The 259,464-nt window shown below is 40.8% G+C and overlaps 8 protein-coding genes across 24 annotated transcripts; 4 read left to right on the forward strand and 4 right to left on the reverse strand.

Moving 5' to 3' along the window:
- Positions 1-7,357: 7,357 nt before the first annotated feature.
- Positions 7,358-141,154, forward strand: ptprdb (protein tyrosine phosphatase receptor type Db). The gene is made up of 45 exons (XM_028408344.1): positions 7,358-7,370; positions 7,494-7,607; positions 28,877-28,902; positions 44,156-44,231; positions 45,458-45,502; positions 79,096-79,245; positions 90,995-91,140; positions 92,507-92,648; positions 101,261-101,449; positions 102,527-102,535; positions 104,818-104,835; positions 106,409-106,519; positions 108,219-108,230; positions 108,706-108,975; positions 109,635-109,744; positions 110,200-110,397; positions 110,534-110,659; positions 110,798-110,945; positions 111,080-111,228; positions 111,712-111,856; positions 112,718-113,020; positions 114,091-114,284; positions 114,931-114,957; positions 115,586-115,703; positions 116,001-116,588; positions 116,990-117,084; positions 117,587-117,843; positions 118,995-119,088; positions 119,734-119,958; positions 120,051-120,211; positions 121,482-121,493; positions 122,179-122,291; positions 122,383-122,424; positions 122,944-123,041; positions 125,533-125,656; positions 127,654-127,829; positions 131,137-131,256; positions 132,005-132,159; positions 133,674-133,959; positions 137,484-137,662; positions 137,771-137,897; positions 138,765-138,890; positions 138,980-139,134; positions 139,496-139,631; positions 139,731-141,154. The coding sequence occupies exons 6-45, from the start codon at positions 79,161-79,163 to the stop codon at positions 139,797-139,799; spliced, it is 5,838 nt and encodes a 1,945-aa protein (XP_028264145.1). The 5' UTR covers positions 7,358-7,370; positions 7,494-7,607; positions 28,877-28,902; positions 44,156-44,231; positions 45,458-45,502; positions 79,096-79,160; the 3' UTR covers positions 139,800-141,154.
- Positions 137,900-183,378, reverse strand: kdm4c (lysine (K)-specific demethylase 4C). Of its 6 annotated transcripts, XR_003670917.1 has the most exons (24): positions 183,242-183,378; positions 180,924-181,090; positions 180,508-180,683; positions 180,256-180,370; positions 179,487-179,680; positions 177,594-177,643; positions 176,521-176,624; positions 176,178-176,315; positions 175,875-176,068; positions 175,332-175,558; positions 173,154-175,183; positions 172,934-173,045; positions 171,650-171,831; positions 170,597-170,828; positions 168,946-169,022; positions 168,100-168,155; positions 167,857-167,965; positions 163,604-163,798; positions 162,532-162,585; positions 162,210-162,380; positions 161,468-161,587; positions 159,866-159,958; positions 159,518-159,762; positions 137,900-137,917 (listed from the first exon to the last, which is right to left on the reverse strand). XR_003670917.1 is itself a non-coding variant. In XM_028408368.1 (23 exons), exons 2-23 carry the CDS (start codon positions 181,065-181,067, stop codon positions 159,595-159,597), a joined length of 4,938 nt encoding a protein of 1,645 aa, XP_028264169.1. In that variant the 5' UTR covers positions 181,068-181,090; positions 183,242-183,378; the 3' UTR covers positions 158,672-159,594. The 6 variants fall into 6 exon arrangements, 5 of the variants coding, with proteins under 5 accessions (XP_028264169.1, XP_028264177.1, XP_028264157.1 ...); XM_028408368.1 differs by lacking the exon at positions 137,900-137,917 and having other exon boundaries at positions 158,672-159,762; positions 175,332-175,555; XM_028408376.1 differs by lacking the exon at positions 137,900-137,917 and having other exon boundaries at positions 158,672-159,762; positions 162,210-162,377.
- Positions 183,379-184,068: 690 nt separating this feature from the next.
- On the forward strand, positions 184,069-197,014 carry ecpas (Ecm29 proteasome adaptor and scaffold). Its single transcript, XM_028393642.1, has 49 exons — positions 184,069-184,151; positions 184,896-185,026; positions 185,223-185,339; positions 185,458-185,576; positions 185,756-185,905; positions 185,995-186,172; positions 186,386-186,525; positions 186,634-186,712; positions 186,796-186,915; positions 187,090-187,175; positions 187,271-187,346; positions 187,427-187,476; positions 187,572-187,638; positions 187,791-187,913; positions 187,991-188,094; positions 188,237-188,360; positions 188,464-188,544; positions 188,647-188,863; positions 189,008-189,099; positions 189,194-189,328; positions 189,412-189,583; positions 189,859-190,031; positions 190,213-190,314; positions 190,423-190,546; positions 190,692-190,837; positions 191,013-191,067; positions 191,199-191,313; positions 191,434-191,502; positions 191,634-191,751; positions 191,859-192,026; positions 192,129-192,208; positions 192,458-192,563; positions 192,752-192,799; positions 192,882-193,000; positions 193,087-193,237; positions 193,329-193,394; positions 193,555-193,644; positions 193,728-193,794; positions 193,883-193,974; positions 194,073-194,139; positions 194,250-194,447; positions 194,552-194,763; positions 194,840-194,883; positions 194,966-195,158; positions 195,249-195,405; positions 195,538-195,643; positions 195,726-195,814; positions 195,891-195,962; positions 196,192-197,014. The coding sequence occupies exons 1-49, from the start codon at positions 184,130-184,132 to the stop codon at positions 196,329-196,331; spliced, it is 5,550 nt and encodes a 1,849-aa protein (XP_028249443.1). The 5' UTR covers positions 184,069-184,129; the 3' UTR covers positions 196,332-197,014.
- A 104-nt stretch (positions 197,015-197,118) lies between these two features.
- Positions 197,119-204,624, reverse strand: smc2 (structural maintenance of chromosomes 2). The gene is made up of 25 exons (XM_028393770.1): positions 204,457-204,624; positions 204,178-204,327; positions 203,968-204,090; positions 203,841-203,879; positions 203,632-203,742; positions 203,504-203,548; positions 203,160-203,393; positions 202,728-202,877; positions 202,407-202,640; positions 202,126-202,285; positions 201,914-202,031; positions 201,670-201,808; positions 201,309-201,428; positions 200,971-201,175; positions 200,716-200,851; positions 200,249-200,373; positions 199,971-200,164; positions 199,636-199,779; positions 199,099-199,173; positions 198,783-198,902; positions 198,478-198,678; positions 198,277-198,393; positions 197,973-198,133; positions 197,751-197,898; positions 197,119-197,652 (listed from the first exon to the last, which is right to left on the reverse strand). Exons 1-25 carry the CDS (start codon positions 204,622-204,624, stop codon positions 197,467-197,469), a joined length of 3,603 nt encoding a protein of 1,200 aa, XP_028249571.1. The 3' UTR covers positions 197,119-197,466.
- A 715-nt stretch (positions 204,625-205,339) lies between these two features.
- On the reverse strand, positions 205,340-206,899 carry exoc1l (exocyst complex component 1 like). Its single transcript, XM_028414520.1, has 4 exons — positions 206,802-206,899; positions 206,589-206,711; positions 206,234-206,412; positions 205,340-205,694 (listed from the first exon to the last, which is right to left on the reverse strand). The coding sequence occupies exons 1-4, from the start codon at positions 206,890-206,892 to the stop codon at positions 205,425-205,427; spliced, it is 663 nt and encodes a 220-aa protein (XP_028270321.1). The 5' UTR covers positions 206,893-206,899; the 3' UTR covers positions 205,340-205,424.
- A 3,582-nt stretch (positions 206,900-210,481) lies between these two features.
- On the forward strand, positions 210,482-225,936 carry clockb (clock circadian regulator b). 7 transcript variants are annotated; one of them, XM_028418235.1, is made up of 25 exons: positions 210,482-210,606; positions 212,213-212,303; positions 212,600-212,758; positions 213,151-213,239; positions 213,762-213,821; positions 213,934-214,082; positions 214,640-214,731; positions 214,984-215,073; positions 215,226-215,364; positions 215,559-215,672; positions 215,915-216,033; positions 216,131-216,213; positions 216,882-216,988; positions 217,081-217,228; positions 217,459-217,534; positions 217,996-218,137; positions 218,303-218,406; positions 218,848-218,943; positions 219,041-219,199; positions 219,916-220,113; positions 221,445-221,638; positions 221,782-221,914; positions 222,007-222,039; positions 222,222-222,356; positions 222,597-225,936. In XM_028418235.1, exons 4-25 carry the CDS (start codon positions 213,223-213,225, stop codon positions 222,879-222,881), a joined length of 2,673 nt encoding a protein of 890 aa, XP_028274036.1. In that variant the 5' UTR covers positions 210,482-210,606; positions 212,213-212,303; positions 212,600-212,758; positions 213,151-213,222; the 3' UTR covers positions 222,882-225,936. The 7 variants fall into 7 exon arrangements, with proteins under 7 accessions (XP_028274036.1, XP_028274049.1, XP_028274058.1 ...); XM_028418248.1 differs by having other exon boundaries at positions 215,226-215,346; XM_028418241.1 differs by lacking the exon at positions 210,482-210,606 and adding an exon at positions 210,860-211,026.
- Positions 225,937-226,540: 604 nt separating this feature from the next.
- On the reverse strand, positions 226,541-241,159 carry kitb (KIT proto-oncogene, receptor tyrosine kinase b). Of its 2 annotated transcripts, none has more exons than XM_028418223.1 (21): positions 240,915-241,159; positions 239,199-239,474; positions 238,824-239,108; positions 236,986-237,125; positions 236,540-236,708; positions 236,140-236,329; positions 235,953-236,068; positions 235,175-235,289; positions 234,288-234,475; positions 233,780-233,886; positions 233,013-233,139; positions 232,825-232,929; positions 232,121-232,231; positions 231,453-231,591; positions 231,285-231,349; positions 231,113-231,204; positions 229,702-229,824; positions 229,304-229,415; positions 229,003-229,102; positions 228,356-228,461; positions 226,541-228,254 (listed from the first exon to the last, which is right to left on the reverse strand). In XM_028418223.1, exons 1-21 carry the CDS (start codon positions 240,988-240,990, stop codon positions 228,111-228,113), a joined length of 2,886 nt encoding a protein of 961 aa, XP_028274024.1. In that variant the 5' UTR covers positions 240,991-241,159; the 3' UTR covers positions 226,541-228,110. The 2 variants fall into 2 exon arrangements, with proteins under 2 accessions (XP_028274024.1, XP_028274017.1); XM_028418216.1 differs by having other exon boundaries at positions 231,285-231,352.
- Positions 241,160-247,595: 6,436 nt separating this feature from the next.
- fip1l1b (FIP1 like 1b (S. cerevisiae)) lies at positions 247,596-259,381 on the forward strand. Of its 5 annotated transcripts, none has more exons than XM_028415658.1 (16): positions 247,596-247,874; positions 252,656-252,710; positions 253,218-253,287; positions 253,368-253,480; positions 253,597-253,661; positions 253,756-253,866; positions 254,458-254,588; positions 254,843-254,961; positions 255,295-255,351; positions 256,851-256,950; positions 257,042-257,198; positions 257,273-257,354; positions 257,653-257,708; positions 257,805-257,994; positions 258,211-258,357; positions 258,784-259,381. In XM_028415658.1, the coding sequence occupies exons 1-16, from the start codon at positions 247,796-247,798 to the stop codon at positions 258,926-258,928; spliced, it is 1,677 nt and encodes a 558-aa protein (XP_028271459.1). In that variant the 5' UTR covers positions 247,596-247,795; the 3' UTR covers positions 258,929-259,381. The 5 variants fall into 5 exon arrangements, with proteins under 5 accessions (XP_028271459.1, XP_028271477.1, XP_028271467.1 ...); XM_028415676.1 differs by having other exon boundaries at positions 258,787-259,381; XM_028415666.1 differs by having other exon boundaries at positions 255,298-255,351.
- The last annotated feature ends 83 nt before the right edge of the window (positions 259,382-259,464 follow it).

Here is a 259,464-nt window from a genome sequence, read left to right on the forward strand (position 1 = left end):
CACCTCCCCGGAGCTGGCTGCTGCATTGTTTTCCAAGCCCTCTCATCCTTCCTCTACCCATCCTGTCATCCTCTTACTCATCTTCCTTCTCCTCTTCTAGCTCTTTTTCGACTACACCTTGCACTAACTTCACTGCTCTCTGGTGCTCACTTTCTCCTCAAAGCCTACTTATCTCTCTAATGGGGATATCAATTAACATGGGAAACTGGGACCTCAAGGCCCTAAGAGAATTAATGCACAACATCTTAAGCCACAGAGACAAGCTCCAAAGTGCTCAGCTGCTCCATCTCCTGCACTTTTCTTTATGCCCTTCCTGTGTTTATGTGTTGGTCTGTGATTCTGTTTTTTTGAACAAAACTCTCTCTGGGTTTGAACCGTCTGCTGTTTATACAGTAGCAGAAAAGTTTGGTAGCATTTTCATAATTTTGCAGGGGTGGGTGAGCCTCATCTGCACATCCATCTCAGAACGTTGCAAATATTCACTCTGTTTTGATAACATGGCAGGTGTGCAGGTTTGACTATGGTACTGGCCCCAGAGCACATGAAGCAGGGAAAATTACTTTTAACGCTTTAAACTCAAAATGACCCAATGTGCAACAAAACAAATAGCAGTGTTTGAAACAGAGACACTAGATTCATTCTAAATTTTGCCAATATACTGTGCTAGTAGAAATACTATTTTTAACTAAATATGCATGTCTGTAGATTTGACAGCTGTCTGGCCTAACCTTAGGTTTAATATGGGTGAAGTGAAGCTCAGGTGGACAGAACATTGTGAGACGGCACCCACCTATCGCTCCAATGCTATTCCATTACTTATGCATAACTTCAAGCCTTAATTTAATACAACCACTGACCTACATACAGAAGAACCCGTCATACAGCTGTCATTAACAAGATAATGATCTAAAGCATTGATACTTTTGCCTCCAACAGGTTTAGTGCTCAAACTGGGTGGAGGGTAGTATTGGGAAGGGAATACAAGACGCTGACGTTTGGCCGAACATGCACCTTGGTCTGGTCGTCATGGACATCTACCAACAGCAGAGTCTGACCTTCATGAAACCTTTGTTTGAATAAAGTCTGGATATTTTTAGAAAAGAAAAATGTTTCTTATCGTACACTTTTTCCTGCGCTGCAATCAGTAATATTCTCTTTGGCTCTTTGCATAAAATAATACATCAGCAGGGGTTTGCAAGTGTAGCGGCTTATTAACACCGCTGTTAAATCAATGGCTACTTAAAATTCAAGCTTTATAAACTAAGCTTTATAAGCCTGACCTGCTTGCATGAACTGCATTTGCTGGGAGAGTAAATAAGTCACTGAAAGCACTTAAAACCATGACCAGACTTTCACACTGGCTAGAGAACCATTAGCGGGAGCTCAATTATATCTCATTCTTACATTAAAGCATCCCTGTAAGTCATGACAGAGTAATACTGGGCCAGCGTGCACGATAGATCTTTTTCACAGCAGACATTTTGACATGTCAGAGCAGGTGTATTAATGGTGCTTGCATTCCATTTACAGGGACAGTCCTGCATTCATGCCTGCTGTCTTCCTTACTGGGACACAGGACAGGAACTGAGTCAGCATTATTGTTATTAATTCCACCTGCTCTGGTCCTGCTGTGAGTCACATTGTCTGCCACTAAAAAGCAGCTGATTAACAATAATCAGCTGCTATACAGTGTGCAATGTCCTCTATGATGAGTCAAAAGTGTGACAAAAACATGCTAGGTTTCTTCCTAACCCTGGCGTCATGACCTTAATCCAGACCTTAATCTGAATGAATATCGAGATGATGTCCTTCAAAAAATGTAAACTTAAGTGTACTTCTTAGGCTCATGGATTGCCATCTTTGCGGCGCAATCTTTATCATAAAAAGGTTTTTACTTCTAGCTGGTGCTTTGCCAACTTTGCAGCTGTCAAAATTAGTTTACATTTAGCTAGATCAGCTTTTTAATTGCAGTGCAAAAACTCTCTCTTATTCATATTTTCCTGTGCCACGTTTATTCACTTAGAGTACGTTTGTTTGTATCAACTTTATTCAAATTGCAGTGCAATGACCATATATAAAGATATTACAGTGTATGATTGCGAAATTTCCCAGCTTGGGATGAATGAGGTATTTTCTATTCTATTCAATTCTATGACACAGACAACCTAAATCACATAAATCTTGCCTATGATGCTGAAGTCTACCCTTGATGACACAGTGTAAGCTAAAGAATACAGCACCATAAATATGTAGTTTAATCTTCATTACCCGACAGTGTGGTTTGACCTTATTGTTTAAGGTTACATTACTGCTCTGTTTTCTGCTGTGTCAGAGCCTATAGGTCATGAGGTCAATAGTCTAATGATATAATCAATTTCTAAATGGAGAGGGCAGTTGGGACATGGTGACCTGGAGTGGCAGGACAAGATATAGGTTTATATTAATGGCATTATTGATATTCCCAGTCATCTTAAAAGAGAAACACTTGAACACCCTGAAATAATAATGCTGAAAACTGTATTGACACACACTTTTTTTAGTATAATCATGTATTGCAATCTATATGTCTGTGAAGACTCATTCACTCAGGTCAGGTTTAACAAAGAGTTAAATATGGCGTACTCGTCTTATCTGCTTTCATAGTTTTGTTTCTTTTTTTCATCGTCTGTTCTGAGGAACTGATGAAAACTATACTATACAGTTGCCTTAATTGTCTTGGTTAAAGGCCTACAGTTAACGTTTTGCTCTAACCCATCTGACCAAAGGCTGGGTTAGACTAGCACCTCTGAGATGAAATTTAAAACCCGATCAGAGCTGATCCCATTCATATCCATTATACTCTGGACTGGATCAATAGTGACAAGGTCTGCAGCTCATTGCTCAGGGGCTGTCAACAGGGGCAGCCCTAATCTATGGGAAAATGGCAGGCCACCAGCACAAGCTGAAGGAACATATAAATGAAATATGGATGTTTATCAAGCTGGATAAGGTTTACTCAGATATGTGCGTGATTAAGTGTTTGATGTTACTCTTTGAACACAACATGAGCCAGGGCTTTATCAGTTGGGAGGGGTTCCTGTCTGTGTGTGTATGTGTGTGCGTGTATGTACGTCTACTTGTGTGCGTGACAATGTGCACATGCGTCTTTGTCTTTTTTCCCCCCACTTTATGGCGTTTGAAAGGTTTTTTTCCTTATTTAAACCATGTTGCTTTGGTACCCCCTGAGCTTTCAAACCCCTGGGTGGTCGATATGGCCTAGTTTTTGAATTTCCTGCTGCACACGGAGGCACACAAACAACTGGCACACATACAATGCACCGTCAGCCCCGCTTGCACAGCGCACATACAAGCAATAGAGACCTTGTAAGCGAATTGACAGAACATGTATGACGGTGCTTTGTTCTTTCCTTTTTTTGTGTGTCCAGAGAGGGGACAAGAAAAGCTTCTGAGGGAGAGATGGGGTAAGGGTGGGAGGGTAAGGGAGTGAGGGATGGTAGAAGAGATAGAAAGAGGAGGAGATGAGGAAAGGAGGAGGAGAATAAAGTATAATAATGTGTCACAGTATATGGAAGAGAGCCAAGATACACACTGTGAATAATCTGTGGTGGTTTTTTTTTTTTTTTTTTGCTGAGCCGGTTGTTGTAGCATTAAAAATATAATGCCAAATATGTCCCAGTGTCTGGGTTGCCTTAATGATGACAGCCCAAGGGATGGATAATTAAGACAGAGGGACGAATAGTTTGCCTCTATACAGCTTTAATAGCTTTCCCAATGAGCCTTTTTCAGCCGCATAGTACAGAATATTAGTACTTTGACCCTAAAAGTGCTTTTATAGGAAAGGACTAGTCCACAATTATCAGGGGGGAAAGGTTTTATAAGGTATGCTGAATTCACAAAAAATCACTCTATATTCTACCAAATCTCCAAGGTCTTCTGCTGGTGAGCCTGAAATACAGACGCAGAATTACTTCTTATTATTATTTGGGGATGATAATGAAAGAGAATAAAGACGGACAGATGGATACAGATATAACAGCGGGTGCATAGCAATTGGATTTATCACCTTGAAATTCAGGTTTAGACCTAAATCTACCCAAGAGTTGAGTCCCAGGGTGTCTTAAATAAACCGCTCTGAAGCCTACACAGCCTTCACAAGGCGAAGAAGGAAATTTAAACTGCAGAAAGTAAAGACTTTATAACGTGCACTTCTGCCGTGCTATATGACTTCCATTGTCTGCCCTTTCAAGGTGAAATGATTTGATTGATTATCCAATTATCCGACTGTTCGATTGACATGTAGTGAAATATATTTCAACAACTGTTGTCTGTGTTAGTTTGGCTAGTAGACTCCGCGGAATAAGAGAGAAGCGTGCATACGTTTGGATCAATACTTCAACATTAAAGCAAATATTGGACATATCACCAAAAAAAGGACCCACATGCATATACAGATACACAGAGTTCCACAAGTACAAAGCTGACACGCACACATGCACACACAAATACACACACTTTTCATCCCACATGGTCTGTAAATAGAGAGCAGGATGTTGCAGACATTTGGGTGCATGAACAAACAAGAGATGCTCCTTGTAAGAGAGAATGAGAGCGAGAAAGCAATGAAGGAAGGGGCGAGAGAGAGAGAGTGGTAGAGAGACAGAGGGGACTCAACCAGAGAGAGAGAGAGAGAGAGAGAGACAGGAAAAGAGAGCTACAGGGGTAGGTGGACAGATGAAGTGGTGACTCAGGAATGAGATATGAAAAGAAAAGATTCAGCACTTAGAATTGTCCTCCTTATTTCTCTTCTCCCATTCCCTCTGCGGACAGGAAAGGTAGAATAGAGGCGATCCTGGATCACACCCTGACCTTTGACCTTTTTCCCTACTTGCTGCGTTCATTTTCTCTCTTTCCTCCTCTTTACTTCTGCCGCCCTATACGAGTAGCAGCTGCCACCAAGATCCTGTGGTTAATACAAAAAAGAATATGCAGGAGATAAGACACAGCCCCTCTGCCAGCAGCATGGTTTGATCTGAAGTACAATACAAAAGTCAAATAATAAAAAAAAACTACTACACTTGTTAGCACAGTTGCCTCAGACCAAAAAAGAAAATGAAATATTCCACCTACACATATTTTTTGTAGCTTTTACCTCTTGCTATCATTATGTTTCTGTAGTGATTCTGTACAGTTGAGATCTGGCATCCAGTCTATGGGGGTGGGATGGCAGCGCAATGATCGGTGTTGTTGCCTCACGAGAAGACGGTGTTTAGTTCAAACCCTCCCATGCATGTGTGTTTTCTTCTCCTCTGACTCCCACAGTCCAAAGACATGCATGTTATGTTAATAGGTGATTGTCAAATTGGCTGTAGGTGTTCTTTTAAGCATAAATGGTTGTTTCTTTTTGTGATGGGCTTGGGGACCCAGTGCCAGCTAGGACTGGCTCCAGATTGCATCCATGGGATAAGGAGGGTATAGCTGTTGATGGATCGAATGGCTTTTGGGCTGAAAGGGGTATACAAGATGTCACCTGTGTGGTTTGATGAGGGTGACAGGAAAAACATATATTTTCCCTGATGGTTCCATTGAACTCTATTGATCAGTCAAAGCATAACACAGACCTGTTAGCAGGCTCATCTTTTTCCTATAGTGCGCCCGTCGACCCCAGGTAAATGACACCTGGCTGCCAACATGATGGAAAAGAAAATGTGAGTCATCAGGCAAAGCTGCTTCTTTTTTTTGCTACAGAGTCCATCTCTGATGCTAACAAATAGACGAGTTTGTTTGAGAGCAGGCAGCGGCGTCTGACCACTTTTGACACTGTTCTGTCATAACCAGTGTAATCTCAGCAGCAACGTATGCAACAGTAACTTTGACGAGTTCTAGAGTCTACTAATCACTGCATACATGGAAAGATGCTTGTCTACTATCACAGTTTGGATACTCACACCTCCAACACACCAGCTGACTGTTCACCTGCTAATCAGTCTCAAGGCCCTGTGATGAACTTCCTGTGTCCATTAAAGGCATCTGTGTGGACATGGTCCAAACATACAAATACCCGGTTCTGGAGCTGGACAACAAACTGGACTGGTCCTCAAATACAAGACACACTTTAAAGGAGGGAACAAAGCTGTTGTGTCTGTCCTGCTCCTCAGGCTGTAACAGCTCTTCAACTCCTACCTGTGAGGACTTCAGCTAGACTGTGGCTGATGGACTTTTTTTGGCTGATGGACACACCGTTGTGTGTATATATACACACAACGGTGTGTCCACCGTATATATATATATATATATATATATATATACACTTGTATGCTCTGTTGTCTGTTAAACTGCTGCTCTACTGGAGACCTGAATGTCTCCCTTGGGGTGACTAAAGTCTCTATCTATCTATCTGACCATTGTAAATGCAGAACTGGTTGTTGTTGCTCTGTGTGTCATTTTAAGTTTGTGTACTTTGGATATTGTCTTCGCACATGCAGGGTTCCCCCCCACAGAAAATGTGCACCCGAGGTGATAATCCACCTTCAACTGTAGATGTTGACACAGCTTGTCTCTTCTAGCGTAAACAATAGTGAGTCCCATAAACTATACCCTGTGACACTGTTGCTCTCTTTCTCCTCAGCTTACTCCATATGATGTATCATTTTTTAGGTGTTTGTGAAGGCTACTCTGCTCTACAATGAAATAAATTATAATTTCATGAAATCATAAAATTCATGGGACTATATGTGTTGGTCAATAACAAAGAGGGAAAAAATGAGAAATTGAGACTTTCTATGGAATATTAGATTTTTCTGTGGAATGAATGAGCAGGTGATGACGGAATTAAATCATGCACAGTAAAAACCAAATAAACTTTTGATTTTGTAATTCAAACTTTGGAAACAGAAGGATAACTGTATTTGCAGAATGTCATCGTGCCTGCTGTTACAGTGAGCCTAAACAAGCCTCGGCTAAACCAGGAATAATTAATACACTAGACCTGTAATGAGTTCACATAGTATTTTCTGTAGTCTGTGTTCACATTTTGACCTACTTGAATAACTTTTCAGTGGCGAATTTTTAAATTCAATTCACTGGATTCGTCTCTCACCACTGCTCTCTCTCTCTCTTCCTCGCTCTCTCTCTCTCTCTCTCTCTCCTCCGGAGCTTATCTCGATGCGCATCGTCAGCATCAGTTTGAAGTCAAATCTGACAGCCGCTGCCTTGTCCGGTCCTTTTTTGTCTCTTTTTACTCTCTGGTGGGCATCCCGTTACGTTCAGAGGTACGGACCCGGATTAGTGAGCTTTACGTGTGTAATTACTGATGTACTTTTTGGGTGTGTGGAGAAGGGGGGTGAGATTGACCTCGATTGCCGCCCGGGATGGTGTGTGAGTCTGTGAGGCTGGCGTGCTTTCTCTCAACGTGGTCTTACCTTTTCTGTCTCTCTCTCTCTCGCTTTCTCCCCCCCTCTCTCTCTTTCTCTCTCCCTCTCCCGCTGTCTTTGCAGTTGAGTCGGGACTGTGGGACCGCGTCTGATCGCTGCCTTCAACTTGGGGTGAAGAAAGACACTGGAAAACTCCTCGGGATTCTCCGTACACCGAGCGCTGATCCGGATACTGTGGTGAGCACACTTATACTTGGCTGGAAATGCTGCTTCATTTAAATCGTTTTTTAAGATTTTTTTATAGTGCTGCTTCTTAATTGTTGCGCTGTGTATATGTGTAAACAGTCCGGCTACTTCTTTTAAACGATCACCACAAAACAAGAAGTGAACTGTTTTCACGTGCCAGAGGCAGAGAACGCGCATGGTAGCGCATCTCCCCCCGCTCCTCTCCACCCTGTGGCAATGAAGTTCTCGCTCTTTATTGATGCCAATAAAACGTAACCATTTGTGACAATTAACAGTATTGTCAGTATTCCTATCACGGAGGATGGAGAGAGTAAAATAAAGCCGGCCGGGTGAGGGAGTGAGGGAGCGATTAGGTGAGGAGTGTGAGAAGAAAGAAACATTTGAGGAATCCCTGAGGGAAGCGCTGCTTTCCCTCCTTTTTATGAGAGGGGGTTTTATTAGTCTTTCATCCCTGTACAACCATGACATTATCTGATGCTGTTCTAAAGTCTCTACCTAATATGCTGTTATTGTCAATGCCACCACTACCCCATTATATATAGTGACATCCTACAGGGCTGCTGGCTGTGCTGTAGGCACAGATCTATGGGGCCATTTGCTACTTTTATTGTCCTGTTTATCAATTAAGCTTGTCTATAATGGTGATATCACACTTCCTCCAACATAAAACATTACTCTCCCACACACCATCCGTTAGCATCTCACCTCCCACATAGCCACACTTGCTGTCCACAGCCGATTATCTGGTTATGTGCCACCATTTGCACTAATAGAGAGTCCCTACTTAATGTAATGATAACTCGATCTGTCAGGCCATGCACAACAGAGGGCCGCTTTAAACGCTCATAAGCGGTGTCATCAAAGGGCAGATTGAGATGCCGTAAAGACACAGAGGACAAGACGAAGTGCCTGTGGAGGTTGTCTGGGTAGTTTGCAGATGTGTTTTACAGTAAGGGGGCATCATTGTGAAGCATTTACCCAGGAGTGTGTGTGTGTGTGTGTGTGTCTCTACTCTGCTCAGTCATGTGTGTGCAAAGAAAGAATAAGTGTGCAAAAAGAAGGACCAGAGAGAGAGAGAGAGAGGAAGAGAGAGAGATTATGCTAACTCAAAGTATTGGAGGAAAAGGAAAAACCCATGTAAGCAGTTTTTCTTTTAGCTTTTATATTTATATATTTTGCTGTCAGGGTCTTCACTGATACATAATAGGTTCGTGTGGCTGTGACATGCTTGTCACCGGCATGAGGTTTTATATGAAAGAAGGCCACTGCTTATTTTAGTTTAAGGTATTCTGTGTGCAAGCATAAATGTGGGGGGCTAAGAGGATTGACAGAACAAGACTAAAGAGTTAGATACATATGAAGGCAGCTTATAACTCAGAAGAAAGTTCTGGACAGCAGATGATGAGTTTATATATATGTGTGTATCATTTTTTTGTCTTTTAAAAGTAATGTTTTCCAAAAAAAAATGCATTTTGATGGAAAGTGTCCTGTGTCATCCCTCCTCCATTTACCTCCTGCATTCTGTTTTTAAATGAGTTTCAGTTTGGGACTCACGCAGATGTTTGAACCCTCCATGAAACAAACCAATCATTTAGCCTCTGTAACCTCCATATTTTATTTTATTTTATTTTTTTTGTCAGGTGAAAATGAAATGTATTCTCCCATGATGAGCTGATATGGTCTTGCTGATGGCAGTCAGGATGATGATGATGACAGTGTTATTGTGGCTCTACTTAATGATGGTTATTATACTGATCTTCTGATTATAAGTGATACTGGTAATAAAGTAGCTGGATTACATCATTGTAATAATCGTGCCACGGTGCTGCAGTCAGGAGTAAGACACTGCATCTTATGCTAGAATGAGATTAAAATGAGGTAATTTCCCCTAATACGTTTCATTATAAAAGCTAATTGACACCAGGTTAAAGGGCTTTTTTAAGAAGCATAAAAATGGCTCTACTTGTATTTGGTGTTGTTATTAAGATGGTGGGTTGGCAGCACCGTGACAGTCTTATGAACATGACAATCCATGCAAAATGGCAGCGGCATACAAAACAAATCCTGGTTTTTCCATGTGACAGATTGTGTTGTGTGTTTTTTTTTCTTTTCCTCCGGTTGTTGTTTGTTCTCTGAGATGCACACTCACTAAATCACACATAACAGCACGTTCATACTTACGCACACAATCTAATTTTTAACATATGACAAATGAAGCATTTAACACATCTTAAAATAGTCAATGATGCAGGCTTGCAGTCACCTCTTTGTGTCTTGTACTTATCCACCCATTCCGTCAAACAGTGCATGGCCTTGGGCTTAAAAATGAGAACAAACACAAATACACACACACAGAGACACACACAGTTTTAGCAGGGACAGCCCTGGTGTGTTGGCACCAAACCAAAGAGGTGGTGATAACGAGGTTGAAGTTAGTTTGGATTTTAGCTGCGCCTCAACCTCCTAACACCCTTTCTAAATCTGATTTATCCCAAAATGAGATGTTTTTCCAAGAGAGGGAGATGAAAACACTCTCTCTCCCTCTCTTTCTCATCTTGCCAAATACAGTTGAGCTCACCCTCCCTCCCTCCTCCCTCCTCCCCCACCCTCCTATTACTCTCATACTCTCACACACTATCTGTTTCACACCCCGTTCCTCCCTCCCCGTTCTCTCACATCTCTCTCCTCTCTCCTCCCCTGGCACCTCGATGTGTTTCTCTTTAATTGAGATGCATTTCAATGTGGTGCAAATTAGCTTTCTACAGCTCTACAGCTCCAGTCTAAACTTGCAACGTATGTGTGTGTGTGTGTGTATGCCCATGCATGTATGCGTGCATGTGTGTGTGTGTGTGTGAGAGAGAGAAAAGAATTCCCACAGTTAAAAGTGAAGGCGCTACCTTCCTGTTCGTGTCTTCTGATGCCTCTTCTCTCCCACAAACGTACATTTTTAGTACAGTATTATTAATATTCACAGGTTTGTGGCTATAGGAATTTACTTTACCCCCCCCTCCACTCCCCACTCCCGAGTGATTTGAATTCTGATCTGTGCCTTTAAAAGAGATGACCGTTCATGGCAGCTCATTAGGGAGAGGGACGGAAGTCAGGAGGGTCAGGAGGGTTATAAAGACATGGTTCAGTTATGCAATACTTGTCTTCCTCTTTTCTGATCTGATATGGTGCTGGTCTCTTTGGTTGCCAAAAGAAAAAAAGCTGGCTGGTAATATTTTGTACACAGTGCACGGGGCAGGGGTACTAGCAGAAAATTGGAGAGTACAGTATGTCTCATTCAGCGTCTTCTTTAGCTGACAGTTAAAGGCCAACATGCCATTCACAAATAATAATAGTGAGTTTACCTGGGAAAATGTTATTTAGAAAAATACGTAGTTGATCCTGGGAATTCCTATGATGAAGATTTATCTCTAGATGATTAACAAAACTTTTCTTTTCTATTATGAAACTCAAACAGCTTCTGAATCTCTTTGGATTAGGCGAAACTATTTCAAAGCAGTGATCTATCACACAGCTCCACACAGAACATTCACAGCTAGCTCATTCTAGGCTAATCAGCAAAGGAATAATTTTTATAAGGCTGTCATACCTATCTGCCTGCTGCTCATAATGTAACATTAGTGGGCCTTCAACATTACTGTGTCAGCCAGTCAACATATAGCGGTGTGCATGCAGTGTGTTTCCTTCATAATTATCTTTTTCTGGTGGCAGCTTGAGGATGCTGAGCAGGAGAGACAGACTGAAGTGGACAAAAATACACAGGCAATTATGTCTCAAGCAAAACAAATATGCAAAAAATATGATGAAAATATACATGAGGCAGGCAGATTGGAATTTGCTGAGTATATATATGTGTGTGTGTGTGCTATAGGATTTCTGGTATTATGACATAGCAAATACTGATACAGGATCACAGCCACTAAAATGAAATGTGGAAAACTTATGACTGTATTCTAAAAGACACATTTACAGTATCTGGTTGCAGGTTGCCCTGTGGTCTGTATCTTTGTGTGTGTGTCAGCAGCACATGAGTGTGAACATGGCATTTTGCACTCTGTGACAGTGTGCGTATGTATGTGCACATGCATGTGTGCAGGTGAGCGAACGAGAGGAGTCATTAGGGAGAATGATGCTGACAGTGGGGTGACCTTGGGGCTCCCAGTCTTCTTTTCTGTCGATGAAGGGGATGACTTAGTGCCTCCCTCCCCACCCATGATGGCTCATTTATTATCATTAGGCACACAGTCAAAAGATGCTGCTCAGGCCCTTAAGACGGAGCGGTACATCTCTGGGTGTGTGCGGGCTGTCTGTGTGGTGTCACTGAGAGTGAGAGACAACAGGACAGAGACAGAAAATGAAGCCTTATCTCTTATGATAAGTGCAGCATGTCTGAGCATATGTGTTTTGTCAGTCTGTGTTTGTCACAGTTGCACTTGCCTTTGTGCTGGCTTGTGAATGTGTGTTTATCCATATCTTGACGGCGGACGAGTTACCTGTCAGTCCACATCTGCCGGTGAGATGAGCCTCTCTGTGTCCTGCTTGCCGTGCTGTAGAAGTAAAGGGATCGTGCCATAACCCTAACCTTACGTCACCTCAGCCAGCCAGTGAGCAACATCAGTGGTATATGGCTACATCAGGGCGGCCTCCGTGCTATCGTTTCTCAGCGTGATGGATGGAGACTTCTGCGGGCCAGTCAATACCCAATCTGAGCCCCACTGTCCTGATTTAAGATACAGCAGCACCCAGGTGACACACTCAGACGCATGCCACTTTAATCACTCTGAGCATCAACTCCACACTGCCAAGATTGGTGTGTGGGTGGGGTTGTGTGCGTGCACATATAGTATGTGTACATGTGTGTGTGTTTGTATTAGTATTTCACTCAGTCAAGCAGTGCTGTAATCACACAGCGATTGGCAAGTGCTTGCACTTCTGACAGAGTTAACATTTCTTTATAATGTAAAGGGAGCAACATAAATATGGTATACGAGCGAGGATTTATGCTATGGGCTGCTTGAACGCTAACAGAAAACATTCATTATCTAAAGGGGAATAAAAATTGTAGCGAGCCTCCTGTAAGCTGAAGATGTCCATACAGTAACCCTGTCACCTACAAAATGTGTTTATTATGGCTCCAGTCAGCCAAAAAAATCTTGGTTGCCTGAAAACATTCATTCAACCAAGTAAAATATAAACCAATTTTCTCAAGATTAAATCAAATTAATTTAATAATAGCGTTTATAGGAAGTCATTTTCACCCACATGGACCTGCACATATTTACCTGGTGAGCCCAGCAGCACGGGATCATCTCTTTTCACAATGCAGCTGACAAGCAGCACATCCCACCATGTTTTTTAACCCCTAACCTTAACCTCTAGTTTTTAATGCTTAACCTAAACCAGGAGTGAAAAACTTTGAAGACTCTTTGAAGTAAAGGCCTGCTTGACCACATACTATGTTCGCAAGTTGGCTGTTAGCAAAATGACCACCTAACTCTGCTAGTGTGTGTTGCTTGCTTTGTGACCTAATATAATGAGACAGCTGATGGTTTGTGCACAATTGGAGTTTAGAATGAGCTGCAGCCAGTGAGTGACTCGCTCACACACAGACATGCAGCAGCAGCCTCACCAGGTATCCACAGACTTGGGGGCCTTTTTATCAGGAGTTTTTTTTTCCTGCTGAGATGTCATTGCAAATCATTTTTTGGTTGTTTCAGGAGGAGGTGGTTGCTATTACTGTGGTTAGCACATTTCTGTGGAGTAAAGTTTGTCAGCTCTTTGTGGGGGCCCAAAAGCCTGGGGTTCCATGCGGTTTCCTGCTTTTTCTGTTTGACTTGTCTGGTTCTTAAAGCGCAACAGAAAACAACTTTTAGCCAATTTTAGCCTTGACACTACACGTGGGTGAACTAAAAGTTTGATGCTTTATTTACCACTTGGTGGTGTAAGTTTAAGTTATTCTGTGTCACTATAAAAATGGTGCTTGATTCCAAGGCAAAGCAGCATTAGAGTATGGTGTCCTTGGGACTGAGACTACTTGAGTCTCTAACATGCCAGGTCTCAGGTCAGCTTTATAGTTTTTTCAACATATAATTTTCCCCAAATATGGATAGCAAGGCTTTTGTTGCCAGGTGAAGAGTTGTTCACAAATATTTGGCAGAATATATGGAGCTTTTTTTTTTACACGAGGATGTTAAAGTGACAATATCTCCTGAGTGAAAAGGTTGGCATCCTTGATGTGTGCAATCTTCCTGCTGTTTCCGTGTAGGAGCGCATCATGAAGGAGAAACACTTCAGAGTGTGCAGTAATCAAGGAAAGATTGTGTTTGTATGAGTGAACGGTTGGATATCACTACTTTATCAGAGAGTAATCTGTTTGCACTGGTTGAAATTGTCCCTTCTTGGCATGTCATCATTCACATATATGCACAAAGCATAGTTACTTGTATACACAGAAACACACTTGTGTGCGCGTGCACACACACACACACACACACACACACACCATCCCCACACCAGCCCCTCCAGTTTGGCTGTTAGTCTAATTTATGAGGTGCCGTTAATTTGGCCTAAACGCTCGTTGCGAGACCTCCCTCCTCTCATCCCTTCATCTCTGCATCCCTCCTTCTCTTCCTCCCTCTCATCAGTCACTCGGCAGAGTAAATCAGAGGGGTGGTATTGCACAGCAGGCAATACATAGACTGGACACCTTGACTAATATACCGCTGTCCTTCTGCCTTCCTCTCTCTCTCCCAGTCTATCTAACTCTCTCCATCCCCCCGTATCTCCGTGTCTCTCGCCTGCTGTCTAAATCAAATTTGTCTCCTCTCCCTTCCTTTTTTCTGCTCTCCTTTTAGATTTGCTTTTTCCTACTTTCTCTCTTTTACCTCTGCTGTGCACTTCCCCTCCACTCTTGTCCTTTTCCCTCACCTACTGTCTTCCTTCTGTCCTCCACCTCTCTTCCTCGCCTCTGTTTCTTCGCTCCCTTACCTTGCTTTGCTTCTCTTTGCCTCCTCCCCCATTCTCCTGTTCTCATGTTAGGTGTAAATTTAGAACAGAAGGCATGAGGGGATGCTTTATGTACGTGTGTGTGAGAAAGAGAAACTCTACATGAAAGCTTCTCAGAGTCCCCACACAGCGTTCAGATGGGGCTGATTAAAAACCTAAAACCTTGGTTTTTATCCACAGTTAGGATTCACATAAAATCAGGTATACACGCTCACGTGTATGTGTGCATTGCCACACACAAACGTTCCCTTCTCATTACCTTTTGCTGCCATTATTTTTCTCTTTCACTCTTATACACGCTCTATTGACTGGTAGAAGGTGATTCCTCTCGATAGAGTCAACGTGAACAAAAACAACATCAGACATCTGAGACTCCCTCATCACTTTACGCCACATTGTTCTCTCTAATTCCATACAGCATGCACACTTGGGAGTAACCTGTGCTGACCTGCCTTGCACACTTATACATCACTGTCCATCTTTTCCACCTTTCTGTCTTTCTTCGATCTTTCAACCCCTCCCTGTCAGTTGTTCTGGGTCTCTAGTCTATTTATTGTCATTTTTGTCCCCTTCTCATTTCTCATCTTTCACAGCATCGCTCTCATGCACACCCATCTACCGGGTCCCCATCTTTGTCCTTTCTCCCCTCTCTTCTTCAAATTCCCAGAGCACACAGGCCTTAGCTGCTTCTCAATAAATGTAACAACATCTAGCCACCCCCCTTCCATGTCCACCTCTCCCCTTCCTCCTCTCTCCTTTTCTCCCTCCTTTCTGTCTCTCTCTCTCGGCAGTATATCTGTATACCAGTGCACACTTGCAGACACAGGATAAAGCATACTACTTCTGCCTTATCCCTCTGTGTATTATATAAATCCGCTGTGGTTATCATTAGGCAAGAGCACCTTAAAACACTGCTTCACTCTATATAAAGATCAGACTCATTGGAGCAGAGAATTGACTTAATTAGGCATAGAATAGAATAGAATAGAATAGAATAGAATAGAATAGAATAGAATGCTGACATGTAATATTTTTGCTGATAAGCCAGTTATGTAGAACATGTTTTGATAAACATGTAACATTGATAACAGCATCTTATAATCACTTTTACTAATTAAAGGAACTTTCTGTGGTTAGTGGTTAGGTGTAGCACTGGATGGAGACACTGAAGGGAACTGTTTAAACTATGTTATATTAAATTTGTCCTGAATATATTTTTGTTTGTTTAGTAGTCATTTGGCCTGATGGATTGAGCCACTGCTGTTCTTAACTTCTTGGTTACTGATTGACAGACTTGCTGGCTACTTGTCTTGAGCCTTTTAAAATAGCCTGCAACAGCATTCACGTGACTTTTGTGCTTTTAGTGATCAGCTTTAGTTGTTCCCACACAACTGATGTCTAAACTTAAACAGGTAAGATGAAGAACTGAAGCACCACAGTGTGACATCCACTGCTCTGCTGTGAGTGAGAGGAAAGACTCCTGCTCAGGCTGAGATGATGTACATGTTAGATTTTTGTTGTTTTTTTGTATAATATGGAGAATAGAATAGAATAGAATAGAATAGAATAGAATAGAATAGAATAGAATAGAACAATTTTTAGAACACTTATATTAAGAAGGAAAGGCAATCAATGCATTTCTTTACTCTTTCATTTATGTGTTAGATATATATTGTGGGTTCATCCATAAAACTGACTTATGAAATTGAATTCAGCAGTAAATATATTCAGGTCGTGTACTTGGGGGTCAGCAGCATAAATCAGGGGTTATCCTCTACTGGCAATGCTGGCAGCCCACTAACACAGTCAGGTAAGTGCAGAATAATGAATTATTATTATTATTTAAAAGGCTTTTCTCCCCCTTGATCCTAACGTGATTTTTGGGGGTCGCTGGACACATTCATTACTTCATAAATGAAAAGCATTCAAGTGGAGACAGTTATTATAAATGGGGTAAAATAAGGATTTACACATGTAAGCGACAAATCCTTTGATTTCACAGCTGTCTGCCCACCAGTGTTCAACACTTTCAACTTCAATAATAATCAGATTCAATGACAGACATGGAACCCACAAATCAAGTATGAATCAGATGTGTTTTCCTGTATGAATCCATTATGTGGCTGCATCGCTGTGAGATCTCTGGGAGGCAGGCCAAGTGTCTCTGGCTGACTCGTCTCCATTCGCTGTGTGTCTGTTCAGTCAGCCACACAGAAGACAGATAGAACCACCAGTCTGCTCACCCCTCCAGTCACACCAATGTAATCAGACCTCAGCAGCCATAAACCACCGGCAATGGACACTCTGCTCAGCCCGCTGTCACACACTCACACACACACACACACACACCCCCACATACACAGAAACACAATCTGAGTCCACAGATACAAAAAAAAAGCAAGTGTAATATACTCATGCACAAGGACAGATTTGCGCACATAAACAAAATTTGAAAATACACAAAAAGAAATATACTGCTACATCGCCTCACACATAGACACCTAGTTTATGCACACACATTTAAAGCGAGGCGTCAACAGCTGAGTGCTGGTCCTCCAGAAGTTAAGGTTTTCTGTCCAAGTGGCTTAGCCCAGGAAGGATGTCTCCTGGCCCAAGGGAGATTTTAATCATGCTGCTCATTCACTACAATGTGTGTGTGCGTGTGCATGGGTGGACTACTGTCTGCTCAGTGTGTGAGTTATATGAAAGCGTGTATCTTTATGTCCCTCCCTCACTGTCTTTTCCCTTCCATCACTCTTTCAGCACCTCCATCAGCGTCTGCACCCTCCTTACTACCGCCTGCGTCTCGAGCCATTTTGTGTCTGTTTGTCTTTTTGTTATCTTGTATCTTTTGTTCTCCTTCTCAACAAACTAACATTCGATGTCTCCCCCCTACTATCTCTTTCTTTGCTCCCCCTCTCTCTCCCTCCCTAGCTTTGTGGTGTGAACGATGGTGGATGACTGTGCTTTAGGAGATTTACTGCTGGATCCCGTCTCTGTCAGGTGTCGAGACGAAAAGAAAGCGATGAAGGGTGTGTGTGTGTGTGTATGTGAGAAAGAGAGGTGGGGGGGAGCAGATGGAAGATAGAGCAGTACACAGGGAGATGAAGAAGGCCGAGAGGGGAGGGAAATAGAATCAGAGGATGACGGCAAAGAAAGGGATGAGTCGGAGAAGATTATGCAGGGGAACATAGAATGAGATAGAATAAGAAAAATGTGAACAGAGTATAAAACAGAATGAGAGGCTACACTATGTTTTTTAAAATAGTCTCTGAATACAGTTTGACAGATAGTCTCTCAGATATACCTGAAGTCAGTTTTACTCTTACTTCTCTTTCTTTTTCTCAGTGCCATTTAAACACTAACACAAACACTCACGGTTCGACAAAAAGGTATTCATTGGCTGCAGGTATCACACACTGACCAGGAACCAATTTGTGTTCCTTGACAAACATGAAGATTTGCTGATCTCAAATTCTTATTTTAAACCAGCTCCAGGCACTTGTGAGGGGGCGAAAGATGCAGCTAAAGGGTCACTGCGAGTGTGTTTAACCCACTAATAGACTATTCACACACTTTAATGGCCCCCAGGAGAAAAACGTACACATGCATCTTCAAAGACCAGGCTGGCAGCCTGCAGTGCAAAGCAGCTGCACAGAACCATCATTTGGTCAATTTGAACTACTAGAGCTAAATTAGAATAAATGAAAACACTTAACTGTAAAATACATTTTCAATAGTTACCAGGTATCAGAATTGAATAAGGAACTAAATTCTAGTTAACTATTAATTAGCATTTTTGTAGAGCAGCTAATGATTAGTTAATTAAGAAACAAGTGAAGAGTGAATCAAGAATTATTTAACTGTATTTCCATACTAATTCCTTGTAGAGAACTTATTAGTTGCCAGTCTGCAGGGTCCTATTTATAATTAGGGTTTCTGGAGATTGTTTACATGAGAAAACTCCCCTCTTCCTCCCACACCACATTGAGTCAATAATCAGTCAAGTACAAAAACCCCATTAAATCAATGAACTGCACTGTAATTAGGCTTTCAGTTGTTTCCTGTATGTTTTTAAGTGCACAAAAATATATTTGGTGTCTCATCAACACATTGCTGATAAAGTGCACATGGCTCTTCACCCTGCAAGGCCAAAAATAGATCTGCATCAAAACAACACAGGAAGCTGCATCAGAGTGTGTGTGTGTGTGTGTGTGGCTACAGGTAGCAGAGAGAAGATGACACAATCCAGGAAGTCCGGACTGAAGCCTCATCAGACACAACAAGGTGTCATTGTTTTCATATTTTGAGGAAGGATTTTCACTTCACATCAGAGATAATTTGCTTCTTTGCCTGGATGCTTGTGAAGTAAGCAGTAGAATTAACACAGTGATCTGCAGCAGAAGGCTTAAAGAGGAGAGAATACAAGCAGAGATTCAGGAGATTTAATTGTTTGCATTTGTGGCGTGCAACTTGTGACTAAAAGGCAGCTCTGTGATCACACCGGCATGCAGTTATTATCTTATACACTCCATGGCTGGTGGTCGGGCTCACATTATATTAGTCTGTCAGCAACAGCACTGCTGGCAGTGCGGTCGGCACAATCTGGACACCTCATGTCATTAAAACATGGCTCATCCTCAGAACGCTCAGGCTTGCAATGACCACTGTTTTCCCAGGCGTGAGATTTGTTCACAACAATTTTTATATCCTGGCCTGTGAAAGATTTGACTTAAACTGTGTTCATACTGAAGTGTTCAGATCTCAGAGTTATATAAGGGCTTAGCCTGTGAGAGAATTACAATTAAAAGGTTTAGATTTTCAAAAATAAGGATTTGTTCTCTTCTTCTCCGACTTTCTTTCTCCAGCCGGCAGCTGTTGTAGCTCAGCACTGCTGTCTCACAGCTGGTGTGAATCAGTTCTTTAATCATTTTTTATTTTGACTTTTGTTGATGCTTTTAATCAGTGTGTATGTTTGCTTGCATCTTAAAGGAATAGTTCACCCCGATACATAAAATCTCTCTATTCAAAATCACCAAATATTTTAAAATCCAGAGTTTCTAACGTTTTTATCTTTAATTGTCTTCTGTTTTGATTTTGTTTTATTTTTCATAAGAAAAAAAAATCCCAGGACCAGTCATATTTATACAGACAGATGTTTGACACACAGCAACTGTGTGCATGCATGAATGACCACCATCATGTGCACTAAAGAAAACTAGAAAACCAAAGAAGGGAGATGTGCAGAGTATGAGAGAAAACAGAAAGGGTTTGAGGCATCCATCTGTCAGAGAAAAAGAGGAGAGACAAGCTGAGAGACAGACAGAGACAGCGAATGGTGGGGTGAGGGTGGGGGGGGGGTGGTTGACAAACTGCAAACAGCATGTGAATGTACAGACAGAGACTGTGAGACGGACAAAAAATACACACACACACACACAAAGAGACAGAGGGGGGGAAATCGACAGAGACAGAGAGGAAACGGAGAGGAGATGGACAGACAGGAAGAAGGAGTGAAAGACAGTCAGCCTGAGAGAGTGACAGAGTGCAGTCCTGAGAGGGAGAGTGTGTGGGTGAGTGTGAGAGCAGCGCTAGCTAACTCGTCTGTCAATCTGAGTCTGTGATTGACACCTCAGGGTCCAGCATTCCTCTCTTAGCCCGCTGGCTCATCCTGTCAAAATGTAGGGCAGAGGGTCACACACACGCACACACACACACACACAAAGAGGATTACATACCTGACGATGAGCTTTGTGATAGGCTCACACATCACTTTATGATAGAAAGTATGACGTAAATGTGCATAAGTGTGTCTCTTTATGCACACACCACAGACACACACACACCGAGGCAGGGTCTGGGAAAGGTTAGGTCTCCAGTGGAGTCCACTCTTGCTGACTGGATCTTAACCTTTGACACCTGACCTTTGACCTTTACATTGTCAGCAATGCTGGTTTGCTCTGGATCATATCAAATTGTGTTTGTATGTCTGAATTTGTGCGTTCATATATTTATGCTGTTAAATATATGTAGACACTACAAACCACCTTCATGTTCTTAGTCTTTCTACCTCTTTCCGTGTAAAATAAAGAGCGTGTTGCATATAATTGCATACAATAAGTATATATATCTGTATATTCAAACACACACACACACTGAAGTGTCCTTTGATAAAGGGATAATAACCAGATGTCCTCCACTGCTTGTCCTGACCTTTCACTGTTACCTGCGTGTCAGAATGAATCTGTGTGAAAAGAAAACAATCCATAGAGATTCCACTGTGTGACCATTTGAACACAACATGACATAATGGTTGGAATTTAATTAGAAATTGCAATATATTTTAATGGAACATCTATAGAAGTCATTCTTATAGTATGAAAGTCAAATCTTGCATATCATTATACGTGTATTTTAAAGTCATGATCAAACTAAAGGGCAGATTATTGTATATATCTAATGAGAGTTTAAAAAAGCATTATAATATTCATGATTATTTAAAAAATATGTATGTTTAATTGGATATTTTAATTGCATACTTTTAAATGACCTTCCCCAACAATAAAACACAGCTGAAATGACATCACACGTGTTAATCTCTGGCAGTGGTGTGAAGATGAGCGATCTGTCCAAACTGAGCTGAACCAAGCGTTCTTACATTACATGTTGTATCTGTGTAGCTCTCATGTCCTTTAAAAAAAAAACATCACATAATGATTGATATGCACAGACACAAACACACACACACACACACACACACACTGTAATGAGAGGAGGTGTCCATCTGGCAGTCTGTGTATGTGTGTGTTTATGTTTGTGTGTATGTGTGTGTGCACCAGTAGGGGTTTGTGACTAATGGGGTCATTATTGATGCTGAGTCAGGATTACTGCTGATTGCAGTGGTTGGATACCAACCTAACGAGTATACAAATACACACACACACACACACACACACACGCACGCTCTCTCTCTCTCTCTCTCTCTCGCTCTTTGTCTCTTACATACACACCTTCATTTCTTGCAGGTTCTCTTAGGTGCACTTATGTACATAAACCTCCCACCTCAGCTAATAAACTTACTCACCCAAACATTCCTCTCTAGGCCTCCTTTTCTCTTGTACGCACACTCAGACATGCACACCATGCTCTATATAACCAGACAGGTAGGCCAGGCAGGCATGGTGCTGACTAATCAGCCACTCACTTTTATTGTAGATAAGTGCTATGAATGACTCTGACACACAGACACATACGCCTCAAATACTCCTTATACTTACACTCACACTGTAACATAGTATTTGTATTTTACCAGCAGAAACTGGATTTAGTGAGTATCGAAATGTGAATAAAATGAAGGATTTTAGTCCGTCCTCACCAAGAAAACGTTGATATTGCCCATAAAACCTGTGAGTGTGTTACACTCTGTATGTTTTGTTAGGGGTGGTGACTTGTTCTGATAATGGTGACCTTGTGTGAGTGCCGTTCTTTGAGTTTTGCAGCTTTATTCAGTCTCATGATAAGTTCATGTCGGCCAGTATGATCATATGCTCCATTAATGAAAATGTAGAATGATGTCATTTGCCAGAAAATACCTCTATATGTGTTGTTAGCAGACCCCTGACCATTAATCGTATGCACTCCTTCCTTGAGGTTTTTAGCAGAGTAGTTTTCTTCATATCCCTACTTGCTGTAATCTACTACATTTCCGTTGCTGCGATATCTTTCCTCCATAGCTGGTTAATGAGAAATGTATTTCACATTCACAGGAATGGCACCACAGACTGCGAATTTAAAACTCTGATATACTGTGAAATTTAGATACATTCACTGTGAACTCATTTAAAAATTGATTGAATGTAACAGACTTCCCAATGCAAAATTCAACACTGCAGGAGGAGCATTGTCAAATAAGAAAAAATTATAGGGATGCTTGATACTTGATTTTTGCAAATTGCAGATATATTGACACGTCATTTCCTTTACTGTGAAATGAACTAAATAATTACACATGTAGTGTAGAAGGCTATCCAGAGCTCTCTGTAGCAAACTGATGCTACTTAAATTTTAATTCTTTAAAAACCTTCACACTGCAGGCATATCTATCCATTTTACACACTAACTGATAATGTAATGATGACACTTTTGAGGTGTCCTCTCAGGACATCTGACATTTGATTTTAGGGTCAGTATCTGCTGATGTTGATGTCTTGTGCATCCCTCAAAAACACTTTTTTTGTAAGTATTTCTGCTGTTTTTGTAGCTTCCAGTCAACCACTTGGTCTTGATCTATAGATTTCTATAGGTTTTGACCGATGCAGCACACAGACTGATGAACAGCAGGAAGAGCATCATGGGTATTTTTCTAGATTAAATGTTCTGCCCCAAGCAAGTTTTTAGTCCTTCTAGTACTACCATATAATCAATTTAAACATATTCTACATAATTTATATGATATAATCATATTATGACAATAACCAATTTTTAAAGTTAATGTCTGGCCTCTGAGATGTGAGCCTGCTGCTCCAAATGTGGGAAACCAAGAGAAAGTTTGCTGTAATCATGATCACCTTTCACACATAAAGCCGATAGCGTGTTAAGCTGCCATGAAGAACCCTCATTACCCCACCTTTACTCCAACAACAAAGCCTGCTCAGTGTGTATTGTCAGTGTCAGGATTGTGCAATCAGAGGTGTGCCATCTTGTGTGGTGGCCATTTCACCCTTTCACTTGAAAGTGAACTGGGTCCCGGGTCCTACAGCCAGTTCACCATACCTTTGAGACAGAATGGTGAGGTGTAATAAGTGTTGTGCTGAACAGGCTGCGACATGACCTGTTAAGATTAGGTATGACTCCCGCATGCAGCGTGTGGTTGTGTTTGTGCCTTCCCATCCTCTCATGACTAAATGTCAGCTGTGTGATCACCCGGCCTCAGCGTCATGAATAAACAAGCGTTCACATCAGGATAATGCCCAGCGTTTAAGACAGCAATTAGCAATTAGATATTTGCCTCTGTGTTAATGCACACTTGTGGTTACATCTGGTGTGTGCGTGGCCTCATTAACTCCCTCTGAGGGGGGTTACCTTCTCCAGAGTGTCACAAACACATATCATCCTGAACCCTGAGCTGCTGAATACAGTGTCAGCGTGGTTCATTAACTTGTTAGAGTAAATGAGATTGACATGCAGAAAAACTGAAAAGCACTACACTGTGTGTGTAATTCTCCATTGATTGTTGCGCAATATATTACGTGTGTATGTGTGTTTATTCAGCTGGAAGCCGTCTTTGTGTATGTGTGTGTGTGATTCCTGTTGTTTGACTGTGTTTCCAGGAGTGATGCTCTTTTAGCGCACTTCGAAATGTTTATTCTCAATAACAGCTTAGCAGTGTAGCCTCAGGTTTTAATCAAAGCACGACTAGTGCGTCACATGTGTGTATGTGTGTGTGTGCCTGTGTGCTTTGTGTGTGATGTGACAATGTTCAATGTTCCTGAAAGCCACTGTAGTTTCTAAATCAAGTCCTTTATGAAGTTCTGCCGCTCTGGGCAGGCCATTAACATTTCATGTCACCCTGGCTCACTCTCTGTCGTATTCCTTTGGGCATGAAGCAGAAATTCCCTCTTTGAATAATGCCTGCTACATTCTGCAAAAGCAAAACCACAGCACCAAAATGCTTCTTTTTCAGATTTTCTCTTCAAAAACAAACAGCTGTCAACCTTGACCCAGAGTTTTCTCACGTGAACTTTGCATTTCGTAGTTTCAATGTTCATTTTGACGAAGTGATTTTCATAAAGCTTTCAGAGGAAAAGTTTTTCTTTTCAAATCAGCGTAGAGCCGTAGGGGGGAAATTTTTCTCTTAAGTTTCATCACTTTGCCAGACTTTATAGTCTCTTTTTCCCACTATGTCCTCACTTTCTTAACATTCACTGCTCACTTGTCAGTTCTGAAGCGCAGCTTGCCTTAAGTATCGGGATTCTGCGTGTAAGCTCATCTCATTATCCCCGTTTGTGTGCGTGAGTGAGCGTGCGCGTGCGCACTTCATGTACCAGTGTATAACTGACTGTGAGAGTGCGAGTGAGTGATGGGTGTGTAAGCCTCCCTCGCCTTGCGCTCTGTTTGAAATAAAGCGACAGATAATCGCAGGGCTCTGGTGAAGTGAGCTCATCTGAGCGCCAATCGATACGGGTGCCATAGCTTCAAAGCAACCCTTCAAAGAGTAGAGAAATAGCCATATGCTCTCCGTGCTCTCAGCTTGTATGTGTGTGTGTGCACTAGAAAGACACAAATGTGTGGTGGGTGAGAGAGAGAGAAAGAGAAAGAGAAAGAGCGAGAGAGAGGGAGGGAGATCAGGAATGAGGGAACAAAAGGAGAAGGGGGACAGAGTCAGGGAGTCTCTCTGTGCAGATGAAACTGTTTTCATTTCATTATCATATCACAGTTGACGTGCAAAGTGCTTGTGATGCAACTGATGTCGCTATTTAAATTGGACAAAATCATTGTTTCGTTAGCTGGTAATCTCCTGATATTATGGTTCTGTCATCTTTTATTCAGCAAACTGGCAGCAGCTGTGGCCTTTGTTGAGGAAATGGGCTAGGAGGAGATGACACACACACACACACAGAGACACGTTTAAAGACTGGGAAATAATGTATGTGTGTGGAAGACGAACAGACTATATAATATACAGGCGGTGGGAACTAAATGCAAACAGGAAAGAGGACCTTGAGGACAAGAGAATAAGAAAGTGAGAAAGAGAGACGAAGGTGTACAGAGATGTGTTTGTGTGACTGAAGGAGGGAGAGAGATCCCCAAACCATGCTGTGTTTAGCAGTGCCATCTCACCTTCCTCAAAGTGAAAATGAGAATGTATTTTTGACTCGTTGGCGTAAAGAAACTTGTCTGGAAGTTCAGTGTGATAGAATATGTGTTTTTGTATGTGCACTGTCATGTGTTCTACAAAATGTGTGTGTGTATACTTGTGTGTGTGTGTGTGTGTACCAGCGGAGACAAGCAGGTGTAAGACAGTAATTAATGGCACAACTGAATGACTTCATTATCTCCACATGAGCTTCTCATACTGCCTGAAAACACACACACACACGTATGCAAACACACTTGTAAAACATCACAACATACTTCTGTATGGACATGAATATGTGTGTGTGTGCATGTGCATGTTCTACAAAATTGTGGCACAATGATGAGAAGAGTTAGCGGACACAATCATTGCACACGTCGCCGTTCAGCCACTCAAACACTCATTTAGTTTGCAAATGGACTCATTACTAATGAATCGCAAGCTGCTTTAGAGCAGGCTGAGCACACAGTAATGGTTTGGCCATCCTCCAGAATTCAGACCCTACAACACACACACATACACACACACACACATTGTACTGACAGAGATTGAGAGTGAGTGTCCAAAAGCCCCAATTACCTTCACATCCAATGTAAGAGAACAAGCTAGAAAGCTAATTACAAGTCCCCCCACATGTAGATTGGAAACAGTCTCACGCACACACTCAAGCAGATGATATGTGACCAGAAATAGCATTTTCATTTTTTTTGTTTTTGTGTTTGATTGTTAGTGTTTTACAATGAGCTCATTAGGGCAAATATGGCTGTGTCATTGTATTATTACCATAAGTCATGATTACAGCCGCTGAGCCCAATGAGCTTTATTGAATCATCAATAAGACTGTATAATTTAGTGATTGCAGTTTTAGCCAGATTGATTTACACTTCAGTACACTTGCCAGGCTTGAATAAGACCAAATGAAATTAGATGCCTCCAAATGCACCACAGTGTCATTCAGTAAGTGGAATAAATATGTTTTTTATTTATCATTCAAGTGCTATCAATCTTTTCTCGTGGTGCTTTTGTGGAGACATAAATATTGCTGATGCTCCCTCTCTCGCTCGCTCTCTTTTTCTTCGTGTCCCTCTCTCTGTGAGTGAGATGACAGTGATTGGACAGAGTAATTAGACCTAATGAATATGTCAACAGCCTGTTTCTTTCTCTTTCCATTACACACTACTGGATTAGATTTACTGTGCTTACTCTAACAACTTAAAGACTCCATCAGTAGCCACTTTACACACACACACACAGAGGGAGAGAGAGAGATTGGCTTAGCTCAGTAGATCAATGGCCTCTTGGTCAATGTCTCCTTTGGGAGGGTTATCTATCTGCTCCTCACTAATGAAACACTGTGATTGCTGAATGTGTGTGTTTATGTGTGTGTGTGAGTGTGTGTGTGTGTGTGTTGAATGTTGTCTGTAAGCACTCATGGGTGTCAGATTGATCTTAAAGTGTATGGATATGGTGTCATGTTGTTTAATCTTAGGTTAAGTACATGTCCTAGTATCTTAAGCCACATGCTATTGTAATCATGTGCTCTTTACAGTCATTCTCTCTTTACATCAGAGAGTGAGCCACCTGTGGTTTGGGTAAAGGCTTTAAAACTAATAAATATCTGGTTAAGGCTGAGTTTTAAGGGTGTACATAACAACATACACTTTCTTAAAGACAGCTTTAGGGGTGAAACTCTCTTATTTCAGGGCCACAGATATGTTTTCCCAGTGATGATGAGCTGGCAGTTAGAGACCATCTCCTATACCTGCTGTAATCACTTTAAATAAATTAAAGTCTGTCTCGCCGCTGCAGTGACCTCATAAAACTAAACTGTACAGTTTGAAGACTCTTAAATATGTCTCATTCTGTATTCAGGTTCTTTTTGCTGGATTCAAAAAACATTACCTGGTACCTGGATTCTATTTAGGTGACCTTTTCAGAAACTGAGTGGAGAGCTCCAGCTAATTTGTCTAACAAGAACACATTGTTTTTCAAGTAAGGTCAACCATTACAATATGTCTGTCAGCCTTTTAAGGTAGCCTCTGATTTTTTTTTAATTAGGAAGTAGCTGGAGTTTGTTCCCTTTTATAAATCTGAAAACATTTTCTTGGCGCTATTGCTCATTGTGTTTGTAAGGGTGCATTATCTCTTTTCAAGGCTGCAAGAGTTGCAGCCAGGAGAATATGGCAAAGTGAAATACAGAGATGTCAGCGGTTGGCAATGGATGACTGAGAAGACCCAAAACAGAGCAGCAACTATACCTCTATCCTCTATCCTCTGCACTCTGATTTGATAAAGTTTGGAGCTGCATGGGTGAAGCCAGAAGAAGAGGAATAAATATTGTATAGCTTCCAGAGATTCGAGAAGTCTGAGCTCTACGTCTAGAACTTTGTTTGTTTAAATTCAGTAAGTTGAGGCAAATTTAGCAGAAGCAGTCTCTTTTAATGTTGTTGTTTTTAAACGTTGCAGCTGTCAAATGGTGTTCAGAGCAGGAGAAACGGTTTCACTTTGCTTCTTCGGGTAGATCGTCTCTTAGTCAAAACTGTCAAAACACACCTGCTCCGGGCTTCAATGTTTACAATAATCAAGATCGCAGTCAGTTTATGTACTTTTTACATCTAGAATGCATCAATATGATGACAAAATAGTGATTGAACCACTGAACTCATGTTATCATGGAATAGCATTCCTTTCTGGCATCCCATTTTGCACATCATGCTACATGACCCCAACAACAGCCCTCACCAAACCGATCTGATTTTCTAACTATTGTGCAAACTGCAGGCCAGCATCTATTACACCCTATTATGTGGGACTAGTGTAAGGGATTGTTGTTTAAAAACACAAACTCTAATGGCTCACTTCATTTATATGTGTAATAATAGCATTATTTTTAAATAACCTGAGATTATGTGTACATTTTGTGTGTCACCCTTGTTTGGGGGGTCGTTCATCAACACTACACAAAACCACAAAGTGCATATAGACTAAGAAAATGTCTTTGGGAGTTTTTAGGATAGAAGTGATAGATTGGGTGTATAATTAGAAAAGTAATGTGAGAATTCCATAGTAGAATTTTGAACTAAATTCAACTAACCTTAGGTGTCCTTAAGAAGGATCATTTGCATAAAAGGGCATGTGCTGTGTGAGTTGTATTTATGAGAGAGGACGGGGAATGTCACTGCAGACAAATGCACAATAGCAGTGATTGTGAAATGAAAGCACTCTGTAGTTTTACCTTGCACGTTCTCTTGTGAAGTGTCTTGAAAAGTTGTTGATCTGCACCCTGTGGTAATCTAATTTCAATCTTTTCCTCTCTTGTTCTCCCCCCTCTCCCCCTCTCTCTCTCTCTCTCTCCTCTGCCTCTCCCCTGTTTCTCTCCTTCTCTTTGCAGTTTGACGTGCTGAAGTGCTTCTTAAGGTAAGAGAGTCTCATTTCGTGTTTTCCTTCTCGTCTCTGATTTTCTACCCATAAAACACAGCGTGCCATCAGCACTTGGCACAGTGTGTTTATCATGGAACAATCTGCGTCCTCAAAATTTATTTGGCTCAAGATCCTGCTAGCTGAAACACAATAACACTGTGTTAAGATAACAAAGAAACACTCTGGGTAGCACTCCCACTGCACTCTCCTGGTAAAGCCACGCTTAGAAATGCACAGAACTGAATCAGAAGCCAACATTACACTTTCTGTAAGGACATGTGTGATGCATGTGCGTCATCCTAAAAGTTAACAAAGTATTTGAACTCAACAAGACATGCATCATGATCTGTTTGCTAATCTCTTACAGTGCACACAAATGCACCGTGAATCTTTTTCCACTGTCTTGATGTCTTAACTGTCACAAGCTGTAAGTCACGTCAGCGTCTGCCTGCAAGAGAAACTTTAGTTTTTAAAAGGAAATGCCACTGTTATTGTTTATTTATGGACTACAGGTTTCAGTAGGTTTTAGTATATCTCAAACTTATTACTTCCGGGCTTGGATGCTCCGTAATATCAGCAGACTCACAATACTTACAGAAGAAAATTAAATGTGCTACAATGGCGCACAACTTTGTTTGACCTTGTGTGTGTGTGTGTGTGTGCATACTGGTAATATCTGCAGTGTGCGCTGCTGTGGTTGAAGTCGAAAAAGCACATGTCTCAAATGCTTTTGAGAAAATAAAAAAGAAACAATCCCCCACATTTGTTTTAAATTGTTTGTGGGTCATTCACATCTGAAGGACGGTGTAATTAACATGAAGGTCAATATGTCTGAACACAAAAAAGTTATTTAAAGTGCATTTATTTATAAATGATAGAATATGCTGAATTACTGCATAGTGAAATTCTAGTCAAAACTATTACATATCTGTGTTCAAAACAGATATTTAACATAAAAATATCTACAAACAATTAAGGCATGAAAGAAAACGTGTACTTTTTGACATTTTACACAAATAAATTGAAAGCGTAAGGCTACACAAAGCCAATGGGCTAACGGAGCTGCCATAATCATCATTTAGAAGCTGTTGTTGTGAACGAACAGGAAGAGCTGGGTCAGAGACATCCCGAGTTAAAACATGTCAACAACCCTGTACAGTCAGCCAGTGCACCTTGATGCTCTCTCTGGTAGCAGTTGGGGTTCTTGCAGATGATTAGTTCAATACATCATCACAGATACCAGTGAATCCTACAACCAACCATCCATGTAACATTCCTGACATTAACCAGTACTTTTTGATGCTTAACTCCAACTGTGAGTAAAAACACAACTGAAACTTAACAGCAAGTGAAAACAAAACAGCTCCTGGTGTCAGGGGGACTCAAACCCCAGAGTTTGAGTTTGAGAACTATTTACAGGGAATTTATAGCAGCTGTGTCTGTCCCATTTTTTTTCATGAAGACGTGTTGTTAGTTTTTCATTTTTGATGTCAGGTATTTTGCACTACCATTTTTGCCCCAATCAGCAGATATTAAACGCAGTATATTTATATGACCCCAAGAAGGTGCGTACTGTGACAGGAGGTTGGAAACTTCCATAGTTTTTTTATATTTGTTATGTGGATATATTGTCTTACTATTGTCTGTGAATATATTATTAAAGGATTCAAAGAAACTTTATTGCCATAGCAGGTCACATTAATCCACAGACGAAGAGGAGAGCAGAGGATGTATGTAATATATTAGCATTTTTAACTGCTGTGCTACATCATGATGTCATTAGGTAACATTTTTTCCCTATACGCCCTCCATGTCTTACTGTACGTCCCACTCCTGTTTGCTTCAGTGCAGCTTTGCGGTATTTTTTCTGAGTTATACAATGTTTGACAGTTTTTACTGTTTTGAAGTTAAAACAAATCTTTCTCCAGTTAAAGTTTGCTTGTCATTTCTGTAGTGCAGATCTTGGTGACACAACCACTGCTCATGTTTGGGAAGATGTTAAAATATTAAGTCGCTTTGCTCGTCCCGGCTGTTGCTGAAAAATGTGTAGTGAGATATTCACATTCTGTGAGTATTATAAAAATATTAAATCATAAATCATTTCATTTATACAGCATGATTTTAAGTAGTATTAAATGGCGAGCTGAATGGATCAGTTCATGTTAGTACAGTAGGCAGCATGCAGTTGTAAATTCAATCATATGCTCTAATTATTGATCAACATCTGATCACCAGCACTTGAACACAGAAGTACTGTTACAGTCGCTCTGTGCTCTAATCAAACTTTGCTAACAAAGCAATAAAAAGCATTAGGTTCAAAGAGGGTGTTAGAAATTTTACCCTGTGATTTTCAATACAAAACTCAGTCACACATCAATAATGTGAGACAGAACTGTGATAATCATTTCTGAATGTTGTCCAAATCTCCCACACCTACCTCACAACTGAGGAGAAGCAGACAGGGATGCCAATCCAATTTGCTTTGTTGCCCAAGGCTGTGTAAAAGTGTGTGTGTGTGTGTGTGTGTGTGTGTGTGAGAGGGCATGTGCCTACATCTTAGTCTCCATCTTATTCCTTGTGTGTGCGTGTCTAGTTCAGTGTTTGGAGTGGGCTCTGTTGGGACTTGGTGTAGAGCCTCATTAGTGGCTAAGGTTTGGCTGGCGTGCTGCTACTGGAGACACTCGGGGCACAAAGTCATATGTTACTCTACTGCTGGCCCATCTGCCGCATTGGCCCTCACTTGAGACTGAGTTCCTGTTTTGTTTTCTGTGCATGTGAATCTGTGTATTGTACTACATACAGTTATGAGGTGGCAATGAGGAGTAATTTTGTATTCAGAAATAACATTAAAAAAAAATCAGGGTATTTTATGGTGTATATACCTAATACGGTACAACCAACAATATGTGATACCATGTACTAGTACATATGTATGTAAAAGTTAGCTGGTATACATTAGTTTAACTGGTTTATTCCACTGTATCAAAGAGCAACAATGGCGTAGCAACACAGCTGTTACATGTACAGTGCAGACTGAGGGCAGTGAAGTTTTGACTGAAGCTAAGCATAGTTTGTATACCAAAGTGATGTCATTTCCCCTTGAGCTCTGCAACCTGACCAACATAAGGGTGTCCTGAGCATCGATTTACCCACTCCAGCATTAGGATGCCTTGGGTCTCAGTTCAGCCCATTGGCTTCCTAGAAGAATGCAGTTCATATTACACTGTAACAACACTATGTAGGTACACAAAAAATACATAATATATGTACAACACTATTACATGATATTATTGTTACACATGTTGTACCACTGTACCCTATTAGGTAGATACACTGTAACAGCGATACCATAAAATATTACAATATTTGACCACGACTGCTGCAATGTTGTAACATTGATGTTAATGTTTTAACAGCAGATTTTAGCCAAGCTAGTGTTGCTGCCTGCTCTCTTCTTCTCAGTCTCAGTCAGTGTTTACACTGTCAAACAGAACAAAAGTTCACAACTCACAGCATTCGGGTGACTTCTCATGCATGTTGTGGCAGCATGGAAGATCACGTTCAAGCTCCATATCTGGCTCAGTTAAAGGTACTCCTGCCCATTTGAGGTCTTCAGTGTGTAACAGTGTCACAGTGCGATGTCCACTGCCCACTCTTGGCTGTGAGCATGCAGGATGTTGACATACATTTACAAATGTTTAGTAATAGTCTTGCCATTCAGTATATTATGATGCTATTCTTGCCTTATTCAGCAGCACGTTGAATTTTAGACACATGACACAACAGAATGAATGAAGTAGAGATGGAATTTTCCAACAAGAAATTAGTTTGAAAATATATCTGCCAGAAACAATGCATGGTTTATGTTTTATGTTAAGAGAAAATATGATCGTATTGCCCAACATCATCTGAGCATGGGACCGCACAAATGGTGTGGATACAGTCAATGTGGCAGTATGCATTTAAACAGCCTCCCAGCTATACAGCACCCTCCCGGTATGTTATAGCAGGTTAGGTTTTTTCCTTCTGGTTTAAAATTACGTCAAAGTCAGAAAGACCTTAGAAGTGTTTTTGCTCTCAAAGTTTGTAGTCTACATGTCACGCTAGGCTCCGGGGGTGGTTCTGAATCCGTTTCTGCCTCTTTCACTCTTTGATCTTTTCTCTTATATCTTGAATCATCCATACCTCCACTATATTCTCATGATCATATGTCCACTGTTTCCCTCTTTCTTCTCTCTCCTCATCATTCATTTCATTTCATATTTAAAAAAACCCTTCCATATATTTTTTTGCAGCAGTGCTCAAACTTGTGCTCATTATAAATAGAAATGACAGCGGCTGTGCATTTACACAGCAGTAGCTTCATGGACAGTAGATGACATAATGACAATCTCTGGGAGTGAACCTACAAATATTCATTATGTGTGCTGAGTGAGACTCCAAAAACGAAGAAAGGCCTTATCTGTAAATTGCAGTAATAGTGCTGAAATGGTTTTAAAAAAAACTTAATTGTCTCTGTGAGATGCGCATAACAACAGCAATGACTGTACTGTTATGGATGAAACTTTACCCAGACTATAGGGAGCTAAAAATATTATAAAAGTACTGCACCAAACATAATGATCTAGCTAATGATGACACCGGCAGGAACCATTCTGCATGGTAATTACTGTGCATTCACTTTAAAGTAACAAGAAGATACTTTTACAATACAGTTTATTGAAATAAGGGCAGATCTGGATGCTGCGATTTTATACTGTGCAGACAGTATAATACTATATTTGGGTCAATAGTGATGGGATTTCATCAGATTTGTGACAAATGTGATTCGATTTTTGTGATAAATGGTTAAGGTCAAAAGGACCTTCTAGTGAAAACAACTTCAACTGAAAGAGTAATTTGTATTGAATGGTATGGATGGAGGTCAAAGGTCATTTTTGTAATACATATAAGGTCATAGTCCTCGAACTCAAACTTGATTTAGTGGATTCGATGTTTTGAATTTGTTTGGAGGTCAGAGGCCACCACAGAAAATTGTTTTTCACCATAAAGCAAAAATTATTATGACAAAGTCACAAATACTAGTTAAATTAATCTGAACATGGATGTAAAGTAGTGTGGGGGAGACGTACAGCAGTATTATCCTGGGGAAATGTATGCACACTGTGAGCTGTCAATCAATCTTCATTGAGGAAAAGATAAAAAGGTAAAAAAAAATTAGCCAACTGATAAATCTGGATGTGAGCTGATCGTGTGTGGGGAGCTCTTTGAATAATTCTGCTTGATTTAAAAGTAGAACGTTCCTCATGTGGCAGCAGAGCTGGCCCCGAATTTAAAGTTAGTGTGACAGGTAAGTAAGCAGATGAATAAACACAGATACAGTTACCAGTTTCACTCTGTGCACCTTCAGTCCTTAACAACTTGTGTAAGGTGTTTTGTTCCTGATATAACTGGTTTACAGCCTTAGCTTTAATAGCTCCTCTCAGCAGGAGAAAGGTTAATTATCACATCCTGTTACAGACAGACAGGACACCTCCTCCTGTCAAGCACACACAAACACACACTCAAACACGCACACACATCTAACCGCACAAACATGCAGACCATCAAACAGACCCCTCTGTGTGTAACTGTCACATGAAGATGTAATCTAGCATCTGTTTGTCCTCATTTCCCACATCACTCCATTGCTTCTTCCTCCTCACTCCTACACGTATACTCACAATATGACAGGACTGATGCCACACATTTCATTCATGTCGTTGATCAGGAAGAAGCTGAGCGAGTCCACTACCATCACGTTCCTTCACTTTGATGCAATGTGTGAAACAGGTTTTTTATTGCACATCTTGCGAAACAGAAAATTAAAAATGAAATCAGATGAGCGGACAGAGGTGTTTAGTGGGTGTGAGGCTCTGAAGCATAGAAAATGATTGTTGTTGTCTTACCTGGAAGAGGCCAAAGAAATTAGAACAAAATAAATAAATAAATAAAATGAGAAAAAAAAGGATCCACAATGTAGTCATGGGACCTGTTATTGTATGTCTGTGCTTTTTCAGGCCTTTCTTTCACCACTTTATCTGTCTCCTCAAATACTATCATCATCTCTGATTTTAACAGCCACTCTACTTAGTGACTCCCTTTCATTTTGTCCTCTTATTTTTGCACTTGCTCACCCACTAACATGTGTTGTCTCACATCCACCTCCCCCTTCTCTCTCTCTCTCTCTCTCTCCCTCTCTCTCATTCTCATTTCATTGCCAGTCTAGACAGCTCCGGCAGCAGGTGCTGAGGCTGGGAGGAGTGGAGAAAATAGGGTGAGAAAGAGGGAGGGAGGAAAGGTAGGAAAGGAGCCAAAGGAAAGGGGGTAAGGAAGACTGAACGAGAACAGAGCGAGATTAATAGATCAAGCAGAGAGGCATATGATGAAAGTTTAGAGGAGAGGAAAGGAAATAGAAAGGAAAAAAGGGAGGGATGGGTCAGGTTAAGGTAGGATTGGAATGGAGAGGAAGGAGGGGTGAAGGGAAAGGAGAGTAAATCAGGTATGTGCTATGCGGAGGAAAGAGGTGCGGAAGAAGCTATTTTAATGCAGGGTAGAAATCAGGTGCTCGAGGAGAGGAGAGGAGAGGAGGAAGTGCCAGGAAGAGGGAGGGGTGATGGGAGGTGTGGAGCAAAGGAGTGAATGAGGTAAGAAAATAGGTGCAAAGGAAAGGTGCATGGAAATAAGGAAGGGAGAAGAAGTCCCAAGTATAGGAAGGGGTTAAATGAGAGATAGGATGGATGAATGGATGGATGGGAAGTGTGTAGGGGAGAAGATGGGAACAGTGTTGTGCTTTTACGAGAGGACACCGGCTGCAAGGAAGTGAGGTGGGTAATAAGGCCATAGCTCACTCCTCTGGATGATCGTGTGTGTCTGTGAGCGCCTCAGACAGTGTGCAGAAGTTGTGTGTCTGCGTTTGCTCGGGTAGCAGCAATAGGAGCACCCTCTGTCCTATTAGTGACTACCACTGACTGGATGACTTATTTGCACCTCGATTTTCAACACCTGCATGACAGCAGATGCTTGGGAAGAAACAAACACATGTGCGCACATGCACACATGCACAATTGTGCAGCTACAGGGGCGGTGACAGGAGAGATCTGTTTCTGCTTCCTGATGTGAAGAAAGGATGCCATCACTGCAAGAAAAAAAAGAATGCTTACACTAAAGTATCACACTGTAGAATTACCCTACCCCTAATTATTGGTTATATATTTTACATTGAAACTGAATGATGACATCATTTCTTGTTACTTAATTTACTTTAAAATAGGTAATTACATTATTAAAGTAATTACTCTTACAAGGCTAATTAATCACAAAAGTAATCAGGTTTATTATTCAGTGTTCAGCTCAGCTTTGTCAAAGGCATTTAACTATTTAAAAACCTTTTATATGCCATTGTCACAATAGAAAGGCTTAATAACAGGCCATCAATAGCTAGTTTATTATTAGCCTACATTTTTAAAAAAGTTTTGAATTTTATGAAATTTCTGAGTCTGTCAACCCAGAAAAAACAACTGTCTTCTCTAACTCCCTGCCATAGTTAGCATAACCTTGTTTTTTTCATTAACATTTAATTGAGTCAAGCGATTATATTTCAGTGGAAAAAGAACTAAAGCTCCCATTATAGTAGCAGCAGCTTGGCTGTGACCATGTGACTGTATATTAATTAACAAATGTCATATTGTAACCCAGGCTGCTCTCAGATTACAGAAGTCTTGTACTCTCTATGTCTCAGTTGTGCACAAAGAAGATTTGCAAATAATGGTGCATCACACCTCACAAGATATTGATATAATTGTGCCACAGGCAGCAGTTAAGGAGCAATCCACCACCTCATCTTATCTGATCTCATGAGGAAGCACATGTAAACAAAGCAGAGACCAACATCTTAGTTCGCATGTGTTTACTGTTGCTTGGCTACATTTTCAGCTGATGTGTTTCCTTATAAGCTGTGTTCAGGACTGACTACTTAAGGCCTCATTTGGAGACCAAGCATATGACATCGCTGCAACAGGACCGCACCTTCGTCTTGTCCCTTGAATCCACCCTATAGAGCTGTAAGGTGACATGAGTGCTGCTTCTTAGAACACTAATGATATAATGATCTGAATGATCCAGGTTTAACATTCTGAATAATAAACAGGTTCGATATTCTTAGTCTGACCCTGATGAGTCTTTAAGCAGATGGGAAGGTTTAAGCATAAATTTGTAAATGTCTCACATAATGTGGATCATCAGTGACTACCAGGGTCCCAGACCAGATTTCTCCTCCAATGGTCATGAATGAGGCAGAATCTGGAATAAATTAGCCCAAACCTCCTGCAGTCAGCAGTTGCCTTAAAGGGCAGGATACATATTTTCACTTTCCCTGTTCCTTTTTTTTCTCAACCATAGAAAGCTTTCCTTGGGGCCTCACTACACGCATCTAAGTAAGACTCAGCCCCCCAGCAGATATATGATGTCACAATTTATGAGCACATAAATCAAACCTCCTTTTGTTTTGGCTCATAATTTATTTATTTTTATTTATAAAGAGGTAATGAAGAGGAAGGATTGTTTTAAGTCAGTAAGAAAACCCTTAAATCTGACACACACACAAAAAATCACACAAAGCCTCGTGGATCTGTGATCTCAGGCAACTCCGTTTCAATTTAATAATGATTCCCTATTCAAAAGCTGCAGATCAACCTGAGCAGAAGAATAAAAATAAAAAAGAATTATATAGTGCCTATCTGAGGTGGCTCAGAATGTCCGAGACACCTTCGGGACCACAGCTCGCTCTAAACATGGAAGCAGATCAGCTAACAACCTTGTGCACTTACTCTGGGTGTCTGAGTGCTGTATAATCAGTCGCTCCAGGGAATTTTGTAATTGCAAGATATTTAACAAAATCCCCTACTATCTTGCAAGGGTATGCAATTTGGACCAGTCTCCACATTTTTTTTTTTCATAAACCTTCCCAAATCCTTTTTTAATATTTTAAAAAAAAGATGTTGTGGAACAGCCAACAGGAAAATCATTTAAGCTTAAAATAAGGAGAAAATTGGTTCTTTACCACACATATATATAGACACACACATGCAGTTAAAACATCTTCTCAATCCCATCTTGTCCTTTAAAGTGAAAGTTCATCTGTGTTATTGTAATTTACTATTTCCATGGTGACATTTTCTCCTGAGAATGAAGGCTGACCCCATCAGACTCCTCACCCGCTGCAATTCCAGCAAACCCAAGGACTAATGGTTTAGGGAGAGAGGGGGGGGGTATCAGAATCTATCCCAATAATTTTAATTAAATTTATGCATATTCTTCCCTGTGAAGAATTTGGGGCATCTGTTTCAAGCGAGAGAGGGGAAGAAAAAGTGCAAGAAAAAGGAAAAATGGGTCACTTTCACAGTGTGACTGAGAGGCTTCATTAGGACACCCATTGTTGTCATTCTGTGGCCGGTCTAATTCTGCCCCGGCATTCCCATTCAGCACTCGTGGGAATCCAATATCTGCCTAACACTTGTGACCTTGTCAAAAAGCAAGAAATAACCAGGTGTCAGGTCATGCCGGTCTCACCCAACACTACACTGGTGACATTCTGCCACTTTTCTCTATTTATTCTGCCTAAATTAATGCTCCATCCCGCTCGTCTTGGAAAGGAAAAATGTCAGGTGTTCCTTATTCAAAACTTTGCAGGCTCTTAGTGGGAAAAAAAGCTGCCTCCGCTGTCTTTGTCAGTGGAAGCATTAGGATGGCACAGGGACAATTTGATGTTAGGAGAATTATATGTTCTGGGTAATTTTTCCTTTCAAAGATGATAGCAGATGATAAGGAATCGAACAAAGCTCTATAAAAGTTTCTCCACTTCTCCCTTTCTCTTCTCTTTTTCACCCAATAACACCAGTTCATTTTTCTTCCTTCCCCTCTGTGTTGTAGACACTTGTTTCACTCCCTCAGTCATTCTCTCTCTCTCTCTCTCTCTCTCTCTCTCTCTCTCTTGGCCTGGAGCACAGTAGAGTCTAATATGTCTTTTAAAAGTAGGACACCACTGAGTAATTTGTTGCACCTACCCAATGATAATTCTGAATTGTCACCATATATCCATGACTACAGGGCCACCCTAAGCGCACAATAGCATCTGCAGCTTGGAAAGGAACATTCAGCCTGAGTTTCTCATTGACGGGTGTTAAATAGAATTGGAAAATATAGGATTATTTCACAAAGGCCTTTTCACAACAGGGATGCTTGTTCCTTTTGTGTAAACTCTGTCATTTCACTGCCATTACATGCAATTCTCAGTGGTGTAGTTTGCATACAGCCACCCTCTACAGTACCTGTTCTTCTACACAAAAGCACAGTATTATTTTTTATATATAATTTTAAGCCATATTGCTGTAATGTGGGCTCAAAGTGGCCTGACAAAAGAGATCATTACTTAAATACTATAAATGAACATAGCTTAAATCTTGAAGGCCTGTTGGTGGTTTTGAAGCTTGAGCATAAGAACTCTATAAGTGATTATAATAATAACTTATTTATTTTATTATTATATTTTATGCAGGGTTAGTATGACTGTACAGTAAAAAATGGGTGTAAAGTTTGATAGACACAGTTTAGTTGCATTATGAGAAGCATACTGTACGCCCCAGCTTCCACTGCTGTATCTGTTCTCAGCAGTTCATAATCTGTCTCCTGCAAGAGATCCAGCTTTATGGAAGCGTGAAAAGCGTTCTTGCTGTTACAACCTCGGAAACATGGAATTGCACTTAAACCTACATTAATAGACAGAAGCTGCACAAGCCGTTAACACATGCCCGACATATTGTCACCTATGTGATTTGCTAAATATGTTCGCACTTGCATATTTCCAGTGTTTGTTAATCTATTCAATGTAAATCTTATTCCCACATATTTTTTTTGTTAACTGTCATCAGAAAACTCTTCCTGGCCTCTGTCTCCATGGGTCTATTTGGTCCAATCGTGATCTGTGTATACAGCCTGTCCTCAACAAGTAAAATGACAGCAGTGGTCAAATTGTTTGCATTTATAATGGGCTCACATTTCTTGTAGTTCCCTTGTGGTTATGTGAATGTAGTTCGGCATGTTTAAGTCAGGACCAAGAGTTGTTAAAGGGTCTGTAACTCAAACGGTGATCTTTTTCTGAGCTTAACCAGTTTTCATTTTGCAACAGACACACAAAGAAAAAAAAAGTGCCCAACACATAACAACCAGGGCGGCAGACAGTCAGGTCTGACTCTGCTTCAGTCCCCCTTGGATCAGGTCATTTTTTTCAAACTACTTAACATATGTATGATGGTGAAGGCGCGGAAATGATGTAGTTAAACTCAACCACAGAAACCTGTCCTCTACACAGGGGATGTTACAGCTGTGTTGTGTTCTCATCCGTGTGAATTTGAAGAAACAAACGTATTTCTCTGCCTGTAAATCAATGAAAACAGAGGGCTGCCTGTTTACTGATGTGCTCCTTTCACTACACATGTGATTAACCCATAAAGCACAATAATACACTTCACTTATTACTGGTGTTCATTAAAAGATAAATACAGAAAATTAAACCTTTGACCTCTTTTGTAATAATAAGCAGGCATATAAATAAAATGTAACAAATAGGTGGTAATGAACTTAACATGAAATTATCGACTGACCGCTATACGGAGAGAATAAAACAGGATCAGGGTCAGCCTCTGGCAGTTTCTAGAAGGAATCTTGGCAAGATTGAACATAAGACATGAGCTGGTTTTTGCTTAAAACGGCACATTTGTTCAAGTGTCCAGTAAAACAGAAGAAATCCACAAAGCTACTTTCCCTTAACCATGAAGTGAAATATTTCCCAGCAGCACCACTAGTGGGACTCCACTGTTCACACATGGAAACAAACCTAAGGTTGGCTACACATTAGACAGTGAGAGGGGCACGGCCTACTGCAAAGCTTCCGGCAAACAATTATTTAAAAACATTTATTTAAAAAAAAAATAAAATACAAGTTAGCAACTCCTGGTCGGGCTGCCTCCAACAGAACAAGTGATAACGTTGATGGGAGCATGCGAACAGAAAGTGTCTCCAGCTGCATGTTGCGTATGTGTACAGCGTGCTACCTGGCTACATGTTTAGCTTTTCCGGTGTAGACACATGACAAATGGAAGCCCCTACACAAAGTGTCACCAGATCATTTATTTTGGTATCTGCTGATGGACTGCTGTCCTGGAAAGTGCTCTGCTCGTAGAAGCGTGCACTTATGTCTCTGTGGATTCAACAGATACAATATCAGCTTGTGTGACGCTTTGGAATTTGATTTAAGCTTGTTCCGGACTCACATGTAGAGCTGGAATTGTATTTTAAACCACTTACAAAAACATGGTTTTGATCAGGAAATCACATCTCGTGAGTTGTTCAAACATTAAAGAAATCAATCTAGCTGGGCAAAAAAAAATTTGAGCTGCTTACAATAAACCCTGTTTGACTTTTTATGCAGTGTATGTTTCAGTCAGGACATGGCGTTTCTCCCTGTTAACTTGCTGTTTCATGTTTAGGATGTTGGATGAGTATGTTAGAGAGGTAGTTGAATTCACCAGAGGCCCTTTTCAGGAGCAGGAGGTCACTTGTATTATGCAGGAATTTGTGCACATATCACGCCTAATCATCCTCAGGGCAGATTAGATGTCTATCACTTTGTGTAAATTCTTAAATATTAGGCATACACACACACACACACTTGTATGCAAGTTCAAGTTGTTTACATAAAACTGTCATGCCGCTCTGACAGCCCCTACTGCCTATTTGACCTTTGGTGACCTCCTAAACATTCTGGGTAAATTATGATCAGTTCTGTGTATATGATACTACAAGTGAGCATGTGATCTACTGCCAGGATAAAAAAAAAGAAGCTCGACAAGGGTGGTGTCCTAAAATAAAGTTTGTAGGTAATTATGTCAGTGTTATGAGCAGCCCTACTGTGATGCTACATTTAAAGCAGGCTTAAGAGACGGGGCATCTGATGCCCACTCCGTGTGCCCCTGCTTACACACTTGCATTGATGTTGAGTCCACTTGACAGAAACCTAAGAAGAGCGTTTCACACATGCTGAGTGAAGCCGAACCAAAGTGAGGCTCCAGTTCCACTGAGCTGCCCTGGTTAGGGTTAGACATCAAAAAATTATCTGGGCCATTGCTGTGCAGAAATAGTTTGGTTCATGGTGTGAAAAGGCTACGTGAAAGCACTTTAGTGACCTAAATAATACACTGCTTCGCCCCCGAGTCATTTCCGGCCACCGGCAGAAACCTTTAAGGTGATGTCCAGGCGGAGCACCTGGAGACGAATTCCCTTCAAATTACTATCAACATTTTGAGTTATTCCGAATAGTCAATTTACCCATTAACATAAAAAGGCTTCAAAGTCTGCTCTGAAGGGCTCCCATGGGAATCCTCACTGAAATTCAAAGCAGCGAAAAAAAAGGGCTTGCAGACAGACGTTTGCCATGGGTGCCACTTTAACACAGAAAATTCAGGGAGGAATCCACAGTGATGCCGTTGCAGGATAAACATAACCTGTCCCAGCTTATTGTGCAAGAGCTGTAAACTGAAATTGCTTGCACCAACATGAGCTTTCCAAATGATCTAGTTTCCAGACTCTCCCTCTCTCTCTTGCACAAAGCTGCTGAGGCTTTAATTACTTCTGCTGGGCCAGCACAGGTGAAGCACATTCTCACTAACAAGGTGGTTTCCAACCAGGGAGCACTGAAACCAAACAAGAAAACAACATGATGGAGAGGAAAACTGGTGCCCGCAATACAGGGTAACCAATGCTCATAATAATCCTCCACCCAGCTGATTTCACCAGCCCATTGTCAGATCATTACAGAAGAAACATAGTGCAAGCAAGAAGAATGGAGGCAGGGATGTGTCATCAACTGAAAATAAAGTGTGAACTACTTTTCACACATAGTGCACACACCCATTTGCCACCGTGTACATATATGCAAGCTAGGGCAGCGCTAAAATCTATCACGTTAGGCGGATCATCAGAAGCCAGGCAAAGACACAGATTCTTCAAACAGCTTGTGATTATATCACGTGAGGTGCTGCTATTGTGACCTAAAAAAAGAAATAACTGGTGTTTACAGGTCAAGGAATGTAACATGAATCAGATGTCCCAGTTTTCATTTGCAATTAAATCACTCATAATCTTTACATCATCAGATGCTGCAGTTAATGTATGCTGCCATCATCGTCTCTGCCCTCCTTTGGTAAGTCGGTCAGCAGCACAAACGCAGGAGTGGTGTAACAGCACAGACTAGTGGGGACTCTTTGTCATGGCACCATTTACCAAGGACAGATTCAATCAAACTATATTAAACTTTTCTCCTTTTCTTTGTGATACCATTGCTGTAGCTTGACACAGCCCACAGCAAGGTCTTTTATTCCCCAAATGAGGCCGATAACATAAACATGTTTTTTATATATTATTTGTCTTTGGTGTTATGTGTCTTAAGTTCCACATATGACATGACATATGTCATAACAAAAATAACTGCCCTTGATCCATTCTGATTTCACCCCACCCGTGAAGTGGTTTCTACTTTTTTCTTTGACATGGTGGACTCCTACTGCACTCCATAGATAGCAGAAGAATTCAGAATGATGACACCCGGTCATCGCAGTCATAAAACATGGAATAGTAACATCTGGATGTGTGTGTGCGTGCACGCCCGCGGTCGGGGCGGTCTCTCTATGCTTACATTTCTCATGCTCTCTGTGCTTGTATGTGTGTCCTAATGCTGCCCCGTTGATCTGTCAGAGTGTGTGCTTATCATATGAAGGCACCCTATGCTTTTCCCACTCCAGCTTTTCAGCTCTTCCTCCACACGCAGCCCATACGGCTTGTAAGGAGCTGGCTGGGAAGTCTGAAAAGCCTTAAAAGCTCCCGGTGTAAGAGGTGAGCTAGGGCTGTCCATTTGACCCAAACTGTTTTTGGAACAACTCCGCTGCAATAGTTGATCTCAGGCGTTCGCGTTGGCAGCTTCAATCTAAATGCAGACACACAACCCAATGCAAAGAAGACACAAACACAAGGAACTTAGTTGAAAGCCAGAGCTGGCTTTAAGAGCATTGAGTTCTGAAAGGCTAAGGCTCTGTTTCTAATCCCTTTCCCACTTTTCCTCTTCCCTTACCTTCCCCACCCTGTCTCTTTTCTCTTGCAGGAGAATTCTGGGGAGATTTCTTGCTCTTTCATTCCTCAAGGATGAAGAAGCACAGCGGACCTGTGTACTGAAACAGGTAAGCAGTGATTAGTGTGGTAACCTTCAAATAGACTCATGTGCTCACATACGCTTCCTTCTGTGTATATGAGTGCTCTCCAGCCCGGATATGTGTATGATTTATATCTCTTAAAAGCTATGCCATGACCACTAGAGAAACACACAGCAAGGAGAAAAAGGACAAAAACATTGAGAAAAGGATGGGGTTTTCTTCTGAGGTACAGAGTGAAGAAAACGCAGAGGGATATTCGTCCTTAGGGACAGAAAAGACTGAGTTCAGACGCTGTCGACAGGATGAAAGTTTAAACAAACATCAGCTCCCCACAGGAGTGGCAAATCTGCTGCCGTCGCAGTGGGCAGACTGATGGAAAGGCACGCAAAGAGACAGACTGGCAGACAGGACAAGACAGAGCAGCGATCCCCAGCTGTTTTTAAAACGCTGCTTCTGATACATTATTGAACATGCAGCTCTCCAACGCATCGCTGAGCTTTCCTCTCATGTTAGCGCGCAAGTTTGCATAGCGTCACCATTCTAAATATAAAACATTCGCTCATCCCCTTTCAGTTTGCTGAAAGATGCAGAGGCTGCACGTAGGCTGTGTGTGTGTGTGCCTCTCTAAGTGCCACTTTCTTTATTCTGAGGCTGGCTGGAGTTTGTGTGTGTGACTCATTTTGCTAAACTTCAGAAAACAAAAAACTTGAATTAGTTTTTTATCAAACTCTTTGAAAGTATGGTTAGATGAAGCACAGAATCTACTGAGGCGAGCAGAGTGCTTCACTGGGACCCATCTTGTACACTGACAAGAATAAGATGTTCCAGGGGACCGATTTTGAATGAGACGGCCTCTGAAGGACTAAAGATTTAAGACCCTCTTCCGCAGCTGTAACTTACATTTGCACAACTCACCTACCCTTTATGTTTCTACTTCCTGTACGTGTAGATGGCCTGAGGTCACAGTCCTGAGACTTTGTTTATGTGGTATGCCGGCTCTGACCTACAGGTGGCAGCAGAGCAGCATACCCAGCAGGAATGTTTCTGTAGCAGACTCCACTGGCCCATTTTTCCCTCCTGGCACTGCCTTTTCAGGCCTCTCTACATTTATCTCTCTGTATCGTCATGGCAAGTTTTCGAGCAGACCATTTATTTCAGCCAAGACAAACAACAATCAGTATTTTTTTTTCTTAACTGTGATCAACTGTGCAGACAGGTTAAATTAAAAAAAAAAAAATCTTATTGTCTTTCAGCTCCCACTTTTAAACTTCATGTTCCAGGATGCACCATGAGCAAAGGTAAGAAAGTTATCATTTGTTCGGTTAGGGTTGCATCAGTGGAGTGCCATTTGTGTGTCTCAGACAGATGTTGCAATGACATGATTAGCCCTCTGGTAGCTAGTAGCTCTGTGTGAGGTTGCTATAGTGACTGTGGGTTGAGTGTTGGGGAGGCCAGAGTGGAATATGAGGGTGCCGAGTATGAGGAGAGGGGGCGGAATAGGAAATGAAGTGCCTGGTGCCTCCAGCCCATGTGTGAGTATGTGTTTCTCTCTCTCTCTCTCTCTCTCTCTCTCTGGGTTTGGTGTGTGAGAGTGGGTGTGTTTGTGTGATGTTTATGTCTGTTTGTTTGTGTATCTGTACAAAGAGCGCAGCATTGAAGAGACACTCATCTGTGTAATTGGGAATATGATAACTCAAACACACAGTCAATCATGTACACACACACCACACACACGTTCTGTCTGTGTAGGAGCACCAGAATCAGGGATCCTGTGTGATGGCTGGAACGTGGGCTGAGGGTAACCTGCTCTGCCTCACAGACCAACATTATGAGTGGGTCGCACTTTGTATCACTTATCACTTAAATTGCAGCGTCAATGGAGCTGTTAGATGCAAACTGGTACATGCAAAACAAATGACCTGTGCCTTTAGGAGCGCCGAGGTTGCATAAATACATGGCAGTCTGGAGCAGAGTGCAGCCACAACAAGGCTCAGGTGGAGGTTTATTTCTCAAGGTCTCCACAAGCAGGGGGGCCCTACAGATGAGAAAAGAACATGTTTGTTTTTTTTTTATTTATGCATCACCAGACATGCTTACACCATCCTTCAGTGCATTTAAACACAAAACACCTGGATGGAGCTCCATGACTCATGACTTGCAGCATTGTTCTTGACATGGTTGGTTGGTTGGTGAAAGCCATTCCAGCACCTCAACTCTGTTTATCTCCTGACTCCATGTATTGATCCATCCATCTATGTGTGGGGTGCACCTGTTCACCAATTTATTTATTTAAATTACAAATGAAATGTCTGGTTAATATAGCCCATTATTGATTACATTTATTAAGTAAAAGACTGTGATGTTGAAGCCTCACTATGACATTATGATGGTCAGCAAAACAGTGACGTTAAGTTCCTTAAAACTACATTAATTATATTAAAAATAACGTAAACTGCCACTTGAGGCACACAACCACATGGCGGTATACTGGATTTGAAACTGTAAAACACCAGAGATGGGTCGCTGTGTGTTCGGCTTGTGCTGACAGTTGAGCATGAGCATGTACTACACTTAGGTTCAATGGACTTTAACAACATATATATGCACTACCTACACTATGAAGGGGTGTAGAGGGGGAACTTGTACGAGTCACGTTTAGAAACATGAAGCAGGATATACAGTATAAAGAAATATTACATACATCCTCCTTCCATTCCTTTTGTTTTAGAAGCCATGTTTTAACACCTAAAATAGTCTTTAACAGGGCAAATGGGAAAAATATATATGAAATCAAGATAAGTTTACTGTGCACACTTGCTTGGTATATGACATGTACTTATTGTTTTGTGCCCCCTGAAATTTTAATAGAAAAGAAAAAAGAATCAAATGGAATTTTGAAAGGGGAGACAGGATTATTAAAGAACTATGTGACAAAGTATATTATAACATTTTAATCACTGTGGAGGAAAACAACTCATCAGAACCCTCCATCTGTTGAAGTGCTCCTCAGGAGAACCACCTTAAGTGAACCATCTTTTTACATAACAACTTTAAAGAACCCCTGTTGCCAATAAACAACAAACCATAGCATGCTTGTCCCCAGTACCTCCAGTGTGTGCAGCCTGCTGTGTCTAATAGTTATTGTGAAAGATATAATATGCTGTACCACACAGGGCTGGCTTCACACAGGGATTACACCTAGATGATTCTTCAATAGAGAATTTAGTCTCGGGTAGCCGAGCTTAATCCGCGGCTGTGGAAGCAGACCACAGTACATTGGAGCCATGGCCAGATATGACAAAGAACAGAGAGCAGCAGATTAGTTCATACTAGGAAGAGGGCTGAGCCTGAAGCTGCCTGACGGAGAGTCTCTTGACAGCTCCTCCCAAATCTCTGTACTCTCGTTAATGCAGTCTGAGGGAAACATTGTTCCTCTTTCTGTCTTTTTGATTGTGTCTTTCTCTCACTCTCACTCTGTCCTTGTCTCGCTGCGTGAGGTGAGAGTGACACACTGAGAGAAAGTGTGTGTGTGTGTGTGTGTGTGTCTTATCGCTTCATTAGCCTGTAGATTTCTGGGTCAGTTGTAGCCTTGTTCCCACTGTCTCAGATGCTGTAATTACCTTCACGTGAGTCACATCTGATAATTAGGATGGTCCAAGCAGGACACACACACACAGCACATATTCTGTGCATGCATGTGACACACATGCACATACACACATCAGTCATTAGTGGAGAGCTTAACATACAGTACAGTACTAATGGGATTATCATTGCTGAGGGTTCCACTCATCAACCTCTTACTCCTCTCTATTTGTCACCAAGCACCATTTCTGAAACAAAGAAAAGAGCTGTTTCATTCATTCTCTCATTTCCTTTCTTTCTTTCTTGCTTTCTTTAGTAATAGGGACAGCAGTGGGGACAGCAGTGGTGCAGTGGTATAGCAGGGTTGTCCAATAACCAACTCCTCCCTAGTCACTGTTGTGTGTTCTTGGGCAAGACACTTCACCCTAGCCTGTGGCGTGCCTTGCTAGTCATTGTATGACACTGCTTGGCAGCAGCCGTAACGAATTTTCCTCTGGGATTACTAAAGTATCTAAAAAAAAAAAATAATAAAAAAAAAAATAAAAAATAAATATTAATTGACATTAAAAATAATGACATGGACCATGATGTCTCTACTGGATCTCAACCAGTTTTGTGGAGTTTTTGTTTGTTTGTGTGCCCTCCTGTCTAAGAGTACGTAAATCATCAAGTTGAGGCAGGACTTTACCTTTACCTCATTACCTTGAAAACATAATGGTCCAAGATGGATTCAGATTGATACTGCTATCCTCCGCTTCAACGCAGTCTCACTCAAACCATGATCTGTTCCTAGCTAAACTGCCACAAATGACAAATAAAGCTAAAACACATTTTTCTTAGTCAACAACAAGTGAAAACTCTGGTCTAATGAACAAACGTCCTATGTGAGTGACTTAGCATCAGTCTTTGTACAACCTTTCATGGCATTTACATGCACAATTTGCAATTGCCATTAAATTGCCAGTAAACCAGCCAGATGCATCCTCGCATCCTAATAAAAAGACAGGATTCAGCTGCAGTTCTGCTCTTGTGTCTCTAAGTTGCATTGACACACTCACATCTCTTCATCTCGCTGCCCTCTCTCCTATCATTACTGCGCTCATTTCATCAGCTCATTTAAAAGTAATATTACCCATAACCGTTCAATTTTCACTGTGTTTATTCTGTTGACTGAAATGGTAATGGAGATATTGACTGCAGAGTGATTGTGTCCAGGGCTATTGTGCTGAGTGGTTCGATGGAGAGGAGTGGATGACTGGAGGGCTATCTATCTATGGTATTATGCATATAGTGTGTAAGGCATGGGAAAGAGAGGAGGGACCTCTGAAAGCCCTATACTTAAATATCATGTAACACATGCACAGATATTAAAACACACAGACATAGAAACATGCACACACACAGGCAGTGGATTAGGATGAGGATTATGGAAGCATTGCTGTAAAAACAGGCAGAGACGGATCAGTGTCGTTCTTCACACACACTGGATGTGTATTAAGAGTGTACAGTAAGATGGATTTAGGTGGATGGTATGATGACTTAGGTTCACGTGTCATGACTGAGCACTGTTCAAGTTTAAATAGAAACAGTATGAAGGGTTCAACGGAGTAGCAAAGAAGCTTTAGCAATCGATTATTGAACCAGAACCAAAATCTAAAATAGCATAATGTAGAAGAGAAGGTAATGCTGTCATTTTTCTAGCAGTTCTCCATAATATCACCCAGAGAAAAAAACTAAGAAGATATGCATTATTAAAACACCTCCAGCACCGTCTTTAATGAATAGTGAGCTACTTAAAAGAAGAGTAAAAGATAAAAACCTCTTGAAATGCCAAGAGGATAAATGTGACACTCTGGATTTGCTTTCATAGTGAGACCTATCAACAGCACTCTGTTAGCACCGCCGGTCTGACTCCAAATAAGGTTACTCACTCAATGGCCGCCTGTCCTCACAACCCTGGTAAAATGAAACTTTGGAGGTCTCTAGGACACCTGTTCAAGTAAGGAGTTAAGCCTTTGAACACTGTAAGGCTCACACAAGCTGCCTTAAGGGTTGGAGTTAGCTTCACACAAAAACACCGTGTCGAGGCTGTGAATGAATACGTTTCAGTCCACAGCCATCAGTCATCGTCTGTTCTCAGCAGCTCTGCTTCTGGTTGATTTTCACCAGCTGTATTATGTTGCAGGGCAAACATAGCTGCAGCCTTGACCCCTCTGAGCCTTTAAAATATAAATATAGTTGACCATAACATCATCTGCTCCCTAATAACAATACATTTTTGCTGTTGAGATTTTAGTTAATTTTGCAGTACAAGAAAAACTGGATTTTTTTGCACAGCATTTAAAGCCTCCTAGGTTCCACAAAAAAAGCAGGTTTTAAAGCTGAGTGCCAGCTATTTTTAAATATAAATAGCAGTGAGTTTTTAATATCAGCAAAATCAGCTTGCGATCTCTAACAGATATTTATTTAACCAGTGTGTAACCAGTGTCAAAATCACTGGTCTATGTAGCTGCGTGGGTAAAAAGATCAACTGGCTGCATGTGAAACAAAAATGCTCAATGTTGATGACATCATTATTCAAAGATCTTTACAACCACTGGCTGAAGGAACTAAGCAGGCCTGAATACAGCATGATATAGATCTCTATCTAAACTTGCCATTTTCAGCTTCCTGATAGCAGAATGGAAGAAACATGTGGCCAAATGCAGCCGTCAAACCAACTGCCTGCATCAAGTGACTCAGATCTTCTTCTTTGGTGTCTAAGAGAAAAAAATATCACGTATTACAAATGCATCATTTACTAATGATGTTGCTTTGGAACACTGAATGTTAGAAATAAGTATCCCCTTTTGGATAGTGTAGAGAAATAAATTATTTCTATTTTTATCTCTGCTCCTAATTGGAGATTTTTGTCATCTTGGCGTACCAGATTTGCTTTCATAGTGGCTAGAAGTCTTTCCAGCTAGTTAGAAAGACTTAAATAGTCTCATAGAGTCATGCTGTGTGTGCTGCACACTCAGATTATGAGAAAAGGGAACACTTCACTAGTTGCTGTAAATCTGATCAGAGTATTATGGACAGTTGCAGTAGAAATGCTTCTCTACTGCGTGCTCATTGATATGGATTACATAGTGATCCTGTCATCCCAGATGCTGTCAGATATGTTTCATCTGTCACAGCTCTGTCCTACAGAGTTCATACATGATGGAGCATCACTCATACACAGACTGTGTGCCTGTCTATATGCTTCGTCCCTGCTGTGTCAGCCATGTCTTGGTCACCAGACATCTGTCATCAGCATGCAGCTCAGTGGAGGTCTGTGGCTCCCCCATCATCCTATTTTCTCTACAACTGTCAAATATAATAATCAGTCCTCTTTGCTTCCTTTTATATTCTATCTGCATATTTCTGCCAGGCCTCCTCAAACTCACCCTTCTTACCCCTCCACCTCTTCCCTTTTCCTCCTCCTTTTACCTCCTCCTCCTCCTCCTCCTTCACATTTCTCCCCTCTTCTTTCACTATGCTGAAATATATAACTAGCAATTTGCCAATCTCTCCCACTATGACACACACACACGCAGACACACACACACACACACACATGCAGAGTTATCCAGACCGCAAGAGCTGCTGTGGTGTATAATGATAGATAATTGGCTATTGTGGGTTTGCCCTCGGCAGCAGGAACCAATCACAGTGACAGCCACTTCTCCATGACCCGTGTGTGTGTGTGTGTGTGTGCACTCATGCAAGAATTTAGTGTGTGTGTGTGTGAAGTGCTGATAGTATTGTATTTTGCTGTCTGCTTTTGTTGCTCTGTGTACAGATGTAATTGCTAGTAGAGTGTGTGGAACATGATGACGGCTCTCTTTTTGGTTTACAGACATTGTTGCATTTATGTAAACATAAATAAGCCATTCAGCTCTGATGTAAGCATAATTTGTGTGTGTAGGTGTGTGTATGTGTACCCTACCCTTGTTAGACATTTTGCCAAATGTGTGTGTGCACTGACACACTGTACACCTACTTATTTTATAGCCCCTCATTTTACTTTCTCTGGGTTTATCCACACACCTTGAGAATTTTCAGCAGTGCAGCCTCGTTCACAATATTGTGACACAGTCATTTTGAGTCAGCATTTATGGCTAATGTTCTGTTTGTTTTCATATTTGTGAGGAACCTGTTGTCTCCTAAAATCCTTTTTTTGTGTTTGTTTCATGTGTAAATTGTTGCCAAATCGACAATGTCTTTACAGCAGCAGCCAAAGCGATGCTATCATTTACTCCTTGTATCCTGTCTTTCTTTCTCTGCTACCGTACTTCCTCTTCTTTTTTATTCTTCCCTCTCTCTCTCCCTGTTTGCAGTGTTTCTCATTTCCGCTCTTTCAATAGTAGAGAGTGCTCATCCAACCCATGCACACAGACTAAATGAGATCCTGCGTGCGTGTGCAATGCCGTGCATGTGCATCTCAGTAAATATCATCTTTTGTACACATGCTACCATAAGAATGTAAGCATTTTGTGTGTGTGTGTGTGTGTATGGAGGAGGGGTTGTGTACTTCATCATACCAGCCAGCTCAATATTCCCAAATGCAATTTCCTCAATGTGAAAAGAGCAGGCTGGGTGTTCATCATCCTATACTCTCTTCTTAGTGTTCAATAAAAGCTTCTTCAGAGTGCACGGCTGCTCGCTCTCTTGTTCTTCTAGATATTTTGTCACTCCCTCATATTTCGCGCTTTCACACATGCACATATGCATGCACACAGTCTGCAGAGTCATACCTTTATGCCTTATGTAGAACACAGCAGATCTGTTTCTCATGTGTGATTAAAGTGCATATTACAGCGTCTGCCCTGAGTGTGTCTCTGTGATGCTTCTTAACATTCTGAGCCTGTAACATATAATTCAGCCTAACAGAGCTCATCCGTGTTGTGTTTGTGAAATATCAATTCAAGTCATGGTGATTTTTTTGTTGCTGTTATTCATAAATAAAAACACATTTCAGCACCGGCTCCCGTAAATTGATCAATTCACAATCCCCAAGCTGTAAATTACCTTTCTTTAGCAGCTTCATCGGTGAAGGATTGACATTGTTGGAGCCCCATCAACATGTTTGCGTAAAAAAAGGAAGAATAAGTTGGAACTAATCTGAACCATATTGTCATTTTTTTCTCATATTCAGTGATTCAGGTATATGATTACACATAAGGACATACTGTAGCTTCCATATGGTAGCAGACTTACCTCTGACATCCCTCTGACTGTTCACACTCTCCTTGTTATCTGTATTAGTGTCACCCTCTATGAAATGATGGTTGTAATTGTCCAGGTGCAACAAGGGAAGGTGCCATCTCTAATACCAGCCAAGTTACTAATGGTTAGCACTGCAGCCTCTAATGTCAGGGTAGAAAATAAATAACTGGAGAACTGGCAAATACCATGTTGGTGCCTAAAGGAAGGAAGGGGTAATGATGTGGTTTGTGTTTGTCTGTGTGTGTGTGTGTGTGTGTGCAGTCAAAGATGCACATTTACACTTTTCTATATACAAGGAGTAATGCATGTTTGTCATACGGGTTCTTTCTTTAAATCTTGGAATAGCCAGCTGTGCGCACACAGAACAAAAGTCACTTTAGATTGTTATCCGTCTAGCTATCACCAGGGAGGCATCTGAATGCCTGCCAGTGTGTGAAACACAGGCATATCAGACCCCATAATTGACAGATGGGACCGTCTGGAAATCTCCACACAAAATTTCAGGCTTTGTCTCAAAAATGTCTGCACAAGCTTCATATTTAGTAAGCTATGGCCAACACAGCTACCTGTAAATGTAAAGAGACCTTGTCAGCACAGGTACAAACTGCCAAACAAAAGGGGGGCGATGTAAATTCTGCTAGTGTTTCACCTCCCACAGCGGGGCCCCAAGCTAGAGGGCAGCTTCGAAGGGGAAGATGTCCAATGTCAAAAGAGGCAAGCTTGAATGTTTAGTCTGTGGGAGGGGGGGCTTCCTGAGAACCTGACAGAAGAATGATCAATTAGAGATGTGCATCTAGTACAACGCATCTATGAGAAAAAAATATGCAAGCAAAGTAATGTAATAACAAGGCAGCAAATATTCTCTTCTATTTGCAGAATTACACAGATCAACTTTCACAGAGTGCAGACCTGGTCCTGTCAGCTAGCAAACAAATTGTAATGTAAGCTACAGAACAGAGAAAAACACAACTCAAACTCAAAATGTCTGAACAATTAAAAAGAGACTTGGGCTTTGCAGCCCCTTCTGACATCATAAGGGGATAAGCCTCAACTGTCAAATACTTCAAACATGGCTGTCCAGGATACCTATCTTAAGCAAGAGTATACAAAGTTTTCAAACAATGTTATTTCTTGGAAAGTGTTTAAACGCAGAACCCAGCAGTGATTGTTCTCTTATGGTTACTTAGATCTAGTGCCTGATGTATTCTTTTGGAAGTATCACCCATGGCACTGGGATCGCCACATTGTCACAGAGTATACTGCACACTGACAGCTACCCAAAGTACACAGCCAAAGTCATAAAAAATGCTCAGCAGCAAGAACAGGGAGTCCTTCAACAGATGGTACGGCCCGCTCAGAGCTCTGATCTTCACATCATGGAGTCAGTCTGGGATTACATGAAGAGACAGATTCAACTGGGACAGCCTGACAGAAACCAAAAAAGAGCTGTTGCAAGATGCTTGCAAAGATGTACCTACCATACATGTTTTTGGAAATAGTGCATTATTGGTGAAAGTATCTTCACTTTACTCTTAGTGCCAGCACTGTACAGTATGTGTGTAAGTAGGTGGGGCTGATGTGTCAAACAGAAGGTAGGGGGTCAAGTGTATGTGCAAGGCATTAATCATTGGAGTTCAATGATTAAGGTGTGTGTGTGTGTCAGGTGGGTGGCACTGTGACTGTCTGTGATGCTGAGATTAGAGGCAATTATTGAAATGTCATGGCTTTAATAGACCACCACTGAGCTCCCCTCTCATAAGTCAGAAGTTGAACTTTCAAAGTGATAAAGCAAGAAGCTGTTTGCTGAGACACGCCTTTTTTTTTTTTTTTTTTTTTTTTTGGGCTTGGCATATCACCTCTTTCATTTTTGTATTATTGCCTGTTTTTTACGAACACTTGTGTCATGGCAGACCTTTATGTTTATTGATTGCATTCCATTTACAGCAAAGATTCTGGGACAGAATCATTGTGTCATTTATTGTCTTGGTTTAATAGCACACTTAAATGGAATGCAAGCATTGTTAGCATTATTAGATGTGCTTATACTGTATGCTTACATTTTACATCCTACCGAGTAGAGGTGCAATATCAAATCAGCAGCTTCAATGGCTACCCCAGCCAAAATACCCAGGAGGTACTTTTCTATAGAGAGTCACTGTTTTTTTCTGTCTGGTGCTGTTCTGTTTAGTAGCTGGATTTTTTTTTTTTAAACTTCTATGGCACAAGCATACACACATTGGTTGAGTGTTCATGATTATCATAGATGGACATGCTAGAAGCATTAAAAATAATCCAATAACTGACCTCCATGATCTGATGGATAAGCAATCTCTGCCAGCTGCAGGGACGAGGACTCCAGTGTGTGATACTGGTGCTCGGAGGGGGCAGGGGATGTTGTGTAGAAGCAGAAACGCACGGAGAGGGCTGTGCTATAGGGTGAAAACAACCTTTACCAAAAAATCCTAATCACATCTTGTGGTACAAAGTGGTATTACACATAAAATACACTGTGTTATTAGAGTATCAGTACATTTAAACCCCTACATATTGCAGGAGGTGTAATATGTTGAGCATATCACAAACCCACTAAGGAGGAGGAATTGTTTCTATGAGAATCATGTTCACTAAATTAATAAAAAATCCAATGCTGCACGCAGCACAAAGCCTAGAGTTCTTTATTAAGCTTACTTGCCAACCCCGTGCTGCAGACTGTGTCACCTATAAAGTAGAGATCTAGTTTAAACATGCCCAGTTTGTGTGAACACTGATGTGTCGAGCTGGGTTAGTGACTGTAGGAGAAGCAGACTTCATGCATGACTTAAAAAAATATTGAAAACTGATAAATTAGTTGGTTGACAGCATGCGCAGTGTGCCTACAGGGAGTATGTGAACCGGAGGGAACATGCGTGTCGACAGCCATGGGTTTTCACACACAGAAAGCATCCATGCATATACACACATTGAATATTGAGCTCATACCATATATACATACATATTTATTAGAGGATCACATAAATATTTAACGAAGAACTGCTGAATAGCTGTGTGTTGGCTGTGAGAGGGCACGGGGTGTGAAGCAACAAAACAAAAGCAACATCATGTGCAACACAGTTTGGAAGAGTGCACACTTTGCAGCTCAGTGCAGATGTGTAGTTATAAGTCATGAAGCCATCAAACGCTGCTTTATATTCTATTTTATCCAGTGAGGTCATCTTGATAACAAGTCCCTTATCTCTTATGTTTGGAGTTATTATCTATTGAGTGCCAGTTTGTGTGATTCATATTGTGTATAGGTGGACATCCACAGCTTGTGTGTGTGTGATGTGTGTGTGTCCATCCCATGCTGTTAAAGTTGTGTTTTCTTGTACCCACTGAGCTGAGTAGTTTCTGCAACAAAAGCATGTTTATGCTCCTCCATCTCATTTACATTGTGCTGATGGGAAACTGCTGAACCACTGATTGTGTTCGGTGTTCTAGGTCAGCACACCCAGATAAGTCTGTGTGCACGTTTATGTGTGTGTGTGCAATTGTGTGATGCATGCATGTGCTTATTGACAAGTGGTCTCCAAGCCTGTCTCGCCTTTTCTTCCACTTTAACTGACTTTTTTGTCTCTTTTTTGCTGCAAGTTCAATGTGTCTTTATTTCAACTTAAACATATTAACTGTTCTGGGATGTCTTCGGATTTCATATTTATATTTCATATTTTACATCAGTGTAGCTGCCCAAATAATCATTTACCTTTGGAACCGTGGAAACGTATTTTTTAACTGCTCCTCCCAGTCATGTTTTATCAGTCCTCACATCATTCCCTAGCTAGGTCCTTACACCAGAGTCTGCATCATGCTGCTAGCTGTGGCTTACTTCAGCTTTATCTCTAAACGATTGATCAACTCATTAACATTGTTGCTGGGTGGTAATGCCATCACAGACACCAGATACTGATAGACTTATTTAGTGCTGTGGAAATGTGTTTGGAGAGGAGCACATAGCCATTCTTTATGAGGAAGTTCTGCACTACAAGAAGACATTTCTCATCTATTCTGCAAACTAATTGTTCAGTAAAGCTTCTACTCATAAAAATCCCTCCATGGACTTTTTTCCTTCTTCTTCTTCCTGTAGAGCACATTTTAGAAATGACTGGCCTAAATAACATAAAATGTTCCAGCAATATCCAAGTTTATCAAGAAGCAGCTCCTCACTGGTGATAAGATCAGCCCCGCCTGTCTCCTTGGATAAATTGTGGCTTTGACCGCCCCTCCTCTAATCTCCTGAACCCAACATTATCCCAGAGAGCCTGTTGACAGAAAATTCAACTGAGATTTAATCTCAAACTGAGTTTTAATTTTCACGAAATAATTGGGTACAAATATTGCCAGTGGAGGAAGATAATTAGGTCACCTTTTCACGCACACTGACACACACACACACACACATCTGGTGTCATATCTATTCATTATCATGGCATGTGTGCTGTATAGTGCGCAATTCTCTTGTCAAATCAAAATGCATTTAATGTCAGCGCACTGCTCATTTAACCTCAGCTGATTTCATAAAATATTTACACCGACAATCTTACTACTTATATGCTCCTTATCGATCTTCTACCGGGACCATTTCATCTCTTAAGAGGGGCAGGGAGTGATGAGAGATGAGGGGCAGGCTGATGCCTTTTGGCGATTTCACGTCGCTCTACACTCAGAGAATGGACTCCCCAAGATTATTATGTCGCAAACATTACGCACGGCGTCTGCACCTTTAAAATCTGCCCCAACTTCACTCCAGCAACCACAGTGGGGGATTTAGCAGCAGCTACCTTGTATAGCTACACACACACACCGGGTAGGAAATTATTAGAGCGAGAGAGTGTGTTTGGTTGAGAGAGAGAGAGAGAGAGAGCAGACGCACGGTGCTGGATTATTTGGGCAGAGCGGCTGCAGCCACGGTGGATGTTATACAGACAGACGACGGAGGGAGAGCTTGAATCCGTTCAGACTGCGAGTTTTTCCAACGACGGCGCCGGGCAGGACGCTGATATGGTGAGCTGTGCTCTTGTTGTTTAGTTGTTGTTTTATGTGTGCTCGTCTTGACATGCACAGCAGCCTTAACTTCCTACAATAATATTTGCCCGTGCAAAGCGCCTTTACGCATCTGCGCTTATCCCTTCAGATGTGTGTGTGTGTGTGTTGGTGTCAAACACATGACTGACACCTCACATCTGCCTCGCGTTATTTGTTTTATTGGTATTTCAGGTGATCGCCTGGCTTTGAATTCCCAGTAATGGAAAAAACAGTGCTATTTCTACAGTATTTCCCTATGTGGGACTTAAGTCAGTGTCAGTATTGAGTTCGTGTTGATCTTAATTTAGCCCAATCAGTGCTGTTTATTATGTCATTTATTATGATCATTAATTGGGGCTCACGGTGCCCAGCACTGGCCATGTTCTTTTATTCCCTCACGCAGACATATTAGTATACAGACTGTTAAACAAAATGTTGCATTGCATTTGCTGCGAGATTATTACAGTTCTTTTACGCTTTAGGGCGGCTCTTGAAATGAGGTTTTTAATGCTGATGAGAGATTAAGGAGGCTGTAAACCGCTTGCTTTCCACCGGGGTTGGTGCCTGCCTGGGGTTTGGTGCTCCCCCTCAAAACATGCTCAGAGGTATTTTCTCATGACTGAACCGATGCCACCGGCAAAGAAGCAGACAGGATGGACGTTTAAATGGTGTGTATAGGGGCACGAAGCAATGAGGAGTTGTTAATGGCTGTCAGTCAACTCAGTCTGTCAGTTTAACCTGCATGAGTGGGCTGTCAGTGAATTTATGCAAAACTGCATGAACATTTTAGACTGGAGCAGCATACAGTGGATTATGGAGGTGTCTGTGGATTTCACCACTCCCGCACCAGACTGTGCACAATTTATTCTGACACATGTTTAAGAGGTTATTGGGATTACTGAGAAAACAATACATGTATTGATCTGTCCTTACTTCCACTTGTGAGATGTAACATTTACATACAGTGTTGCTGTTATATTTGCACTGCAATAACTCAGTGACTGTAATGTGCTGATGGCTGAGTGTGTGTGTGTGTGTGTGTGTGTGTGCTTGACAGCAGTCAGCAGTCTTGCTCAAACACTGTCTATGGCAGCATTACAGACCTCACTAGCTTACAAATCAATCATGCAAGTACTTTTACAGCAATTAGGCTTGAGTATGTGAGAGAGGCATGTACAGTGTAGAGAGAGGGTGAGCGAGGTGCCTTTATGTGCAATGATCTTACGTATGCAATTTATGCATACATTTTTCTGCCCTTATCCACATTCTGTAAACTCATAGTGGCTTCTTCTTGTTATGAATGATCACTGTTAGAATAAATTGGGAGTAAATTATTGATGTTTAGATAATAACGATTCCTTCTGCTGCTCTCTTTAGATACTTTTGGTCACATTAGGAACTGCAACCTGTTTTACGACCAGAGCCCACTACTCTCAGGTCAAAGGTGCCTTGTCGCATGCCAATCTGTGGATGAACAAGTTTACTCCAGCTGATCTTCCACTCTGTGTTTTTGTGTGTGTGTGTGTGCACGTGTACATGCGTGCCACTGCAGCTGTTCCACCTCTCAGAGAGATTAAGTTTCACAAGATGTGATGGATGCCAGTGTCTGCAGAGCCAGCTGTGAGTTAGCTTCTGTGTGTGTTTGTGTATTATATATCTGTCAGCACATTTCTCCATTCTACAAATGTATAAAAGGCATGACACGGTTATCATAAATCTCCACCTTGATTTGACAGAAGACTGGGTCAGGTTAGAAGAGGAGCATGTTGAGGTCAGGGATGTTAGGAGCTTGGTTGGTAATTATAGCCACCGATCCTTTGGTTCCCACAGACCAGGCCAACATGCTCTATAGTAGGAGGACATGAGCAGGTCAGCAGAGCTGGATGGCTGCACAGAATTAGCAATGATAATGAAAAAGAAAAACCTAAACCTTTGACTAATTGCTTGTCTGCCCAGGCAGGAGAGTGGCAAAGTGGAAAGTGAGCATACCTAAACTTTTATACACTCTCTGAAGTGATTTTAGAGCTAGTTCTCATGATGTCAAACTCTAAATGTAAAGGGTTTCAAAGAGGCTATTTTGAGCGGCAGCCTTGTGATGAAAACAGGCTCTAAGAGCTGAAACCGACAGGCAGGAGGCTCATGCCTCAGCTACAGATATCCAGCATCCAGCTGTGTCGCTGCCTGCAAAAGTGAAAGGATGAGGAGATGAGACGAGTAGAAGAGGTGGATGAACAGCTGAGAGTAGTGAAAGAGGCCCAGCGATGCTATTGATTTACCTGGCAGTCGGTGGGGACAGCGTCCAATCTATCTCGGCTCTCCCTATCGTCTGTCCATCAGATCAGCCTTCCTGTCTTTTTCTCTGTCTGATATCTAGATTGCCCCCCTGCTCTCACTTTCACATACTTCTCCACATCTCACCCCTGATCAATGTATTTCTGTCATCTCTCTGTTTATTGCGTTTGTTCTCTGCTCCGTCTTTTTGGCCATGATACAGATCTGTTTTTTTTTTTGTTTGGCTTGTTTGTCACTGCCTCTTTCTCTTTGTCACTCATCCCTCACTTTATTTTTGTTTGCATCTATTCATTACATAATCACACCCACATACAGGATAAGGATTGGTAATTAATAGCAAAGATGTCGTCACCTGTGGAGAGGAGCATATGGTGAGATATTAAAAATTTAACTTAAGACTTTCACAGCTTCAGCTATTCTCCTCTCAGCCAGGTTTTTTCTCTGTGTTTGCCTCTCCTTTTCTCCATCTCTCCCTCTTCTGTGTTCGTTGTTTCCTTTTTTTATTTAGATTTTTTTTTTATCAAAGCTGCTGTGTTGTGGCAGAACATAGCAAGCAAACAGTTTTGCTTACGGACATTTTTAGCAGTGTTGTGTTTATTATTCCATAACAGAGAGGCGCTGGCATCAGATTTCCATATTTATTACATGGGTTGTGTATATGACTTTTGTGTGTGTTTGAGGGAAGGGGTATAAGATAAAGAGTGTGTGTGTGAATATGGAACTGACAAAAAGAGAAGAGAGAGAGAAGAGTGTGTGTGAAAGTGAGAGTGACAGAGTGTGTGGTTGGGTTGATCCCTTCACCCCCCCCCCCATGTCTCAGTCACAGGGAGACACTCTGAAGGAGCCAGGCACGACCACAACAATTCCATTTTCCAACCACATTTACACACACCAGATCACACACTTCAAGAGCCAAACTTCCACAGTCGAGGCTTAAATGTTTCCCTCCTTTTGCTTTTCACATTTATTGTCTCCGTCTTCTTCTCCCTGCCCTCCTCTTCAATTATTGTCTTCCCCATGTGTCTTTCCCACCAACGCTGTGCTCCTTCTCCCTCATCTTCTATCCCCATGGCACGCATGATGGTTTTTACATAGCAAACTGGTGCCAGACCACAAAGCTTTATTTTCCCTCTGCAGTTCTTTCTCCTTCTTTCTCTCCCCTCGCCTCCTCGCCTCCCACCGCCCCTCCTTACTACTGTACAGTTTAATCTGCAGTGAGGGCTTAGTGGCACGGCTGCAGGACTTTCACATCACTTCTTTCTTTCTGCCAGAGGATTTGCTGCTGTTTGTAGACTTTCTCCTATGGCCCTTTCTGTCTTAGGTTCTCCGTCCTCCGAACTTTATTATATGGTTCCTTATATTTTTCATTTTTGCCCCATTATCTCCCCATTCCCTCACTTTATACAGAGGCAACTATGTGACATGTGTTTGCATTATATCCTATTACTCTCTCCTCTAATCACTGTCCCATCGACACAGTGGTGAAACTTAGATGATATCTGTGAAATTGCTGTCAGGGGATGATTTTTTTCTACATTGTGCAGATCCACAGATAGAGCCTTCAGCCAGTGTTTGCTCCAATTTTGAGGAAACAGAATATAAAACTTTAGTCACTTAAATTGGCAGGCATCCAAAATGTTGCTTTTGGTACCATTCTTTGGCACTAAGCCGTCACTGCTGTGGTGTTCTTCCCGGAGATAACTTGTCAAACAGTGTGGGCAGCTCCTTGCTTTGGGTTTTCTCTGTATCTGGGGCAGCCACGGGTCAGGTGGCAGAGTGTGCTGTCCACTAATCACGGGGCTGGCAGTTTGATCCCCTGCCCCTCCACGTGCCCATGAACTCTTGGCAAGACACTGGGCAAAAAAAAAAGTGTTTTGGGTGGCAGGGCAGCACCTCGCATGTGAGCGCCACCATTGTCTCTGAGGATCAACCAGGCAAAGTAGATCTAACGCTGCGGTCAAGACAACTCCGAAGATTTTCAAACCTAACGAAGAAAAAAGGGATCCTGAATTCAAGAAAAAGCAGTTCAATCCACAGAAGTATAGCTTGCGATTGAATCAGCATCCTGTGTGGAGACACTGCTCTTGTGTAAAGAAGTTATCAGACAGTTTGAAATTCATCCAGCTGCCAGGTACCTTCCTGCTCTTTCAAAGGAAGACTGTCAGGTTAGCTTTATAAATTCCAATAGCTCCTCTGTCATTGGTGCCTTACTGTGTCATTCATGCACACAGTATTGTCCTGACTACACATTGCTACAATGTGCCACACGTGCTATAGTGGACTGTTGGTAACAGTAATGGCCATTTAGATGAGAAGTATAAAGTCATTGATGTTTTTCTCACTATCATGTGACTGTGCTTGAATGAAAATCATCTGTGTTGCCCTCTTTTGACTAATGTTAGAAACACTCCCTACAAATTTGCCATTTGCCATACAGGATGCTCCCTTTTTATGCTCTAAGTTTTACATAAATTCAAACTGCTGTTCCTGGGGAAACATGAGGCATTTCATGTGCATGAAGATATTTTACTCTTGGAAATAGTGCCCCACTGCCAGGTGTTAAGAACCATAAACATAAAAGCCTTTTATGTGAGCTCAGTATGAATCACTCCTATTTTATAACCGGCAACGAAGCAGCAAAGCAGACATTTTTATGAACATCTCACAGATGAATACTTCAGGTTAAAACAAGAAAGGAGGTTCTCCGGGTCATTCTATGAGCAGAGTGTGTTTTCTCTGTATCCTCTGTGGGAGTCAATGGCATGATGGCAGAGTTTCAGTCGTCAACCCACTCACACAGCCTCTCCATTCACAAACAGCAGAGCCAAACAGCAACTGGACACCTAAAATTGGCTCCCACCAATCACCCACCGCACATTAATTCTGTTAGCCTCCCTTAGTCTCCTCATTCTTCTGCCTGTCCAGGATTAGCCTTCCCTGCTGTATGTCTGCAGATTTTTAATTAATGACTTTGATTGTCTTTTTTGTTTGTTTGTGCAGAATGAATCAGGATAAGACTGTTGAGTTAAGCTTTTTTCTTTTGTGTCCTTTTTGTTCATCCCTTCATCCTGTTGTCGTTCGTTTTTCCTCTTCTTCCCTCTCGGGGGCTGAAAGTCCAACACAAATCCCATTTCTTGTTGTTCGTGTTCAGGAATTATGTTCAGCCTCACCATTTCCCTCAGACTCCCTAAGGCACCTGGGATTAAATGATGCGTGATATGTGATGTGTGTGCGTGTGCAGTTTCTCTCAGCTTTTACTGTTGGTCTTGATTGTACGAGGGCTTTCTGTGTGTAACAATCACCGTAAAGACCGACCTTCGACGGTCTAAAGGTTTTAAGGTTTACACAATGTGCGTATGTGCTACAGTACATGTCTCTGCATGTGCGTGTGTGTGTCCATCTGCATGAGCATGTGTGTGTATGACATGAATAATCTCTTTATGAGCATCAAACATTTGAAATTACTAGATATCCTCTGTCCTCAGAAGACGGGAGGCTGTAAATATTACAAATATATCCTCAGATGTTACTGTGTGTGATTTGGTGTGCGATTACCGGAATGCACTTGTACTAATATTCGTGAATTGTATACAGCAGGTCTGCACATGTCATAAAAACACACAGACCTGATTGCATAGCAGTGCATTAGGTAAAAACTTGCATAACTATACTGTGTGCATCATTCAGCCTTTAAACATGTACTATGAAATCATTTCCTTTCCTCTCTAATGCATCCCAATCCCCCAACTCAGCAATCCCCAACTACTCCATTCCTGGACGGCCTTTAGACACAGGAAGTGCTTTAGCAGGTTTCTCAATATCTCAATATTAAATTAGACCCGTCATTTAATACATCCCCTGGTGTAGAGATTGGAATCATTTTCCCTGTGCATCCTCTGAATCTCCTGGCCAAAGGAAAGAGACAAGTTAACCAACTGCCGGCCTCCTGTGCCTTTCATAAGAAGCTCCTGTAATAGGTTTATTGAAAATAACAAGGTTGTCTTCTAGAGTTACAGAATGGTCTCTGCTCCTGTCTCGGCTTCAACATCAATAAACTGTAGAGTTTTGTTTCTCAATGGAGCTGTTATTAAGGTTTTTTTTTTCATTTTTTATATGTTTAAGAAAACGTCTTTAGAAAGATGTGTCTTACTTATTTTTATTGATGCAGCTCACTGACATGTTGCATAAGATAATTTTTTTAAATGAGAAATGAAGAAGGAAAGAATTGTGCTGAAGAGATAGAAAAAAAAAATCATTTGGGTTTATGAAAGCATGAAACAGACTCCTCTCCTCATTTCAAACTCCCAAAACATTAAACATTTAATTAATATACTCAAACAAATTATTGCTTTAATGTGAGACATTTCAGTAGAGGGAGCGTAATAAGCGGCTTCTGGTCATCAAATAAGTTAATTATATAAATTTAATTGGCCTTCACTTATATAGCAATGTGTTTTTTTTATATAAGCAGCACAGAGAGTCTTCTGTGAGGTTCAGAAACCAGTCACAGCACAGATTGATCCCCTTCCTCCTGCACAGCTCTGTCACCTCCTGAGCCTGACACTGTCTGTGCTCCCTAGTGGGTGTGTGCATGTCCAAGTGTGCGTAAGGGTGTCTGTGTTTCAGCATCTGTGTTGTCTCTTTTTTTCCACAGAAAGGCAGACATAATAGGTCAGCGTCAAAATCATGCCCCCCACAAACACACAAAGAGTTAAAGGCACTAAAACACAGAGTTATAACCTAATCTCACATTTCTTGTCAGATATGCTGATTCACCTATTAGAAACCAGTCTGCATGTCAGCGTAGAACGGGTATGTGTGTGTGTATTTATTTGTGAGAAAATCGAGACACAATGACAGATACTGTGTTATTGCGAGCTTAACATAAGCATTCTGCTCGACCGCGTGAAACAGAACAATCAGCTGTATGACAATCGTAAAGCTACAGCTCTCTGATTGAAATTCAACAGTCAACCTCTGCATTGTCATGAACTCGTACAGGCAAAAAAAACAAAAAAAAAACAAAACGCACTCTATCATTCCCACACATGTATTCACGCACAAGTGAGGCAGTTTATGATAAGCTTGCTTAACCCAAATGGGCTTTTCAACCCAGACACACACAACCACAACCACACAAGCTGCATATTATTAAGCCTGCTCAACAAATTGGCTGTCCGGCACACACACACACACACATACTGCAACACAGTGATATTTTTTTCTACTGTTGTGGTGCATGCTTATTGTAAGCAGCCTGGCTATGCCGGTCTGCTCCCCTCATAGACGATTTAGCTGCTTCTCAGCTGCGCTGGGTGGCAGCCAGTAAAATGGTGGCGCTTATTGTGGAAGGCTGCTGGCTGCCATTGATTTGGCCCAGCAGGTCTCTGAGGATACACACTGTTGCCCTGTCGGCTAGGCCCGGGGAATGAGGACTATTGTGTGTGTGTGTGAGAGATATAAAGGGTGAAGCGATTATAAAGTGCATCATTTGGAGTGTACAGTGGTGCAGCTCTCTTAAATCCCATTCTGCAGCCTGGCTGCACTAACTATATGTTCCAAACTGTTTAAAACCCTTTGGGAAAACTACAGGAAGGTCCAGAGCGATCAATTAGTTGTAATGCTTTTGATGTGATTTCTTGTGTTGTGTTTCCATTGAGAAAGAGAGAGAGAGAGAGCAGATTTAACAGAATGGTGAACTTATCTCCATATTCTGCTGTTATCTTTCCTCCTTTTTCTCTCGTTCCTGCAACACTTCGACTCCTCGGACAAGCTCTGAAAAACAAACAAAGAGAAGCTGGCGATGGACTATAAATAATACAGAGACACAGATTGGGGTCAAATGCTTTGGATTCCACAGCTCACACATTCGTCTGAATGGGAACTTGTGCACAATGACACAAATTCATATTCTTAAGTTTTATTTCTTATACACTAAAGGTTTCCCCTGTGAGCAGTCAGTGTCATAATTAAGTGGACATGCACGCTCATCACATGCTGTCAAATACACGGCACACACAGACTCTCTCACATACACATTTACACTGTACACACACACACACACAGGCTGTTTACAGCCTTGATGTCCCTCGATGACAAAGCGTGATAAACGAGTCTGTTCAGAACACATTTAGGTCTCGTTGCATCCTCCCCCCCTCCACCCATTCCTCTCCTTTTCATAACTTCGACAAGGGCAACTCAGCCATCCTCTCTATCCACAGCTCCTATCCATCAGCACACTGCCATAACCTGCCGCTGCTCCATGATAAATTGCATTTCATGTGCTGATGCATTGGCCTATCAGACTTTGAGGAAGTGACAGATTAGATCATTATGTCCTTTCATGATTATGTTTTCTTATGTATCAGTGTTTATCCAATGCAAGTTTGTTGGCTGTTGATTTTTCACCATATTTTCAAAGACAGCGAGAAGAAGGAGAGTGTTTATAAAGCCAATGCACATAAAACAGAATTCTTTTAAAGAAAATCCTTTGAAGGAATCACCTTTGTACACTCTTGTACTGTAGGCTCTTTACTTAGACTGACAGTTTTCTTCTGACTGATGCCAGTAGTAGAAAAAAATGATGTGTGAGTGTGTGACTTGAAGAGAGTTCCCTCAAGTGCATCATAGTCTGTAATTGGTGCAAAATACTGGTTGGCCTGGGGGGGAAGCACTTTCTTTTTGATTCTAAAGGACAGCATTGATTTTATAATGGAGACAAAGCATTCTGTGATAAAACCTCAGTGACTCTGACACTCTATCACATTGTCCATATTTGGTAAATTTCAGATTTGCCCTCAGAAGTTATACATACTTTTGTTGACATTTTGATGGATATGATGGATGACACTGAACACATTCGATGAGCCCTGTTTATAACCACATGTGGAAAAGCAGTGGAATATACATACATAAACACTTGCATACATGCAACAATGCAAAACTGTATTTTCTATTAAGATACTGTATAACATGTAATAAAAATCTAGTGTTTTCAAGCACACACAGCATTACTTAAAGTAAGTCAGTAAGACAGTCACATGCAGCATTGTGCAGTCTGTTATACCTAAAGAACAGACCATTGCTCTGGATGCTGTAGTACTCCCACTCTTAAAGATTCTTATGTGTCCTGCTTTTCACACACATGCAAACAACGTTGTGTTTTCCAGTTAGAACAGTATTGTTTTGATGAACCTGTGGTGAACTGTAGTCTTGTGTATTGCTAATCCTGTGAAGAGAAACTGATGTAATGGATGCAATAGGCTTGCATTGCTTAAACGACATCATTTATGCTACAATCAGCCTACATGTTCAATGAGCAGCACTGCAAGCAGATGACTTAAATGTTTGGATGTAGCTACTGTATGCTTTTAAGCTCTTCCTCTACTCTAACCCTGACAAAGAAACACTGGCGGTAAAAGCACACCCACTGTCAGATTTGTATATTCTCACAATCAGCATTTCGATATATTTAATGCAACTTTAACACAAGCAGTGGGACCTAATGTCCCTCTAACTAACCCTGAAAGCAATTCCCACCAGCAAGTGCCAGCTGCAGCAATCAAAGAAATGAAACTGCTGTTTGACCTCCTGTAGAAATAGTTTATACAGTAGACCGTATTTACAGTGCATGTGCAGAGCTTCAGCACCGGTCTCATTCAGCCTATAGGCTTTCTCCCTGACCCCTGACTGCTTAAATCCCCTCGAATGGTGCAGTGTCATGATTGATGACGTCATTAGGAGCATCAGTGACACACAGACATGTGGACACACCTTGATAGACAGCAGCTTCTCTTCACCCATTCTTCTTTAGCCTGTGTGTGTGTGTGTGTTGTTTCATGGAGCAGCTGTGTACCATGTAACAATTCCCACCGCTGTCAGTCTTCATCATGATGAAAGGCTTTTTTTTTTTATTCTTGACCATCCCAGAACATGGCTATGATGCATGTTGGTGTGCTCTGCATATCAAGCAGTGTGTGTACGTGTGTGTGTGTGTGTGTGTGAGAGAGAGAGTAAGATTCCCATGGTATTTCCTTCCTTCTGACTATTCTCTCCATGGCCCCCAGTCCATTCTACTGTAAGACAGGCTCTGCTTCGCTGTCACTAGACATTATAACGTATACAATCACAACACAGGTCTTCTCTCCTCAGAGGCCTATATACTGTAGCTCACACACACACACACACACACACACACTAATACACAGCTGGAAGTAAATGCACATACTCTTCATACTAGATGCATGTACTGCATCATACACGATTTGGCTCCAGTGTGCGAGCGAGGGCTCACTTTGAGTTTTGTATATGTATATATAAATTATTTTATTTTATGCTACTTTACAATGACCTTCATTTATCTGGTGGCTGTTATGTTTTAGAAGGGTTAATTTGACAGACTATTTCCTGGCTTAGAGGAGTTTCCAATCGATCAGACAACAACCTCAAGATTTCAAAGGTGGATTTTGCTAGCTCACAGGCAGCTCTTTCTCTCTTCATCCAACCTTATTGCTAACTTGATTATATGTAACTTGCAGCTGGCTGTACTTCATATTAAAGTATCTAATATGTGAGTGGGAGCAACCCTAAACTAACATACTCTTTCAACAGTTTTTGTATTAACACGTTACTGAGAGTTGAAGGGCACAACTTGTAATTTGAAAGTTATGGGGCAGTAAGATCTTTCTTTTTTAACACCAAAGTACTCATCTAATGCGCGGAAATCAAATAAGCAACCCTGCTGTTAAATAAGTGCCGAACAAAGTGCAGTTGAGACAGATGGAACACTTGATAGTAGCTACCCGAACTTTTTAATGGCTGTTTGGGAAATCATGTCTGTTGCCTGTCTTGCTCCCTCTCTCTTCTTCTCTCTCACACACACACACCTTCAAACCACAAACTGATACACACACACATAGTGCAGGTCCAACTTCCTTCATCAATGACATCACTGAGTTGTGGTGCCCCCAGCGGCAGCAAAGCCTAGAAAGGGCGGAGGCGCTGCATGGGGCTCGGATGTCTGATTTGATTCACCCTGACAACCAAGGACCATTTGGGAACCCTGTAACCACGGCAACTCCCATCACAACATTCTGGGTGGTTGGTTGACGGAGCCAGTGAGGGCCGGTGTTCCTTGCATCCATTTTTAATGGCCAGTGTACTTAGTCGCTCTTCCTGGGTTAGTCTCCCCGCGGTCCCATCTCCAAGAAGGGAGAGGCAGCCAGCCGCACTTGGTGGAAAAAGCCCCCATTACATATTTATTGTCCCCAGTCTTAATTATTGAGCCAAAGGGGATATATATGTAGGCTCACTCTCTTTCCCCATCTCTGTTTTTAACCTCTTTCTTATTTCTCTCCTCTTCTTGTATAACTGTGCATCATCATACCCATATACTGTAGCCACCAATGGAAAATATGACATTTTATGATATTGTTAGCAGATTATATTATTGGAAAATTACACTGGATGCTCGAATATTCCAAGAAAACCAATGAAACTGGCACGTGATACATTTGCGATATTGTCACATCCCACTTCCAAGAAGATTGAGTTGAGGATCTTTCTATCTGTGGGAATCTGTGTGTTTTCACAGCTGGATTTTCCCCTGCTTTAAATTGGCAGCACCATATGCAAGATATAATCAAGTTTCAGGCACATGTTGCCTTCCTAATTACAATAGTTACGGTTGATTATACAGTTGGCAAGGATTCTTCAGTGTGCACAACAAGAAACAACAGTCATTACAAAAATCCCTGCTCACGTCTTTGCATTTCCCTGCATGTTATTTTGAGTCACACACTCATGTACTCCCACTACTCTGCTGGCCAAAATCAATCTGAGGAAAAGAAGATTTTGTAACTCCATCCTTCTTGTTCAGCCATTGTAACATGACATTGGAGAGCATTGATCAAGAAATGTATTTTTGGACTACATCACCTCCCCTTTGACCTTCAAGGTTGTTATTCCTTGTGATGTAGTTGACAAATTCCTTTATCTCAATTTCTGTAGTGCAGGACATTTTATTCAGCTTCTTCTTCAAGGGTTTCTTTGAGTTTGTGTCTGAATAGATGGAAAGTCAACAAGATTAGGGTTTGCTTTAATCTATCCACGCCACAGGAAATCACCTTGAGGGAAGTGGAAGTGTGACTTTTTAAATTCACATCTCTTTATCTTGTCAGCAGTCACTCATTGAGGGGAAGAGTGTTTTTCTTCTCACAATAGGAAGGACATGCCTTGACTTGTGGTGCACCGTGGAATTCAATGAATGCATGAAGCAGGGTTCATGAACTGTTGTGCAGCTCTTCCTCCTCTCTGTCAGAAGGAAATAGGAGGTTTACTTGGTCATTGTGGAATGTTAAATGTGTGAATGGCTGTTTCTCTGAACAAGTGCATGTATGTAAATGTATTGAATGCAAAAAAAGAACTACAATGTTGTACTCAAGCCTCACCTCCTATTGTACATCCAGGTTAGATAGTATATAACAGAAGATTTGGGAGATGGGTTATAGCTGGAGCACCGTGTGGATAAAAGGTCCAGTTATTGAAGGGTTAGCCTGCTTCTGGCTCAGAGGAAATCCATATTTTATTTGATGTGAGAGCTGCTCAAGGGCTGTAAATTATTACTGCTGTATTCCACCTGCTTGTGGAGGTCACCCAGCCGGCTAAATCGGTAGAACTGTGTGTGCGTTTATGCCTGTGAGTGTGAGTGTGTGTGTGAGTGTGTGTGTGTGTGTGTGTGTCTGCTGCATCAGCACACATGTGTGTCCAGCCTTACTAGCCTACAGTAGTATGTGTAGCTTGTCAAAGGAGCACAGCAGTCACACCGTCACCATACTGCAGGCTCATCCATCCATAGATCTATTCTTCCTCCATCCATCCATGTACTAAAACACATTACAGAGATGACTGCCTCTGATGTGCCACTTCACCCCCCCAAGCACTAAAGCCTCTACTGGACACTGTATGCTGCTGAATGAAGGAGGTGTCATGGCCACTATGAGGAATGAAATAAATGTACCGTTTCTGAATGCAATTTGTTTTTTAATCTTTGATTTATTCAGTTTATATTTTCACCATCTGTAAGTTACATTGCAAAGTAGAATGACCCAGATTACTTAGAAAATTAAAATATAGCTTAAACACTGTGAATGACTTAATTTCAATAATTTATTCAACCCATTAGTTTGGGTGAGTAAAGTTTATTTCGTAGTAAAACTGCTTTCCTTTTCCTGACCACTTGAAAAAGATATTATCACAGCAAGCTTGTCACTGTTGTGCTGCTCCTACTTTCACAGTCAGTTCAGAGGAGCAAGTAAATATGGTACTGTTCTGCCTGTCAAAGAGAAAGGTAAAATACAGCGAACAGGCTATGCAAAAAGGGACTAATTATGTTGACGGCCGGCAGTACATGAAACTGTAAAATAATAGGAGTGCCGGCCTGCATATTTGCCTATGACGTCCTCAATCCAGGCCACAGGCACCAGGTGACAATGAGGTGCTGGAGAGCCCCAAAACAAGCACATTTAAAACATATCCATCAGATCAGATCCTAATAAAAATCACACAAACAGGATCTGGACACACAGCAGTAAACTTCCATCTATTTTCCAAATACCTTTAAATAAAAATGACCAGGGGACCCTTTAATGTTTCCATTGTAGCACTGCTACACTTAAAATGGCCTATACTGAGCTCCTGTTACAGTGTCAGACATAAAATCACCACACTAAGGTAACCACATTACTTCACTTTCTCTCTCTCCTTCCATTTCTTTCCTCCCACTCATCCATTCTTCCATACTGTACCATTCAGATCCCTCTCTTTAACCTCCTTGGCCCTCAGCTAGTGCTCATCTCTCATCTTCCCTTCACTTCCTCCCTCCATCCCTCCCTCTGCTGTCCTGCTGCAGCCTTTACGACCCTCTCACTAATGCACCGCTCAATTAGGCTTCGATGAGGTTTCCACTAAAGGCTGGGTAAATAGGTAATTACATGTTGTCATCCCCCCACCTCCTGCTAATCCACTCAACTTCGCTCCACTCCTGTCTGTCTACCCCTCTCCCTCTCTCTCTCTCCAACTTGCTCTCTCAATATCATGGATGGCTGCCAGAGATGGTCCAATAGAGGCCCAGCGTGGGTCCGTTAGTCACAGCTGGCTTAACCCTTCGATTGGCCACATTCAGCAGTCTGCTTACTACACAATTTTCCCCCTTTTTTCAGCCTGTATTTCAGCTCTGCTGTTTAGGAAACTGCATAATCAGAACGAGGAATCTGGAACCACCCACTGACAAAGTCTTGAGACAATAATGCAGCCCGTTCTTTTTTCCTTTTCTTTTTTTTTTGTCTTGTCAGAAAGACGTGTCATGAATGGTCACAGGTGCAAAGTAACAGTAGCAGGGATTTGTACTTTTTTGTGTGGTGGGCAATCAGAGTAAGCAGGCAGTGCTGCTCTGCACAATGCCTATTTATGCCATCAGACCACCTACCTGAAGGAAAAAATGTGTGTGAAGCTTACTTGTACTATTGTGCCTGAGAGTATTTATCAGCTTTACAACTGCTTAAATAAATGGATGCAAATGTCTATGAGTTATCTCCATCTGTTACATCAACAGTAACACAATCTATATAAATGCCTGTTCAACATTATCTATCCAGACAGGCCTAAAAACCTTACAGTCGTCAAGGTTTGCCAATTATTCAGTAACGTGGCAACAATGTGGATTTCATATTTCCTTTTTTCTTTTTTTGTGGGAGGACCAACCCAGTAGCTTTTATTTAAACATCAAGGAAATAGAACAGAGAAGAAAGACGGTAATGTCTGCAAATTGAACTTTGATGTTAAAAAATAAATGTTCTCTGAATGGAATGGGCAGCCTGGCTCAGAGTAGAATGGGTAGTATTTGGCTTCAGTGTGTGAAATTGGTGGATATTTTTTTTTGTTATAGATGGGGATGTAATACCCCTTAAAAAAGGATGCTTGATTGACATCCCAGTCCAGCTTTTTTTTATAGTGAGAGATAAAATATCAGCCAAACCAAGTCACACAAGCAAAAGAATGAGAAAGTACAAAAGAGAAATAATAGTTTGTTTGGGCCTTTGGGGATAGAAAGACAGCAAATGCAGAAAGTGAGATAAAGAGTGCTGGCTAGTGAAAAGAAGAAGAAAAGGAAGAGTGAGTCTGAAAGAAGATATAAGAGTAGAAAGAGAAGAAGGGGGGCATGGATGGTGGGAGGGAGGACAGAGTGTTTGAGGAACCAGGGGAAGTGATAAGTTGAGTACAGCCACACAGCCTAAATCCTCATCTCAATCAATCACATTTTCTCTACCTCTCCTCTCAGTTTGTCTTATTGATTTCTTGTTTCTGCCAGTGTCCTGAAAGCCAACTCGAATGACTTCTCTGAGTTTTTGGGGCTCTGTCTCCCAGGGAAAACAAGTATTTGGTCATTTGTTCTCATTCTCATTGCTATATAAAGGAACCGATGGTGTAGCAACCCATTCTCCTACACTTATATGAATTACTCCCAGAAGGCTGCTTAGATAACATTCAGTGTCTTTGATTAGAGCTGTTTTAAAAATGTTGGAACAACTAGAATAGCAGGTTTTAATAAACTGAAAGCCAATTAAAATTTTTAATCATCTAGGACTGCACGAGGTGAAACCTTGAGAAAGAGTTTTGTAAAGCTTAAGGTGAAGTCACATTAAAGTGTCACGTCCTTGTCTTTTGTCTGGATCCTGTCTAGGGCCTTTTTTCAGTTGTCATTCCAGGTTGTTTAAAACACATCAAAGTGTTTGTATTGGCCAAAACTAGACACTGCTACAGTATAGAATGCCTTATACAACCGCCCTTCTTGATCTGCTGGATGAGCTACAGTGCCTAACCTATGCAATCTAACCTGAGTAACCTAAGCTATGCTGCATGTACCCATGGAGTGGTCTTCTTGAGCAGTGTGTGAGAAAACAGAAGAGTTCTGTTACCTCTCAAGTGTTCATTTTAGCCATTGTGTTCATTCACTGACTGCCTGTGCCACTTCCTCCTCTCATGTTGGACTGAGGGCAGACTACCTTGACTCTCTATCCCATATTATACAAAGAGGAGTGACATGATGGGTCAGGGCTAGATGTCATCAACATTATTTTTTTTTCCCAGAAATTGGTGAACTAAAACATTTAGAAGGCGTATTTCATAACATTTCTTAACAACATAGATCTCTCAGTGATGTTATCCTGTGCAGACTAACAGCCTGGTGTCTCGAAGTGGTGTATAAATAACAGGCTAATTTCTTAAGTCATGTTAATAATATAGACTTGTAAGTGCTTTGTGTGTCATTACACACTAGTTTCCATCCTAAATTTTAAGACAAACCATGATCTTTACCTAACACCGATACTGTTTTTTTTTAATTTCCTGACCTTAACCTGTTTTTTAATGTCCAACTCTGATCTCACATAAAATCAAAAGAGAAAATGAAACAGTGAGTAAACAAAACAGTTTGCTGCATTATACGACCACCAGCATCCCCGGCCTCCTTGTGCGGACCATTGTGGCTTTATTGTTCCGTGATTAAGTGGGCAAAAGCGGTGTAAAAGTATATGAATGGCCTATGGATCATGTGAAATTCATTGGCAAAACAGACTAGTGTTAAAAGTGGAGAGATTTCCACATCAGTGCAGTCTTAATTTTCCTCTGAGACCAATTTCTTAATTAATATAGATAGATCTTCTTATTAATCTGTAAAAAAATACAGCTTATGTTATATGTATGATTCTCTACCCACACAGTACCATCATCTGACTCACTTCTGCCGAGGCCAAAGAGGTGATTTGGTGCATCACTTTTCTCCTTTTGCCTGACTTGTGTCGCTCTCTCAAACTGACAAATAAATACACAAACAAAACCACACATATACAGCATGTACATACGTACATACAGTGGGTTGCTCTGGGGCGCCGAAAGGGAGGTGAGTCACCCAATGCAGAGGCAATTAAAATCCCTGTCACAGTACAATGTCATCCCCACAGACACTGACACTTAGCTGCATGCTTTAAAAGATAATCTTTTCTGCTGAAAACAGGCTCAGGGTTACTTCTGGAGTCTGTTTGTGTGCAGTAGGGGAGAGATGAGAGATTGCTGTAATCATCTTGTGTACGAATTTATGCACACATATGCTCAGTAGTTGTATACTGTACATCTGCCCCTCGAGCCACTTTCAGCCATGTTCTTTGTTGTGCTATTGTATACTGCATGTGCCATGAGCTTGTGGGGCATTTGTTGTGCTAAGGAGTTGTTTAAAAAAAAAAAGTACTTTAGGGATTGAGTGAGTCGTATTTGTGAAATGCGGAGTTGCTTTGCAGATGGATACGAGAGCATAGGTTAGCAGGTGTTACCATGGTTACCAAATCCTGTCCACAACTTAAAATAATGTAAGAAATAAGGTAATTGCTAAATACATAGCAGAAGAGTTCCTTTTTTTAAACACAGGTCCAAAGGAAAAGGACAAAAGAGACAAATGCATGAGAGCACATTTAAACTGAGCTGGTTGACTCTGAATAGTCCAAAATAAGACAAGACCAGCGTAAGAAAACTTTTCTCAGTACTATCGTTAATAAAGAGAGAGAAAGAGAGAAGGAAGAGGACACAAACCTTGTTTTTCCCCTACTTAACTTATCTTGTTTTCATGCAGCACTATGATGCAACAAATACAAATTGTCTCTATATTGACATTTCTGTCAGTCTGCCACTGTTTTAACAGGGCAAATAGAATAAGTTAATTAGTATGTCTAATTGCATTTGGTGGCTCAGCTTTTGGAATATCAAATCAAATTAGGATTCTCAGTGTTCTTTTTCATGGCACACCGTTTGCCTGGAGCTATGCTTTTTAGGATCTATCTTTTGTCTTTGTCTCTATCTTTTTCAGCGTCCCTTCCAGCTGTACTACACCTGCGATTTGTAATCCACCCTCCTCTCTCTCATCATCCACCCGCACACTTCAATTTGTTTACAATTTTTTTCCCCCCATTTTTGGATCACATTCCAGCTTTTTCCACTTTTGCTCTCAACTTGTCAAACTCATTTGTTAAAATAAATTCTTTACTACTACTAAAAGCATTATATTAATGATTCAAATAAAGTGATCTCATAAATAAGGGCAAATAGAGGCGTCAATCCTATGAACAGATAGATAATGTAACTATTTTTTCTGATGGTGATGCAAGTGGCGTTCTATTTATTATTGATTGTATAAGATGTCCCCATGAAGTGTCTGCATGTATTTGTTTCTTATTAAATAAAAGGACTGCTTTGAGGACTTTTTGATCCTCATAGCAGTAAATAAGTATAAAATACAAACTCTAAAATACCATTAAGGATACCTGTAAGACATATCATAAAACATTTAAACATTAACCTACTTAACTTAACCTATTCTCTTCATATGTCCCTCTGTCATAAGCCAGTCTGACAGTCTTTCTTTCTGTCAGAAGCTATCCCAGAGATAAGTGTAACAGATAGCTGCAGGCCCGAGCAGACTGTAGACAGTGTATAATTGAGTGATAGGGACTAATGTAAGTGAATGGCTCAGGGCCGACTGTGATCCACAGCAGCAGCAGAAACTCAGGCACAGAGGGAGGCTTCTTGTTAGGCCCTTGGTAATACTAGGAACAACAGCCACCCAGATTACAATCTGGTGACTACCTGGCATATGTTTGTTCATGTATGTGTGTGTGTGTGTGGCTCAGGCTTCATCTCTTTTTCTCCTCTTTCCACTCTGTGTTTCTTTTTCCTTTTTTTGCCTGTTTACATTTTCTCCTCCTTCCACTTGCCTTTTTCCCCTCATTTCTCTCATCTTTGTATCTGTCCTCCATCGTCACCCCCTCCTCAACCCCTCTGAGTTATCTTAGCTCCTTAATTAACGTGACATGCTGTGAAGTGAGATACTAAATAATGCAGGCTTTTCCAGTGACACCGAATCAGCTGGAGTGATTAGTAGCCACACACAACACGCACACACACACACATACAAAACTACTTCATCAGTCAGTGGACTAGCATTGCACACCTGCCAGTTTTGTGGCATTTTGAAAGAAATAAGAGGGGATGGTCTTTTAAGGTATTTTCTTCAAACATATTTCCCTTCTTTATAGGTTAATACACAAGATCCTTTAATTTTGTGCCTTTTCATACTGTACTGCAGAATTCCCATATCTACTGTAGTAGTGTAAATCAAAGCAGAGGACTTCATTTGTGCAGGGAGGGATCTAGGTTATCCCAGAGCAATTGTTTCAGACCAAACCAAGTGGAAAATCCAGTGTGGGTTTAGTTGTTTGCTGCCTTGGCTGCAGGGATGCTAAGAGGGTTCCAATGTTCTTCCACCCCGCCCCCTTGTCTTTTTTTTTTTTTTTTTAATCAGATGGCTTGTTCAGGAGTGGAGGGGATTAAGACTGCTGCTGCTGCTGATGATGATGATGAATCTGTTTCTCTAGTTTTGGAAAGCACACAAACACATGCACACTACTACTCACTCACATATGTGTACACGCACTCAAGTCTGGACTTACACATCTACAGTTCAGCTACAAGCAGTTGGCTTTAATACACACATACAGAAGCAATGATATGTGCATGAACTAGCACATATGCATGCATATGGTCCTACTCATCTTTTTATTCCGCCTCTGCTCACTTCCAGTGTCTCTCACTGTCAGTTTCTGGACAGCAGCCGTGATCTGCCATGTCTCATTGTGTCATGTGATTTGAGCTGTGAGATTTCTGACACACAGACTGACGTCTGTCTCTTTTAATGCCAAACACTCACACCAGGCAATGCAGATGGCAGAGAGACACACAGAAAGAAACAGAGAGACAGAGAGAGTAAAAAGGCAAAAAGACTGATTGATGGAAAGGAGAAAGAACGATGGTAGTAATGTGAAATGACAGGAAAGGGAAATGAAAGTTGAGTTAAAGAGAAAGGATGCAAGGAGTGGAGGAAAGGATGGTTAGGAAATGAAACGAGTAAACGCAAAAAAAAAAAAAAAGATGAAGACACTGGGGGGTTCTGAGGAATGAAGCGAGCTATGGATGAAAGGATAGAGACATTGAGCTGTATGTTGATCCAACACTTTGTGCAACATAGCCAGCAGATAACACCCGCCAGTCTCCTCCCACTTTAATCTCCCCATCATCCATCAATCCCTTGCTCTATCCTTCCACCCCTCCATCTTAAAGCCATTCATTCCTTTTCATCAATCTGAAATCATGCCGATTTGACGTACATTTGGAAGAAATCCGGTATTGAAGTATGACCTGCTTTGTAGATTGTGTAACGGGTAACAAAGTAAAGTAGAAAAACTGAGGCTGCTGGTTGAACTTGGGAGATAAAAAAACTTGTTACTTAAAACACTGATGTGTTCATGCTAAATGTTTGCCATAAGTTGAAATTCCTCAGCTACTTTGTGAACTCTCACACAGGCACACACACACATCAAAACACACCTCCGGCAATGGGTGTATGGCCCTAATGAAGCGAGAAGAGGAGAGGCAGCTGCACACTGGAGTGTGGGGCCTAGAGGGAACTCACACACTTCAAGTGTGTGTCAGTGTGTGTGCTCACAGACTATATAATGTCTGAAACTCTCCTAATTTGGACTTTCTCTAATGATTGCATTTTTTTGCTCTTTCTGTTCTCTTCCACTTCCTGCTCTTTCCCTAGGTTGTGAGGGCCTGTTTCTATCGTCCTGTTGTGCAGTGAGGCAGTGAACTCACGGTGGATACAGCATGCATGTGTCGGCGTATCCCATGATGCACTCTGCCAGCCCAGGCCTGCTACTCCTCAGCTTCCTCTTCCTTGCTGATGCTGAGTGTGAGTCCATTTACTTTAATTACTTGCACCCACACACACACACACATCTCTACCTCTCATAGACGATACAGTACTATGCAAAAGATTTAAGCACTTAAGGTAAATCCATATTCTAGGAGCTCTAAACCCCCTTTAGTCCTTCAGGTGGACCACCATATTTCAGAAAAAAACCTGTACAAAAATGATTCTTTCTTTGAATTCTTCCATAAATGACATTGGGTCTAACAGAATGGTCATGACCATTTAAATAATTCTCTATAAGAGAAACTATTACTAATGCTTTTTGACCTTGTTGTCTACACTAGCAGCTGTGGCAGTTAAATTCTGTATTTCATGAGACAACTGCTCATATGCAATTTTCAGGGGTTCAGTATGAAACGTGCATACAGAATGTGCACCACAGAGACGTGTTTCGTATTTTAGAATGCTGTTTTAAAGCTAAAATTATTACTGCCTTAGATGTTCACTTCATATCCATCTGGGCTGATGATTTATTTCACATCATGACAACAACCATACAGTCACAGTCATGAAGAATTATCTTCAGCAACAAGAAGAACAAGGAGTCCTGCAACAGATGGTGTGACCCCCACAGAGCTCTGATCACAATATCATTTAGTCAGTCTGGGATTACATGAAGAGACAGATAACAGAGAGGCCGCTTAAATCCACAGAAAAAAAACAGGCAACCCCTGAAAGAAGTGTCAGACAACTGTGAAAAACTTGATTAAGTTTACTGAAAATGAATAATAATTATTATAGCAATGTTATTATTGTGTTTTTGGTGTTAGTGCTTCAACATTTCACACAGCACTGTATACAGTGTATAAACATATATACAGCACCAAGAACACACTGGGTTGGAATGACCTAAATTTATTTTACAAACCACTCCACTCTAGATATCACATCCCTTCCGTATGTGTGTGATTGTGTGTTTATCTGAGGATGAGTGTGTGTTTGGTAGCAGGTTTGATATGCGGCCAGCTGTTTTTGTCCATCCCAGTATTACTTGGCATGGAGAGACAGACCACATATGGCAAATCAGATAATTTCCCTACTGCTTGTGTGATAGTGCTCATACCGTGTGTGTCTGTGTGTGTCTGTGTGTGATCCCTGTGCCTCATCATGTTGTCCGATCCTTGTCTGATGTATTTCTCAAGTAAGTTTACAAGCACATTAGTGTCCTGGTTATAGGATGTGCTCTGGTTTTAATCCTCAGCTAAAGCTTGTTATATAGTGTTATTTAGATCAATATTATTTTCAGAGGCTGAAATTGTGCGTTAAATTTAGATATTAAAATAGTTGCTGATTCATTTCTTTATCAATCATTCTGTTAATTCAGAAATATTTGTATGTAACATATAATAAAGACACCCAATTATTTATCTGCCTATATAGGACTTGAGATTTAAAATCTCCTGGATCAACTAAGCAGATGTCTAGACTAGTGCTTTAGTGCATTTTCCAAGCTCTGCTAGGTCTCACCTCTTCACTGATCTCAATGAGTACTGGGCCTTCAATGCAATTCAATTTTATTTATATAGCACATTTTACAGTCAGAATTGTCTCAAGGTGCTTTACAGAGACACCAGAGCATGAACCCCCTTAAGAGCAACAGTGGCAAGGAAAACCTTCCTTTTTACAGGAAGAAACGTTGAACCTTCCTGTGACAGTCAGCCGGGTGAAGGAGGAGAAGAGGTAGATAGAATGAAAGAGAGAAAGAGAGAGAGAGAGAGAGAGAGAGAGAGAGAGAGAGAGGAAAAACATGCAGCAAACATCATACATTGCAGAGAACATGACAGGTTGTTGATCGAATGACCTCTAATAGCAGATAAGAACAGCAACAGCTACATGATTATTGGCCCTTTAAATGTAGCCAGTGGACATATAGTGAGACTTCCTGTTAAATAAAACACCTTCACATATGGGACAGGAAATTCAGTCTGACTTCTTTTTCTTGTCTACCTCCGTGAAACCTAAACAATGCATTGAAATGCATGTATCTAAATTATTTGAGGTGTTTTTTGTAATGATTCTATGTCCAGCTGTCTCAGGACCAATACACCTACCTGGATACAAGTGTTTGAAAACACACTTATTTGTAGTTTCTGTCTGAGAAAATCATGTCTCAGCATGACTTGTCAGGTTGATGATTAGCAGTAAGGATTAGAAGCTGGGAACAGTGGTGATGAAACTGTTTGATTTGGGGTGAGACTAAGGATGAAAGATATGAAGAAACAAGAGGAGTGTGGGAGGACTAAAAGATGAGATAATCAGAAAGAGAATAATTGAACAAAAAGAAAAGGCAGCTAGACAAATGAAATCAAGCTATCAGATCATCAGTGATGAGGGTATTTGTTTAAAAACAACTGCTGCATGAGTGTAAATAATCTATGGTATGAATATTCGTGAGGCGTATACGGTCGTTTCCAGCTTAAAGTTGTGTGATGTTGAACATACAGGTACATCATCACATACATGTACTGTAATGGTTGACAGTATAGGCTTTAGGCAGCCATTTCCGTCCTGCAGTGTTTTAACAGTAATAGTCACCCAGAGCCCTGTAAAAGCACACACACACACACACACACACAAACCACTCTTGTTTTCCTTTCAGCCTCCTGCCCTCTTGTCCCATGTGTAAGTTCCAGGGTCGCCCAGTAAAGGCCCAGTCATCCATCAAAGAGATGATGCTCCCAGACTTCCTCTATGAGGGTTAGGGGAGCAGCACAGATGCGACAAGGGTGGAAAGGATTCATACTTTGTCTTCGCTGTCTATATTTTTCTCTTCGCCTGCCCTCCCTTCATTCACTGTGACTTTCTCCATTGCTCTTTTGTGGCTTGCTCACAGCTTCTTCTCAGCACATCCACATAATCTGGTGAGAAAGGAGGGACAGAGGGCTGGAGAGGTGGGGGGGAGGCTGTTCTTTTCTCCTTTTATCTCATTGTGTATGACGTTTAGTGCCTCTTTTAATATCAACAGTGGGGACTCAGAGATTTGAATGTTGAGAATTCAAACGGAGGCTGCTGGGACGCTGACATCTTTGGCGCTCATCACGTGTCTGCAAGTTTTGAAATGTTAAATGCACTCTAAATAATTGCTCTCAGTTGTGCTCATCTTCACTCAAACTTAATGCTGAATTAATGGAATACATATAAGGCAAAATGTGTTTTACTTTTATGGCACAAGTTTTTATTAAACTTTAGAAACGCCATGCACATGTTTTGTAGACTAAGTTACACTCATGTACACCCTGTTGGACTGGGTGGTATTAAGATGCAATCAAATGGAACAATATCCCATGTGCCTAGTTGGAAACCTTGCATGACTTCACCATATGTGCATTTTTGCACACAAGCACTGGTATAACAGTGCACGCAGAGCACTGAGCTCTGTGTGTGAATGTGGGTTTTTTTTTTCAAATTTTCCCTCTTACTGACTTTTACCCTCCACCTCTCCCTCCCCACTTTTTTTGTTTCTCAGAGTGTCTGTGTGCGCGTGCGTGTATATGACATCTATCTGGTGGATTAAGAGTAATGCCCTGATCCTGTCGCAAACTAGGCCACAGCTCCATGTACACAGTGAGAAAACGCATCTCTCCGTGTGACATTCAGGGCGATGGGGAACAATGCAACAGGGTTTCTTTCTGCTGACCCTCGCTTGCCCCTAAAACAAACAAGCTGTCACCATTCCCCTTGCAGCTTGGACTTAACAATAAAAACTCCAACTGAAAAATAAAAGCCCTCACGTGTGCAACACAACGGCTCTGTTACAGTACAGTAAGGGAAGCAGTACAGTAAGGGAGGCATTGGTGTGTTGCGACTCCAGCACTTTAGTAAGCAGACTGTACGTTTTTAAACCGAAGAGTCGTTTAGAATTCTGCCTAAGGAGGCTCTTCGCCCTCAGCTTGCATCACATTTTGAACGTCCTCATCCTTAAAATGTAATGTAAAAAAAAAGGAAACAAAAAAACTCAACCATGTTTACTGAAAATATGACCTTTTCATGATGACGTGTGGGCCCGTGTACAACCCCAGAAACAGAACTTGCTCATGTGGTGACTGATTGACCTGTCAACATTTAGCTATACTACCAGCACTCATATGGCCTTCTGGCTGACTGGAATCAGAAAGTTGGTTTGCTCAATCTCCCATGTTGGCAGCTGGACTGCTTTTACTTATTTTGGGGAGCCCTTGAGCAAGGCGCCAAACATCACCCATATTATTTTCTTAGAAATATTTCATGAATTTTCTCCTGAGGTCAAGGATCTACGTTTCTATAAACAGATTGTACACTAAGCCAGTACAATACATGTGTATCAGAAATGTTCAAGTTCAAGTAAGGATATATGTTTAATGGACCCTGCGTGTACCAATGCGTTTCCTACATATAAATATGCAAACATGTGTAGCGCTTACTATACAGAAGAGATTAGATCAAGGGATAAGTATCTTGTTTCATGCAAGCTTCATTGCTCCTTGTCGATGATGGATGAAGCACTGTCAGGAATCACTGGAATGACATGAAGCGGCAAAGGCACAAAGGTTAAAGGATCCTGCCCCAGGGATTATTTAAGAGTGTGAAAGAGAATGAAGTTATTCTCTTAGATGGATTGTGTTTCTTTTATGTGATTGATTGGTATTGCCTCACTCAATGAAAGAGCAAAGATAAAGCAAGATCCTGGGATGACATTATTGCCTATAACCTCCAGGAAAATGTCAAAGTGTCAACATTTGCTCTTGGCAGTTCAAGCTGTTATAGAGGCTCTGGGTGATTTCTGCTGCTTAAAAAGATCAGGAAGTCTTACATACATCGTAGAACATACTTAAAAAACAATGAAACACCGTGAGAAATACTAAGATGAGCTGACTGTTTAGTGAAGGTTGAAGTTGTTGAGCAACCTGACTTAGCATAATGACTGTACAGACACAATGTGTGGTTACAGTACAATGTATGTTCACAAGCATGGAGAATGAAAGCAGTGCTCAAAGTTTTAATGTAACTTAAATGTTTTCATAGCTTGTGTAATTAATATTTATGGTTTTAACCTAAATTATGTTTGTTTCCAACCTCAACAAACAGCAACTGAAAACAAGAGTAAAATGATGGTCCAAAAGTGGACGTCTCCTAGTTGGCACTTCTTCTCACCTTTGTTCATCTCATTTGCTCAGTAAGCAAACATTTGTCTAAGCTATATTTTAAGGCTTATTCTGCTGGATGTAACGCACATATCCCTCCAGCCTTTGGACATTCAGCTCTCAGTGAAAAAATGTAATCATTCCTAATGTCACATTAGTTCTTTGCACGCCACTTTTTTGTGCTTCATAGCTCCTATACATCCTCTATTAATACTTATATTCCTGTGAATCTGATAACGCATTAAATGCCCAAGATCTGCTACCTAAAATAAATAAAAAGGCAACAGAATTTACCATCTGATCTCAAGGCCACCATGAACACCATGAGTTACCACAAATGTTTGTGCTTAAAATAACTTTAGGGAGTATTCTAGTGAGGCATTTAGACATCAGCAAATTAGACAGTGTTTATTGGGAATAGGAGAAGAAGAAAAAAACAGCCCCGAGACAATGCAGAAAAATCTGCAGTGATATTGAGTAAAGAAATATAAGAAACAGGCTTGTCTTTAATTAACGAGCCACTCATCAACTTAACTAATTTGAGTTTCATTATCTAAATAATTCATGGCGTATTTTTTCTGAAATAATTTATTGTATTGTGTTAAAATGCAGCCCCAGTGATATGGTCTGTCAGCTCATTTTGGAATGTTACATTAAACCTTAAAAATGAAAAGCTATTTTAAATGCTTGACGACCTCCTTCCATCAACTGCACAACAGTGCAAACATCTCTCCACAGAAGGTGACATAAATGGGTCATGTCACAAACATTGTCATACATGCACAAAATTAAAATGCCAATCAAAGTTATGTTGTGTAATTTTAACTGTTTCCTGCTCAAACAAGCATTTAGAGGCCCATACTGTTAGTACAGACGAGACATAGTTCTGCTGCAGGAGCTTTTCAGTGTGCTGCAATACTAGTCCTCAGCTCTGAAACTATTAGCAGCTAGCATAGCTGTGCACCCATCTGAGTAACCGAATCTGACTACCTTAGCTTAGCATTAGCTTAGCAGGTGCACTCGTCTGTGAAGAGGCGTGGATAGCATTAGCTTAGCTCTAACATAGCTAAGCAGTGGTCTGTAACTAATGCACTGTGACCAGCGCTGAGAAAACCCTCTGTTCATCTTCGTGGGATGCCAGCTCTGACCCAGTAAAGTTGTGTACCCAGTGGGTAGGCCATGTGTTTCTAATGACCTGTGTATAAAAGAAGATCCTGTTTGATTAATTCCTCCCCCTTGTGTTTCTAACAAATTAACCCTGATTAACTCGGCACTAGCCAAACCCTGCGGCAGCTATGGTGGGTAAGTGTCACGCTAATTGGAGATGCATAACTATCGGTAAAAAAAGAGCATTTTTCCCTTTGCTGTGGCATCAGTGGAAAAATGATGATGCGGTCAGCTGGAGGTCATCTAGAAGACTACAGTTTTTTGTGTAGTAACATGATTTACAAGAATGCAGTTTTAAATCAAAACTGTATTTTTGTTATAAATAATCGGAGAAACCCCACAGCTTGACTGAAACCTGAACATCATCATCAAGTATTATGGGAGCTAATTGTATATGATTTAATTTTCTATATTGAAATGGCCCACTTTGCCAAATGTTTCCCAATTAACTCTTATATATTCTACAGAAGGATGATAGCTGTTTCTGTGTTTATTGGCCCCAGTAATCCACTTTCATTACCAAGACGAAAGCGAGCAGCTGATAATTTGCTCTTAATGTGTCCGTTTGATGTTAATGTGTTTTAAGTTATGGTTCTGGCCAGCTGCCCTCCCACTCTCTGGGCTGACTATCGTGGCCCTGGCTCCGTCCCCTACAGTATATTGGACTCGTTCCTCAACTTGTCTGACAAGCAGGGTTCAGTTCTCATTTGAGGAAGTCATCAGCTAACCGCCCTCAGCCACATACAGCGCAATGCAACTGGATCATTTCTCAGCAACTGCTGTAAATTACACATCCATCCACAGATGCTTGTCGAGATCCATATCATTTTTTACATTATCAAAACATCCAACAGACGGACACAAATATCCATAAAAGCTATTCATCTACATGCTCAGAATCACCCAGGATTACATGTCCTCAGGGGATGTGCCTGATACTGATGTAATCAGGAAGGTCAATAACCATCTATCGCCTTCCCCCTCCGAGAAATTATCCACTTTTCAACCCTCTGAGCGAACCACAGACACAGTTGGTAGCATCAATGTCTGCCCCTCACTTGATGTCGCTAATATAAATTCATTCTGTATGATTTTTTTATCTTTAGATTTTAAACTGCCCTGTGGCATAAATCTGCTTCCTCTCTCCCAATTTGTTTCTTTGATACCTGCGGTACCAGACAGAGTGGGTCCATTTCATGCTACTCAATCTATTGCTTTTTGTTTGATTTGATTTGTTTAGAAAGGCCTGTCTGCTTGATGTTTTTATTATTATTATTATTTCTATTTGTTTGTTTTGGCATCAGATCAGCTAAGTGATTGGGGTCAAGATGAGATCAGGGGCACACATTTAGCAATAATAAATAAATAAATAAGGTTATGTCACTTCCAAACAAATTACATGTGTATGATCTAATGTATGAATTCCTATGATCATGATCATATGCTGAATATATAGGGTTACAACATATCTTTCCGTCTGTTTTGTGTGCCTTCTCATTCTTAGATATAAACACTTTTTCCAATCTTAATACAGCGTATCTGTAAATCATAATCCCTGAAGGTTTTTGCTAGCATCTGTTCTTACAAACTCGATCTCTCTCGCTGTGTCCCTCTAGGTTAAGACAGCATCTGTCAGCTGTCCCTGTAGTCTCCTGCACTATGCCATTAGCATCCTTTAGTCCTGATATTTGTCTTTTAAAAGTGCTTCTTCAGTGAACCTCCATCACTCCGTTGCAGATGTGTTACATTTCTCAGAAGTTGGAGGACAGACAGCAGTCTATCATCACGCCATTATTTTTGTTGTCTGTTGTCTGTCTTAAAATTGAGAACAAAAATGAGAACATTTTTCTATGCCGAGTAAATTCATTCTTCTATTTGTCCAGTTTGATTAAAATCTGAAAATTATATGTTTAGCTTCTCACACATCTTTAGATGTGACTCGAAAGTGGTGCACAGAGGGGAGCTGACCGTGTAATCCCTGCCATCTGCTGTGTAGATCAGATCCCACTATACAGTGACCTTTATGTAGGCTACCCTCCATCCACCCCACACACACATGCACACATACCAGAGGGGAAAAGATTGGCACTGTCTAATTCCATCTAAAGCTCCCTTTCTCCCTTCGGAGGCCACTCAGTCGTTCTCCTTACTCTGAGGGTGGAAAAAGAAGATGTGAGGAACACCTGCCAACGGCAGCATCAGCATCTGTGACTGCTGCAAATGGCCCCTCCTACATCTTGTACATCATCCTCTTTTCATTTAACTCCAAAGTCAGACACCTTCAGGTAACCTCTTTCCCATCCTTCAAGTGTCTACAAATATTTAAGTGCCCTTTTGAGCTTTAGCCCCTCCTCCTCTTCCTTTGGCCCAGATGTCAATGCTTAATCCGACCAAGCAGCGTGGAAACCCTGATGATCATGGCAAAGGACAGAACAGTTAGGACACCCACTGGGGGTGAATAAGAAGTAAAAAGAAGAAGAACAGGAACAGAAGGAGGAGAATGGGGCAGATGAATTTGGAGACAGAGAGATATGGGAGAAAATGGGGAATCAAAGAAAAAGAGGATGAGCTCTAATAAAAAAGAGGGGAGGAAAGAAATTATAGAGGAGAGTTGGGAGAAGTGCGGAGCATACGGTTGCACCCCCACCCCCACATCCTTCTTCATAAAGTCAGTCAATGTGACAGGAAGACTTATGTAACACCCCAGAGATGGAGGGAGGAGATGGGGAAAGAGTAACAAGGAGGAGGATAAAAGGATGAGTAAGGAGAGCAGCTGTGAAGTGGGAGAAAGAAGCAAAGAATCAGGAGTGGAGCAGAGAGATGAAGAGGGAAAGTTTAAGGAAGACTGAACCTGTGAGACAGTAAAACAAGATATATGAACAGAGTGATCAGGACTAAAGAGATAAAGGGGGGTAAAAGATAAAAAAAAGCAATTGAAAGATCTACCATTCCTTTTAGTATGGCTCTGCTGGCTTTACACTTTTCATTTGTTTTGTGGGAGAGAGATTAGCAAGAGGATTAAGAGAGAGATTCTCCTCATTCTTTCTCTTTCCCTCTCTCTCCTCTCAGACGGGGACACATCCACTCACCCATGCATCACGCACAGACATGTACAAATTGCGTGCTGTATGGCTAAAAACCATGATAAAAACTATTATTTTCATTGTTTGTTTATCTGTACAATATTTTTTCTGCCTGATCCTTTTAGTCAATTAGAAAATTGGGACTGAAGGGTCATCAGTTCGAGTCCCGAGAAAAAACTTTGCCAAGGGAGTTAAGTTAAGCAGCATTAAATGGGTAATAGCTACAGTGATCTAAAGCACAACAGTATTAGTTTAACAATAGAGGCTCAACAATTGTTCCATATTAGCTTGAATACTACGGAGTACAAGGGCTGACACAAGTGCATATCTGGAGCTTAGAGGGAACCGGGTGCACAGCAAAGGTCCTTCACTCACGGGACTTAAATTTTATTCCCATGTGCAGCTAGAATTCCTTTGTTTAATGTGGAAGAGCCAAAATGTTCGATTACTCCTGTGGCCTCTTGATGCTGGCTCCAAAACAGAGTATATGTCTCTACAGATAATTCCCTGTTCATGACAACTCTACAGGGTTTTTGTTTTTGTCGTGTAAGGCCTCAAAATACGCATAATTAAAGGCATTAGCATTTTGACAGGCAAATGGGTGCCGCCTCACATCAGTGCAGGCAGCTGCCTCAGAGCTTTACTCTGTTCATATGTGGATTAACTGGGAGTTAGGTAAACTCTGAAGCCAATATGCAGCGATCCACATGATGCCACTCACAGGTTCCCTGGTGGATTCTTCCCTTTTGTTTAACAGCCGCTTCATGTACTCACTGCCCCAGCCTTACACATTTACTCTACAAAAATTCTTACTCTATGACAATTCTCTTAGTATATTGGGTCTGTCCCTCTCCTTCACAGTCAGTTATACTCAGTAGAAAGCCTCTGAAGTATTTGCAGAATTGCCACCTTATATTTATAACTTGTGTAGCTACTTCACCACACACCACTTTGGATGCATGTCTACCCCAATACGTCAACAGCCAGTTTATTTTACCACAGTGCTCCTAATGTCTGTGCGTAAATGTCCAATTAAGATTGTTCAGCTGTTCAAAAACTGTCAAACAAAGATTGTTTCTCAGTGCCCATTTTTTGTTTAAATACAATACAAAGACCTCACACACTGTAAAGGTTGGCAAGGTAAATTCATTTTGGTTTGATAAATGATTGGGTTATTGACATTTATGAAGTCACTGTCACCTTAATTAACTCTCACTTCCTGAAGTCACGATCACTTGGATACACACGAAGCACCGTTTTTGTAAATGCAAAGTCAAAGGATGAAAAAGTATGCCAACTCGAACACACACATATCTATTCAGTCATTGAGGTAGATTTGGCTGTGAGCCAGTGAGGTGTGGAGGTGATTGGGCAGCTTGGGGCTCTCTGACTGTGTTTGCCAGTACATCTGGCTCGTTCGCTCTCTATCTCGCCCTGTGTCTCCCTCTCTCGTTCTCACTCCTATCCACCTCCTGCTCATCTTCCTCTCTCCCTCCACTGCTCTCCATCTGTCTCTCTCACTCATTCCTTTTATCTAATTCTCTCTCCTGTTCATTTCTCCCCACTGTTTCAACGCATGCACACGCTCTCTCTCTCTTCCTCCCTCACTCTGAAAAGCTTAGCTTTTCTCCCTTTCTCCCTCCTTTTAAACAGCAAAAAGCAATTTCTCTTCCTTTGTCAGGGCGGATGGCGGTAAGCCCTTAAGTAGGGATTTTCTGGTTTGGCTGGAATGCCATTAGGCGAGCTGGTGGTGACGTGCCGTGACTGACGTGCCGAATCTTTTTGATGTCATGATGTCACAATCCAGTGGAGGCTGTGGTTATGATATTGTTGGCGTCCCCGGAACGAGGGGCTTTAGTGGTCATGTCAGGAGTAAGTCTTCATAAATCCTTTATGGCACAGAAATATTAAGCTTCTTTGGTGGTACAGGGACAGAGGGGAAAACGTGCACGCATGTGTACAGAAAAAAAGACACCCACACACAGACACACATGCACATCTTAACTGAAAGGTGCACTGCAGGGAGGGGTGCACTGCAGGGAGGGGTTCACACTGTAACACACACTCACAAAAACAATTGGATTATTGAAATCATTTTCCAGACTGCATCATTGACCTTCACTTTTTAACTGCACAATACATGTACAACTGCCCCCCCCCCCCCCCGCCCCAACTACCCTCACCCCCCCCCCCCGCCCCAACTACCCCCCAACACACACACACACTCACACAAAACATAGCTGCTAGCATCCCTGTACTTACTGATCAGTCCACACTTACTCTCTCACACACACACTCACACACCCACACACTGGCAGTGAATGCGACTTTTCATTTTGTACCTCATTTTCCCTACAGCGCCTCCCAAGTTCACACGAACCCCAGAAGACCAGACAGGAGTCCAGGGGGGAGTGGCCTCCTTTGTGTGCCAGGCCACAGGGGATCCACAGCCTAAGATTGTTTGGAACAAGAAAGGCAAAAAAGTCAGCAACCAGAGATTTGAGGTATGGTGCTGTGACAGTAATAAACAGTTTGTCTTCTGTAATAATACTAAAATGACAGACTTACATTTCAGTGCACTGAACAAGGATGACAGCCACTATTGTTACCCTATCATAACACAACTGTAAATAGCTGATCGATTGTTATTTTTGAAAAATGATTATCAACTCTTCTGATAATCAGATAATCACCTCATACACCTTGTCACAAAAAAGTCAACAAGCCTATTCTCAGGTGATTGATAAATTCGTGGCCTAAGGTAGAAGGAGTTATACGGCTGAACGAGTGTCGAACTCATCCCCTTAGGGCCACTGACTTATCAATCACTCTTTTTATAATACTAATCTGAAGACAAAGATACACTGGCCTTATGAAAAACTGGAAAGTCTTCTACACACCAAACAATAAATTAGTCAAGAACAGAAATGGCATGTGAAATAATAATGAGAATAAGCAGCCTTATATTTAGGTCAGCCTGTTTCAGAGGCCTTGTATTCAAGCTGTCTAAATATAACATAAACATCATTAATGTCATTAGTTACCCCTGCTTTCTTTGGATGAAATTCTAAGTGCCCGATGAGAGAAAGGTGTGCTGTTTGTGCAGTATTTAACACAATGGAAGTTGACATTTAACTAAATAATGTCTTGTATGTCTTCACAATAGACACATAAAACTCTACCTTTACAGATTTGATCATTTTCCCTGCATTTGCTCTCAAAGGTTATATTGGTGTGTGGAATACAATCTGCTCCAATTCTTTCATATGTCAGATGATGCCTCGGGCTACAGTATATATGATCAGCTTTATTAGTTTCCCAAAGGCTCTAACCTTTGATTTATTTTCTCCACTCACAACTCATTCCTGGATGGATATGATGGGTCAGCCTTGCTCCTGCTCAGTCAGTGTCACTCTAAGCTCAGGGTGCTCCTTCACTTTAATAAGTGGAGTTTCCTCCCAGGTTTAAGTTCAGCTTGGTATCTTCCTGTTTGTGATTAAATCACTCGGGGAGATATTTTATTTTTAATCTAGACCATATAAGCTTAGGCAACCCGCAGTATATTTCTCTGTGCTGTCCAGCCGATCAGGACTTGTTGTGGGATTTAGTTTTATTGGATTTGAGTCAGTGGAAACTTTCCCAGAAATCAGAATCCAGATCAATTACATGCATGTATTAACCTTATGCAATAGTTACTATGTACTGTAATGTACTATGCAGTAGTTCGGAAAAATCCAGGTTCTGGTGGTGTGTTTATCTGCACTTAGTACCAACTTACTACTGTACTGTATTACTACTGTCTCACTGTATAAACTGACCAAATAACACCAGCAGTCAAGGTGATTCATTTTTACATTCTCCACTTTACAGGTAATAGAATTTGATGATGGGTCCGGCTCGGTCCTGAGAATCCAGCCACTGAGGACCCCCAGAGATGAGGCAATGTATGAATGTCATGCCTCCAACTCTGCAGGAGAGATTACTGCCACCACCAGGCTCAATGTATTACGAGGTCAGTGTGAGCACACAGGCAAACTTTGTTTCCATCTAGCTCTTAATGACAGCTAATGAATTGTTGATAATACACAGATATGCCTCATAAACGTCACTAACTAAAATATGGTCATTTGTGATTTGGGCTGCAGCTATTGATTGTTTTTGAAGTTGAGTATTTTACCGAATATTTCAGCGATTAATCAAGTAATCAGATAGGCCTACAACAGATTTTTGCAATAGTACTGCACAATGCATGACAGAAACGACAGACCTGTTAAAACCAAGCATATAATATATGAAATACAGCCCAGGAAGTAAAGGCTATATTGCCCCATTCATTAATAACTCAAATGAAAGAATGAAGACTAAATAAAAGATTTTAAAAAATAACAAAAATAGGATAAGATACAACTTAGATAGCATTGTTGACTATATAAGGTAGTCAACAGGGGCATATGAGTGTGTGTTCATGTGTTTAAACAGTCATACTTATATGTGCATTGCTTATGTCTATGTGCAGTTTAACATGAATTAGTCTAAGCCTAGTTGACTACTTAATTTCCTCACAACATCTAGGCTCTAGGATATGGTCAGCCAGACTCATGTTATTAGACTACCGCAAAGACATACGTTCTAACCAGCGTTGTGTAACTAGTTAATTCATCTTTATTTGCAATCATGTTAAATCAGCAACGCCGACACTGAATGCGTTTACATGCACAGCTATTTTAACCCAAATAAGGCCATATTACAACTAAGACACTGCCGTGTAAACAGTTTTCTAATTAGCATAGGTCATATTCGGAGTAAGCCTTAAACAAATACATGTCGATCCTAGTTGCATTATTAGTACAAGTATTTTAGAGCTTTTTCAGCTGTTTACATGCAGCAATTTTCTCTCCAGTCTGCTCCAGTGAACTAAACCATCACAACTCCAGTCCAATCAGTCCAATCCACCTTTAGTTATTTAAAAAAAGCAGCTGGGCCCCAAATTAATAAATTATCATGTCGATGAGAGACAGCCTCTAAATAATATAACTGCTTGTACATCTTTCATATGAGGCTAAAAGTTTGCTCTGTTAATCCAGATGATGATGGTGAAATAATTTCAGACTCAGTGCTGCTGTAGCAGCGACAGAGAAACGCACACAGATCATACATATATAGAGTATATGTACATACATAGCCTACATATATCCATGTATATGTCCACAAATAGAAATCCAGACCTGGAAGCTATAGTAGGGAGATAATTATCAATAGTGTATCAGTATGCATGTAAATACGTAAGTATAATAGCAGATTAGCATCTCACAAAGTACAACCTTTAAAAAACAAGCTGCAAATGTGCAAGAAAATAATGCACCTACGTCATGACGTTTGTTATCACTACCAGTGTACGTCGCTGGTTTATTCCGAACATACTGGGTAACATGTAAACAGGAATGTTACTGTAGCTGCAGTGCAGGTAACCAGACTAAGGACCTAAATCAGAGTATGGTGCGCATGTAAACGTAGTCGTCAAGTGGAAGTCGGGCAATGACGCTACCTTGTGTCGGCTCCGGGTGAGCTGGTCTTGTTTACTGCCTGCTTTCTCTTCAGATGCTAAAGCATTGGTGACGCGCTATTGTGGTGCGCCAGTTCTACTCCACAATACACGCGCTGTACCGTGTTGTCATCTTTTTTAAGTTTAAAACGATCCCAAACTTTATATGGTTTCTTCTCTCTCTGCCACTGCGCCAAACTTTTAAATCTGATGCGCGTTCGCGTTGTGCGTCGGTGTTTACGGTCCGTCAGGAACAATGATCACTGGGCAAAGCAGGTCCGATAACGCAAGTGATGGTAATTAAATGAATTCTCCGCATTTTTGCACTAGTATAAATATATTTAATCAGCACTACAGATGTCTATGATTTTATGTGTATATATAAATTAGTGAATATTTAGATTTTTAGATCCTGGCCATGTTAAATCATTCATTGTTCATCAACTGAATTGTTGACAAAACTTTATTTATAACTACCGTTTCCTGTGCTCTAAACCCTTGTGGTAAAATAGTGCTAAATAGTTTTTTTTATAGGCTATATTTATGCACCTGTGTAATTTAATGTGGATGTTCAGGAGGAAATGTGCATATATGTTCAGATGCTGATCTTTGCATTGTCTCCCTGAACTGTAGGTTAATGATAGCGTTCTATACTCAACAAAAATATAAACGCAACACTTTTGTTTTTGCTCCCATGTTTCATGAGATGGACTTGAAGATCTAAACTTCATTCCAGATACACAATATTACCATTCCTCTCAAACATTGTTCACAAATCTGTCTAAATGTGTGATAGTGAGCACTTCTGCTTTGCTGAGATAATCCATCCCACCTCACAGGTGTGCCACATCAAGATGCTGATCTGACATCATGATTAGTGCACAGGTGTACCTCAAACTGCCCACAATAAAAGGCCACCCTGAAATGTGCAGTTTTGTCTCACAGCAAAATGCCACAGATGCCACAAGCATTGAGGGAGCGTGCAATTGGCATGCTGACAGCAGGAATGTCAACCAGATCTGTTGCTCGTGCATTGAATGTTCATTTCTCCACCATAAGCCGTCTCCAAAGGCGTTTCAGAGAATATGGCAGTACATCCAACCGGCCTCACAACCGCAGACCACGAGTAACCACACCAGCCCAGGACCTCCACATCCAGCAGGTTCACCTCTGAGATCGCCTGAGACCAGCCACTCAGACAGCTGCTGAAACAATTGGTTTGCATAACCAAACAATTTCTGCACAAACTGTCAGAAACCGTCTCAGGGAAGCTCAACTGCATGCTCGTCGTCCTCATCGGGGTCTTAACCTGACTCCAGATCGTCGCCGTAACAGACTTGAGTGGGCAAATGCTCACATTCGATGGCGTCTAGCACGTTGGAGAGGTGTTCTCTTCACGGATGAATCTCGGTTTACATTGTTCAGGGCAGATGGCAGACAGCGTGTGTGGCGTCGTGTGGGTGAGCGCTTTGCTGATGTCAATGTTGTGGATCGAGTGGCCCATGGTGGTGGTGGGGTCATGGTATGGGCAGGCATCTGTTATGGACGAAGAACACAGGTGCATTTTATTGATGGCATTTTGAATGCACAGAGATACCGTGATGAGATCCTGAGGCCCATTGTTGTGCCATACATCCATGAACATCACCTCATGTTTCAGCAAGATAATGCACGGCCCCATGTTGCAAGGATCTGTACACAATTCTTGGAAGCTGAAAATGTCCCAGTTCTTGCATGGCCAGCATACTCACCGGACATGTCACCCATTGAACATGTTTGGGATGTGCTTGACCGGCGTATACGACAGCATGCACCAGTTCCCACTAATATCCAGCAACTTCGCACAGCCATTGAAGAGGAGTGGACCAACATTCCACAGGCCACAATAGACAATCTTATAAACTCTATGTGAAGAAGATGTGTTGCACTGCATGAGGCAAATGGTGGTCACACCAGATACTGACTGGTTCTGAGTCCCCAGACCGCCAATAAAGCAGAAACAAAATGCACATTTCAGGGTGGCCTTTTATTGTGGGCAGTTTAAGGTACACCTGTGCACTAATCATGATGTCAGATCAGCATCTTGATGTGGCACACCTGTGAGGTGGGATGGATTATCTCAGCAAAGCAGAAGTGCTCACTATCACACATTTAGACAGATTTGTGAACAATGTTTGAGAGGAATGGTAATATTGTGTATCTGGAATGAAGTTTAGATCTTCAAGTCCATCTCATGAAACATGGGAGCAAAAACAAAAGTGTTGCGTTTATATTTTTGTTGAGTGTATTTTATGGTCTGTGGGAAGTACATTTTATCACAGGGTGCACACAAGGTTCTGCATGGATGCCCACTCATCCACCTATTTGTTGTGTCCACATGGCCGCTGGCTCCGGGGTACCAACTGTGCATGTGCAAATTAGCTGCTAAGTTTAAAGAGACTGTGTGAAGAGCAAGCACAAACTGCCTTTAAAAGAATATAAAGACATTGGCTATAATAGATTATATGTCATAAACTTAAAAAACTATATGTGCAGGAGAAATGAGTGTGTCGGGAGGTGTTTCTTCACATATGGACATGTAAGCGTAAGCCAGGATCTACTTGAAATAGATGGGTTAGTGTTAGCGAGGCCATTAATGCAGATAGTGATGTTAGTGTTACTGGAGTCCATTAGGAGAACATTATGTACCGATAGTTTCAAGCTCAAGAGTGTCTTAGTGAGTGAAGTTGCTCAAGTGTAGATAATTACATCGCCTGTCTTTACAGTACATGCTCATGGGGAAAGGACGTGCTGCCTTTTGTTCAACCATCTCCTCTCCTTCTCTTTGCATCTTGTCTCTCTGAGGGGTGATAACGCAGTTTGCAGTTCTTCCTACAGTCTCTTGTCTTTCTGTTTTGTCTGTCTGAGCTGAGCTTTTTTTCCCTCCTTTCACCAAGTCCATTCCCTTTTTGTTTTGCTCTTCATTTTTTAAACACTTTTCTTCCTTTTCTCTATCTCTCACTCTCTGTCTCTCCACATGCTCTTAGGTCCACTACACAGCAACCTTTAAATTATTCACAACAGACTACTCTTTGCATCTTCTGCACCGTTCCGCTCCATCCATCCAGAATTTTTCCTGCCTCACATGGTTGTCTTAGTATGTGTGTCCATGTTTGTGTAGTTGTGCATGCTGACTTATGTGTGTGTGCACCTGTACATGCTCTTGTTTATGTTTTTTGCATCTGTTTTTGTTTTTTTTTTCTCCATCCTCTGCCTCTCATGATGGCGGCTCCAGCCCACTCATCTCCACTCTTTTACTTTATAAACAACATAGCCACTCAAGCACACAGGCGACACACACGAATGTATCCTCAATCTGAGACAGTTTGTCTTTATGCAGTGATTAGCCTCTTTCTGTTCCTCTGAGGAGTCATTGTGTTGTGGATGAATAAGAGGCCACCTGGGAGCAGCTAATAGTCCCTGATAGACTGTCAGTCCAAATGTCAGTTACAAGACACACGCGCACACACACACACACACATTCACACACACACACACAGTTTTACACACACACACACGCACTTGTCAGTCACGTCTCCACGTTGTCCCCTGGCTCTCCAAAGACACTCACAGCTCCAGTGACTGACTGACTGTCTGACAGAGGGGATCCGGTGTTAAGGTCAGCCGGCTTAATTACTGTGGATTAGAACCAGGCTAATTGAAATCTTGGCTTCCAGTAAATGTCTGTGATTGGCAATGGCTAAAATAATAATGAAGCAGAGAGCAATTATATGCTTTAGTATCCACTTTGCAGTTGGATGCTGTATAATTCATGGTTTGAAAAAAAAAGTGTGCATCCGTGTGTGTTAGTTACAAAGTTATAATACGAATAGTAAATTCTAATTTAGGGTCCTTTGATTGTGTTAAAGGACACTGTAACACAAAGAACCTGTGACCAATGCTACTATGACATTTATAAAAAAATATCATTAGAACTGCACATTCATCGGGTATTCATCTTTTCTGACCGAGCCATTCACACACTGATTCACAGACAGAGCCACAGACAGAGCAGGGAGATTATTAAACAAATAATAGCACAGCCAAACAAGACCACACAATGCTAATTAAGTCTACGCCTACGGAGCAACTGTGGCAACAAAGGGGGACTAGGCAACAACATGCAGGGGCACAGGTGAATATATGATTTAAAGAATCTGTTGAGATTTTTAAAAAACATGAAATTAAATTAATAAAAAAAATTAACATATGTCATATATTGCACGTATTTTAATGCTACACACAGAATGTGTTTGGCAGCACAAAACATCTGAATAAAGAACTGCAGGGTCGAGCTGGGCTGATGTGTTAGATTGTATTGAAATATATTATACAAGCATTAATTGTATTATCACTGCTTCCTGCTGTTTCTCCTCTGAGTCAGTCATGAATGGAAGAAGCAGTTTTGTTTGCAGGTGCACATATTACACCGGGGGATTCCAATACAGCAGCCAGCTCATTCTGTAGTTCCTATGATTGTGAGACCAGACTGCTCGCAATCTTCCAGATTCACAGATGACAAACCCAGCAAGCAGTGTGTGTGTGGATTTTATTTTAGGTCTCATATAAAGAAGACAGTGTTCTCACAGCAGTTCCCATGATTGGGAGACCGGGCTTTTCTATGAGCTGTGAAATTATCTGGATCGCTCACAGTGGAAATAGTGGAGTGGGAGCACATCCAAATGAAACAGTGTGATGTTTGGAAGGCTCCGTCAACAAGGGAGTGTTGGGTTACACATCTGCCCTGACCTCAGGGGTTCTTAGTTGCTAGTGTTCTCACACACACACACACACACATGCCAGAGAGGCTTTGTCCCAAACACACTGTGGTGTTGCTTACACCTGTCCCTATGATTGATACGGTGTGAGGCTTGTGCATGTGCTAGTGTTAGTGTGTGTACATGCAATCTACTACTATGGCCTATATCACTGCAACATGAAATTAAAATGTGTGTGTGTCTGTGGGTCATCATCAAAACGAGATCCGATTGCAACTCTTTTTTATTGTGCACATTTGAGTAGTTGTAGAGAGAGTGCAGAGAAAGATGCAGGATCCGAAGGAGTGGCATTCTAGCTGTGCATCCTCGATGTTCAGTGTCCCACCCCAGGTAGATGAAATAGAATGCATTATTCCTGCCTATGAGGGGCTGGCTTTGAAGTAAGCGTTTGCATAATGAAAGCGGAGAGAATCAGGATTGTTATGCTGTATTGGTCCCTAGCGCTCTTTCTCTCCCCCTCTGTCTATTTTTCTCTTACTCTCCCCCTTGTTCTTAGTGTTTTCCTTTCTGTCACTCTTTCTTTGTCCCAGTCTTTCCTAATCTGTTCTCTTCTACTCTTTCCTCTTTTTTTTGCACTTTTGCCCTCTTTCACCACCCACGCACACAGACACGCTCGTACACACAAACACCTTCTCATCTTGTTCTCTTGGTTTAATATGTCCATGTTTCCATTTGTCAGGCGTTGTGATTGATTGAAACCGGAGCTGTTAAAAGGCCACACACACGCCCGTGAAGCCAGCGTCTCACGAACCCATCGGCTATGGTTCGATGGGCTAGTACCAGAATTAGCATCTCCTTGGCGTGGTTCAGCGCTAGGATTTCCCGTTAATGAGGCTCTGTGTGGTGGAGAGGGATAAAGTCACAAGGGATTCTGGAGTTTTTCAGAAAAAATGGTGCGATTAAAATAGGCTGCCTTCTAGATCAAATACATGCAGGAACACGTTCCTTTCTCATCTTACTTTTTTTCATCACAGCTGTCTTTACCTACTTTATTATGAATGAGTCATGAATCTGATATTTTACCTCACGCTTTCAAAGTGCAGCCTTCAACAAAGTTATGTTTTTACAATCTGATTTGCTCTGCACTGAGGGTGGGTACAGTCTCTCCTCAGTTTGACTGGGTTCAGCTGTCTTTGATCCCGTGCCTCCTTGAAGCATTGTCCCCTCCCTGCTCTTAAATCTACTGCTGCATAAAGTTGGCCCACCGCCTTTGATTTCTCCTAACGCAGTGGAATGACTTATGTTTGATTTAATTGCCTCCGCTGTCTATGAATTCACATTTGATTTGCCTTCCCTAAAGTGGGCAAGTCCCAGTGGATACTGTATGTCTTATTGGACTCGCCTGTTTTATGCAAAGGCTGAACTGCTACAGAGGATTGTGTTGAGTAGACCGAGCTGTAAAAATTGTAGCTGCCCAAAAGAATAAAGAGTATTTGATTTGGAATTGATTCCTATTTAAAGAACAGTTGCCCAAGCTTTAGTTACTTTGTCAGGTATAAAGAAATGTTATTTATTCTGTCTGACCTCCTTTAGAGTCCTTTAAAGTGTTTCCTCAGATCTCAGTTCTTATGTAAATCATATTTTGACACCAGACTAATAACAGAGCCTGGCCGGGGTCATTTCCCTACTTAAGCTGCATCTCTTCACATTTCAAGCAGCATGTTATCTCGCTTGAACATAGCCTATTTACTTTTACAAAACACTTATACGCAGTATTCAGAGATAGAGTACAAAAAACTATTTTCTTATATGAGCAAAATGTGCTTTTACAAAACTTTTAGTCAGAAGCGGTGCAGGCTACCCAAACCTATTTTTCACTGTACACAGGAGTGCTGGTTTCAGTCACCATAAACTGGTTTTTGTTTTTTGTTAATAAGGAGTTCTTAGTGTTCCTCATACATGTGGACATCCTGTTAGCTTGAACTGATACACAGGATGTGCGTCTGCTTTTACATTTATCTGTGAAATACTGATAGACAGAAAACAAGCACACAAATAGGATGACATACTGATGTAGAGCTGACATTTAGAATATTAATCACAAACAGCATTTTATTACATACATGTTGCATCAGTCTGAGTCAGCAGGACTTTAGATCTGTGCTGTAAATTTGGATTAACTGAACCTTTTGGGGAAAAAAAGGTACAAAGAATTAATGAGAATTCCAGCTTCATTACAGAAAAGTGTAGACCAGGATGACTGTGGGCGTTTGTTGTGGCGTCCTATGAGGTTAAAGTTTTGACTTGTACATTTGATCCTTGCAGAGGACCAGCTTCCGGCGGGGTTTCCCACCATTGACATGGGCCCCCAGCTGAAAGTGGTGGAGCGTTCTCGGACTGCCACAATGCTCTGTGCTGCAAGCGGCAACCCTGACCCAGAAATTACCTGGTTCAAGGATTTCCTGCCGGTCAACACATCTAATAACAATGGACGAATCAAGCAGCTCCGCTCAGGTAAACCACTGTTTTCATCCCTCAGCTTTTTTCCCCTTATCCTCCCGTGCCTTTTATTTTATTTCTTCCTTAAGATTTCTCCCCTGGGTTGCTTTTATCCTCCTCTCAATATCCCCCCCTGTCTTTTTTCCCTTAACCCATTTTATTATTTTCTGCTCCTACAAACTTTCAGTTATCCCTGCCCTTGTTCACCCCTTTCCCTTATTACTGTTCCACACTCCTCCTGCTGTGGTTACTGGCTGTATTTTTCAGCTGCCTCTCTGCTGCTGCTGCTGCTGAGTTGACTGTGTATGGTTGCCAACCCTTCTAAACTCTTCAAGTGAACTCCCAACTTTTCTCCAAAACTCTCGGAGGACTTCCGGTGCAAATCACCATCACATATACTGTAATTTTTTTCTCTCCTTTACTTAAGACTTATTTAAAATGCTTCTGGAAAGCATCAGCACACTACAAGTCTATAAACTCAACACATGAACACTGATGAAATTCGCAAAGTAAAACCAGGTGATGGTGGCGTGTACTGAAGGAATTTCCTCTCTAATAAAGCTCACTGCTGTGACTAAACAATCAAATAACCTTTTGCTTTTCCCAATTTCTTGGAAAGTGTGTCATGGATGACTTCCAGATTTGAGGAATAACAAATCTGACAAATTACTTTGCAAAAATACAATAAATTTCACAGTTTGCCACAGTAGTGTGTGAAATCCCAATATGTCCCTCATCGGTCCTTCTTTTGCTGCAGCAACCAAGTCTGGACCTCCCCGTTTTTCTTGTGATTGGACACCCACCTCTCAGGCTTCTTTATGGCCAACAACCTCTTTGTTTCTGTCCCTGTTTTTGTTATTATTATTATTATCTGGCTCAACCCCCAGTGCTCTGCTTAATATCTTTTTTGACCTTTATTTTACAATCAAAATATTTACAGTAAAATTGTTATAATTTAAAAATGTCAAATATTTGGAGTTCCAGTACATTTTCAAGGTGTTTTTCTAAGTCAACTCATCTCTGTAAACAATGGTCCGATTGTAATGCCATGTCTATGCTGTGTCTTTTCTCTTTGTATCTTTTTAACCACAGAGTCCTTTGGTAAGTGCTTCTGTTCTGAGGCCCACACCCTCACTGTCCACTTCTCTATATACTGTCCACTAATGTTGCTACTGTTGCTGCTCACCTTTATAATTACTACGGTGTTATTAAAATGCATGGCATGCATTTTACTAACAGTCACACTCAATATCGAAGCACACAAACAGGCACGCACACATTGCTTTGGTTAATGATAGATGCTACAAATAGGAATAGAATACACACACACACACACACACACACATGTATGAACACACACATATCATATGTCACCTTAGAGTATTGCTAGTCTCACCCTCACCTGTGCACCTGCAGCCTTTCCACACCCAAAGAATTATTATAACTTTCTCCTCACACTCACCTATTTGCTTTTCCACTCCTTCACTGATTCAATTATTCTTTCCCTCACTCACTCACTCTGTCATTTACTCACCCACTTATTCTCTCCACTTTGCTGTATAGAGTTACCAGTCAATAAGCCATCAGCTCTAGATAGCTGTTAGGAGCCAGAGTCAGGAAATCAATGGCGACCACGTTTCTTTCAGACTTCTAGACTGTACAATGTAGCGTTTGTCCTACTCAACGCGTTTACAGCAGTGTAGGCTTATAGTGGTCTGTTCATGGACGTGTAGTGTTTTTTGCACCAGTAAAATACAGCTTGACAGGGTTTTTAAAAAATCCACTCTTCAGTACTTTAACGATAAAGTAAAGATATTTGATAATTTCAGAATAAAAGGTTATAATTTGGCTACAATCACATTCGTTTTTTCTTTTAAATTGCACGTCTGCTTTCACATATATCTGAGTAAAGTGTGAGATCACTTAAATAAAGTGGTTTCTGCTCTCACTTTCTTAAATGTGAGGGTTTTTGTTCTGGACTCAAGTTAATTTCGCAAACAGAGAATCTGCAGGCACATTGGATATTAGTGTAAAATGTATATACCTACTTTAGGTACTGGAGTTTGAGACCAAAACACAATAAGACAAAAGTAAAGGCTGCTTTCCCCTATTCTTTCATTGTCATTTAAATGCTGGCAGCATTTCAGGTGTCAGTTATAAACATAACAGTGTATTTGCAGCCTGGCCTTTCTTTTTATACAAACCGTATTTCTCATCTCGGCATCATATTCTGTGAGACCACCAAAACATTTCAGTGTCTCAAACAATGGACTCTCACAGTTTGAATTTGGATGTTTACTTCAAGTCCACAACTACTCTGGTGCTCTTTGATTCAGAGGGGCTCAGACATCAGCTTGACATTTACTGCTGATGTTTTAGATGTTTTTGTTGAAATTTTCCTTGCTGTCAGTTTCAGTTGAAATCCTGCTGAAAGTACTTTGACAGGATGGGGTCCTTTTTGTGTGGCAGTGCAACAACCAGCACTCCCAGCAGTTGGGTTATGTCAAGTCCTGAACATTTAGTGTACAAATAAGAGCAAAAAGGTGCTAAAAAGTGGAAGTTTCATTTGCATCCTAGATGTTAAAGCTACATCATCAGATAAATGTAATGAGATCATTACTTTTTAGCCAGTCAAAATGTCACATTTGATGTAACTGTTTCTGACATGAAGTTCAGTACAAACTGGCTTCAACCACATTTTTCAATCTTTTATTTTATTATTGTAAGGACCATATAGAAGAAGCCCCACAGCCTCCCATCTAAATGTTAGAGACACTGTTTGCTCTGTATGCTGTTGCAGCTATGTAAACTCAAATATTATATATTAACTATACAGCCTGATGTCACATTTAGTGGAGTTTTTTATTGGAGAGTGGATTTTTATATATATACAACTAGCTGGATCATATCTAGACCTGGTTTCTATCTGTATGGAGGACAAGAACAGCTTAAGAGTGAGTTAATGTACTTAAAGAGTCCACAGCTCACCTCTTAGAGACCCAGGTACGCACAGTTTAGACACTACCTTACTCCTACAGCCACATCTGCCCCTGCTGCAAATCAATGAAGTCAAATCAATAACCCATCTCCTTATAGCTCTGTCACTGTCTGTCACTCTATCTATGATCTGCTTTTCTCTTCTCAGGCTTATTCTGTCTTTATTTACTCTGTCTATTTCTTTTATGCCTATTCTTCCTCTAACTCTCTAAGGATCTATATTTTGAGTCTTTCTCTCTAATTTGATTCTTCTCCTTTCCAAGTTACCTCCCCCCCACCCCCCAACCCCCCAGTGCTTTCCTTTCCTTATCCCCGTCTCCTTCTGTGGTACTAACATTTTCTTCTTCTTCTCCTTCTCTAATCTCGTGCATTCATTGCCCACTCAGGTGGCACGCCCATACGAGGTAAGACCGCTGGGAGGAACCAACATGACACAGTGGCCTGATTCCTTTTCAACCCCTGGTTCCTACTTGACTTGCAGATCTGAAAAGCAGTCCTGGGTGGGTTTATCAATACGAGTTCAAGAGACTCCATGCTTTATTGGTAATACTCATCCAGCTGCTTCAGATCTGCAGTAGGCGCAAGAGGAGGAATTGGAGTTGAGCAAGCAATTCATTACACTATGACTGTCACCTTCCCTCTTGTCATCTGTCATCCTCGTCACCTTTTTGTTTTTCCATTCCAGCCTCAGCATTCTCTTTAACGTCAGTTTACAGTGCTTCCTTCCTCGCCATGTTGTGATCTCTCTTTTGTATCCATCTGCTGTCAATGTCACTTAACTTTTCACATCCTCTAATCTAAAGCATGATGTGTTTACAGCCTTAATTTATTTGTTGCTTAGTTCCGAGGTGATCATACTCACCTCTACTTGTTTGTGTGTTGCTTTTCAATTTTTTTCTTTCTTTATGTCTTTCTTTTTTGGGGGAGGGGTCTCGACCTAAGTTTGACCCGGCCTCTCTTTCTACCTTGTCTATATTTGCCCAATCAAACGTCCCAGTTTTGTTTTCCCTCCCAGCTGTTAGTCGCTCAGCCTGAAAAGTCCAGATGGCAACGACTCAGATGATACACACACAAAACCTGCAAAACCTGCACACACATTTCTCCATGGTTTTTACCATCACTTTCTCTTTTCTCTCCCATTACCGATAAAAAGCCCCAAACAACCACTTTTTTGATAAAGTTTTTATGGGCGCTTTTTTGCCTTTCCACACCATCTTTAAAGAATCTCTGGTTGACTTTTTTGACAGTTTTTCTATTTTCAGGGAACGAGAAAACATCGGTCCCTTCCCAAGGCTTTGCGTATGTCGTTCCTTTTTTTTTTTTAATCTGTTGGACCTTGAGAGAGGTCGGTTGATGTCTTTACCTCCATATTGGGCGTGTTTTATATTGACATCACACTCCTGATCCCATTGGTGGATCTGAAAGGGTTGGGGATATTTTCACACATTTTATCCTTGAAAACTGAAACATGATTTGCTCAATTTCCAGCAAAGGTTTTTTTCAAACTGCTGTATTTGTGACTGGATTTCTTCATATCTTCGCTGCTTGGTTTCTTTGTTTCTGCCTTGCATGAGGACTGCGTACTGTTTTTGTAGGCTTTGTAGCAGTACTTTTTCTTCTTCTTCTTTTTGTCTTTGTTTTCTTCTCATTTCTAAATCAGGAAGCTGACCCTTGTTTTGGGCAGTATTTTGCTGACAGTGGTAGAAACTTGTTAATGTTGCTCTACAGATTTGGCTCCCTTGTTCCTTGTTCCTCAAGAGTTCAGCTTGTTTTTGCTGAAAACTCCCTCAGACTCATTTTTCTTTCTGCAGTTTTTTAACCATTTAAATGTTAATGTACGATTGTGCTATTCCCAATTATCTGATGTGTCCCACTTCTGTGTGATTGCTCTTCCTTTCTCTCCGTCTCTCTGTGTGACTCTTATCTCTGTCTGTTCTCCTTCTTGGTTTCCTCCTCTCCATCCCTCCATCCATCTAGGTGCCCTCCAGATAGAGATGAGTGAGGAGTCAGACCAGGGGAAGTATGAGTGTGTTGCCACCAACAGCGATGGGACACGCTATTCCACTCCAGCTAACCTCTATGTCAGAGGTAAGAGGGGGATAAGAGCCACTGGAGCAGAGTCTAATTAGAGAATCAAGGATTACTATGATGCACTCTTGGACGTTTATTGATGTTTTCATTTCGTTTTGTTTCCCTGCATTGTTGGATGTCCTTAATGTTGGTTCACAATAGTGTGTCAGTATTATTTTAATGAGAAAGTAAAGTTCATGTTAAAAGGCAAACTTACAGCATATGCTTTTGACTTTCATACAAAAAAAACAAAATCAGCCAATAGGCAAGTTACATTCCATTCCATACCATTCCAAGTCAAGTCTAAAATCTCAAATGACTGAAATCTACGTTCTCTCATTAGATTGAAAGCATCTTGTACCAGAATGTACTTGTGAGCGTATTCGTCAGCTAACTCAGCTAGCTCATAACATCAAATGCCTCCTAGAGAAGCTGTAATCTGCATTTAGTCTGTATAACCTACAACTGTGGTTTGCTAGTGGTTATCTGTCCATATGGGCCAAGTTTCAACTTAACCTAACCAAGACTGTCCTATCCTTGTGCCTTAAGAGGTGAGGTTGGACGCTGTTGAGCTGGCATTGTTTATCCAGACGCCACACACTCTGCAGTTTGCCGTTCACTTGTTAGCTGATTGTTCAAAGGCATTGTAAATAATGAAATAAATAATTCCATGAAATCTCTTCACGAGTCACAACACCCAAGTCCAAGTCAAGTCTCAAGTCATTGAGGGCAAGACTAAGTCAAGTCACAAGTCTTTCTTTGTGTGACTTAAATGTGACTTGAGTCCGAGTCTCTGACTCCCATTCACATATTGCCAAGAAAAAGCATTTATATATGTATATATGTACATTTCCTTAAATTGTTACATTTTAAATATTTAATACGGTATAACTGACAGTGTGCTCTTTGGCCGTCATAAAACAGTATGTTGTGACAATGAGAGCTGTTTACATCAGGGACTGAATGTCTCACCCATTCCATTAGTCTGTCTGCCCTCCCTTCTTAGCCTTTAGACCTCAGAGAAAAACCAAATCATTGTCTGGTTAAGACTTGTGTTTCTCCCCAAAACTGACAGGCATCTCACCTCCTCAGGCGCTGTCTTCCTCCCCGCTCCGCCAACACACACACACACACATTCACACACACATCACACGAATATTTGAATCTTGGAGACATTTTTATTCCTCAGGCTTTTTGCTCTGTTGTCTGCCCACCCAAAAAAAAGGATTTAAACAGTGTAGCATGCTTTTCTGACTTCAACATTGCTCCCAGGGATACAAAACAAACACGCACATGATTGGATGCACACACACATACACATCTATGTCATACATTGAATCCTTATATATACATGCACATGCACACACAAACAGCACAGAGTCAGTGATGTGCATCTAACACTGCTTGCAGGGGCAGTAAAATCTTGCAGTGCTGCTCAGTGAGTGTTTGACAGGGAGTCTATGGAGACAGCTGGCAGTGGAGGCTGCCTCAAACGCAAAGGCTTTTACCAACATGAGCCATCTATGACCTCTGTTACTCCTCACTTCTTTATTTCTCTTCTTCTTAATCTCTCAGGCTTTCCCTCTGTCTGTTGCCACCTTATCATGCTCCTTGTCTAACTTGTTTTCTCTTTCTGTCTTCTGTCCCGTCTCTGATATATTCTGATTCTTTTCTCTCCTCTCCCTCCTGCCGTGCTTTATCCTACCAACCTCTGCAGAGCTACGAGAAGGTTGGTACAATTATGACTGTGTTGCTCTTTTGAGTCTCCTGAGTATTTTCTCTTCTTCCATTTAACTGCCATTTGTATTGTGTGTCTTTTATCTGTGGTATACTGAAGGTTTAAATCTCCCTCTGCATTTTGTTCCTTTTAAGTGTACTGTATACTGTTTGTCCCTGTGAATGCATGTGCGGTTGCTGTGATTTATTTTTTTATTTTTTTTATCTTCTGTGTTTTAGTTCATAAAATATTTATTGTAGCACACCTGGAAAACAGCATTAATAAAACATTAAGATATTACATGCACCCTTGTGGTGATGTACCAGGCTGTCTGAATGCTTACTGTATAATTTGAATGCCATAAAACTTCATCTCAGGGCCCATGGCACAAAAACAAAACATTGCACAGTGTATAGACCCTGAGTGTTCTGCACTGCTATGCACAATCATAAATTTCTAATCACCTCTCTCCTCCTCCTGGCTCCAGTGCGTCGTGTCCCCCCTCGCTTCTCCATTCCCCCAGCGGACAGCGAGATCATGCCAGGGGGGAACGTCAACATAACCTGTGTCGCGGTGGGCTCGCCCATGCCATACGTGAAGTGGATGCTGGGAGCAGAAGACCTGACGCCCGAGGATGACATGCCCATTGGTCGCAACGTCCTAGAACTGACTGACGTACGCCAGTCTAACAATTACACATGCGTCGCCATGTCAACGCTCGGTGTGATTGAGGCGGTGGCACAGATTATTGTGAAAGGTGGGTTTTGTGGTGGCCTGTGGGTTAGAGGAGTAAAATAATATTTAAAGAAGAAAGGAAGAGATGGTTTGGCCTTTTGCTTAACTGAGACTTTGGCTATATTGTTATTGGAAAAAGCAGAATATTTTTGAAAGGACAGCATGTGCAATATACTGAAAAAAAACATTTCACAAAACAAGAAATAGTGAATGTAAAGGAACTCCCTTTTTATATTACATTACATACATGTGCAAATAAATAAACCAAGGGAAACAAAGGAAACTAAATTGTGCAGAGTGACTACCCCCCAAAAAAAGTTGTGTTAGTTAATTATTCTCTTATCAATGTTAAAGTTGAATATGTATTTAGCTTCTTAATATTTCGGTTTTTCAATTTGGATTTAACATGTGTGAAGTTAAAAATCTGTTTTCAGAAAAAGATAAGAAGTTTTTGGAATGACTGTGTGATCGAACTAATTTTGTTTATAATTGCTTTCCTAGTACTTCTAATTGTTATGTAGAGATTATAGCCATGGTATCTTTCTGATAGTAAACTAGTCTCATCACTTAATTGTTTTCAGATTTTTCAGTCTGGACAGTTTTCAAGTTGACAAATGTGACTTTTTTCGTAAACAACAAAGGGGCAGTTCATGAAGTTTTGCTCTCTTTTCTCCCCTTCAGCTCTGCCAAAGGTTCCTGGCACCCCTGTGGTGACGGAGAGAACTGCAACAAGCATCACTCTCACCTGGGACTCTGGAAACCCTGAACCTGTCTCATACTACATCATACAGGTGTGACAAAAACACACTGCCTACAGCGAAAAACAACTACAGGGCCTAAAACAAAGAACTTGGCATAGCTAAAGCAAAAGATTTTTATACAAATAGAAACGGTTAACTACCTCATTCACTTAGTAGGGCTATAAAAGAAAAGAGCCTTATGTCTCTCTTTGTGTTAATAAACTCTCCCATTGTTCAAATGAAATGTGGCGTCTTGTACTGAGTGGAGTAGTGAATTAAAATGTTAGAAACACAAACTGTTTAAACAGCAGTGACTAAAGACTCACAAAAAGCAGGACACCTCCATTCGACATGCAGGGTGTCTTATTTCCCTCTGTATATTTTAGCATAAATCTAGAGCACACTGCAACACACCACAAGCTGGCTAATGCAGCTTTAAATCAGTGTGTGCTTCCTCTCTCACACACTTTCTCTCTCCCTACTTCTTTGTCTCTTGCTTCCTCCAGCACCGTGCCAAAGGCTCCGAGGACCCCTATAAAGAGATTGATGGCATTGCCACAACACGTTACAGTGTGGGCGGCCTCAGCCCTTACTCCCACTATGACTTTCGGGTGGCAGCTGTAAACACCATTGGCCAGGGCCCCTCAAGCGAGGTTGTAGAGGCTCGTACAGCTGAGCAGGCCCCCTCATCGCCTCCTCGACAGGTCAGATTGATGCTGAAAGATGCTTTTATAGTCATTTAAATATTGTTTCAGATATGCACTATGATTATGCTTGTTTATGGGTTTTCAGTATGTGATATTCAGTTGTCAAAGACAAAGTTCCTTCCTTTGTCTGCAGGTCATTGGTCGGATGCTTAGTGCCACAACAGCCATGATCCACTGGGATGAACCAGAGGAGCCTAACGGACAGGTGGTTGGTTACAGAGTGTACTACACTTCTGACAACACGCTGCCAGTGAACCAGGTGTGTATCTCTATGTGAATGCTTTTGCTTAATTTTACTCTTTATAAAAGATGACAACTTGTGTTGTCTGAGTGTGTAATACATGAGTGTGCATTTGTGTTTTGCTTATGCATTGTGATGTGTGCCTGTGTTGTGCAGTGGGAGAAGCAGATGGTGCGCAGCGCCAACTTCATCACCATTCAGGATTTGACTCCTAACAAGACTTATTACATCAGAGTGCTCGCCTTCACCTCTGTAGGAGACGGTCCATTGTCTCAGGACCTGCAGATTATAGCCAAAACTGGAGGTAAAACATGACAAGCAATATGTGTTTTGTGACTGTATGTCAGATAGAGATAGATACTACGACATGCTGAAAATTTGAAGCAAATGCCATTTAAATGCCCCATGTCACCTTACTGTTCTTCCTTAACTTTGCAGTTCCATCCCAACCATTAGAATTTAAAGGTGAAGCCAAGTCTGAGACTGTTATCCTTTTGTCCTGGGTGGCCCCCACACCACAGGGGGGCCCAGACAACCAGATCACAGGTTATGAACTGGTTTACCGACGGGCAGATGACACAGAGGAGGTAAGGAAAAGAGATCTGAGCATTAAATTTGAGCATATTCAGCAAACTATGCATAGACGATGCCATCATAAATCATTAATTTCTCTATTAATCAAAAAGCGTTAATCGAAACACACCATTCATGTGTGCAGCCCCTTATTACATCACAAGGAGCTCCTTTAATAATCTTTTGGACACTATATTGGGTTATACACTATACACTATACTTGCGTATCTGTGACACCAGGACAAATGGCACAGCCATACTCCATGGGGTGGTGTGGCCAGAGAAAGCTCATTTGCATTTAAAGTGACAGTGACTGAAGTATCGCATTTAAGACAGGGACGTGACAAAGTGCATAAGCATGCTAGAATCTTCTCTGGCATACTTTGAAATTAAACTTGTTCCAACACATTCTTGAGGCATGTGAATTGAGTTGAATTAACTTGATGATAAAGAGTATTAAATTCAACTTTTGTTGTCAATTGTTTTTGTTCCTGCAGAAGAAAGTAAGCTTTGAGCCTACTGCCTCCTATCAGCTCAAGAACCTGAAGCCCTTCTCCACCTACACCTTTCAGCTGGCTGCTAGGAGCAAAAATGGAATCGGAGCATACACCAATGAATTGTCCATTGACACACCACAGACACGTAGGTCTACTTGCCACTGACACTGGTGTGTCAGTGTGTGTGTGTGTGTTTGTGAGAGAGAGGTTTCAGTTTTGACAATGTGAAAATCAAAAACATATCACATACTGAACCAGAAATACTGTACATTACAGGCCAAATGCAGCTATACTACTAATACTTTGATTAGAGACTTTTGTTGCTCCTTTGCATTGTCAAAAAGGGGACATGATCCAGAATTTAGCCGACCTCAGAATTGATATTGCAACAAATATATAATTAATAATTTCCAGAACTTCAACTCAGCCACTGAACTTCAGACATGTAGGGAATGTAGTCAATTTATTGATGATTGATAGCATTACTACATTTGTTGAATACCAATCAGAGGTCTGTAAGAAAATCCATAAAATCAAGGTAAGAGTTCAAAGGTCTGTAGGTAGACATGAGACCTCCAACATGGATCACAGAGGCTTGGGTAGGCTGTAAGAACAAGTAAGTTATGGGCAGGTATGTCTGTGTATTCAGGCTCTAGTCAGTGTTTTGTGCTGCATTTCTTTTAAGCCATTCACTCATTTTCATTTATCAAACATTTCTACCAAACAGAAGTTGACACCCCATCATTCAGTATCTATGTTCAGCCATCTTGCTTTATAGTCACAGGGTCATTTTTCGTAAGAGCTTCTGTTCTCCAGTGTTTTGTTTTCATTTTATGTTTCTTTGTCTTCTGTTCTCTGTCTCTCGTCTACTCAATTTCATCCACATTCCTTTACGGCAAACCTCACTTCCTCACCCCTCCACCCACCAATAACACCATGCACACACAACCAAATAACATTTACCCAAACAAATCCTACTGTACTTCCTCCAAAACTGGCCAATCAGTTCCTTCAGCACCTCCCCAGGACATCACATGCACCAGTCCCAGTTCTACCAGCATCCTGGTAAGTTGGGCTCCACCTCCTCTGGAGTTTCAGAACGGCATCATTACAGGATACTCCATCCAGTACTCCACAACAGGGGGCAACAAAACAACTAAAAGAATTGATGGAATTCCTCCGGAAAGTTCCCAGTATCTCCTGGAAAACCTAGAGAAATGGACTGAGTATGGCATAACAGTGCGGGCGTGCACGGAAGCTGGAGACGGACCAGAAAGCTTACAGCTGCTAATCCGCACAGAGGAAGATGGTATGTTCCCAACAAAAACCCCATGCCTCTCTTAGGATGGTCCAACTTACTAACATGGCTACCTCTAACTAACTAACGTAACATTCATGAGCTCAAAGCACCCCAAATTAACAGTCACCACTGCTCAGTAAGGCAGTCTGACGGGATGATGCATTTAAGATCAAATGTCAGACCCTCCACTTTTCTTCCTGAATAACCACCTGAAACATCTGGAAATCTCCTCCTCCTGCTCCTTCACCACTGCTTTTTCTTGTCTGCAGTAGCCCATTTTTCCTCCAGAAACCATTTTTATCCCTTTTTTACCAGCATCTTTTTCTCCACACCTTCTCCCATCAAGGGATGGTTGGGAATTTCCCGTCTAACGATAACAATATTTCCCACTAACAACAGCAAGACAAACCCTTTGGCTGTAACTGTGCCTTAGCCTTTCCCCACTGCCTGCCCTTTCAGATCCTCTCCAATTCCTTTGCAACAGTTAATAATACATATCAAGTATCTAAGTTCATTTTGTGTACTTTATTGAACAATCGGAGGTATTTTTGTGATAGTTTTGATACTTAATGTCGCTCTTCACCAAGACATTTTTCTGACTCCACCATCCTGCAGAGTGCTCATGCATAGGTCAGTTAGATAGCATGAGGTGGTTGGAGGTTTCTTCTTTTCTTTCTTTTTTTAAGAAGTGTAGTTCTTGGCAGCTTGAGAAAGGTTTTTTTGATAACAGTATTTTCTCTTTGACTGCCTGCCACTGTTTATCTGCCCCTGGCAACAAATCCTTTTCTATCTGCCATTCTTATCTTTCTCTACATTTGCTTCTTATCCTCCACTGCTTTTTTTTCTGCAAGCACTCTCATTTTTTTCTATTTTGAATTTTTCCCAGACATCAGAGCAGTTTTAGACTTTTTGGAGGGCTGTAATTTTTGTTTTTTGTTTTTTACATTTTTTCACCTCAGGGTAATTTTTGTAACTGCCCCCTGAAACCAGTTAATTTTTTGACTAGACAAAAAGTTCTTGAGAGTTTTGAGTGCCCATCAACTGTGACCCTTGACCTATATCCCAAAATGCATTTGTAGTTCCAAGTGGTCCTCCGCGAGGAGTGGAGGCGGGGACAGTGAATTCCTCTGCAATTAACGTGAAATGGCGAGCACCGGCACCGGAAAGGAAGCACGGTCAGGTTCGAGGCTACCAAGTCCATTATGTGAGGATGAACTATGGAGAACCTCAGGGTCAGCCTTCCATCAAGGACATCCTCATCGAGGACACGCAGGTAACTATAACATATACTCTTTACACCCAAAAGGCAGCAAATAATTTAAGAAAGCTAAATAAAACCACAAACAACATTACCTTTGAAGAACATTAAATGTTATGGTAATGTTGGTTGAAAATGGTGGTTTGACTAAAGCTATTAAGAAATTGGGCTTTCTTGGAGGTATTTGGTTATTTGAAGAAAATAATGTTCCTTCTGTCATTCTCTACCAGTCAGCACCTAATAAATACAGTGAATTTCAGCACGGTGTAAATAGTGAGACTGCTGGAAACAAGGGATAAAAATACCAGAATAGCTCTAAATTGGTAATTATTCCTTTTTTTTAGTTTTGTTTTTGTTGAATTGTATCTAGAATTTCAACCTTTTTTGTGAGTGGGGATTTTTCTCAGTATCGTTATTGTCTGACGTAGATACAGCAACAAAGCAAATAAGCAGTTTGCCTAATAACATACCAGCAGATACACTGTAGGTGAAGCAGGCATATTTATCTTTCTGTCAAGAGTGGGTCCTTTAACCAGCCTCAGGTCTATTATTGCTCACAATTTTATGTGAATTTGAGTGTTTTGGGGAGGGCATTTAAAAAAATGTAAATATTAAAAATTTTGTGTTTCTCTCATTTTTTCAATACCGCTCCTTCATTCAGTGGGACAATGATGACTCAACTGTATATGTAAGTAAACCTTTCTTTAAGCCTATTATTTGATCATAATAATCACAGAGCATGGGGAGTAGATGAGTCATGTCTATGAGATTGCAGCTTTAAACCCAGCAGGCTCAATTTCCATGGCTGTTTTTTTTTTCTCCAAAAACACAGAGATGACGGATAGTATAAGTCAGTTCTGGGTACATTATTGCCAGATATGCTGATTATTTAAGTTACCCACCAGCCAAGAAATGAAGAAAATATTGTGCTTAGGTAGAGACAAATCAAAATTTGGCCATTGACGTAGTTAAATGTCGTTTTGTAATGAGAATGAACATTTTGAGCTCTTGTGTTCTTAAGAATTCTAGGTATTGTTAATCACAAACCATATTCCCAGTACATATCTGAAAAGCAGCAGCAACATAACCTCAAATTGTATTTCATGGCCTGAGAAAAGGATGGAGTTAAATAACAGTCTGTCCTTTCAGATTAAAATCCCATGTTGTACATTTTCATTCTATTTTGACCACTCTGACCTTGATTTCCTTTTTTTTAAAAAAAAAAAAAAAATCAAAGCACTAAACTGCTCATTATCCTGAGGGCACTTGAAGGTAGCTGCCTTTTGTCACTGACAATTCTTTTTGTTGTTCTGCAGGAGGTGGTGCTTGGAGACCTGAAGGCAGACACTTCCTACTCTGTATCAGTGGGGGCTTATACTGCTAAGGGCGATGGAGCTCGCAGCAAACCTGTTAGCGTGTGCACCGCCCTGCCACGTAAGTGTGTTTGCACAGACCCAAATGTGCACAGAACTACACAGGCACACACATAACTGGTAATGATTGTTGAGACTTTGGCATCACTAATGATCATTGGAGGCCATTAAATCACTGAATTGGTTCTATCTCACTCTGTCACAGCTTTCTGTGCCACTAAGAAGCCAGCCATTTGGTGCCATATTAATCATATTTTGCATTTTTGCTTGAGGTTATGAATAATATGCTTTGTAATTAGCCTCTAATTATCTTTCCACTGTTACCTCTCTCTCTGTTTTTGTTTTTTTGTTTTTTTAGTGCCTGAGAAACCCAAACTGATTGTGAGTGCCACTGATTCAGGCACTGCTCTGCTTCAGTGGTACCCACCTCCAAACCCACCCACGCCGCTCCTGGGGTACCGCCTTACCTTCGGCCGTGTTGACGTCCTTCCCTTTACAGTGGTGGAGTTCCCCACTAAGGAAAACCGCTACACTGCCCAAGATATCTACAAGGGAGCCAACTATGTGTTCAGACTCTCTGCCCGTAACAAAATGGGTTATGGAGAGGAGGCTGTAAAAGAAGTGACCACTCCTGAAGATGCTCCGACTGGATACCCAGAAAATATTATCTTGGAGGAGACTTCTGCCTCCTCGATTCGACTGGCATGGAAATCCGTCCCACTCCTTGAGCAAAATGGGAAAATTCTGAAGCACTCTGTGCTGTACAAGGATATAAACAGTCGGGGAAATGCCTCAGAGGTTGTGGTGCCCACTCCCAGGTCAAGTGTTGTGTTGGAGGGTCTGAGTGCCGATACTGTGTATGATGTCAGGGTGTGTGCATTCACAGCTGTCGGGCCTGGGCCGTACAGCCCCAGTGTCCAGTTTAGGACGCAGCGGCTGGACCAAGGTAGGATCACACTCACATTCTCACAAACCCATCTTCATTCCTTAGGGTGCAAGACATGCTTCCTAACCAAACAACTCACTTACTGTGCAAACAAAGTTCCACAAGTAGACACATGCACACACGACATCTGCTGGAAGCATCCTAAGTGCCCTTTTTCGTTGTCTCATCATTGTAGCCTTAGACCCAACACCCCTTTCCCAAAGCAAGGTAAGAGTCTTGGGTCTTGGGCAAGCGTCCCTGTCCAGTCACACTAACTGTGTAGTATTCAGAGCAAATAGTTAACTTGAGACTGGTACTAGAGAACAATACACAGGTAAGGCTGTTGTGGTTCAGTAGAGAGAAAACTGAGGCTGTGAAATCACATTTATTTTTTGTCGTATTCTTTCTTTTTTTTTCTTTAGTTTTTGCCACCAATTTCAGAGTGAAGGCAGCCATGAAGAACTCTGTTCTGCTTTCCTGGGAGATCCGAGACAAGAACCCAACCCAGCCGTTCACTGTAAATAGATTTGCACTATTGCACTCTCTAATGGTTTAACACAAAGGCAGGTCCTCTATAAAGACCTGTGGGGACAAAAAGAGGATAAAATGAAACGCCATCACCCTTATAGTATATATAATAGTTTAAACAGTAAACTAGTTTATTATTTATTATCCAATTTCCAACTATTTAGTAGCTTTGAAATCATAAAGCCATATCTTCCTCTTCCTGACTGTAAAATTGGCACACTTTACTTAAAATATTGACTTTCTGAGCTAAAACAAATTAAATCTTTTCCAGGGATGATAAACCATCTACATCTAAGTAAACAGGAACATTAGAAAAAGGATGCAGTTCATAACTTTTTCAGTATTTCCTTATTGCAAACTAGCTGCTGAATGCCCAACTGGACTGCTAATGTGTTAATATGTCGACAATACAAAAATAAATAATAATAACATCAAGTTTACAAAACTTCTTTTCACACCTCTAAATCTCATCTCTATCATCTATGTTGTAGATCCTATATGGAAAGGGCCAGTCTGTGGAAGTGGGCGGAAAGCAGACTCAGAAGCTGATCACTGGCTTGGAGCCGGATACCCAGTACTCCTTTCTACTCATCAGCCGAGCCAACAGTGCTGGAGGCCTGCAGCACCGCGTCACTGCCACCACTGCTCCAGACATCCTGAAAACCAAACCCATCATTGTGGGAAAGACCAACGCGGATGGCATGGTGACCGTGCAGCTGCCCACTGTAGAGACCACAGCTAAAGTCAGGTACAGACCATTAAAGGAACGTAAATAGAGTGAAGGGTTTGGATTATGGTAATGAATAAACGAGTGTGAGAGAAATTGCTTCACTTAGGTTGTTGTCAGTTGAATTGTTTTCTAGGCCCTGTAACGTAATGTTTACTCATCCTCCTGCAGCTGATTTTCATATATTAGTCTATCTGGAGGGATTTCTCCAACCTGGCAGCAAAGCAAGTCTGAGAACTCCCACAACAGACTAAATAAAAGCAGCCTGCTTTCATCTGCTCTGAGAACAAATATAGATGGTAGAAGCCATCCTAGGATGAATCACTGCACTGCTACTCAAATGTTCTCACAGTCATTTTTCCATACAGTTGTTTTTCTCTGTCATATCAGATGTGTTAAGTACTGTTATCCAAAACAGAATTTTGCTTTTTAGTGTTGACAGACACATTGCTTGATCTCAAATTGACCCAAAATGACTACACAAAGTGCAATTGGCAGGATCTTAAAATCTACAATCAAACTTTTTGATTTATAGTTCAAACAGGGAGCAAAAAACTGATTTCTTTAAGACCTGCAAAATATCTTTGTTGTCTTATAATGGAGGCTGTTATTTGTGGTAGCTCTCAGTCCAGAGAATCCGTAAGAGCAAGCATGGCATGCTAAAGTGAATCATCCAGTGAGGACACATGGATGATTTTGGTGTCGATGCCCTCATCACATGGTGGTTGTTTATAGTCTGTCTGTTTCTAAAAAAAACTCACTGCTGATATTGTTTCTCTTCCCACGTGTGGCTTCAGGCATGGACCTCACATTGCCTTGCAGAAGCCACACTGTTTACATTTACAGTACGCTGCCACTTCACCAGCACCTTTTACAGCAATACACTCTCTAGTTCTTCAAACTACACATTTTGGACAATAAAAAGCATTATTATTCATTTAGTTTAAACAAATCTTAATGTTTTTATGAAGGTATTTGGTTTAGTACTTTGTACTACGCACCCTCAGAAAACAGTATAATAGTTTCTGTCCTGATATAGTACTATATATTATTTACTCTTATAATATTAAAGAGTAAAGTGTTTCTCATGTTATGTCATGTCTTATGTTCTCATATTAAAAAAGTGTCTAGTTTATGATACTAGCCTGATCCCAGCACATACTATGTTTCAGAGGTTACTACGTGGTGGTGGTGCCACTGAAGAAGCAGCGGGGAGGGAAATTCCTTAATTCCTGGGAGGACCCTGACCAGATGAACCTGGATGAGGTGAGACATGCAGAAAATAGAAAAATAACATAAAGGGCCTCAAACCTATGTTTGGCAAGGGGCAAAGTGATGAGTCTGTTGGAATGTTGCTGCTGCTGTTGTATTTGTATTTTTTATGATGTGAAGGTTCATTACTGGTTAAATCTAGACAAAACTTTTGCATGCCATTTTCCATCTAATTCTATTTCCTGGCTTTTTCAAAAGACCTCATCACATCATTATGCTGTTCTGAAAGCACAGTCATGTGTCATAGATTAGTTTCAATAGAGTTTTTATGGTGCCCACTGTCTCTGGGGATGAATGATGTAGCAATTCAGTTGATGAAGACACTTTAATGCTTTATACAGCCCATTGTTTCTTTACTGATGAGGGGTTTTGTGTGAGATAAAACTGTCAAAATCTCTCTGAGATGTTATTTGTATGAAACCACAGAAATGTAATCTGCAAATATAAAGGAAATTATAGTGTTTTAATATTACTACAATTACAGAAAGCTTACATTGCAGTGATGATGCACTTTGTTTGAACCTGGTATGAATTAGATGAAGAAACCTTTTGCCTGTTCTTTCGTTCCTATTTTATCATTTTCTCTTCCGTCTTTTCCTCCTCTTCCTCCTGTATCATCCATGTTTTCTTTGCTTTCAGCTCCTCAAGGAGATCAACAGGACCAGTATCAGCCGTGCCCTTCGCATCCGCAGACAGGCTGGCCAATCTGATCCCAGGGCATATGTCACAGCATACTTTAAGACCCTCCCCCTGGAGTTCACACTGGGTGACGGACGAAACTATGGAGACTTTCGCAACCGTCCTCTGCAGAACGGACAGGAATATGTTTTCTTTGTGCTCGCACTGCTAGACCTTTCTGAGAATGTGAGTACACATTATGACCCACAGTTCAAATATCTAAAGAGGGAGTTGTCTAGGTCATATGTGAAAATCCATAAACGTATCGCTTCTTGCAGACCATGTATGCTACTAGCCCCTATTCTGATCCTGTGACATCATCAGACGTGGATCCTCAGCCAATTGTTGACGAGGAGGAGGGGCTTTTGTGGGTGGTGGGGCCTGTGCTGGCTGTGATCTTCATTGTCTGCATCGTCATCGCCATTCTCCTCTTCAAGAGGTAAGGACACCAGTGTAGGAGATTTCAATAGTAAAATGTTCAATAAATAATTACCATTAATTTTAATAGGTGTTAATTTAACAATAAAAAATAGCAAGTTTCACTGACTAAGCCACAGCTCTTGTAACTGTATCAAATCACTCCTGCTTTAAGAATCATTAAAATTAAAAAATAAATAAATAAATATACAACTTGGCAGTAAATCTGCTTGTAAGTTTTTTTCAGTTTTCTCAGACCCATTCTTCAGAGGCATGGTGGTGCATCAATTAACAAGATTGTGAAGTTTGACATTTTGACAACACTAAAAAACCAAGGAATGATCAACTTTGACATAATGTTTGAATAACTTAACATAACTTTGAATTTACAACCTCAATCAAAATCATGTTAGTGATGGAAATAAAAAATTGCGTCATCATTTGTTCCTTGCTTTTAGGAATATTTGTATTTTTCTGGTGGAATGTCATTCTGCCTTGTTATTTAACAAAATTTAGCAAAATTAGCACAGCTATTTAACTAATTTATTCAGCTTTCAGCTAACCTAACCAGCCAGCAACTTCACAATGTAGACTGTAATTCAATGATAAATTAACTATTTGTGGGAAATAGTTCATAGTAATAACTAAACGTAAAAATATATATATTTATCTAATTCTTGATGTTAAACCAGATGTGTGTTTCATTATGTATGAAACATGCAGGACTAACATTAAGTCATATTACACTGCTTCTAGGTAGAACATTATCTTTCTAATCGGTTTGTTTAATATACTAATCATAGCTGAATTTAGCTTACAGGTTGTAATACACAAATGTTTTCCTGTAATCTGTGCATACAGGGAGCATCTAGGGGATCTAGGGGAAGATAACGCTACATCACTATTATCCATGATAATCATCTGGTCTTCTGGCTAGAGTTTTGTTAATGCACATGGATAATTGTTTTAGCTGTGTGGCATCGCAAAATTATTAACCTTGATGTTAAAAATCTGTTTTTCATAGACCCCATGGTATTAAACCATAATGGCATGTTATTATTGTGCAGTGGGTGATCATGTGTATGGCATGAAACATTTTACATCAGTTGTTTGTCTTCTTGTCTACAGGAGGTGCCTTTCTAACACGATCCTATAGAAACAGATTAGTTTAAATGAGGAGGAGATAATGACGGGTTCAGCATTGCTTTGGTGTCTGTTGTTTTTTGATTAGACACTAATGGTATTCATGCTTGTCTGTCCTTTTATCTGCTCGTCTCCCTGTTTGGATCCAGCAAACCTGACAGGTAAACAAACGCTACCTATTACCATTCCCTTTGTCCTGCAGGGATGTTTTCCTTGAAAAGCCTATGCAAAGAAAACACGTCCCTGAAGAGTCAGGATTGCACTAGTGCTTGTATTAACCTGTAATGTGCTGGACGAATTGCCTAATTATAGTCAAACAGCTACACTGTATGGGTTTGCACATGTCACATGTACAGAGATGATTTTTACATAATTAATAGATACATTTATTTTTAATTAAATGTGACCAAGGAATATTTAGTGAAACAGCTATAAGCCTAATTCAAGTGGCCACAAAAATATACCATGTACAAAGGTGAAGAACTTCAGCACCGGACAGCGCCATACACCAGGCAATAACCACAAAAAATGTCTATAACACTGACATTAACAAGTTAATGTTCTAATCTTTTTTTGCCTTGCTTGCTTGGAAGTTTCTATGACAAAAGCAGACACCCACCATGAGCCAGTCATTAGAAAAAGATGTAATACTAAACCAGCAGTCAACCAAAGCTCTGGAAGTATATAAAAAAGACATTTCCTGAGTATTACAGCTATTCCTGTAAAAATGTCCAAGGAGCAACTCACTTCAACACAAACCCAAGTCCCAATTTTTTCCCAGATTAATTTTCCTACAGGGACCTTTTAAACACATCAGGTTGAGGTAAATTTTGTCTGTTATTACAGGAAAAGGGCCGAGGCTGAGGGAAGGAAGGGCAGTTTTCCCTGCAGCAAAGCCATGTCCTCCCACCATCCCACTGATCCGGTGGAGCTACGCAGGATCAACTTCCAGACTCCAGGTAGAGTGGAGGCGTATCAGAAAAACAAGCGTCATGTAGTCAGAGTTAGTTTTGTTGATGAGATTAACTGTGGTGTTGTATTCCTTTTCAGCCTACCGTGTTTCAGTGTACCGTGGTTATCGACGTTTGTCAAGTTAGTTGGTCTTAGTGATAGATCTTTTTTTCTCTGCTGCCCCCCCCCTCCCCCACTGCCACCACATTTTTCTCTTTCTTTCTGTCTTTTTCTCTCTTTTTTCAGCATTATCATGCTAACTAACTTTCCATCTCATTTAGGATGAAGCTGCTTGAATTGACAACATTTCATCAAATGCTGCTAGAAAAATTCTATAAAAAAAGATTTCATGCTAAATTTTTAACGGCTTGTGTCATAGCCTTTTTTATCCTCGCCAGCAGTGTACATACACTCTGAGGACGTGTTTTTGTGCCTCAGTAACTTTCTGAACACGCACATTGTTCTGTCTGCCTGGAGAGAAAATGGTCACTAAAAAAAAAAACACACAAAAAAACCACTTCCATTTACTTCCTCTGCTGACCATGGACAGAAGACTAAACAACATGTCCTTTGAGAATCCTAACTCTAACATTTTCCTTCAAAAGACTTCAGTTGTATGTGTATGAAAATGGCCTCTTTTTCTATTTCTGTGCTTGGCAGGCATGGCAAGTCACCCGCCCGTCCCCATCTCTGAGTTGGCAGATCACATTGAGCGCCTGAAGGCAAATGACAATCTCAAGTTCTCTCAAGAGTATGAGGTAGGAATTCTGATTATCTGTCCATGAAACTCTGTAACTCTGGGAAATTGGTCCAGTTTTGATGCAAACACACAGCAGTCTATCGCTGACAACTCATTTCTTTTGCTCGGTTTCAGTTTCACTGCTGTAGATTTTAGTCTCTACAGTTAAGTTGCATTTTGAATCCTTTGTCATGGAATGATGCAAGATAAAGTACATTTTCTTGTCCTGACTGTCTTGTTGTTATCTATACAAATATAGGAGGAAAATTGAAATTGCAAGCTCAAAGAGAGTATGCTTACAGCCAGATGGTTATCAGGCACTCATTTCTACGCTCTAGTGGAGAAAGAAGCGATAGAAATAAAGCGGGAGCGACTGAGAGCTGATACAAGAAGCAAATGTTCTCTGCAAAAAAAATAAATAAAGAGAAGCCCCCTGATTAGTTTTCTTGAACTTGCAGCACAGTTAACGTGAAGCAAAAAAAAGGCATCTAATTGGAGATAACAATGTGCCTGAACTTGGTGTGCTGAACTGTGGCACTCAATAAAAACAAAAATACATCAATAAAAATATCTCGCAACATGCTGCCTGGGTAGCAAATAGCATTACAATGAGCTCCACAGAGAGCTGTTATAGGAATAAAAATGTTTTCTTTTCCTGCATAAAAAAACTAAATCTCAGCCTCTGGATGAGGAAGGAGACATAACGCTCTAATTGGCCACAAAGAAAGAGAGACAACTTGTGTGTGACAGATATACGTATGTAGAGTAAGACAAAGACACATTATGCATAAAGTAGAAAAACAGCAAGGATGTTTTTTGGGGGGAAGAAAAGTGTTGGGGAGAGAGAAGGGTGGAAGAGACAGTGAGGGAGAAGCTGTATGTAATTGTGGTGTAAGTTGGAACCACTCTGTTGAGCCTCACATTCTCTCTGCATGACTGTGTGCTTTGTTTGCTGCTGAACCCTTAACGAAGGAACAAGAGAGATGGATGGAAGAGGGACTGAGGGAGAGAGAGAGGCCAGAAATGATTGCGGTGTGATAATCAGACACACATGATGTTGGCAGTGCATGGAAACCAGTCTTAAACACACACACACACACACAAATGCACTTATCCAGCACCACTCCTGTCCATTTTTTCCCAACCAAACCATAATTATGTGTCGTAAAATATTCAGAATTGCTAAATTGCTCTGGCTCTCTTCTCTTCGTCCCTCTCCATTGACAGCCCCATAATGACCTCATGTCTGCCTCTCCCAGCTAACAGCAATGGTTACACTGTAATTACCCTCCAGGAACTTAATGTGTTGGTCTAACACAACCATCCCCTCTCTCCCAGTGGAATTTATTGTGCTTTTATCATCTTTCTCTGGTAGCTGTTGAAAGTGGAAAGTCTTTTTTTAAAGGGATATCATATATGCCTGCATTCCTATTTAGTATCAATAACGCCTCATTAATTTTAAATTTGTACTCGGGTTCTAATGTTGGGGTTTTGCTGCAGAAGTGCTGGATGAAGCTTGTAAGCTCAAATTCATGGAATCATCAAAATGTTCCTTTTCTCAATGCAGATTTTTGCGTTTGTAAAGGCCAATGCCAGTGTGGCTCAAGTAGTAATACTGCGGGTTGATGTATACTATTATTTGTAAATCAGACGATAAAAACTGTACATGAGCCTTTTTCAGACATGGTATATGTAACATTGCTTAGTCGGGTAAAGTGATGGCTTTGTGTCATTCAGAAAGCTTGCTTTCATTTAAATTTCTGAATGACACTTCACAACTTCATATGGACAACTCACTGTTACCAGTGTTGAATCATGCATTCTGCAAACCTACTTCTGCCCTGTGGATCTGCCTAGTAGGTATCTTTATCAGGTACCCAATCCACCTTAACCAGCTCCTCTCAATGTGAAGCAGCAGACTCTACTTCTAGCCTTTCCTGGTTCTCTGAACTGCCCACCTGATCTAGGAGATTAGGCGAGTCAGCCTGCAGAGGAAACTCATTCCAGCAGTGTTTGTGATCCTGTCCTGCCTTTTCTAACTTCATAACTATAGTCCATACCCATTATCAGAACACTGCTGATGCCTTGGGTGTAATCTTTTGCATCTCTGTCCATTAATACACCTTTTATGCCTTTTAGCCTTGCACCACATTAAAATCAAGTGATACCCACATTTAACCAGGTCCAGCGTATTGAAGTGAGCAGGGCAGCTATTAGGGCATATGCGATGAGTTTAGTGGAAAGGAGCACATGTCTGAAAATGGCTATACAGGAATCAAAAAGTGAATGTGAACTTATGTCAACAATTTAAGCCACCAATTACAACCAATAAGAGACATTTTATCCTTATTGTAAATTATTTTAGAGATATCGGCATGACTGTCAAAACCCAGTGTAAGAATACCAATAATAAGATTTCTGGGAACAAAAACCTGACAATTATACTAAACAACCATAAATGATCAAATCATAATAGCTGTCTTCTTTTCTCTGACTTTTCTGTCTTGTAGTCCGTTGACCCTGGTCAGCAGTTCACATGGGAGAACTCCAACTTGGAGGTCAACAAACCAAAGAACCGCTATGCTAACGTCATTGCCTATGATCACTCTAGGGTTATACTCTCCAGCATTGAGGGTAAGACATGCTTCCACTGTGTGTGTGTGTGTTTGTGTGTGTGCATGCACTCTCTCTTGCCTCAATCTTTGTGAGGGCACACTTGAGAATGAAGTTATTTTTAGGAAATGTGGCTGTTGAGGTCACTTCCTCACTTGTTTAAATGGCTGTTTGAGGGTTATGAGTTAAGCATACAGTAAGGATTCAGATTGGGCATGTAGTTGTGATGGTTGAGGTTAGGGTTGGAGGCTATGGAGTGCATTATGTCAAAAATACAGCAAATCATACATGTGTGTGAGAAAGCTTCGATCCATGACAGATGGGATATTAATAGTCCCAAGATGTGTTGCACTGGCTGGCAGTTCCCAGACACCCCACACACAATGCTTTAACAATCATCTTAGGATTCTAGTACCACATCAGATTTGTTCTGACCGTTAACCATTTTAACTTCTGAGGAAAGAACTTTTACACTATATTCATGATGCATGCATTTTACTGGATTTAGTCTTTCTGAGAACTGAGAGAAGGAAAATAGTCTCACTCCTGTTCTTAGTGTGTTTTTTGAAGCGCACTCACCAACCTCAGCAGGGAAAGACCTGAGGCAGAGAAACTGGCAGCTCCAGTGTGGAGAGAGGGAGGCAGTGGGAGGCCAAGCCCAAACAGATGAGCCTTATCTGGGCAGAGCATGTGTGAGCAGCCCTTCCACCCCCGCCTGTCCTGCAGCCCTGGCTGTTTCTCTTTCTCCCAGCTTAGAAAATGCATATACTCTTGAGCATGTCCGCACACTCACAATGCACACACACACATAAGTATGGTCTATTGTAGATCTGAAACACATGCAAAGGCACAGATATGCACTTTTTGCTCCCAGTCTCCTCTGCACATTCATGAGCACACACTCTCTGCCAAGCCAGTGTAGCCACCAAGTGACTGAAAGTGTGTGTTTGTTTTATCTGCTCAGTGCTTCTGTTGGAGTCCCTCGCAATAAAGTTGTAGCACATCAAAGCATTTAGGCAAGCTGTCTTTTAAAGACTGAGGTTGATAAACATATGTTAGAAGCTTTTCTTACCGTCTGTCCCCATCCCATTTAAAGTAAGTTGTTTAAATACCCCATATTCCTCTGTCATTTCACTGTGTGTGTGTGTGTTTGTGAACATCGGCCTGGGGTTTTTACGACTGTATGGGACTGAGTCATGCTCATAAAATAAGCTGCTAGAAGAGAGTAGTTTCTTCCTGTTGGGATTCTCCTGTTTTTTTCATTGACTTCTATCATTTTAAATGAAAACTGCTATCAGACGACTCAAAAGGAGTTTTGTCTCCCACTACGGCAGAATCGGGTCACGGCTGAGTGTATGTCTCTGTGTGTACTTTGGTGTTTTAGTGTATGTGTGCATGTTTGAGCTGTGACTCAGTGATTTTTGGGATTATGGTATTAGGCCCTAGATGAGCAGGCCTGATCCTAAATCAAACACACACAGACGGTCCCTCACATCACACACACATACACACAATCCCTTCCAGGACAAGCAGTGTCAGCCGAGTCTTACACAGACACAGCCTTACAGTCATATTGCCATTCAAAGCGACACATCCAGAGTATACTCAGATTAGGCCCATGATCGTCTTAGCATGTATTATAAAACAAGACAGCTGAACAATCCAACACCAAAGGACGCTGGGCCCTATGAAAACATTAATCTTCCTGCCATGACCTTAGATGATCCTTATGAGTTATTATTATGTGGACATAACTCTGCTTTCACAATGGTCGACTTTAAATAATCCATATAGATTATTCCACCGCCAAACAGAATAGGAATCAGGGTTCATTTGCAAAAGAAAATTGCATGGACAATACATGTTTTTGTGTTATCAGTGCCATTCATCATACACACAAAGCAGTATCTCAGTACCTTCTATGTCTCTGTTCTGTCCTCCTTCCCGGACACCTGTTTTTCTATTCTTTCTTCCACCCTTTTACCAACATCCTCTTTTTTTTCTTTCTTATTATGCAGGTGTCCCAGGCAGTGACTACATCAATGCTAACTATATCGATGGCTACCGCCGTCAGAATGCCTATATTGCCACTCAAGGCTCCCTCCCTGAGACCTTTGGGGACTTCTGGAGGATGGTGTGGGAGCAGCACACAGCCAACATCATCATGATGACCAAACTGGAAGAGAAGTCAAGGGTAAGAAAACAGGATGAAATTGCACAGGGACAGCAAAGATTGGGTAGAACAAAGAATGGCCAAAGAATTGAATAAAGATTGTGTCGGGGTGGATGAGAACAAAATGTATAGAGGGACTGTGGTGTAGGTTATCACAGGACATGACAGATTAAGGGATATTAAGAGATAATGGTGTGATATGTAGTAAAGGCTTAGCATAGAGTAAGCTATAGTAGTGCAGGGTTAACTGCATAGAAGGGTGTTAGGTGAAAGTTTAGTGTTTCAGGTGTGTTCATTACAACAATAAACATTTTTTTTACTATAATCTTTTTCACAGGCTTCAAATCACATTATTTCTATATTTCATACTAAACAGCAAATGTACAAAATGCTAAAAAAGAGCCACAAACCCAAACATTCTGACTGGGATTTATTTTTTTCCATATTCTTTGTAGAATCTGATCCAAAACAAAAATCAATTTTAGGGGCTAAAGAGATTCCAGTCCTTCAGCCTTTGTTACATGTGCATGTAGTTTAAGTCTTTGTAATGACATTTTTCACTTCTGCAGTATTTCTGTTTTGGGTATTTGAAAATGGACAGCATAACATGCAGTCACTCTGCGTCAAATGTTATCATCCAATGAGGTCTGCATGGACATTCAAGCACGATAACACTAGAGGTCATGACTAGATAATGCTAGATCTATATTATCCAAAACATCCTTTGCAAACTTCTGTCCTTTATATTCAATGTATTTGACACATATGCATCAATATCAGTGCATAATATCTGGGATATGCAAGTATATTGCCTGTAGTGACATAGCGGGAAACATCTATGCATTATTTCTTTGATTAACTTATATATATATCATTATAATGTTTCTGTAGGGAAATGTTCAACGGAGGTTGTTCCACTGACACTAACACAGTACAGATACTGATAGGATTAGACTGGATTAAACAGGCTGTAGTTTCTAACCTTTAATACATGAATGGCATGATGGAAAAAAAGATGACGACTGAAGTACTAGAGAGAGGACACAGTGACTCAAATAGTAGTATAAGGTTAAGCAGAACAAGATCATTGTTAGGAGGTGCAGGACAAAGCCCAGAACAGACAGGATGTTTTTTTAGGATGTGGGTGGACAGTCTATAGCAGATGGAAGTACTGCTGGATAGACAAAGAGAGAGCATGAGAGGAACAGAGAGGAAATGTGTAAAAGAAAATAAATCCAAAAAGCAGCAATGAGCTTTTGATGACCAAACTAAGAATGCCGTGGTTGAGTGAGGAGTTGGCCTGCAGAACAGCACAAGTTGCATGTAGTTGATCAGAATAGAATTCAGTAGAGTAGAATAAAGTGAGTGAGACCTAGAGGGATTACAAGTACAGCTAAATTGGAGTAGGTAATGAATTAGAAAATCATTTGGCTTCAAGGCATTTTGCTGTTGTTAACAGAATTTGCGCTTGAGTAAAAATCCAATGTAATGAGAATGTCATGTTAGAATAAAGTGAACAAGAATGGCTGGAGGTATGAATCATGATTAAGTGCTAACCAATTGTGTCCAGTGCCCTTTTCAGAAAATGATCCTTTCTTCCCATCTGTGCTTCTTTTCCTATTAACCTGTGCCTTGTGTTAAAACTCTGTTTCCGTTTCAACTTTTTCCAACTGTCTCTGTTGTGTCTGTTTGACCCTCAGATGCCCTCTTATTTCTTCTCTAAGGCAAGACCTCTCTTTCTCTCCTATGCTAATCCCCTTTTAAATGCAACCTCACCTCACATGGTTTCCTCCTTACCCTTTTTTCCCTCTTTTTTCTGATGTTCTCCACTTTTTTTCTAAAGTAATGACCAGTGCATTGAGCTGGAATGCAGGATTGTTTTCAACTCACCACAAGGCACTCATTGTTAACTTGGACTGAAATTGATTTTATTACAACCACTGCAGTTCAGTTACAGTGCACATACGTTTGTATGATAACACCTACAATCCTTGTACATTTTATTAAATATGTGGTATATAGTAAGTAGCCATTACAGAGGGATGTTTTAGTTTAGTTGTGTGGAGTTGCATGATTTTTTTTTAACTTCAGAATAAAGGGCTGTAGATCTCCTTAATGGAAACCATACACTGCTACTGTTTTGTAAATATAGTGAATCTTTAGTTTGCAAATGCATATTTAGCTGTAAAATCTTTAAATTCAATAAGATGGTTACAATATTGTGCAATGAAAGCCTTCAATTTGAGCATTTTATTATCTTCCCACTACCTCTGTATCTACTGTTTGAGTAGAGCAGTGGGCTGTTTGTTGGAGAAAATGATTTAATCTCATTTAACACCTCTCAACATTATAACATTATGTGTTTATGCATTAACAACACAGATGATCACAGATGGTCCCACTGTGGGAATCTTGCCAGTATCCTTCCTTTTTAGCACCAATCAAACCACACAAGAGCAGGGCCCACTTATTCTGCTGTGCCTATAAATCATTGGATAATATAGTCTTCACACCAGGCATTCTCCGCAATCCTGTTTAGTGTCTAGCAGTGTGTAGCCCCCCTACATGGACAGCCATTCCTGTCCCCACAGTGAATCAAGGTCTGGTGGGAAAACAACAGTTGAAAAGCTGTAATTACAGCTTGAACGTACCGGGCCAAAACGCATAATCCCCAGTCTGGAGCAGTGGAATGCAGAGCAAGCTGAGCTGAGCTCCCTGCTGTCTTTGATGTGAGGACTGGAAGGATCAGCACATAACGTTTGGTTTGGCCTGATTCTGCCAAGGCCCCCCTCCCCCTTTTATCTCCACTGGGACTTTCTCCCTTTCTCTCCTTTGTGGTCTCTGAGGCTGAGCATAAGAACTACAAATATGACCGCCCGATACAGGGGAATTCTTAGGTGTTTTGGTGATTAGGGAAGCTGGGATTTGGTGTGCTGTGAGTAGTTTTGTAGGGATTTGTGAAGCTGGAACGCTCAGGCTTCACATATGTGGTGCCATACATTGGCTTCTCTGAGCACCATGGATCCTTGTGAGCCCACTGACCTGTGACAATTAACAGGATAACCCACTTAAGACAGTAAAACCTTCTCTCCCCATTTTCTTTTTCTCTCACTCTTCCCTCAAACACTTTTACTAAAACTATATGCACATTTTTTCCCACACGTTACTGCAAACACTCACTGATGCGGTTCATCACACCCCTCACCACACGTGCACTGACACCCGTCAGCTCTTTTCCTTCTCTTTTCTTTCACAAAAAAAGAAATGTGCACAAATATTTACAAACTGCTCTACAGCTCTCACAGCTTCTGCCTTCTTTCCCTTTTAGGTCAAATGTGATCAGTACTGGCCGACACGTGGCACAGAGACCTACGGCCTCATCCAGGTCACTCTGCTGGACACAGTGGAGCTGGCCACCTACTCTGTCAGAACCTTCGCTCTTTACAAGGTAGCACACAACATGTGTAGTGGAGTATAATGGTGTATTGACCTTTTCATGTTTTTATGCTTAGTAGTTGGTGTGTTTGTAGTTGATTCTGATGTTTCATTATATATGAATGTGCAGGTGCTTCCTTTTTTCTTTTTTTTGCATTATTGGTTCTTCAATCAAAATTTAAAGGAGATTTATCACATTATAAAGAGATTTTAAACTGTAATGCAGGATTTTATAGGTGCTTTGTTTGATGCTGGTTAAGTCTATCAATGCCAAGTAAATCTCTCAGTATACCATTGTTTTAAACCAGGTGCCTGAGGCAGCATACCTTAAAGCCTCTCATCATAATCAAAAATGTAGAGGATACTTTCTGAAGCTCCAGATAAAAAAAACAACAATAATAATTTATACAAATTAATTACTAATCATTGTCATATAAAAAGGTTTAGTTACATTATTCCACTGCTAATAATACTCATTAGACACCCAAATTACAATATTATACAGTGGCTGAGAAGTATACTAGTAACTATAGTAATTATTCCTTCCCACAAATGATAGTGCCTATTTGTTTTGGAAAATACTGTACCTTTCAAAATACCAAGATTTTTCAACTTATACATCTTCAGTAGACCATGGAGCACAGACAGCCAGGTCACTGAAGTCAGAGCACACTGAGACACAAGCTAAAATATTTTGACAGTAAACAAAGCAATACAAAAACACCAGATTTATCTTTAACACCCCTGTCTGTCTCACGCAGAGTGGCTCCAACGAGAAGCGCGAGGTTCGCCATTTCCAGTTCACGGCATGGCCAGACCACGGGGTGCCTGAACACCCCACCCCATTCCTGGCCTTTCTTCGTCGGGTTAAGGCCTGCAACCCTCCAGATGCAGGACCCATGATTGTCCATTGCAGGTGTGTGTTCACTTTATACTTTATACTATTCATATGTTACACATAATACAAATGCAGTGGTCCAAAAAAAGAAGAAATAGTGTCCTGGATTTATATGCATGTGTGTTCACATGAAATACTTGTGTGTTATTTTGGGTTTTTTATGTGGCAAGAGCTCAGGAGTCTGTGAAAAATCAGGAAGAGTCCAAGGGCCCTTGTATACAATTCTTTAGAGCAGAGGCTCTGGACTAAAATAGGATTGACCTGCCATTATGCAAACCCCAAACCATCTTCACTGGCTTAGACATACAAATTCCTTTCTTAACAACCTCCATCATCTCTCAGGTTTAACAACAGCAGCAGCCACCATGCTGACCCTGTCTTCCATAATTAGCTTTCACAGTTGACAATATACCGTTTAAGCTAGTGGCAGATATGGGTTCATAAGTTTATATTCAAATGAGCTGCTGTCTGAGCAGCAGGAGGCTCATGGATGGAGGAAGATTCTGGAAACTTGTCATTACGGGCTTGGCACAGTGTGGAGCTCCAAAGCTGGAATAAGGCAGCTATTTGCTCTCACCAGCAAGTGGAGAAGAGAAGAAGATGGAGGGTAGCAGAGGGAATATGGCGCAAAAGCTCCTAGGAGGAATTAGCGAGGTATAGACTGAAGCAAGCAAGGGAGGGGAAGAGAAGGGGGGACTAAGACAATGATTGAGAGGAAGAGATGGAGAGGGACTGGGAGTTAGAGCAGGAGATACATGCAGAATGAGAGAGAAGGTGAGGTCAAATCCAGGACGCGGTGAAAGAAAATGATGAATTAAAGAAAAAGGGAAGGTGAAGAGAAAATGAAGTTTAAAAAAATGTACAAATGTGAGAGTGAAAAGTAGGGCTGGTGTTGGAAGGGTGCTTAGAGAGAAGATAAAGAGGCAGGGAGATGAGGGCGGGAGGTGGCGGAGAGGTTGGCAGGAGAGCAGCTCTTCCTAATCTTCCGTAGCAGTCAGATGGAGTATCTAACAGGATTATCAGTCAAATTTAATTATCTCGGCAAGACTCCATCATAATGTGCCTTAACATATCAACCAGCCTCTGTATCAAACAATGGACCAAATCTCATTCCACTCTAGTCTGCACACATACATCCTGATATTAATTTAACCATATAAAGAATTTTTATCCACTTGCCCAAACTTGCTTGGTCAGGTTGTCTCACCATTCAGGTACCAGCACAGCAGAAATGTGAAGTGTTTGGGTGGGCAGCTAAATGTATTATATTTCTGGATTGTATGTCGATAGGGAGGATATCTTCCTAACGCCAGTGAGACAGTGATGCTGACTCATCGCTGATGTCAATTTTTACGTCCTTTGTTGAAAATATTGCTGGCTGGCATTTTTGTGATACTTTCGGCACAGCATGTTAGAGCTTTGCAGGGCCAGGTGTGACAACACACTCATACACTCAGGAAGAATATTGTTCATACTCCAGGTTATATGACTAAATCACTTCACCATCTGTGTTTCCCTGGTTTTTGGCTTAGTGCTGGAGTGGGCCGCACCGGCTGCTTCATTGTGATTGATGCCATGACGGAGCGAATCAAGCACGAGAAGACCATTGACATCTATGGCCACGTCACGCTGATGCGCTCCCAGAGAAACTACATGGTCCAGACGGAAGACCAGTACATCTTCATTCACGATGCGCTTCTGGAAGCTGTGACCTGCGGGAACACCGAGGTCCCAGCAAGGAACCTGTACTCCTACATCCAGAGGCTGACACAGATAGAACCCGGAGAGAATGTCACTGGCATGGAGGTGGAGTTCAAGGTGAGGACTATTCACTAGTAGGTCACTGAAGGCTGTAATATTAGGCCCTACTGATTGATGCTTCATAAAACTGACTAATGATAATAGTGTTACAATTCACTGCTCTGTGTAAAGGTGAGTTACTTTCTTGCCCATCGCCAGGCAGAAGGTCAGACATCAGAGTCAGCAATGTAGAAGCCCACTCTGAGAATCTAAAGGTGGTCTGTTAACTAACAATGCTGTCCACGAGCAAAGAACAGTCAAAGCTCTTAAACACAAAGGTGATGAAACTCTGAAATCTAGACTTCCTGTCACATTAGTAGGCAGGTCAGAAGAAGGGAAGTCAGATGTTTGGAGACATTAAAAGTCGGGGCTGTATACAGCATGTCATAGTGGAGGGATCTCATTATGGCCAGGGACCCAATGGGTTTCTGCCACATCTGTTGTTTGGGTCTGTTTGGGGCCAGCCAGCTATTCTAGGTTATATTCTCACACAGAAATCGCTTGAAAAGACCAGTTTTTCATTCCACCTTTTTTCATTCACATACAACAAATGAACCTGGTGTGAAGTTGCATGCCATCATAAATGTGCCACCATGTTTTCCTGCACTGTTTTGCTGTACTGCCCCACCCTTTCACAGGGCAGTTTGTTCAACTGACCTCCACTGCCAGCAGAGCCACAATAACACCGTCCTGCTGTTCTGCTTCCCCACTTTACACACAAAATAGTCTAGGCATTAAGGTGCAACAGTCCACCCTAAAAAGAATTAACTGTTGCACCCTACTGATGTTGCATATTAAACTAGACCCATTACACAAACACATTTTAATTCAATGTCCATTTAATTGCTGTTCTAAAGCTTTCAGCTGCATCACTTCATGCAAATTTGCATGATCTGAGCGGCTATAACACTTTGACATGTTGAGTTTCAGTTTCTTCACCTGAAAAACTGTTGAGAAGTTGTTCAAAAAATATTGAACCTCAGAGTCACTCTTTCAGAACTCTGCTATGGAAGAAAATTGTCTTCAAGAGCATACACAATGTCTGAATCTGGATGTTCTGACCTTGGTAGCCACTGAGCCTTTTTCCCAAGACCATTGGTGGTTCTCAGAGTTTAAGTCCCCGTTTGAGAGTTTCATATAGTCAGGATGGATAGTTGGATTTGAAGGGGATTATGGGATTGCACCCTTTGAATCTCAGGTAAGAGAATTCTTTTAGGGGTTTCAGAATGCATCATAGTTTGATGGGCGTACAGTAAGGCCAGAAAGTTACAGTTGCAGGGGCCTTTTTAAAAATTTAGCAAGCTGATTAGAATTCACAATAAGGACATTAAACCTCAGTACACAAACAATGAGTGAGAACCTAGAGCTGTTTTTATGTTATGTGATATTTAGTTCTTGCGAGATGAGTTCACTGCAGACCTGTCTGGTCTGTGTGGGTGAACAGAGAAAAGCTGTACAGGTATATATTAGAAGCAGGTGGCTTAATTTTTTTTCCTGGAATGGTTTATATCTGCCCAGACACTCAGAGGGCAAAGTAAACACAAAGCGACTCTAAGCAATCTCCTTCATCCTCTGCTCCAGCATTCCTCGCCTAATAGCAGCGGTCTCCTCAGAATGACAATGAACCGAGCGCTCACTGAGCTGTTTGCTCAGCCTTATATTGATGTAAAACATATGCCAGGGTTGTCCCAGTCACCACATTTCATCTCACTTGAACACTTATGGGACAGTGAGGAGCGCTGTCTGAAGCCGCACTTTCCACCTTCATCAACACCAAAATGATGGAATTTCTCATGGAGGAGCTGCATCACACCCCTCAAATAGGAAAAAAGTTCAAGCACTTGTATGTGAAAAAAGCAAGAACAGAAGATTTTCTGGCAGCGTTTGGTAATCCAACACTCTGCTAACACATCATGTTTTTGTTTCCTTTCGCAGAGAATTTACTGGTTGAGTTCAAAGAGGTTGCCAACGGGGCTTGATTTTATCCAAGCTTAACAGATGGTAAAAATACTGGCATGTATCAAAGCAGAGAAAAGTTTAGTGTTTGCCGGACTTTATTGATAAGACCAAGTCAAATTCAAACCAACTGACAAGAAGAATTACTTTTGTTGATGCTGGAAAGTTGCTTCAGAGTACCCAAATGAACTGGTGAACTTGTGGTTAGTGGGATTTTCCAGCTTCGTCTGTGTGTAAGAAAATAAGGTACTGCTGTTTCTCCCACAGCGCTCCGGTAGCCACTGACGGTCGAGGCTTGGTTCATGAGACCCCATTGTTTCCCCCTTGAGTCTGCGGTTCCTTTTTCTGTTGTTCTGTCTTGCATTTTAAGCCATGTCATCCAGTGGTCGAGTGTGAGAGAGAGTGTACAGTATGTGCTCATGTCTGCTTGTCTGCACGTATCTATATGCATGTGTGTGTTCCAGTGGTGTTTTTTTTGGGTGCAGGATCAACTGGGGTTCACATATGTGTGCGGAGACAGTGTGGGGCCTTGTGGTTTCCTGCCCCCCAACTCTTGATTTTCTCCTTCCTCCTTTTATTCATCTTATTATATTACCTCTTCATTCCCTACCACTGCCCTCATCCCCCTATATCGCCCCTACTTTGTTTATTCAATTGAAAATGTCTGACTAAATATCCTCAGGCCTGTCGAGTCAAGCTGATTTTCTAATTCCAGCTGTCCACTATGCCAGAGGAAAACCAAGCCTTATGCTAAATGCATTTGAATGAGGTCCTTGAATTTGTCTGGACTTCCTTTTTATTTTCCTTTCTTCTTTTTATCCATCCCTACATGTTTTATTCTACCAGTACTGCTATACATTCCCTTACAAAAAGACAGAAGTGAGAACCAAAACACTGTGTATGGTTATGTTGGAGTCAAATGGAGGCCGTGGGATGTATGGTGGAATTATCCCAGACTTTCAGCTGTATGAAAATATTATAGTTTGAGTTTGTCAGAATAAAACAAGGCTAACTTTACCATACCAACTAATCCATACTCTCTTTTCTGGTGTCACATAGTAGTGGCTTCTTGCTCTCTCTCTCTCTCTCTCTCTCTCTCTCTCCTATTACATCCTTTTCTAGTTCCTCCTGAAGGGTCCTAAGGTGTTCCCATGCCAGATTAGATATTCTTTTCATCAGTGGGCTAAACTGGGTGTGCCAGAGAAGTTCCTTTAGTCGACGCTCACTTTTCCCTCTCATATCTGTCATCTCATGCTATCAATCACTACTCAAGTCACCACATGTCACCACATGTGACATTTGGGACATAATTCAACTTCCATTTATGTAATTTTCCTGCATAACTGCAGATGCTGCACCAATCTGCTGGTCACCACTGAACAAGAGTGAGTGACTTAGTGAGCCTTGCCATGACCTGGGTCATGTACTTATTCATACAACTGCAGGGCACATAGCTGCATAATCACCTTAGAATTTCAATCACTACTGTCATTTTGCTGCTTTGTCTTACTTATTTTAGGCCCATATCAAATATGTTCTTATGTCAGCCTGTGTAATATTAAAAAATGATTTATTTTCCATGCCAGCGTCTGGCCAGTGCCAAGGCCCACACATCACGGTTTGTGAGTGCCAATCTGCCATGCAACAAGTTCAAGAACCGCCTGGTGAACATCATGCCCTATGAGACCACACGGGTGTGTCTGCAGCCAATCAGAGGAGTGGAGGGCTCTGACTACATCAACGCCAGCTTTATTGATGGATATAGGTTAGAGAAAATGAATTCAAACATCAGTTATTCTCTGTTGTTGTTATATGCCTATCTGTGCAAGACGGTTTATACACACTTGTCCTGTGTATTTGTGTTTGTATGCAGGCAGCAGAAGGCCTACATAGCAACCCAAGGCCCGCTGGCTGAGACCACAGAGGACTACTGGAGGATGCTGTGGGAACACAACTCCACCATAGTTGTTATGTTAACCAAACTGAGAGAAATGGGGAGGGTACGGACACACACACACACGCTCACACAATATAATGTAATCAAGCACACTGTGTAGCCCTGCAGGGAAACAAACCTCTAATTCTGCCAGTATAAGGGCTTGTAGTCTGGTGATGATTACAGGGATCAAAGCTGGCGACAGCTAGTTTAAGTGTCCATATTGATATCTTTAAACTTGACAATGTGCCAGAAAGTACAGAGAATTTTGTAATAAAGGGGTACAGGCTCTGAAGGAAACTGAATTAAATTCCTTAAGATTAGCTGCAGCTTTTGAACTATAGTGCACTATTCCAGTGCAGCTTGTCGATCCCTTACTTCAGACAGTGATTTGCTTTTGATTACATGATCATTTTTGCCTAAGCATGTACTGTAACATCACACATAGTACTGTAATTCAGGGATATGACTTTCTGAAATGGATTTTTTTAAGGCTGAGCAATCAGCAGCCCCTTATTCTTCTATTGACTTTCCTTTATCACTTTGTGTACTGTGAACTGTAAAAAGCAATGCTCCTAAAACACATGACGGAACACCCTTTTGATGTGTGAAGTTAAAAAAAATATGTGGTTCAATATGGCTGTCTTACAGCTAATCAGCTGTACTTTTGATGGAAACGTATCAGAACTGAAATATAATACATTAAATATAATAAATGTTCCTGAGAGTGCACACAGCACAGTGACAAAGTGACATGACTTATATATCACGAACATCACATCTCATCTGGCACCAGATTGCCTCCAATGAATGAATTTCACAAGTTATGGAGACATTTTCATGATAAAGAAGCCAGAAATCATTCTTTCTAACTAAATCCTTCAAACATAATGTAGCCTCTGAAGAGAAGCCTTTGCTCTCTCCTCCACAGGAGAAGTGTCATCAGTACTGGCCTGCAGAGCGCTCAGCCAGGTACCAGTACTTTGTGGTGGATCCCATGGCGGAGTACAACATGCCCCAGTACATCCTTCGAGAGTTCAAAGTCACCGATGCCAGGGTGAGTCATCAGTTTTGTGTTTATGTGTGTGACAGAGAAATTTCAAGGGGGATTTTTAAAAAATATAACATACATTTTTTTGTTTTTAGGATGGCCAATCACGAACAGTTCGTCAGTTCCAGTTCACTGATTGGCCAGAGCAAGGAGTGCCAAAGTCAGGGGAGGGATTCATTGATTTTATTGGCCAGGTGCACAAAACTAAAGAACAGTTTGGCCAGGATGGGCCAATCACTGTGCACTGCAGGTAAGACCTATGTTTCAACAAAGCCCTCAATGTATATATATTATTCATTAGGATGAGCAGACTGGTGTCAAACTAAATGTATCAAAACTCCATTTGATATAGTATGTTTTAGAAGAGTTCCATCTCTCCAGGACAGACTTGTAGACATTTTTAAGTTTAACTGCACTATTAGGTACCCGTCTACAGAGAGTACAGAGCAGGACAGCTGTGGCTCAGCAGGTAGATTAACGCTCTCCCTGATAACATCTCCTTGCGTGTCTGGCTATTAGGTTGAGTCCAATTTATTATATTGTACATAACTGCAGTTATAACTGTTTTTTCATATCCAGCTCTAAATATGTTGCAACCTGTGTGCCTACAGTGCTGGAGTAGGAAGGACCGGTGTGTTCATCACCCTCAGTATTGTGCTGGAGAGGATGAGGTATGAAGGAGTGGTGGACATCTTCCAGACTGTCAAGATGCTGCGCACCCAGAGACCTGCCACCGTTCAGACAGAGGTGAGCTCCACCACTTTCTCTCCATTTATCTTAAAGAAACACTCACTCCTATTTTCTGTTATCTCTTTACTGACCTGATACTCTTCTGCTTCCCTCCAGGACCAGTATCAGTTCTGCTACCGGGCCAGTCTGGAGTACCTGGGAAGCTTTGATCACTATGCAACATAAACCCAGTGGCTGTCTTCCATGCCACATCCAACCCAGTGCAGCTTTCTTGAGTCATACACAACCTGAATCATGCACTAGGCTGCGATGTGTGCGTGTGTGAAGATTTAGCCACCACATGCAGAGTGAAGGGGGGACCATCGGCTAATCCCGTACCCAGAAACAGCACGTCTAACTGAGCCATAGCAACCTGCTTGACAAGGGTGTTTTCCTTCCACCCTCAGCCCAAACACACCCATTGGTCAGTCTGAAGAAGCAACTTCAACCACTGTTCCAATCAGAATACTTGATCAGATATAGATTTTATTTGGTTCAGTGCTTTTGTGAGGCACCTAAAAGGTTCTTTCTTTGTTTTGTGGTTGTTTGGGTGTGGAACTTTCACCTCGTTCGCCACCAGTGTAGCATCACCAACCTAAATACAGGAGCCGGCTACAGTATTTTTCTTGTCACAGGAAAACAAGTTTTTTTTATTATTTTATTGATTTTTCTATCATGAGGACTGTCTAGAAGGAGTCTCACAAATACATCTTCTGGAAGCCTCATGGACTGAAAAGAACTGGGACTTTTGAGCACCAGAGAATTGCCAACAGGAGAAGAAGAAAACACAGAGCACACAGTATTAAAAAGACAAAGAACACACATCCAAAAAAAAAAAAGACACCGACAAGTGTTTTTTTTTCTGTTTTATTTTGGAAACAGACTCTCGTTTCCCAGGAATGAAAAAAAAAGAAGATATTTCTACCATACAGTAAGAAACACCACCAATTCAACCTTATGCTTCACGATTTAAGATAAGGGAAGTTTAAGAGAGGTCTAAAAATGCATACCACAAAGTAAAACATTCATTTAGTTTTTTAGAAAACAAAAAAAATAGTTTTTTTAAATGGATATTTCTTTATGGCACGTTCTGCTTCTTTTGTTTGTTTTTGACTTTGGTCCCCACTGACAATACGACAAAAAAAAAAAGTTGTACTTTTTTTTTCTGTGTAATCCAATGAGCTGTAGCCCTTTTTTAAAAAGTGATGCGGTACTGTTTTTAAATGTACAATCAAATCTAGTGTGGAAATGTTCACATTTCTGGAAAAAAATGCCACCTGAGTGTCACTCTCCTGTATTCTCCACCAAACTATCTTTTTGATAAACACATCGCATGCACCACCTCTTCGCCTCATCACGATCTCGCCTGCAGTGTCCCAAGACCTGAAGAGGAGGGTTGTTGTTGTTGTTTGTTTTTTTTTATTATTATTATTATTTGTAGGGTCCCAGTATTGACGCTGCTGCTACCACACATATGAAACCCCCACTAAGTCGTTCTGTGTGTACATCAAAAAAAAAAAAACACGAGTACAGAAAGTATGCACGGAAAGTAAAATACATTTATTTATGTGTCCAAATAAGCTTCACAAAGATTTCTAGAAAGGGATGTAGAGGAAAAAAAGGGGGTGGGGTCTGGGGAAGGAAGGATTTTCTCACTGGAATGCTCACCTTTGATTTTACTCTGTGTCTGATTCAGTGTGCAATAAGTAGATGTATTATATATTTTTGTGTCAAATCACTAACTGCAGTTATATGCCATGATGATGATGGTGATGATGATGATATTAATGATATTGATAAAGGTGCATCATTATTCCAGACACAACACGGTTCCCGCCACCATTTAATGTGTCCGGACAGGGGGGGAAATGTGACCTCTGACCCTGTTAGGAAAGTATAGAGCTTTTATCATAAATGTCACCACTCCAGTAGATGATGTCATCCTCCTTTGTGTCACAGCAACCAACGAATGATCATATTTCAAACAGCATCTAATAAGTATTTTAATTTTAGATTTCTAGTGCCTTATATTACACGCCTATTTTGATAAAGTTACTTTTAAGGGTTTTTGTGTATTTTATGTATGTTTGTATGTGTGTGAACTTGAATGTCTGTGTATATGATTTTGTTATGTTAGAGTACGTGGAAGTGTTTTGTGCGTTCAATTATCTGCTATGAAGGTTTGAATGGAAGGCTTTCTGTAGGCTGGATGGCCGTACTCATCAATTTAAACCCAGCAGCATTATATCTCTTTTAATAACTCACTTATCTTACATGAGACTCAACTACAGACAAAACGTGGTTGCAGAATAGGTTACTATTAGCAAGGCTGTCTGATCATTTTGGACTAAATATAACTTTTCACCTCTTACACAATCTTTGCCATTAACTCAGCTGGCTCAGCTGCACGGAAATCTACACAAAGCTGAACGACATGTCTGTCAAATCAAAACCATATAAGTATGCCTCCCACCTGAAAACCCTTCACCTGAAGTCAGTCCTCCTTCTGATGTTTTTATATGTGTTAACAACAAAGGCTGAGAGGTGCTATGTCCCCAACGACACAGAACCTGCGTCATTTTTTTTTTTGTACCTGCATTAACCGTATAGTTTTCCACCATCTTACTACAGTAACCCTGTTGTCGATTGTTTTTATTTTTTTGTATGCATGGTACCACTTTTGAAATGCCCCTTTGGTCACACCTGTTATGGGAAGACTTGCACTTTCTCTCTTTTTACTATGCACTAATACTAGTATTCTAATATCTCTGATAGCCCCCCCCCAACCCAGAAAAGGAGTCTTACCTTGATCTCAAGTTTAAGATGGACCCTGTAATGCTCACATGGTTGTGTATATGTAAATAACACAAAACACAAGAGAGTAATTGAAATAAATAAATGAATGAATGAATAAATAAATAAATAAATAAATGGCAAGAGTAAAAGAAATTTAACAGATATAGAGTGATATATAAGTACAAGGATGCACCTGAAATCACCGTTATATGGCACAGCAGTTTGTGCAATACATCACTTTGTGGCTTTGTCGTACCACAAAAGAGAAGTTTCACAAATAAAAGTGTTCTATTTTACCCCGCCCAATGTATCATGTAGATGAATTAAACTGGAGTTTATAAATTGTATAAACATGAAAATATGGTGTGTTACTTGGATCAGTTACCTCCAGTTGGTCTGTACATGTAAACCTTTTTTGTTTTGTTTTGTTTTGTTTTGTTTCTTTTGTTTTGTTTTGTTTCATTTTTCTGCTCCGAGTCAACAAGTGCTTTTTATTTTCATACATTGGTTCTCGGAGCGTGTGAAAACTGAAAAACAGGTCTGTATGGATTTCTGTTCTTTATCGACACAAGTTTCATTTGTTACAAATAAACTCAAGTGAAATACATCATGCCGCCTCTGTCATTTTTGATTATTGATAATGTGTTATTTAGGATAGAAATCCGTTTTTAGTTGCTGATCGTAGACTACCTCTGTGCAGGTTATTAGAAAACATCAACACCAGCTTTGCAAATTGTTCTTGTTATATTTGTAACTTAGCAGCTTATTCCTGTTAGTAATTTGTCAAAACACTGACTTTCTTGTCACTACATAGATATTATGTAGTGACAAGTGAAGACAAGTGTACAAGTGTAGTGTAGTGATAATATTATATATATTATATATATATTGTATATACATAGAGATATCTGAGATATTGAAGCTAGCTGTAATCCTTATAAATCATGTTGATGACAACACTATTAGGCTACTATAGCAGAAAATTACCATTTGTTATTAGTTTGATTGCCATGGCAATCAAACTCTTGTTCTTCTACGTCTTTATTAGTTTGATTGCCATGGCAATCAAACTCTTGTTCTTCTACGTCTTTATTATTAGTTTGATTGCCATGGCAATCAAACTCTTGTTCTTCTACGTCTTTATTATTATTATTATTATTATTCTTCCGTACGTTTTTTGGCTCAGCATATCTTCAGAATGCATGGGCCGATTCAAACCATTCAAACATCAAAAGATTCAGCTCATTAAGGACATTCCCGGAAACCTTCAATAATAATTACAAATATTATAATATTAAAAATATTAAACATTTTCCACCCTCAAATTAACATTGGAGTCAATGGGAGAGCCCTTCAAACCATGCATTTTGCAAAATGCTACTGCTCCTACAAATATTAAGTTAGAGAAACCATTCGAGGCTTAAAATACTTCCAACGTCTTGGTCTTCAAAAGTTGTATTCAGAATTTGGAAGTTCAGCTCCGTCTTCAAATGCCAGGGGATTAAAGATGAAGTGGTTTTTGAGGTCTCTTCTGAGTTTAACATTAGTGTGTATTGCGTGGAATGTTGGGAGCTAGAGTGGGTGAGTCATCGCTCAGAGTGCGGGAGGGAAAAAAATTAAACCAGTTTCTGCGTTTCTATCCTGCTGTCACGTCTGCACCTTTTATCTGACAGGGATAATTTGGCCACCAGTTCGAAGGAAAAATGGTCTGGGTTCTGTTGGTGTCGGTCTTAAAACTCAACACCAAACAGTTTTGCCTGTAGATCGAGCTGTTCGGGGAGAGTGCCGGTCATTCCTCCATTAAGACATAATGTAAAACCAAAAACAGAGAAGCAGAGCTGCCATATTTTCTAACTCGCCGCCATCTCCACATCTTCGACATCCCAGACATAAAAATCGTACCAGTTGTAGAGCAACTTCTTGGGATTCTGACGGTGTTCTTATTTTTTGTCTAAAGTCTTCGGTTTGGAGAATATGAGACGTTGTTCGGAGGGTGGTTTTACATAGGAAATGCATTAGGAGGGGGAAAGAGAGCTGCAGTTAGGGGCAGCTGATAAACATTCCGGTTGCCATGGATGCAGGCAGGCAGGCAGGCAGGCAGGGCCGTTACCATGGTGACAGACTGACTCACTAGAAGCATACAAAGCAGCCATATTTGTAGTCTTTATCAGACTTTAAGCATTATATCTGTCACATTGATCATCCTTCAGCTGTATACTACTTTTCCACATTCAAATCACACAGCCTGAGCTTCTTATAGTCTTATGGTATTATTCCACCCTCAGACCTTCCATATGGTATATTCACAGGCTATTCTTTAAGGTCGTGACTTCATGCTGTTCTTGTCTTCAGCTGTTTCTCTTTCATATCTTCATAATATTAAAACATTTTCTACTTTTCCAGATAAGAGCTTCATCTTTCTAAATTCTTAACTGTGTTTCAGCAAATTAAGTTCAGATTGCAGATTCTCCAGCAATTCAGAGCAATCGTTCACATCAGCATTCAAAGCAAAGCTTCAGCTGCGGCAATCAAACTTGCATTTTCTTCAGGAAATGCTTTTCTAGTTATTATTAGTTTGATTGCCATGGCAATCAAACTCTTGTTCTTCTACGTCTTTATTATTCTTATTATTATTCTTCCGTACGTTTTTTGGCTCAGCATATCTTCAGAATGCATGGGCCGATTCAAACCATTCAAACATCAAAAGATTCAGCTCATTAAGGACATTCCCGGAAACCTTCAATAATAATTACAAATATTATAATATTAAAAATATTAAACATTTTCCACCCTCAAATTAACATTGGAGTCAATGGGAGAGCCCTTCAAACCATGCATTTTGCAAAATGCTACTGCTCCTACAAATATTAAGTTAGAGAAACCATTCGAGGCTTAAAATACTTCCAATGTCTTGGTCTTCAAAAGTTGTATTCAGAATTTGGAAGTTCAGCTCCGTCTTCAAATGACAGGGGATTAAAGATGAAGTGGTTTTTGAGGTCTCTTCTGAGTTTAACATTAGTGTGTATTGCGTGGAATGTTGGGAGCTAGAGTGGGTGAGTCATCGCTCAGAGTGCGGGAGGGAAAAAAATTAAACCAGTTTCTGCGTTTCTATCCTGCTGTCACGTCTGCACCTTTTATCTGACAGGGATAATTTGGCCACCAGTTCGAAGGAAAAATGGTCTGGGTTCTGTTGGTGTCGGTCTTAAAACTCAACACCAAACAGTTTTGCCTGTAGATCGAGCTGTTCGGGGAGAGTGCCGGTCATTCCTCCATTAAGACATAATGTAAAACCAAAAACAGAGAAGCAGAGCTGCCATATTTTCTAACTCGCCGCCATCTCCACATCTTCGACATCCCAGACATAAAAATCGTACCAGTTGTAGAGCAACTTCTTGGGATTCTGACGGTGTTCTTATTTTTTGTCTAAAGTCTTCGGTTTGGAGAATATGAGACGTTGTTCGGAGGGTGGTTTTACATAGGAAATGCATTAGGAGGGGGAAAGAGAGCTGCAGTTAGGGGCAGCTCATAAACATTCCGGTTGCCATGGATGCAGGCAGGCAGGCAGGCAGGCAGGGCCGTTACCATGGTGACAGACTGACTCACTAGAAGCATACAAAGCAGCCATATTTGTAGTCTTTATCAGACTTTAAGCATTATATCTGTCATATTGATCATCCTTCAGCTGTATACTACTTTTCCACATTCAAATCACACAGCCTGAGCTTCTTATAGTCTTATGGTATTATTCCACCCTCAGACCTTTCATATGGTATATTCACAGGCTATTCTTTAAGGTCATGACTTCATACTGTTCTTGTCTTCGGCTGTTTCTCTTTCATATCTTCATAATATTAAAACATTTTCTACTTTTCCAGATAAGAGCTTCATCTTTCTAAATTCTTAACTGTGTTTCAGCAAATTAAGTTCAGATTGCAGTTTCTCCATCAATTCAGAGCAATCACTCACATCAGCGTTCAAAGCAATGCTTCAGCTGCGGCAATCAAACTTGCATTTTCTTCAGGAAATGCTTTTCTAGTTATTATTATTCTTCCGTACGTTTTTTGGCTCAGCATATCTTCAGAATGCATGGGCCGATTCAAACCATTCAAACATCAAAAGATTCAGCTCATGCAGGACATTCCCGGAAACCTTCAATAATAATTACAAATATTATAATATTAAAAATATTTAACATTTTCCACCCTCAAATTAACATTGGAGTCAATGGGAGAGCCCTTCAAACCATGCATTTTGCAAAATGCTACTGCTCCTACAAATATTAAGTTAGAGAAACCATTCGAGGCTTAAAATACTTCCAACGTCTTGGTCTTCAAAAGTTGTATTCAGAATTTGGAAGTTCAGCTCCGTCTTCAAATGATAGGGGATTAAAGATGAAGTGGTTTTTGAGGTCTCTTCTGAGTTTAACATTAGTGTGTATTGCGTGGAATGTTGGGAGCTAGAGTGGGTGAGTCATCGCTCAGAGTGCGGGAGGGAAAAAAATTAAACCAGTTTCTGCGTTTCTATCCTGCTGTCACGTCTGCACCTTTTGTCTGACAGGGATAATTTGGCCACCAGTTCGAAGGAAAAATGGTCTGGGTTCTGTTGGTGTCGGTCTTAAAACTCAACACCAAACAGTTTTGCCTGTAGATCGAGCTGTTCGGGGAGAGTGCCGGTCATTCCTCCATTAAGACATAATGTAAAACCAAAAACAGAGAAGCAGAGCTGCCATATTTTCTAACTCGCCGCCATCTCCACATCTTCGACATCCCAGACATAAAAATCGTACCAGTTGTAGAGCAACTTCTTGGGATTCTGACGGTGTTCTTATTTTTTGTCTAAAGTCTTCGGTTTGGAGAATATGAGACGTTGTTCGGAGGGTGGTTTTACATAGGAAATGCATTAGGAGGGGGAAAGAGAGCTGCAGTTAGGGGCAGCTGATAAACATTCCGGTTGCCATGGATGCAGGCAGGCAGGCAGGCAGGCAGGGCCGTTACCATGGTGACAGACTGACTCACTAGAAGCATACAAAGCAGCCATATTTGTAGTCTTTATCAGACTTTAAGCATTATATCTGTCACATTGATCATCCTTCAGCTGTATACTACTTTTCCACATTCAAATCACACAGCCTGAGCTTCTTATAGTCTTATGGTATTATTCCACCCTCAGACCTTCCATATGGTATATTCACAGGCTATTCTTTAAGGTCGTGACTTCATGCTGTTCTTGTCTTCAGCTGTTTCTCTTTCATATCTTCATAATATTAAAACATTTTCTACTTTTCCAGATAAGAGCTTCATCTTTCTAAATTCTTAACTGTGTTTCAGCAAATTAAGTTCAGATTGCAGATTCTCCAGCAATTCAGAGCAATCGTTCACATCAGCATTCAAAGCAAAGCTTCAGCTGCGGCAATCAAACTTGCATTTTCTTCAGGAAATGCTTTTCTAGTTATTATTAGTTTGATTGCCATGGCAATCAAACTCTTGTTCTTCTACGTCTTTATTAGTTTGATTGCTGCAAAGCAATCAAACTCTTGTTCTTCTACGTCTTTATTATTATTATTATTATTATTATTATTCTTCCGTACGTTTTTTGGCTCAGCATATCTTCAGAATGCATGGGCCGATTCAAACCATTCAAACATCAAAAGATTCAGCTCATGCAGGACATTCCCGGAAACCTTCAATAATAATTACAAATATTATAATATTAAAAATATTAAACATTTTCCACCCTCAAATTAACATTGGAGTCAATGGGAGAGCCCTTCAAACCATGCATTTTGCAAAATGCTACTGCTCCTACAAATATTAAGTTAGAGAAACCATTCGAGGCTTAAAATACTTCCAACGTCTTGGTCTTCAAAAGTTGTATTCAGAATTTGGAAGTTCAGCTCCGTCTTCAAATGATAGGGGATTAAAGATGAAGTGGTTTTTGAGGTCTCTTCTGAGTTTAACATTAGTGTGTATTGCGTGGAATGTTGGGAGCTAGAGTGGGTGAGTCATCGCTCAGAGTGCGGGAGGGAAAAAAATTAAACCAGTTTCTGCGTTTCTATCCTGCTGTCACGTCTGCACCTTTTATCTGACAGGGATAATTTGGCCACCAGTTCGAAGGAAAAATGGTCTGGGTTCTGTTGGTGTCGGTCTTAAAACTCAACACCAAACAGTTTTGCCTGTAGATCGAGCTGTTCGGGGAGAGTGCCGGTCATTCCTCCATTAAGACATAATGTAAAACCAAAAACAGAGAAGCAGAGCTGCCATATTTTCTAACTCGCCGCCATCTCCACATCTTCGACATCCCAGACATAAAAATCGTACCAGTTGTAGAGCAACTTCTTGGGATTCTGACGGTGTTCTTATTTTTCGTCTAAAGTCTTCGGTTTGGAGAATATGAGACGTTGTTCGGAGGGTGGTTTTACATAGGAAATGCATTAGGAGGGGGAAAGAGAGCTGCAGTTAGGGGCAGCTGATAAACATTCCGGTTGCCATGGATGCAGGCAGGCAGGCAGGCAGGCAGGGCTGTTACCATGGTGACATGCTGACACACTAGAAGCATACAAAGCGGCCATATTTGTAGTCTTTATCAGACTTTAAGCATTATATCTGTCATATTGATCATCCTTCAGCTGTATACTACTTTTCCACATTCAAATCACACAGCCTGAGCCTCTTATAGTCTTATGGTATTATTCCACCCTCAGACCTTTCATATGGTATATTCACAGGCTATTCTTTAAGGTTGTGACTTCATACTGTTCTTGTCTTCAGCTGTTTCTCTTTCATATCTTCATAATATTAAAACATTTTCTACTTTTCCAGATAAGAGCTTCATCTTTCTAAATTCTTAACTGTGTTTCAGCAAATTAAGTTCAGATTGCAGATTCTCCAGCAATTTAGAGCAATCGTTCACATCAGCGTTCAAAGCAAAGCTTCAGCTGCGGCAATCAAACTTGCATTTTCTTCAGGAAATGCTTTTCTAGTTATTCTTATTATTATTCTTCCGTACGTTTTTTGGCTCAGCATATCTTCAGAATGCATGGGCCGATTCAAACCATTCAAACATCAAAAGATTCAGCTCATTAAGGACATTCCCGGAAACCTTCAATAATAATTACAAATATTATAATATTAAAAATATTAAACATTTTCCACCCTCAAATTAACATTGGAGTCAATGGGAGAGCCCTTCAAACCATGCATTTTGCAAAATGCTACTGCTCCTACAAATATTAAGTTAGAGAAACCATTCGAGGCTTAAAATACTTCCAATGTCTTGGTCTTCAAAAGTTGTATTCAGAATTTGGAAGTTCAGCTCCGTCTTCAAATGACAGGGGATTAAAGATGAAGTGGTTTTTGAGGTCTCTTCTGAGTTTAACATTAGTGTGTATTGCGTGGAATGTTGGGAGCTAGAGTGGGTGAGTCATCGCTCAGAGTGCGGGAGGGAAAAAAATTAAACCAGTTTCTGCGTTTCTATCCTGCTGTCACGTCTGCACCTTTTATCTGACAGGGATAATTTGGCCACCAGTTCGAAGGAAAAATGGTCTGGGTTCTGTTGGTGTCGGTCTTAAAACTCAACACCAAACAGTTTTGCCTGTAGATCGAGCTGTTCGGGGAGAGTGCCGGTCATTCCTCCATTAAGACATAATGTAAAACCAAAAACAGAGAAGCAGAGCTGCCATATTTTCTAACTCGCCGCCATCTCCACATCTTCGACATCCCAGACATAAAAATCGTACCAGTTGTAGAGCAACTTCTTGGGATTCTGACGGTGTTCTTATTTTTTGTCTAAAGTCTTCGGTTTGGAGAATATGAGACGTTGTTCGGAGGGTGGTTTTACATAGGAAATGCATTAGGAGGGGGAAAGAGAGCTGCAGTTAGGGGCAGCTCATAAACATTCCGGTTGCCATGGATGCAGGCAGGCAGGCAGGCAGGCAGGGCCGTTACCATGGTGACAGACTGACTCACTAGAAGCATACAAAGCAGCCATATTTGTAGTCTTTATCAGACTTTAAGCATTATATCTGTCATATTGATCATCCTTCAGCTGTATACTACTTTTCCACATTCAAATCACACAGCCTGAGCTTCTTATAGTCTTATGGTATTATTCCACCCTCAGACCTTTCATATGGTATATTCACAGGCTATTCTTTAAGGTCATGACTTCATACTGTTCTTGTCTTCGGCTGTTTCTCTTTCATATCTTCATAATATTAAAACATTTTCTACTTTTCCAGATAAGAGCTTCATCTTTCTAAATTCTTAACTGTGTTTCAGCAAATTAAGTTCAGATTGCAGTTTCTCCATCAATTCAGAGCAATCACTCACATCAGCGTTCAAAGCAATGCTTCAGCTGCGGCAATCAAACTTGCATTTTCTTCAGGAAATGCTTTTCTAGTTATTATTATTCTTCCGTACGTTTTTTGGCTCAGCATATCTTCAGAATGCATGGGCCGATTCAAACCATTCAAACATCAAAAGATTCAGCTCATGCAGGACATTCCCGGAAACCTTCAATAATAATTACAAATATTATAATATTAAAAATATTTAACATTTTCCACCCTCAAATTAACATTGGAGTCAATGGGAGAGCCCTTCAAACCATGCATTTTGCAAAATGCTACTGCTCCTACAAATATTAAGTTAGAGAAACCATTCGAGGCTTAAAATACTTCCAACGTCTTGGTCTTCAAAAGTTGTATTCAGAATTTGGAAGTTCAGCTCCGTCTTCAAATGATAGGGGATTAAAGATGAAGTGGTTTTTGAGGTCTCTTCTGAGTTTAACATTAGTGTGTATTGCGTGGAATGTTGGGAGCTAGAGTGGGTGAGTCATCGCTCAGAGTGCGGGAGGGAAAAAAATTAAACCAGTTTCTGCGTTTCTATCCTGCTGTCACGTCTGCACCTTTTGTCTGACAGGGATAATTTGGCCACCAGTTCGAAGGAAAAATGGTCTGGGTTCTGTTGGTGTCGGTCTTAAAACTCAACACCAAACAGTTTTGCCTGTAGATCGAGCTGTTCGGGGAGAGTGCCGGTCATTCCTCCATTAAGACATAATGTAAAACCAAAAACAGAGAAGCAGAGCTGCCATATTTTCTAACTCGCCGCCATCTCCACATCTTCGACATCCCAGACATAAAAATCGTACCAGTTGTAGAGCAACTTCTTGGGATTCTGACGGTGTTCTTATTTTTCGTCTAAAGTCTTCGGTTTGGAGAATATGAGACGTTGTTCGGAGGGTGGTTTTACATAGGAAATGCATTAGGAGGGGGAAAGAGAGCTGCAGTTAGGGGCAGCTGATAAACATTCCGGTTGCCATGGATGCAGGCAGGCAGGCAGGCAGGCAGGGCTGTTACCATGGTGACATGCTGACACACTAGAAGCATACAAAGCGGCCATATTTGTAGTCTTTATCAGACTTTAAGCATTATATCTGTCATATTGATCATCCTTCAGCTGTATACTACTTTTCCACATTCAAATCACACAGCCTGAGCTTCTTATAGTCTTATGGTATTATTCCACCCTCAGACCTTTCATATGGTATATTCACAGGCTATTCTTTAAGGTTGTGACTTCATACTGTTCTTGTCTTCAGCTGTTTCTCTTTCATATCTTCATAATATTAAAACATTTTCTACTTTTCCAGATAAGAGCTTCATCTTTCTAAATTCTTAACTGTGTTTCAGCAAATTAAGTTCAGATTGCAGATTCTCCAGCAATTCAGAGCAATCGTTCACATCAGCATTCAAAGCAATGCTTCAGCTGCGGCAATCAAACTTGCATTTTCTTCAGGAAATGCTTTTCTAGTTATTATTAGTTTGATTGCCGTTGCTAGGCAATCAAACTCTTGTTCTTCTACGTCTTTATTAGTTTGATTGCCGTTGCTAGGCAATCAAACTCTTGTTCTTCTACGTCTTTATTATTATTATTATTATTATTATTATTATTCTTCCGTACGTTTTTTGGCTCAGCATATCTTCAGAATGCATGGGCCGATTCAAACCATTCAAACATCAAAAGATTCAGCTCATGCAGGACATTCCCGGAAACCTTCAATAATAATTACAAATATTATAATATTAAAAATATTTAACATTTTCCACCCTCAAATTAACATTGGAGTCAATGGGAGAGCCCTTCAAACCATGCATTTTGCAAAATGCTACTGCTCCTACAAATATTAAGTTAGAGAAACCATTCGAGGCTTAAAATACTTCCAATGTCTTGGTCTTCAAAAGTTGTATTCAGAATTTGGAAGTTCAGCTCCGTCTTCAAATGATAGGGGATTAAAGATGAAGTGGTTTTTGAGGTCTCTTCTGAGTTTAACATTAGTGTGTATTGCGTGGAATGTTGGGAGCTAGAGTGGGTGAGTCATCGCTCAGAGTGCGGGAGGGAAAAAAATTAAACCAGTTTCTGCGTTTCTATCCTGCTGTCACGTCTGCACCTTTTGTCTGACAGGGATAATTTGGCCACCAGTTCGAAGGAAAAATGGTCTGGGTTCTGTTGGTGTCGGTCTTAAAACTCAACACCAAACAGTTTTGCCTGTAGATCGAGCTGTTCGGGGAGAGTGCCGGTCATTCCTCCATTAAGACATAATGTAAAACCAAAAACAGAGAAGCAGAGCTGCCATATTTTCTAACTCGCCGCCATCTCCACATCTTCTACATCCCAGACATAAAAATCGTACCAGTTGTAGAGCAACTTCTTGGGATTCTGACGGTGTTCTTATTTTTTGTCTAAAGTCTTCGGTTTGGAGAATATGAGACGTTGTTCGGAGGGTGGTTTTACATAGGAAATGCATTAGGAGGGGGAAAGAGAGCTGCAGTTAGGGGCAGCTGATAAACATTCCGGTTGCCATGGATGCAGGCAGGCAGGCAGGCAGGCAGGGCCGTTACCATGGTGACAGACTGACTCACTAGAAGCATACAAAGCAGCCATATTTGTAGTCTTTATCAGACTTTAAGCATTATATCTGTCATATTGATCATCCTTCAGCTGTATACTACTTTTCCACATTCAAATCACACAGCCTGAGCTTCTTATAGTCTTATGGTATTATTCCACCCTCAGACCTTTCATATGGTATATTCACAGGCTATTCTTTCAGGTCGTGACTTCATACTGTTCTTGTCTTCAGCTGTTTCTCTTTCATATCTTCATAATATTAAAACATTTTCTACTTTTCCAGATAAGAGCTTCATCTTTCTAAATTCTTAACTGTGTTTCAGCAAATTAAGTTCAGATTGCAGATTCTCCAGCAATTCAGAGCAATCACTCACATCAGCGTTCAAAGCAATGCTTCAGCTGCGGCAATCAAACTTGCATTTTCTTCAGGAAATGCTTTTCTAGTTATTAGTTTGATTGCCGTTGCTAGGCAATCAAACTCTTGTTCTTCTACGTCTTTATTATTATTATTATTATTATTATTCTTCCGTACGTTTTTTGGCTCAGCATATCTTCAGAATGCATGGGCCGATTCAAACCATTCAAACATCAAAAGATTCAGCTCATTAAGGACATTCCCGGAAACCTTCAATAATAATTACAAATATTATAATATTAAAAATATTTAATATTTTCCACCCTCAAATTAACATTGGAGTCAATGGGAGAGCCCTTCAAACCATGCATTTTGCAAAATGCTACTGCTCCTACAAATATTAAGTTAGAGAAACCATTCGAGGCTTAAAATACTTCCAACGTCTTGGTCTTCAAAAGTTGTATTCAGAATTTGGAAGTTCAGCTCCGTCTTCAAATGCCAGGGGATTAAAGATGAAGTGGTTTTTGAGGTCTCTTCTGAGTTTAACATTAGTGTGTATTGCGTGGAATGTTGGGAGCTAGAGTGGGTGAGTCATCGCTCAGAGTGCGGGAGGGAAAAAAATTAAACCAGTTTCTGCGTTTCTATCCTGCTGTCACGTCTGCACCTTTTATCTGACAGGGATAATTTGGCCACCAGTTCGAAGCAAAATGGTCTGGGTTCTGTTGGTGTCGGTCTTAAAACTCAACACCAAACAGTTTTGCCTGTAGATCAAGCTGTTCGGGGAGAGTGCCGGTCATTCCTCCATTAAGACATAATGTAAAACCAAAAACAGAGAAGCAGAGCTGCCATATTTTCTAACTCGCCGCCATCTCCACATCTTCGACATCCCAGACATAAAAATCGTACCAGTTGTAGAGCAACTTCTTGGGATTCTGACGGTGTTCTTATTTTTTGTCTAAAGTCTTCGGTTTGGAGAATATGAGACGTTGTTCGGAGGGTGGTTTTACATAGGAAATGCATTAGGAGGGGGAAAGAGAGCTGCAGTTAGGGGCAGCTCATAAACATTCCGGTTGCCATGGATGCAGGCAGGCAGGCAGGCAGGCAGGGCCGTTACCATGGTGACAGACTGACTCACTAGAAGCATACAAAGCAGCCATATTTGTAGTCTTTATCAGACTTTAAGCATTATATCTGTCACATTGATCATCCTTCAGCTGTATACTACTTTTCCACATTCAAATCACACAGCCTGAGCTTCTTATAGTCTTATGGTATTATTCCACCCTCAGACCTTTCATATGGTATATTCACAGGCTATTCTTTAAGGTCGTGACTTCATACTGTTCTTGTCTTCAGCTGTTTCTCTTTCATATCTTCATAATATTAAAACATTTTCTACTTTTCCAGATAAGAGCTTCATCTTTCTAAATTCTTAACTGTGTTTCAGCAAATTAAGTTCAGATTGCAGTTTCTCCAGCAATTCAGAGCAATCGTTCACATCAGCATTCAAAGCAATGCTTCAGCTGCGGCAATCAAACTTGCATTTTCTTCAGGAAATGCTTTTCTAGTTATTATTATTCTTCCGTACGTTTTTTGGCTCAGCATATCTTCAGAATGCATGGGCCGATTCAAACCATTCAAACATCAAAAGATTCAGCTCATGCAGGACATTCCCGGAAACCTTCAATAATAATTACAAATATTATAATATTAAAAATATTAAACATTTTCCACCCTCAAATTAACATTGGAGTCAATGGGAGAGCCCTTCAAACCATGCATTTTGCAAAATGCTACTGCTCCTACAAATATTAAGTTAGAGAAACCATTCGAGGCTTAAAATACTTCCAACGTCTTGGTCTTCAAAAGTTGTATTCAGAATTTGGAAGTTCAGCTCCGTCTTCAAATGATAGGGGATTAAAGATGAAGTGGTTTTTGAGGTCTCTTCTGAGTTTAACATTAGTGTGTATTGCGTGGAATGTTGGGAGCTAGAGTGGGTGAGTCATCGCTCAGAGTGCGGGAGGGAAAAAAATTAAACCAGTTTCTGCGTTTCTATCCTGCTGTCACGTCTGCACCTTTTGTCTGACAGGGATAATTTGGCCACCAGTTCGAAGGAAAAATGGTCTGGGTTCTGTTGGTGTCGGTCTTAAAACTCAACACCAAACAGTTTTGCCTGTAGATCGAGCTGTTCGGGGAGAGTGCCGGTCATTCCTCCATTAAGACATAATGTAAAACCAAAAACAGAGAAGCAGAGCTGCCATATTTTCTAACTCGCCGCCATCTCCACATCTTCGACATCCCAGACATAAAAATCGTACCAGTTGTAGAGCAACTTCTTGGGATTCTGACGGTGTTCTTATTTTTCGTCTAAAGTCTTCGGTTTGGAGAATATGAGACGTTGTTCGGAGGGTGGTTTTACATAGGAAATGCATTAGGAGGGGGAAAGAGAGCTGCAGTTAGGGGCAGCTGATAAACATTCCGGTTGCCATGGATGCAGGCAGGCAGGCAGGCAGGCAGGGCTGTTACCATGGTGACATGCTGACACACTAGAAGCATACAAAGCGGCCATATTTGTAGTCTTTATCAGACTTTAAGCATTATATCTGTCATATTGATCATCCTTCAGCTGTATACTACTTTTCCACATTCAAATCACACAGCCTGAGCTTCTTATAGTCTTATGGTATTATTCCACCCTCAGACCTTTCATATGGTATATTCACAGGCTATTCTTTAAGGTTGTGACTTCATACTGTTCTTGTCTTCAGCTGTTTCTCTTTCATATCTTCATAATATTAAAACATTTTCTACTTTTCCAGATAAGAGCTTCATCTTTCTAAATTCTTAACTGTGTTTCAGCAAATTAAGTTCAGATTGCAGATTCTCCAGCAATTCAGAGCAATCGTTCACATCAGCATTCAAAGCAATGCTTCAGCTGCGGCAATCAAACTTGCATTTTCTTCAGGAAATGCTTTTCTAGTTTTATTAAATGTTTTGCTGATGTAGAAGAAAAATTACAGTTCATTTTGAGTATATAAAAGGATAAAGAAGTACAAGTTTATAAGTAAAAATTCCTTTAAGAAGGTCATTAAAGAGTTCAACTTACAACTTAGACCTACAGCCTACTTATTCACTGACCCCAAGTGGACTGAACAGAACTGAGGAACAATCTAAGGCAAACTAACTTATGACCTGACTTGCAAACTGATGTAATCTGATCATTTAGTAGTGGTGTTTTTATTTTTTAATATGACCAAACACAAAAGTAGAAATCGGCCTGAATAGACCTATAAATAAACCAAAGCTAAAACTGAGTCTCAGATATGGACACACTGCACTGACAGTCAGCCTGTCGTTGTAAGAGTTTCTTCCCTGCTAATAAAAAAATGCTTAGAATGGTAATACTACCTCCTTCTTTTATTTATTTTAATGTTTTGTGTCCAACTGTGCAATTTTCGAAGTATAATGAGAAATCCAGCCTCACAGGGCGTCTAGCCCCGCTATTCTTTCAGTCCAGTTAAATCAGATTTAGGAACCAGATTTGAGCAGTGAGTGAAGAGCAGAAGCTTCTGAAAAACTGAAATTGTCATGATCCTCAGTTCTGCTGTTTTCCTGTTTATTTTGGAGTATTATTCCTGGCTTATGTTGCCATGTTTTGTTTTGTTTTTCTTATTTTACTTCTGTTTGCCATGCCCTAATGTGTTTGCCCTGTGTCTTGTTACCCCTTGAACCCCTTCGTCCTTGTCAGTCTGTTATGTGTTGTTCCTGCCTTGTCTTCCTGTGTTACTTCAAAGTTTCCAATGTTCTTGATTTTAGTTCTGGATGTCTTGTTTTTATTTAGTTTGTCTGTTCATGTCAGCACCTTTTGGATTATTGGATTTTTTGTTGGACCTTTTGGCTCTCGTTATTAAAGCTTGCTTGGATTTTGGGTATGTTTTTGAGTCTGCATTTGGATCCCGCCTGAACTCTATCCCACACAGCAGAAGAACATTTAGGGTTTGATAATGCAACGACACTGTGGGGATGTACAACCAAACCTTTGCAGGTGAGATATATAATTGATGTGAGTTTTTCCTCTTAACGATGTAAGCAAGGTTTTGCAACATGGCGGACAAAAACATTGGACAGATGTAATAAGAGGAGCTTAACGGACCTCTGTCACAGCACACATGTTTATCTTGAATAGAAAATGTGTTATTAATGGTTTAACTCCATTAAGTGTAACATAAAGCAACATGCACACACCTCCTCTTAGTGGAATTCAGCCCTTATTGATGTGCTTTTTGTTGTAGTGTCTGCCATTAAAATCAGTTTAAGCACATTTAATCGTTTTAAGTAGTTCACCTTGAGTCCTACACAGTGTTTGTCAAAGGTTTCACAACAGTAGTGTGTGTTTGTGCAGTCACACAGAGGAACGCTGGTAAAAGTTTATCCCTCTCCTGCTTTTTGGCTTTTTTCATCAGAGACGGCCTGTGTTTTTGCTTTGGCTTCAATATCACAAAGAGCCATATGAAGCCGGTCATGACATGGTTACCATGGGGATACACAGCTTTTTGATGCCTCGCCATGGCCACTTAAGATACCACCTGCCAAGCTGCAGGAAATCTGCTGGGAACAGTCCTGAACTTGTTGTCCTACACTTTCCCTATTCTGGTAACTGGTATCTTAGACTAGAAGTTCACTGGTTATAATTTTAATATTGTTAACTGCTATTTTGGTCCTCAATGATGCCGACTTCTACAACGAAGGGACCCACATCCCACCGACTGAAAGGTTGAATGTATTACCTTGGACTATAAACTTATCGATCACCTCTAAAGACTTTCCAAGAGTCCAATCTGAGTCTTATAAATACACATTTAGAAAAAAAGGATCCATCATCCAGAACTTGCTGTACATTTTAATAAAATAGCCATTTAAATATAGTGTTATATGTCTAATTATTGGTCCAACAGATGTTTCAGCAACTTTTTACTGACTTAAATTAACTGAGAATTTAATTTAAAAAAACATGTATTTTTTTTATTGTTATCCTTACAGCAGTTAGCAATAGTTCAACTATAGCAAGCCAAAAATAAATACAAATCTTAAATAATTTCAACAATGTGATTCATTCAACAGGGCAACAGTAGCATTTCACGTTAATAGGACACCAGATCCAATACAAAGGCATGGCTTCCAGTCTGAGTAGCTTTTATGTGCTGAGGAAATGCTTAAAGCATTCTTAATTTTTTTAAATATCAAATTACAGGATTCACACATTTCTGTTGCATGGTTCAAAATGACAGTGCAGAGAGGAAGCCATTGTAGTGTAATCGGACTCGGCCCAGCAGAAGCAGTTAGGAGACAATGTTGAACATGCGAGGAGAAAGACGTGTAAGACGTGGAGGAAAAAAATACTACAAGCAGAGTACATAAACATTCAATCCAAACCGGAAAATAACAAACCATAAAGCTACCAAAAGGCTACCATAGGCAGACTATGTAGAAAAAATCTCACCTTTGAATTTTACATGTACAAAGAAATATTGTTGTTTTATTTCAAAAAGGGTGATGTGACAATTGTAGGTCACGATTATTTTCCCTGATGGATGTGAAAGCACGAGGCAACTGAGGCAACAATGCCCTCTGTTATCCTGTTCTATAACAGTCCCAACTGTCCAATGGTCTGTTCCTCTTCAGCCTGTCACACCATCCAAACACCAGCTTCTAATGTACAAGTACACGCAAGTCAACATCCACCCAACCCAAATCACCCATTCCCTTATGTTATTTCTCTGAACTGTTCACAGGGAAGTTGTGTGGGTAATGGCTGTTAAGATGAAAGCAGATACCCCGAAACGTACACACACACACACACACACCCCTCTATATCCACTGTTGCTCCAGTGCATTCATTTGTCATCAATCCCTCTCCATGACTTCATTTCCCTTTGTGGCTACGTTGCTCCCATGTGCTTTTGGCAGTTGTACGGAGGCCTGGCAGGGCCACATAATCTTTCTGGAAGCGTGAATTTGGTGTTCTCTGTCGTTTCCTTTCCCCCTGTGTGGTGAAGAAGGCGTCTTGGAAACGCATGCTTGAGGCCGTTGACTACAAAACAGCACATGCAGAAACAAAGATGAGTAATAACAAAACAAAACACTTAATGTGGGAATAGCATATTTATTTTTTTAATTTAAGTGTATATACTTACAAGTCTACGCTTCACCTTTTTGGGCAGGTCTTCATCTAGAGTATAGACATCTTCCCTTTTTGCCAGCACCTGAGACCCATCTTCAAACTCCACCTGAGAAGACGAGGACAATATTCAGCTATTATCTAAGTGCATTACATGAGTTTAATTATCATTGGGCATTTTTCTGTTTTCCAAGTGAAAGCAATTAATCTTAGTATTTGTATTTGACAGCAAGCTTCAATGGGTTGGATTGTATTTGTGCTCTAAATGTAAAGGCATGAGGGTGAATTAATAAGGTGCTGCACAAAAAAAACAGCAGGAGGCGGTGCATTTAGTGTGGAAAGAAGTTCAACTAGAACCAAATTTAAGCTGTGCAACCTATTACAAGTGAATACAAAGGTATTCCTAGAGCGAGGATAATCTGGTTTTGTTGAATGTCAGCAGCCTCTACCTTAATTTAGCATAACTTTAAGCCTTAATACAAGTACATGTACATGATAGTGGAACATGCAGCCATTGTGGCATATCAGGCCGTTTTTTTGCTAAGTGTGGCATATGGTCACTACAATGAGTAGTGATTAGTTAGCAGTAGTTACATTGTCTATTATTACTTTGTGCTATCAGCTGTCAAGTCACCATAATTCAGGTGAGAGAGGAGAAGATTTAATGTTGAATATGGAAAATACACAAAAATACATTTAATACTTAAATATATATACAGTATGTTAGTCTTTATATGGCTATTCAATTTATATAACGTAACATAGAGGCCATTGGAAATAGTTTGTTTTTCATAATAACATTATTATGGAATGAATGGCCCATTTCATCACAGACCACAAATGCTTTTTTCACTGCATCAAATGTAAGTGCTGATAAAAAAAAGCAGCAGCTTCTTCTTCCTCTCTGAAAGCATGTTGTCTGCTTAAGAACTCCAATGTTGATCTTAACACAGGCCAAAGAGTTATATATCTGAAGACACCTTGACAATGGAAAGTTCTTGTTCGTGATTTTTTAATTTTTTTTTTTAATCTGACCTATCCAAGTATGTGCGTCACAGATGCATTTGTGCATAACTAATGGTTGACGCCCACCTCAACTAAATAAAGCCTTGAGTGGAAGCCGCATGACTCTATGCTTAGTGAATATTTCAGTGAGTTTGAATAATGCAGATTGTCACCTCCTTCTCATCCTCCTTTTGGTCTCGCTTTCTCCATCTCCTCTCTCTCTACCCATTTTCTATCACTCTGAACAGCTTTAGCTTCCTATATCTGTCTTTTCATCCTCCCATCATCTTCAATCTCCCCTTTAGTCACCATTAGTTCAGCACCTTCTTCAATCTTTCTCAAGTGTCCTCTTTCTTTTTTCCTCTCTCCACCTTTCCATACATAGCACAGGGGACCTTGAACACGTCACAGGAGTCACGATGACTGATGTTGAGGGAGTTCAACAAGTTTACTGCTGTCTCGCTGTGACCTACAATTGTGCCTGTGAGTTTATTCAACATCCACAGGAAAAAAATTCAATCTGCACAGCTTGGGTCATCTGTCTGTCTCTGCTCTGCACATTGACTGGGGGCATGATAAAGTATTTTACTGCAGTGTGTGTGTGTGTTTATACCTGGTACATGTAAGACACACTGGATCCCAGGTATTTGGCCGCATAAAATAGCCCATCAGGCCACTTCACCTGAACAGCTTCCCCCACTTCAGGAGGACCCAGGTTCACACAATCTCTGCTCTGCAAACACAAGTAAATAATAGTTAATGTTGCTGTAATCTATATGTACAGAGGTTTTAATTATCATATTTTTATACCATCAGCAATAAAATTGCTTTAAAAAATAAAAAATAAAAAACTGTATTGACAATTTTAGAATCAGAATGTTTGGAAGATGTGTGCCTTGTGAAAACAATAGTTCAGTATTCAGTTGCGTGTCTATAGTGTAAACAATCTGCCTTAATCTATTCACAAGAAAATAAGGATGCCTCATTCCCACTCTGCCTCGTTCTTATTCATTTGTTGTCTTCATGTCCTCTAGCATGTTATTACCCACAGCACATTTGAATACGCCTGAATCAGTCTGGGGTGTGTGTGGCTGTGTTAACGGTTCAAGAACATTGCGTCAGTTACCATACACCATGACAACTCAGTGGCCCTCTGATATTGTATTTCCTCTTTGAAAGACTGTTACAGAAATCCATGGTGTTTCATGATCATTTCAAAGGGGTTAAGAGAAAGAAAAAAGACCTAGAGTAATTAAAAAAAGAAACATTGCTAATGAGAGAGTGTAAATCACTGAAACACCCCCATACAATTGTGAGATGACCTTTAGCGCGTGTCTTATTAAACATATCCTCACCACTATATCCTCAGGGTAGGTATCATTAGAGAAAGAGCCATCATCAAACATGACCTCGTAGAACGTCTGGGAAGTGATCTCGGTGACCTTGGAGCTGTAGTATCGCAGGTTTTTGTGTTTGGAGATCACTGTCTGGCCCACTGAGATGGAACCTTGGCACACTCGCTGCTTCTGGCATAGACAGAGTAGGGAGCAGCAATTAAACCAATGCATACAGTCAAACTAAAGCCCTCTATGGAAAGTGATGAAGACAATAGTGTTACTTTTATTTGCGTTAAAAAGGGTCCGATACCCAGATCACTGAAAATATTTTCTTATTTACCATTTGCCAGGCAGTCAGATTTGGTGTGTTGTGTCCAGGATTTGAGATCAGTCCCTGTGTTGAGAATTGCATTTAAATACATTAGTAACATGTCGTAATATTAACACGTCTTCCAGAAACAGCGTCCCACTTGAATTGGGGAATCCACAGAAGGATCAACCAAGTGAAGAAAATATAGTATGTTTAGGGGAACTGACCCTTTAAGGCAAATAATGCACATTTCAATGCAATAAATACTTTTATTACACTTTATACATTAAATTATATACTAAATCGCACAAACTTTTATGCAGCATTCACAAGGAACCAGGTAGGTGGTTGAGGAGAAAAATTTTAATTAAATTATTACAAATACTGCTTTTATGGTGTTTTTTTGGTCTTTGTCTGCCCTCTGGCTGATTACATGTGAATACAGCATAGGTCTGTGTTGCATTAGCTAAGCACAAGTTAAAATTTAGCTTGAACATTTTACATTAATTAGTATTAATTACATTAATTATTTTAGTATTAAAAAGGATGCACAATACCAGTTAAAATTGTCATGCATCTTGCTGTACAGCTGAAGGTAGATGTGTAATTTTATACTGCTTTTAACACATATTCAATAGCAAGAAGTGTTCACAAACAATATTATACCTATGTTACAAAAGAACAAACTACCTTTTAATTAATAGAGGTGCAATATTAGAAAGGCAAATTTGCTTTATCTAAACACAACCATTTTTTTTAATCCAAATGTTGACCTAAAACCTGACACTGTGGTGCTTAAAGGTTTGCCCTAACAACTTAAAGTGTCACTCAAGAGTATAGTTTGTGAGTTTAGCTTCAATCTAGCAGTTAGTGCTGATAATACTGAACTTCAGTGCAATTTAGATTCAGCTGGTGCGACAGCTTTAAAGGAAATGGATTTTGGTATGTGATCCCCAGTCATGCAAAAACTACAAATTACTACAATGGAGTCAGCTATCCATATCAGTCTTGCAGAAGATTAATGAAATGTCAGCACATTGACTTGTCCATTCTTACTGCTTGGCTCATATCAGATGTGGTGAATACTTGTCCTTTAACTTACAGCTGATAAACTCCGAGACTGGTGTCTGTGGCAGGTGATTGACACAACATACGGCCAATCATCAGGCTCCATGATCACACCAGCAGCATGGGCGCAGGTCGCATGAAAGGAGGTGGGACACCGGCCACACGAGCACTGTATACAAGCACCCGCCTGCCGCTTCCCTGCACATCGTTTACGGCAATAGATGCACTTCTGTAAACACACACAGACCAGACGAAACACTAAAAACCTTACACATTCATTGAGCTTTCACTATAATGCTAGGAACACCTTGGCATTGAAAAAATTGAGCTTTAAACATGTACAATTTTATCTTCAACATGTAGAGCCTTAACACAAGGTTACAAGCTAGATAATACCAATATTTGAATTTTGAAAAAAAAAATGTAGGAAACTTTTATATTCCCTGACTTTTTTGAGCCACACTTTGCATGACTAGATCAAATTCAACCTTATCACAAGATGCCAGTGGAAACAGGGAATGCCGCACACAGAAATTAGTGATGATGTGCAACAGTCTGAAACATGCCAGGATGTGTACAATACGGTCACTGTGGCCTAAAAACCCGTATTGTCTTGCTATTAAATCCAAGGCCAATCCATGAATTGATCTTTTCATACAAATTGAACGCAGACATGAAAAAGGTTGATTCACACCTCGCCCAGTGAGGTGATGTGGTTTGGCCCAATCATAGGTTTAAGCAAAACAAACAAAGCCCTGCTTCAAGGGGTCCTTCAAGTGACTTCACAGCTGTAACAGTACATTCAACACAACATATTATAGTGAGAAACATCTGGTTTGGTGGTTAATTTCTCCATTAAGTGATTCTCAAACATTTTCTCCCCGACCGACATTTACAAATTATCATTAAAAATTAACAAAAACAACTTATCAAAGTTGAGTTTTAATGATTAAAAACTGGCACGACAGAATTTTTCCCTTCATAAATTATATTCATTCACCTCAGCTTCACTTTTTTTCCTTGATGTCCATGCCCCTTGTTGCCAGTTTGAGAAGCACTGCATTAAGGACAGCTTGAGAATGTAAAATTTATTTTAACAGAGATCTAAGGAAATACCACAAAATCATCTGTCGCATCACCTGCTTTTTCATTCTCTCTATTGCAAACTGCATTAAACTAACTGTCAACAATGGAGGGTCTGTGTTGCAGTGAAGGAAACCTCATGATTTCAAGTAAAAAAAAAAGCACAATAAAAAAGCAGCTCATTAAAGATAAAAACAGCCTGGAATCATCACTCAGTTTTGCCATAACCCCCCTAACATCATTTAAAATCATCAAGTGCGCCAAATAATCTGTGAAATCTGCTGAAAGCACTGTTATTGGATACTGTAGTGTCAACAAATCATTGTAACGAGAAAACAACATGAGCAGGGGGGAGAGCTGTGGCAACAGCTAACAGAAACATGTTATTGGTACAATACAAGGAAACCCTCAAAAAAGACCACTCAGATGACATCATTTCAGGTTTCCACAACAAACTGAGGCTGTGATGTGTATGTTTCCATCATATGAGGTCTGTGAGCGGCACACACAGAGGCCATAAAACACAACACTGCCACGCACCCATGCACAGACACGCTCGTACCTAAATTTTTAAGACTATCCCTCGGTTTTGTGCACCAACCAGCCCATCAAGTCAATTTCCTCTACTGTGGCATCTCCTCTCTCCTTCTCTCCCACAAATCCCTTGCTTTCCCACTAAAGGGAAAAAATGACGGCATGCTCCTATTATAACCCGACTTGCTCCCTTTTCCTCTTTCACCTCTTTCGCATGCCTCCCATCTCAGTACATTTCCTTCACTCTCCTAATAAAACACCCATCTACGCTCTCTTTTCGCTTCACTTGCTCAGCCTGTCTGCTTCTTTTCTTTTAGTGGTGCAGTTTCACATCTCTTTGAAGGTAATATATTCATTGATCTAATTCCCTGGAAATCCACATTAAAATATCCATACACATTGACATATAATATGCCTATATATAGTCAAACTCCTTCACAGAGGTTATGCTATGGGCAAGTGAGCTCAAACAGGAAATAACTGATGTGCTAAAAGCTGTCACAATCACTATTATAATCAGGTGTGTGCTGTGTGTGAGACCATAATATCAAAAAATTAATATTTTTTAGATTATATTTTAGAATCATTTGCATAAAGAAATATGCATGAAAATAGCACAAAACAGCACATAATGTTTTAACCTCTCTGTTCATTTCTTTGAAAAATCAATAACGGATCTAATTCTGTTAAACCAGACTGCATTAATTAAATTTATCCTCTACAGCACAGATGACTTCGCCTTCACGATTATCAGATATCAGGTAAGAATCTGGAGGTATGGTGCGTATGGAGAGGCTTTTCGTTTCTTCTTGAAAAAGTTCAAGTAAATGCTTCATTTAAAATGCGTGACAAAAATCCTAACTTTATCCTTTTTTCTATTAATGAAGCCTCCATGGCTTCCAAACTCTATTTCAGACTTTCAGTCTGTTTTTTTTTTCTTGGTGACTAACTTGACCTACATTTTATAAAGGCTTTTCCCATACCAACTCCATTATGGACAGCAGTGTGCTGATGAACTGGCCCTACTGTCTCATCCACCTATTGAGGCCAAACTGACAAGATCCTGACTGGCATGCAGTGCACCGTATGTGTATCTAAACTCTGTGAATAAATGAACATTAATGTATTGTTGGCAGAGTTGTGTGAGAACATAAAGCAATGTAAATATGTCAACATAGCTTTACATTTTAATGTGTGTTTAAAGTGTGTGTGTGTGTGTGTGTGTGTATGTGTGCGCGCCTAACCCATTTTCCTCCCATTCTGGTGCCTTCTGCAGAGTGTATTTGGTTGCCCGTGTTGAGCCATGCGTTAAGAACATTCCCACAGTAAATTATGAATGTGTGTGCGTGCACGTACGTGTGCACATGTTGTGTGATAGTAAATTATGAATGTACTGGGCTACTGCAGGGGCGATGGGTCCAATGCGAACTTCAAAACACGTGGCTCGTGGAGCACAAAAACACACAAACAATAGAGCATACAAAAGAAAATGTACGAAAAAGTAATTTGGTCCTTCCACTTTAGCAACTATATGTCTAACATAACTATGTCAGAGACTTTTTATGAGCATTTCACCCTTTCCGGTCTGAATTACAATTTTAATTTTGTTCATTTGGTCTGTGAAAGTGATTAAGGATACTAACTTTGTGGCCTGTGCTTTTAGATCTGAATGAGCTTAATTTCAATGAGGTGAAAAGTAAATACCCTGTGGGTAATGTCAATGTGTCCACAAAGTCAGTGTCCTGTTCAGTGTCAGGGCAGTAATATCTCCTACATCATTTTCTACTACTTATCAGGGTAGTGGTATTTTGGTTTGTTTGTTTCGTTTATTCAGAAGGCAGCCCTACCCATAATGAACCTCCTTGGGTGATAAGGCCTTGAGAATGGTTGGCTGCACTAGGGGTCATACATTTTCTCAGATAATGTTGACTTGCAACAGTCAATCATATGGTCAATATCAATATCAATATCTGCATAATCACTCACAGAGTTGAGGTGGATGTACGCATCAACCCCTTCACACCTTAGAACACAAACTTATCAATCATCATTTGTAGGTGGAGTATGACAGTGGTGCTGCAATGCTGTCAGCAAGTGAATGTATGGGCATTTGCCTACTATGACCACGTTATTATTCTCATCTTCATTACTCTAACTTTGCAGGTAGGATCCTGTGATCTATCAGAGATACTGCCGCTTGGCTTTACACGCACCAATAATTGCTGAATCAGTGTATGATTGGTAGGAATCCATAAGCAGTATAACGTCTCTGTTATCCATCTTGTGTTAGGATGTGCTCCTCCAACACCTCACTTTCTGCTGAGCCATCATGGTGCCTGCAGCAGTGAGCTAACTATAGTGGCAACATGTCAGCTCTGCTGAGATACATACACCAGCTCTTTCATTAAGAAGGTAGACACACACACTATAAACACAAGCACATACACACAGGGAGCCAGACGCACACCTACCCACATACAGGCAAACACTAGAACACGGACAGCCCTATGCACACAAACCCCCTCTCCCTCCCACCAGTGGTTAATTATCTAGCTTTGATTGCGGGCATGTTCATCTCACATTGTTAATTACAACTGTGAACACTTCATTAATTAGGCTAGGCCAGTCCTTAAGGAGTGTGTGTGTGTGTGTGTGTGTGTGTCTCCTCACCAGTTTATAACGCTGCATGGGGATCCTGCTGGTGTCAATGGGACTCCTCTTGGCTTCATCGCTGAACCTTGCCTCTGGTAATGCTACAGCACACATCACGTGGGCCCATCTATACATATATACACACATACCCATAAACAAATTAATAGGTATAATGATTAAGATACACAGACAGTTCAATTGGCTGTGCTCTGCAGATCAGGGAGTATGCAGAGCTAATCACAAAACAAAAGCTTGTCTCACTTGTCGTTTTGGGTTTTCTTCAGAGCTCCACCTCTGAGGTTACAGAGACAGCATTCCTGAGTAAACAGAGAGAGAGAGTAAGAAAGAGAGGAAGTATTTATTTACCGTTTGCTAAAGTCATAACAATTAGTAAAGACAATTACAAAAGAAGTGCTGGTAAAGGGACACAGCCACATCTTTGTTAGACGGCAGCATTGTGGGAAAGGTGGTCTCTTTACCACAAGTACTCAAGTAAGCCTGTCAATTCCAGACAAATGTGACCACACAGACCAGAAACTACACTGCTGGAGTGACCTACAACCAATTCAAATACAACAAGTGATTTTCTTTCTTTTGTAGTTGTACACACAGTGCCGTAAAGCCACTGTATAAAAACAAAGGTTGAGCTTCACAATCTCTCTTATATCCATATCTATAGTCCATGAATCTACCCACCCTACACCAGAGAGAGGGGTGTGATTTGTGGGAAAGCAATATAGACATCTGAATGAATGCCAAGAGACGCTATACCAGATCAAATAAAATAAGTCTGTCTGGTTCCCAGGCTACTACTGGGCCTATACATGTTAAGATAACATTGTTGAAAAGAATAATGCCTGACCCAAAAACCACAAATATATTTGGAAAGACAATATTTTGATTTGTGCTGGATCTTTGGGAGATCTCTGTGTCATAAATCTATCTACAACTGAGATGTTGTTCCTATAAATATAATTGAAGCTCACAGTGAGCGTGCAGTAGTTTTCATCAGTACTGTTGTCCAACAGCCTTGCACTAACCTGTGGTTACCCTCCTTCTAAGATTTATCTGTCACAGAAATTAAATGAAATCATATAATCGTCTTACTGCTGTAAAGCTTCCTTCCATACAGCGATCACATGACCACTGATCACTGATGTCATCTGCAGCAACACCATAGCAACCTAAGAGAGGAAAAGATAGATACAATTCTTATTTCACTCAAATGCTGCTAAGCAGTTTTACTCAAAGCTAGTGGTAATGTAAGACAACAGGCTTAATAGCAGAACAAAATGGTGCGCCAATTGTAAGTTACAAACAGCCGAACAAAATGCCACATCAACATTGTTTCTGCAGATTCTTGACTGAAAATTGGTTCTGTTACCGTGCAGAAATGCACAGGATTGCAGACTAAGTGGAAATGGAGATCTCCATGGTCTGTGTGTAGGGGAATGTTGGTGTGGTCCAGGAATGCAGACAACACAGAAGGAAGAGACACGGTACGTCTATCTATTACAGCTTGGGCACGTGTTTTTGTGGGTTTATCTCATGTAAAGTGCTTTGTGTGACAGTATGTTTTAATTTCAGATGCTTCACTGCAGCCACTTTGTGTAAATATTGTTGCTTTGCTCAGTTTGGTCTGTGTCTGTGTGTAGTAGAGCAGCACAAATGTTTAACAAAAAAATAAACGCTAGTGGCCTTGAACAGAAAAACATTTGAAATTTAATTTAGTAAAACAAATGCGATTCTATTCAAAGCTGGCAGCTGGTTGCAATCCATGGGCTAGAGGTTTTAAACGCATAAGCTGGGGGGGGGGGGGGGGGTTTCATTAAAAAAAAACACTTCTGTGTCTGTATATATGTGTATGTCTCTGTTCTTTCTCTCCACTATCCATCACAAAACCAAATATAAAATCTAAGCTCACCTCTGTTTCCTTTTCTAGAGTTCAAATAGCAGTGTGGAGATCAAGTTGTAATTGTCGGGCCTCAAAACCAAATTTGTGGCTTTTTCATCAGTGTCGAATGGCGTACACTTCATCTTACTCTCACTATATCATGCCTTCACACACCCACACAAACCAAGTAAATACATATGCAGTACAGCAGTATATACATAACACTGCAGACCCTGCAGAGCGTAAAAATTGTGGCAGGATTAATACTAGTATGAGAGATTGAAAGTGATTTAGAAAGAACCACTGTAATTTTAAAGATTTGGGACAGTGTCTGAGTAAGTGAGTGTGTGTATGTGAGACATGTGACTAGCCAAAAGCTTAAGATGTTTGCAAAATACCCATGATTGGAAAAGTAATCTGAAGCTGTTAATGTGAACGTGTGAAAGAGTGATTGCAACAATGTAAGTATAATGTATTGCATTTGTGCAAAGAGTGCAACAGAAAGGCTCCATGAAATTTTTTTAAGAGTGTGTGTGTGAGGGCTTGTTACTGGCTTGGGGCTTTTAAACAGGAAGTATGTGTGGTGAAGACAGAGGATTCACCCTCATTCAGCTGAGAAGGGAAATAAAATACTCCAAACCTCAGAGAGAGAGGGGGGAGAGAGGGAAACAGAGAAGGGGTGGAACATTACGATGCAGTGAGTCAGGCCTTAAACCCTCTGACCCTCTGACAATGCCATCAGACAAGCAAAACACAAGAAAACAAGAAATGTCACTGCATCTGTTAGGTGGTAAACAGATGCTTTAACGTTTAGAAACAATAAAAAAAAATAGTAAAAGGTACATTTCCTCAGTGCATACATACTTGCATGAACTTGTAGGCAACAGCCCTGACAATAGAGCAGAGGGGAGGTGCCATCCTCCTGCAGCAGAGGGTTAGTGGGAGTTGGGGGGTAGTTCTGCTCCCGGAAAGAGAAGCAGATCTCTGGGATGAGAGGCTTAGTCCTCCTTAACCCTCTACAGGGAGACGAGGGGCCCTCCATTGGAGAAGATGATTTAGAGGTGATAGGTTTACTGTCCTCTGCTTTGTCTTCAGCCTATGAGAGGAAAAGTGTGTAATTCAATGTTCTCCTTAAGAACCAATAAGACTGTATTATTTTACAGGAATGCTGTGTGTTTAAAATGTTTCCACCCTCGTAAATATAAGCCAGTGTCAACTTTTGAAAACCAATGTGAGCTTTTTCACCCGTTGGCTGAGTACATCAGTATAATTTACCAATAATTATTTGGTTGTCACTTCATAGTTGAACTAAATGGTAGTGAACTACTTCAGAGACTCTTTAATTACCTTGTAGGATCTTTAAGGAACTTTTTGCTCCAAAACCAGATATTCATATTTCTGTGGCCTAAATAAATCGTTTTGGTGTGCGATGCAGAGGTTGTGGATGAGATTTCCGCCAAAAATTACAATTAAAAACCTCAATAGGCAATGTCTCTTTTTAGAAATCATGACCCTGACAACTCTGTTCTGTGTTCCTTCACCCAGGAACTACTTTTTAACCAAATTATCAAACAATTCAGTATGAGTTCTTGTTACAATCTATCAGATTAGCACAGTCACTGTCAAACCTGTAGGTGACACACTACTAATCAAAAGTGTGTCACCAGATCTGATTGGACCTGACCATTTGCTGTGATTATTACTACAGAAGCAAGTTGCATCCATGTGTGCTCCTGACAGGATTAGAATCAGTCCTCATCATCTAAGTAATATTGAAATTCACCAAACCCCTTGAGGAAAAAAAAAGCCAATCAAATGAGACCTATTTACCATATGTGGTCTGCTCCCTGATTTAATCAGTTTCAGCATGTGTCTATAATGCATTAACGAGCTAATTTTAGATAATCTCCCCTTTACCTGATAATAAGGCATGAAGAGTGTGCACACAGCACAGTATGGCTCCATGGCGGCTGCATAAGCATTGTACTCCCTCTCTGCTGTGAAGCAGCTCTTTCTGTTCTGCCACAGGTGGATGAGGGGCTTTGCCCACGCTTCCATTTCCTGCTCCTCCTCCTCTGCCAGGCTTGCATCAGGGGGCTCTAATTGGAGACAAAATATAGCTTTACAACCTTGCAATCACTCGTCTATTCAATCGGTGCTCCTTGTACTATGGCCCAGATGATGATTCACGCAACGCCAAGTGCAACTCTTTTGCTCGGCAGTTTGTCGATTATGCCTATTCTCCATATCAAGAACACAGCATGCGACGTTCTCACAGTTGACTTTTGCAGTATTAATACACTTACACAGACTTGCTGCTTAAGTCAGATACACTCCATCCACAGAGGTGACATTTTCCTACAGTGACTTCAAAAACATTTTCACTTAATAGGTATCTGGTCAAAATAATTAAGTGCTCTCACCATAATAAAACAGGCTTCTCACAGCCATGGTCATTTCATGGTCATTTTTTAAACAGGGATAAACAATGACAATGGCTGCTGAATAATTCATCCCGTTTTACAGCCACAGAGATAATGAATGTGACTGTGTGTCAATATGCACATTAATGGTTGTTAATGAAGGGGCCTTCCCCTTTGCCCTGTTAAAACCATAAAAAACACATACAGTATCCATCACTTGGTCATTTTACTGTGGAATGCCTGAGAATTAAATCTCTTTGGTTTATGTGTGCATTGACGTCAGAGGAATTATTTGGGGGACATAAAATCTGAAAAATGAGGAGGGGAAGTGATGACCACAAAACGTAATGGTTCACTGTGGGAGAGCACAAATGTTACCTGACAGTACTGAATATTTGTTAATGGAGATAAGGCATGGAGATAATAAAAGCCAGTTCTATTAGGTATTTCTCATTATATACATAGTTTTTTTAAGCTAAATACCCTTCTCTTAATGAAGAAAAAAATAGTTTTTTGAGGATAACAACCCAATCACTTAAAAAAAACATTATGGCAACAGGATACTGGTTCACTGCAATGCAACCAAAAGAAGTCGAAGCATCATGGTTTCTGGCCCTGTGCCACTCACTATGCAGCACAAACCACATCAGGAAATGTCCCTGGGTTTCAATTGAAATGAGCATAACTCTTGGATTACACTGTGTACATGTGTCACTGAATGTGTCTGAATGTTGCTGTGAACTGAACTGTGTTTGCATGTGTGTTTGAATGTGCCCACCGTCATCACTGGCAGCCTGTTGTTTGACAGCAGTGGGTACAGCCCTTGCAGTGGGTTTCCTGAGAGGGTGACGCCAACTCTTAGCAGTCCTCTTCACTGACAAGGCAGCGTACTGGCATGGAAAGGCATGAGTAAAAGATGTTAACAGTAAAACTAATCTGTATTTGTATTAAAAATAAGAAACAAAAGCTGAATGGCTATAAATGTGTACAACACTTACAGCACAAACCTCCCCAGGTTCCAGGCCAGATTCATCACACTCATAATTACTTGTATCATTTTCTTCCTCTTCTTCCTCTTCATCAGATGAGTCACTACTGCTCTCTCCCTTGGCACTACTTTGTTGTTCTGCCTCTTCGCAATCGGATCCCCCGTCTTCCATATCAGACACCCCATCCTGTTCTCCTCCTTTTATCCCATGAGGTGAAACAGCACTATCTGAGTGTAGACCCTCTTCTGTGTCTCTTTGTCTCCCCAGCTCCCTGCACAGGGACAGGGCTTCAGCCCCATCCACTTCATCTCTTTGCAGCTCATAATCTCCACAGAGACCCAGGGGCTCAACAGCACCAACTGAAACAAGAGAAGTGGGCTCAAGCTGTGCCCAGGTGAGAGGCCCACCTGCCTCTTCCTGGTTCTCTGACTCAAGCAGGTCCTGCTCTGGATCTTCCAGGTCTGTGACCTTTTTGCACTGAGGTTCAGTCCACATGGTGTAAGGCAAAGGGTCATGGGTAAAGTCAGAAGGGAGATCTGGGTGTAGACTCTGGATAAGGACAGCAGGATTCTGGGAATTGAAGTTTTTCCAGATGCTGCTGGAGAAGGGTTTGGACTCTGTGTATGGGGTGTGAGATGTACAATGGGAAGAGGAGTATGTAGTGTGGTGGAGTTGTAATGTTGAGTGGTTGTCACTTTGAGTGCATGAAGGAAGGACAGGGGTGGGGTGATTGATGTTCATGGTACCCGTTAACAGAGAACCCATGCCTTTGAGACTGAAATCACAGTCTCTTTCAGTTCTGTCTTTGGAGTTTCTTTCTGATACACTGGGTTGTTCCTCTCTTTGTAGTGCAGTGCCATGAACATGCTGGTCAGTGTTACCATCACTCTGTCCAGGAGTAAGATTTTCCATCTTTGCATGATTCTCTTGCAATGCAGACATTAGCATTTCATGGACACCACCAGATGTTATTTCATGCATACCACTGGCAGATAAATGAGCCGTGTTGCCTTCTAAACCAGACACTGCTGCTCCTTCACAATTATATGGAGAATCTAAACGCCAGTTGTTGGCATGTTCAACAGTACGAGGTTCTGCTGGCATCATTAAGCCCTTCTCTTTCTTTCCCCCTTTGAATCCTTGTGAGGATAAGGAGCCAGTTGGTGTCTCCCTCTGAAGCACAGGTGCAAGGTGGTGACTGGCTGATCCAGATCTTGGTAAGTCTGTTTGTCCATCGTCAGCAGGGGTAAGAGAGGGCATTTCTTGGGTTAATACAGGTGGCAAAGGGCAAATTCCAATCTTATCCCCTGGCTCAGGAGTGAGTTGTGGCATATCCATGGCATTCCTCTGCAGAAGAGGAGGAAAAATATTTTCCTCAGTACTGCTTTTTGCTAAACTGTACTTGTGTTGTGAAGAGGAGAGTAAGCCACATGATGTGTAACTATCCCCCTCTGCTGGCTCACTTTTGAAACCATAAAGTGCTTCTGTACTGGAGTGTGGATTAGTGTGTTTTGGATTAACATCTGTGTCCATTTTTTCTGTTTTGACAATACTTTTAACATAATTGTCTGTACCTGTGTGCAAGCTGCTGTCAGTGCTGGATGTCGGGGTGAAGGTGTCATGTGAGGAACTAGATGCCTGAGTATTAGAGTCAGAGGGACACAAGCCCACCACCGTCTCAGCATCAGTGCTTGTGGGAAGTGGGTTGAGTTTGCTGGCCCCCATGGAAGGGATCCTGATAGAGCAGTCTTTACAAGTTGAGAGGTCTTGTAGGTCAGAAGAGCAACACCTTGTCTCGTTAAATCCTGGATGCATCTGAGTAGCATCAGGTCTTTGTCTGAGATCTTCAGGGGTCTTGCTTGTAACCCCTGGTCCTGAGAGAAATTGAGGGTCAAAATGAGTCACAGTTTCTGCCTTTAGTTCATTCTTTGCTGGTGAAGCAGGGGAGCTGGAGTTGGGGGATGGTTCCTTGTTCGAAAATCCCAAACTCTTACTCTCGACTCGATTGACCTTGACCACACACATCTGTCTGCAGGGACCTGTCGAGGATGTGATAAGTGCATACTAAAAACATGTACAATGGTTTTAAGTTACCTCATCTGTAAGAATTTTAATATGCGGATATACGGAGATGGAGTAATATGCAAATTTGCAAATACCTTCCATTTTGATCAGTAGATCTCTTACCAGACAGCTGAACAGAACTGTGAATCTGGTTGTGCTTTGGCTCAGCTTTCTTTTCCTTCTCGTTCTCTTCTTTCTTGCATGTCCCTGCCGCAGTCTTTCGCACCTTTGGAACAGGCGGACCACCCAGACCTTTCCTTTTGCTGCTGTTCATCGTTGAGCTGCCATCCAGGTCAACAGGCTCCTCAGTGGTTCTGAGGCGCTTGGAGCGCATACGGGAGTGGCTGCTGCTGTAAGAAGGCAGAAAGAGATCAAAGAAGATTGAAACTCTGAATCTTGACTAATACTGAAAGGCACCAAAAGCACAGGCATTTGGCTGTTGCAGCAAATATTCTTGCTCCATTCACTAAGTCAGTAGACACTGTATCACTCCTCATCAAGTTGCTGCATTAAATATTCTTTACCCACTGTTTAGCAGCACTCCTACCCTGAATTATACCCCCCACACCCCCCACCCCCCAAGCACAGTCATATGCAGCAGGTAACTCTTGATAACAACATGACATGGAAAACAGAAGAAATATTGACTGACTATCATTACAGTACCCTTTATTAGAGGACTTGGTCTTGCGGCGCCTCTGCAACCAACTCTGCAGCTCCGGTGTTGTACTGGGAGTGGCAAGTGTGTGGTCAATAGGCGTGGAATCTTTACCCACCATCCAGTTAGGATATCGGTCTGGCTGAAAACGCTTCACAAAGGGTTCCATGGAAATTTTTACCATGTCCTTGCTACACGTACACTACAGGAAAGAAAAAGGATGGGCTAAGATGAGTTCTCCACTACAGCAATACCAATATGATGTATGTGGTTTTAAGGAAAGTTGGCATCACAGTGAAGTGTAATGGTACCTGAGTGGCCACTTTGCCATAGTCTATCCAGCGCACAGTGGCAAAGTTTGTGGACTCTGCACAGTTGAACCCATGATTGAATCCAGCATGATAACCATAAGGGAAGGTGATCATGAACTCTCCAGCTTCCTGAGTAATCTGTAAAGGTGCAGAAGTGAAAAACTGTTCAAGAATGTGATAATAATATTAATAAAAATAATAATTAAATAAGCCTTTAAATATTTCCGCACTAAATACAAAATGAGTACTGCATATTCTAGTGGCAGGAAAAGCTGTTGGTAAATAAAAAAAGAGTACAAACACAAGAACTGAGAAGAATTTTTCAAAGCAGTAGAGAGCCTACCTTATCAAAGGGAATGCCATACTTCTTCAGTATGGAAGGGGAGATTAGAGTCATCTTGTGACGAAGAAAAGCCTCACACCCCTTGAAGCTGTTGGGAAAAAAGCCTGACAGAAACACACATGCCATTAGAGAGACTTAGCCAGTCAAAAAAGACAAACACAGATGAATAAATAGCTTCACTAAAAAGCCAAGTAAAAGGTGTATACTGCATACAGCATTTGTAACATTTATTGAAAAAGGAGGCATTTTTTTATTATCAAGACATGTTTTTTCTAACCCAATAATTAAACACTTTTCAGGACTCATTATTCGCTGATCAACTTGTTGCACACAATCATTCAGTTCTGGCTTTTTCACAGCAAGATTTATAACCATCAAAGATTTGATGCAAAATAAAATATAACAATAAAAACAAACCAGTCTCTATTAAACAAACCAATGAAGAAAACCAGCAACAAGGGCATTGAAGAGGGCCTTCACTGAAGGGTGGATGGTCGAATAGGTGATATGGTAGTGGCTTAACTTCTTAAGTAAAACAAGTTACAGACAGACATTTAAACAGACTGACTGTGAAGCAAGGTTGAGAAGTCTATTTTGTGAGGTTGACAAATTAAAACTGGAAAATAAGTAATTAGGGAAAACAGATTTAGCACTTAAACTTAACTTATTAACAGCTGGTTTGGTTTGAAATCAATCTGAATGTTTTGGTATATGTGAATAAATAAAACAAATAATAAATAAAGACATGAGCAGATGTTGGCCACTTTAAGAATGTAACTTAATATATTTGTGTTTAAGTAATTCCTGCATTTTTCTCATTTAGTAAAGCCTTAAAAATATTTCAAACTCAGACCAATTAAAACAATAATATGCATAACATATACCGTACATATACATTTACTGGTCAAATGTGTAGTCAGAAATCATTAGCATGCTCTATGTTTACCTTAATTACCTTAAGTGCCTTCTCATTGCTGGGATTAATTTATGGCCTGTACCTTGCTGTCTAATGGACATCTGTTGACCGCACATGTAATTTAATTATTCATAAAGAATGTAAATTATTTTTTTACCTGTAGCCAGACGCTCCAGTCTCTTCCCATGCTCAGGGGGTATGGCATACCTGTTAGAGATAAGGGGCAGTTATTTTTTGACTGTGTACATTGAATTTCGAACATGCTTTGTTTAATTGTGCCTGCAGTGTAGCACACACAGCTGCAAACTAATACTCAAGGAGTTTCAAGACTGCCATCCAGTGGTGGATATATGAATGGCAAATGTGTGCCTAACCTTTTCCAACCTTTGCACTTGACAAATAAATATAGACATTACCATTAGAACATACAGAAGATATTATGATGATGATATTATTGTGTTTTTTGTGTTTTCTGACAGATCCTTCAAAAGTTAGGCTTTCTAATGTATTAAGTCTTAGGCTCTAGATTTTCTTTTAAATACAAGTCTATGTAGGCTCTTCTGAGAGGAATAACATAATCATTAATGACTGCTGTTAAGTTATGAGTTCACAGAATATGAATGTTCACCCCTTTTTGCATTTCTGCTGCTCATGTAATATGAATTTAAACTATTTCCAGAGTTTCTGGCATCAAATCCAGAGAGCGTGACAGAACTCCCTCAAGGTTTGACTAGGCATTCCATTTGACTAGTACCATCCGCCCTCAGGTCTGTAGCATTTCTATCATCATATCACCTGTCAGCTTAACACAGCAGTGAGAGACAGGGTGAGAGGGGTAGGCAACCTCAGGTAGAGGTGACACAGGAAGTTGGAGGGAGTCGGAGGATTGAGAAAAGGTGAGAGAGGTGCATCTTTAAGCCGCTCGCCTCCAGGGATGAGATGTCAAAACAGCAGCGAGATGAAAGAGTGTACGTCAGGGTGTGTGTGTGTATTAGATGATAAGGGTATGCATGTGTGTGGGTATGTGGCTCACCAGGCTGCTCTTTGTGAGTGTGTATGTCTGTTTCTGGGTATGTGTGTGTGTGTGTCACTGTCTGGCTGTGACACTGATCCCTGTGGGGCTGCAGGGCTCACTGCTCTAATGAGCAGAACTCTCTCCAGGGCAAGAGAGAGAAATGGAGCAAGCCAAGCTGACAAAGAAATAAAAAGCAAACTCTGTATTTGATCTACCTAGATTTTTCACTTCATGTTTTCATTTCAACTGTATCTAATTAAAAATTCTGTGGAAAACCCACCAGATATTTGTGTGTCAGATTTAAGATACCGGTAGGTCTGGTTTGCGCATGGCCACTTTGTTTCAGCCCTAACATATGCTTCTATCCATAGAGAATAGCATAGCTCTATATAAACACTCCCTCGCTAGCCATGCTGGCCAATTACTCAAGCTCTGTATCTTTTCTATTCTCACTAGTCTTTAGACTTGTCTAATAGTCACTCATTGCTGGGGATCTCCTCCTCAGAGTGTCAGCAGAAAAACCTCTGTACAAGGCCATGTACAACAGAACTACTGTGCCAATCAAAAGCCATCTGTGACATTGTAGGTACAGTTCAAATTACAGTTGAACTGTTCAAATTACAGTTCAAATCCACTTCAAGCATGAAAAAATAGTGCCATCTAGTTGTAATACAACTGTGAACATGGACTAGGAAAAGGATATTTGGTGCATGACATCTTGTCTGAAACTGTCCCCTAAACTGTGACATGAACAGTAACTGTCCACCTGCTATGAGAGTGCTGTGCCTCAGGATGGTTAGCTGACTCTCAAAGTGAATCTAGACGTCACACTTACATGAAGGACAGACTGCAGATATTACTGTCTCTACTAAGCCCAAAAGAGTGAGTGGATGTGAACATATATCATCGAGATTATACAGTACAAGCACAACCACAAAAACTCATAGAACAGCAGACTGAAAGTAGGATCCATGCACCAATGTAATGTAACTACTGGTATTATGATGTGCAGATTTTTATCAAAATGACACTCACCAGGACTTGGGCTCTCCAAAGTGAAGGTAGTTGATGCTGTACAGGTCCATATCTTCAGTATGCCAGGAGAAAGTGGTCTTCCACATTCCAAAGTACAGATAAGGAGTGTTGACCCCTTGTATGGACACACCACAGTCCTCCTCGATAACATCCAAGATGGAGTTCAGATGGCCAATGTTCCACTCCTCTACATCCTAACAGATTACAAACAGGGGTTTGAAAAAGGTTGCACTGGTTATTTATTATGATTATTTAATCAAAACTGCAGATTAATAATCATAATCATGATATATGGTAACTCATTGTATTTAAGTGGTCTAAAAAGGCCTTAATGTTGTCAATTAAAACACTACATATTGAGCAGTATTGTACATGGATAAAAAAACTGGTTTCAAATAATAACAGACACTGTGACAGTGGGAACTCATGAGACAAGCAAGCAGTGGGAGAAAAATATTGTCACTTCGCTTCCATTTAAAGGACAAATGTCAGATGCACTGTGCCTCTGAACTGCTTCTGTTGAAAAATATTGCTTGTGGTTCAAAATGGGTTTGTTGTAGCTGTAGCCAATAAAGATATGTTATCCATATGTCAAGCTACTTATCAAAGGGTTCAATAATAAATCCACAATATGCATTTTCGTATTGAAATATCATTACAATTAGTGTGATAATTATATTTTACTACTGATTTTTTCGAAATATTTTCTCTTGTATATTTTTAGGTTTAAGTGACAAAGCATGTATGAGCATGTATGAAAACTCCTCACCTCATCGTAGAGGCTGCCGCTGACGTCAGCACCATATATGGGTGAAACAAAAGTCAGGTTCTTCCAATATTTCCGCTCAAGGTCTTCATAATTCAGGTAGCGAGGTGTACAGTACCTGTTAGGAGAGAGGGAAAAAACACTTTTCACAAATCGACACCAGTCATGTACCCTGCAGACGCAGTTAAATTTCTACTCTAGCAGCACCGAAATGTAAAGTTCTAAAATTAATCAATAGAGCTCCACTGTACTCACATATCACTGTTAGCTAGTCGCCTGAACTCCTGCACACTGAGAGGCTTTTTTTGGATGTTGTATTGAGTGAAGAGTCCTGATTGTCCTGCCACCATCTGCTGAATCGGAGCATCAATGACTAAATCGTCAATATCGTCATAGGTTCGGCGGGGCTTCCAGCCTTTCGGAGGAATTACCTGGATGATAAACACAGAAAAGATTTGTTATTAAAACATTAATTACATTAGCATTAAGTATTAGGAATTACAAGCAAAGGGGCACTAATGGATTATTTATGTATGCAGAAAACTAAAGTCATCACACTGTAAGCTATTAAGAGAGGAAACATGCACAAACACATTAAGCCAAGTATAATACCTCGACAGGTTAATTATAGTAGCTATTTAAACATAACTGAGCTCCGAATGAACACCTACTTTGGCCAGGCCTGCACGGTGTGCACCCTGAGACTCCATGTAGACCAGGTACTGGTTAAAGTCCTTGAACTCTTCCATGGTGGGCCTGAACGTCATAATCTTGCAGGTGGGGTTTGCAGGGGTGCACACCTCTGCTCCCGCCATCCTGGCAGCTCACCAGCTATAACCTGGAAGCAAAAATATTATATGAAACTTTAAGACTTAAGACTTTCCAGCTGGATAGTTGGGGCACGAAACATGCAAGAGCCCTATTGAAACCCTAGGGATTCATTTTATTTATTTTTTTCCCCTTTTTCCCCCTTAAGATCGCCTTAACATGCCCCAAAACTCGCCAAACTTGCATTTGAATAGTATGTATATAGTATATAGTGCCCCCTCACGTGTAGCCCTTTTGTTTTAGCTTGGTACGTTGCCATGTCAACAGTCCACTAATGTCACAAAAAACACATTCCAAAACTCTTTCAAAAGTGTTACAGTGTGGCGGGGGTGTGGCCTCAAAGTTGACCACTCGCCATCACAAACACTGTATTTTCTGCAGTACCACCAACATACTTCATGCAATGTGGACAAAATCTTACAGTACTGAAATTGTATTCTTGTATTTTATATCAGCTACAATAAAAAAAAACTATTCATTCTTTGTTGTCTAGGGTTGTTCCAATAACCGGAAGGTTGGTGGTTCGATCCCAACTCCTCCCTAGTCACTGTTGTGTGTTCTTGGGCAAGACACTTCACCCTAGCCTGTGGCGCGCCTTGCTAGTCATTGTATGACACTGCTTGTGCAGCAGCCGTAACGAATTTCCCTCTGGGATTAATACAGTATCTAAAATAAAAAAAAAAAAAAATAAAAAAAAAATAAAATTACCTAACAAATTATGGTTAATTATGTTTGATGGTGAGTGAGTTCATCCAAGCAGAGATAAAGTCAAATCATTATTAATAATAATAATTCCATTATGAGAAATATTTTCTATACTTATTTGCTTCTTCTGTATAAGTTTTCAATTCTGGACCCTTTTTCTTGGTTTTTAATTTTGGTCATTTAATTTATGAGGGAGGCTTTCCTTGTCTTATGTCAAAGTACCGATTTTATTTTTATTTTAATCGTGTACTAATGACTTGATATAATGTAATTGCTGGCAGTGTGTTTGTGTGTAACTGAGAAGTTCACCAGTAGGTGGAGGTAGAGATTCTACAAATGTCGATTTGATCCTTTGATCCTTGCTGATGCCAACAACCCTTTTCAGATTTTTGTCCCATCCACCCATCCCACTCCCAACTCTGACTTTACTGTGCGTCCAAACAAAGGATCACGCTGCACCGACCTACATTGTTATGATTCACATTTTTACTTCCGTACTGCCACTGCACAGAAAATCTACATTGCACTGACATGCGACCTGATTATGTAACAGGCATTCACTGAAACAAGTTTTTGGGGGGCTAAAAAAGCATTTAGCTGAAGTGTTTAAACACAGTGTGTTTACCTTCTTGGTCTTTGTCCTGGTATCAGTATAATCATTTAAAAAATACTAATAACCTTCAAGTGGTGTATTCCGTATAATTAATTAAAATATTTTTATTTAAACCCGCAGGGAAAATAAATCTCGGAGGAATTATACTTTCGCTTTGAATATTGCATGAGTGTCTGTAGCTTTGCTGATCTTTGTTGTCTGCCAACCCTGCTAACTAGCCAACTAGCCTACGTTTTGTTATGATGCCAAGTAATGGCTGAACAAATAGCACAGCTTGCTAGCTCAGCTGATTAGCCAACTCGTATTTAAACTGTGGGCACACCAACTAATGTTTGACTTTATTTTGATATATAAATAACATGCACCTGCCTCCACTGAAAGTAGTGACAGCCTTCTGAGGGATAAAGTGTATCATACTGTTAAGCTAATGTAGCCACAACACTAGCTAACTTGTTACTGCACAAGTCAATGGGGTTTAAATGTCCCTCGCAAGGTGGCTGCACACAGGCCCGTTGCTACCATCTTTACGACTTTGTGTGGCACAGATGATTTAACCAGACATTTCTACAGTGTTATTATTTATCGATATCTAACAAGCTTAGCAGAAAGCAACTGACCAATGACAAAACCACAGTGTAAGACTGCCACTAGCATGAGCGGCTGCCAACTTATATAGCTGGTAATGCTAACAGTTAGCTGTTGATAGCTTAGCTAATTCTGCACAGGAGTCACGAAATGCACGTCGCTCCCTAAGAAACTGCTACAAACCCAGCTACCACGCACAATTTTTCGCCGGTATTGCACATGTCGGTTGTCAGAAACGTGTACAGGATTTTCTTTTACCTTGATTAAGAAATACGGAGTGGTGTTGTTGTTTATCTCCCTTCCTTTCCCGTCCAGCTGATTCACATGACAGCTGCCTCCGCCGCTGCTGCTGCTTCGTGCCTTATGGAACGGCTGCCTTCCAGTCAGACTCTCCAGCAGCACCACAGTGTGACAATCAACACGCTAACAAGCACGGCCGTGGTACGGTGCACCATCCAGGCACTGTGAGATCTGCGAGACAGCCGGCGAGATGGACCGGAACCAGATAGTTCTACTAAAAAGTGCACCTGCATCAAACAGGACATGTAAATGCACTAATACTCTATATTTAATGCAATAATGGAAACAAGTTTTGGGTTGCGAGGATGCAAGAAATCAGTTTTAGTTGAGCAGCTACTTAATATTTGAAATTTTATCATAATAAAATGGCAGATATAAAATTTGCAACTTTAAGGCTTAAAGGTCGTGTTAAGTCCATTTTTATTTTGTCCTAGTTTGTGAATGACTGAGCAGGAAATTCACTGCGGTAGACATATGCGTGCGTAGATAGAAATAAAATGATTTTTTAAAAATCTAAATAAGCAGTTTAGAGGTGAACATTACTTTTTAGTGCATTTATAAATAATTGCTTCAAATCTTGACAAATGTTTTAACATATAAGCAGGAAAATAGAGCCATTTATATCAGAGAATACGTATAAACATAAATGTAAATATTGGAATAAAGAATTTTCCATTGACTGGGAAATCAGAAACAAATGTACGTTTAATATTTTGAAAAAAATGTCTAGTAAAGTATTGAATAATAAATAGTCTGCTTCATGATGCTTGGGTGACGATGAGGAGTGGCACTGGAAGTGCAGTTGCGCTCAGTACCTGTGAGGGTCGCTGTTGACTTTCTGCAAACATGGCTGCCCAGGATGAACTCAGTAAGTTTCTTTCTGCGTTATTAGCGATTAATATCTTCCTAATTTTCGCCATGGTGGTTCTGAAAAATATGTTTTCAAACGGCTGTTCTTAATCCTGACAATTATGATGTTTTTAGAGTAGCGATGAAGCCTAACTAGTTTAAAATTTGGGGTATGAACGACAGCTAGCAGCTCAGCTATATTGCTAGCTTGAATGCTAACGTCAGGAGGCCGTTTGCCCAGTCATGGTCAAAATGAAACTATCATGTAGGCTAATCATATATTCCCATAAAGCAAACTTTTAGCGTGTGGATTTACAACGTGAATATTTAGGGGATCTGCGATCAACTATGCAACATGTCACGAGCAGTGGAAAAACCAGCGGTGTTACAGAGAAACGATGAAATGCGTGGATAGTCTTGTCAGTTGCAGCGAGCTGGTTGATGAGCCATGCCAGGAGAAAGAAGGCAGGGCTGGGTGATGGTTGCGCCAAACCAGCAGCTGACAGGACAAGCTTATCAGCTAAAATGGTTCCATGTATGAGGGACGGTTTAAAACCAATGTAGTGTTCTCTGATCACTGTATGAACCTGAAGGGTGTACAGACTGGGTTTGCATGTGGTTGCATACAACCAGTGGGTTACAGCCCCATGTTTAAATGGAAAGATATGGTCAAATGAAATGTAGCAGAAGCTTTTAGTCTTGAGGTATGATGAATGCCACTTTGAAGAGGGTACATAGAGGGCTGACAAATGTGTTTTGACAGATCAACTGGAACGGGTGTTCCTTCGCCTGGGCCATGCAGAGACAGATGAACAGCTACAGGACATTATCTCCAAGTTCCTACCACCCGTTCTCCTCAAACTGTCCAGCGTCCAGGAGGGCGTGCGGAAAAAAGTAAGAAGGTTGTTTTCTGTTTCAGGGCCTCAAGATAATAGATCTAAAGCTGAACTTCAAATCCAAGATTCTCTTTTTTAGACATTTACATAAGCCTTTATCAGTTTATAGTATTGATCACAGTTTCTCTTAAATCATCTGGATCTCTAGTCAGTCAGTTTTTTCAAGCATCTGTTCCAACTATGTCCTTTTCTAGGTGATGGAGTTGTTGGTCCACCTGAACAAAAGGATAAAAAGCCGACCTAAGATTCAGCTGCCAGTAGAGACTCTGCTGGTACAGTACCAAGACCCTGCAGCTGCTTCCTTTGTTACGGTAAGATTATCATGGCGGAGGGTATTTAAATTGCATTTTAAATGTAGTCATCAGGCTGCTTTGCAGGGTCATGTGGTCAAATCACTGATTCAAGTTTGATTTGGCTCTTCATCTGCAGAATTTCACAATCATCTATATTAAAATGGGCTACCCCCGCCTGGAGGTAGCAAAACAGTGTGAGCTGGCTCCGACCCTTCTCACTGCCATGGAAGGAAAGCCGCAGCCTCAGCAGGACAGGTGAGGGCGTGTGCTGAACAACACACTTGGGATGCACAGGAACATTTCTGTCATCATAAACTGAATGTATGGTTTTCAGACATGAGACACATGCAAGTTGATACACAATTTAGCCTCATTTCAGCCTATTTGATCTTAACCTTTTTTTCCTTTCCTCTCAATCCTCCTCCTTTTCTTAGCCTGATGCACCTGCTGATCCCCACGCTTTACCATATGAAATATCCTGCAGACACTTCCAAGAATGCTTCTCCCTTTAACCTGACTGAGCGGCCAAAGACGGTGCACCTGCTGCTGGAGTTTATGCTGGATGTGTTACTGATGCCTTACGGGTGAGCTACTGATGTGTTTAGTTTTAAAAACAACTAGTTGTTCATTTAGAAGCATTTCAAACAGCAGCGCTGTTCTTGTTCTCTCCTAGGTTTGTACTGAATGAATCGCCGACTCGCCCCGCTCCCTCCTCTTCTCAGGGAGGTTCTGCAGATGGGACTGTGGCAACGAGTGGCCAGGGTCTCCCCCAGCCCCCACCAGGGATGAGTGTCTATGCAGCCAAAAGGGTGATCGGAGAAGCCCAGTGGAATGCTGAGCAGCTTGAGCAGGTACAGTAACTGAAGCTGGAGAATTGATTTTTGTAGGCAAAATTTTTAGTATACGTTTTTTAGAATTTACCCGGTTTAGTCGAGATATTGTCAGTTAGGTATCGCTTAGCAGCAGGTTAATGTCTCAGTGTCTGTATTTTACTGTAGAGGCTGGTGCATAATGTGTTGAGTTTGCCTTCCTTATTAGCAAAAATGTGTGCTTGGTTTTAACAGTGTAAGCTGGGCATAGTGAAGTTCATTGAGGCAAAGCAGGTCCCAGAAGTGGAAACAGTGGTGCACCTGGTGGTGGCATCTAGCGACACAAGACATAGTGTGGCCACTGCAGCTGATCTGGAGCTGAAGAGCAAACAGAGGTAGTCTATGAGCCCCTTACACAAAAAAACCCAAACACTGACATTCTGCTGTTTGCTTAATGCTTAAATTTGTGTCAATCATGATGTACTGGTTTTGTTATATTTCAGCATCATTGACTGGAACAACCCCCTAATTATCAACAAGATGTTCAAGGTGTATCTGGGGGATGTGCCTCTTAAAACAAAGGTTAGCAAAGTTAATATAAAATTTTTTGTCTTTCTGATATTTTAAACATGTAGCTGTTAAATACTGTTATTTACGTACTGCAGGGTGGCAATGTAAAACAAGAGTTAAAACATGAACCTGTAAGCACAAGAGTTAAATTGAAGATCCTGCCACATCTCCTACGATCACGCCTGGCTGCAGAGTGCTTTCCAGCTAATATCCAGGTATGACCAGATGATGCTGATACAATTTTATATCCCCAGTTTTAAAATGTAATGCTAATTTTACCCAGTGTTAGGTTTGATCAAATTTATCATAATAACTCCGCCATTTTTGCTGCCATACATCTGCTTTTTGGTAAGCTGTACAATCACTCACAAGTTTGCTGTCTTCTGCAGGTTGTGTATGATGGTCTGTTTGGAGCCAACACAAACAACAAACTGCTGTCACTCACGTTACAGTTTGTCCATCACATCTGTATGGTGTAAGACAAGTGCACCTTCTCCTTTGTCCTAATGCAACCATCTCTTCTCTTAAGTGTGGTTGGGGTTTTTTTAAAAGCTGTTTTTTCTTGTTTAGATGTCCTGATACTAATAAGCCTTTAGGACTAATGCTGCTTAATGGTCTTACCAAACTCATCAATGAATACAAAGAGGTAAACCACAAATGGCAAATCACATAAACTGCACATTGTACAGTTAAGTTTGATATATACCTACTAACTTGTCCTTGCAGGATCCTAAGTTACTATGTGTTGCCTACTCCGCTGTTGGAAAGCTCTCAAGGTATAGAATAATAAAGTCAATTAAAGTTTTTGCTCTTCTTATGCATTATTTTAGGAAAATGTAAACAATGTAATTTTCTGTATTCTTTGTTCTAGTCGCATGCCACAGCTCTTCACAAAAGACATTGCACTTGTGCAGCAGTTTTTTGAGTCTATGTGCAAGGTGGGTGAGAGTCAGGCATTAATTGTGCAGAGATGTTCATACAGAACAATAAATGCATTTTAGGACATCAGTATAATCCTTCTGTTCTTCTTTAGACTTTTTAGGAGGGCACAGGTGTTTACATTTCTAAAATTATCTTCTATCCTTTTTAGGAAGAGCCTGATGTTCGTCTTGCCATTCAGGAGGCTTTGTCTATGATGGTAGGAGCTTATGCTAACCTGCAGGGGGCACTGCTGAACCTAATGGAGGCACTGGTGGCTGCATACATTGGAAAGGTGAGTGTCCATTAACTAATTAGTTTGGTTAAACAATATAAGGAGAATTAAACACTTTCATTGTTGTTTTGTTACAGCCTGAGGTTCAAGTTCGTCAAGTGGCTATGAAGTTTGCCAGCACAGTGTTTGCTCCTGATCATGTGCCATCAAGATACCTGCTGCTACTCGCTGCTGGAGACCCGTAAGTTCTAAAACAGTGTAGACTTTTGTATATACACATACATAACCTTAACCAATAATATACCATTAGCAATAAATGACTGTCAATACTACACTTATGTATATGGATACAAGTTAAAGTGTTTTGGATTTCTGTGTTTCAGAAGGGAGGAGGTGGCCGGAGAAGCTCAGAGGGTGCTGAGAGGTTTTCCTTTGAAGAGTTCAGAGAAGGAAGGATCCAAGCCGATGCCCTCCTTTCCTGATATGGTGGCATATGTCCAGGAAAAGGTGAGCATGTTTTTCCTTTTCTTCAGGCAGGTACAATGTGGTAATTCTTTGTTAAAAGAATGAATTATTCTGAAACGAATGTTTCTGATATTGTCTTAATTAGGCAGCTCAGAGGATCAAGACTCCAGCCAAGTACATTGTTGGAACCTCCACAATTCCTTTCAACCCATCAGCGTTTGGGGAGGTAACTATTTTTGGGGTTACCTGTGACTCCAATTAATCCTGATAATGTTTGACTTTGACTCTGCTCAGGACACTCAATCTGGCATTTCCTTATTTTTTGCAGATCATGCTCTACCTGAGGATGTGCTTAGCCCACAGTGCTGGGGCCGTGCACATGTCCACACGCTTGTCTGACATGCAGTATGATGCTCCTGCCATCGGTCGCTATGTCCACACTCTGCTGTCCTCTGACTCTCAGCCCTCAGTGTCAAAGGGCTCCGAGGCAAATCCTGTACATGTCTACATGGATTTACTGCAGCAGCTGCTGTCTGCAGTAGGAGGTGAGAGATGTAACCCTGCCTTTTTTAGTGGGCTTGTAAAACATTATTATAACGTTTAGCTTGTGTTTACTGTCATCAGGTTACATTTGACTGTGTAAAATGTTTGGGGTAATTGTAATATTGTTCTTGATATCCTTTCAATAGGAATCCCAGTTATGTACTGTTTGCTGGAGGTGGTGTCTGTGTGTCCAGAGAAACTGGCTCCCAGATTTGCTGATAAAATTGACTGGATCAAAGTGAGTATTTCACTCAGCTGTTCTGTGATATTATAAAATATTATGTATAATTATCAGTGCAGTTACCTGTAATAAACTGTTTTTTTCCCTCTAGAATCTGATGAACACAAACAAGGAGGACATGAGGGAGCTCGCAGCCCAGCTGCATGCTGTGGTGGTCTCCACCATGACTGGCAACGAGCTGCAGACAGCTGTGCAGAACCTGATAAAAATCACCAAAGACAACCATGTACGCCACTTTTTCTGTACTCACAACTTTGTACATTTGCCTGTTTATCCTTCACATATATTTATTACTTTATTGAACCACAGAGTCCCGAGACTCAGCATGGGGCCATCTTGGCTCTCGGCTACATGGTAGGAAGGAACATGAGCCGAAAAAAAGCTGTTACCTCCTGTGAGTCCTCACACAACACGAGGCAACAGATGAGTATCACCTCCCAGAAAGATGATGAACTTGTTGCCATGGCCACTAAAACAATTGGTATGTAATTATTAATGTATTAATGTAATGTAATTATTTTGCATTAATTCCGTTGCTGTAATTAATTAATTTATTTATTTAGGTTTTTTTTTTATTTAATAATGCAGCATTTTTTATTTGAGCCTAAATCACACTAAAACAATGCTTTCCCCTCCTGAAGTATTTTATTTTCAAGAAAACTCTACAAGTCCGGACGCCTTGCTTCAATCTTCTCTACGTATGATGACCTGGATGACTGAGAATCTTCATCAACATTTATGTACACTTCTTTGCAGGTTCCTTTCTGGACAGCAGTAGTGCACTGCTGGCTGTAGCAGCCTGTACAGCTCTGGGAGAAATTGGGCGGAATGGCCCCCTGCTGATCCCTGCAGAGGGTGAGGGCTTCACCAAACTCTCTATGGTAGAAAACCTGCTGGCTCGCATTCCTTCTGGCAAGGAGAGCACAAAGGTAACCTGAAACTGTAACGGAAGGAGACTGTGGAGAGACACAGTGTTTATTGTATTTATGTTTTATTACACTATATGGATTTATAATACAATACATGTCCAGTAAAAAGGATTTGGCCTTATTGTTGCCTTAACAGCCTTATTTTCATCTTCATTATCCTGTTTTCATTCACACAATCTAGATGAAAGAACGATCAATTATGACCCTGGGTTACTTACCAGTGGGAGATGGAGACTTCCCTCACCAGAAAAAGCTGCTGCAAGGACTCATGGACTCTGTAGAGGTAGGAAACAAATGAGAACGGCAACATTAGCAATTCAGGGCTTTTACAAGACACAGAAGCTTAACACTGATGGCATATCGTTTTTTTTTTCTTTTTTGTCTTTCCAAGGCCAAACAGGTGGAGCTGCAGTTCACAGTTGGAGAGGCCATCACCAGTGCTGCAGAGGGGACCACCTCTGGAGCTGCTAGAGACCCGTGGACTTGCACTGAGGACCAGTACAGCGCTCCACACAGTAAATACTGTGCTTTTCATTGTAGTCTTAGATTCTTGAAGTCTAACTACTGAGGAATATTATGGATTTTACAACTTAATTTGTATTTATATGCAGCTCTTCATTTTTTTAATAAAAATGTCAAATTTCTTCCTATCCGTTTCAGACATTAAAAACAATGATGTGGTTCCATGGGTACTCAACTCCATCCTCTCCAAGTACATAACCAGCCAGAACCCCCATGTCCGACAGGCAGCCTGCATATGGCTGCTCTCTCTTGTCAAGAGACTCAGCCAACACAAGGAAATTACAGTGCGTATATTGTATGATGTAGAAGACCTTAGAAATCTTTGCTTCAATATTATCTTCATAATTATTTTAGTTACATTTGGCCTACATTAGTTAATTTCCAACTTTATTAGCACAATTCTGTGTGTCTGTCCCTCCATCTTGAAATCATGTTCCTCCTTTTCCTTTATCTACCCAGTCCCATTTGAAGGAGGTTCAGGCAGCATTTATCTCTGTGCTCTCAGACCCCGATGGTAAGATGAGAATCTACTTTAACCTCTCCTCAAATATACTGTAGCTATACAATGTTACAAAAACAAGCATACATCACATTTTGCTCTCTGTTATTTTCTGTTCTTCATCCATATCTCTTTTTTTCTTCTAGAGTTAAGTCAGGATGTGGCATCTAAAGGCCTTGGTCTTGTGTATGAGATGGGTGGAGAGGTTGACCAGCAGGAACTGGTGTCCACTCTGGTAGAGACACTCATGACTGGGAAAAGGTGAGTAAAGACAAAAGAAGGGAAAGAAATGATAAGGAATTAAAGAAGGCTGTAGGGGAGAAATAGTACCAGCATTTCCAGCATGTTAGACGTTACGTGTATGTTTATCTTTGCAAACAGAGTGAAACATGCAGTGTCAGAGGACACTGAGGTGTTCCAAGGAGAAAATCTGGGGAAAACACCTGACGGGTGAGTCATGTCACCATCATTAGACAGTGTTTGCTCATATTTATGTGTAATGAGATGTTTTAAAATATGTAAGGCTTTGTGTGCATTTGTGTGGATTCAGTTTGTCTTTCTCCAATGATTTTTTTTTGCAGTCATGCTCTGACAACATACAAGGAACTCTGCTCATTGGCCAGTGACCTTAACCAACCAGATCTCGTATACAAATTCATGAATCTGGCCAACCACCATGCCATGTGGAACTCACGCAAGGTATCCATCTCTTTCTCATCCACATCCATGACATCCTTTGTCATCTAAATTTTTGAAGTTACCTTCTTTTACTAGACCTCACATATCCTTTGCTTTCCACCATTCAGGGAGCAGCTTTTGGTTTCCACATGATCGCAGCTAAGGCTGGGGAGCAGCTGGCTCCGTTCCTGCCCCAGTTAGTGCCTCGTCTGTACCGCTACCAGTTTGACCCCAACCTGAGCATTCGTCAAGCTATGACTAGCATCTGGGATGCCTTGGTCACTGACAAGACCCTGGTAAGAGTTATTGTTTGTAATTATAGGTAGACTATGTTGATGTAAAAATCCGTTGTCATTTAAGTTAACATGAGCATGGTGCCTTGTTCCGGTGCGTTTCAGGTGGATAAATATCTTAAGGACATCCTCCAGGATGTGATCTCCAATTTGACCAGTAACACCTGGAGAGTGCGGGAGTCCAGGTACAACAAAACACACACTAAGCATCAAATAATAATGATGAACAATGGGAATATACTTATATTATACTTACTATTATAATGCTAATGACCCCTCCAATTAGATCAGTGAAATTATGTTACTTTTAAATTTCTCTATCTATCATCTCTATCTATCATCTATCTATTACAAGCATTCAGAAAAGCTGTGTCTGCTGCAGACTTTGTAAAGTTATATAAAATGTATTTATAATAAATGGATTTTCCTTTCAGCTGCCTGGCTCTGAATGACTTGATTCGTGGTCGTCAGGCTGATGACCTTATTGATTACCTGGCAGAAATGTGGGAGACACTTTTCAGAGTCCTTGATGACATCAAGGTGAGCCAGAAAACAATTGTCACTTAATTCACTGGGCACAGGAGTAAGGAATTTGTCTTGGTTTATTGGTTGAGACACATTACAAATACCTGGTATCTGTTAAGTACATATAACTCTGTAACATAAGTCACAAGAATGTTCAGAACACTTTAAAAACTGTGTAATCAATTTTTTACATTTTTATCCAGGAATCTGTGAGGAAAGCTGCTGACCTAACACTAAAAACACTCAGTAAGGTATGTCTGTGTCTCACTGCTGTTTGTATTATTGTGTGTACACATGTGCATGTCTGACCTTTAACAATTTGTATCTGCCCAGGTTTGCACTCGCATGTGTGAGTCGTCAGGCTCTGCTGCCCAGAAAACTGTTGCAGTGATGTTACCCACCCTGCTGGAAAAAGGCATCGTTAGCAATGTCTCAGAGGTTCGCTCACTCAGGTAATATCTCTCACCATGATTTTGAGTACAAAAAATTTCATTTAGTTTTCAGTTACTTTAAGCTAACCTCATCATTCCCCCTTCAGTATCCAAACCCTGGTGAAGATTAGCAAGACCGCTGGTGCCAGACTAAAGCCTCATGCTGCCCGTTTGATCCCTGCCCTTCTTGAGGCCCTCAGCACTCTGGAGCCTCAAGTTTTGAACTACCTCAGTCTGAGAGCCACAGAACAGGAAAAGGTAAGCTCAGTGTGTACTGCATATAAAGTGAAGCTTGTGGCTTTTTACAAGCTGGACTTTGTCATAACTTGTGCTCCCCTTGGTTATTTAGAGTGCCATGGATGCTGCCAGGCTCAGCGCTGCCAAATCCTCTCCAATGATGGAGACCATTAACATGGTAAAAAAAAAAACACACACACAATTATTTCACTTAGTAACTTTACTGTTCATCAACCTAACATGGGTGTTGAGGGGACAAAGGTGAGGTTTCTCCTTTTGTAAAACAAGAAAAGCCACTGAGACCTGTTTTTGTAAGGACTCCTTGTCTCTATGTTTAGTGTCTGCAGCACCTTGATGTGTCTGTGCTGGGAGAGCTGGTTCCCAGGCTTTGTGAGTTGCTTAAGAGTGGAGTTGGCTTGGGCACCAAGGTAAACAGAGTCCTTTGTCTTGAATTAATTTTATAAATGTATTGTGTTTGTACAAATCGCTAATTTGGGCTACTCTTCTGCAGGGTGGCTGTGCCAGTGTTATCGTTTCCCTCACAGTGCAGTGTCCCCAGGATCTCACCCCATACTCAGGTACAGAACAAGTTTCTTTCTGTTCTTAGAATGTATGCAGTATTTGGTTCAAATGTACTAATGACTGTGATATGCTTGCTATTTACAGGTAAACTGATGAGTGCCCTGCTGAATGGTATCCATGATAGGAGCACTGTGGTACAGAAAGCATTTGCCTTTGCTTTGGGACACCTTGTGAGGGTGAGTGCAGTTTTTCATTAGTATATTCATGACAATGGTTTATATTTATCTGTATGTCTCAAGAATGATAAGGACATTTGTGTTTATTTCCCTATCAGACTGCGAAAGACAGCAGTGTAGAAAAATTACTACTAAAGCTCAACACTTGGTACTTGGAGAAAGAGGGTAAGCCAGTGTTAAATATTGTATCTTCAAACTTTTTTATATAAATGCTAACGTTGGTACTACACGGTTGCTCTGTGTTTCCTCCCTCTGTCTTGTTTGTTGTTGCTTAGAGCCTGTATACAAGTCATCGTGTGCATTGACAGTGCATGCCATCAGCCACTACAGCCCAGATGTGCTAAAGGGCCATGCAGGAGTGGCCCTGCCACTGGCTTTCCTGGGCATGCATCAAGCACCAGGTCCTGATGAGGAGAAGGGTGAGAGCCGTGATGCCACACTGTGGGCTGAGGTGTGGCAAGAGAATGTTCCAGGTGAGGAACACCAATGCAGAATAAATCTAATTTGGAACCACTAAATGTTGGTATTCAGAATCTCACTTTTCTATATCTGTCTTTAAATGTTTCTTTGTTTTCAGGAAGCTTTGGAGGCATCAGACTCTACATGACAGAGCTGATTGCCATCACACAGAAAGCACTGCAGTCCCAGTCTTGGAAGATGAAGGCTCAGGGTGCGGCTGCCATGGCAACTGTTGCCAAGGAACAAACTGGCTCATTGGTGGCACCACACCTTGGCTTGGTACTGACAGCTTTAATGCAGGGACTATCTGGACGCACCTGGGCCGGCAAGGTAATGACAGCTAACGGAACTGAACAACAAATGTTAGGCATAAATTGATGTATGAAATTTACTAAATTTCTTCCAGGAGGAGCTGCTGAAAGCCATCGGATCTGTAGTGTCTAAATGCTGGTGAGACATCTTACATGTTTCTTTAATTATGTCAATATTTTGTTGCAACATTAATGTGCTTTTGTTCTTTCTGTTGTTTTAGCACCGAGCTACAGAAGCCTTGTACTGGACAACCTACAATCTCTGAAGTGCTGGAAGTTGTGCTGAAAGAATGCCGTAAGGAAAATCTGGTGTACAAAATGGCTGCTCTGCGTTGTGCTGGTGATGTGCTCCACGGCAGCCAGGAAGACCGCTTCAGCAGCATGGCAGATATTCTTTTCCCTCTTATCAAGAAGGTGAAAGCCCATCTAATGATAACTGTTTGTTAATAATAACTACCATATTTAGAAGCTTAATAGAGCACTGTCTTTATAACTTCTCAACAGAGCTGTCCAGAGAGTGGCGGCACTTCCCCGAGGTCACTCCAAGAAGATGATGATGATGATGATAAAGATGTGAAGGAGAAGGAGCTGCAGACTGAAGCTCTGCTTTGTGCTTTTGAGACTCTTGGCAAATGCTGGCCCAGAAACCCACAGACTCAGTGTAAGAATAGACAAAACACAACCACTGGACATCAAAAGTTGTGCTGCACTACTCTACAGCATGATTCAAATGTAGATTGTCTGTTGGGATGCAATATAACTTTTTTCACTTGAACTTTGTGTTTGTCTGCAGCACATTTTCAGCTTGAGGTGTGCAGTCTGATGTGTGAGAAGCTCAAGCTGAGCACCTGGAAAGTCCAGCTTGCTGTTCTACAATCCATGAAAGCATACTTCAAGGGGTTAGGACCAGACTTTATAAACATTTTCATGTAATTAACCCTAAAGCTCAACTTCCAGTAAAATGAATCCAATTCTTTTCAGGTTATTGTTGCTGGAGAAAGGCAGTGAAGACTTCAATGCCTTATCACAGATTCTCACAGAGACCTGTGCAGCACTCACATATCCTTTAGGTAAGAAGTTCAGCTGTGCTTTGAAAAACCACATAATGTGACTCTGTTTCATTACCATATATGTTTTTCTGTACAGAAAACAAAAGTTACTCATCTGTGAGGACAGAGGCCTTGTCAGTTGTGGATCTGATTGTTAAGAGAACTGGAGGTAAGTATTTGTTTCTACTGATATTGGTGTTCAGCATGTAATTGATAGCATGGGGAATTTTAGTCATTTTTGTAGGAGCAGGTTTCTGTTAGTGATCTCCATTTTTGTAAAGTATACATATACTGTCACAGTCAACCATTGGCAGTTGGCATGTTTGTGTTACAACATGCAAAGGTGTCATAGACTGTTGATTTAATGATGAAATTTCCTTTTTCATGTGTGACATCAGAAAGTGAACAGTGGGACTGTGTGTCTGTGAAAAGCCGGGAGCAGCTGCAGCGCTCCCTGTCGACGCTGCAGTCTGACAGCAGACCTGACCTAAGGGATAAAGCTCAGGAGCTGCGCAGACACATCCAGAGCCAACCATGAGCACGCACAGCTTACTGAAACACAGTACAAAAAGCAAAACATCAACTTCTTTTTCGCTTCTTTATCAGTGATGAACATCATCGTATACATTAGCACAACTCTTCTCTTTGACTTCTTTGATACAGCCATTGTCTCTCAACCAGGCATTCACAAAGCTCCTAATCATTGCATTTCAGTTTCCATATTATCTATAAGTTTGTGCAAGAGACTGACTCATGATGAAGCTTGAAGGGATTACAATAACTTGCTCTGAGTCTGAACTTGCAGTGATGGTATTGAAGAGCGAGGCTGTTATTGTAATGTGTCAAGTTTTATTTGGTTCATTTAAATGGACAGTAAGTTGATAAAATAATGCTATATAAACCAATGTGTTGGGTTTGTGGACACTGTATTCCTATAGCCCCCAAAATGGGGAATTTTACTACTGTTGTGGGTTTGCCTACTTAAAGCAGCAGGTTGTACAGGTTAGCTGATGCTGAGGGATAAGCGGGAGTGGCCACTTCAGCTGAGTAATTGTGAAAAACCTGCAGATTTGCATCTTGATAATGTTCTTTGTCCAGGTTGAGCAAGATGTCAAGCTATTTTGTGAAGTATTGAAAATCACTTCTATATAAATTCAAAGTGATGCTATAGTTGTTTGAATTTGTCCCTGATTAAATAAAAGTAATGACAATTTAAAAGAATGTCTTTTTGTCTGATTGTTTTAAATTCACTGAAACCATCTGTAGTCCATGATGCTGCCACTAAACTCTCAAAGCAGTATTAAGTGTTACAGCAATAAACCAAATTGGCAAAAAACTTTTTATTTCATTTGTCTTATTTAATAGAACATACAGACGTATTAGCTGCATATAACTGATGAAGCAGAAGAGCACAGTCCATGAAAGACAGGATAATTTAGATAAAAGACATTTACAGAGAAAATACAAAGATGTGAACAGAGGAAACAAGATGTTAGACAAAATGGGCATTAAAAACAAATTTACCCAGAGCTAAGAATGGTTGAAGAAACAGCTGAGGAATACTAAGTGAACACACACAAAAGACAGGAGTATCAACAATTGAGTAATCAACAGATGCCACATTTTGTTCCATTAGACATAACTCCAGGGTGTCTCTTCCTGATGAGCAATGATTAACTGACCAGCTGCTTGTTCTTCCTGTCCTTTGGACGAGCCTTATCTTGGCCTTTCTGTGGAAGGTTAGAATCACTCTGGCTCAGTGCAGTACGTGTCACCGTGGACATCCCATCGACAAACTTGGTCTTGAAGAGGACGTTGGCATTCGTGAACATGCCGTCCTTCAGGGACACAACCACAAACTGCAAGGAGACAATAATTACATGGTTAAACGCTTTCATGACTGACTCTCATGGGGATTTTTTTTTTAGGATACATTTTTGCCTATGATCAAACTTACCTGAGAGTGTCTGAAATGTGTGCGCAGCATCTGTCCGATGTTCTGTGTGTGTGACAGGTCCAGAGCAGCATCCACCTCGTCTAAGATGTAGATGGGAGCAGGCTTGAAGAGCAGCATGGCCAGGATAAGAGACAAGGCCACCAGTGACCTGAAAGCAAAGAGTCAAACATGGTGAATAAAAGCTTAGATTCAATCTACTACAATTGCTTTTTATTTGCTGACCTCTGGCCTCCACTGAGCTCAGTCAGGTTTTCTTTCCATGTGTTGCCCAAGGCCACCTTGAACTCAAGTCCCTCCAAGACACCACAGCCCTGAGGAGGAGCCAGCTTTGCTGTGGCTCCTGGCAGCAAAGTGGAGAAAATGGAGCCAAAGTCCTTGTTTACCTGTGAAGACATAATATAGTATAATGGCATATATAGCTCATTATTTTCTAATATGTCCGATATGTAAACAACAGAACATAACTTATAATGTAAGCAAAATTAATTGAATGTTTAAAAAATGAAGTGCTGAAACAATGCCTGACCTTCTGCCATGCCATATTGAGTGCCTCATTTTTCTTCTGGTCCAGCTCTTCAATGGTCTGCAAGATTTTTGCTTTGTCGTTTTCTACAATTCTCTTCTTCTTCATCAGGTCATTGTACTAAAGAAAAGAGGAGAAAAGCTATTTGTTGTTTCTACATTTCCTGGCACCACACTCGCAGCCCCTTTTTGTCCAGCTACCCACCCTTTCTTCTGCCTCATTCAGCATGTTCATGGCCCTCTTGTTGACGTTCCTCTCCAGCTTGCTGGTGGTCTCCTCCAACTTTTTTAGCCGCTGGCCCGCCTCGCGGGGATTGTTGGTCTTGAAGTCGTATGCTGTGTTTGGCTGGCCAAAGAACTGACGCTCAGAATGGATCCAGTCGTGTTCTTCCAGCATCCGAGACACCTGAAGAAAGATAAGATGGAGTCAGACATGGCTCATAATGAGAAAGATAAAATCAAGAAATACTAAATATTACTGCAGTGCACAAAGGTAAAGTCTGTGAGTACCTTGTCAGCAGCATCCTGGCTGTCTTTGCGGTGTTTACTAATGTTATGCTCCATCTCCTTGATCTTCAACTGGACTTCATTGGTCTGCTCCCTTATTTTATTGGCCTCTGTGCTTTTTACCTGGAGACAGAAATTAAATGTTCAAAAATGTATCAGCTATAGAAACTAAGCATGGAACATACATTACGTAAGTTATCCTCTAAATTATTTATATATAGCAATATTTATCATAAATAGGCTTCTAACCCCAATCAGCATTAAAGATTCCACTCTCCTTCTCATGAATCAACTAGAATCAAAGCATATTTTTAGTCACCCTCAGCTCTTTGTCTTGTGCCATGATCACTTCCTTCTGTTTGGCCAGCTCCTCCTGGGCTTTACGCACAGCTTCCTACATCACAAAAAAAACATAAGGAATGGTGAAACAGAAATATGGGAAAGCTAAGGTCATTAAGTAAGCAGTCATTTAAAAACAGGTACACACACCACAGACTTTCTAACAAAAGATGGCACAAGCATGTGGAAGAAGTCTTATACACAAGTACTGAAATTGTTAAATGGTTTCTGCCACCATAACTTGCAAAGTTATTTTATTTGTATGCTGCTGGCAATTCGGAGTTTACATAGAAAACTACAAAGAATTGTTTGTCTGAGATCACATCCCACCACCGTTTTAACACCTGCTCCTAACTAGATCCAAATTAATGTAGTGGATTGAGTTTACCGTACATTGGAGCTTTTTTCTCAGACCTTTGAGCATAGACATATTCAGTCATCTTAACATTTCTGTATGAACCTGAGATGTTTAACATTAAAACTGTTTGTTTATATACATTCAAAACAACAGAAATACCTTGTTCTGTGATACAGTGGAAGACATGCTGTCTATCTGCTCCTGGATGGCCTTCATTGCCTCATCCACAGCCTGAATCTGCTGCTCATAACCAGCCTGTTCCCTCCGCAGCTCTTCCAGCTCCAGAGTTACAGCATCAGACTCCTACAGGAGGAGAAAACAGTTTACGTTTTGCAAATTCAACAGTACTTAGAACTTTACTTAGAACTATGCAACACCAAGTTTAAAAAAAGATATCCTACCCATCATACAGATGATCTGCTTTAACTTCATTGAAGGTCAAACATTTTGTATATATCTTCCAGCAGAAGATATATTGAATGTGGTTACTGTACCTGCTGCTTCTGCTTTAGCTTCTTGTTGAAGGCATCAGCTTTGGCCTTGGCTGTATTGAGTTTCTGCTGGGCAGCTTTCAGCTCCTTCTCCCTTTCTGCCTCAGCATTCTTCATTTTGTTCTCCAGGACCTTGTATTTCTCTTCAGCCCGCTTCTGTACCTCCTTAGTGACACGCAACGTCTCTTCACTCTCATCTGAAAAATAAAGTATTAAGCCACTGGTGTGTTGCTTGGTCTAAATCAGAGTTCAGTTTTTTGTGTAGATTTCAGTGTTCTGACCAATTGTCTTGCGCAGCCTCTCCAGCTCCTCCTGCTGCTGGTGGAAGGAGCTCTGCTGCACCTTGGCCTGCAGAATCTGCTCCTCCTCTAGCTTTAGCTCATGCTGCTGCTTCAGCTGTCGGTACCTGCAGAGAGCAGAAAGTAGTAAAGATGAACCTTTGAGCCATGGCACATATTTTATATTTAAAAAAAAAAACATGGCACATTGCTGGCACATATGAACCAAGACAGTTTACAGTAAATGAATAATACTTCTCAAACCAATTCAATAAAATCAGGTAACTTCCCACAGCACACCTGATGATCTTTAACAGCACACTGGTTGGGAAACACTGATACCGTATATATAATTGAAGCTAAACTAACTAGTTTCTGGGGCACACTAACTATGCGACTATTTATCTCCACCTATTGTGTACATATAAACCATGATTATTCATGCAGATATTTCTGTAAGTGCTGCATACTTCTCAGCAGTTCCCTTAAGGCCAGCCAGATGTTGTTCAATATCCTGAAGTTGAGCCTCCTTCTCATTTAAGTTGTCCCGAACCTCCTTCACTTCTTGCAGGCTTGTCAGAACTGATGCAGACTGGGAACGAGCACCTAAAAGTGAAAAAGCAGCAAGTACCTCTGTGAGATCACTGTAGGTATGATAATAAAGCTGTGTTTACCTGAACCCACTACACCCCCACCCTACCCCCGCAGGCATTTCTCATCCTCACCTCCACTCAGAGTTCCCTGCGGGTCAAAGATGTCTCCTCCTAGAGTGACTGTTTTGGTCATCACTTGCTTATTAAAAGCCACTTTTTTGGCATTGTCCAGAGTGTCACACACCAGTGTGGAGCCAAACACGTACTCCATAGCTTTGCGCAGGTCAGGTTCATAGCCAACCAGTGACAGAGCTGCGTGAACATTGTCCTCCCCAACCTGACAGGAGTTGAATTTAGAGTCCACATTTAGTCTCGGAAAAGACGAAAAACAAAAGGAACTGCATTCATATTTTTCCACTCAAAAATACACGTGAATTAAAAATGAAGCATCAAGGAGGCTTTCATCTCACCAGGCTCTTGGCAGTGTTGACCACAGAGTCATTAAGGGTCTTGGCAGATATCTTGTTCAGGGGAATGATGGTGTACCTTCTCTGCAGGTCTCCCTTCTCCAGCAGCTTCTTACCAGTCACCTAACAACAACAAGGTTACAAAGTCACACTGGTTTGCAGAACAAGTAAGTGTAGCTGGCTATATCTGCATTAAAATCACATGTACTGTCCATTCTCCACTGTAAATATAATATGTTTATATTGCTGGAGACCTACTCTACTTTCATTATTTTTGACTTGTTATATTTTGAGTAATTCTTCTAACAATTTCCCCCTGCAGGATCAATAAAGAATATCTTTCTATCTATATTCTCACACCTACCTCAGTGTCAACAACAATGTTGTAGAGCCGTCCTCCTGCAACAACCTCAAGTCCTGTTGCATAGGAAACATCACGGACTGTGATCAGGTTAGCCAGCAGGCCCTTCACCTTGTTACGGTCCCAACCTTTCTCTGGGTCCCTAAAGACGAAGGGTCAAAGGGTTGTTAGCAGACATTTTGGTTGCAAAGTAGGAAACATACACAATATCTTTATTACATATTTCATGTAGAGATGGAATATTTACTTGTAGTCAAAGCGCAGGTTGGGGAAACGTGACACAAGACGTTCATATGTCTCCTTAAGTTTAGCAACCTCTCTGGACAGCTGCCGTCTTTTTTCCAGCAGGCTCTCTTCTTTACCATCTGCATCAGGACAGGCACAACCCAAAAGTTTAGGAAGAACAATGTTGAGCAGACAAAAAACATCTCATTCAAGAGACACAAATACAAATATTACCTTCATAGTTGAGTTTGGCTAGCTCAGCCTCGAGCTTCTCCCTGCTTTTTTTGATAGCCTGCAGTGTCTCCTGGTCTTTCTTGTAGCCACCGTCCATCTTTTTCATCTCTGCCTGTTTAGTCTTCAGCTCAGCCTGGGCATGCTTCAGGGTCATTTGGGCCTGGAGAGTGGGAGGAAATAGATGATAAAATAAATCGGTATCAACAAGAATTAAGTCAGCGTGGGTCAAGATGAGAAACATGGCCTGGCACATTGATGGCAAGTTCTAATCCTTTCCTCACCTGCTTGGCCTCAGTGTCTGCCTTGCTCATGTCATTCTTGCATGTCATCATCTGTCCAGCAAGTGTGGCTTCTTCCCCATCCTCGTTGGTAGAAAGACCTGCAGACACAGCTTTGAAATGCTGCTCAGCTGCCTCGAGGGCAGCACTGTCATTCTGTCCCTCTTCCTGCAGAGCCTTAAGCTGTTCCGTCACCTTAGAAACCTCCTTTTCTTTTACCACAAGCATTTTCTTGTCCTGGGAAATAAGAGAAACATGTGGTTTTGATAAAGTAAACAGAAAAAGCTGTTTTTTACAGATAAGTTAGACTTAATGATCTGTTACCTCCTCCATGCTCTTTATGAGCTCCTTCTTTTTCTTGGTTTCATCTTTGAGATTCTGTTTTTTTAAGTCAAGGGCACTCTGAGCTTTGGCATCCACACGTTGTACATCAGCCAGAGTCTCCTCCAGAGATTTTAATACTCCATTCACCTCCTACAGAGCAGATTAACATTCATGTCATAAGTAGGGCTTAAAAATATATTACTCCACATACAACACTTGGCCTATACATCATTCATATGTATTGTTTCAAGATATCTTTAGAAAAAGTGGCCCTTGCAAATCCTAGTATAAAATTCAATAATATCAACAAATTGGTCATCAGATCAATCTCAAAGTCCCCCTATGAGTGCTTCCCCAAAAATTATAACTATCTAAGAATTTCCACTAAAGTTTAAAAAGCATTTCTATCTCTTATTTTCCAGTGTACAGTACCTGGTCTTTTTTCTTCTGCAGCTCCTGAATCTGAGCAGAGAGCTCCTGGACTTTGCTCTCGTTTTCGGCCATGCTGGCTTGCATCTTAGCGATGTTGTCTTGCATCACCTTTAGATTCTCTGCTGACTTCAACTTAGTTTCCTCTGCACACACAAACAGCCAGGCCACATAGAGCCGCGACAAGTGCTGGATCTCACGCATCAGCTTCTGGTACTCCAGATATGATGAGCGCTCCTGTATAAAGAAAAAAGAAATTGAAATGATTACATAGCAATAATGCATATATGGTTGTATTCTGAACTTGTTCAGAAGAGTGTAGAGTTTAGATTTTAATGTTAAACTACCTCTTGCAGTTTCTGCATAGTTGGAGTAATTTCCTCATCCAGAATCTGAAAGAGTAAAACAGATGGAAGTGTTAGATTTATGCTGCAGCTCTCTTCAGAGGGGTTAATAAGTCAAACAGAAAACATACTGTCTGAATCTCCTTCAGCTTGGCCTCCTTCTTCTCAATGGTTTTCTGAGCACTGATCTTTTTACATTCATACATCCTGGTCCCTGCAGCCTCCTCAATCATAGCAAGGATCTGGAAGAAGAGTGGTGGTCATTATTACTTTAATCCTAGAAAGGTATCAAACTGTATTCAAGTGTGATGTAAGAAAAATGTGTGAAAAAATGTTTTACCTCAGGTGGTTTCATGTTAAGAACCTTGGTGATCCTTCCCTAGAATACAGAAGAGTCACACAGATTAAAAATGACCTAAGAAAGTTATATGTCAACAGTATGAATGCCTTTAAGCCACAAGACTGACCTGCATGATGAGAAAATGTGGGTTGTTGACATTCAGGCCAACTGAGCAGAACAAGTCCTGCACCCTGGTGTTGTTGGCATTAACGCCATTGATGAGGTACTTATTTCTGCCACCAATTACCACCTTAAAGGAATAAAAATACATAGCTGCACAAACACTCGGTAAAGAAGGCCCAAAGACTTAAACACTGTTTCTCTCTTTCCCCCTCACCTGTCTGGTGACAGTGATCTCATCGTGGGTTTCGAACCCCAGAGGACTCTGGCTTTTGTTGGAGTTGTCAAAAGTAATAGACACAGTGGCTTTGGTGATGCCACCCTGTCCGTTCTTATAAACCAAGTCCTGGAGGTTGGAGGCTCGCACCTTTCAATGGAAAAAAGGAACATACTGTACGTTAGCGGTGTTGTACAACCTACACCACAACCAAAACAAATCAATACATTTGTTCATCGAGCTTAACAAACTCAGATATACAGATATTTATACACTTACATGGCTGAGATTAGAAATCCCCAAAAGGAAACATATTGAGTCCAAAATATTAGACTTGCCGCTTCCGTTCAGTCCTGTAATGGCGTTGAAAAGCGGGTCAAAACCGTTGATCTCTGTCCTCTGTGCGTAGGATTTGAATCCTTCAATGATAATAGACTTGATGTGCATCTTTATGCTGTCTTCTCTCCGCAGATTCCGGAGGCGAGGTTTGTGGTGTTTAAAAGACACAACGGGAGGTTAATATATGAACCACCAGCTATCACCTCAGTGTTTACAACCGATGACTGAAAACTCCTTCTGCTCTCTTCTAACTTGAATTTTGGCGCCAGGCATTGAGCCGCTAGTGCGCCCTCTGTGTGCCTAAATCAAGATGAAAATATTAAAACTATCTAAACACGTATTCAACACAAAATCAATAATTGCATACAAATAATTTGAATAGAAAAAGATAAAAATAAATAATTACAGTGTGTTTATATTTATAGTTAGTGTATTCATATTTAATTTTGTCAGGCAATGTGTAAGGCTACTAAACTGCCCATGCACAGTTGCTTGTCGCTACGTCTTGGCGCCGCCTGCAGGTTTAGAACTGAACTACGGATAAATGTCTCATGAGATCATCATGTGGAGCAAAAGTCAAATTGTTATCCTAATACCGTATCAAAAAGAACCTCTTATGCAAACAATCGACAGTACAGTGTACTATACTAAAATATAAAACTGAGCTTTTTGAGGGTGAAAGGGACGACTGGCAAGGAAATTGTTCAGAGGACATTTAATGTCATTTATTTTGAAATCCACAGCACACAGAATAGAATAAATCCTCATAATTAAATGCTCAAAAACACCAAGCTATGCTATGAATACACATTTAGCAGAAGACTGAGCCAGAACATATTTCATGGTGAATCACTCTTTGTCAGAACAGTGTAGGCTGCTGACAAGTACATCATATTTGTGTTGTTTTATTATGCATCCAGAGGAACGGGACACATGGACAGACAGACCAGATTGAATGCATAGAAACATATCTGTGATAGAACCATACAATCCCCCCTGTTGGAGTAGAAGGAGGTGGGCTTGATGTAAGGCCAGTCAAAGTTCCGCAGGTTCAATGACTTTTGACAGTACTGGTCACTGAGAGCAACCAGCGCACGCACAAATGAGTATTTGGCTGAGCTGTTCACAGCCTTCACTGTGCGAACCTTGTCAAAGTGTAGCAGGAAACAGGGGTCGTCCTAAAGAGAAAGGAGTAAAAGTAAGAATTTTGCAGTCATGGTTTCAGGGTTTACCATGCACTAAGTCAAAATACACTGTCTTGTTGCTGCCTCTTGTTAGCCCACTTAGTGAATAAATACTGAATACAGAGGAAACAAATAATAACAATAATATAATACAGACTTGCTGTTACGTCATAAATTAATAACCTTTGACATGGCTTCACTTGATTTACATTATGATGCCTATGAAGGTTTCTTGCAATATATATTTCACAGAAGTGTGAGTGATACAAATCACACTTACCCAAATACATGATTCATTTGACATTTAATCATTAGCCATCAAAAATTATTTATATTCCTCTCAGGCGCCACAAAAAGTACCCTTTTTATTAAATTAAAGTAATGTTAATATTTTATATTTAAACAAACCCAGGATGTAATTCTTTGAATAAATTATTGCTTATTATTAAAATGTAAATTACATTATTATGTCCGGATTCATAGGACCTTATGCCAATATGAAACATGGAAACTGCAATAAAATAGTTATTTACCACATCAGGGTCTCGTCCATCAACAAGAGTCAGGTCTTGTAGGGACCAGGTCTCCTTCCTGGTGTAGCAGTCCTGTATGCTGGAGCGTTTAGTCTTTGGCTTTTTGGATCCAGACTTTAGGGCTGACTTCTTTCCCTGACAAGCCACGATACATAACTGCACCACTTTGTTTTTTGAAACTGCAGAATCAAAAAACATATGATTACAATAAACATGTCACCTTTTAAGCATGTGGTTTAATACTACAAGCAGAGGGTGAAACTATTTTTGTCATTACAAATACTACTTTCATAATAATACTTTCATAGTAATAATCTGCCACTGCCTAATGTCAGTCAACATGAAAGCTGCTTACCTGAGACACAAAGAAAATGCCTTCCATGCGAAGGCTCCTCAATCTCAATAAACTCCACCAGTCTCTGCTTTGCAGGTCGGAATAAGACTCTCTGCATCTCCTCCCTTTGAAGAGACGACATCACTGGAGAGAGAACGGAAGAAAAGCTCAGGAAAAAAAAGCTTCACAAAGATGAAAAACAGAAAAAAGAAGAAGATCGTGACTCTGGAGTACCCAGGACTCTGGTAGTTGGAAAGGGAGGTGGTGTTTCCTTCTGGTCAGACAGCGTGAAAGTATGTGGTTGTGGTTTGTGTGGACTGAGCATACACACATAAAACTTCATGCTGTAATGGTCAGATGAGCCATGCTAATCTTTGATTGAAGTACTGCTTTCATACCAACATGTTCATCAGGGACTGAGCAGAAAGGGATCAATTAAAGACCAATCTCTTGATCACTTTACATTTTTATGGCTTCAATTAAGATCCATTATAAAGTTATAAATGTTTCCTGCAAATATAGATTTCAGTGAAGTGTATGTGACACAACACACACATACACCTAATTGCATGTTCCATCACAACAAACATGTGCAGCAGACAATCTCTTTCTTTCTTTCTTTCTTTTCCGTGATCTTTTTGTCTCCATCCCACCCAGGCATATACAGACAGTGATACATAATGTGGCACAGTGCCCAAAATTTGTCTGTGATTAAACGGTTGTTGTGTGGGAAAAGGATGTCCCACAGCACTCTGCATGGTTTCCATTACCCTGTGGTAATTCAATATCTGAGAATAGGTACAAGCAGAGGAGAAGCACTTATATATGGAGGGTGAAGGGTAGGAGGGGGATTTTTACAAGCTCATAAAGGATGTTTCACTTCTTTAATGATCATGACTCCACAAGATAATTTGTTATATGTGCTGACAGGCATAAAGAGCATATTGTATGTCTTTGAGCAGTTTGTGAAAGGTTTCTGTGGGATGACTTTTCCATGAGCGAAACCACCTCAGAATGAACCCGTGCAAAGTGCTGATTTGATTTGTTTGCAGAAAGAGTGTGGCTCCATTGGATTTGTCACATTTGTGAAAACACAGATGAGTCGCTCTTCTGCTAAGTGCTTTGTTGTTGTTGTTTTTTTCATGGCTTTTCATGCTTGCACTTGAAAGGCTTTTTGCCTCTGAGATGGAAAGAGGGATGGATAGGCAGGAAGTAAATATATGTGTTGAATCCTATGAATAACACATGAGGTTTATTGTACTTACTTATCATCACTTTATCCCAGTGTGATGTGCATTGAAAGGATTATCATTTATGCAATAATCAGAGAAATTCAAGAAATTCAAATGGTTGCATTTTGGAACACATAAGAATAGAACAGAATAATTCTATTGTAAGAAAATATAATAATGTTTTATCTAATCATAACACTGCAGGTGAGCAGCTAGAGGTTATTAGGGCTGATACAACATATATTAACTTATGCCAACAGGTAGACGGATGAGTGTGAATGTCTCTGTGTGCGTGGACTGGTGACCTGTTACCCTGCCTCTCACCTGTAGAAAGCTGGGATAGACTCCAGCCCCCTGTAACCCTGGACTGCAAGATGGATGGATGGATGGTTGTTGTATGGATGGATGGATGGATGGATGGATGGATGGATGGATGAAATTTTAGAAAAACCTATAGCATCATAGTCCCCTTCTATATTTATACAGTCAGGCCAGCAGTCAGGATCTCATCTTTGTAGAACTTGGTGTCTTGGACCTACTTAAACCAGTACAAAGTTCTGACATCATCTCCTTCGTTTGTGAAAAGATGTAGTAGTTTGCAGGTCTTTAATCGGGTGAATAGGATGGGAGTTCAAACCCTTATTCCTGAATGGCCATGTTCAACTGATTTAAAAGGACAGAGAAACAGAGCTAGAGAAGCAGGTCGCCAAGATGTCCAGGAAATTGATGAGATACTGAATGAAATTGAGGAAGAATGTGAGCATTAAACAAAAGGCCATAAAAACAAGAAGCCTAAGAGGAGGTAAAACATGGATACAGGTGGGAAGATGTAACAAAGGAAAAAGAAGGAAAATTAGAAAGAAAAGAGCATGAAGAGATATAGGTTGTGGATGTAGAGATTAGTTAAGGAATGAATAATACAGATTATGCAGGAAGATGTGCTGACTGGGTGAAGGAGCGATAAGAAGGGACGTCATAGGCAGAATCCTTAAGAAGCAGATAAGGACTAATCTGAACAAACTACCAGAAAACTGGAAGTGATGACAGAAAGGAGAGAGCAGCTGGAGTTCACACAGAGGAGAGATGCTGAAGACATAAAAAAACAAGGAGACAGAGAAACAGTAATAATAATACTCTGAGAAGGAAGAATTATAAGATAAGATAAGATTAAATGCATTATTATTAAATTAAATTAAATGCAGTTAAGTACAGAGTATAAGAGTATAAGTGTCACTATAATCCAAAATAAGAGTACAGTACGCATTATGAGCACAATATATGATACATGGATACAAATATGGAGATGTAAGGTGCTAAGTAAACATAAATATAGACAAATGGAGGGAATGACAGTGATGCCTGACATGATTATCTAGCGCTTCTCCCCACAGAAAGGGGAGGAGTTATACAGTCTGATATAAATAAATAAATAAATAAATGTATAACACCAATCAGCCTCTGGGAAACCCACCACAGAGCGTGGTGAATTTGGTGAAACTTTAACTTTGATAAACATTTAACTCTCCTAACATGCATCCTTTCATCTACATTCCTATTTCAGCTCGTGTTTTATTGTGCTTTAGTTTTATATTATTAATTTTTAATATAATGATTATCTTTATAATGACTATTAATACAAAGGACTGTCAAGATAATTGACTCTATCATTACTGAAATTAAAGTTTTTTTTGTCTTTACCAATTTAAGGTGTAGATGTCCATGGAAGTAACGGTGATTACTTCCTTTCTATTGCTTGACTGAAGGGGGCAGTAAAGCTAAGTAGAAATGTTTTACTGTGCTGCAAGAAATTCATTTAACACAGTGGTATTTAAATTCTGGAAATTTAAATCTGTATTTGAACCTGCAGCACATCACATACTCCACTTACATATTGGTCTGTTTATCAGGCTTGTCATCCCTTGATCTGTAAAATAGATTATTATGTTTTGTTTGTCAGTTTTAATGTTATAGCTGGTTGCTATATCTGCCTGTGCTCAGTGCTAAATGAAAAAGTGCTAATGAATGACTATAAAAAGCTGGTAAAGGCAGGTGGGGTGGGTACGACACAGTGAACAAACCTTAGGACCACTTGTTTATTTTTGATATGACTGATAGTGTCTCTTATTAACATAATATTCTCTAATCTATAAGGTTGTGATAATGTCAATAAATGTAATGTCAAAATTCACAATAATACATATTTAGGGGAACCTCAGCACACTATAGAAACAACGTCATGGCGTGAAGAGCTTGTGATTGGACGTCGATAGAAAGGGAAACCCCTTCCATCAGGCAGGGCCATCCCTATCTTGCTCTGCACCCTTCTGGCGACCATCCAATGTCACATTCACAGTCTGTTCACAGCCGTCTAAACGGCAATTCCACGCGTGTAATGCAATCATAATTGATCTGGCCTTTTGGTGTTGATTTATAATGTGGACCACATATGACGATGAATTTATGCCAAAAATGTTTAAATTAAATGTCCAATTCTACTATGTCGGAAAGTGTGTATCGTTGTCGTTTTAAATGCATTACTTTGTCATTCAGAGGACGAGTCTCCACGTTGGAAAAGGACCCAGAGAACCGCGCAGTCATATCCCAGGATCACTCAGCGGTTCCCTCCGTTTTGCTACTGTACTCACAAAATAGAGCGCCCTACTGTCTCTATTGCGCATGACTGTACGTCGTAATATGAAGTAGGCCTCCTGTTTTTCTCCCCAACCCGGAGTCCTCCTGGCCCCCACCGCCTCGATGCACAGCTTAAGTAACCAAAACACGGAGGCTGCTGTCGATTATTCGTGAAGGTAGGATTTTAATGCATATACAAAGCCAGCGGTGGTCGTCTTTGTGACATAGCACGGCCGTTGTGGTGTGTGAACGGTGTTTTTGGCGTGCGGAAGCGGTCGGACTGCAGCGCAGGCTTCGGGACTGTTTCCGCAAGCTTGAGGGAGAGCAAGGCCCAGTGACCCACATTCAGAGCAGCCAGCGTCTATGTGTACGAGTGGGCGAGCGTGTGCGCGTATTCTTGCCAGTGTGTGTGTACGCGTGTGCCCGCGGACTGTGTATGTATGTGTGTACATACATCTGCCGCGAAAATGTTTCCACCATCGCTGTTTTTGGACGTTTCTCCGCCGCAGACATTCATGTTTTGGTCGGCTTTTTCGAAGACCTTCCACCGCGCGGATGTTTAAGCTCAGGTTTCTCGCGGTGTTTAAAGACCAACGGTAATATTTTAGAGATTATTTTGTCTTCAATGTCAGTTGTTGCGTGACAGCTTCGGGCTCGGCGCAAGCTTGCCATGACATGGACTGGTTTTCCTCCTGTCTGTTTCACCGACGTGAACCGCTTCGCCTGTCATAACTGTGTCATTCAGTATTTGTGAGTAACGAGGTGAAACTGGGGCAGTAAGAGCATTAAATCTCTCTTGAATGGACAGTTTTCGGTAGCAAGCTTAGTTAGCCTGCTAGCTAGCTAAATGGGTTGCTCTCTGTCGGTTGTATAACTAACACCTGTGGCACTAAAAGGTATATTAACTGTTAACCGTACATTATCCTATAGTTTATAGCTGTTGTTGTGATCCGCTGCTCTACACTCGGCCATATTGCTTGTATAGTATGTAGTTTATTCATTGGGAATGGTCTACGGCATCTTTGCCCAATGAAGAAGCTCAGCGTAATGAGGCTTCACTTACTGGCCATCAGGAATGCATGAGTGTAGGTCAGCATCCCAAATTAGAGCCGCCGGTATGGACCCCTTAACTTAGCCCGATGGATGTAGGGTTATGATAATAAGATAATATATGAGGGGTTTAGTGTTATCCATATGTTGTTTTACTGCAGCCACTGTGACCTTCCTGCTTATATCTTACTGCAACATGGTCTTAGATGGGGTTTATTGAGAGTCTGCTGGTGCTGGTCTGCTGTCCTGCTGGTGTGGGACTGTATGACATGTTTTTGAACATTTTTTCAGACTAGTTTTCAAGTTATTTTTTCTGTTAAAATAATATATGCATGACTGTTCAAGCACATAATTGCAACCATTTTCCATTTTCTAGCCATGGCTTCTCTCTATTAGGAACTGGGTTGAATTTGTAATTCACGGTTGGTCATGCTTAAAAAAATATGTGTGTGTGTGTTTGGACCACTGATGACCTGCAGTTCAGCACTACAGTTTTGATTAAGTGGTTTATTGAACCAATGAGTATGGAACCATGTATTACTTATTGCTAGATTTTTGTTGTGTATATATATATATATATATATTGTATATTGTATATATTGTTTTGCAGCTTTTAATATTTTGTTTCTTTTGACTCTGATCAAGGGGACAATAAATGAGAACTTTTATTTTCAGACATTTTGCAGCCAAAGGGACGTGTAGCAGCTGATATATTTGCATTTTGTTTTGCAGGTGAGGCGTGGTTTACACATGAAGATTTGTCAGTGCCTAGGAGGCTAGGATCTAAAACGGCTAATTTTGCATACAAAAGACATTCCAAGAAGTAAGTTGAAATTCTATTTCATGAAATAGTAAATTTGTAAGCATAACGGTGGATTTGTTACAGTTGTATTGATGTTGTTTAACAGCTGTGATTCATTTAACTAGAATGTTTATGTAAAAAAATTTTTTTTTTTTTTTTAATTTTTTATGTTAGTATTTATTAAGTTATTTGACTATACTTGTAACCACAGAGACAGTGATATTTGTAAGGGATTTTTCTAACGGACACCAAGTCCTGGTAATAGTTCTTTTTGAAACCTGTTGTACTTTCCATAACTGCTTTCATTTTATTCACAGGTTTGGTCAGCGACCAAGTCATTATCGCGGTCTGGTGCCCTCTTCTGACCCCAATGACCTCAAAACCTCTTTTGACCATAGAGTCAACTTTGACCCTAAACCCTTTTTCTGACCCCTGAGGAACTACATCAACTAGCCGTGTGCTTAAGCTGCAGTGTGGTGAGAAGTGACAACACACGTTGATGATGAAAAAGTTTGGAAATCTTAAGATATTTATCTTAAGATAAATGTTTCTTACCATTTTGCATCATAGGTTTTACAGAATACTAATAATTGTAATTGATATCTTATATCTATACACATTTGTCAAGATGATTGTGTTTCTTTGATGCCTTTCTGTAGTTGTAAATGTGTTATAATGTCTGAGCTAAGTTAGGTAGTAATGTTGAAGAAATCACAATTTGATCATCATCAACTTCACCACCAGTTTTAAAACATAGGAACGGGACGCTTATTTCTGCAGTGCATTGTAGGATAATTTCTTTAGTCCACTAAATTGCAAAAATAAAACACACCTGGCTGTTAAACGTAACATTTTATTTGTCTCCTAGGTGGTCTTCCAAATGCCTACCTCACGCCTAAAGAACAAATCACTGCAGCCACAGCCCTGATCAGCAGCCACCATGACATCAAGCATAGGGTATGCTGGCACACACTCTCTAAGGCTGTCAGCCTGTGCAGACCGCATGCATACTGTATACACTATACACAGAATGCCCCTAAATACATTTGCAACCTCAGTAGTTACTACTATGTATTTTCCATTAACATACCATCTTTGTATCTGTTTTTCTGCATTAAAAATTATTCCAATTAAAGATTCTGTAATAGTTTCGGGCATCACCCGTCAGTACACATGGAGGTATTTTGACCAGTACTTGAAATGTAGGCAAGAACACACCCTCTTACACGAATGCACTTAACCTTCTTGGCAAGCACAACACATTCCTTCTCCCTTCTCACTCCCTTTTTTCTCTGATCCAAAAATAAACCTGCTGCTGGCATGTACAGTAGGAATCCTCCCATTAGTCAACATCCGTCATTAGCTATTATTAACAAAACATACAAGCAGTTCAAGCTGCAGACAAACATAAATGGACAGGAAACCAAAGTGAGAAAACTCTGAACATCTGTAAATATTTTTTTTTCTTCCCCCTTGTAGGGATGATTGTAGCATCTTTGATGGGTTGATGGAAGAAGATGAAAAGGACAAAGCAAAACGGTAAGATTGTTTTGTAAAGATTACATCTGTGATTTTGTAAAAAAAAGAAAAAAAAAAAGAAAAGACCACATACAATTTGGGTTTTAATTGTTAATTGTGGTTTGGATTGTAGCGTGTCCAGAAACAAGTCTGAGAAGAAACGGCGAGACCAGTTCAATGTACTCATCAAGGAACTCGGCACAATGTTGCCGGGCAACACCCGGAAGATGGACAAGTCCACCATCCTGCAGAAGAGCATCGACTTCCTGTGTAAACACAAAGGTCAGGCCTCTCTACCATCCTACTTCACTTCCTGTGTTTATGATGAACACTTCATGTGGTTGACGTTACATGTCTATATTTATCATTCACTTTTGTGTACACTCTTTGTAGGGTATGTTTGCCTTCATCAGTAAAGCTTAAAAAACATGTTCATTACACATTTTCTATGAGATGTGGATATTGTACATATAAAGTGAGATATCCTCTTTCATTAATTTGAAAAGAATGACTTAATAATTGTTCCCCTTCTGTCATAGGTTTTTTTAATGTATTGAATTCATTTAATCATTGACTACAGGCTCATATTCCTAGCAATCCCTGCTATTATCTTTGAATAATTAAATATCAGCTCCCACTGCACTGGGGCTTTATGTTATCCTGTGTTCTGTTTAACTGTCTTGTTTTCACTGTGGGACTCCAAACATTTGTGCAACCAGTTGTTTTATGTTACATCCAGGGTGCTTGAGCTGTCACCTTGTCATGTTTTTTTTTACTGACATCACCCTGAAAGACTTGTTTTCTCTAAATTCAAATGCATTTTCTTTGTCCTTATTCAGAGATTGCAGCCCAGTCGGAGTCGAGTGAGATCAGGCAGGACTGGAAGCCTCCATTTCTTAGTAATGAGGAATTCACCCAGCTCATGCTAGAGGTCAGAAATGTCAGAAATCTCATGCTTTGTACGGTTAAACAACAACATAGGCACTGTTATCTTGCTGTAGTAGGATTTTTACCATTTAAACAGGTATAGGTATAAATGAATGTATTTTTTAGGCCTGGCAAATGCTGTCATATAGTTAATTTTTCTGTTTAATACAGTTTTTAATCTGACATAAAACTGACGAGAGGCTTTTTTCTCATCTTGTACAGCAACATTACACACTGCTTTCTCTGCTCTAAACAGGCTCTGGATGGGTTCTTTATTGCAATAATGACTGATGGGAACATCCTCTACGCCTCAGAGAGTGTCACCTCACTACTAGAACACTTGCCGGTGAGTAACACTGGTTCTTTCTCTTGGCTTGTCGGTGTGATAGTCATCCACTGTATTGTAAAACAAGCCTTAATATGATTTTATTAACTATCATCTGTGTGCTTTGGCCTTTCCCCTAATTTGTGTGTTATGCATGTTTATGTGTTTCTCAGGCGGACTTGGTGGACCAGAACTTGTTAAATTTCCTACCAATTGGGGAACACTCCGAGGTGTACAAGGCCCTGTCCACACACCCCACTGATGCAGAGAGCCTTGGCAGCGATTACCTGAAGAGTCAGTATCAACCAGAGGGTATTTTTTATTCTACAGTAATAATAAAATTAAAAAATCATATAGTTTTAAGTTGAACGTGTAAATTTTCTCCTCTGGGATGAGTCTTATCTTACACTTAATCTGAAACAGCTAAACAAAGATCCACTATTCATCAAACATTAAAGTCCTGTCTCATGTGTTTTTAGTAATTATTCTTTATTTTTCACCTCCAGCTAAGAATCACATGGAGTTCTGCTGCCATATGCTGCGAGGCGCCATCGACCCCAAAGAACCTCCTGTCTATGAATATGTTAAGTTCATTGGCAACTTCAAGTCACTCAATAATGGTATGTATATATATTTACATGGGAGACTTTTTTCAACAGCTATGTGAACCAGAGTTTAAAAATAAAAAAGTTCTTGTTGTTTCTCATAACAAGCTTGCATGTTTACCGACACACAAAGTTACACAAAACCTTCTGTGTCAAGCCTAATTTAAGTAGTAGTTGATCATTATATTTTAACATGGATGGCAGTGTCTATTCCTGAGCTTACCCACTGAGTAAAAAAGCTCTTTTCTGTTTTGCAGTTCCCAACGTGAAAAGAAATGGTCTTGCAGGAGTATTACAGCGGTCGTTACAACCTGCCTTCGATGACCAGGTGTGCTTTGTGGCCACTGTCCGGCTGGCCAAACCTCAGTTTATTAAGGTACTGTGAAAATGTGCACCCATTTTAATAATTTGTAATTTTATTTCATGTAACTCCACACTAAACTGCTCTTGGTTTTGCTTTTTTGTATTTATAGGAAATGTGTACAGTGGAGGAGCCCAATGAAGAATTTACCTCCAGGCACAGTTTAGAATGGAAATTCCTCTTCTTAGACCATAGGTACATACACATTTATCCTTCATTGCTCCTTAAGGTGCCATTAGAACTGTGAGCAGTGCACACACGTAGCACACTTCAGATTAGACTATAACTAAACATTACTGTAACTTTCAGAAGTGGACACATTCAGAATGTCGCACCCTTTTGTGTAACAATCGGCACCACCAGATGTGAGAAAGGAGCTCGGGAACTTCTCAAGATCTAATTTCCCTAATTGACTTTTTGTCAGTTCCCCCTTTCTTCTTAGTAACAGCTGAGTACAACCATTTCTCCTAGAGTGAACTGAAAATGTGTTATTAAAATAAATACAATGTGTGGCCACTGAACACAATACACACCCTTTGGTTTCTTCCATGGTAGATCATGATATAAATCAACTACATATCCAGACACATTTAGTCTAGTGTCATGTTTGTCAGCTGGTTGTGTGACTGCTGGTTTTTTAACCTGGGGGTTACTTGTGCTGTGTGCCACTCTTAGGTCAGTAATGGAGGCGCTACAAGCATATTGAAAAGACCTGTTGAACATGCAGAGATTTCACAAACTAACACGTGTCCCTTTTACACCACTAAATCCGTGTGGTTTACACACTGATGTAGATTTTAGCAAATTGTTTTAAACTAGCTGGTAACATGCAGTAATCATATCATGTATTTTCTGCTTTCCAGAGCCCCACCAATCATAGGCTACCTGCCGTTTGAGGTTCTGGGAACATCAGGGTACGACTATTACCATGTGGATGACCTGGAGACGCTAGCCAAATGTCATGAACACTGTGAGGGCGCACAATTACTCATATGCAAGATTCTTTAAAAAAAGTTTTTCTGCTTGTTTGTAATGCTGTTTGTTTGCCCCTGTTCTGCTCAGTGATGCAGTATGGTAAAGGGAAGTCATGCTACTACCGTTTCCTAACCAAAGGTCAACAGTGGATCTGGCTGCAGACTCACTACTACATCACCTATCATCAGTGGAATTCTCGACCTGAGTTTATTGTCTGCACACACACAGTAGTCAGGTATAGCGAGCTTAGATTCTCATCCTATGTTTTTGAAGTGCTTTTCATTGATGTTACAATTGATTATTATCATGAAACATTAATGAGTTTAACATAAGTACTCTGGATGTATTCACTTCATTATATTTACTAGTGGCACTACACATTCAAATTGTCATATCTCTCACATGCACCATCTTACTGCTTCTTCACCGGTTGTTTCTTTTTCGTTGTGTTTGTCTTAAATGCAGCTATGCAGAGGTGAGGGCCGAACAGCGTAGGGAACTGGGCATTGAGGAGTCGAATCCAGAAGTCACTGCAGATAAGGTAAGACATCATTTCAGAAAATGGTCTATATTCATGTGTTTAACTGTGTAACTATACACTCTCAGCAATTAAACGAAACATGACATGTCAAGAATGAGAGAGAATGCATTAAAATAGTAAAAGTAAAAACATTTTTGTATGTATGCAGACTCTCTTATAACAGGAAAAAAAGCTTTTTCTTCCCACATTATCCATTAACTTCCCTCAATGTGTTTTTCTTGTCACATTGTCCACACTGTCAAACTTGTTGTTCTCTGATGGAGTCTGAGAGAATGGGGCTTTTCTTTTGCTCAATGAGCAGTCATCATAAATCAACATAAATACAACATCAGGCCCAAGCCTTCATTTGTTTGGGGATCATTAAGTTTTGCAGAATGTTCTTCACTTTCTTTGTGTGTATTATTTTTAAAATTGGTACCACATACATTTTTATTTTATTTTTTGCGTTTTTCTCCTTTTAGAGTCAGGACTCTGGCTCAGAGTCGCAGCTAAATACGTCTAGCTTGAAGGAGGCTCTCGAGCGATTTGACCAGAGCCGAACACCCTCGACCTCTTCACAGAGTTCCCGCAAGTCCTCATCGCATGTCTCTGACACTTGCACTTGTAAGGACAAAGACAGTTGCATGCTAGTAACCCTGACATATACTGTACTAATCCATAAGTGTCATATCTGTTAAAGAGTTAAATGGGATGACTAAGTCCTGCAGTAAGATAACGTCAGCAGGGTCTAAATAGGACTCTTTGTAATTGATCATTTTGTCTTACCAGCAACAGCTTCCAAGCTACACATGGACACGGCCACACCCCCACGGCAGTCCCTGGCCTCCACAATGGAGATGACATCACAGCGTCGCTCATCCATCAGCAGCCAGGTGAGACATGATTGGCAAAAGCAGTGTCATTGTCTTTTTGTACAGTAGCAGAAAACTAAATGACCTGGTAGCACAAGAAGAAGACTTCAGAATGACATTGATAAATCTGTTAAAAAGGCCCACTAAAAGGGGTACAATCCAGAAATGAGGCATGGACTGTACAAACTATTATAAATGTTTATACACCAAAGTTATGCACGGGTAGAAACGGGCACAGACATATTTATCCTACAGTAACCACCTCAATCAAAAAAGGGGATTAGTGCTATGTCTTGGCTTCAGACTTTGAGTCATCAGATGGGTGGGGATGACAAGCTGGTGATGTCACAGGTTTCAGTCAGCCAAAAGTCAACATGAGGGCAGGATAGCTGTGTCAACCTAGATGAGAATGCATTAAAGTCTGCCTGTCATAATTCACATTCATTTTCTTTATATCCACAGTCTATGAGCTCTCAGACCACAGGACAGAGTGTAACTCCAGGCATGATCACTCAACAGCAGCAGCAACAACCACAGCAGCTCCAGTCAAATGTACAGGTAACAATGCTAATACCCCTACTGTGCATTTATATATTGTTAACTGCCATTATCTGGGTACATAAGACAAAACCATTTTTTCCCCCTCTCTCCGTAGCCTGTGATGGAGTTCTCGGCGCAGGTGAATGCCATGCAGCACTTAAAGGAGCAGCTGGAGCAGAGGACCAGATTGATCCAAGCCAACATCCAGCGGCAGCAAGAGGAGCTCAGACACATCCAGGAGCAGCTGCAGAGAGTTCAGGGACAGGGCATACAGGTGAACTGTACCGTTTTAAAATGACATATTCTTTCAAACTTTTCTTACAAATTTGTGTACACATAGTATTGTTTATTCCTCATCCTCTGAAATATTCCCTTTATTTTATTTCTCTCTTCCCTTTATTTGTCTGCCTCTGTGACTCAGTTTATTTGTGCATAGACAGACAAAAGACAGCCTTACCTACTAGTTAAAGCTATATTTAGGTATACCTGCACTTATTACCTGCCTATTACAACAAAACAATTACCTTATATTCAAAAATTATGCAAACATGATTTGTTTAGCTCACCATATAATTACAGAATGACTGTAGCTCATTTAGGAGTCAAGCAGTTTGATTACATTGAACAAAAGTCTAAATTTGATTATTCAATTTTTGAAAAGAACATACTAAAATGCAACTAATCTTTTTTAAAGAACAGTATGTGTCGTGTCTTGCCATTTCGTGCTGTGTCGTACTTACTTTTGCCTGACCTAGATCAGGACTACAATCATGCATTATGCATTATTTTTCCTTCTATTCTGAGGAAATGGCAATAATAGAACATCACTACTTGAATATGTATCCCATAAAGATAATTTCTACCAATAGATTATTCTGTTATTCTAAACATGCTAAATTGGGAAATGAATGTACAAAAGTAACCTCATGCTGTGTAAATACAGATAACTGGACTGTTGCGGTCTGACAATTGTTGTCTTCATCCCAACAGATGCTGCTGCAGCAGCAGGGTGGAGCAATGAATGTACAGCTCCCTCAGGTGGGGTCGGTCCAGCAGACAACAGCGTTGACCAGTCAAGTCCAGCAAACAACAATTAACCCGGTCCATTCAGGAACTCAGCAGCTCACGATACAGCAGCAGGCTCCGCCCCCTCAGCAGAACATACAGCAGACTAATGCCCTCCCACAGGTAGGATACAAGCTAGAGAAAGTGATTAAATCTGGTAATGATATATAAAATAGAATTATGCATGTTCAACTGTAATGAGGACCCTATATTCATGAGGGCAAATTGTATGTGAACTTTTAACACTGCTGATCACATTCCTGTGGAGGGTAGCAGGGAGGAAAGACCAGCTATAGCAGCGGTCCCCAACCTTTTTTGCACCACGGACCGGTATCATGTAAAACAATACTTTCACGGACCGGCACAGAAAAAAAAGTGCATACAAAGACAACTTACTCTTATGCTTAATTAGTGGGGGCCTTTGAGCTTTCTCAGCAATGAGGCGGTCCCATCTGGGGATAATGGGAGACATGACACCCGAAGTGTGTTTCTTATGTCCAGTCCACTCCGTAATTTTGTTTTGGCCGTCATTAATTGCTTCAGTCGTTCTTGTTCATGTTTTCTTCCATGGCTTGTCTTTTAATGCAGGGTCCTCGGTCTCGCAGTTTTGAAGGCTTCGTTGCCTCATTTGCGAGTCTGTCGCCACATCACTCAGAGCGGACTTGGTGTGTGAGAATCACCTGTTGCAATAAATCCGTATTTTAAATAGGACTCCTGATATAGTCTTTTAAATGCGGGTTTCTTTTTCTTTGAAGGGGTAGGCTCCTCTTCTTCTGTCTCCTCTTTAGGCCTTTTCCCCTTTCCGAAGAAGCTCTCCAAAGACGTTTGTTTTTTATTCATTTTTGCTGCTTGTGGGCTTAATTTTGGGGTGCCGTATCCCGTGACCGAGACAAGCGTCTGGGCAGGTGCTTAAAGGCACAGGCGGATGAATCTGATCGATTTATAAATGAAACAGCTTTCAGACTCAGATAATGAATAATATATGTTTTGCTCAGTCTTTCTGTGCGGCCCGGTACCAAATGACCCACGGACCGGTACCGGTCCCCGGCCCGGTGGTTGGGGACCACTGAGCTATAGCACTGGTACTAAAGGAGCTGCTCAGTGCTGTGAGCACAGTGCTATAGTGTGAAGTTCAAATGGTTACATTCCCATTACAGGAAGAACCCCTGGGCATGTCTTGAGTTTTTAAATTACAGTAGACTTCAAAGAATGCTCACTGTAAGAGTGACAACTCACAGAACAAAGATCCCATATGTCACTTTTAGGCAAACCCTCTCTACTCAGTTGGGAAACATTGATTATCCTTTCACATAATAAAAGGCCAATTCAAAATAGCCTGCCAAACAGAAACCTAATGCTTGCATTGAAATTGAAAAGAGGAAAAAAGCAAAAAGCATCAACTTTGTTAAACTTTGTAAATATTAAGTTTTGTCCCTCCCATTGCCTCTTTTTAGCCCCAGCGTCAGCCCCAGCAACCTACACAGGCTCAAGCCCAGACGCAGGGCTCTGTATCTGCTCCATTGTACAATACCATGATGATATCCCAGCCAGGACAGCCAAATGTGCTGCAGATCAGCACCAGCCTGCCACAGAACAACACACAACAAGGCACTGCTGTGGCAACCTTCACACAAGACCGACAGATTCGGTAAGTATGCCTGCTACAACGAAACAAAAAAACTTAACCAGAATTGTTGTATTAAAACCAACATGTGTAAATATATTGGAATAAGATGTGTATACTATCAAACATGGATGGTGCTACATGTTTTGTCTTATTTCCATCTCCAGATTCCCAGCAGGCCAACAACTGGTGACCAAGCTAGTGACTGCTCCAATGCATGCATGTGGAGCAGTCATGGTGCCCACCTCAATGTTCATGGGGCAGGTGGTTACTGCATACAACCCCTTTGCCGGCCAGCAGGTAAACACACAGTTGTATGAGCCACTGAGTAAGGGAGGAGGACAATTCTGAGTAGAGCGCATATAAGTGACTATGTTTGTAATGCTACCCAGCTGCTCCTTGACGACAGGCTCTGGGGCCCCTGGGTGAGCATGTCAGATAACATACAAATTACAGATTGGTGTGTGGAATTCTGTATATAAGTCCAATGGATTGGATGATGACCATTGTTTTCAAACCTTTGTCAAGTCTGTGAACTTTAAAGATTTGTATACCTTTATTTGATTATCAAGTCTAGTTTCTTTGTTAACAATCTGTATCCCTTCAGCAGGGTGGCCAGACCCAGACCCTGACACTGCAACCAGCCCAACCACCTCAAGGTCAGCCTGATGGCCAAAACCAGACAGCTGTAGTGGCACAGAACAGCCAGCAGGGGCAGCAGCAACAACAGCAGTTCCTACAGGTATCAGTAGATGGCAGAAATGTCTTTAAGATATTAAGTAGACATAAGACCTATCTTAGAGATATTGCTTTGTTTTGTGGACTGTATATGTTTTGTGTTGTTATTCCACATTGCTGTTAACACAATGTGTGTAGTACTGCTCTTCAAGGCTTTTGTGCATGTTGTTTGCAGAGTGTGATATTACTTAAAATGGGTTATCATCTTTCATCCTCTAATTTTATTACATTCTTTTGCTGCCAGGGCACTCGTCTTCTCCATGGTAACCAATCCACCCAACTGATTCTGCAGGCAGCTTTCCCACTCCAACAACAAGGCACATTCACCCAGGCAACCCATCCACAGCAACCACAACAGCAACAACAGCAGCAACAGCAGCAGCAGCCGCAGCAGCAGAGGCAACAACAGCAGCAGCAGCAACAATCTCACCACCAGAGGCACCAGCAGCAGCTTAAACCGCAGCCCCAGAAACAGCAGAAAGCCTCGTCATCACACAGGACTGACAGTGTCAGCAGCCAACCGCAGTAAAGTCTGCAGGAAAACACTCTTGAGTGAGAACCCTTGGGAATTTAACCTCTTTATGGGAATGCTGCATACGTTTGTTTTGGTTGTGTGTGGCTGTCACAATCTTCCTTTTCCCCAAAATTGTTGCCCTTTTCCGCCATGTGAAAGAATCATAGGAAAGAGAGGAAGGTCTGAGTCCTCAAGGAACTCACCAAAGATGGTCACCATGGAAACCGGATGGATTAAAATCCCCTTTTCCTCACCAGGGGCAGAATTATGAGGGAGCTCCAGTTTCTCTGGAGACCTGGAAAAAAAATTGCGGAGAACACCTTATTGCCACGGTAACGATGGACTCTTTTTAAAGGTGTGTCCTGGTGGACTGACCTTGTACAGATTTACTGTATGAAAAAAAAAAGTGTAAATATCCAATATAGCCTAACAGAAAACAGAAATGTAGTATTTTATATGATTGCATGGAAAGAATAACTGTGTAAGCTTTTATTAGTCGCTTTTGAAAATTGAATTTTTACTTTGTTCAAGTATTTTCTGGTCAAGGTGGAGCAGTGATGCACTCTCTTAGACCCCCTCCTCCCCCCTTCTCTAAAAAAAAAAAAAGAAGTTCAGTGTGAGGCTTTAAAGTTCTGTCAGCATGCTTAAAAAAATGGATGGGCTTGGGTTTGTTTTGTGGAAATTCTGTTTTTCAACACTGTGTCTCAAAAATGGTTATTTTAACTCCACAAATTATGTTTGGGAAGAGACTAGCTCGTCAGTTTAACTGAATTCTTTGCAGGATGATCACTGTACGTGTAACAGGTTTAGTGATTCCAAGTGCCAATAATGTAGTACGTTATGTTTTTTTTTTTAAATTTCAAGCAGACTATTCAAAGGCGTATATATTTTCCAACAAGATATTACCCCTAATAAAGTTCATGCGTGTGTATATAGTAGGGATTATTTTTTAACAGCCAGAGAGCCCTATATGTAACAAACAGTACCGTATATCCTCAACCTCCTTAAACGTTAGCACTTAATGTGATTGTGTACAGTAAATCACTGTCAAGACCTAGTTGTTTGTAATCTGTGGTGTGATTCTGTAAGCTTTTGTGTGTTTTTTTGAGAATACAATCTTTGGATGCATGAGTGTGTCTGGGGTTGGTGTATGTGAGTGAGTGAATGAGAGTGTTTGTCGCCCCTTGTGTCTTACAATATTTGACTTAGTAAGGTTTTGAAGTTGCTTGATGGTACTTGTATTCTCAGGAATGTGGAAAGTTTATGCTTCTGCCTCAGTCTGGAACCAGACCTGGAAGGATTAGACAGTGATGCTGCAAAGACCAGAGGGAAAAAGGTTTCACTGAATCGAAGTCGACCCAGTGTTCTCAGAGCCTACCTTGTTTCCTTACCAAACCAGAAGTGGAGTGGGGGGGGGGGGTCTCCAGAAAGAGGAGTTAAAATATGTTGTTTTGTGAAGGGTGGAGGGAGTTGTTGTGATAATACGGAGAAACGTGTTAGCCTTCATCTTGATTGGAATAGGCTGACTTCATTTCTGCTGTCTCATGGTCTGCTGTATCATCAGTGTTTCATCCTTCTTTCTCTTCCTAGGCCTCAGAAACCCTCATGCAGTTCAGTAAACTCAGCTCAGTTCTCAAACAGCAGTTAAAACCAGGACTGGGCCCAGATCCATTTTTCAGAAACTGAAATGTGTTTGAGCTCAGCCTGTGTGCTACAGTGATAAGCCATATCAAACAGAAAAGCCTTGGATTTGGAGGAAGTGTAACGGTTGGCAAAGGAGCGTTTAGAATGTGTTGTTTTGTCTCAGAGTGTAGTAAGGATTGCTTGCGTGGGTGAGTGGTTGTGCGTACTTGTGTGATTATAGCATCTCCTTTCCTTAATCCTACTTCTTGTATCACTTGGGGGTCAGTATTGGTTTCCCCTGGCGATAGCCAATCAGTTCTTGCGTTGCAGTATGAAGAGATAATTGTAGTTTCAAGAAACGTCCTCTCTGGTTGGGCTCAGTATTGTGCAAACCTGTGTGTGGGACAGCTCAACTTGAAAACATGTTTGTGTGAAAGAGAGAGCTTGTATGCATGTTTACTGTCACTGTATCCCATTATATTCTGTGTGTGACTGGAGAAGCAGAGCACTGGTCACCTGTCAGGATATGAATGATGGGTGGCTGTGGTGTTTTTGCAATGGCAGACTGCTCAACAAACACTTATCAGAGTAACTACACACCAGACAATTTTTTAACCCTCTGAGATGAGCTAAATTTAGATTTGTGCCACTTAGCAGGGACAGATTCTCTTATGGAATCATAGATTTTAACATCAAGGGTCTTACTATTTGAACCAGGTCTTCCACCTATCACATAGCAATTGTAGATCCTCCTTTAGACTAGTTGGTGTAAAAATGCATCACTCTAAAGGCTAGTTTTAAAATGTTTATAGTTTGTGTCACTGATACCCAGCCCAAAGAATGTAAAGGTGTTTTTAAAGAGACAAATGGATGTTGTAACTGTTAGCTATGGAGAACATTATGGAGACAGTCTTATGATGAAGGAAAAGGAGGGGTGTGAAACAAAAGCAAATTCAAAATGCAATCTTATTTACAGTCTTTGCAGTGTAAAAAAACAATCTCTGAATGTTTCACTATTGCAAACTTTTATCAGTTTGTTTTCTGAACATCTGGTTGGAAAAAAAGTGGAGTTCGAAGTTGAAGATATTGGATATGGGACAATATCGATAAGATAGCCAGCCCCCCCCCCCACAAACACCTCTAACACACAGATACACAAATCACCTCTCCACTACACAGTTTGGTTCTAAATCCCTAGTTCTAGTATAAAACCTTACACACACACACAAAGCTAAGAACACCAGTATTCAGTGTAAAACGGTGCTATGCTTACCTGTACTGTATGTATGTATATCCCTTCTTCTGCTCTTGAACTGTGCTCCTTTATCTACCCCAAAGTCAAATGTAATAATAATCAATATTTTGAAGCAAAATGTTTGCTATTACTATAACCCGCTCCCCTTCTCCCCTCTTGGTCAATTTGAAAATAAAAACTGTTGCAAATATTAATACATGGCATGTCTGAGTTTTGTCTTAATAGTAATGGTGTTAAATTGGCGCCATCATCTGGTCAGAAAGGCACTACAACGATAAGATACCTGTTAACCCTTTACCATTAGTATCAGAGTTCAGTTATTCATACGTACTTATGGTCTCATTGTAAACCAGGCAGCCTTAATTATGTTATTTTAATACAATTTATTTGATAAATATTAAACAATATTGCTCTTCTAATGGTCTGACTGCAGCAAATATAACACACACAGCTTGAGCTACTGTCTGGTTATGGATTAATGGCATCAATACTGAATGCAGACATTAGATGGGACCCATCAGTTATTTTTGAGCTCATCATAATTATCTTGAAAAAATAATGAACATTTGTTATTGACCTTGACAGGCTGGATTAATTCACAATACTACCACATTATCTATAGGAAATTTGAAAAATTAGATCAGTAAATATTATCCTCTAATGTAGTTTGTGGCAAATAAATGAGTGTAAATATGAGTGTGTATGAAAGTGGACAGTAAAAAACAAACTGCCACGAAGTGACCTCCTATTATTATGCACTACTGTGCACAGAAAGCGACAGAGCTAACACACACTGTGTGGTTGGTTCTACCATCACAGGTACTTTCTTTATTATCACAAGTCAATACACTGTATCAAAACTGCAAGAACCTCAAAAGCAGAGAGCAGAAGCTCTCTTTTCTCACTCTTTCACCAACAAAAGTCACAACAAATGCATCCAGTATTTAAAAAAAGGAAATCTAAAGGCACATTTCTACTGTATTTACATTGCATACAAGTTTGACATAAATCAAGTGAAAAGCACACAGTCAGTCCTAAATCCCTCAGCCACTATGCCTTAGCTAAAGAGACTAAAGTTAACCATAAGTACATACAGCAATACACCATCAGGCTTCAATAAGTCACAGTATTTAAAGCTAAAGCACACAGATGGGAGTCAGGTGACTTATGGCTTTGCTTATTTCTTCAGGCTTAGATGCTGATTTGAGCAGAGCTATGGCTCATTTGTTTGGAAGAGAAGTCTTTTTAAAAAATGCTTTAATGATCAACCTCTCACCAATCCAGTGACAATGACTAAATTATAATTTGACATTTTGTGAAAGTGTCTTGCTGAGAGGTAGATGAGAAGAATGATACCACTATCACATCTGCCCTTTAAATGTGAAGCTGGCCTGATCTGGACATCATTATTTGGATAAGAGGGGATGACTTTTAGCAACATTTATCACAGAGAGGTGAGAGTAGATGAGAATTGTTGTCTTAGCACGCACACAACTTGATGCTTACACAAGCTTTGGAAATGCTGGTATGCAGATTTTGTTACTGTACCGGCCAGCTGTCCACTTTGGAGAGAAATTAATCTCAAGTACAAAATAATTGTGACTAATTTTTACGCAAACTCACAGATACATGTTTTGACTTTACACATAAATAACGAGCAATTTGAAACATGCAAATGTACACACAACAGCCCCCCAACACATCAGCGTTGGCTCAGCAATCAACTTGGTTTTCTGGACTGGCTGAACAGTCAGCAGGCTTTGTTTAAACCATATACGTATATTTACATTGTTAATTATAGATTAACTGTCAGTGCAGTGTATGCGTAAATAAGTGGAAACTTCTACACTGACAAACTGCACACTCAAAAGTAACAGAGGCCTTTTTGAGACTAATTTCTCCCCTTTTTTCCAACCTGTTGACGGTATCAATGTTCTCATACAGCTCCTCACACGAAAATATGTATTTCCTTGAACTATGTCTAATACAATGGAAAATAAATCTTACACAAAGACATATTGCCATCGCAGCAACAGCTGTACTTATCCGTCCCTCAGTCTGAGATCATCTCCCTCTGCTGAATATGTACACATAATGGTTATCTAAGGCTGAATGTGAGCCAGAGCTTCTCCCACTGCTGATGGGTGATACTGTGCCTGATGGTTGGATTCTGCTTTATATAGATGTGCACCTGAAATACCACCACACAGATCAATATGGGAAAAGTAGAGAGAGGCTGAGAGCCCAGTGCAGGCTTTTACAGTATATACACAGTATGTGTGTGTGTGTGTATGAGAGATGCAGGAAGGCCAGCGTTTGAATTAGTTTCAGTGAATATGTAGTTAGTGGTGGAGTTTGTGTGCATGTCAGGCATAGTCCTGGAAGACATCAGCTGTACTCTGCAGTAAAGGCTGAGTGGGAGCTGTTGTACTGCAGACTGAGCTCAGCCTCCGTGATGGCGCCCTCTGCTGCTCAGGAGGACCTGGCACATTGTTCAGCGTCAGATACACCTGATAGATAGGAGTGACATCGGTTTTATGTTTTAGGGAGGTTTTTTTTACAAAACAATAAATGCCATATGAGCTCTCAGTGTGACAGACAAAATACTTACATTCTTGGTATTTTCTGACAGCAGGAGTTCAGTCCTCTCCACCAATTTTCTGAAGGAAGGCCTTTTCAAAGGATCGCGGTTCCAGCAGGACAGCATCATGTCATATCTACACAGGTGAGGCTGGGATTAGTTTCTACATCTGAAAACATTACAGCACCCTCTAAGTACAGATGTGATGCCCACATTACACAAAGAATCCAGCAGGCACTACTACCGTAATCACATGTGGCATCTGTCTATGGAGCAGCATTATTTGGAACCCAGTATTATAATATGGGGAGTTATTGATTGGTCTGTCAGATGTCAGAAAAACTGTCACAATCACAATTTTCTTGACATGTCTTGTTTCTTGTCAGCATGGCATCAGCAGACTTATGCAAATGTTAACCAGTCAAAGCATTTGTGTGCTTCTGGGCACAGTTGGATGGCCCTGCAATCAATCAGAACAACAAAACATGTGACACAGCCATCTTTGCTGTCTTCAGAAGTGCCTCAAGCTGCACTGTTCTTCATTGTTATTGTAACAAATCTGCCCAGCATCAGGCAAACAGTTTGTCTGAGCTGACATTGATAAATCTGTATGAAACAGACACTGTCCAAAATTTGTTTATCACACAAAAGAAAAGTAAGCACCAGAAGGCTCTTACATCTCAATGGGAGCAAACTCCGGCCTGCTCATCCTGTGGCCTTCTTGTATCATCCTATAAAATGCAGATCCCACCTGCATCCCAGGGTACGGGCTGTTACCTACAACATCAACAACAGTAAAGGACTGACACAATCACAGATAATTATACAACTGTCCTGACTTCACTGGTGCCACATGACATCAATATGGTTCACTCCACTAAGTGATGCTGCAGCTCTGGAGCATCATCACAGCCTCTAATCAGGCTCCCAGTCAGCTCAAATGGAAGATAATAATGTCTCTCTGACTGGAAATGTTACCCAGAGAAAAGATTTCCCAGAGCAGGATGCCGTAGGACCACACATCACTCTCAAAGGTGTAGACGCAGTCAAAAATACTCTCTGGAGACATCCACTTAACCGGCAGACGAGCCTGCAGGAAAGAGGACACACATGACCCCTCTTGTCTTTGACACAAACATTAAGTATCTCAATATTTCCCATGGAGTATATTGAAGTCTGTAGTGGCTTCACATCTAAATACTACATTCATTGTTTTGGTTCAGGCACAGAAAGAGAAGGAGACGTGGGTGTTTTTCCTTTCTCGACACACAGAGGGAACAAAGGAGGGAGAGAGAGAGAGAGGCAAAGGAGGAAGGGAGAAAGGATGGCAGGGAAGGATGAAGGGGAGACAAAGACCGACTGACAGACAGACTCACGTTTCCCCGCAGCACATAGCTGGCGTCGGTGGTGATGTCTCGTGCCAAGCCGAAGTCACAGATCTTCGCCACCCTGCCGTGAGTCAGCAGAATGTTTCTGGCTGCAAGATCCCTGTGGATACACTTCACACACACACAAGAAAAAACAAACACGGAAATTAGTATTGATACTGTAACTGGTTTCTGCAGTGAATGAGTGACTCACAGCACGTATACATTTAAATGAGGTGGTGCCAGTAAAGCTGGCTACAAACTGTAAAAACCTAAAATCTGCAGAAGCACTTTGTTTAACATAAACTGTCAACAGTGTAGAGGAGCACTGGATGCTCCTGTTAGAGGTTTATGAGACAGTTTGAAGGTCTTAGTTCCAGCAGCTCATGTTCATATTCATTTGGTGGAAAAAAAACATGCAAATGTATGTTCTGTGTGAACTCCAGTGTGACTGGAGATGTTTTTCACACAGTTTAATAAAAAAAACATGTCATCAGCTGGGCAGTTTGGTTGGCTCGGCCACCTGTTTGTGAAGAACAAATCTGCTGTGGTCAAAACCACACTCTGTGTCATTACAGAAACTAAATCATTATTATTAATCAAAGTTTATTAACTTAGGGGAGACAAATCTTAGTAAAACTTACTTTAGCTGTGTTTTTTGATGTGCACTAAATGTTGCACTAAATACTATTTACTATTTATTGATTCACTGTTTTATGTTGTTTTGATTATCAAGCATTTTTAACATCGCAACTCTGCTTTTAACTTTTTATATTTTTACTTGTGAGACATTTTGTATTCTGTCACTTTTTTGGGCTGCTGTAATGTAACCGTTTCCCCTGCAGGATCAAAGTGTGGTTTCCTTGTGTTACTCTTTGCTTTACTTCCTCTTGTGTTTCCCTACTTGTTAATTACCTCCCCCACCTGTGTCTTGTTACTCCCTATGTGTAAGTCTTGTGCTCCCCTTTGTCTTTGTCAGTTTATCCAGTGTTAGCCCCAGTGGGTTTTTGATTTTGGTTGGTTCCTGTTTTTTTTTAAATCTTTTTTGTACTTAGTTGGCTTTAAACTCTTCAAACTTGTCATTTTGCTTTGCATTTTTGGACTTTCTGGTTTCGTAAAGCTCAGCTTTGTTAATCATTTTTGCCTTTTTGTGTTTGCGACTGGGTACTTCAAATAAAAATCAAATGCAGCCCTGAGTGAGCCAATAAAATAAAATAAAAAATATAGCAGCTTTCAGGTCATGAGGTGGCTGGTTGCATATGGTATATGTGCAGTACTATAATAATATGAATACATTTCTGACTAGCTGATGACATGAATAGGACCAAAGCCATAACATGATTAATAAACGAGCTGCAGTGCTTTTAAATCTGTCCTGTAACTATTCCATAAATATTAATGCAGTCTGTAAAAGCCTTACATTCTTAGAGGTAATGTACTCCATTCCTTTGGCAACCTGGTAGGAGAAGCTGAGGAGGTCTTCAGCATCCAGAGACAGCTCCTCTATGTCATCTAGGTAAGGATTGCACTGTCAGCTTTGAATAGTGGAGCGGTGTAGTGTGGTTTAAAATGCAGAGTGAGCGACTATGTACCTGAGTGGGAAGACCTTTCCTTCTCAGATGGACGCATGGGCATATATCCTGTACCAGTCACCTCTCTGCTGTGTACACACAGATACGCACTTCTAAGTATTAGAACTAATGACTTTACACATATATAACATACACACACACACACACACACATGCCTACAGTACGCACCTTGTAGGTTCTGCTTGGTTCAAGATGTTGCGATAGTAACCATCCTCAACCTGGGAGTTTAAGAAGCACCCTCTTTTTCTTCGCAGGAAGTTGAGGAGATCACCATAGCAACAGTACTCTGTGATCACCAAAATTGGTCCTGGCAGGATACAGAGATTAAAATAAACCCTCAGTCACTGATTTGTAAACCATGCCAGCATATAACAATGAAAGCGAGCAGAAGATGGCGTGTTCGATGGATTTAAACCTCATTCAGTGCCTGACGACACACGACAAGTGTGCAGATGCCAAAAATAAAGTTTACGAGTTGATCAATATTTTTCTGCTGAAACAATTTGTGTCACCGTTCGATAACTATCTCTTAATAACACACTCATGCATACTTGTGTGGAGTCCAATCAAAAATGCTGCATTATAATCGATAGCGAAGTCTAGACACGTAGATAATATTGATCAGCTGTACAGAAAATTTGCGACGAGTCAAACTGCATCACGTCTTCATGTTGGCGCTCGATGGTACTTGGAATAATGTGGGATGGCTCAGCAGCAAGTCAGCACCTGACAAATGCTTAATAACAACAATGGATTCAATAATAAAGCTGGAGTACACAGTGGAGTACAGACTCCAAACATTTCCTACTGAGCTCGTTGATAACGGCTGCTCTCACCTCCGACAGTGCAGGCTCCCAGCAGGTTAACGATGTTCACATGGTTTCCAAGGTAACTGAGAACCTTCAGCTCTGACATTAGTGCCTCCTTCTCCGTGGAATGAGCATTGGCTGAGATGACATCATCACAATATCAATACAGTAATGGAAGAAGCTAAAGTACAACAGTGTAAAGATAAAGTTTTACTTGTAGCTGTGTTATATTAAGTTATTTGTTTTTAGATCAGTGGTTCTCAACATTGAGCTTTTCATTTTTTTGTTTTTTTCATTTACACAAATATTTTGTTAATGAATCATTTTCTAGTTTAGACCTCAAAAGCAAGTTTTCAGGCTGCTAGAGTAGCTGCAGTGACCAAGAGAAATGCATCATTGGCCACTGATTAAATGTCTGCACTCAGATTAGTCGAAACCTAATCTAAGAGACACAACAATTAACTATTTTCTTAATTTGATAAATGATGCTGGCTAAGATAGATTACCACTGATGTGACTTTTCCTAGAGGGGGAGCACTGAATGCAGACACAGATGTATCAATGAGTGGGCTACACCTACCCCACCTAAACAATGGATTATTGTCTTACAACATAACCCAGGTTTAAACTTTTACACCAGAGAGGGCAGCAAAACATGAAATTCCCATGTGGTATTGTTACACTTCAAGTGCAGGAACTGAGTGAAAGTACACAGACATTTGCAGACCTACGTTTTAGCATCTTAACAGCGACGGTTGTGACGGTGTCGGCGGAGCACAGTCCATACGCCGTGGCCCTCACCACCTTTCCAAAAGCACCAGAGCCCAGGATTTTACCTGTGTGTGCACAAACACCAATACTTCATCACTGAATATTTACTTCAACATGGACATTTTCACACACATAGACGTTGTCTTACCAAAGCGTAGTTTCTGTCTGGGAAACTCCCATTTGGAGTCGTAGGGCAGCTGGGTGGGGTCGATATAAGTGTAGTTGTTGCCATGGATACTCTCAATGACCTTCCACTGGATTTGGAACTTTGGTTTCTGTTTGGAGAGTAAAGTGATGTTAGGATCAGCTGTTGGACCACTCATATCTAATGTACATTTCTTTTAAGTTTAAATTTCAGTTGTCAGTCTGTGTCTAGACCCCCCCCCCCCCCCCCAGATGCACAGACTAGTTTTAAGTAGTCTGACTCATCTGGGTGCAAAAGAAGCAGCGTTCTCAGGGGGATAAATTAATGGTTCGAGGTGTGATTGGAATGTGAAAAAAACCTTTAACTACAGCTAGTGTGCACTCTGAATAGTTGATTGATTCAGATCTAATTCATTAGGATCTATTCATGTTGATCAAAAAGCACAGACTTCCAGTCTTTTCTGCAGAGTATCGTTATCAAGAAAGATGCTTCTTCCAACCTTAACACACTCCAAACAGGATGGAGGCATGAGTCATTAGTAAATGAGAATGGGCCCTTTGCCAGAAATAACTGAATCCATTTGCTTTTCTATTACGCAAACTGTACATCAGTGCTGAGTGACGAATTTAACATCTATGTCTATAAATTTTAAAACTAATCTGTGGCTTTGAAAGGGATTGATGGCCATAGATTTGTTCGATTTGTGTGATTTACAACCCTACTTCACTCGCACTAATGGTGTGGTGTGTTCAGTTTATCTTCACTCTTACCTGCATGTATTTATAGAGCAAGACCACCACAATGAGGCTGAGTAAGATGCCAGTAGCCACCATGCCAGTTAGAAGAGGTGTGAAGAGCTTATGGGGAACGACACGCTCTGAGAATACACACCGAAAAAACACATTACAAGAAGTTTCTGCTGTTAGGTACACACACACACACACACACACACACACACACACATCCTCTTCCTCCACCATTAAGACAGACAGCTGCTGCAGTGGTGTTTGTTTGTGTGACAGGGATTAGTACATGTATGCCATATAATCCCAGCCTGCATAGTCAGCATGCACTAATCTTATTCAATCTGTGTCCACCAGTAACCACACACCTGGCCTCCATAGACACAGGGTCAATGGGTTTGTGTGTCTGTGTGTACTACTCTAACATCTTTGGTGGAACGTGACACAAACACCCCTCCGCCTCATCTCAGCCTGCAGACGCTTAAGCTTGCTTTTTATCTATATAATCTATAGAGTGTACATGTGTGTGTCTTACCACTAATGGAGAACAGTATATAGGCCTCATCCTCCTCTGTAAAGGCCACACACTCCAGCGTATGGTAGTGAGCATGCTCCTTGCTGACATTCAGTCTGCTCTCCACCTCACTTTTGCCAAAAGCTGATTCTGTCAGCATGGACACCTCTGGAGTCTCCCATTGGGTGGCATTAGGCAGGTGTGAGCACCTGTGGCGAAGATAAAGTTGCTTTAGGTCGCTAATTTGGTTTTTATTCTAGATAGAAAGGTTAAGGATCTGTAATTAGAAAATTATGAGACAGAGGTCCCTTGGGACCTAATTTCCAAAAAAATACTGCATGTACGATTGTTATTCTAAATAATGAAAGGTTAAGGTAATATTTGTCATTGAGAGAGTTTGGCATTAAACCAAAAAAAGAGGTGAAAGTCAATAGTAAATAAGGTTCTGTTCTTTATTGAATGTTAATTTCTATCTATCGATAACAAATATCATCATAAAAAATAAATCCATTTTCACCATGCTTCACAGTGTCATTTTCTTTGTGGTGACCAACTGTCATTTTTTTTCCTTCGATGAATGTTAACGCAGCCATGAAACAACATAAACCTGTTTATCAACTTGTTAAGCTCCCTTGAGCATCTCCTGCTCTCAGAGGAACTGCCAGACAAAGAAGCTGAGACATGCAGGAGATTAGTGTACATGACATGTAACTGAGAAGATCAAACTGATGTAAGTAACATTTAAATTCAAATTCTTTGCTGCTATATTTTTGGATGTACTAGTTTTCATCAGTGCACGTATATATTTATATGCATATTATCAATTTAACTGATCATTCTATTCTTTCTGTGTTAGCTACAGTAAATGTAGTAAGAACTGAAGTGACATGCTCTCCTCATATACGTACCTTGTGTGGGGCAGCTCACAGAAGTACCAGCTGATCTTGGGGACCGGATAACCTGCAGCAATGCACCGCACCTGTCCATCAACAGGTCCTTCCTGGGCAATAATAACAGGCTTACCTTGCAGAGAAAACACAAGACAGAGGACATATATGTTAAATACATTTGATGATTGCTTAAAGTGCCAAGAAACTAAAGAACAAGCCAATAATTTGTATTGTATCTAACACAAAATATTATTTTGTGTCAGTCATATGCGTCAGCACCCAGAATTATGTGAGCCAAATGATTGATCATGGAATGTTTTGTGTTCTTTCTATGGTTTTGTGCATTAACTAATGTATAGTATAGTTTATTTTTATTGCTCTGTATGAGGATTTGATGACTATTTGCACTGTTTACTCTATCTTGCACTACTTGTACACTAGTACCACCTCACCGACCCATGTGGGACATTATTAGATTATTACACTGTTCCAATCGTTCATATAAGGGTCTATGCCATTATAACCGCCACTCATTTTATCTTCTGTTCATTGTATGTCTGTTATGTCATGACTGTTATGCCATGTCAATTTAGCCTTACTTTAGTTTATTTACCTTAATTTTATCTTAGTTCTATCTTATTTCATGTTAATTATTATATGTTCTTATGTATGCACAAATCACTAAGGCAAATTCCTAGTAATGTGAATTCCCTTCACTTACATGGCAATAAACACGACTCTGATTCTGATTCTGATTCTGATGTTTAGGCAATGTTCTGAGTGTGGGGTTACTTACTGTTGACGTACACGTGAAATGAATGATGGACTGATGCATCTTCGTGACTGGCTGAGAATTTGTAGATACCACCTTCCGTGCCAAGAACCCTCACTAGCCTCAGCTCGCTGGTGTATCTGATGAAACAAACATTGATATCATTTAAAAACACATGTACAGATGTGTACTATGCTGTACAGTACTGTACCTGTATTTGTGGCGGTGGATGATGATAACGTGTTCTGTGGTGTTAAGGACCCGCTCGCCATTGTAAGACCATGACAGTGAGGTCAGTGCAGGATAGGCCACAAACTCTGCTCTGAGGCTCAGACTCTCTCCCTCTTTAACATGGGCCTGGACTGGACCTGGACTTCCCAACATGGTAATGAATCCCTGATCTGTAGAACAGGAGTGCACTGGTTTTGTGTTTTGGTCAAATGTGGACTATTGCTAAGTCATGATAGGGGCAGTTTACAATAACACACTTCGAGCTATAAAATGTTCCCCTGATTTGCATACTATGCAAATACATTACAACCACTCTGCAGGGAATTTCATCTACCTGACAGTTCAACAAATAAACCCCTGAATCCAACTTTAACACTTACCGCAGATGTCCAGCTTCACTGCTGCATCCGTGCTGCCGATCTCATTGTAAGCATAGCAGCGGTAAACGCCCGAGTCTGACTGATTGACAGCTGGGATCAAGAGTGATGTGGCACGTTGATAACCACGAGAACCAGGCAGGATGTGCGAGGTCTGGGTTTCAAATGGATGCTGCAGAGCAGAAAATGTGTTAAAACAGCTGTAACATCCTTTACAAACCAGTGTATCGTACTTTAAATCTACAGTGCCAAACTATTGTCTCCGCCTGTTGGCGATGAGACACAGCTCTTTATGTAAAAGTGCTGCACCATAGCAAAATATATCTGTTTTTTCACTGGCCGTTACAGCAGAGACAGATATTGAAATATTGACTTTGTGCTGACTTGTTTGTGCTTGTCATGTAGGTGGGTCTTGACCTGCAAACAAATCCCTCCCTAATAAATCTCACCGCTGTTGAAGGGAAGGCCCACTTGAGACTGAAGTCCGGGTTGACATTGGAGGAGCTGCACGTGAGCTCAAACTGCTCTCCTTTCCGCAGGATGACCGTGTCTCTCTGGGACAGTTTGATCACAGGACGCACTTCTGGCACTGGGTAAAGAAATGCAGACAATAACAATACAAACTGTTACATGAGGTGCACTAGCCACTATTATTATATGAATATCCACTGAGACTTTTTTATTTTTTTGAGTCCTGGTATGAATCCTTTTATCTTTTTATCAATTTATCATGGATTATCTAAAATAAACATGATATGTGTATGTACCCAAATAGAGAGACCCTGTGGGTGTGTGACTGCGTTAAGGAATGCATTACTACACAAAATACCATAAAGCATGTTTATACTCTCATGACAAGTCTAGTATACATATGCAAACATTCATCGCCACACCGGCTGCATGATTAATTTCAAAGATTAAATGCCTGCAGACGTCACTTCGGCTGCTTGTGTTGCTGCTGCTGCGGTAATTCTATTTATCCCAAACACAGCTTTCATGCTCTGTTACAAAGCTTTGTTCACTTCAGCTCTGCTCCACCCTGCCTCCCTCCCTCACGTCTCTGTTCTCTCTCTCTCCCTCGTCCTCTCTCCATCAGTCAAAAGGACACCATGCCATAACTCCCCACAGCCTGTCTCCTTTTAGAACTCCATAGCAAACTCCATTGCAAACCAGAACGCTGATGCAGTGCAGAAGACAGAAACATGATCACTTTCCAAGATCAATTCAAATGGCTTTCGTGGTGCATTTTATTTTAATATAATGCACACAGCTCAAAAGAATACTATATATCCCTTGTTGGCCATTAATACAGCAACAGAATTTTCCAGCCATGATATCTTGTCTTAAATTCACTCACGAGGCTCTGAATTTTTCAACAAGATGCTGGCATAGGTAGTTATGAATCACAGCTGAAGGAGGGATTGTGAAGCAAACATGTTATAACAGTAATACTAGTGGTGAAACTGCAATTTTTATCCAGCCTTTTCCCTCTCAGAGGTGTCAACCAAGGCTAACGCTGCAACTCAAACTCACTCATAAATGACAGATTAGGGGCCAATTGGGTTGATGTGTGACAGTATAAAGACAAGACCACAAACAGAGCAGATGGGGTAAGTGTTAGCATTAACCCACTGCTGACTTTGTCATTCATGTCAATAGAGTTTAGGTGCCACAGTTGTTTGGGAAAAGATCATAGTTGGAGTTAAAACAGAGGATTTTTTTTACAATGTCTGTGAAACAACAAACTGTACAAACTTTTCAATTAATGACATCCTAAGATCAATAAACCATCTTCCAGACTTCAATATATACATATGTATATATATATATATATATATATATGTGTGTGTGTGTGTGTGTGTGTGTGTGTGTGTGTGTGTGTGTGTGCACTATATGCACTTGCTATCTGAACAGCAGTGGTTTGGATCTAACAGTGGACCATTAGGCCTGTGATAGACAGATGAGAGTCTGCTGCTCTCACCAGATGTGTTACAAATCATCAGGTGTGTCAGGTTATTAAAGCCATCCTGACAGCAGGACACATAAACACCAGCTGTGTCTATGCATATTTTATCACTACCAATGTTTATCTTCCACTGAATGGATACTGTTTTTTCCCAGTTACTCCATCTCTTCTCTTCCTCTGCCTTTAGCTTCATTAACACCCATGAGACAAATTTAGTACAGCAATGCCATATGGGACACTGGTATGAAATGGTTTTGGAATCCTAGTTTCTGGAAACAAGAATATTACAGATCTTCCCTGTGCTTCGCATTTCTTACTTACCGAGTCGTACATCCACAGTGTATTGGCTCGACACCACTTTGACTCCACCAAGCTGTCCCACGCAAACATAACAGCCCTCATATTCCCCCCTCGAGTTGCTGATGATGACACCTCGCTGCAGGTTGCTGTGATAACTCATACCAGGGGGCAAAGGCCGTCCATCACAGGTCTCCAAAGCCAGCAGGGTGACCTCGGGGTCAGTCACAAGGCAGGGGATGGTGCAGTTCTCACCAGCACGCACCAGGATGACGTTCACCATGGTGCGCTGAAAAGCATTCTGGGGGTCTAAAGTGGTGACAGAAAGAAGAAGGTGTGAAGTCATAGATGTGGTTTAATGGATGCTGCAGCCTCTTACCTACGTCATACCCCACCCACCTTTTACATAAACATAGACGGAGCTGTGCTCCATTGTGCTGTTGTTGACACACACATAGCGACCCATGTGGTAGGCCTGCGCTGCTGGCACCCTGACATAGGCCACTCCACCCTCCTCCACCTCTCCCTCCAGCCTGCGAGCCTTCTCTCTCTGCCACCTTAACCTGGATGGGGGGCCAGGCGTTGTGGCATTGTCATAGCAACGAAGCTCCAGCTTGCCCCTCTTGGGAACTACTATATGAGGCCCACTGGGGGAGATGACTGGCTCGCTCCACACTGAAACAGAGGACAGAGTATGGCTGTGAATGCTGTGATGGGTTAATATGCTGGCCTAAAGGTAAAACACTGCTGATAGTAATATAGATGAATTATAAACTCTAGAAATTAAGGATAATTTGTGAAGAGAGAGAAAGGTAGGTCTGTGAATGTTTAGGTAGTCAGATTATTACTGTCTACAGGCACTTTTTGTATTTGGCAGATCAACACCTAAAAATATTTGCAAAGGAGACAAAGAACAGCATCTTGTCCTCACCACTGAGGAGCAGTAACAAAACACTGCTGGTGTTTGATTGACTGATCTTTTCAGTGCATAAAAATCAAATGAACAGAGTGCTGTGATGGTTAAATAGGAAGTTCTGATTGGCACAGAGCCCCTCAGCAGAGAGGGCTATCAAACACCACAGCTCAATTGAACAATCAATAATTATGAGCAGCCCAGCCGCTGAGTAATCATGCATTAAAGGCATGTAAATCCATTCCCTTAAGATGAATCAACTAAACTAACATTTTTAGTTTCAATTTAACCCCCTCCATTCACCCTCCTCCTCCTTCTTCTTTCAAGCTCTCTCTCTCTTTTTTGGTGTAGCTCTCCACATGATAGAAGCCATTTCAGGAACAGGATCTTCATGTGACTGTTGTGCCTTCAGGCTCCAAAGAAGCTCCAACAGTAAAAGAGGCGCCCCTTTACCACAATATCTAAATCTGTGGGTTTTTACAGGCTGTGAGGAGAGCATGGTTTCAAGCTTTGGCAGCTTGAATAAGGGTCGTTTGGATAAGCAAAAGTTTACACACAAAACCCGAGGCTGCTGTAAACACAGAGCTTTCATTGGGAGCTGTTAGATGTCAAGATGCTGCAGGGTTAAAGTGTGTGTGTGTGTGTGTGTGTGTGTGTCTTTCTTTGTGTATTTGCTGCCGGTAAGACGCACAACCTAATCCCTTCATTTCTGTGGGATAAATAATTCAAACAAAACGCGCACACACACAGACACACACACACCTGTTGCTTGCCCGGTGGAGAGTCAGCCCAAAGGCATCTCCTGCGTATACCACAAAGCGGTAGGCAGGCTCTACTCTATATGCAAATGAGTCCGGATATGATCTGCGGGTTGAGCTGACAGGTTTATGAGACAGAACCGTTAAACAGCACTTTGGGTCAAACACGTTTCAGGAAACAGTGTAGGGAAGCTGCGCCAAACATGCGCAATGACGCACGCTGCTTTCCACGGCTGTTTAGACCTGAATTAAAAGCGAAAATGAACAACAGAACATGAAGTGGGAGACAGAACCGCGTTTTAGGTGTCTGAAAAGCCGCAGACTGATATGAATAGCAGAAGTACTGATGAGATCTAACAACGTATGAAAGTAAGCTGCTGGCAAAAAAGTCAGTAATGATAACTGTAAACATCAAAAACAACATTAAAAGTGTTGTTGTCTTACCTGTTAGTGGCAGCGAGATAAAATATGAGGCAAAAACAACCCAGCAGCATCTCATCATCGGGCCGGTTTGAAGCATTTCACTCTACTCCGTACGTTTCAAGCGCGGACATGCCGTGCTTTGCATATAGCAGCTCCTATCCGGCGTGTATAGGCTGTTAACGCAGAGCAGAGCGGCAGGTCCCATCCAGCGTAATGATAATGAGCGCACACACAAACACAATGATCCTGCAGGCTGCGACTCCCCCCTCCTGATGGAAGTGACTGGAGCTTAAAGACACAGCGCAGCGCCTCTCCTCCCTGATCTGGATCCCTGCCACTCCTTTCTGCCCCGCATTGGCTGGAGAGCGGCCAAGGTGATGAGTCTGTTATAGAGAGGAAAAACGGTCTTTGACATCTTCAGCGTCTCCTATTAAAACAAAAACAAGGCATTACAATTGTTTGCCATGGTGAACTGGGATAAACAAGAAGTATATTTTTTTTAATTATCACTGAATTGTTTTTTTTAAAAAGTATTAAACTCTCCTCACATTTCTTTGACTGCAAAGTCCTGGTGTTGCTGCTGGCGATGACAGCTCTCGCTTGGCAGGAGTTTCCCTGCAGAGGCTCATTCAGTTTGCGGTTTCAGGTTTTCCAGTAATCAACATCACAGTGGTGTCTCTTTTCTCACATTTAATCATCTAAAAACGAATATAACAATTCTCAGGATGGAGGCGCGTCATTTTGAGGAGGATTGGATGTTCCTGTATATTCTTTCTCTCTCGTTTAGATTGGATGGATTTATATTGTGTGCCAATTTAAACAAACCGCCATGAGGTGTCCATATGAACATGATTATGTCTTAAAAGCTGCTGTAATCACTCCTGCTGCTCAGTTATCATGACACGGATCCTCTGGAAGTGGGGCTGTTTATAACCTTATGAGGGATGACGCATGAAGCTTAATAATCCATCCATTTATTAGGCCTTCTGTGTTTTACAGAAATTATCCGGTCATCCTGGATACATGAGACCGTTTTTGGTAAGTTATTAGGCACAACATTTTAAAACATTTGTTTTTTATTTTATTTTGTGGTTTCTGCTGTTCAGGCATGTTGGAAATGTCCCACAGCACACAGGTGACAAGGGCTTTACTGCTGGATGAAAACCACTAAAAGAAAACATCATGAAAAGTGCATATCTGTCTGACTTTATCCTCCACCACTCTAAATACATTTGCACTAAATATAACTGTCCCAAATGCAGCTGGTTATCTTAATAAATGTCTTTATTCTTCTCCCATGAATGTGTTTTTGTAATTCCAAAAAAAAACTGTTCTACAGAGTGGTCGACAATGTGGTTTTCTGCAGGACATGTTCACAAACAGAAGCCTCAAAGGTCCGAACGAGGTTGTTTTAGTGCATGTTGTAACAAACAACCTGTCAATGAACACACTCCAGTTTATGACAAAAGCATTTAAAGGTGAACTGTTAAAAAGGAACTTTCATTTTAAATCAATTTTAGTTTCTCCTGGAGGCTGAGAAACCACAAATAGCTGCTTTATTCACTTTATGCCTGGGCTCTGCATGGTTAAGTGTGTGTGGTTATATGTTGGTTCTGTGTCAGTGTGTGTGTGTCTGTGTGTTTCCTGTTGCTCCAGAGAAATATGTGAGATGCTTGGATTGTTGTGTTTGTTACACATATGATTGATCTCTAACCTCACTGCATCGCCCTACAGCTGTTTATGCCTTTCTCAGCACATGACAGCAAAAAAGAGGCTAAACAAACTGGAACAGAAGCAGAACATCACTTTCATACATGTTTTACTTTTTACTTTAAGATGCCTTTTGTTTGTGTGATTATTCTGAAAAAAATGTGCCTAGTGATGGTGGTTTCTCATAAATGTCAGCAAGAATATGAAATAACTGCACAGATACAGATCTATGCAAGAAGGTCCTGACCTTCAGTCAGGTCGGAGTGTGAGCTGAAAATGGGTATATACTGAGTTTGACACTTTTGCAGAGAAACATACATGAAACTAATGTTTCTACATGTCTGTTTAGGTTCAACAAATACCTCAAAGACATGTCTCTAGCAATTTATAATAACAAATCTCCAACCAGAGGCAAAATAACTATCAAAACACCCAAAGTCTGTGGTCCTTTTGTCAAGGAAGCTGACAAAAAGGCGCTTTTCTGGTGACGCTTCAGTCAAGAAGTCTAAAGAAGTTATGGCTGCCATTCAGAAAAGTAAATGTAACCCCCTCCAACAGATCGCTGACCTTCAGAATCCCCAAGATAACAGACAGGGCCCTGATTGGTGACTTCTAAAAAAAAGGGATCCATCCAACCACCGGTGGACTAAATGTTGGAAGCAAGGTTGTGTTCTTCTAAAGGTGACTCATCCTCTCTTGGGCCAAGATGTGTATTAGTGAGTGCTACAGGTGCTGGTTTATGTGTAATTTTATCATCAGGTAAAGCTGGCTTTCTAAGCTAAGCTATGCTAACCAGTTGCTGCCTGTAGCTTTGCTGTTTTCAGATCCAACCCTGCACTGTTTTACAAACATGTCAACCTTTGCCAGCTTTAATGACCAGTTAATTATCAGTCAGACACCTTCTGTTGAATGCTCTGCACTCAGACAAAAGAAAACCTGCACCTGAAGGTGTGGATGCCCAGTCCACCTGTTTACCTGGCCCACAGTCCAGCTGTCCATACGCTCTGTGAGGATCCTGCTGTTTGCTTGTGGACCATCCATATGTCTACTGTCCGCTGAATCCACATGTCATTTGAGCAGTTTATATGCCTGTCCCTATTACATTATTCATTATTGAGGTGAGCAACTACAGCAGATCTGGGCTGACTCACTATGACTTGGCCTGTTTGTGTGTGTGTGTGCGTGCAGACCCACAGCATGACTCACTCAGTGCTTTTAGACTGATGAGGACAGCGGTCTCGGTGAGGGCAACAGAGGTTTTATACAAGAAAAATAGCCACTTAGATTAGATTACGTAATAAAAAAACATTCCTCTCCCGACTCATCCCCCCCCCGTCTCTTTCTTGTTCTCTTTCACCTTCACCCCCTTTCCCCCCTCCGCTCTCTAGTGACGCACACACACACACACATGCACACAACCTAACTCAATCACCTACAAATGGAGCTATCTTCACACCCTCAGGCAGGCACGTACACACACCTTCTCTGTCTGTTGGAGCAGACTACACACACACATAGAGCCACGCACATTTAGACTCAAACAATACCTCATCATTTCTGAGGAGGGAATAAAAGCTCAGCATAACCCTTTTTCTGTTGCAATCCTACACTCTCCTCTGTCTGCTGACTGAGCGTTATAAACCTGATATCTGTGTCCATTTGTCTTGCCTCTTCTTCATCACAGTCAGTGCGCCACAGTGTTTTTTTACCCACTCTGTGTGTGGTTGTTAAGTGTCTGTCCAATGGGTCAATTAGGCCTATGACCCACTGTACAGATTGGACCAAGAGCCAGGTCAAAACATTAAAGGACCCACATTCCTTATTATCGGGCTTGTTAAGATGTATAAAATCTTTATATAAAAAACTTGCAGACTAACTTTGGAGACTAAGTTTTATTGAGCCAATTTTAAGTTTGCACATTTTTTTTTGCTAAATCGTGCACTCATCAAATTCACAGAAATAAACCTACAATGGGTGGATTTTGACGCTTTGTTTTGCAGTGAATGCCTACTTTTAAAACACATACACACAAAAATCTATTATTCTAATCTCATATCTTAGTTACACATAAGTTACAGCTTCTCCAATCACAGTTGCAACAGTTGTCTCATATTCAGAGGCCTGAGCCTGAGTTTAACATGTGCTTATTTACACAGCAGATGGATCTTTGTGTTGAAAAACAAAGGGAGAAGAAACAGCCATGTTAAGCTGTCATGGCATCACACCGTTAAGATAACCGTATGTTTGATCCAAAGAGATGATGTGGATTGAAAATGTGCCAGGACACATATCTGAGGAAGCTAATATCTGTGTGTGTAATTACTGATAGCCCAATGATCGCCCTCTGTCTGGATAAACCTGATTAGCATCGACTAGGCTGTAAGCTGCCTTAATCCACCGTAAGCAGAGAGGGAGGGATGCAGGGAGGGATGGAGGCAGCACAAGGAGAGGGTGAGACAGAGTATAAAAAGGAGGACATAAAGCTAAAAACAAGGATGGAAAGCAAAGATGTAAAAAGACAGGGAGATAGGAGGGAGGTGAAGGAAGAGCAGTGATGGACAAACAGGAGAAACGAAGCAGCTCAGTGAGTCAGAGCAGATCACAGCCTGCAGGAACATCTCAGGAAACTGAACCTTCATTCTCAAACAACACTTTCAGCTGTCCAATTGCATCCTGTCTTCTGTGGTTTTGTTGTTGTTGTGGAACCTGCTTTGTACTCTTAAATACTTGTACTTCTGTTCTGTTTTAAAACTTTATTTAAATTTTTTTTTTTTACTCATAAGAGGCATTAGCCTGATTAGGGAGATTCAATTAAAGTGAATTTGAATTAAAATATCTTAAATGCACAACAGGAGAAAAAAAAGTCTTAGATATGAAGATGGAAAAAGGGAAATTCAATTAGGAAAAAATGAAGAAAAACAAGGGAGGGGATGTTATCAGAAAGACAGACAGAAGCCCGCCTATAGACTCGAAGAGAGATGTGTCTATGAGAGACACAGTGAATGAAATAAATGTAATTTCCATGATCAGTTTAGCTGACAGACCATTAGCATCCCCATCTCTCTTCCTCTCTCTCTCTGCCTCTTTATTGTCCCTCTGTGTGTGTTTGTGGTGTTAAGGTGTGTGAGTGTACAGTGAACATACAGAAAGCCACACAAAAGCTCACATGTACTGTATGATGTGATTCAGTAGATCTTTGTGATTTGAACCCCTCTGTGGTTCTCACATTAGGGGGAAAAAATCAATATACTCACTGCTATAAAATAACCTCTTGCTCTCTCTCTCTCTCTCTGTCTCAGATAAAACAGAGTATGTGTGAATGCCGTACCTCTCACCACCACCACAGTTACGGCACGCCGGCAGCTGAAATGGTGAAAAAAAAACAAGTGAGAAAAGTGAGAGAATCCACAGATTTCCATGTCTTTTACTGACAAAGCTTAAGTGGCCCCACTTAACTGGTCAAAAGGCCATAAATGCATTAAGAGTCATCTTTGCATTAACAAACAATCTCATGTCAAACACAACCACAGCAACAGCAATCATAAGAGTCATTTTACTGATGACAAGACTACAGCTGCTGCTGCTTCTCATTAAAATGATGCTTAGAATATGGTTAAGTAATAATAATAATAATAATAATAATAATAGTAAAAACAAATGCACAGAGTAAGAAGAAATGTGTTTTCTTCTTTAAACATTGATGTATATATACATATATATGGATTAAATTGGTATGCTCGACGCTCAAACACCTACTAAGCTGATAGAGCCAAAGGCACTCTCAGGTGAGTGGGAAAAAGCTCTTCTTACAGTTCCTAAGTCTGGATTTGCAACCAGAGGTGATTGTGTATTTGCTGCCATAGCAACTTAGCTAATACTCAGTTGAGCTACACTGTTCGATTGCTTTTAAATAAAGACATGACATCAAAATTGTGTATAAACTATCTTCCATTGTGTGATTTTTTTTTCACAAAATCAATAAAGTGAAGCCAGCCTCATTTATACACACACTTCAAATAAAACAGAAATTCAACATTTAAATAAATAAAATCAATGAATCTACAATAAAATTAAGAAATTGAAAAGTCAAAAAATTCCATTTCATTTCATTTAATTTTTTTTTAGCTCTTTGTACGATGATCCACCTGGATGTGTAAAGAGTTAAAAATACGCCTGTGGTCATTTTTCTGTTGGATGAATATCCTCAGCATTCTCCTGATTTAAACTTTTCCCTGACATTTCTCTTACTCTGTCATTAACATTTACTAAGATGAAAGAAGCTGTTTGTATAAATACTAAAACTACAAAAACAAGAACAGACCATCATCATTAGATCAATGCACCACTGAGCTTAAGCACAGCCTCATAGCGTCAATAGCTTGCTGGTTTTTTAAAACAACACCCTTCCTCATAACAGACCAAGTTTAGCTATCAGCTGATTTTCAGCTGATACTGTTAGTGATGATATTTAGTGGTGTCTGTTCTCAAATTTGCCGTAAATCATGTAACCACAAAGCAAACACTCTGTGAACCTGCAGGATTTGTGGCCCTGGAGGACATTTGTACTCTAATTTTCTGAATACATTTTAAAACCAAAAATATAAAAATTTAAAGATATGCATTACTTGTTTTAACTTAACACACTGTGCTTGTAAGTAATATATGACACTATACACTATACACTGGATGTGATTTAATGTCTGATGAATCTGTTTGGTGTCAATAATATTAATGCTGAAATCAATTCTCAATCCGTCTGTTCGATTATAGTATTTTGTGGATCAATATATCTACACCTACATAAAACAGATTAGTGACGGAGAGCAGAAAGAAGGCACAGACGTAATTAACTATATATTTCTAGAGCATGTCCAAAACACAGGGGAAAACATTACATGTGTACATTAACCAACATGCAGTACCTGCATGGAGGGTGGTCTGTTTGACAGACAGGGGGCGCTGTGGTTCCTTCACCCGCCCCATGACCTTAGCGGGAGCCATTATTCGCTTCCGGATCCAGGCTAACTCGCAGACGTTTGAGATGAATCTGTGATGTCCTAATTTATCAGCATAAATACGCGTCCCCACTAACAATATTTTCGTATTTTTTTAAATCAGGCGTATTTATAAGCGTTGTGGACTCCTGTCGTTGTTGTTGCTGTTGGTTGTTTAGTTCTCCGGCTTAGCTAAAGATGTCTGCGGAGGAAGCGGACAAAACCACCACCACTGATGCCAGCGCTGGAGATGAGGAGGAAGAATGGTTGTATGGAGGTACAAACTGCAAAACAAACAAACTAAAATAACATAATTCTTCCAGGCGGACGGAGGTGTAAGTCTGTGTGTCTGGCGCACTGATAGTAAACTGCTATCCCACAACTAGCACTGTCTGCTGCTAGGATAGCATAGGAGCGTTAGCTAGAAAGCTAAGCTAACAGTGCCCGAGTGGTTTTGCTTTTTATTAGCTTTTGCAGCAGCATGGCATGGGTTAAAGTATCTTAAAGATAGTTTTGGGACATTATACTATAATCTTCAGAGTACAACAACCGAGCTAATGATAAGTCTTCTGTACGATTAGATTATGAGCTTTGCTTCAATAATAGCAGCTAATACTACACATTGCTTATTAGTTTGATTGCTGCAAAGCAATCAAACTCTTGTTATTCTACGTCTTTATTATTAGTTTGATTGCCGTTGCTAGGCAATCAAACTCTTGTTATTCTACGTCTTTATTATTATTATTATTCTTCCGTACGTTTTTTGGCTCAGCATATCTTCAGAATGCATGGGCCGATTCAAACCATTCAAACATCAAAAGATTCAGCTCATTCAGGACATTCCCGGAAACCTTCAATAATAATTACAAATATTATAATATTAAAAATATTAAACATTTTCCACCCTCAAATTAACATTGGAGTCAATGGGAGAGCCCTTCAAACCATGCATTTTGCAAAATGCTACTGCTCCTACAAATATTAAGTTAGAGAAACCATTCGAGGCTTAAAATACTTCCAACGTCTTGGTCTTCAAAAGTTGTATTCAGAATTTGGAAGTTCAGCTCCGTCTTCAAATGATAGGGGATTAAAGATGAAGTGGTTTTTGAGGTCTCTTCTGAGTTTAACATTAGTGTGTATTGCGTGGAATGTTGGGAGCTAGAGTGGGTGAGTCATCGCTCAGAGTGCGGGAGGGAAAAAAATTAAACCAGTTTCTGCGTTTCTATCCTGCTGTCACGTCTGCACCTTTTGTCTGACAGGGATAATTTGGCCACCAGTTCGAAGGAAAAATGGTCTGGGTTCTGTTGGTGTCGGTCTTAAAACTCAACACCAAACAGTTTTGCCTGTAGATCGAGCTGTTCGGGGAGAGTGCCGGTCATTCCTCCATTAAGACATAATGTAAAACCAAAAACAGAGAAGCAGAGCTGCCATATTTTCTAACTCGCCGCCATCTCCACATCTTCGACATCCCAGACATAAAAATCGTACCAGTTGTAGAGCAACTTCTTGGGATTCTGACGGTGTTCTTATTTTTCGTCTAAAGTCTTCGGTTTGGAGAATATGAGACGTTGTTCGGAGGGTGGTTTTACATAGCAAATGCATTAGGAGGGGGAAAGAGAGCTGCAGTTAGGGGCAGCTGATAAACATTCCGGTTGCCATGGATGCAGGCAGGCAGGCAGGCAGGCAGGGCTGTTACCATGGTGACATGCTGACACACTAGAAGCATACAAAGCGGCCATATTTGTAGTCTTTATCAGACTTTAAGCATTATATCTGTCATATTGATCATCCTTCAGCTGTATACTACTTTTCCACATTCAAATCACACAGCCTGAGCTTCTTATAGTCTTATGGTATTATTCCACCCTCAGACCTTTCATATGGTATATTCACAGGCTATTCTTTAAGGTTGTGACTTCATACTGTTCTTGTCTTCAGCTGTTTCTCTTTCATATCTTCATAATATTAAAACATTTTCTACTTTTCCAGATAAGAGCTTCATCTTTCTAAATTCTTAACTGTGTTTCAGCAAATTAAGTTCAGATTGCAGATTCTCCAGCAATTCAGAGCAATCGTTCACATCAGCATTCAAAGCAATGCTTCAGCTGCGGCAATCAAACTTGCATTTTCTTCAGGAAATGCTTTTCTAGTTAGTTTGATTGCCATGGCAATCAAACTCTTGTTCTTCTACGTCTTTATTATTATTATTATTCTTCCGTACGTTTTTTGGCTCAGCATATCTTCAGAATGCATGGGCCGATTCAAACCATTCAAACATCAAAAGATTCAGCTCATTAAGGACATTCCCGGAAACCTTCAATAATAATTACAAATATTATAATATTAAAAATATTAAACATTTTCCACCCTCAAATTAACATTGGAGTCAATGGGAGAGCCCTTCAAACCATGCATTTTGCAAAATGCTACTGCTCCTACAAATATTAAGTTAGAGAAACCATTCGAGGCTTAAAATACTTCCAACGTCTTGGTCTTCAAAAGTTGTATTCAGAATTTGGAAGTTCAGCTCCGTCTTCAAATGATAGGGGATTAAAGATGAAGTGGTTTTTGAGGTCTCTTCTGAGTTTAACATTAGTGTGTATTGCGTGGAATGTTGGGAGCTAGAGTGGGTGAGTCATCGCTCAGAGTGCGGGAGGGAAAAAAATTAAACCAGTTTCTGCGTTTCTATCCTGCTGTCACGTCTGCACCTTTTGTCTGACAGGGATAATTTGGCCACCAGTTCGAAGGAAAAATGGTCTGGGTTCTGTTGGTGTCGGTCTTAAAACTCAACACCAAACAGTTTTGCCTGTAGATCGAGCTGTTCGGGGAGAGTGCCGGTCATTCCTCCATTAAGACATAATGTAAAACCAAAAACAGAGAAGCAGAGCTGCCATATTTTCTAACTCGCCGCCATCTCCACATCTTCGACATCCCAGACATAAAAATCGTACCAGTTGTAGAGCAACTTCTTGGGATTCTGACGGTGTTCTTATTTTTCGTCTAAAGTCTTCGGTTTGGAGAATATGAGACGTTGTTCGGAGGGTGGTTTTACATAGGAAATGCATTAGGAGGGGGAAAGAGAGCTGCAGTTAGGGGCAGCTCATAAACATTCCGGTTGCCATGGATGCAGGCAGGCAGGCAGGCAGGCAGGGCTGTTACCATGGTGACATGCTGACACACTAGAAGCATACAAAGCGGCCATATTTGTAGTCTTTATCAGACTTTAAGCATTATATCTGTCATATTGATCATCCTTCAGCTGTATACTACTTTTCCACATTCAAATCACACAGCCTGAGCTTCTTATAGTCTTATGGTATTATTCCACCCTCAGACCTTTCATATGGTATATTCACAGGCTATTCTTTAAGGTTGTGACTTCATACTGTTCTTGTCTTCAGCTGTTTCTCTTTCATATCTTCATAATATTAAAACATTTTCTACTTTTCCAGATAAGAGCTTCATCTTTCTAAATTCTTAACTGTGTTTCAGCAAATTAAGTTCAGATTGCAGATTCTCCAGCAATTCAGAGCAATCGTTCACATCAGCGTTCAAAGCAATGCTTCAGCTGCGGCAATCAAACTTGCATTTTCTTCAGGAAATGCTTTTCTAGTTCTTATTATTATTCTTCCGTACGTTTTTTGGCTCAGCATATCTTCAGAATGCATGGGCCGATTCAAACCATTCAAACATCAAAAGATTCAGCTCATGCAGGACATTCCCGGAAACCTTCAATAATAATTACAAATATTATAATATTAAAAATATTAAACATTTTCCACCCTCAAATTAACATTGGAGTCAATGGGAGAGCCCTTCAAACCATGCATTTTGCAAAATGCTACTGCTCCTACAAATATTAAGTTAGAGAAACCATTCGAGGCTTAAAATACTTCCAACGTCTTGGTCTTCAAAAGTTGTATTCAGAATTTGGAAGTTCAGCTCCGTCTTCAAATGCCAGGGGATTAAAGATGAAGTGGTTTTTGAGGTCTCTTCTGAGTTTAACATTAGTGTGTATTGCGTGGAATGTTGGGAGCTAGAGTGGGTGAGTCATCGCTCAGAGTGCGGGAGGGAAAAAAATTAAACCAGTTTCTGCGTTTCTATCCTGCTGTCACGTCTGCACCTTTTGTCTGACAGGGATAATTTGGCCACCAGTTCGAAGGAAAAATGGTCTGGGTTCTGTTGGTGTTGGTCTTAAAACTCAACACCAAACAGTTTTGCCTGTAGATCGAGCTGTTCGGGGAGAGTGCCGGTCATTCCTCCATTAAGACATAATGTAAAACCAAAAACAGAGAAGCAGAGCTGCCATATTTTCTAACTCGCCGCCATCTCCACATCTTCGACATCCCAGACATAAAAATCGTACCAGTTGTAGAGCAACTTCTTGGGATTCTGACGGTGTTCTTATTTTTTGTCTAAAGTCTTCGGTTTGGAGAATATGAGACGTTGTTCGGAGGGTGGTTTTACATAGGAAATGCATTAGGAGGGGGAAAGAGAGCTGCAGTTAGGGGCAGCTGATAAACATTCCGGTTGCCATGGATGCAGGCAGGCAGGCAGGCAGGCAGGGCCGTTACCATGGTGACAGACTGACTCACTAGAAGCATACAAAGCAGCCATATTTGTAGTCTTTATCAGACTTTAAGCATTATATCTGTCACATTGATCATCCTTCAGCTGTATACTACTTTTCCACATTCAAATCACACAGCCTGAGCTTCTTATAGTCTTATGGTATTATTCCACCCTCAGACCTTTCATATGGTATATTCACAGAATATTCTTTAAGGTTGTGACTTCATACTGTTCTTGTCTTCAGCTGTTTCTCTTTCATATCTTCATAATATTAAAACATTTTCTACTTTTCCAGATAAGAGCTTCATCTTTCTAAATTCTTAACTGTGTTTCAGCAAATTAAGTTCAGATTGCAGATTCTCCAGCAATTCAGAGCAATCGTTCACATCAGCGTTCAAAGCAATGCTTCAGCTGCGGCAATCAAACTTGCATTTTCTTCAGGAAATGCTTTTCTAGTTATCTAATTGGGTTTTACTTCTGTTTCAGACGAATCGGAAAGCAAAGACGAGGACGAAGAGGCCAAATTAAATGCTGCCGTCAGGTACTTGCATCTGACATCCCACCTGACCCGCACAAACAACTTTAACCTGTAATACACGAAAAAAACGTGACAGAAAACACCTGCTCGAGGAGCAGCATGCGTTCAGTGAAGGAAAAACACCTTTTAACATACACATCAACACGTGATCTATCACAGCATTTGTATATAGAGTTAGTTAAGACGATGTTTTCTACACCCTGAAACATACATTTAGTTTTGTAGTTAATTTTATTGAGTTATGTCTGTACAAATGCATAAAAACATTAGACACCTGTCAGGCCTGAGCACACCTGCATCGTGTAATCAGAAAAGTGAGGCAACATGTTTTTCGTGGTAAAAGAGTGATCTGTGGCACATAGCAAATACATAACTTAACTTTATCCTAAAGAATATCTTGAATTGAAACTCATATACTATTAACTGCTGACAAACACATGGTCACATGGACCTTTGGAAGATCGGTCTGACTTAATCTCTATTTTGTAATATGTTTTGTGTTATCTGCAGTGCACCTGCTAATGCTTCAACAGATGATGTGGCTGCTGCACACGCTACAGGAAATGGAGTTGCCTCTGAGGTAGGTAGCTGACTTGAACACAGTCCTGCTATATCTTTGGCCCTTTTTTGAAATGTGTAACATTTCTTCTGCACTTTAAGGCTACAGGTGAGGCTGCAGGCGAGGATGTAGATAGTGACAGTGACAGTGATGATGACGACGATGATGTCCGTGTCACCATTGGTGACATAAAACCTGGAGCACCACAGTACACGTAGGTTTAAGATTTTGTGTAGTTCCTCAGATTTTGTGATGATTTGGTAAAACTTTGATACTTGGGTGGTCTAATATAGTTGATCTTGGATTTTTCTGTGTTTTGTTTCCTTTTAGAACTTATGGAGTTCAACCTGTCAACCTCAACATAAAAACATCTGGCTCCAGACCGTATGGACAAGGTGTCACTCACTACTACTGTTGACATTCGCTGTATTTGTTTTCATACCTTTGAAATTTGTGTTCACTGACACGTGTGGTTTTGTTTATTTAAAGTGACCACAAAGCTAAAGGGGGTGGATCTCGATGCACCTGGGAACATTAATGGTGTTCCGGTGTTGGAGGTGGACATGGAGTCCTTTGAAGAAAAACCCTGGAGGAAGCCAGGTGTGTATGTTTCTGTATATGAGACAAAAAATGTTATTGTTCTTTTAGGCACTACAGTTGTAGGTTTTTGTGGGGTGTTATTGTAATCGGTCGGTGGCAAAGGGAGGCCCTAAATTGGGCCCTCTATCAAAAATGCCAAAGCCCATAATACAAAACATTTTATCAATATAAGCTGATGTAGGCCTGTTTGTACTCACCAGTATATCAAATATGCCTGCAAATACAAGGGGTGGGATGGTTCAGGAAAAGAATCAGAACGTGTTTCGGTTCCGGGAGAGTGTTCTGTTCGGTTCTGGACCTGTTCTATAGGAAAGGTTTTCTTAAATGGCTTCTGTTATGATCTGGTGCTATATAGAAATTAAAAAGAAATTAAATTGACTTGACCTGATATAATGATAGGGGAAACACTGAACTGATTCTTTAATATGGTAAAAATTGGATAATTAGGATATATTTTGTGCTTATAGTAGAAAAATCCTCAACAATGTGAACCGAACTGAAAACTGTGACCTGTATGTTGTGGCCAATAATTAGACTGATTTGTTGACTCCTGCACTATATTTTAAAATTTGTGTGTTTCCCTGCATGTAGGAGCGGATCTGTCAGACTACTTCAACTATGGCTTCAATGAAGACACATGGAAGGCTTACTGTGAGAAACAGAAGAGGCTGCGTATGGGCCTGGAGGTCTCGACAGTTGGCTCTGTGACAAGCAAGATAACTGTAGGAGACCTCTGCTTACTATTTTGTTTCTTTCATCACAAGTAGAGTTTTCCACATTCCTGAGTGTTATTACATAAAAGAGGGGAAGCCAGTTTATCAATCCTGCTTAATTGTATCGCTGCCATTTAATGATTTATTTAGTTAATGGGTACACTCCTTTTTATTTCACTAATCAGCATTAAAATAAACACTCACTACTTCTTCTGTGAACATCCCTTCAGAAAGATATTAATTTTTTTTATTCTCTTTCCAAGGTTCAGCAGGGCCGGACAGGTAATGAAAAGGACCTGTCCAGTTTGGCGGTTCACACGTCCAAGTCAGACTTCACATCTCCTGTCAGCCTCTACAAATCTGTCGTCAGTCAGGTCACCAGGTAACACTTCAGCATACATCGTCACCTATTATTAGTCTCAAGAGAAAAACACGCTAGCATTTGTATTGGTATTATAGCTCACAATAAGATTGAGAAGCCAGTGATATGATGGGAAATGGGAGGCTATAAGAAAAGACTTCTTAGAGAAACACATTTAGGGTTAAAATTAACATTATCAGACACTAGTCTAGATTCGAAAGGATGCACATCCCCGTGTTCAGGAGCGTGTCTCAGGTTAAAATGGGTCTCCTGCCTAAGGGCTGTATGTGTGTGTGTTTATGTGTGTTAGGGCCGATGTTACTCTCATCACCCCTGTCCTTTGTTTCAAAATAGTAGGATCTCTCCCCCTCAGTGGACTGGCCCGCCTGCTCAGGACTTGTCTTATTATACGTAAGTGGGCATGGCCTTGTCCCTACAAGGTTAAACGGGCCTGGTGGGAAATGTTGAAAAAAAAATACAGTCTTATGATTGCCTGCCGTCTTTCTTGTCCGTAATACATGGTCATAGCAAAAAATCCTGGTGGTTCTTTCCAGGCCTCACAGACATGTTGTTTGATGCCTATGTTTCTGCCCACATTTCTGTCTTCTTGTGTGGATAATTTTAATGTGTTGTATTATTTTAAAAGAATGTTCCTAAAACCGCTAGAAGGTAATGGTGAGTTATGTCAAAATGTACTGGACTGTACTTTACAATATCAACTCAGGTTCGGACAGGCTGTGCTTTGGTTGGATATTCAAAGGTGAAATTAACTAAATGTTTCAGGCAACAGTGATTGATGTGACAGCTTTTCTCTATTTTTCAGGCTTTTGCTTTCTTTAGGGGGGAACCTGTTTTTGTCTGTTCAGTCTTATTTACAGAGAGATAAATAATCCTGGCTGCTGTTTTGGTTTATATTGTCTTACTGCAGATATACTTGTTATCTGTGTACAGGCAGGTCTGGAAAGTCACGTTCATGATTAATGGAACGGTGAATGTTTTTTTTTGCATTTGGCCATTGAATTTTAACAGAAAGACTCAGAAGGCTTTCTGCTTCAATTCAATTTTTTTTCCACCAAAAGTGTGACAATTATCAGGATTAAGGAATGATCACCATTTGTATACACACACTGAAATGTATAGATCTATACTCTCTGCTCAGATTCAGTCAAATGCTCCAAAACATATAGAGTGCTATGGCAGGTACCCAAGAGTTTTTCAAGGCAGAGACCTGGGATTTTCTTGACTGGCTGAAAGTCAGTCACCTGATCTTAACCAAGGAGAGGATGCTTTTACTGAAGCAGCAGCTGAAGGCAGTAGAGGTCTAGCACCTAACATCTCAAATAGAAACGCAGTCATTGACTGCAAAAGATTTTCATATAAGGCAGTCCTTATATTATGTTTTAATTATGTCATAATATTATATGGACCACCATTTGTGTATAGAAATGGCCATAATTCCTGAATGGTTAATGCCACATGTTTGTCAAACCGCTTCAGTCACAGCAGAAAGTCTTGACTTTCTTTTCACCTGGAGCATTTCATTTCAAAGTCATTGTGTGAAAACATATCACTGTTCCAATATTTATGAACCTCGCTGTATCTGTGCGGTCTGTGGTCTGGACTAAAATCAGCTTAAATCCAAGTTTTAAACAAAAAGGAACCAAGGAACCATTCAAAAATTGAAATTATTCATCAATTATTAAGTATGAACCCCCCAAAAATGTAGCTACACTAATGATGTATTGGGGAACTTGTTGAACTGTAGCTATTGAATTGATTTGACAGGCATTTGTACTGATAATTAATAAGTTTGCTCATTGTATGTGTATGTGGTGTCAGCATTTGTCATTTGTTTGATGTTCTTGTCAGTACCTTCATGTCTTTCATTTTTTTTATTCCTTTATTTTTAGGAAGCCAAGTGGTACCATTGATGTGATTGGCGGACAGACAGCCACCATCAGCAGGGTTGAAGGGCGACGCAGACACAATCTAGATGGCAACAATATCCAAGTACAAGAAGCAGCAGGATCAGTAACTTTGATTTAGGAAAAATATGTTTTTTGTAAATGTTTTCATGCATGTGCACTATGTTTTTGTGCAGGTTATCTCCGACCATTCAACCTCAGAGGCTGAGCCAACACCAGCTAAGATTCCGACCTTCTTTCCTCCTGGTCCACTTCCTCCGAACATACCACCACCCCCATTTCTCCCTCCACCACCGACTGTCAGCACAGCACCCCCACTCATACCCCCACCCAGTATGTGCTCTTACTTTGTAATTGCACAAATCTGCTTCATTTTCAGTGTGTTAACTCTTTCTCCATTTTTGTAGGGTTACCCATTACTGTCCCTCCTCCTGGTTTTCCTCCTCCTACTAGTGGGCCTCCTCCTGCTATCATACCCCCTATGGACAGGTAACACATATAAGCACACCTGTATGCGCACTTAAACACAGTAGCTGAAAAATTAAACATTTACTGCATTACTTGTAGTAATTAACAACTAGTTGAATATTAGAGAGTACAAGCAAATAAAAAATAAAAAGTACAGAGTCTGCTAAGGAAGTGTTTTTTTGCTGCTAGCATCGTTCACTGCTGCCTTTTCCCTGCTTAGTGTTAGAACTTGTTGTCATGGTTATGATGGAAGTAACATAGACACACACACACATACAGCAACAATTCCCATAACATGGATTCTGTCCTCTTTCCACAGTGGTCACCCTGGAGGTTATGATGGACGCTCAGTCCCTCCATACCCATTTCCTCAAGGTTGAACTCTGACTTCAGTAACACAGAAAAACTTGCATAACTAACAAATATCTATTATAACATGTTTTGCCATGTAACACTTCTGTATCTTGCCAGGTGCTTACCCTCCACCCATGGCTGGTGGTGTGCCTCCTCCTTGGCCCCCAATGATGGACAACTCCAAACCCTGGGACTACTATCCACGTCGTGACGACAAGCGAGACAAGGACAGAGAAAGACCCAGAGAGAGGACACATGAGCGGGAGAGAGAGAGGGAGCACAGCCCGTCAGCTATGAGCTACACCAGGTGACAAAAAGCACACTCTGACACATACTTGTTATGGTATATAACCTTTAGATGATATATGTATATTGTCTAAAGGTTTATTCACCTACAGTTAGACGCTGAAGTTTGTTGTTATTATTGATTATTGAAGTTTAGCATATTTCATCTTCAACCAGAGAGTTGCTTGTTTGGTATGCGTGCAGTGAAACAAAAATAGCTGTTTTTCTGCTGCCACAGTGATGAGGAGCGGTATCGTTATCGTGAGTATCAGGAGCGTGGTTATGGAGAACGCCATCGTGACCGGTCAAGCAGAGAGAAAGAGGAAAGACACAGAGAGAGGAGGCACAGAGAGAAAGAAGAGGGACGCCACAAGTCTTCTCGCAGGTAAATAAACACTCAGACTTTTTGTATGAGAATATCCATTAACCCAAAGCATTTCCTTTTCCCTGCGCCTAATTGAAATATGTTTGTTCACTGGCTCTGTTCACCGCTTTGTTGAGGTCGGTAATTGCATGTGTATTGTATGAGAATAAAAAGATGCACAGCGGCTGCATTGAAAAGTTTATTCCACTTTTGTCCTTTTTAAATTTGCTATCATGCTTCTTCGTCACTTTGTTCCTGCTCCATTTCCTGTCCTCTATTCTTCTGTCCTTATTGATCTCCACAACTTTTTTTTTATCCATCTCCTCTTTCTCACCTTCAATCACATCAACTTCTTTTGTCTTCACGTCTGGCCTGTACTTCCTGTGCTGATCTCCTTACTCACTTGCTGCTGCCATTATCACACTCTCCTCTTTCTCCTTTCATTAGCAGCAGTAGCAGAAGGAGGCATGACAGCGAGGAGGGTGACAGCCACCGGAGGCACAAACACAAGAAGAGCAAGAGAAGCAAAGAGGGCAAAGAGGCCAGTGAGGAGATTGGAGGAGACCAAGAGAACCAGGAGGCCATAGAGTAATGCTGACCGCCTTCTCTTTTTTCCTCTCTCTCCATTTGTCTCCATACTGACCAGAAAAGGAGAAAAATGAGCAAGAGACCAGCAAAATCCATAAAGTCACAGAGTGATCGATGCTCCCTCTCCATTAGTCTCCATTTTCCTCCATCCAGCTGTCAATCATTCTTACCACCATCACATCAGGGTGGACGGGGTTGGAGGAGGAGGAAAAGGTAGAGGAGGTGAAGGAGGGCTGGTCTGTCTCCAACCACCTCTTCTTCTTACACCCAGCTGTTCTCTCAGAGCACTGCTGTAACCATTAGATGATGATCAGAGATTTCACTATGATCGAGGACGATCAGTTGAATCAGCTCTTTTTTTGTTATTTGTTTGTTGTCCTTTTGTTCTTGTCCTGAATGAAGACATCTGTAGAAAGCTGTCAGTTGAGTTCAATTAAACAAAACACTTTTGATAAAATGTCTTTTTGTGACCTTTATTATAACATTTATTTATTGAATGTGTTTTTAAGTCTTAGTGTGATATTAAGTGTGAAAGTTTGA

This window comes from Parambassis ranga, chromosome 1, assembly GCF_900634625.1.
Source record: "Parambassis ranga chromosome 1, fParRan2.1, whole genome shotgun sequence".
NCBI classification, from domain to species: Eukaryota; Metazoa; Chordata; class Actinopteri; family Ambassidae; genus Parambassis; species Parambassis ranga.

What these genes read in the sequence shown, in the direction of transcription:
- ptprdb (XM_028408344.1), top strand. Translation starts at nt 79,161, where the DNA reads ATGCATGTGTCGGCGTATCCCATGATGCACTCTGCCAGCCCAGGCCTG. An exon ending in TCAGCAACCAGAGATTTGAG is followed by an intron (nt 91,141 to 92,506) that starts GTATGGTGCTGT and finishes TCCACTTTACAG; the next exon opens with GTAATAGAATTTGATGATGG. An exon ending in CATTGACACACCACAGACAC is followed by an intron (nt 111,857 to 112,717) that starts GTAGGTCTACTT and finishes CTGGCCAATCAG; the next exon opens with TTCCTTCAGCACCTCCCCAG.
- kdm4c (XM_028408356.1), bottom strand. Translation starts at nt 181,067, where the DNA reads ATGGCGGGAGCAGAGGTGTGCACCCCTGCAAACCCCACCTGCAAGATT. An exon ending in ATGGCATTCCCTTTGATAAG is followed by an intron (nt 176,316 to 176,520) that starts GTAGGCTCTCTA and finishes GCACCTTTACAG; the next exon opens with ATTACTCAGGAAGCTGGAGA. An exon ending in AACCTGGGGAGGTTTGTGCT is followed by an intron (nt 173,046 to 173,153) that starts GTAAGTGTTGTA and finishes TTTCCATGCCAG; the next exon opens with TACGCTGCCTTGTCAGTGAA.
- ecpas (XM_028393642.1), top strand. Translation starts at nt 184,130, where the DNA reads ATGGCTGCCCAGGATGAACTCA. An exon ending in TTGGTACTTGGAGAAAGAGG is followed by an intron (nt 194,140 to 194,249) that starts GTAAGCCAGTGT and finishes GTTGTTGCTTAG; the next exon opens with AGCCTGTATACAAGTCATCG. An exon ending in TTTTCCCTCTTATCAAGAAG is followed by an intron (nt 195,159 to 195,248) that starts GTGAAAGCCCAT and finishes ACTTCTCAACAG; the next exon opens with AGCTGTCCAGAGAGTGGCGG.
- smc2 (XM_028393770.1), bottom strand. Translation starts at nt 204,624, where the DNA reads ATGCACATCAAGTCTATTATCATTGAAGGATTCAAATCCTACGCACAG. An exon ending in CACATTTTCTCATCATGCAG is followed by an intron (nt 203,880 to 203,967) that starts GTCAGTCTTGTG and finishes TCTGTATTCTAG; the next exon opens with GGAAGGATCACCAAGGTTCT. An exon ending in AGCTAAAGCAGAAGCAGCAG is followed by an intron (nt 199,780 to 199,970) that starts GTACAGTAACCA and finishes CTCCTCCTGTAG; the next exon opens with GAGTCTGATGCTGTAACTCT.
- exoc1l (XM_028414520.1), bottom strand. Translation starts at nt 206,892, where the DNA reads ATGCTCAGTCCACACAAACCACAACCACATACTTTCACGCTGTCTGAC. An exon ending in TCCAACTACCAGAGTCCTGG is followed by an intron (nt 206,712 to 206,801) that starts GTACTCCAGAGT and finishes TTCTCTCTCCAG; the next exon opens with TGATGTCGTCTCTTCAAAGG. An exon ending in GCATTTTCTTTGTGTCTCAG is followed by an intron (nt 206,413 to 206,588) that starts GTAAGCAGCTTT and finishes TTGATTCTGCAG; the next exon opens with TTTCAAAAAACAAAGTGGTG.
- clockb (XM_028418235.1), top strand. An exon ending in TCACCCAGCTCATGCTAGAG is followed by an intron (nt 214,732 to 214,983) that starts GTCAGAAATGTC and finishes TGCTCTAAACAG; the next exon opens with GCTCTGGATGGGTTCTTTAT. An exon ending in ACAGGCTCTGGGGCCCCTGG is followed by an intron (nt 222,040 to 222,221) that starts GTGAGCATGTCA and finishes GTATCCCTTCAG; the next exon opens with CAGGGTGGCCAGACCCAGAC.
- kitb (XM_028418216.1), bottom strand. Translation starts at nt 240,990, where the DNA reads ATGCTTCAAACCGGCCCGATGATGAGATGCTGCTGGGTTGTTTTTGCC. An exon ending in CGTCTATGTTTATGTAAAAG is followed by an intron (nt 239,109 to 239,198) that starts GTGGGTGGGGTA and finishes TCACCACTTTAG; the next exon opens with ACCCCCAGAATGCTTTTCAG. An exon ending in CACTGTGGATGTACGACTCG is followed by an intron (nt 237,126 to 238,823) that starts GTAAGTAAGAAA and finishes TTCTTTACCCAG; the next exon opens with TGCCAGAAGTGCGTCCTGTG.
- fip1l1b (XM_028415658.1), top strand. Translation starts at nt 247,796, where the DNA reads ATGTCTGCGGAGGAAGCGGACAAAACCACCACCACTGATGCCAGCGCT. An exon ending in CCCACTCATACCCCCACCCA is followed by an intron (nt 257,199 to 257,272) that starts GTATGTGCTCTT and finishes CCATTTTTGTAG; the next exon opens with GGTTACCCATTACTGTCCCT. An exon ending in CGCCACAAGTCTTCTCGCAG is followed by an intron (nt 258,358 to 258,783) that starts GTAAATAAACAC and finishes TCCTTTCATTAG; the next exon opens with CAGCAGTAGCAGAAGGAGGC.